The 274,151-nt window shown below is 33.1% G+C and overlaps 30 protein-coding genes across 39 annotated transcripts; 12 read left to right on the forward strand and 18 right to left on the reverse strand.

Annotated features, from left to right (window-relative positions):
* Nucleotides 1–2,264: 2,264 nt before the first annotated feature.
* Nucleotides 2,265–3,182, reverse strand: LOC11433312 (protein RALF-like 33). Its single transcript, XM_003626200.3, has one exon. It carries the CDS (start codon nucleotides 3,055–3,057, stop codon nucleotides 2,674–2,676), a length of 384 nt encoding a protein of 127 aa, XP_003626248.1. The 5' UTR covers nucleotides 3,058–3,182; the 3' UTR covers nucleotides 2,265–2,673.
* Nucleotides 3,183–5,742: 2,560 nt separating this feature from the next.
* LOC11421369 (cell cycle checkpoint control protein RAD9A) lies at nucleotides 5,743–11,044 on the reverse strand. Its single transcript, XM_003626202.4, has 11 exons — nucleotides 10,817–11,044; nucleotides 10,605–10,724; nucleotides 10,414–10,522; nucleotides 9,390–9,641; nucleotides 9,210–9,322; nucleotides 8,961–9,025; nucleotides 7,971–8,221; nucleotides 7,746–7,902; nucleotides 7,111–7,151; nucleotides 6,852–7,026; nucleotides 5,743–6,058 (listed from the first exon to the last, which is right to left on the reverse strand). Exons 1-10 carry the CDS (start codon nucleotides 10,919–10,921, stop codon nucleotides 6,887–6,889), a joined length of 1,353 nt encoding a protein of 450 aa, XP_003626250.2. The 5' UTR covers nucleotides 10,922–11,044; the 3' UTR covers nucleotides 5,743–6,058; nucleotides 6,852–6,886.
* Nucleotides 11,045–15,463: 4,419 nt separating this feature from the next.
* LOC11429775 (heavy metal-associated isoprenylated plant protein 35) lies at nucleotides 15,464–17,106 on the reverse strand. The gene is made up of 3 exons (XM_003626203.4): nucleotides 16,852–17,106; nucleotides 16,681–16,756; nucleotides 15,464–16,593 (listed from the first exon to the last, which is right to left on the reverse strand). The coding sequence occupies exons 1-3, from the start codon at nucleotides 16,948–16,950 to the stop codon at nucleotides 15,671–15,673; spliced, it is 1,098 nt and encodes a 365-aa protein (XP_003626251.1). The 5' UTR covers nucleotides 16,951–17,106; the 3' UTR covers nucleotides 15,464–15,670.
* A 2,009-nt stretch (nucleotides 17,107–19,115) lies between these two features.
* On the reverse strand, nucleotides 19,116–25,914 carry LOC11434624 (respiratory burst oxidase homolog protein B). Its single transcript, XM_003626205.4, has 11 exons — nucleotides 25,203–25,914; nucleotides 24,463–24,622; nucleotides 23,522–23,570; nucleotides 22,332–22,445; nucleotides 21,597–22,025; nucleotides 21,113–21,499; nucleotides 20,916–21,011; nucleotides 20,578–20,796; nucleotides 20,368–20,441; nucleotides 19,691–20,205; nucleotides 19,116–19,527 (listed from the first exon to the last, which is right to left on the reverse strand). The coding sequence occupies exons 1-11, from the start codon at nucleotides 25,735–25,737 to the stop codon at nucleotides 19,418–19,420; spliced, it is 2,688 nt and encodes an 895-aa protein (XP_003626253.1). The 5' UTR covers nucleotides 25,738–25,914; the 3' UTR covers nucleotides 19,116–19,417.
* A 17,677-nt stretch (nucleotides 25,915–43,591) lies between these two features.
* Nucleotides 43,592–44,397, forward strand: LOC11432258 (probable histone H2A.5). The gene is made up of 2 exons (XM_003626210.4): nucleotides 43,592–43,899; nucleotides 43,999–44,397. The coding sequence occupies exons 1-2, from the start codon at nucleotides 43,681–43,683 to the stop codon at nucleotides 44,212–44,214; spliced, it is 435 nt and encodes a 144-aa protein (XP_003626258.1). The 5' UTR covers nucleotides 43,592–43,680; the 3' UTR covers nucleotides 44,215–44,397.
* A 222-nt stretch (nucleotides 44,398–44,619) lies between these two features.
* On the forward strand, nucleotides 44,620–49,787 carry LOC11430547 (putative protease Do-like 14). Its single transcript, XM_003626211.4, has 11 exons — nucleotides 44,620–44,780; nucleotides 44,873–44,972; nucleotides 45,241–45,351; nucleotides 45,451–45,630; nucleotides 45,717–45,844; nucleotides 47,004–47,215; nucleotides 47,423–47,504; nucleotides 47,616–47,758; nucleotides 48,048–48,168; nucleotides 49,007–49,099; nucleotides 49,429–49,787. Exons 1-11 carry the CDS (start codon nucleotides 44,766–44,768, stop codon nucleotides 49,543–49,545), a joined length of 1,302 nt encoding a protein of 433 aa, XP_003626259.1. The 5' UTR covers nucleotides 44,620–44,765; the 3' UTR covers nucleotides 49,546–49,787.
* A 1,573-nt stretch (nucleotides 49,788–51,360) lies between these two features.
* Nucleotides 51,361–56,228, reverse strand: LOC11431307 (uncharacterized). Its single transcript, XM_003626212.4, has 2 exons — nucleotides 55,118–56,228; nucleotides 51,361–54,220 (listed from the first exon to the last, which is right to left on the reverse strand). Exons 1-2 carry the CDS (start codon nucleotides 56,022–56,024, stop codon nucleotides 51,783–51,785), a joined length of 3,345 nt encoding a protein of 1,114 aa, XP_003626260.1. The 5' UTR covers nucleotides 56,025–56,228; the 3' UTR covers nucleotides 51,361–51,782.
* A 3,268-nt stretch (nucleotides 56,229–59,496) lies between these two features.
* LOC11430548 (acyl-CoA-binding domain-containing protein 4) lies at nucleotides 59,497–69,573 on the reverse strand. The gene is made up of 18 exons (XM_003626213.3): nucleotides 69,221–69,573; nucleotides 68,222–68,292; nucleotides 67,699–67,762; nucleotides 67,535–67,606; nucleotides 66,857–67,051; nucleotides 66,677–66,754; nucleotides 66,364–66,459; nucleotides 66,189–66,255; nucleotides 65,686–65,747; nucleotides 64,950–65,089; nucleotides 64,558–64,684; nucleotides 64,359–64,473; nucleotides 63,035–63,123; nucleotides 62,829–62,912; nucleotides 62,554–62,736; nucleotides 60,864–61,004; nucleotides 60,417–60,476; nucleotides 59,497–59,948 (listed from the first exon to the last, which is right to left on the reverse strand). The coding sequence occupies exons 1-18, from the start codon at nucleotides 69,383–69,385 to the stop codon at nucleotides 59,763–59,765; spliced, it is 1,995 nt and encodes a 664-aa protein (XP_003626261.1). The 5' UTR covers nucleotides 69,386–69,573; the 3' UTR covers nucleotides 59,497–59,762.
* A 5,777-nt stretch (nucleotides 69,574–75,350) lies between these two features.
* LOC11425649 (uncharacterized) lies at nucleotides 75,351–80,832 on the forward strand. 2 transcript variants are annotated; one of them, XM_039827777.1, is made up of 3 exons: nucleotides 75,351–75,481; nucleotides 76,910–77,416; nucleotides 78,113–80,244. In XM_039827777.1, exons 2-3 carry the CDS (start codon nucleotides 76,910–76,912, stop codon nucleotides 79,865–79,867), a joined length of 2,262 nt encoding a protein of 753 aa, XP_039683711.1. In that variant the 5' UTR covers nucleotides 75,351–75,481; the 3' UTR covers nucleotides 79,868–80,244. The 2 variants fall into 2 exon arrangements, with proteins under 2 accessions (XP_039683711.1, XP_024627185.1); XM_024771417.2 differs by lacking the exon at nucleotides 75,351–75,481 and adding an exon at nucleotides 75,488–75,664 and having other exon boundaries at nucleotides 78,113–80,832.
* Nucleotides 80,833–87,544: 6,712 nt separating this feature from the next.
* LOC11423161 (uncharacterized) lies at nucleotides 87,545–90,650 on the forward strand. The gene is made up of 3 exons (XM_024771117.2): nucleotides 87,545–87,587; nucleotides 88,276–88,782; nucleotides 88,991–90,650. The coding sequence occupies exons 2-3, from the start codon at nucleotides 88,276–88,278 to the stop codon at nucleotides 90,413–90,415; spliced, it is 1,932 nt and encodes a 643-aa protein (XP_024626885.2). The 5' UTR covers nucleotides 87,545–87,587; the 3' UTR covers nucleotides 90,416–90,650.
* A 4,109-nt stretch (nucleotides 90,651–94,759) lies between these two features.
* On the forward strand, nucleotides 94,760–98,967 carry LOC120577156 (uncharacterized). Its single transcript, XM_039828226.1, has 3 exons — nucleotides 94,760–94,911; nucleotides 95,601–96,107; nucleotides 96,812–98,967. The coding sequence occupies exons 2-3, from the start codon at nucleotides 95,601–95,603 to the stop codon at nucleotides 98,576–98,578; spliced, it is 2,274 nt and encodes a 757-aa protein (XP_039684160.1). The 5' UTR covers nucleotides 94,760–94,911; the 3' UTR covers nucleotides 98,579–98,967.
* Nucleotides 98,968–100,931: 1,964 nt separating this feature from the next.
* Nucleotides 100,932–105,011, reverse strand: LOC11429776 (uncharacterized). Of its 2 annotated transcripts, none has more exons than XM_003626219.4 (3): nucleotides 104,853–105,011; nucleotides 103,150–103,656; nucleotides 100,932–102,917 (listed from the first exon to the last, which is right to left on the reverse strand). In XM_003626219.4, the coding sequence occupies exons 2-3, from the start codon at nucleotides 103,654–103,656 to the stop codon at nucleotides 101,160–101,162; spliced, it is 2,265 nt and encodes a 754-aa protein (XP_003626267.2). In that variant the 5' UTR covers nucleotides 104,853–105,011; the 3' UTR covers nucleotides 100,932–101,159. The 2 variants fall into 2 exon arrangements, with proteins under 2 accessions (XP_003626267.2, XP_024625591.1); XM_024769823.2 differs by lacking the exon at nucleotides 104,853–105,011 and adding an exon at nucleotides 104,623–104,708.
* Nucleotides 105,012–121,145: 16,134 nt separating this feature from the next.
* On the forward strand, nucleotides 121,146–128,195 carry LOC11434177 (sucrose nonfermenting 4-like protein). The gene is made up of 13 exons (XM_003626224.4): nucleotides 121,146–121,647; nucleotides 121,759–121,846; nucleotides 122,621–122,803; nucleotides 124,620–124,727; nucleotides 124,839–124,898; nucleotides 124,990–125,079; nucleotides 125,641–125,775; nucleotides 126,217–126,355; nucleotides 126,429–126,602; nucleotides 127,126–127,189; nucleotides 127,301–127,370; nucleotides 127,484–127,601; nucleotides 127,700–128,195. Exons 1-13 carry the CDS (start codon nucleotides 121,511–121,513, stop codon nucleotides 127,789–127,791), a joined length of 1,458 nt encoding a protein of 485 aa, XP_003626272.1. The 5' UTR covers nucleotides 121,146–121,510; the 3' UTR covers nucleotides 127,792–128,195.
* A 169-nt stretch (nucleotides 128,196–128,364) lies between these two features.
* LOC11434626 (ammonium transporter 1 member 4) lies at nucleotides 128,365–129,960 on the reverse strand. Its single transcript, XM_003626225.3, has one exon. The coding sequence runs from the start codon at nucleotides 129,950–129,952 to the stop codon at nucleotides 128,483–128,485; it is 1,470 nt and encodes a 489-aa protein (XP_003626273.1). The 5' UTR covers nucleotides 129,953–129,960; the 3' UTR covers nucleotides 128,365–128,482.
* A 5,803-nt stretch (nucleotides 129,961–135,763) lies between these two features.
* LOC11430549 (uncharacterized) lies at nucleotides 135,764–140,161 on the reverse strand. The gene is made up of 5 exons (XM_003626227.4): nucleotides 139,455–140,161; nucleotides 139,090–139,207; nucleotides 138,295–138,650; nucleotides 137,875–137,973; nucleotides 135,764–137,716 (listed from the first exon to the last, which is right to left on the reverse strand). The coding sequence occupies exons 1-5, from the start codon at nucleotides 140,039–140,041 to the stop codon at nucleotides 136,216–136,218; spliced, it is 2,661 nt and encodes an 886-aa protein (XP_003626275.1). The 5' UTR covers nucleotides 140,042–140,161; the 3' UTR covers nucleotides 135,764–136,215.
* Nucleotides 140,162–144,300: 4,139 nt separating this feature from the next.
* LOC11431309 (DNA polymerase zeta catalytic subunit) lies at nucleotides 144,301–159,060 on the reverse strand. Of its 4 annotated transcripts, XM_013595034.3 has the most exons (24): nucleotides 158,848–159,057; nucleotides 158,663–158,745; nucleotides 158,205–158,262; nucleotides 158,029–158,078; nucleotides 157,825–157,937; nucleotides 157,613–157,655; nucleotides 157,390–157,458; nucleotides 156,715–156,828; nucleotides 156,420–156,591; nucleotides 156,232–156,323; nucleotides 155,960–156,138; nucleotides 155,729–155,876; nucleotides 153,644–155,279; nucleotides 152,855–153,076; nucleotides 151,832–152,175; nucleotides 150,755–150,897; nucleotides 150,000–150,591; nucleotides 149,013–149,159; nucleotides 148,324–148,599; nucleotides 148,122–148,229; nucleotides 147,323–147,528; nucleotides 146,424–146,727; nucleotides 145,415–146,026; nucleotides 144,301–145,002 (listed from the first exon to the last, which is right to left on the reverse strand). In XM_013595034.3, the coding sequence occupies exons 1-24, from the start codon at nucleotides 158,957–158,959 to the stop codon at nucleotides 144,829–144,831; spliced, it is 5,997 nt and encodes a 1,998-aa protein (XP_013450488.2). In that variant the 5' UTR covers nucleotides 158,960–159,057; the 3' UTR covers nucleotides 144,301–144,828. The 4 variants fall into 4 exon arrangements, with proteins under 4 accessions (XP_013450488.2, XP_013450487.2, XP_024626938.1 ...); XM_024771170.2 differs by lacking the exons at nucleotides 144,301–145,002; nucleotides 145,415–146,026 and having other exon boundaries at nucleotides 146,644–146,770; nucleotides 158,848–159,060; XM_024771169.2 differs by lacking the exons at nucleotides 144,301–145,002; nucleotides 145,415–146,026 and having other exon boundaries at nucleotides 146,649–146,776; nucleotides 158,848–159,060.
* Nucleotides 159,061–160,794: 1,734 nt separating this feature from the next.
* Nucleotides 160,795–164,201, forward strand: LOC11431310 (importin subunit alpha-1a). The gene is made up of 9 exons (XM_024771118.1): nucleotides 160,795–161,034; nucleotides 161,739–161,835; nucleotides 162,068–162,159; nucleotides 162,234–162,365; nucleotides 162,480–162,671; nucleotides 162,808–162,974; nucleotides 163,088–163,166; nucleotides 163,365–163,490; nucleotides 164,076–164,201. Exons 1-9 carry the CDS (start codon nucleotides 160,795–160,797, stop codon nucleotides 164,199–164,201), a joined length of 1,251 nt encoding a protein of 416 aa, XP_024626886.1.
* A 1,350-nt stretch (nucleotides 164,202–165,551) lies between these two features.
* LOC25499670 (chalcone synthase 4) lies at nucleotides 165,552–166,681 on the reverse strand. The gene has a single exon (XM_013595036.3). The coding sequence runs from the start codon at nucleotides 166,588–166,590 to the stop codon at nucleotides 165,679–165,681; it is 912 nt and encodes a 303-aa protein (XP_013450490.1). The 5' UTR covers nucleotides 166,591–166,681; the 3' UTR covers nucleotides 165,552–165,678.
* A 1,304-nt stretch (nucleotides 166,682–167,985) lies between these two features.
* LOC11431756 (probable linoleate 9S-lipoxygenase 5) lies at nucleotides 167,986–174,270 on the reverse strand. The gene is made up of 9 exons (XM_003626231.4): nucleotides 173,861–174,270; nucleotides 171,496–171,791; nucleotides 171,147–171,390; nucleotides 170,606–170,944; nucleotides 170,313–170,398; nucleotides 170,023–170,130; nucleotides 169,591–169,895; nucleotides 169,235–169,498; nucleotides 167,986–168,968 (listed from the first exon to the last, which is right to left on the reverse strand). Exons 1-9 carry the CDS (start codon nucleotides 174,066–174,068, stop codon nucleotides 168,215–168,217), a joined length of 2,604 nt encoding a protein of 867 aa, XP_003626279.2. The 5' UTR covers nucleotides 174,069–174,270; the 3' UTR covers nucleotides 167,986–168,214.
* Nucleotides 174,271–180,453: 6,183 nt separating this feature from the next.
* LOC11423162 (protein AUXIN RESPONSE 4) lies at nucleotides 180,454–184,344 on the reverse strand. Its single transcript, XM_003626232.4, has 2 exons — nucleotides 182,942–184,344; nucleotides 180,454–181,090 (listed from the first exon to the last, which is right to left on the reverse strand). The coding sequence occupies exons 1-2, from the start codon at nucleotides 184,169–184,171 to the stop codon at nucleotides 180,836–180,838; spliced, it is 1,485 nt and encodes a 494-aa protein (XP_003626280.1). The 5' UTR covers nucleotides 184,172–184,344; the 3' UTR covers nucleotides 180,454–180,835.
* Nucleotides 184,345–187,019: 2,675 nt separating this feature from the next.
* On the reverse strand, nucleotides 187,020–191,392 carry LOC11434179 (RNA pseudouridine synthase 6, chloroplastic). Of its 2 annotated transcripts, none has more exons than XM_003626235.4 (8): nucleotides 191,047–191,392; nucleotides 190,678–190,932; nucleotides 190,505–190,586; nucleotides 189,819–189,934; nucleotides 189,680–189,734; nucleotides 189,347–189,458; nucleotides 188,328–188,485; nucleotides 187,020–187,785 (listed from the first exon to the last, which is right to left on the reverse strand). In XM_003626235.4, the coding sequence occupies exons 1-8, from the start codon at nucleotides 191,340–191,342 to the stop codon at nucleotides 187,507–187,509; spliced, it is 1,353 nt and encodes a 450-aa protein (XP_003626283.3). In that variant the 5' UTR covers nucleotides 191,343–191,392; the 3' UTR covers nucleotides 187,020–187,506. The 2 variants fall into 2 exon arrangements, with proteins under 2 accessions (XP_003626283.3, XP_024626194.2); XM_024770426.2 differs by having other exon boundaries at nucleotides 190,678–190,921; nucleotides 191,047–191,316.
* A 9,658-nt stretch (nucleotides 191,393–201,050) lies between these two features.
* On the forward strand, nucleotides 201,051–206,900 carry LOC11421373 (T-complex protein 1 subunit beta). Its single transcript, XM_003626237.4, has 7 exons — nucleotides 201,051–201,385; nucleotides 202,477–202,955; nucleotides 203,124–203,239; nucleotides 204,074–204,150; nucleotides 204,385–204,870; nucleotides 205,603–205,918; nucleotides 206,452–206,900. The coding sequence occupies exons 2-7, from the start codon at nucleotides 202,514–202,516 to the stop codon at nucleotides 206,596–206,598; spliced, it is 1,584 nt and encodes a 527-aa protein (XP_003626285.1). The 5' UTR covers nucleotides 201,051–201,385; nucleotides 202,477–202,513; the 3' UTR covers nucleotides 206,599–206,900.
* A 1,066-nt stretch (nucleotides 206,901–207,966) lies between these two features.
* On the forward strand, nucleotides 207,967–214,771 carry LOC11429778 (aminopeptidase P2). Of its 3 annotated transcripts, XM_003626238.4 has the most exons (12): nucleotides 207,970–208,456; nucleotides 208,539–208,658; nucleotides 209,099–209,374; nucleotides 209,589–209,761; nucleotides 209,976–210,230; nucleotides 210,738–210,889; nucleotides 211,294–211,484; nucleotides 211,688–211,796; nucleotides 211,897–212,051; nucleotides 212,789–212,881; nucleotides 213,416–213,496; nucleotides 214,315–214,771. In XM_003626238.4, exons 1-12 carry the CDS (start codon nucleotides 207,998–208,000, stop codon nucleotides 214,390–214,392), a joined length of 2,142 nt encoding a protein of 713 aa, XP_003626286.1. In that variant the 5' UTR covers nucleotides 207,970–207,997; the 3' UTR covers nucleotides 214,393–214,771. The 3 variants fall into 3 exon arrangements, 2 of the variants coding, with proteins under 2 accessions (XP_039683484.1, XP_003626286.1); XR_005642980.1 differs by lacking the exons at nucleotides 213,416–213,496; nucleotides 214,315–214,771 and adding an exon at nucleotides 212,431–212,684 and having other exon boundaries at nucleotides 207,967–208,456; XM_039827550.1 differs by lacking the exons at nucleotides 212,789–212,881; nucleotides 213,416–213,496; nucleotides 214,315–214,771 and adding an exon at nucleotides 212,424–212,644 and having other exon boundaries at nucleotides 207,967–208,456.
* A 5,836-nt stretch (nucleotides 214,772–220,607) lies between these two features.
* On the forward strand, nucleotides 220,608–227,020 carry LOC11421374 (mitogen-activated protein kinase kinase kinase NPK1). The gene is made up of 17 exons (XM_003626239.4): nucleotides 220,608–221,049; nucleotides 221,172–221,213; nucleotides 222,015–222,080; nucleotides 222,183–222,293; nucleotides 222,369–222,449; nucleotides 222,534–222,611; nucleotides 222,726–222,808; nucleotides 223,201–223,285; nucleotides 223,360–223,460; nucleotides 223,678–223,717; nucleotides 223,871–223,927; nucleotides 224,143–224,195; nucleotides 224,351–224,498; nucleotides 224,734–224,964; nucleotides 225,084–225,412; nucleotides 225,717–225,784; nucleotides 226,434–227,020. Exons 1-17 carry the CDS (start codon nucleotides 220,756–220,758, stop codon nucleotides 226,532–226,534), a joined length of 1,968 nt encoding a protein of 655 aa, XP_003626287.1. The 5' UTR covers nucleotides 220,608–220,755; the 3' UTR covers nucleotides 226,535–227,020.
* Nucleotides 227,021–228,325: 1,305 nt separating this feature from the next.
* LOC11432259 (F-box/kelch-repeat protein At3g23880) lies at nucleotides 228,326–229,111 on the forward strand. Its single transcript, XM_024771119.1, has one exon. The coding sequence runs from the start codon at nucleotides 228,326–228,328 to the stop codon at nucleotides 229,109–229,111; it is 786 nt and encodes a 261-aa protein (XP_024626887.1).
* Nucleotides 229,112–230,577: 1,466 nt separating this feature from the next.
* LOC11423163 (microtubule-binding protein TANGLED) lies at nucleotides 230,578–232,841 on the reverse strand. Its single transcript, XM_003626241.4, has 4 exons — nucleotides 232,681–232,841; nucleotides 232,469–232,611; nucleotides 232,177–232,241; nucleotides 230,578–231,728 (listed from the first exon to the last, which is right to left on the reverse strand). The coding sequence occupies exons 1-4, from the start codon at nucleotides 232,759–232,761 to the stop codon at nucleotides 230,728–230,730; spliced, it is 1,290 nt and encodes a 429-aa protein (XP_003626289.1). The 5' UTR covers nucleotides 232,762–232,841; the 3' UTR covers nucleotides 230,578–230,727.
* A 4,064-nt stretch (nucleotides 232,842–236,905) lies between these two features.
* LOC11425652 (kinesin-like protein KIN-14S) lies at nucleotides 236,906–241,663 on the reverse strand. The gene is made up of 12 exons (XM_003626242.4): nucleotides 241,508–241,663; nucleotides 241,342–241,413; nucleotides 240,873–240,982; nucleotides 240,665–240,761; nucleotides 240,318–240,581; nucleotides 239,936–240,215; nucleotides 239,057–239,218; nucleotides 238,599–238,814; nucleotides 238,458–238,495; nucleotides 238,194–238,357; nucleotides 237,963–238,076; nucleotides 236,906–237,877 (listed from the first exon to the last, which is right to left on the reverse strand). Exons 1-12 carry the CDS (start codon nucleotides 241,515–241,517, stop codon nucleotides 237,215–237,217), a joined length of 2,190 nt encoding a protein of 729 aa, XP_003626290.2. The 5' UTR covers nucleotides 241,518–241,663; the 3' UTR covers nucleotides 236,906–237,214.
* A 1,968-nt stretch (nucleotides 241,664–243,631) lies between these two features.
* LOC11423164 (pentatricopeptide repeat-containing protein At3g05340) lies at nucleotides 243,632–248,904 on the reverse strand. The gene is made up of 9 exons (XM_003626243.4): nucleotides 246,874–248,904; nucleotides 246,567–246,624; nucleotides 246,068–246,322; nucleotides 245,894–245,980; nucleotides 245,730–245,767; nucleotides 245,556–245,635; nucleotides 245,216–245,299; nucleotides 244,938–245,046; nucleotides 243,632–244,685 (listed from the first exon to the last, which is right to left on the reverse strand). Exons 1-9 carry the CDS (start codon nucleotides 248,850–248,852, stop codon nucleotides 244,544–244,546), a joined length of 2,832 nt encoding a protein of 943 aa, XP_003626291.3. The 5' UTR covers nucleotides 248,853–248,904; the 3' UTR covers nucleotides 243,632–244,543.
* Nucleotides 248,905–254,488: 5,584 nt separating this feature from the next.
* LOC11431311 (uncharacterized) lies at nucleotides 254,489–256,176 on the forward strand. 2 transcript variants are annotated; one of them, XR_003007300.2, is made up of 3 exons: nucleotides 254,489–254,601; nucleotides 255,206–255,575; nucleotides 255,687–256,176. XR_003007300.2 is itself a non-coding variant. In XM_039827490.1 (2 exons), exons 1-2 carry the CDS (start codon nucleotides 255,223–255,225, stop codon nucleotides 255,829–255,831), a joined length of 498 nt encoding a protein of 165 aa, XP_039683424.1. In that variant the 5' UTR covers nucleotides 254,489–255,222; the 3' UTR covers nucleotides 255,832–256,176. The 2 variants fall into 2 exon arrangements, 1 of the variants encoding a protein (XP_039683424.1); XM_039827490.1 differs by having other exon boundaries at nucleotides 254,489–255,575.
* Nucleotides 256,177–256,797: 621 nt separating this feature from the next.
* Nucleotides 256,798–263,873, reverse strand: LOC11430551 (mannosylglycoprotein endo-beta-mannosidase). The gene is made up of 11 exons (XM_003626246.4): nucleotides 263,597–263,873; nucleotides 263,373–263,511; nucleotides 262,775–263,002; nucleotides 262,520–262,578; nucleotides 262,217–262,265; nucleotides 261,355–261,585; nucleotides 260,397–260,566; nucleotides 260,081–260,285; nucleotides 258,344–259,012; nucleotides 258,010–258,237; nucleotides 256,798–257,713 (listed from the first exon to the last, which is right to left on the reverse strand). The coding sequence occupies exons 1-11, from the start codon at nucleotides 263,749–263,751 to the stop codon at nucleotides 256,946–256,948; spliced, it is 2,901 nt and encodes a 966-aa protein (XP_003626294.1). The 5' UTR covers nucleotides 263,752–263,873; the 3' UTR covers nucleotides 256,798–256,945.
* Between the last annotated feature and the right edge of the window lie 10,278 nt (nucleotides 263,874–274,151).

The raw sequence follows: 274,151 nt of genomic DNA on the forward strand, positions 1-274,151 counted from the left end.
TAGAAAATGTAATTGTTGTAAAATATTGCGACTCATCGTGATCATGTCATTGCCATTGTTCGTCCAAATAAGTACAAATTCTAGCATCTATGTATATGCACAGATTCTAACTTCTGCATGGACATGCAGTGTCACTGCCCAATTTAAGATGCATTGGCAGCAAGCATTGGTTCCGCCATAAATAATAAATTGAAGGTTGCAAATTGTCAACTTTTCTGAAAAACATAACAGAATGTTGCCTTTGCAAGTCTACAAGAGATCTCTACTAACTTTTCAACATGTGATGTGAGAACACCATAAAGTAAAGTAAATTACACTTCTAATTCCAAAATCAAATGTGTTAGGTTATGAATGTAAGTGCTGACCAAACACTTTTAACAGAGGAAAAAAACCGATGAACAAACACAAATGACTGTGTAAAATCAGTTAGCGCCTGTTTGGTATCGGGGTAGAAACAATCAACGTGCATTTTCCTTCTCTCAAACGTGAGTTTAGCATGTTTGGTTTCCAATTCTGCTTTCGCCGTAACCGTGAGTTTCAGCCAAAACCGCGCGTCTAGCAAAAGCTAACATTCCTAGCTTTTCAATTTTGAGGAAATCGATTCTAGTAGCAGCATCATATGTCATTAACAATATCTCTATTTTTCCCCTTCCTCTTGCGTGCTACAATAACATTTACTATTCAAAACAAAAAAGGACAGAGCAAGGAGGGGAGGGGTGAGACATGGTTGCGAACAAATCGATTGCTTCCATCTCTTTTTGTTTTTATGGCAATCGGTGCTTGATTTATTTGACAGGAAAGTGCTGGTTTCTCATTTTATTATCTTTGATGCTTATGTTGTTGTACAATACTTAAAAACAACTCTTATAGATTAATCGTTTTAAAATGAATTTTTGACCCAATAAAATTTTAGTTTATCGTATAATGTCCATTTTTTTTTATATTTTATTTACTAATTTTATACTTTTTTCAATAATTCAACATAAATCTAAATAATTATTAATATGAGAAAGGGATGTCTATTTTTAAAATAGAATAAAAAGGATAATTTGGTCATTATACATTTAAAAATCAATTTTGATTCAATCTATCAAAACAATATCAATCATAAGAATCACTTTTCGGTGAATATACTCAAACATAAACCAATTCACATTCAACTCACTTCTAACCAAAATCAATTCTCTCAAACTCAATTCTATCAAAATCAATTTTAACCACCGCCAAACCAAACACATACTTAGTTGGTAAGTAAGGAAATTTTACCAAATCATCGACCTTCAATTCCACATTAATATATGGGGTCCCATCACCATGACCAATGGAATCCCACCTATTGATAGTTGGTGACATTTCATTGCAAAAGAAATCTCACTACGTGCTTCCCATTTTGAAAAGGGAGACAGAAATAGTAATTTGTGGGTCTTTTTTTAATAAATAGTATAAACATAATTTGGTAAAGGGACCACTATTAACTTGGACTGAGTAAGAAGTTGATATGCGATGGAACCATCATTATTACCAACCAACCACTAAAATATATAAAGGGTAGGGAATTAATAACTATATTTATAGTATGTATTTTGAAAATAATGTGATAGTAGAAGAACTAACTCTTCCTGCCGGCAACTGGCGTATACCTACCATGATTAATCTAACCATTGATCACTCTTACCAATCTATTTTCTTCCGCGTGTTTGCGGACTCATCAAACCTTAACTATATATGTACTCCTACTATAAAATATTACGAAATAATTGTAAGTAGTAATTATTTATTTATTTTTCTATTAATAGGGAAAATAACCAAAGCTAGGACAACACAAAACGAGATAAGGACGTAAACTTTATGTAAATAAATAAATACAAACTTACCGTTGCCTTATTTAGCTAATTTTGCTTTACATGATCAACATACAACAAATAATGTCACCGATAAAGAACTAATCGAATTGGCAATCCTTCAAAACCAAACTTGTTTCAATTCCAATTCAATTATTAAAGCAACACTTTTATTTATTTATTTTGAAGGAAAAGTATCATTTTTATTTATACATGTGTTTTATTTATGCAAACATGAAAAGGAAAGCATTATGCTTAGGCCGGCACATAAAACAAAGCATTTAACTTTAAACAAATTAAGGTAACGGTAACGGTAACAATGTGAAATTGAATTCCGAAATTTTTATTCCTCTAGATTTGAGAAAGAATTTAAAAAATGTACTAGTGGATAACAACGGTAAAAAAAAAAAGAAGAAAAAACTATACAATGAATGAACCACTGACATTAATTCAATTATTCATACATCATCAGGAAAACGACAACATATTACAGTCACACATACACCAACACGCTGGCATACAGACATGGACATAACGCGTAAAAATAAAATAAAATAATCATTTTGCTTCTATTTTTATTTTTTACAAAAAAAGAACGCAAATAATAATAATAATTAGAAGAAAATAAATAGTAACATAACATAATTAACAACTTCAATAGCACAGTATATTCATCATAAAAGAGTCACAACTCACAACAGTGACCCACGAATAAATGGATTAACATCCAAATCCAATATTAATTAATGTATATAAAAATTCACAACCCAACATCATTAATCATAAACATTTTTTTTTTTTCAAAAATTGAAAAAAAATAAAGAAAAAAAAATTAACCCCTGCACCTCGTAATAGCACTGCATCCACGACTGTAAGGGTTAGCCTGAGCACCGGGTCTGCAATTGTAGTAAGAAGCACCACGGCGAGAACATGGGACAGTGTTCCTCTGAAGCGCACCATAGCTGATGTACTTTGTGGTTGCTAAGATACGCCTGTTGATTTCATTATCAAACTGAAACTCTTCTTCACCTTGTTGTAACATGCAATCAGCGATGGAGCCTTCGCATGTGGCTGTTTTTGTTTGATGAATCCATTCCATTCCTCCAAGTTCGAATCCTCCAGCTGCATCTACTGTTGGTGAAGAACTCATCATCGTTGTCATCAAAAGGGTGGCACAAATCACGAGGAAGAGTTGAGAGTAGAAATTCGATGCCATGGATTTTGAGGTTGTGTGTTTGGTTTGTTTGAGGAAGAGTTCTTGGTTTTGGTTTTGCAAAAGAATGGGTTAATAAGGACAAGAGGTTTAGGAGTAGAGTATTAATGTCATATTTAAAAGACTCGTGTGTTGAGTAATAGACACTCCGATTCATTTTATTTACATCAAATACCATTCTCACCACTTCAACAGTGGGTTTTGTAACTAACATTCTAATTTGCTCAATTTTTCTACCATGGTCGTTGAATTGAGATCGAAAAATTTAGATTTGATATTGTTTTTCTAAAATTTATATTTGGCCAAAATTTGATTAATTCGAGAGATCAAATTAAACCATTTATTTTCAGACTTTGACTTAAAGTCAGAGCAGAGTTTCATATAGATTATCTGACCAAAATTAACATCAAGAAAATTAAAACTGAAACATTTAAAGAAACATACTCTAAGGCTCGGTCTATATGTTTGACCTTACTATATAACACAACTATGATAGGCCCGGTCTATATGTTTGACCTTACTATAACAACTATGATAGTTTTAATTGTGTAAATGCCAAATATTTTGATGGTTTGCTTTTAAAAGAAATTGATTGCAAACAAAGTTTGTAGGTTAAGAAATAGGTGCCAATATGGATTTTTATTTTTGATTTTATTTTTGGATAAGTCAAAATTAAATTTGAATGTGTGAAATGGATTTTGGAATGTTTGGTTTCTCTAAAATTGATTTTACTCAATTTATTTTTACATGAATGTATGTATTCAAATATATAACATTTTATCGACAACATGATTTTAGTCCAATCAATTTTACAAAATCAATTTTTATCACCACAGAAGAAAACACCCTTATTATAAATATTTTTTACATTTTATGCATGAAAATTGTCTCCGTCGAAATTTATATTGCTTTTAAAAATAGAATAAAATCACATAGATGAACCGTTTTTATAACAAACATATATAAATTTTTTTCTTTCTAAAACATCCAATATTAGTATGTCAATCGTTAATTTTTCTACGGAGGTGATAATTAATCAGGATATCCTCCTTATTGCTTAACTTCTTAATTCTCCCACTATAGCCAACCTTGTATAGTTTTTTTATTTTATTTTTAAGAAACAACCTTGTATAGTTGTATTGTATCCTCTGAGCATATAAAAATATTAATTGTTATTTATTTTATTATTATATGTTATTTTTATTGTTAACCCAAATGACGACAAATTCAAAAAACAATTTTCATTGTCCATTTGCGTAGAACCATTTTATCTTTGAATTAAACGACTTTATGTCACAAAATCAAACCAAACCGTGTCGTGAATATCTTGAACATATTACATACCTCTTACATAGGAAAAAGTTGTTTTTTGAAAGAAGGAAAAAGTTATTATCATGGCTTTTTTGGACAAATCATATAATCCTACGGTTTCATTGACTAATAAAGTTATCAAATGAATTGAAATAATATGACCGAAAACAATATATAGGCTCTAAAGTTGAAAATATCATATCATATATATCATCGCATTTGGGACATTAATGTTCAAGGAAAACTATGTTGCTGTTTTTTTTTTTTTTTATGTAATTGTTCACGATAACTCATAGAATTTATGCATAAATCATTTCTATGTTTTTTAAGGAATCTCTATTCCATGTTTGATTAAATAAACAACTTTTTTTTTTCTATATATGAAACTTGTATATAGACAATATATTGATTGCCTTGCTTCCTTGGTCAAGTATTATTTTATGTAGAGGAATTGTCAAGTATTTTTTTTTTATTATCAAGCATTTATCTTTACATACTTGAATGAGTTTCAAATGTACATCATCATGCCGACTAGTCTATAGCATCAATAATAAACTACTAGTATTGTTAACCGGCATGAAGCTATAAGTAAACCAGAAATATTGTCAGTTTGTAAAGAATAAAAGAATAATAAAATAAATATAACCTTCAACAAAAAAAATATATATATATAATAAGTTAGTTTTTTTTATGGTGATGATACAATAAGTTAGTTATAAAAATATCAACCAAGTGCAAAGAGACAGAAATTCAAAGAGTTAAACTCAAGACATTGAAAAACTTCAATTAAGGACAAATCCATCTAAAATACTCAAGTTTGATCATTGATTGAAACAAATTTTTGTCAAACTTAGAATTTCGAATTATTAAAATATATTTTTCCAAAAGCTCATGGGTTAAAAAAAAAGACAAAAAAGAAGAGGGAAGTTAAAGTGGAGGGGACCTACATTTACATATTTTGCTAGACGGTGTTTACGCGTTCAACTTTCGAAGCTTCCACCCATTTTCCAGCTCAATAGATGAAGTTATGAACAAAAATACTACTACCTTATTTTTTTATAAATAATTTGAGAGAAATGTCCACTCTTATCTAACAACCCAGGCAATGACAAAAACGTCTAATACTTTTGGTATCATTTTTTAATCACCACACTTTGATTTATTCAATCATTGGACGGGGATTGGGTCAGCAGCCACAGCCTCGCTTTGAGACGTCCTCCCAAATCCCAAAGAATATACTCTAATTTGCTTTTGCCAAATATATACTCATTCAAAGTATAAGTTCAAGCATTAATACTCGGTTATTTGTCTTGTTGAAATCACTGAAATTGGCTATTTTCCCATGACTATCAATGATAAAAAGAATAAACCTATCAATTCAGTCTCTACACTATTCACTAATTTTCAAGTAGCAAATCGCCCCAATAAATTCAAGAAAGACTTTTGGCAGAAAACATATATTCACATGCCAGGAAAATAAGAATCCAGAAAACCAATGTCAAATATACGATTTTCTGGAATTTGGTTTAAACAGTTGAACAAGTCCAATGTAGTCGAACCCCCATAACTAATCTTGCAGGAAATCCTGATATTCAAATGTAAAATAATACGAGTAGCTACTTCCTTATCCTTCTGACTGGGTTTTGTGGCCCAAGACGAGTTCTCTTGCCTCCACATTGTCAACAAAAATTAGCTGGCAAAAGATGAAACAGAAAGATGAGAGATATGGCATATATATTATTTATTATTTTGACCAGCTAAAGAATGGTCAATATTTTATTTCAGTTCCTGTGTTTCATTTCATCACTTTATTATTTTCCTCCATAAGCCACTTGTTAGAAGGTTGAATCAAATTAAGTATTAGTACTTTTAAGGACCAAAGGCAAAGTCCTCCTAGCAATATTTTTTCCGTACATAAATTTAATGATCAAATCTAAAACCATTAATTTAAAACATCCAACTTTTGTATCCTTGTGATCTAAGGAAGCTGACCATGTAGATCACTTATGGCTTAGAAATTAGACTGATTGCTTTGTAATCAATTTTTGTGGTGCGTGGATAAGGGAAGATGCGTATGACAGAGTTACGGCAATAATATATTTGGTTTGAGCATTGATATAGATGTGCATGTAACTGCAAAACGAAGAATCACACTTCTAAATGGTAGACTTGAGGTGCATTTGATTAGACATATTTTAAGGAGTTTAATATGGGGTACCAATTGAAATAAGTTTAAAATAAGTTATAGACATGTCATAAGTTATATATAAGTGTATCCAAAAAACAATGTAAGTGCTTATATTATGAGATGTGCCATATAAGTTCTAAACAGGCTCTTCAAAATACTCCCCTAATTACATAGTATGCACAAGAAAATGAACAATTTATGGCTACGCGGTAATTTGAAATTATAGATGATGGGCTACGAACCACAGTCAGAAAGCTTCAAGGGACAGCATTTTACGAGAATAAGTCAGAGCACTTACCAAGATAAAGAGACGTTACAGTAGAATTCTCTGAATTATTGTTCGTCATAGTATGGTGGTGTTGCTTGAATGTACGGCTCCTCCTCATCAGCGTCATCTTCATCATCCTCTTCAGCATCTACCCAGTTACTAGGATGATGTTGTGAAAACGGTTGACCATTATTTGGCAACATATCTAGATAAATGCATAAATTATATCAGTCACTGAAGGAACAATAAGAGCATCATACAAGCTCGTTAACCAGCCTGGATAACTAACCTTGAGGTTCTTGTACATGATCATTTTCACTTGGTGGGCAGCTAGATACCAGTCAAGGTAAAGACTTAATCCAACATATATGTCAAACATAGTCCCAACAAAACCTTTTAGCTAAATTGCAGGGATGCAAAATAGGACCCAAATACCATACAAAAAAGACAAGTAAATAATCAATTTTAAAAACTATAATACCTAACACAACTGACTACAATCCAAATTTAAATCTAAAGAGCATATTGATATTTTAAAAGCGAGAAGAAGCAATTATAAATATAATAAAATGATGCAATTTAGGAGATTTTGAAGTGTGAACAACACCGTATAAATTCTATTTTGAAGTGTACATGGTTTCTATATTTCTGACGATCACGTTAACAATGTCATGGAATGATGCAGTTAGCGAGTGCTGTAAATGAAAGGAATTCAAAACGAAAATTTATAACCCAAATAAAGGGCTTCATTCTTATGATATGGTATGAACATACATGCATTATAACAGCTACATAAGAGTTCGACCAGAAAACAAATGGTAAGAAATGTGGGATTTGCAACATGGCACCCTCACATTATGGGTAGACTAAATCATGATGCTGGAAATGATAACATATTAAGACAAACAGTAACATCAAGGATACAAATTGGAATCTATGGGATTATTTCCTGCAAATAATTTTCCTCTTGTAATTTTCACTGTACTAATCCTTTGAATATCTCTTTGTTCATTATCGTTCAAAGTTGTTCCTTCTTGTGCCTGCCTTTCTTCCATACCGCTAACATTTTTAGCTGCAGTTGCTGCAAAATGCAAATGCTACTGAGAATTTAGATCAATGACAAATCATACATCTCAATATTGAAATTACCTGAGAGGTCTGACCAAATACGAGTGTGGTCAGACGGAAGTTCTGATGCATTCGTTCGGCAGTTCTCTTGCTGCAAGGGGGATTCATTTCTTTCTTCAGTTTGAGCATGTGTTCTAGTAGCCACCACTGGAGGTTCTGATGCAGCGCCTTCATGAAGCTGAGATGTTAACATGGTTGCCAGTACAAGGGTAGCATCAAAATTTGAGTGGGACCCATCTTCCAAACCAAATTTAGGTGTCATGAGAATTGGTCTGCTTGCCAAACACAATGTCATTAAAAAATAAAGATTAACAACACATCATAATTCATAACTATCAAATACAACATCAAAACAACCAAATGTTATTTCGTCAGGTGGAGTCGGCTACATGGATAAACTGACATTATAAAGTTTTGTTGTGTATTAGTACAACAGAAATAATTCATCTCTATGTTTCTCTTCGTGATTTGGCCTACAGTCTTGTTTGCTTTACTATCGGGAACTATCCCAATTTTCTCTCAAATGGTTGTAATTCTATTTCTATATTATATCTCAATTGTAACGTTTTCACCTCTGCAAGCCTGCAACATTATGTTTACTTCCTTATTTGTTTTTAACACCCAAAATCTAGTTCTGTACAACATTTCATGCATAATACTTGGATCTTAATCTTCCTCTATCTCTCTGTCATTTTAAATAGAGGACCCAAGGTACTCACAACATGAGATTTGCGGTATCGTCTGTTCTCCAATTTTCAGCTCTATGTTGGAACCTATTTGTCAATAATATCCTAAACCTGCACTCCACATATTTTGTTTTACTTCTACTTGGGCAAAAATCATGTACTGAGGTTTGCCTTCATATACATAACTTCCAATTAATATCTTCTCTCAATTTTCTAACTAAAACTATATCATCTGGAAAAAAAAAACATATATTGTGACACTATTTGTAAGATATGTTCGATAAGCATGTAAAGATCAAATATATGGGCTCAAAGTTCATCTTACTCGCCAGTTTTCTCAAAATGTAAATGGATGTCAATTTCACAGCCCTCGCAAAATGAAAGAAATGCCTGCAGTTTGATGATAAAAACATCAGGTACATTCCTAAAAGGTAGCATTAGAACGAGAGGAAGAAAGAATAACAGACATTATGGAAGATAACATGATAAAAATCCTAATATAATCTAACAGCAACCTCTGTCAAAGTCTAAAACTTAAACATTCACTGCAATCAAAAGGCTTGGCTAACTGTACCTTCAGTTCTTTTACACTGAAAGTCACATCTACTGGATCCCCATTATGTACATACTGCAAAAACTCCTCTTTAGGATCTATCCATAGCTGGGTGTGAAGCAATGAATCATTGTCTGCCATAAAAAAATCGTTGGCTAAATATACTGCCGATCAATATACCAACAAAAGCATCTTTGTTACCTTTGGTTGGGTCAATATAACTCCGAAGTTCAACGGCCTTTCCACCAATTTCATTTTCAGAATCAGGAGGTACGGAAGCAGGTTCTGTTGCAATGATAGTAATTTCTTGAAGAGATGACTGAAAATTAGCAAGTAACCTATTCAAATCTCGAGGCCTCACAACAAAGTTGCTTGGAAATTTTTGCCTATCAAGGGACAAGTGTGTTATGTCAGGTTCAACATTGCAAGTAATCCAATAGGTTTTTCTCATACCTGCAGTTAACAAATAAAATATCATTTTTAATTCATACATGGGAGAAATATGCACACACAAACATGTATTAAGTGGTGACAAAATAAAAACTTAGACGATAGATACCTAGCACCATTTACATAGTAACCCAGATATTACTAGATATCCGGGTGCAGATATGGTTTAGCATTACCTCACCCTTGACCTTGAGATCATTTTAAGAAAAAATTGCTACTATACAGTTTTAAAATTAAAACTTTCACATGTGACAGATTTCGAAATTGCCAGACTGATTTACAATGAATCATGGGCTTTAACAGACCCTCAGTAACTTTAGCTTACCAAAATATTGGATGTCATTATGACATGTCATACAATGCCGATCAAAAAACAAAAGTGTCAACACCTAGCCCACTTAGGAAAAGGGCCATATTATCGATATTTAAATTATACAGGCAGGTTGGATTCCATAACATTTAAAAAGTAGAAAGGGCCACAAACTTCAATTCGAAAACGAACTACACAATCAAGCTTGTTAATTAAATGATCAGCCTTCCATGATACTATAATATTTTCCTTGTTAACCAACTACCAGCTAAGTAGCACCAACACTTATGATCGAAGGTGTGTCTGGTGTCCAACACGAACACTGACACATGTGATTACACTCAATTATGTCATTTTTTCAAAGCCAATAATTATTGGTGCTGACGTGTCTGTATCGTATCGTGTGCGGTGTCTGTGTATACTACCCGAGATTGTGGATTTAATTTATTAAATAAATCAACTTACCACTGTAGCAATCTAGAATCCACTGAACTTTGGGAGCATCCGGATCCGGTAGTTTCACAGTCAAATGATCAATATTTGCAATAGGTGTCCTAAGAACAGCACAAACAGCCTAATCAAAGTATATCAGTAAGAATTTTTCACTTGCAAATACAGTCTAAAATTGCGCAAAAAATCAAAAAGACCATTCTAACCTTGAGAAGCACACTACATTGCACGGGATTACTAGAAACTGTGAATACATCAAAGAAGCTAGGTTTGAAATTGATGGATTGATATGCAGAACGTGATGAATTGATAGTGTGGAAAAGGAGCTGTAACAAATCAAAAGCTTTGAAGTAAGTGACTATTGAAATTATGGTTCGAAAACCCTAATTCAAATGTGATACGAAGTAGAGAGTGTTACCTGAGAGGATGAGGCTTGAATTGAGAGCTCGTTTCCGATGCGTGCGAGGCACGTGATGCATCGTGCGAAGGTTTTAAGAGAGTTATCGCTCAGTGTGAACTCCATTCTACGATACGATCTTGCTCTCTGAACTAACACAGAGTGGCGGGAAGGAGAAGAAGAAGAAGAAGAAGGGGGAAATTATAATACGCTTTAGGTTACCAAATTTGATTTGACATCAACCGTCCATTATTTTCTTCTTCTTTTTTTTTTTTTTGCAGAAAATAGATCTTTCAAAAAATTGTATTTTTTTAAAGGGTGTTTTTTTACATAAATATAACATTCCCTCGGTCAATTATAAGTCGTTTTGGCTATTATACACGAATTGAAAAATGATATTATAAATTGTTTTACAAAATTATTTTTAATAAATAGTACGATAAAGATAAATGAAAGAGTTGAAAACAAAAACAATAATAAAATAGTTAATGGTATAACTTTTTTTTTTTGTGGTGGCCGAGATTCGAACCTCGGACCTTGCATATTTTATATTATGCATTGTCCTTATCAACTGAGTTAAACTCACGGGGATAATTAATGGTATAACTGAATAAGTAACATTAATATTTCATTGAAATTATAAATTGACTTAAGATAGAGATAGTAGGTCCTCGTGAGCTTAACTCAGTTGGTATAGACAATGCATGATATATGAAAGGTCAGGAGTTCAAACCCCGACCACAAAAAAAAATTAGAGAGAGTAATTTTCTTGTTGCAGTTCGTTTTCTTAGTGCACTCACACTATAACTCAATCCAATCATAATCATTTATTGTTAGTTAGTTTGACTAATGGTACAGTTAGACATCCTTCTTCCTTCAATTAGACATCACTTGATTCACTTCTACAACAATATCGCATAAGTAGGATCCCATGAAAACTGCAAAAGAGTAATGGTTGAGGTTCTTTCTCATAAGCTTAAAAAAAAATTAAAGTCTCATTTGAAAATTTGGAGTTTGTCAATATTCATACAAATTCATTAAAGCTAAAGTAACATTCATGTTTTGAATCTTCCAAATCACTCTCAATGACTATTATATGGATTTGAATAAAACTTGGCTCATGTTGAATTGCAAAGAAGCTAAATTCAATGAATTGGTTTTATTTTGGAAATAGAATACTATTTTTTTTAAGCAGGGAGAAAAACACTGCTTTTTACTACCTATTGGCCAAAATTTTACATAAATCAAATTAAGCAAATGATTATCTTAAGAGTTAATAATACTGTTACGTATAGAGCAATGCTCCAACTTTATTACAGCCAAGTATATCTGAAATGGTTTTCCAAACGTATTTGGTCATATATTATATTCTCACATAACATTAATAAATATTAAAAAACAGGTATGCGAGTTACAAGGATAATTGCAGCAAAGAGATATGCATTCATTCATTCAAAGATACAAGTCCAGATAACATATCGTCGTGTCATTTCAATTCAAACAGATCTAAATTTAGTCTAATCAAAAGCACTAAAACAAGAACAAATCACTGGTATACTAAAATAAAGCAACATTTACAACCAAACTCAGGTAGAACATATGAAACCCTAAATCAGATCCGAAATAAGGTGCCATTTATTTTACACCACCAAATGGAATGTCCCAAATTACACCACTAAGAAGCTAGTGATAACATTCTCCCACGTAAACGTAAAGAACTTCAAAATCTCAAAATTAAAAATTTAAACCTATAGTAATAACTTCTCATAATCCAAATTCTAAGCACCAATGCTAGGTCCATAATTCAATCACAGTCGGTAACACACTATTGGAATCACTAAACTAAATAACATTATATCTTAACCTTAATTAAATCTAAAAATAAAAATCTGACTAAAAGAACATTATTAAGGAATGTTTTGAATGGATTTTATGGAATATGCTTTATGGAATGTTTTTAATCTGATTTTGTTTGAGTTGTTTGATTTTCATTTGGCTGTACGGTTGTTTTGATGGTGTTGCACTGTTGTGTTGCTGGTGGTGGGTTGGTGGGGATGAGGGAGAGAGATGATGATGGAAGATAGCGACAATATAATCTAGTGTTGTGAGTGGTTTTTTTTTAGATTATCCTCTTTTATTTAGAGGGTATTTTACCCTCTCATGATATCAACCAATCAAAATGTAATATATATTGGCAACATTAAATGTCATAAATGAGTCAATTTTTTTTCTAAAAAAAGAATTAATTATAATCATAAGGTAACTTTTAATACTTCTAATTTTTATTTAATTATAGACATGATTACATTAGAGATCCTTTATCTTATTTATTTGTTACACTTGGGTCATTTATCTTTATTTTTTTCCGCTTAGATCTTTTATCTCTTATAAAAGCATATATACATCATTTTTCTCATTTTTTTTATTAAAAGAAGTACATAATTTTATTTTTTCAAATATCATTTTATTAAAAATTAAACAAATCCAAAAATATGTTGATAATGTTCATCATCTTCATCTTCTTCCTTTGAATCTTCATCATCTTCATTGAATCAAAAAAATTTCTACACAAATATATCTCCAAATATCATGAATTAATGTTATATTCATCTCAAATCTTCTTTTAAACACAAAAATCAAATCCTATAGAGAAAGATATTTAGTTTCATCACAAAAAAAAAAAAAAAAAAAGCTATGTAAATTGTCACGCTGTATATTATTATTATTTTCTAACTTAATATTCAAGTCCGACATAAAAATAACTCCAAAATTGATAGCAGCTTTGCACATCAATTTTGTTGTTTCCAGAACAATCTTAACTTTCGCAAAGCCTAACCTTTCCGCCAGTGACTAAGCCTCCACCATCCGCCTTGCAACATTTGTGAAATTACGGTTTTGATATTTGTGTTTAAAATAAGATTTGAGGTGGATATAACATTAATTCACAATATTTGGAGATATATTTTAGTAGATTTTTTTATTTATTTAAAGAAGATGATGAAGATTCAAAGGAAGAAGATGAAGATGATGAACATCTTCATCATATTTTTGGATTTTTTTTTCAGTTTTAATAAAAATATATTTTTTAAAATAAAATTATGTATTTTTTAATATAAAAAATGCGAAAAAATATCTATATGTGCTTTTAAGAGAGATAAAGGACCTAAACGGAAAAAAATAAAAGACAAATGACCAAAGTGTTACAAATAAATAAGATAAATGACCCATAATGTAATATTGCCTTAATTATATTTAGGTGTTCAATCTTAATTAATTTACACTATAGGACTGGCTTAGAACATTTAAAAATTTCACATCAAATTTCTTTCATCTGAATGTCCTTAAATTTATCAGTTATATTCATAAAATTTATTCTTCCCATTTTGATTGTTCAATTTTGTCGTTCCCAACTGCCGCATTTTTCAATTTTCGTGAGAATCGTCATGATTTCAAATATCGTGAGAATTGCCGTTATTTCCAGTACAACGTCATGTATGATGACTTGATTTTTCTTTTTGATTTGATTTTTCTTCGTTGTGAGGTAGTTAATTATAACAATTGAGTAAATCATCCGTTGTACTTTGAGGGCTGCTAGCAGGTGTTGCCGCTGTGATGTTGTGGGAGTTTGCTAGCATTTTTTTGGTTGCTGCTGAAATGGTTATGTGATGAAGCTTTTATTCTTTTATTTGGACTTAAAGGCTTTTGCTGATAGTGAGACATGTCTATGCGTGTTAACATATTTTATTAGGTTACTGCTTAAATAAAAAAATAAGTCACGATACCTGACGCGGTTCTAGAAACAACGACAATTCTCACGATAATTGGAAATTGCGGCAATTTGAAACGACAAAATTGAAAAATCAAAATGGGAAGATGAATGAAAAAGAAACAAAATTTGATCAAAATGGAAGAATAAAGAAGAATAAATTTGAAAGAAGGAGATGTTTTTGTTCTCACGTTCGGGGTTCTGGAATGGAAGAAATTTTATGAATGTAAATGATGAATTTAAGGACATCCAGATGAAAGAAATTTGATGTAAAATTTTATTTGTCATAAGTCTTGTAATGTAAATTAATTAAGATTGAACACCTTAATATAAAAAAAAATTAAATCATCTGTTGTTTCAAAAAAAAAAAAAATTAAAAGTATTAAAAGTTACCTTATGATTAAGATTATCTCTCCTTCAAAAAAAAAATAATTAAGATTAACTCTTTTATTTTTAGAAATAATCTACTCATTTATTTGACATTTAATGTTACCTATGTATATTATATTTTGATTGGTTGATATTATGAGAGGATAAATTACCCTCTAAACAAGAGAGGGTAACGTAAGCTTCACCGTTGTGAGTGTATGATAAGATTATATTCTTTACTAAATCTAATTGATGAAATTAACTTTCCTATATAATGGAAAAAAATTGACCTTTCCCATATTAAATGCAACCTGATTTGAGTGTTTAGAGAAAAAAATTACTTTGATTGCTACATATACTCTTGAAGACCAGAGTAATCGAACTTTTTGGTACAATAGCCTTACCAAAAAGTCCTAGTGGGATTCATTCTTAGAATAATAGGCACTATTTGCTAAAGCTTTACGAAAACGAATGCAAAATTAAAATGAGTCGAAGTGGGTAAAGGAGTAACGAAATAATGAACCAACTAGAATTAAAATTTCTTGGAATTACATACCCAGATTTTTAAATTGGTATTATTCCATAGAAAGCCTAACATTAGAAAACATACTCTAGCATAATATCCCACATTAATCCTCCAGAATCTGAGTAAAACCCTTTAACAATGACCAGTACCATTAATTAAGTAGTAACTAATTAATTAAGAAAGTTCGTAGTGATGGTTACAGTAGTACAATGTATCACATAACTGAACAAGCATTAGGATTTTCATCACTAAATAATTCAAATGAATTTGACGTACGTGAACGTGATGATGTAGTATAAGTATAAGATTCCGACTCATCAAAATCATTACTTTGATGCGTATAAGCGTATGAATACGGTTGTGACAACGAGGTACAATACGATGCACCGTATCTCATAGAAGTAGGATACGCCGTATGTAAGTAGTTTCCACCACACACCGTAGGAGATGCTGGTGCGTGATGATAATGCGGTGCGTATTGATTCCGTGGTGGACTCTCATTAGGTGGTGGGCCCATAAATGAAACTTGTCCTGGGCCAGACCCAGGTCCACAAGGCCCATGTCCATGCATCTGATTCTGATTCCAATCACCACCGGAAGGAGGAGGTTCGAAAGTAACATTTAAACCTTCACTATTCCCTCTTTGCCCCTGATAGTAAATTCTATTCCTTCTGTATCCACCGTCGTTTAACCCTGCATTCTCCATGGCCATTGTAACTTTTTTCTCTGCAACCGGTAACTGGTTACCGGCTGGAAAACTCGTAACATGTCTCACCTCTGGCTTTATTTCTTGAAATTGTACACCGCCTCTTCCGGGTGGCCATCCACCACCACTACCACCTTCGGTAGCAGCAACAACAACCTTAACAGCTTCGTTTTCGTTGCCACCATCGGTTTGGTTACCTTCATCACTGCTTTCTCCATCACTCTGTTTCTGATCTGTATTTTGACCGTTCTCTGGTTTTGGTTTCTTCTTTTTCTTTTTCTTTTTCTTTTTCTTTTTGATTGGTTCTGTATCAGGCCATAACTCAGCTCGTTTACCGGTTTGTGTTAGTATCTTAATCAGTGTATCGGTGTCGACAGTCCCCTTTACTTCTACTTTTTGTTGCTTCAAATCAATAGTTGTTTGATAAACACCTGATTTAACAACAATATTAACAAGAGTTTTGAAATGAAAACAAAAAATAACATATATTGAGTTTTGAATGTTATTGATTTTGTTACCATCTATGCTTTGGAGGACTTTTTTGACTTTTCTCATGCAACCTTGACAATGAATGGAGACTCTTAACGTACAGCTCTGAAAGAACAAGAACGAACAGAGACGTATGTTAGAAGTAGTAAAAGAGAGTTATTAAAACCGCATGCAGAGGAATGAATGAATGTTTGATTTACCTTGCACATGAGAGGTTGTAATTGTTGTTCTTCTGGTGGTAGAGGTGGTGGTGCTTCTTGAACAACTACTAGTTCGGGTCTTGTTTCTGTTGCTTCCATTGGGAAGTGAAAAGAAACAAGAGCGATGTTTAGAAAGAGAAAGAGAGGAGGTTACTAATTAAGAACAAGGAGGCTTTAAGGTTAATTTTGGTATATAAAAGGTGATCACGAAGAAGAATGGGAGGAGAATATCGTTAGAAATTCCTAGATCTTTCCAGAATAATATAAAGTTATCATCATTATCACCTTATAATAGAATTTAAAAACATCATGGCATACAAATACGGAATCGTATTTGTAGTGATAAAGATACTGAGTGTTATTCAAACAAATTTAACTAATACCAATTCATCCATCCACTTGGACACTACAAACTTATCAATATAGCATCAGATGCCTCTTCACTTTTTTTATTTCTTCTTTTGCCATTCACAATCATCCCCAGATATACCTCTTAATTGATGTGGAATTTTAAATATTTGATATTTATCTATTTTATAAGAATTTTTGTAATGTGGAGCAAAGGTCAATATGTATTTAAACATTGATGTTTAAGAAAACAACACATGCGTTTTACTCGAAACATTGTCCTCCAAACATTGTCTTACTTGTTGAGTTCAAGTGCGAGTGACTTATCTCGCATCAATTACGAATGAATTAAATGTTGAATATGTAAGAGTGGTAACTCATATACCATATGCATTCATATTTTGGATTGAGATGTGGTGTCAAAATCTCTTGGTGATCATCTATCCTTAATTAGTTCATTGTTTGTTGCCCTATCACTCCCTGAACTTCCCAACAACCGGAATCAGAAGCTCTAGCTCAATCCAAAGACGACCTTCCACATGAGAAGAGTAGGGTGATATTGTGAAGTAAATACATGGTATGATGGCAACAGTTGATAGTTATCTAGCCTAAGCCCATGGATTCGCAAATCCGGCTGCAGTTAAGACAAGTGAGTCAAGGAGTGTTCTATACCATGGTGGTTTTAAAGTTCTTGTTTGAATTTATTTATTTTGTAAACAAATTTCTTTCAAATGCATTTCCCAAAGAATTAGTGAAGAAGTTGATCTTGTTTGCCATGATCAAAAGTAAGATATGAATTCAATCCGTACTCATGAGTAAGTAAAGTTAATAGGTGTTTTTCCCTCGCCTTCGGTTAGACGGTTAAGTAGAGTTTAAGTTTGAGAGGTGTACAGAAGAAAAAGAAACAATTAGGATAGTTGGTTGCTTTGTGCCTTAGGGTTACTGCAAGATGAGTGTTTTGCAAGGAGGTGAATAAATAAGACTAGACTTGAGATAAAATATCAGGAGCTTGAGAGAGGACTAACTTGCGCAAAAGAAGTAAGTAACATCACCTTACATTACATGTGAGATTAACCTTAAGGACCATTAGGATGGATGTAGGGTGAATTAGCTATGTATGTAGACCTTCACCTTACCTTTTGCGAGGCCAGGTTTGAATAGTCAAACTGATTCCATATTATCTTTCTGTGACCCATGAATAGGTGATATCTTCTTCTTGAGTAATAAAATTCTCTTTTGCCTTCGAAAAAAGAAAGGAAAGAAGTACACACCATTTATCTTTACATTTGCATACCCATTATCATTACATTATGTGAGTATGTTTTGTAACCAAAAATGCATTTTTTATCCATAGAGGTTTCCAAAAGTTTTATTTTTTTATAAGCAAACTAGCATAAATGTGCAAAACCGCTCCAAATCTAACTAACAATCAGAGAAGAGTACACAATTACACATTGCCTGCCACAACACTCGCATGAGAAGTGCAAGGTAAATACAAGCAAAATTTGTAGCAGTGTGTTAATAAGCGGTGACTCTAATTTGTAGCTCAGCGAACTGCACCAGTTCGAGCTTGAATTCCAAGTGTTATGTCGCCAAAATCTCATTTCCGCCACTTTTCGATCTTTATTCTCAGCAATCCTAAAAAGGCGGGGAAAGATTAGGTAGAGGGGTTGGGATCCTTTCCTTCCAAAATAAAGATGTATCTCCATTTCTTATTTCTTTCTGAACCACATTGGAAAACCAGTTTGTGTCTAAGAAGCTTGTCTATATCAGACCTGTATCTACTCTAAAAGTCCCTTCCAAATGGTATGGACTCTGTCAAAATCATCCACAACCACTTGTCAAAATCCAAAATATATGAATATTCCAAGTGTATATTCTTGACGATGTTGTACATAGCAATGTGCAGTCACAACTTTTTATAGGTGAAATACTTTGATTTGTATAAATAAAAGAGTTTATTATGTGTTACAATAATCATCATAGTTTGATGATTTCTTTGGTTCTATTATATCTAACATGACTTCCCTTTACATCGAAGTGAATGCAACGGATTTACACACGTATACAACTTTATGAATAGAATGCTAGCTAGCTGCTTATCTACATCTAAAAGACTATAACAAAAAAGGAGAGCAGCAAACTACATATAAATAATGTTCCTTCACTACTTAGGTTACAATTGAAGAAAAAAATATCGTGTTGTGACCAAAAGAATCTAAAAATTCTCTTTATGAAACTCAAATTTAGTGTTGGTTTTCCTTGAAAAATCCAGAGAAAGACTTTTAAGTTGTCCAACCAATCCAGCCGCCCCACAGTAAAAAACACCTGGAAAAAATATATTGAAATTAAGTTAAGCATTATATCTATGATGGTAAAACAATTAACAATTAGTTAAGGACAGGAAAACGCGTTCGAATCTTGAAACAAGTTCAGACCAAATAAAATTTAACAATTGAATGAAGAGCAACAGTTCAATATTGATACTTACCAACTCTTTTGCCAGGATGTTTGAGAGCAGTATGTTTAAACACAGTACGCCAATTTGGTCTAGCAAAATGTGTTTTAACCCTTGTCCCTGAAACAATATCCACACCACTTTTGGCATGATGAAGTGATTGAAGCATAGTGATCAAAGCTGATCTAGCATCTCCTTCTTCATACACACTTGTGCAATAATTATGAAGTTCAATCAGTCCATCCTTGTCATAATCTGCGATTTCATCCATCACACCTTTAAACCATTCAAAGGAACCTTGTTCACGAGTAACCCAATAGAAATAGGCTCTGTTCGTGGCAAATGGCTTTCTTTTGTTGTTTTTAACTCCACTTTCTACCACTCCTTGTTCTATGTCTTTTTGTTGTTTCATGTTGTTTAGTACATCTTTGAGTATGCTAATCAATGGGGTGGCACCAATTCCTAAACCTACTAGAAGGATCACTTCATAGTCTTTGTAGTCTTGTGCTGGTGCTCCATAAGGTCCATCAATCAATAGCTTTGGCATCCTGCAATTTCATTTCAATTCTATTAGAATCCTCAAAAAATAAAAAATGAAATTTTTCTTTAATTTTGCACAGGTATTGATGAGTTTTAAGTCTATGAGATAAACAACTCAATGAACTCAAAAAAGTAAAATTATACATAAGAAAATATCAAAGATAGCTAACCTTGGTATGTTGTTGCCTTGTAACATATCAGCTCTTAGAAGACCACTTTGGTCACCGCTTGCTGGCTGACATGCCTGCATCAAATCATGTCGATGAAGTGGTTAGCATTTACATAATAATAAACATATTTGAGAAAATGTACAACACTAACTTATAACATTACCATTTCAAATTAAGAAAAATGGTTGGAAGTATAAAATTTATAAATACCTTGGCGAAAACAGCCTTCAATTGTGATGTCCAGTCACCCGCAGTCCGAATGTGAACGCTTACATAATCATCTCCAGGGGCTGATGTAATAGAAAAAGGATGCCATTGAAATGGGGAGACATCTGCGCAATTAACAAAAATATATTGTCCACTGTGGTACTTAAATCCTTGTGGTTTAGACACATGCAAGGCCAACACATTTCCGGGGTACACTGCAACCTTTATTTAGAAGAGAAAACATGTTAGAAATTTAATTTAGTATATTTGGCCTGTAATGCCATTGGTAAGAGAATTTGAATTTTACAGAAAATAAGTTCAGTTTCATAATTTATATGTACCTTCAAAATCTTGACACTTTTGTAGCCAGACCTAAAAGCACGAAGTAGTCGCTCACATGCGTATATTATCATAGGAATGGCAAGATACATCCAAGTCTGTGTCAATGAATTTTGCACAACCAAATTTAGATATAACTCAAACCAAGTGACCAAAAGTGCAATTAATTTTATTAAAAGAATGGGACTTTGCTGCATACCGTTTTCTTGTACCATTTCTTGGAGAGGTATAAGAAGTATCCATGGACAATAAGAAGAGCATAAACAATGACAAAGAGGTGATGTGAATACCAAAAAGCATTGAAACCAGTGAGCTTCTTCAAAAGTGGAGGGAGCTTAAGCTTGTTTCTTCGGAACCAAGGTTGGGCCAAAGTAAAAGCTATAGCCATAAGCACTACCATGACTATCCCAGTCCAACCCTCTGTACCTTTTACAAACCACCAATAATTGTTGGGCCTATGATCACCAAAAAATTTCTTCATGGGAACATATTCAGCATCTGTTGCATGTAATAGCCTTGGGAAGTCACATGTTAAATGGGAAATAGCATGTAACCCTACACCAATTGCAATGCCAAAAGCTATCACCTAAACAAATATATAGATGCAATATTGAAGTCAGTGGTTAATTAATAAAAAGTGAAATAATTGAAATCAAATAAATAAGAGTTAATTATCAATATACCTTGTGAAAGTTGATGTTATCATCAAAGGGAACAACAACTCCTAATTTGGTCTTGCTTCTGAGCCAAGTGATGGTGTTTCTACAAACAGGCATTAAAATTAATGCCATGTTGAACTTGAGAGTCTCAGCAGCACCCTTTGCTATTGTGACACAATATCCCATGACACGAAACGCAGAACGATTCTTGTATTGAATGAATTTCCATGTGAAAAGGGCAGCACAAATGGAAAGCCAGAGTGCTATAACCCAAATTCGTTTCCAATTATCTTCGATGAAGTAGTTCAATGATCGTAAACTACGCTTGATGGGGTTGTACTCTTTGGTAGGAACTAGTTTCTGGCTCAACATTTGACTCAAAACTCTACTATCTGTGTGCATGTGGGTTGACTGTGCTGGAGCTTGCAAAAGAAGCATTTCCAAGTTGTGTAACTGCACATGACAGAAAAATATAAGAATTATGTGGAAGAACTTTAAACATGCATCACTAGATTATACTAACTGTTAGATCGTTAATCATCTTTGCTTTTAATAAAATCCAGCATATTTCTATGTTTATATTTTCACACCCTTGACATTAATTGAGTATTTCCATTTAGAGTAATCCAACCTTTTACATTGCTTAACCACTAATCTAGTTAGAAAAATCACATTTTCATACTACTGGTCCAGTTTAAGTGCCGTTTCAATGCTTAGCTTAGTTTGTTTGGAATTTAATATTTAAAATAGAATACAAACCTCAATAAATCCAAGGTTGTCTGGATCCAACTCCTCCATGATTAGAGCAGCGTATTCTTCCGCGCGTTCTTGTAGTTTTGACAGCTTGTTAGCAGAAGCACTTAAGGTAATAATCTGTAAAACACATCATAAAACAATGTTCACAACTCCACGAAGTTACTTGCCAAATGAGTAATACTAAACCAGTATTACAGGGTGAACAAAATTTAATGCATTATCAGTTGCAAACTACTCTTTATATTAGAGGAGTACTGCTACTCCGTTCATTTTTAATTGTCACTTTTATGTTTTTTACACAATACAAGACAACAAATGCATTTTACTACTTTTGATATAACAATTTTTCTTTTTCCTATAATAACCTTCCTCATTTAATATCTCATTTCATATATTTCTCTCTCTACAATAAATAATCAAGGGTAATAATGTCAAAACAATATTTAATGTTGTACTGAACTTTGAAAGTGACAGTTAATTATAAACAAAAAATTTCTGCAAAAGTGACAATTAAAAAGGAACGGAGGTAGTATATTTTATTTTGATACCAAGCAATGCTATGTTTGTTACAAGAGTTATTCCCTTTTTTTAGAAATAATAATACAATTGTATTGGTCAAATAATTTAGCAAAAAATACAATATTGTAATTTTGTCGTAAACTAGTTCCTACCAAAATGACAAGTAATTACGGTTCTTAAAAATAACAATTAATGATATAGTTACATTTATATAATAAAAGATATAGAAATAATTCTCCCCCGCAAACTTAACCAAATTGAAAGAGACATTACATAATATAGGCAGGAATCTCAGTTTGATCTTCGAACATCTCACTTATTCAGATATGTCAATCCACAATGTGCTAATATTACCTCCTTTATCGCTTTTTATAGCATCTTTGTTTAATTTTCACAAATATTAAAAAAGTTGGTATTGTAATTAATGTGTACATTATTTGTATAACCGTGTATATGATTATTATTAAATTATTATTTATTTACCGATGTATTCAATATTTATTTATTATTTTCCAAAACAAATTAAAAGTATATTTATAGATATATTTTTTAGAAAAAATAATGTAAATTTATCTAATAATTTAAAATAGTGATTCCAATTTATTTTTTTGCTTCTAAAGATGCTAAAAATTTATAAATAGTGATCGAGTAGCCAGCCGTAAATAAATTCTCACCTCTTTAACTTCGTCTTCCGAGATTCTCCCGTCAGCATTCTTGTCCACCCTGGCATGATTTAAAATAATTGTTAATTATGGACAACAAAGATAAGGAGTGGGTGTAGACCCAATCAAAATTCAATCATGTTGACATTTGGCTTCTAATTTTTGACTAAGATATTACGCGTATACTACTATATTGTTCTTTCTTAAATAGCTGCTACTAATTTGGTTGAAAATTTTAAATTGTCAATCTAAGTTAACAACTCCTTGACTCGTTCTTTTCCTTAAAGGGGCAACCCAATCCTTGATTATTTCCATCTTTTCATTTTAAAAAAGAGCCAACAGTTTGATTCATTCATTTTATTCCTTTGCATTCAATTTCATGATTCTTTTTTCTTCACAATCTAGGCCCACCCCGACCATTCCATATACTACTAAATTTTCCCAAGATTGGGAGAACTAACAAAAATATTGAAAAATAATGTACATCCAAAAATTAAACCATGTCACAAAGCTTCTATAAAATACCACGTTATAAACTTTAATACTATTACCATGTAACAAATTTAAAAACATTTTTTAAATGGTGTTTGATTTCAAATCCGCCAACCCCACAGGCCACAACAAAATATCACGATTTCATGTGGCCATTATTTCTCATCACTTTCTTCGGGTACGTTCCTGTCATCATCACCATCATCATAATGCAATTTGTTTGGTTTATATCCTTTTGTACACTAATAATTAAAAAATAAGACAATAATAGTACGATGACTCAGGACACTGTGTTCACATGAAAATAGCACCGAGTGCGGCGTAGTTTTTCTTATGTCTTGATAGCGATTTTTCTTTTGATCAAATGATTAATTTCTTAATTAACTATGGCATATCCTAAGCTATCATAAAAAAAAAAAAATTATTATAAAACGATAACGATAAAGGAAATTAAATTTTACATATCAAAGAAGGTCTGCAGTCTTGAATCAAAGCTTTGGTCCGTAATTTGTTCCCAAAATTGGCGCAGTTCATCCTTGGTTATGGAAGCTGATGTTATCCCCCGGCGACGAGCCAATGCATCAAATAACTCACCAGCAAAATCCTTTGACTCGTTCATTCCTATTCCACATTATATTCCGCAACAACATCAATTTTAAGAATTGAAAGACATTCTTAATGCATGTTTGTATCACAATGAATTTATCACAGTCGCTCATCAAAATTCAAAATTCAGTTAAAATGAATTCAAACATTAAGTACTTACCATAGTAGCATCACTCGTAAGCCATTTCTATTACATCTCTATTTTTAGTTTTCAATTTTAACATCTATGATATTTTTCTCATCATTTTCACACCTAGATGTCTTTTTTTCTTATTAATCTTAAAAAAAAAAATATATCTTTTCTTTTGTTGATAATATTCAAGGAGTCGTACTGTTGCAGTGTACACTAAATGTGAACATCTTAGGTGGAGTCTATATTCGAAAATTAATTAGTTTGCCATAATAGACTGGTCCCATCAAACTATTCTAGTATATATTTTTTCTTGACACAAAATATACTAGTATCTTGTATAGAGTTAGTGGGATAAAACATGAATAATTTACTAACTAGTGACAGTGTCATTTTCTATTAATTAGTGGCTAGCTAGTGGGAAATTAAACAAAATAACAATGATGATGATGATGCATAATATACCTATGCACTGGCTGAAGCGCGTTTTGGGGAGTTTTCCATCAACTTCCAATTCATCAAATCGCTTCTCCACCTGAGACCAACCACGATCAGTACCAACGTTTTTGGTCATAAACTTAAGTCCTTTCAGTGCACGAGCAGCACCAGATTTCGCCCTATCAACCCTATCGAACTTCTTTGAAGAAGTCATGCGTTTCAGTTCCTGCGAAACCTGCTTAAGTTTAACGGACAAAGTTGACGGACGTTTCTCCAAACGGCTAGCCAGTAACGCCGTTTCAGAATCACCGCCTCGAATATTCTGGACCGAAACGGTGTCATCGCGAACGTCAAGTGTAATCTCCACGTAATCCTGATCCACCTCATCACTGAACCTGGCGCTTTTCTTACTGCTTTTCTTCTTGTTGTTGGAAACTAACGGACCGCTTAAAGGTCCGCTTAGAGATCCACTGAAGCCTACTCTCGTGCTTCTGCTTCCGTTACTCTCCGTCTCCGACCATATTTCTTGATGATGATTCTCTCTCTCTTGACTAATCTCCATCTCCGATCGATCAACTCGTAGTATAATATATAGTATGTATAAATATTTATTAGATTAGATGAGAAGATTGAATGAACTTGAATTGATCTATTATGAATGAAAGGCTGGAAGGTTGATTAGTAGTATGTTAATTTGGAGGAGAAATGAATATGTATAGATATATAGAGAGGAGAAGTGAAAGTGATGATTGAGTATGGATGGATGAAAATAAGAGATGAGAGAGAGTAGGGTCAAAGATGGAGGCATGAGTATTATAATGCGCATGTGGACAATTTTGTCATTGGGCGCGTTGTTGACGTACGCGCGCATTATAGTTGTTGGTTGGATTCAAATTATTCAAAACCCTAAGTAAATAGTATACTAGATAGATAGATAGATTAATGGTTAGTGGTTTTTGATCAAAACTAGTGAAAAAGGAAGGAACGTACTACGGTATTTCTTCTATTCTCACGTAAATAAAGACGACAACAGATACGCTTGTTCTTCAACTAGATAATGACTTTCATTTATTTATTTTTGGGCGGAATAAGTGGAGGCTAAATGGCAATTACACCTGTATGTCACTTACACTTTGTACAAAACTAATTACCTCAAAATAGTAATGTCACGAGGTGACGTCATAATAAAACTCGATGGTACTGGAGATGAGCTGAGAAGAGGTGATTGTCAAGCCTCAATTAAGAGTGTGATAATCTAGCAAAGCCAATATGTGCCACTTATTCCCTTCTGTTAAATTCCCAACAAAGATTTAATGTGGCCTGGGTTTACTCTATCTATGAGGGGATGATGAATAGATGATCTCATAGTAATAAAAAATCAGAAGTGGTGCAACAACATTTTCAACAATTCTTTGGGTACCTACCAAATATTTTTTTTTTTAAGGAAGGTACCTACCAATTTATTGTAATCTCTAAGATATCTCTCCCAAATTTATCTTCTTTCTTGGTTTTTTCTAATTTGCCGTAATTTGCTCATCACCTAATAAAAATTAACAATATGACTGACTATACTTGCAAGTGGAATAAAAATTACTTCTTCTAGTACGCTGGTCTACATGTTTCTGAGTAAAAATTACCTTATATCTTTGTAAACGGCATGTGATTAGTATCTATTGGTGTTGACTAAATTCCCCACAATTCTTCAAATAGTCCCATCTTTTTTGTTTTAATTTTCACATTTATCGTAAAATTCATTTTTACCGTACATATTTCGTTTTTCAGAAAAAAATTCCATAAATATAGTTTTGGTTAAGAAGAGTGTGATATCTTTTTGTTGTTGTGTAAATCAGGAATCTTCCACGTTGTAGAGACAAATCTCTCGAGCATTGTGAAACTTAAATGGACGGTAAGCTCTTTGTAAGAGTTTTAATATTGTTGCATGTTTAAAGTTGTATTCAAACCCAAGACCTTGATTAAGTTAAAAAAGACCTATGTCATCTCATCTAATCGTTTTTGGGTAACTAAGAGTGTGATATGTAATCTAGCAAGTCATCATTGTTTAAACAAATACTCTTTTATAAAAGATTTTTCAATTATTTCTTATATTTCTAACCCTTCAAAATCTTTTCTTCTATTTCCTTTAACTCACAAACAAAGCTTTAATAAATTATACTTTTGATTAAATTTGATCAGATAATGCCACATGTAACAAAACCAAATTTCACGACAGTTCACGGATAGTATATTTTGATTACGAAAAATTCTTGTGTAGGAACGAACTTAACTATCATTCTTACAAACAACAAATTAAAACATGACACGTCATTTTATTTTTCTTTTAACTATGATTGGTGGTAGTGAATACTAACTGCAGATAATGGTTGAGAGAGAGGAGGAGCAGTTATTTTTCATTTATTAAATTATTTCCTAATTATTTTTAAATAAAACAATGATGTGTCATGTTTTAATTTGTTGTTTGTAAGAATGATATGTTAAGAGTTTTAATATTGAAAAATTCTACCGTACTTTCTCGACGGTTTGACATGTATTAATATTTTTTAATTGAATATTTTATGCGTGTAACTTTAAAAACTATGTTTTTAACTAGAAGCATGTATTAATATACTTTTTTTTACCATGTATTAATATATTTGGTCTTCAAATTAATAGCTAAATAAATTCCTTTTTTGAGAATTATATCCTATCATTGAAAGTTTGTAACAGGTAAATATTATTTAGCATAAGTGTCGGCGAAATGTTATTTAACTTTTTCTAATTTTTATTACTCGTAATGGTGAATTTTAAATATTTTTTATGATAAAATGAAAAACAAATTAGTGTGATACATATAAACAGAATTATCTTTACTAAAAGACAAAAATTTACATGTAGATATTTGATTCATACTCGTAATAGTGAATTTTAAATATTTTTTATGATAAAATGGAAAAAAAAATTAGTGTGATATTTACTAAACAGAATTAACTTTACTAAAAGACAAAAATTTACATGTAGATATTTGATTCATTCTAATTTTTATTACTCGTAAAGTGAATTTTAAATATTTATGATAAAATGAAAAAAAAAATTAGTGTGATACATATATAAACAGAATTATCTTTACTAAAACACAAAAATTTACATGTAGATATTTGATTCATAAAAAAGATCGCGAGTTTATTGATTTAACAAGAAAATATATCAAATCAGTTTTTTATTTTTTATTATTGTGATACTAATGACCTTTTAACAACTATAATCGAACTGATTTAAACTAAATGGCATGAAGTTATAAAACAAACTCTTATCACTGAAGTAGCATTTTAATGTGTCGTAGAAGCTATCATGATATAGCTGAGATTATATGTGGGTTAAATTTTTCAAAAGCCATCGATATATATTATTTTTTTACTAAACCATCAACATATCATTATTATTATTATGATTATTATTATTTTGAAAGAACATATCGTTATTAATTGTACAGTCAGCTTTCTCAATTTTCCATCAGATAAGCATTTTTACTTCGAGCATATCAATATATCTATAGCTACTTGATAACATAGTTGTTTGGTAACTGTGTTTTTTTGCTTCTTCTTTTTTGGCTCCCTTATTTATCAATTTGTCTCTTTTTAAAATTTAGTTTTTTTGTTGTCAAAAGTACATTTAATTATTTATTCGGTATTTCGTTTAGGGAAATGATAATTCTTACAAATCAATATGATAACAAAATGTAAGAAACATTTTCTTTGTTTTCCTCTCAACAAGAAAAAAGAATTGTTTCTTGCTTTTCTAACCACAGTTTCCTCGGTCTCGATCTTTTTTAAATGGTGATAAAACTTGGTTGATCACTTTTTCTTTAAAATGTTTTCATATTCTCTTTTTATTCTGCAATAATTGCTATATTATTATTTTTATCAGAAAAAACTTTTATTTATTAAAAACAAATCATAAAATGTTAATTATTGTTTTTCTAAATTTTTCTTTAATTTAATAATTGGTTTGTTTGATATTTGCAATATTCACATGTTAAAGCAATTAAAAGTAACAACTTTTTTTTTGAAAAAGAGGAATTATTCACTAAATAAATATATATTTAATATAAAATGTATAAGTTCAAATAAAAACTTATGATTTTGAACTTCTAACATGAAAAAATTTGTATATGATAGAAAAACTCAATAATAATAATATATGTATCTTCAACAAAAAAAAATAATACAATGTATATCACTCATAAGTTATTATATTTCATTTTTTTTGTCAAGTAGCCTAGCGGCTAGAGAAATATAAGTGGGGTCCGGGGTTCGAACCCCGGCCCCTGCATAAACTATGCATTATCCCTTATCAAGTGAGCTAAGCTCACGGGGACTATTATATTTCACTTTATTAACAAAATAAGTTATTGCATTGCTCCATAAAAAATCATAAGGAGCTTATTTATTTTATTCATTTTCCTAATATCTCATCATCTATTGGCAGATCATTTTTTTTTGAAGGAATATATTGATAGATCATAATAAATCTTATTTATAAATTTTTATACTAAATAGTTTTCATTCATTCTATTTTTTTCCTGGAAAAAAATAAGGCTCCAAGATCAAAGAATTTTTTTTGCACTGAAATCCCAAAGACATTCTCTAACAATAACAATTTCTATTTTGATTGGGAAAAAAATGATAATGCATGTTTTTAAAAATAAAAGACATGATATGCTTGCATTATTAAAATAAACTATATAAATAATCAACTAAAACTGATAAGTTTGTGGTAGGAGAAAATTTACCTTTTCTACTTTAAAATTGAAGTTTGAAAATGAAAAAAAAAAAAAAAAAAAAACCTTGTTTGGCGATCCAATTCTACAAGAGTGTTTTTGGAAACTGTTTTTTATTTATTGGTTTTTAAAACTGAAAAAACAAAACAGGTTAAAGGTGTTTTGGTTCTCAATTTTCCAATTTTTGAAAAGTAAAAACACAGAGAAGAATGCAATTTTCATTAATGGCATTTCTGTAATATTGTACAACCTGAAAATATAAGATGAAAATGCTGCTTTTGCTCTATGATTGCCAAACAACTTTTATTTTTCATTTTCTTCTTAAAAACAGTTTTTAAAATTGTTTTGTAAAATAGATTTCAGAAACTAAAAATCAAAACACATTCAAATAGACTCTCAAAACAATCTTCATAATCTCAAATTTTCACTTTTCATTTCAAAACACTATTTTCACGGTTTCTTAACTTTTTTGTTGTACCAGGACATCTGTTATGCATTTTTTCTGCAAAGGGATGAAACATCGCTTTTAATTATTTATATAATATATGATTCGAGTAAAAACAGTTCATTTGTCACCTATGCAATTGTGTTGCTTCAATATTGCACTATATGAAGCATCTTATTACTTTTTTTTTTTTTTGAAAGAGTTATTACTTATTTATCGCTTAATAAAAATCTAACTTAACAAATTCATTCTACATCTAATTTTCAACCTGCTTCAAGTAGTTGATGGTATATGAACCATTTTTATGTTGATGATCGGTTCATTTTTCAGTTTTAGACCCGGTTTGGTGCTTTAATGGGCCACATATAAACTTTTCTGCTATATGGTTTAATATTCGTAGACGGGTTCATTTGATTGTGGCCGTGATTAATGATTTTCATTTATTTGTTAGGACTTATTAGGGTTAAATTAACTAGGTTGCTATGTTATGCATGTATGTATTACGTAGAGTTGTTCTACATTGTTTGAATTTGATGGTGTAGATTCTCCTCTCCAAAACAAAATATTTTCAATAAGAGACATAAATCAAACTTACCATTGAACCAATTTATTATTGGGATAATTGATTGTTTGTATTTTTTTCTACTAACGTTAATTTCTTACTATTTGAGATAATTCATGTTAGATTTTTTTTCTTTATAAAAAAATTCATGGTTTATCATTTTTAAATTTTAGACCCGGGTTGGTACTTTAATCAATCACATGTAACCTTTCTTGCTATATGTTTTCATTATCGTACACGGGTTTGCTGGTTTGCGCCCGCGATTAATGTACGCGAGTTCGCTAGACTTCAATCATAATCCTGCTTTTTATCAATTGACATGAGTTACCGTTACAATTATTTAAAATTTTATTTTATTTCTAAAATATTTATAAAAAAAAAATCACATTTTCGGTTAGCTTTAATTATCCCTTTCATATGCATATATAAGAGGGTTGAGTTTTTGGGTGAAAAAATAAATAGAGTGTTTGATCTATTTTAATAGTAACATAAAGAAGAAGGGGACAAAAAGTCTAAACCTTAGGTGAACGCAAAATGACAAAATAAAAATAAGACTTCTTTAATTGTAATATTCCCTTTTTTCCCTAGAATTTTAAGGTATTATTGATGTATTGTACCCATTTCGGTCCATAATATAAGAAACAAAACCAAAAATCATCAAATTCAATATAATTATTAATTTATTTTTGAAGAAGCTAAATTAGTCCAACCAAATTGACACCAGAGAGAATCGAACATGATACTTTAAGGAGGATCCCAAGCGAGACTACCGCTAGGCCAACACCAATATAATCATTAATTAATGTAACTTTTTAGATATTTTTATTATTAATATACCCTCATAAAAAAATACACTCACTAAAATTAAAAAGAGAATCATTAAATGAAGGATAAAAATATCTTTTAAGAAATAACTATACCTTAAAAAGATGTGATATTTTCTTATGAATTAGGCCACAAATTTTATTTTTTTTAAATTTCTTATGATAAGGACCCACAAAAAATATTAAAAAAAAATATATGTTATTTAATATATACAAAATAATTTTGGAAAAACATTTTCCGTGCAGGGAACGGGTCTCAAACGGGAGCGGTTATGGTGCATAAGGAAATCCTTATGCACCATGCATAAATCCCAACATAATTGCTTCCTACACCCCCAAAGGAAACCAAATAAAACAAAACAAAACGAACCAAACACGGAAACAAACTGAATCATCACCGTCCTTCATCATCATCACCACTGGAATCTTCAATCTCATCATCAACACTGTCGTTCATCATCATCACCGTACCGGAATGCCAAAACCATTTTGTTGTGGAAATGGTTTCTATGAGTTGTACTCCAAACCCATTTTGTTGTGGAAATGGTTTCCAGAATCTTCAATCTCATCATCAACATCGTCGTTCATCACCGTACTGGAATGCCAAAACCATTTTGCTGTGGAAAACCATTAGATGTACTTAATGGTTTCCAGCAGTTGTACTCCAAAACCGTTAGATGTACTTAATGATCTCCAGCAGTTTCCTAGCCATAAATCCCTCTAACATCACAAAGATTTTGAATCAGTAACAACTTCAGATCTGAAACCGTGAACACAAACAGTGACGAAACAATAACATATAACAATCAACACAGCGCCACTGGATCGAAGAAGAAGAAGAAAACGCGAGGGAAGAAGAGGAGTGAATCGGTTTTAATCTTTAGATCTACTCCTTCTCGTTGTGCTTTTGCGCGATCCGAGTCCGGATTTGGCTTTAAAACGAAAATGGATGTTGAAAAATGGCTTTAGTTTTTAAAAAGGGTGAGTTTGGTTCTCTGGCACGGCGGCACCGCTGCCTCTGGCCGACTACCACCGCGTCGAAATCATCATGTGTGCCCTGAAGAGATGAAGACTCATCTGAATTGTAGATAGAGAGGGAGAGCTTTATGTTTTAGTGAGAGAAATGTTTGAAGCAAATGAAGTTTGATTTGGTGTAGTTTGAGAAGCCTAGGATTATTACACGTGTACACTAGATCTGATGGTTGTGAAGTGTTTATATACGGTGCATAAGAAACCTTATGCATCATAACTTTTGCCGTCTCAAACTAGTTTCTTTTAAAAATACATTCCTAATTGCATTACGATTAGGGCTGGCAATGAACCGAACCAACTCAAAAATAATTCGAGATTCGATTCGATAATTGACTCGTTGAACTTGGTTCATGAACCAAATGAGTCGAACTTAAGTTGAAAATTAAGCTCGTTAAATAAATGAGTCGAACTTGAGTTGAGTATGGTTCGACTCGTTTGGTTCATGAACCAGCTCGATATATATAAAATATTATTTTGCATATTGTTATATAATATGTAATTTAGTACAAGCTTCTTCTAATAATTATGTACTTTTTTCATAGGAATTATTACTAATTTGATTTATTAATAATCAACGATAATTGTTATGATAGAGGAAAAAAGTTAATATCTTTTGAAGGCTTTTAAACAAACATTTGTACACAAATAGTCCCACATCGGGTGTTTTGAAAATATTAGAGAGTAAAAGTGTATATATAAGAGAGGTGGATGATAACGAGTACAATGTAAAATATGTTATGCGCTAGAGTAGTAAGTGCAACTGCCTTTCTACCTTAATAGTTTTATTTAATTTATATATATATATATTTTTTTTTAAGTCAAAGACATGTATTTTTGACAAAAAAAAAAATTGAAGAAAAAAAGCTTTTGAAGTATACAATTCGAATAGACAACCTAACGAGCCGAACCGAGTTGTTCGCGAACTTTAAACGAGCCGAACTCGAGTTAAAAAAAGGTTCATTTCAAAGTCGAGTCAAATTCAGACAGGTTCGACTCGACTCGACTCATTTCCAGCCCTAATTACGATAAATGTTGGTGGAAAACAACTTCATAAAAGAGGTTCTTTTCTTCGTTCAAAAAAATAAAAAAAGAGATTCTTTCTTTTCACACCGCCGAGTTCTCTTCAATTAATTAATTATATTGTTTTGGTCATTGAAGAATGGTTTGAAGTTTGAACTCAAGGTTTCAAACCATGACAATTTTTTATTTTTTTACAGCAACTTGCATGTATATTTGACAGTATAGTATTTAGACTGTAGCCCGTCAACATATTTTACAATAAATAAATTGCTTCGGACTAAGATACATACTATATCTAGTCATCTAGAGGAATAATATGTTTGTTGAAGTCTGCTGCGAAACGTTGTTTCCGATTTCAATTCGTAAACTTGAAAAAAAGGTAAAAAAAATAATATTTTGTTTCCTATTCCGAAAAAAAAGAGTTTTTTAAACACTTGCGGAGTTGAACCACATACATTAAATTTTAAATAACTTTTTGCTTTTATATTTTATTTCGGATGGAGTAAGTAATGAAGAGAAATAGTTACAACACCATATCAAAATTATTTAGATATACACTCATTAAAATATCTATCAATTAATTACTTTAAAAATAAATATATTATTTAATTTTTCTCTTTCATATTTTTTTTCATTTACGTGTGTGCTTAAACAACTTATATTTATGATTGTAGCCAAAGAAGTGTATCTCATTATTAAACATTATATTAGTGTGGTTTTAACCAACAACAAAAAACATTAGGGAACTTCTACGGTACATTCACAAAATGAGGTGTACCGGTACTCCTGCTTCTTAATTTTATAAATGAACGATCATTTTTTTTTATAGTAAATAGTTATTTGTCAAATATTTATATTTTATAGAACAACATTTCATAAGAAAAAACATCATTTAATTGTTTATAAGAATCATAGTAACTTTTTGTACATATTATCGTAAAAAATAATTAACGTTCTCAATTATGAGTGATAAAAATTTAAAAAAATAAAAAATTATTTCGTTGACACTTTTGATGAATAAGATTTAGTTATTATAATTATAAATGATAAAAAATAATATTTTTTTTCAAAAAACAACTCATTTAACTAAAAATTTAAAGAGTGAGTGTAAAAATACAGTGGGTGTACCATAGAATTTGCCAAAACATTATATTAAAGTGATAAATTATTTTAAAAAGGTTTGAGGAGCCCTAACTACTAACGTTGTTAGTTGCTACACCGTTGCACGAGAGACCTAAATTTCATAGATAAATTAGTCTATCGTAAAACAACATTGATGTGAGATCGACACAAAAATAATCGCATATTTTATTTTGTTATTATCACTCGATAATCCCAACTAGTAATAGTTGGTAGATGAATAAAATGATTTATAGCGTCAACAGTTGTATCTCCTAATTCACAAGATAAAACTAAAAATAAAAAATCACTAATAGTTATAATATAAAAAACCAATGTGTTATTGTTGAGTAAAAAAAAAAACTTGTTATTAGTTCAATAAAGAGTTGCATGCATTGCATAACATAGCCGCTGACCACAATGGAGAAAAGCCAGGCATTGCTTTGACTTTTCTGTGCGCGTGGGAAACAATTTCAACCTCCCCTGATTCCCACCGTCATGACGGCCCCTCTCTACTATAACCCAAAATATTGACCTGAAACTTTCTACGTAATTCCCATTCTTACTAATTTAATTTTCCCACTCTCTATCTTACTAGTAGCATCAAATCAATTAATAATAATATAAAGTGCAAATTTTATATCTTATACATTATTTGGTGATACACATTTTGTACGTTAAATTCATTTGATTTTTTCAGGGAGACCAATCAATTCCGTATAGTTCAATTTATCGAAACAAAAAGGTGAACATAAATAATAAAGGATAATGTTTCATGTACACACTTTTTTCCATACACACATTGTACCACTCCATGTGAGAGTGTGTGAGAGACAATACATGTGACTTTTTTTGTGTGTGGGGGAACCACAAGGACACTTGTTAAAATTGTGTGTGGGTGTACAAGTGGTACATGCCACCTAAGGTGGTCTATGTATCACTACTCAATAATAAATGGTATAAGGAAAATGTCAAGATAAGGGAAAGCTGATTTGAACGAATATGGCATTCTTTAAACTTTTTTTATGACTCAAGCACTCTTATACACTTGACATCACTGTCTGTGTTATTTTCTATAATAAATGGAGGACAATTGAAAAACAAAAAGACGCCTAAATCGTGAGTGGAAGAAGATTCCTTCAAAAAACAAAAAGTGAGGAAGAAGATAGACAACGATTGCAAATTAAACGTGTTTATCTTTATGGTGTCACGTTAGCATGCGGACAAGAACTATGGTTTTACAATTAGATTTTGCTACAGAATTATGAACTGGAAAGGACGGACACAAAATACTACTACATGAGCCTTTCTCTGATGTCGAAAGCAGCAGCAATAGGTGTTAAAAGTTCACATCAGATAGAAGTTGGCCTGACAGTATATTTATAAGTGGGGGTAATCATCACCCCCACAAGCCAGTTTTGTGTTAGGCCCAACGTCGATTTCCAGTAGAATTGAACTTTGATTCATTAACCGATTGTTCAAAAGTTATATGAATGAAAATGAATAGAAAATGAGACAATATTTTAGTTGTTTGAAATTAGTAAAAATAGGAGGAATGTAAAATAAACTGGGTATGTCTTTATTATTTATATACCCCTTGTCTTGGATTTGATATTTGACGTAAATATCCCACTAATATGTGTTTATTTATTATTTATAAAAAGTTGTCACATAATTGTTGATAAATATAGTTCAATTGGCAGACACATCACAGTTAGAGAAAAAGATTATTGATACGATTAAAGCTTAATCATTCTTTAATTTTTTTATAATTTTTTTTTTAAAGATTAATTTTTTTTATAATTATACTCGATAAAAATGATGAACAAAATAATAGTAAAACATAATAATATCATTGGAAGATTATAAAAAAACAAGTTCAGGGACCAATATACTTTAGCATGAATCAATATCATAAAATGCTGAAAGTGCAAGGGTTGATGATATTTTTAAGTAAAAAAAAAAAAGAATAAAATAATAATCCACGTGGCACACCGTTAGTTTTGTTTTTTAACGTGGACTTAACATAAATATTAATTGCAAAATATTTACAAAGTGCATGGACCAATATCAAATTAAAAAAAAATAGAAATTAATGTCAAAATATGATGAAAGTGCGGAAAATAATGACATATTTAAGTCTTTAGTTAATTATCCAACATGTAATTACCATGCCATTTAAGTTGGCCACGTATGTGCCTAAATCTTGTAAAATTGAATTGGGGGTCTCATAATCGTAATCGTAAGGGGGAAAACTTGGGGGATAAAATCGCACACAAAAAAATTAAGAGGTAAAAACCGCACAATTACAAAATTTGAAGGGTCAAGAATACAATTAAACAATTATTTTATAATTGCGAACATAGGGAGTATATGGGTTGTGTTTTCCTTGATCAGGTGGTTGTCTTTGTTGGAATGAATTTCCATGTGCAACAAAAATGTGTAGCGATCAGAAGAACAAAAAGTTGAGGTCAACGACTTGGTTGGCTTGAATCTTTGGTGGAATTATCTGACTTCAAAGAATTCTTGGGCTATTTTTCTAATGAGTTGTCTTATTTGAACATCCATATATGTGATAATTTCTATGACAACCAAAATTTTATAAAAGAAACGAGGTATTGGCACAAAAATCAAATCAATAGAGAGAGAAAGTAAAATGATAATGTGAATATGAGAGATAAAATTGTTACAAAAGTTGTCAAAAATGATTGTACATATATCATTTCTTTTTCTAGATTGATTTCTCATGATCATGAATAACAATCTTCAATCTCATTATATATACTCCCTCCGTTGCAAAATTTAAGCAAATTTGACTTTTTAAATTCATTCAATTAATGATGTATGTGGTTTATATTATGAACTACATACATCATTAATTGAATGAACCTAAAAAGTAAAATTTGCTTATATTTTAAAACGGAGGGAGAATGCTATTTGAATAACTTTCGAAGCTTGGATTTCCCAAATCCATAATAACACTTGGTAGTTGGTATGACACCTCAATCAACGTGTGGTTGGATAAATGGCTTGATAGCCTAATTTTATTCTCCATTGATATTCATGATGAGGTTGTCGCTGCTCTTGAGTCTTCCTTTAGTTGATTTCATTTTTCTTGGGAAACAGCATGTTTTATACTCCATCCGTCCCAAATTGTATGTTGCTTTAGGAGAAAAAATTTGTCCCAATTATATGTCGCATTACAATACTCATGCAACATTAATGTTACTTTTTCAATTATAACCTTAATTAATTATTACTCCTTCTTCTTTCAATTCTTTCATTTATCTTTCCCATATATTTATTAAGGACAATTTTGTAAAACAACTCATAATATCTATTTTCCACACAATATTAATTGTATTTCTTAATATGTGTGAAATACCCAAAACGTCATACAATTTGGGACGGAGTGAGTATTCCTTTTACCCCGCCAATTCTATGATATCTCAACAACAATAAAACTTGTCTTTGGGCCACTTGTTTAGAAGTTTAAAGAAGAAACTTTTTATTAAAATTTGTGTTTTCACTACATTGAAAATTAAAAATGAAACATTTTCTCCATGAAATTCATAAATTATTTCCTATTTTAAATCCTTAACCATTACCCTTAGGACAATGGTTAATAAGACCCATAAAACAAATATCTATCCCGACTATTCCCTCTGCAAACCACATTTTTAGGACTATTCAGTTTTTTGTATTATGACTTTCAAATATGATAATTTATATATCCGCTATGTTTTTCCTATGATGCTTTAGGAAGCTTATTTGGTGAAGACTTTACTCTCTTTATACGTCATTGGTTCTTTAGAAGTTGTTTCGTAATAAACCTGCTACTGATGTTAATTGGGTGAAACGGAGTTCAGGTATGCTCTATTTACATGTTGCTCCATTTAGACCATTTAGGGTCTTGGATGAAAGACAAATTGTAACGCCCTCTTTACTTATTTAATTATTTTATAGAGTTTAGAGTCCACTTTGATGATTTATGTGATTTTATATGATTATGTGATGTGTTGATATTTTATTTAAAGACTTGTTTTATTATTTACTAGAATAAGATTTGAAAATAAAATAAATATTGAGATGTGAGGCTGTTTTGAAATTTAGAAGAGTTTAGTGGAAATAGAGGAAATAAGATAAAGTGGATTGAGGAGAGATATAAGGAGGAAATTAGGTTTAGAAAAGTTTTTACGTGAAACTGCTTTTTGGAGAAAAATTGAGAAAACAAGAAAAGAAGAGAACCAATAGGGAGAGAGACCGCCGATCATCAATACTAAGGTAAGGGTGGGAACAACCTTCAATAATTCAGAGTATGTGATTCTGAAGATGAATTTAACATGGTTGTAGGTTGAGATTTTAGAATTTGAGAGATTAGAATTAAAAGATGAAATTGAAAGTTGAGAATTAAGGAAAACTAGTTTAGGTTTCGAAGGTTGATGAATAATTAGTGTTATAATGATAGGGTGATCATAGGGTAATTATTAGGGTCATGTTTGGAGAGTATTGGATCGAAAACGGAGTCGAAAAGATTTACCCAAAGGCGAAATCGCAGCTGAACTGCGATTTTGCTGTCAGTGTGCAAAACGCGTTTTTATTGTCTCAGTTTGACAAGTTTAACTTTTGAACTGGGTTTAGGTGCCTTCACAAAAGTTGTAGATATGGATGTTATATGTCACTCGGATTTGGAGGCACTCGATTTAAGCACATAGAACTCAAGATATGATCAAATTACTATACAGGGGTCAGCAGGGATCAGCACAGTCGTCCTCTTTTCCCGAGCATAGGAAAATCAAATTTTCCTGAATTTTCTATTCTGAATTGGGTTTGGGAGTCTTCATGAAAGTTGTAGATAATTTTGTTAGTTTTCCAATGACTTTAGTTTGACTTGAAAATGATTTTTGGTTTTTGAGATATGATGAAAATACTCCAAGGAGTTCTTACTGAAATTTTATGAAAATTCAGCATATAATATTACTGATGGGAATAATTTCAAACCTCAAAACTAGAAGTACTAGGAGTTCAATTAAGGTGTTTAAGAGTATTTAACCTATGTTATGAGTTGATCCTTGGGGTAGGAATGGAGGTTGAATATAATATTACTGATGATCTGTGAAGCTGTTATAATATGATTTAATGTTGATAGTAATGTAATATATTTGTATATGCATTATGTGAATTATATAAGATGTTTAAGTTGATGTTGATTATCATTTGATGTTGTTATATCTTGAGATGTTTACGTGCTGCCTATGTTGCTGTTGTTGGTTATGTGAAATATTTATATGCCTTATGTGGAAAATGTATGATGTTTAAGTTGTTGATGCTCTTCATTAATATTGTTATGCTGTGAATTGCTTGTACTGTTTTTGTTGCTGTTGCATATTGATCAAGTTGCAGGTGTTGGTCTAAGTTGTAAAGTTGTAAGTTGTCTTTCCAAAGTATTGGAGTCTTAAGTTGTTAATGTTGTCTAAGTTGTTGAAGTCGTAGTTGAAGCTGTTGTTGGTGACTGTTTATGTTCAGGTGTTTTGTGAGAGGTGGTGTACTCTTACGTTGTTGTTCTATAAGAGGTGGTGTACTCTTACGTTGTCGTATTATAAGAGGTGGTGTATTCTCACGTAGCTGTATTGTCAGGTTGGCGTTGTCGTCGTTGAATCGTTGAAGTTGTTGTTGATGACAAACCATGGAATATTAATGATTATGTTGTGTTTATATTATTATAAGATGATGAATATGTTGTTGCTTAGGTTATTATAAGATGATGATTATGTTGTTGTTTATATTTGTTATGAGTTAATGATGATTAGAATTGTATTGGACTATTAATGAAGCACTATATGAAGAATTATTATTATTAATTAATAATGTTTATGTTGTTAAATTTAATTGTTGAATTATATGCTTAATATTATTGTTTGTGAAATCTCACCCCTTCTGCTTGAAAATGTTGCTCTTCGTATGAGTAACTTACAGGTGATCGAGAATAAGTAGCTGTTGATTGCTGTCGTGAGTGGCTATCTATCACTGTGTCTTTAGGTGCTCTGATACGTAACAGGATGAAAACTTTTGTGGCTATTTTCTATTCCTTACATATTGCTTATGATTTTACATAACTATGATTTAGTTTGGATTTTTATGAGATGTTATGATGAAGCCTTCGTGCCAAAGACTATTTTAGTTGTTGAATTAAATCCGCTGCGAAGTCTTGAATATTTATGTTGAATTGAATTATGAAGGATAAATTATTATTTATTCCATTTATGATTTTTAAGAAGTGTAGCATTATGTTTATGTGGAAAACTCTGATTAATTGTTATGAAATTTTTATGTTGGGAAAACGGGGTGTTACACAAATGGCAAAAAAAGATTCTATGGTTGAGATTTATAAATAAATAAAATATTTATTTTTAATATAAAAACAAAAAGTTATAGACGCGTTCTCTCTTCTCGTTCATCACTGCCGATTCCATTGTCACAAACTCTATCTCTCCCCATTCATCACCGCCGAATCCACCGATTGCGCTTCCCTCCATCTCAATCGCCGCCGTTCACTCGAGACTCAATAACAGGGTTTAGAATCAGTCAATTGCTGCTATTGTTTCAACTGAAAAAAGAAACTTAGAACTATTGATTCAACTGCTACAACATGTTTCAGCTTAAAGATGCAAACAGTCATATTCCAGAAACAATTCCTTTATTCTTTAATTTTTTTATTGTTTGATAAAAGAAAATAAAAACCAACGAGATGCAATCAATTGAAAAAATCAACGAGATGAATTTCAATGGTAGTTTGTGACGGCGACAGATCGGTGAGAAGAGGATATGGGGGTAGCGATGGGCCGTGCGACGGGAGCCATGGAGGTGTTGGGCGACGGTGAGAGATTAAAGAGAGTAAGAGGAAGTGGACACGGGAGAGAAGAAGTGGGGATACAAAGAGACCTAATTTTTTTTATTAAAGTTAAAAAATAAATGTTTTATTTATTTATAAATCTCAATCATTGAATCTTTTTTTGCCACTTGTCTTTCATCCAAGACCCTAAATGGTATAAATGGAGCAACATGTAAATGGAGCATACCTGAACTCGGTGAAACGTGCTTGCATAACTGTCTTAACCTGTAGTTTTTTTCATACAACTTCAAAATGCGCTTTTTCATATTTTCTCCACTTTCCAATTTTGTGCAGTGCTGAACTCCCCACCTTTAATTACACTCATTCTCCCTTTTTAATATCACAAACACATTCTCTCATCTATCAATGAGAAAAAACTGGATAAAATCCCCTACCATCCATTTCATCTTCAATAATTGTTTTAAAAAACGGAGTTGCCAAGCTCAAGATACGATATGTTGTCTGCCACTACCAATGCATTGTGAGACCGTTCAATTTCAGGTTACTTACATGCCAATCGTGAATGCATTTTATTGATCTGAAACTCAATCCAGACGCCATTCCTCAAAAAGTATATCAAAGTTTTAGATTTTTCGATTCTCTAAGGTCCCGTGTCATCCTATTTTGGTCCCCCTTCACTTTTCAAGTTGTTTGAGATCGTATAGATCTAATTTTATGGGCGATTCTGAAGCAAATTTCATAATTACTACTTATCTTCATGCCGAATTGTTGGTTGCAATTAATGTGACTGTTTCCCACTTTAAAGTTTAGAGTACCATATAATTAGAATACGATTCCACATACGTTCTTTAATCTCTTGAAAATTATAACACGGTTCTTCGAATTGTCTAATTGATGGAAGAACTCCATTGCCCTCCTCACCAAGCTGAATTTTGGGACATCTCACATATTATGAAAAGCAAATGCATGCACGAATATATCCAATCTTCACAATTATCATTTTCTTGGATTTTCTTTTTATATATTTTGGAGGTTAGATTTATGTCTGCCCTCTATATTTTTTTATTCATTAAGAGTGATATATTACATTGTTTTTCCAGGGGCACCGACATAATTGAAATACAAGTCATTGATAAGATATACTATTTGCATATTGTCTTTTTATGAAAAAAATTATGAATTGTAACCAATGAGAATAAAATTTAAAAAATACACGAAGATGTTATATTTCTCTCTTTTACGAAGAAAATGTTATATATCCTTTACTGAACAATATAAATTCATATAATGAGAATAAAATTTAAAAAATACACGAAGATGTCATATCTCTCTCTTTTTTTTACGAAGAAAATTTATATCTCCTTTACTGAACAATATAAATTCATATATTTAATTTATCAAAAACATGCTTATCTATGTTCTATATTATCTGTCAAAAAAAAAATGTTCTATATTAAAGAATATAAATATTTTTGTTGTTTACAAGAAAATAAGAAACAGTTTTTTATTTTTTTATTTTTATTAAGGTGAAAATAAGAGATCGCTATAAGTTATAACTTCCTTCCTCCACTATCTAACGAAGAAATAACATGATTGGACGAAAAGGCAAGCACACGGATCGCCAGCGTGGCACACTACACGACCGCACGATGAACAAAACTACAATGCAAAAAGCCACGGATCGCTAACGTGACACAATCTTCACCGTCCGGTCAAACCTGAGATTCAAACGCGATAACAAACAATTGACATTTCAATCAGTATTTAACACCTCTCGCGCCTTCACAATCTTTTTTCACACTTCATCCAAATTCCAATTTCGCATTTCTATTTTACTCATTCCCTCCATTTTCGGATCACAAAAAAAGAAGAAACAATGGATTCCACCACCACCACAACAACCACAACCACCAAAGGTGCCGGTGGAAGAAAAGGCGGCGAAAGGAAGAAAGCCGTTTCAAAATCCTCCAAAGCCGGTCTCCAATTCCCCGTTGGTCGTATCGCTAGGTTCATGAAGAAAGGTCGCTATTCTCAGCGTGTTGGCACCGGTGCTCCGATCTACCTCGCCGCCGTTCTCGAATATCTCGCCGCCGAGGTATTTTCCGTATATTTCAAAGCGAAATTCATAATTAATCGGTTTTTGTAATTAATTAATGTTAATTAGGTTATTGTTTTGGAATGTGATGTAATGTAGGTTCTTGAATTGGCTGGGAATGCTGCAAGAGATAACAAGAAGAACAGAATTAACCCTAGACACGTGTGTCTTGCTGTGAGGAACGATGATGAATTAGGAAAATTGCTTCAAGGTGTGACAATTGCTAGTGGTGGAGTTTTGCCAAATATAAACCCTGTGTTGTTGCCAAAGAAAACCGCTGCTGCTGAGAAAACTACCAATTCCCCTAAGAAATAGATTTGTCAATTGTATAATCTCCCTTACTTTTTAATTAGGTTTTTTTTTAATTGAAGTGCATTTACATGGCTTCAACTGTAGATGTAATTTTCCCTCAAAACTTTAGATGTAATTTGTTTTTAATTTCATTTAGATCTAACTATTTTCGTTGGATGATAAATGTAGTGGTTTGTTAAATATGAATGAAGTTATCTTAATTTCTAGACTTCTCTCTCTCTTTTTTTTTTTTTTATTTTTTTTATTTTTTATTTTAATTTACGTTTGCCAGCGATTTACATGCAGTTATTTTTACGAAACGCATTAAATTTAAGAATGAATGAACGGTTTATTTAGATAAAATAACCACGTCGCTGTGTATTTATCCAACCAAGAAGGTGGTAACTTTTTTAACAAGACAAATGAGGATTCTTATTGGGCCGTGGGTTATTGAGCCCATTTCGATGACCGTTTGGTTTTTGTTGGGGGTTTTGAACACTCGTGACAGTGGTTTGGCTTGATTTTGCGTTGAAGAGTGTAGAATTTTGGCGTTGGTATCTATCTATCTATCTATCATGAGTTATTTCCTGGTATTTGTTAATTCTTTCTTCTTTAGCGGTTTGTTTTTCGTAATATTTGAAGAATCTCTCTGATTTTGGTTGGGGGATGAAATGTGTGACAGAGTAAACTTCTGCGTTTGAATAGAAGCTCCGCCGTTGGAGCTGTGGGTATCTTTGCTGTTGGTTCAACTTTACTCTGTTCCGATAACCACACTAATTCCAGTGAGTAACTAACTAAATCCTCCTCTTTTTATACTTTATTATAATCTTGAAATAAAGTTAATGGCATGCTTTTCAATTGGATTAATTTTGATGAAATGTCAATCGATCACAATTCATTTGTGGTATCAATTTCAAGGTGCATATGATTGATGTCCAATGGTTATGCTAATTTATCAATTATGATCAGTTGCTCGTGTAATATTGACTATGCATATAATGGAAATCATTTTTAAAATATCAATTGATCTTAACATGGCTTCAAATTTAGGAACGTTTGTACATGCTCGGATTCCTTTGCCATTGCAAGATATATCATGGTTGACATTGGCAACACCGTTTGATTTGTTACCTCTACATTTGCCATCTTTCGACCAACATGGTTTGTCCTCTTTCTGTTTTGAACTTTTATAATAATAATAATACTAATAACTATCCATATTTAGATGTATGTGTTACATTTAGAACTGAAAATTTGTAGGGATTCTCACGCTGTCTTCTTATAGAGTTAACCCTGTTCCTTCTTCGGACATATCTAAGGAAACTTCCGGTGGTGTTAATGATGAATCAAAGCCATCTAAGGTAACTTTTGGTAGAGATACTATTGCAAATGCTGCTGCTAAAGTTGGTCCAGCTGTTGTTAATATTTCGATTCCACAAGGTTTTCTACCTTTTCATCTGAATGAGTTGTTTCAATTTTTGTCTCTTTTGAGATTATGCTGATGGTTTGGAGTATTGGCTTTGTAGATTTCTATGGTTTTGCTACAGGGAAGAGTATTGGCTCTGGAACAATCATTAACAAAGATGGTACAATCTTGACATGTGCTCATGTTGTCGTTGATTTTCATGGCACAAAAGGTTCATCCAAAGGGAAGGTTTGTGTTCAAGAAAGGGATTGTCTTTTCAAATATGTACACTGTCTTGAAAGTTGAAAAAAAGTGATGTTAAATTTGTTAAAGTTCTCTGTGATGTAAATGTGGTAGAAGAGTACAATTGGATGTTTCCCAACAGCATGTTTCGTTTGCATTGACATGCAGCCAGTATCAAGCTAAAATTATATGATTTTTTTCTTATAGATATCTGTTTGAAGTGCTACTGTTCTTGCTTGGTCTGTGGCTTTGTATGACTCAAAGCTAGGGTGGCTTAAGATCTGATGGGTTAAGCAGTACTTTCTGAGTCATGGTTTGGAAATTCATTGATCCATTCCCTACAAAATAGGGCATTGCTCAATAAATTCAATTTTTTTACCTACAGAACTGAATGAAAACGACGATTCTGTGAATTCTGGCATACCTTAGTTTTGCACAAACACATCAGCATTACAACAACAATTGTAACAACCAAACCTTTAGGTGAGGTCAACTACATGAGTTAGAATAAGACGGTGCCATAACTAGTTAGTATATACCACAATTCAAGATATATTTCTTACATCTAAATCCCTGCTAACGTTGGACTTTGAGTTTATGTTAGTCTTCCTTTTACCCTAACAGTTGAACTTTCTTTCACTCTAACAGTTGAACTTCCTATCACTCTAACAATTGAATTATCCTCCTTCCTTTCCACATTTACTTTTAATAATTGGAGCTACCGCAATTTTCTCTCTAATCTTGTCTTGTATGACCATTTATCTTTCTTAACATCCTCATTTTGCCTTTTTGCTGTCGAGTTTTAAGTCACATACATAAGCTCATTACAAGTATGTATGATAGTTTATCATGCTGTAGGCCTTGTATAGTAGCTCATTTAGCTGCAGGCTTTTATAGTAGCTTGTTTGCCAGAACAATTGGTTCTTGATATTCTTATGTTGTAGGCCTCGTATAGTAGCTTGCTTGCCGGAACAATTGGTTCTCAATATTCTTAACATAAATTGTTACGTCTCATTGAAGTACATATACCTGAAAATCATTTAAGACTCAATCATTTGCAAGCTGTTGTGTTGTATATTTAATCATTTTATTTTACTATTCTTTATTGTTTACCTCGTGAAATGAAGACATTGGATTTATATCTAGAACATCTTTTGTACTACAGATTGAAGTCACTTTGCAAGATGGAAGGACATTTGAGGGGAAAGTGGTGAATGCTGACATGCATTCAGATATTGCTGTTGTGAAGATAAATTCTGAAACCCCACTTCCGGAAGCAAAGCTTGGTTCTTCAACTATGCTTCGTCCCGGGGATTGGGTAATAGCCATGGGTTGTCCGCATTCCCTTCAGAATACTGTCACTGCTGGTATTGTAAGGTGCGAAGATAAAACTTTCTGGCTGTAAAAGATGTCTCCTGGTTTTAACCTATTTTATTTTACTTTAAATTATACCGTTTCAATGTTAGATTTAACACGTGCTGATTTTTTAGATGTCTTTTGGATTAATATATTCATGTATTGCATAAGGCTTGGTTGTTGTTGTTGTTGTTGTTATACTCATGTATTGTATGATTTTTGGCATAGTTGCGTTGACCGTAAAAGCAGTGATTTGGGATTTAGTGGCTCGCCCAGAGAGTATTTACAAACAGATTGTGCAATTAATGTGGTATGTGAGATGTCTTCCTTTTCCTGCAAAAACTACCCAAGTAGATATGGAATATGGATTTGGTGTACAGATCAAACATTAACTTGCATGTTATCTGCTTGTATGGCACAGGGAAATTCTGGAGGGCCACTTGTCAATATGGATGGAGAAATTGTTGGAGTGAACATCATGAAAGTGTTGGCTGCTGATGGGTTGGGTTTTTCCGTACCAATCGACTCTGTGTGTAAAATTATAGAGCATTTCAAGAAAAGTGGGTATGTTTCTGGTTTTATCTGTTTTATTTTATTGCATATTCATTTGAAAGCACCATGTTAACTTTCGTAAAATATTGTTAGCTTGCCGTTTATATGTGACAATCTGAAAAGATATCTTACTCTCCAAGCAGAAAGTTTAATTAGGCAAACTCTTACAATTTTCACCTTTTATGAATATATTATGATCCACATAAACAATTTTGATTGACATACTTTTATGTGGTTAATACTTGAGTAGTTAGGCTGTGCTAAGTTGAGTATTAATGCAGTAAACTTTTTTTCTTTTCAGGAGAGTAATACGGCCATGGCTTGGACTAAGAATGCTTGATCTAAATGAGATGATTATTGAGCAGCTTAAAAAGAAAGACGCTTCATTCCCTAATGTCAATAAGGGCATTCTTGTACCAATGGTATGTTCCCAATTAATCGATCTTTAGATGCTATTTATGTAATTCTTCAGAATCTAGATTCACATGACAGTATCTTCATGGAATCATGTTCTGCTTTTATGAGACAAATATGTTTCAAAGTTGTTTGCAAAATTGGTTAGTGATAATAATGAAGAGATTTAGTTTAAAATTTATCTGCTTTCTTTTGCTATGCTTTGGCTAATAACTAGCTTAACTTATTATTTAGTCGTGTTGTCAGCATTTCTAAGAGATTATGTTAGTGAAGCCATGGGCGGTTCAAACTTCTGCATACTTGTTACTATCATACTTAGATAGGGCTCTGATACCCTATTAAAGTGAGAATCGTAGAAAATTATTCTGAAAATATTCCTCATCTTATTGATAGATCAAAGTGAACACAAAAACAAAGAGGAAGACAAAGACGAGTCTGAAATAAGATTACATTATTATGAACAAATAGTGAATATTACAAATCAAAGAGAAGATGGAACTCTTATGTAAAAAACAAAATACAAACAGTAACTAACTGTTTTTATCTATCCTATCTAATTGTGATAGTTACGTGTAGCAGGAAACATTTTTTTTATAAGAACGGTCCACTTACTCCTCTTTCTGATTAGACAACATTAGTGTAGAAAAATATGCCATTCCGCTTATGTTTTGTGTAATTTTTTTTGAATAATATGTTGTGTAATTTAGTTTATTCAATGTGATTATTCTCAGTATGTAACTTATCTCCTCTGCCACAATATGCATTGTGTTGCTCAAATGTGAGGCAAGCTTTAGGATGCTTGAAATAATGTGTTTGTCACAAGGAAATTTAAACGTTTTTGACTAGGTAACTCCTGGGTCCCCTGGTGATCGTGCTGGGTTCCGTCCTGGTGATGTTGTCGTTGAATTTGACGGAAAGCCCGTGGAAAGCATGAAGGAGGTATTGACATATGTTATTTGCTATTAATTTGATATTATCATTTTGATTTTTATTCTACTTATGTTACTAAGATAAAATGATCTGGGGAGCAAAACAATAGGCTTGTAAGTTTGTGCACTAAAACTTGAAGTCCAAACTTATACTAATCTTTAGGGCAGTAACTTAATAAATAATGTAACATATAATGTAATTTTATATCTTCGAGTCGTGCATAATGTAGAAATCTATCTCCACAGACAGTAAAAACAAGTGACCGTGAGATTATTCTTCATTATGATTGATGTGTTTGATTATTTATATATTCTCACATAGATATAAAATTGTTGCAGGTGATTGAAATGATGGTGGACAAAGTTGGGGTGCCCATCAAGGTTGTAGTTAAAAGAGCGAATGATAAATTTGCAACTTTAACTGTGATTCCGGAGGAATCCAATCTCAGCTTGTAGGAGACTGTTGCAAATTACACAAAAAAAGTGGCCTTGTTTCATTGTTGGCGTTCTAATTGTGAACAAGTGATATAATTGGTGTATTTTGCACAAGTTTTTTTAATCTCTTGTTCCACCAACATGACCTAAAAATAAAGGTTCTACCAGCTTTGTTGTACACCATCAACACTAAATTTTTCTCCCTCTTCCTCCCGTTCACTCCTTCCACGCCAAGGGTCCTAAATGGAGAGGATCTCAACTCATTCACTTTAGTCATTAGTTTTTTCTTTTTTGGATAGAAAATATAGATGGATTTATTTTATTTTTTTTGCAAAAGAAAACCAAGAAAATATAGATGGATAAATATTAGGAATTAATTTATAGTTGTTATGTTATTATTTCTCCTTTGTTGATCTTTGTCTTGGACCTCCTTTGCCGCGTTAATACCCTCTTTGTGATTTGTGGTTTCTGGAAACTAGGCAAATCGGAAAGGTTTGAAAACTGTCTCCAGTCACAAAAGGGAAACCAGACAAAGCAGACTTTGTTTTCAAGTGCGGTTTTGCTCGTTCTATTCTATGCAAATCGGAAAACTTGATTTTTTTTTAGAGTAAAATAAAGAAAATGAAGTTTTTAAGTTTATACATGAGAGTAAAGGGTGGGATAGGGTTCAACCGATTTGAGTTAAGAGATAAGAAGTTAGACGATTGAGAAAAAATTAATCTACCTAAAATGTAGGTTAAATGCAGTTTTTGTAAAATTCTTCCGTTTAAATAACTATCCAATGATATCTCTCATCTGATAAACTAATTCTAACGCAACTTTTCAATTTAGTTTTTTTTTTTTTTTTGGTTGCAACTTTTCAATTTAGTTTAATAAAACATAAACTTCTAAATATTTTTTTGGAAGCCTAAAAAAGGAGAATTTATTTATATGGGAGTATGGATATTTTAAATTTTTCAATATATATTATTTTGTTTCCTTTCATTTTCGAAAAAATATATAGATTATTTTGTTTCCTTTAAAATAAAAATACAGATTATTTTGTTTGGATAGCATATTGGGAGAAATTTAAAATGAAATGGTTCTATGAGATATTCTGGTAACGTTAAATATAGGAAATTTCAATTACCCACTTAGGAATATATTTTTTTCTTCCCTTCTTAACCTTATAAAGTGGGAATCGCAATTTAATCCTATTAACTTTTTTTTTTTCTTTCAAATATATTGGTCCTCATAGTCCCTATTCATTCATTTATTTACTCTTTATTTTGGAGATTAATTCTATAATTTTCATTTTTAAAATTTATAGATAGGTACATTGACTTTTTAAAAAATAAATAAATCAGATTTTGCCCCAAAAAAGAAAACTTTTCATTTTGAACCATTTATCCAACTTTAGTCCAACAATTAATCTATCTAAGCAAAAAATCTAAGTTTAGTCCAACAATTAATCTATCTAAGCAACAAAAAAAATGAAAAGAATTGAAACATCTAAATTGTTAAAATTTCAAATCATCTCAAAAACTTTTTTTTTTTATATGAAAGCATAGAGAAGGAGAATGCTTAAACTAGGTAGGAGTCACTATGAAGGAACATATGTTGCTACCATTTGGCTAAAAAGTTACTACCATTATTTTTATTTTAAGGATAATTTGCGACATAGTTAAAATATCGTTTACTCTTTATTTTTCTATTTTTAATCATTCCAGAGTAAATAAAATAAACGGTACTTATTAACACATGAATATTTTTTTTATGAAGGAGAAATTACGTTTTCAAAACTACAAGAATCAAAAATATTTTTTTTTTTTTTTTAAAAAACTTATACCAATTATGAAAGTATTAAATTTTCAATCTCACTAACATTGTCAACACCTAGAAGCAATGTCATTGACACACTTAGACAAGGCAAGTACATAACTATATTTGTGCAACGATGTCTCGTTGGTGTTGGTAGAACCATAGGAGTACTCCCATCCCAAACAAAGTGCTTTCAGTAAATAAGAACAACGAAAAAGGAAAGGTAGCTAGCTAGCTTACAATAGTATATGCCACTGTCGACAATATGAGAGTGCATTTACATCTCGGAAACCCAAAAAACTTCAACTTAAAACCACTATTTTATTGTTCTAGGCCTCAAATATTAGACGTGCCCTCTTCAAAATTGCATTTCCGTAGCAAGTAATCCAAAACATCCAACTGGCAAATTCTTGTATGTGGGATAGGATTTATCATGTAACGAGTTTTGAGCACATTTGTCAAAGTGGATGGTATGGCACATAGCCTAATAAACCCGTCAGGTCAGTCACAACATCACTGCACCTCGTTAAAAGGGTTATCATTTGATGTGATATATCAACTGAAGTTACAGTGGCTGATGACGCAGTTGTTGTGCTATTAAAATTGGGATTGTTTCTGGATGTCGTTGCCAATTCAGAATTACGCAAATTATGTTGTGGGGTTTTTAAAAACTGAGGAGGAGTGGGCAACAAAGGTGGTTGTGAAGTAGTAGTTGTGACCTTTTGAATGTTCTTACTAATAAAATCCATTGCAACAGAAGGTGCACCGGCATCGGACAAATTAGCATTGTTGTTTTTATTACCCACCATTAATGGCTCCCCCCTATTACTTTCTTCCCCAACTAACATGAATTTTACACGTGAGTTTCCTTTACTACTACTTCCATTACCGGTACCCTGACCTGACTCATCACCAGTAGATTTCTTCAAGATGGACTTGAGCTGGATCGTTGGCTGTGGAAGAAGAGGTTTCTGGGATGAAACTGATGTCTGTTTCTGAGCTACTGCAGGATCCTTGACCCGAGGTGTTTCATTGATCCCATCATCACCCCTAACCTTTGTAGCTTCAGATGCAGAATCCCCAATTTCCCGAAGTAAGCAAGTCACACCTGTGCTACCAAATAAGGATGGGTTTCCTACAGAAAATTTATATGCAGCTTGTGCATCACTCTTGTACAAGAAAACAACACGACAAGTTGATGACTTCCAAAATATGCGGAAACCCGATTGATCCATTGGTCCAAAGCGAGCAAACCTGGCCTTCAGTTCTGCCACAGATGGAAGTGATGTTTGGGGAGGAAACTTGATCACCAGTGTGGTCGGCTGGACTGTCTTAGATGGACGGTCCATTTTTCTGGCCGAGTCTGCTTTCACAAACTTGGATGGAACTTGGGACACAGGTTCTTTACCATCTTCTCGCCGAGATTCAGAAGTTTTCTGACTGGAGGCTGCCTTATCTTCTCGCCGAGCTTCGAAAGTTTTCTGACTGGAAGCTGCCTTATCTTCTCGCCGAGCTTCAGAAGTTTTCTGATTGGCAGCTGTCTTATCAGCAGCTAGTGCCTTTATATCTTTGATTTTCTTCAACCTCTTCGCTGCAATTTCTTCTTGGCGATCAGAAGGCCCCCTTTTCCGCCCAGCTTTTGCAGGATCATTTGGACGAACATGTTTTGCAGGTTTCACAAGCGGGGAAGCTCTGACATGATCATTAGGATTGTCAGATATCTTAACATCAGCAGTAGATTTGGTAACACGAACTTCTGGAGCTTCATTCTCTGTTGGTGGAGATGATGCTAAGCTTTTTTGGTAAACAAGAGATCTAAACCGCAAGAAGAATTGGCGAACACCTACAGGGATCTTTCTTTCAATGCCATGGAAAGGATTCAAAGCAAGAGCTTGCAAATCACCCAAAAGTTGTGGCACTTCTAAATTAACATCACCTAAGGTATCCATGGGCAGCAAATTATGGGCATCAAAATCTACCTGCATTTGTTCTGATGGAATACCTTCTCTAGGAGGCAAACTGGTTAAGACAGGTTTTGCTGGTAAATTTCCTGACAAGTGTGCAGATTTTCCAGGAGCAGAATGCTTCTCCGGTTGGTCCGACGTCCGCTGTAAGTTTAGATTTTTTTTCTTTTTTTTCTTTCTCTCCTCAATAACAGAAGAGTCCAAGTCAGCTGCAGGTCGCTTGTGACCTTTTATCTTCTTCTCTACACTAATTTTGTGATGCTTTGCTTCAACTGGTAAACTAATTTCGCCCTTAACTTGATGTGTATCTTTTCCTCCATCAGCAACGGTCAGAAGTTCTTGCTCTGATTGCTTAATATCTTCGCATGGGTCCAACTGTTTTGCAGTCCTGTCATGTTTAACATTCTCATTACTTTTACTCTCCAGATGGGATGATTGAGATGTCTCATCAACAGTGCTTTGTAATGGTAACTCCCCAGACAAATCAGATCTACTTGAAATATTATCCTGTTCAAAGCTATGGGTCGTTTCTTCAGAGTAGGCAATCTTCCCCTTTTCAAGATGAGGTTTTGCATCTAAGTTGGTGGCTTCGGGTGTAGGACCGCTGCTTGCTGCTTGAGCCAGACCAATTGAAGCTTCTTTGGCATCTAAAGTTGAAGTTGCACCATCATGACTAACAAAACCCGAGTCAGCATGATTTTCTAAACTCCGAGGCATCACAGGCACAGGTGGAGCCCTATTCTGAAATAAATAACGCTCAGCTGCATCAGGTATCTCCTCCTTGTATGTTAATTGGGAAGAGTCACTTGGATCATCTCTCCGTTTAAAAAGGTACCTATCCTTTTTTGAATTCTCCTTAAATTTAACAGATTTGGTAGCGCTTTTCCCACCACCCAGAGTTTCTGCTATAACCAATGGACCACTCAAAGGAGCTGAATACAAAAAAAAAAAAAAAAAAAACGGGGAAAAAGTAACATTAACATACACAGCTGCTTTTGGGTAGATTGAGAAACAACAGTAAGATTGTTATTCATTAAAAAAAGATTAACATATATATAGAAGTGCGGGGATAAATTACAAAAGCTTAAAATGTGAATTTATTTATGTTTAAATTAACACAAGCTTATAAAATGCAAATAGACCAGCCTATTGTCTGTCATATTCTCATCAATAAGAGCTACTTAACTTTCCCCAACACATTCTTAATAGACCTGTCTTCATATTGCAGGCCATTGACGCGCCTCAATTTTTTCATTACCAAACCAATTTGTTTCCCTCATGTTGATACCTATCAAGAACTATTAATGGTACTGAGCATAAAAATCACAATGATTCAATTTTTTTTTTATGTTATCATATCTCCAGAATATCAACCAGAAAATTTCAAAACAAAATTTACAGAGTCAAGCTATGTATAAACACTTGTAATTTAACTTCAGATCTAGCTTAAATATCTAAGGACATGTATAAAGTCATAATACATGCATATTTTTAACCCCTCAACTGCTTTATAATCCATGGGAAATTAGCCATGGATCTACAAAGATTTAGTCATCAATCAAATTGCTCAAAATCGAAGGTACTGAAATACAAAAATACAGTCCAGCAGTCAGGTGAACAAGTCCCGGATGGGGAAATATCTCCACTATTAAATAAACATAACAAAAAGTATCTTATTTGTATTGCGTCAATCTATTCTACATTTACACTATACATCACTCCACCGCAGAAAGAAGTATTTAAATACTACAGCTAATTCTACAATAAAACCCTAACAAAAACTAAATAATTCAGTACTTCCAACAGGAAATTAAGGAAGGGTGGTATACCTTTAGGAGGCTGTCTTGCAGGCTGATTGAGGGGCACATTCTGAGGCCGAGAAGGGCGCGACCGCTGCACTCCAAAAGCCTGAGCATAAGTCTCATCATATTGCTCAAACACCGCTTTCCGATAAGCATAAACCGTAGCCTTATTCTGAACAAAATCAATACTTCCATGCTCCCCATCAAGAGGAGCAAAAGCCAAATCTCTAACAAAATCAAGAGTTTCAATTGGATTAAAACTATCTCTAGCCTTCTTAATCTGATTCTCAGAATAAAACCCATCAGGCTCATAATCATTCACATCAACAGAATAATAACCTTGAACCTTCGTCGCACGGAAATTATTAGGGTTCCTACACTTACAAGCCAATCCAAGACCTCTCCTTCTACTAGCCTCATCAACAGCTTCTTCCACCGCTTTCACAAATGTTCTGGAATACGTCTGCTGAGATTTCTCCGCGAAATTCGCTTCGAAAGGAATCAGCTCATCCGGTTCAAACCATCCGTAACTACTATCACCGAAGAAAGCAACCAATACATGACCTTCTCTTCTCGCGCGACGAACAGAAGGTGATGCAAATGCTTGATTGTATATATGCCCCGGCCACCATGGATGAGATTTAACTTTTCCCCAAACTAAATCGCCAACTTCAAAACCATAACCTAGATCCGTTTCGGTTTCTGGTTCGGTGTTTCTCTCTGAAGCTACGTATTCATCGAATTCCATTAGCAGAGATTTTCTATCGGAACCGGAAAATTTCTCTGTATCGACGGTGGATGTATCGTCGTCGGAAACCCTAACCCTAAAGTCTTCGGAGGTTTGATTTAGAGAAATCCTAGGGTTAGGGTTACTCACCGGAGCTCCAGTTGGAGAATTATCGTGTTGTGATTGGAATTGAGAAGAGTCGCTCATCACTGGAGTATTCGAATTCAAATTTCGAAGGAAATGGAGAATTTGTGAAGAGAGGAGAAGAAGAAGAAGAAGAAGAATGAGTTTGTTACAGTTGCACGACGCAGAAGATGAGAAGAGAAGAAATGAGAGCTGAATGAGTGCAACAAACAAACAAACACACGCACCCACACGACGTTTAATTCATCATCATCTTCTTCTCCTTCTACTTTGATATTTTTTGTCGATTTTTGTTTATTTATTTGGGGGTGAGGTAAAAAAAAAAAAAATTAATTAAGAGAATTGCTGTGGACACATTGCATAAGGCTGACGCACACGAGTAAAATACGTTTTTGCCCATTCGACAGTTAATTCAAAAATCAGCTGCAGTTAACTGCCGAGGAAAACTTCGGGAGTTAACTGTAGATAAATATGTTATAAGAACAGAACAGACATAGAAGTTTCCAAAACTCCATTGTTGCGTTTTTTATTCTCCTTGGTGAGATTTTGAGCAATTTGAAGCCATTCAAGCCAATTTCAATCACAAAAACAACTAAGTTTTTTAATCCTATTGCATTGTTGTTTTGTGGTCAAATTGTTTTTTTTTTTTTTTGTTAAATTTCAATTATATAGGTTTTATTGATTTTATGATTTTATGATTCAGACCATCCCGGGACCGGATGGTCTGAATTCTGCTTTTTACCACCGTTTTTGGAAGGAATTAGGTGGAGAAATATTTTTTGTTGCTTCCTCTTGGCTCACTTCTGGTTCCTTTCCCCCTGAGTTGAATGCCACACACATCGTGCTCGCTCCAAAGGGTGATAACCCGGAATATATGAAAGACCTTCGCCCTATCTCCCTCTGTAATGTCCTATATAAAATTATTTCTAAGGTGCTGGCTAACCGCCTTCGCCCTTTGATTGATAAATGGATATCTACAGAACAAGCTGCCTTTGTTCCTTCTCGTTCTATCATGGACAATGCAATCACGGCTTTCGAAGTTCTACACTGCATGAAATGCAAGCGCAAAGGAAAAACAGGTGACATAGCTCTCAAACTCGATATTTCAAAAGCTTTTGATAGTGTCAGTTGGTCCTATTTGCAAGCCATATTATGCAAGTTGGGTTTTTCTCCTCAATGGATCTCTTGGATGATGATGTGCATATCTACCGTGGAATATCATGTCATTTTTAATGGTGATCGTATTGGTCCTATAATACCAGGGAGGGGTCTCCGACAAGGTTGCCCTTTATCTCCATACTTGTATATTATTTGTGCTGAAGGATTATCTGCCATTATTAAAAATCATGAGTTTCGAGGGAAAATTCATGGAGTTCGAATATGTCGTACAACACCTTCCATAAGCCACCTTCTCTTTGCAGATGATAACTTTCTCTTTTGTAAAGCTACAGAATCAGAAGCCCAATATGTCAAAGGTATTCTTGCTAGTTACGAACGTGCCTCAGGTTAAGCAATCAACATGGGGAAATCTGCCATAAATTTCAGCTCAAACACGCCCCAAGACATAATTTCCTCCATTACCGCTTCTCTCGGGGTTCACAATAATATCGGCAGCGGTAAGTACTTGGGATTGCCTTCTATGGTGGGTCGTAACAAAAATGCTATCTTTTCTTATTTAAAGGATCGGATATGGAAAAAATGCCAGTCTTGGAGTGTCCGATCACTATCTCGTGCCGATAAGGAAGTTTTGATAAAATCCGTTGCACAAGCCATCCCTTCTTACTGTATGGGAGCCTTTCTCATCCCTGCATCGCTTTGTGAAGAACTTGAGCGGATGATGAATTCATTTTACTGGGGTTCGAAAAAAAATGGTCGACGAGGCATCAATTGGATGCGTTGGGATTTCCTCACACTTCACAAAAGTCTAGGTGGCCTTGGCTTTCGAAATTTGGAAGCTTTCAATCTATCTATGCTCGGCAAGCAAGGTTGGAAACTCTTATCCGACTCCTCCTCTTTATTCACCAGAATCCTCAAAGCTAAATACTTCCCTAGACGGGACTTCTTGGATGCAACCCTCGGTCATAATCCAAGCTATACCTGGAGGAGCTTATGGAGTACTCAATCTTTACTTACTTTGGGCCATAGATGGAAGATTGGAGATGGTTCTAAGATTAATGTGTGGAGTATGCCGTGGATCCGCAACCTTCTCTCTCTCAAACCATCCACTTCACCGCCGCTACACCAACACGACCTTACGGTAAATTCTTTGTTGAGTGCCGATTTCAACTCTTGGGACACTACTTTGGTGCAATCTCTTTTTAATGACGCAGAAGCTGCTGCCATTTTGTCAACTCCTCTCTTTGCTCGTTCCGGTTCTGATGTTCGAATTTGGAAAGCCACGGTAGATGGTACTTACACCGTCAAGTCAGCTTATAGGATCTGTTCTGACTTACTTCTTGCTGCCACCCTTATCCGCAATAATCTAAGCTGGAATACTATTTGAAACTTGAGAATTCCACCCCGTATTCGATCCTTCATGTGGCGCCTTGCTCATCAATGCTTGCCTACTAGAGTAAATCTTCTCACTCGAGGCATCCCTTGCGAGGAAACTTGTGTTTGTTGCGGTACCTTAGTTGAATCACATATGCATCTGTTTTTTGTTTGCACCAAGGCGTCAAATTGTTGGGAGCAAATTGGCATGCACTCTCTCGTCCAGAATTTGCTCTTAACGACACAAAACTTTTCTGTTATGCTCTTTGATTTATTGAACCGATTGTCCTTGCAGCAACAATCCTTGGTAGCTACGTTCTTGTGAAGTCTATGGAAGAACCGGAATTCAAAGCTTTGGGAAGACAAAGAAAACTCCTCGGAATTCATCGTTACACGAGCAAAGACTACAATTAATGAATGAAGTTGTATGCAAAGAGCAAAGTTACCGATGAATAATGTGGATACCTCTCTTAGTTGGAGTAGACCGCCAGAGGGCACAATCAAATGTAATGTTGATGCCGCTCTCTTCAAAAAAATATTTGCCAAAAAATGTTGATAAAAATAAATGAGGTGAAAAAGATAAATGAAAAAGAAGGGGAAGAGCAACAAGAGTGGGAGAGTTACAGAGGAGAAAAAGATGTTGATAAAAATCTGAGTTTTCCCCTAAAAAAAAATATAAAAATTTGAGTTTATTAAAATAGTCTCTCAATTTTTTTTGACAAATAGCCTCTCAAATTATTTCATACAAATCGTCGGTATAAATATAATGTAGCACCCACATGGAGTATACAACTAATGTGTCATCTCAAACCATATTACCGTAAAAATTAATTGGAAATGATTATTTTCATCTACTCTTTTCAATTTCAAATGTTTACTTTTGCTTACCTCCTGAACTCCGAATTACTACTAACACAAACGGGAGGGTTAACACTTAACACCGAAAAACTCTTCTGCTATTTTGCAGATTTGAGAGACTAACACGACATACCGTTGTGACTTATGACTGATGGTTCACTCAATAAAATTCCAATAAGATCATAAGTGACTCACAAAATTGAATTTCTATATTTTCATTTAATAATGTATTATCCACTTTGAATACAGTCATCAGCAAAAATGGTAACAAAAATAAACTTCACTATATCATACTATAATCCTCATGTGTGGAAAATTTTCCTCCGCCCAAATAGAAGCTAAATCTTATTCACATCACTAAAAGAACCGAATTAATTAATACACAATAAGTATTGAGCATAAAATTAGCAAAATGAAACCAAATGAAGCATTGTTGTTCAGTTAAGCCAAGGTTCATTCATCATCTGCATTCTGGCCAGGAGTACCGGCAAGCCAACCCCACACGCCTCCTGAGCCCTGCCTCTGTTTTGCACTTAAAGCAGCTTGCTCTGATGCAGCCTTTTGCCGCTGGAGGAGTTCAAGCTCCTTTTGTAATGTTCCAAAATTTTGGAGCTTCTGACCTAATTCAGCAACCTCCACCTGCACACTCAAATATATATTTTTAAGTTAAATCCCTCAAATATATATTTTTAAGTTAAATAATAGTAAATCCCACTTCCTCCGTCCATGAAAGGAGACAAAATGCCACAATTTTAAATCAGCGTCAGACATAGATTAGATCATAACAATCAAGGATTCATGCCAACACCTAACTTATCATATAGTAGAGTCAGGTATCATTTATCGCATTATAAATTATGAAACAGAGCATTTGAAATTGACACCCAGTTTTGCAAAGAATTATTTGAAAGAAAAATTGTTATCATGAGGATTAACTCATTTAATTGTTGGCTGTTGCTCTATGAATAGGTAAGTAGTAAGATGAATGGTGCATCACATTTACCGAATAGATTTTCTTCAATCATTTATGTAACGCCAGATTGTATTAAAAAACACGCTCACAAGTCATAAAGACAAGGGAAAACTCCAAGAAGCATTGATGCATACCTCAAGTTTGAAACACCTTGACTGCTCAGCAGCAAGCTGACCACGTACTGATTGGAGCTCCTACATTGTCAGAGCACAAAATATAAGGACCTTTGATAACAATAAGAGCAATGACCTAGACCAGAGATCTCATCAATAAATAACATTAAAATATTCAAATTTCGTTAATATACCTTACTCTGCTTAAGTCTCAACCCGATTACCCCAAAAGACCGGGAGACAAAAGAAAGTGGTTTACTCTTTACTGAATAGATAATAAACACAAGGAGCTTCCCTACAACTCAAAGCTCTAGAAGTAGAACGAAATCGAGCAATATGATAGCTTTATTCCCTTTTTAATTTTATTTTATTTTAAAAGTAATTTTTTTGACTCTAGTGTATGATTCTTAGATCCATTCTGGACTAAATCCAAAATAAAAATGGAATTTTAACTGTAAAAGTAGTTACCTTGTAAAGGTCAGAGTTACTAGACTCGGCATCAGCCAACTCTTGCTTTAGTTGAAGAGTATGCAGCTTCTCCTTACTGAGCGACGATTCTAGTTCTTCTCTCTCAGCCTTCAAGACTGATATGAGATCACCTTTGGATTTCTGCATGATACCCGAAATATTAAAAAGCAGGTACTGCCAGGATAGAAAATAAAATGGCACAAATGCATAAAATGGTCTATGCGCATCATTTAAATGATGCAGGCAGAATATGCAAAGTTTGAGGATCAGAATTTGAAATCCATAAATGCAAGCTTTATCTATCTTTGTGTAGAACATCCAAATTTGCTGGCATTAAAGCACATTTGTGATTTGAAGATTTTTATGATCATCAAACTGATTTTTATGTATCTTCAATAATTATCTTTCCACACTCGTCACATTGTCAATAAGAGAAATGTCACTGACAAATAGAAAGACATGGTTTTTCTGAATGTGCTTGAATCTATCAACATGCTCGCTTAATCTATATACATGGAAATTACAATGATATTAAATGAGAAATGCAATTTACTCCCTTCCTCTATCTCATAAAAAATGTCAGATTAGCATTTTTTTCTGTCTCAAAATAACTGCCACTTACCAATGCAACATTTATTATTTTTTCCCCATAATTATACCCTTATTTATTCAATTCCACTGCACTAAACTACTGCACTAACTACAATGAATAAGGGTGTTTTAGTAAATTAAGCTAATTTACAACATTAAATCAACCCAACTAATCTTTTTCTTAAGAACCCCGTACAACCTAAATGTGAAATTAAATCAGAGACAGAGGGAGTGAAACATTAAAGAGGTCTATGAAAGTGGAACATTAATGAGTTTTTATTTTCAAAACTCCACCTCAAACTGGTGAAAGATAGATATTCTCCATTGCCAGCTCGGATACTATTATCAAAAAACTGTATTGCTCAATCCTTTGGTGAATGACTGATAAGTTGCCATTGTGAGTGAGTGCATTGTACGAATGTGAAAAGTACGACATTTGAACATGGTACAGACATCTGAGCAGTGGTGTTGTATGGTCGTACAGACACGGTGAATAAACAATGACGAGAAAAGGACCTAAGGACATGAGCTCATGGTGCCATGCGTCAAAATATTCTGAAGTATTCTTCAATTGTGTGTTGAGTATAAATACTTATCTGAATATATAGACTAAGCACAAAACTAACGGGTCTGATATATGGGCTTAATACAAAAAACCTAACCTTTACATAATGTGTGCCTACAATGGCAATTACTTATTTACATGCAACAATAAATTTCCAAAAAGTGAAAAGTTCTTTGTGCCTTATTAATGCAATTGAAAGGTGTATTAAGTGACTCGAATTTGGCCCATATAAAATCAGTCAGATCTTTGGAGAAAAAGCGAAAAAAACCTCCCATAGATTTAGATTCTCTGAAAGGCTATAAAAAGAGGAGGAAAGAAATTGAAACAGAAGAACATGTCAAGCTTTTAGATCTACGCTTGTGAGCCAAAGGCATGCAACCAAGAAAATGAATCTTGTTAGATCAGATCCATGAACATAATTCTTTTCTAAAATGAAGCACAGCATAATAATAATTGCTAACACAACCAAATGCTGGAAAAAAACGCTTCATAAAACTGGATATAAAAATGAACACGCTATACAATAATACATACTGTTGTATAAGAGTTATCCATGGCAATTTCCAAAATTTTCCCTTCATGTCCTGCTCCAAATTCAGATCCCATATCGCGGGTAGCATTTGTAGCATTTGGGATGGCAGAAACACTGTCTGGTATGGAATTTTCAATTATTTTGGATTGCAAGGTCGATTTGTGGCTTGGTTTAAGAACATAGACCTGAAAGCAGCGAGTCAAATCATATGAGCGAGAATGACAAAGCAAAGGGATAACAGAGCAGAAATGGGGAAAATGTAGAATTAATCTTTTACTTCACTGTTGTAACGTCCATTGTATCCTCCAAAAGAAACAAGTACATCTTCGCCATTATACGAGCTTACAACCAAACTCAAGCCCTGCAATGACAGACATTTTAATTATGTTAATCAGTGGGCACTAGAAGGCATGACATCAAGGCGATAGCAACGATTGGTATTCAAAACGCATGTAATGTTGCTAAATTATGAAGGTGAAATACCTCACTAGCAACAGAAACACGCCCTTGAACAGATGTTACCACTGACCAAGTCAGGGTAGACATATTCAGTACAACCGTCTCTGAAGCCCCTGCAGAATAACAAGGAGTATAACTTATAAAAAAGATATGGGAAATGCTAACTTGTGCCCTTAAGGCAAAAGTTAAGAAACTAAAGATAGAAACTTTTTATTGGAAATTGTGCATTTCATGTTTTAGAAATTTAAAATCTTATCTTTTCAAGACAATTTATATTTTAATTCCATTTTTAACTTCTTAAAAAATTTCTATCTTAACTTAGGTGACAGCACCAAAAATTTCATAAAATCCCAGAAAAATCAGTAAATTCACAACCCAGGTAACCACACCTTAGAGTAGATATATTTGAAGATTTATAGATATATATAGTAATTAACTACTAACTACACCAGAAGCTATTAACCAATCTAAAAGTATAAAACCAATCTTTCAAAAGCAATTATTTCAAACTACATGCTCCTTAAAAGTAGTTCTCCATCCATAAACAAAACAAGAATTTATTTGGTGCATCCAATTGTTAGCATCAATGATCTTCTAACTCCTAATAAGCCTTTTCATTTTATTTTTATTTGATTAACAAACTCAGGTGTTAATATCCTCTTATAAGTTATAGGTCCTGGGTCATTTTAAATCTAGGCGATTAAGTTCCGAAAATATAACAGGAATACTTTTATTCCCTCATAAGGCAATTGATGGGGAGAACCACACAGAACAACACACCCATTTAGAGAATTACTATATTCAATGCGTTGATAACTCAAACAGATTTCAAAGAACATTGTGTCAAAGAATTTTATTTGATATAAGATGGTATAAACTCAATAGTTTTTATTCCACAAGGTGTTTTTCCTGAACACGAGTACCTTAAACAGTAAAAGGGATTACCTATTTTGATCATTTTTTACATGTTTCAATATTCTCGAGTAGAAATACTTTTGCCTACAAACCTCAGTTTGACTTGAAATAATAAAAAATAGCTTTTGCATTGTTGGAAAATTCACAATAAGTTTTACATCAAACTTGCTTTTGGTGTAAAAACTTCAAAACACAAATAACTTCTTTCTAAAATCAATTTTAACCAAACCAATTTTACAAAATCCAATTTAGTGAAAATCATGTTTGACAAACACTCACCTAAATACAAACTTATTTGGTTTAGTTTGATCCATAGCATAGGTGGGTAGGAATATTTTGTTCAACATATCTAGGAATATTTTGTATAGTGTTGCAGTTCATTCCTCATTGCAGAAAATTTAAATCTAAGTGATAAAGCGGCAAAAAAGCATACCGCTCTTGTTGTCACCACCACCAACAATGAACCAGTTCTCCCCTACTGTCACACCAGCATGTCCTGCACGTGGTGTTGGAATCTCACCTTGTTGTGTGGGACGAGACCATTCCATCTGCAAAATTCCTGCAAACAATTAGATGGAGTCTTGGAGATGATTTTCCAGTCCACTTCATAACAGATCAAGCAATGGTCTTACAGTTTGCAAATCGAGAACATGTAAATCATTGTAGCAAGTGGCATGTGAACCCCCTCCAAAGATAAGTAAGTATCGGTCCACATGTACAGCAGCGGTATGATCAGACCTTGGGGAAGGAGGCACTCCGCTGCCAGTTATTACTTAGTTAGAACAAAATTTTATCATGTTCCTTTTTCAAGTTTTTTTCCTCTTTTGAATGGTAAGAGAAAACCAATATTGCATAAACAAAGATGATCATCAAACAATGTTCGATAAGGTTTAACTCTTTATAGAACCCAAAACCATTAAAGTCCTCCCTAGATATTAAAGAAAAAAAATCTACCCCTCCCCCATAGTTCTGATAAGTTAAAACAGAAACCATGAAAATAGAATTGCTTCGGAAAACTTCTTACACAGCATCAATTTCGTCCCATGTCATGGTTTCCAAGTCCAGAATATGCAGGTCATTCAAGAGAGTCCTCTTTGCATCTTGCCCACCGAAAATTACCAAGGTATTCCCGACAAGGGACACTGATTGGCCTCCACGTGATATCTAGAAAGCATCACATGAAAAATGAGGGAACTAAACAGGCTATTACTGTATTTTAATCAAAAAACAAACGAAAGAAAGAATGAGTGAAAAAGGGTCACAAATTGGCCCCAAGTGATACCTAGAAAGCATACATGATGGAAGAAGGGGAAACTAAAGAATATTCCTGTATTTAAATTTAAAAACAAAAAGAAATAAAGAACGAAAGGAGAAGAGAGAGGGAGTGGGGGCATGGATTGTATAGCTCTTGCTATAGAAATGCACATATGACATGTCACATAAGCCTAAATGATACTCCCTATCTACCTAATTATAAGCCCCTTTCAAATAAAAAACAGTCTCTAAATATAAGCATATTTCCAAATTACTAGATATATTTATCAATTTTTTCCAAATAAATCACTTATTAATACTACTAATCTGTCTTGGAATAAAGAGCAATTTAGTAATACTAATACACAAAGGACACATTAATTACACAACAAACTTTTTTTAATATATGTGAAATATTATAAAGATGCTTATAAAAAGGACAGAGGGAGTAAATTGAAACTTCTAATAGACTTTATGATCAATGAACATAATAGATAGACACATACCGGAGGTTTCCCATAGGTCTTTAGAGTTGACCATGTTGCTCTTTGTAGATCAAACTCTCTCACTGTCATAATATTTAACATTAGTACCCATACTTAGTTGCAATCACAAAAGAAAAGACAGCAACAATACAAAAAACAGCAGTGATTAGAACTAGAGTTATAAAACCGGGGAGAAATACACTGTAACTAATGAACATTGAGATCAAATTGATGAACTAAGGATAATATTATTAGGTTTGTGTGTTTTATAGATAGTTTTAGAGAATAGGAATTCACAGAAGAAGAAAGTCTAATTGAACAAACTCCTTCGTCTCTGAACTAGGGAAACCCAAAGTGCAGAGGCGGAAAAGCATGAATGCTTACAAAGACGACTCCAAAAAGATACTCTTCTAATGAATTACTGTTGAATAAAATTTCCATATTCCTCATATTTTCATTTAAGCACATATATGATCCCAACCCCTAAAAGAATTATAACACATTATTACATTAATATATTATACCTTGGATACTTTCGGAAGGATCTTTTGTGTGGCCGGCAATTGACAGGAGCTTATTTCCCCATGCAATCTGTAGTGACATAGTTTTCCGACCAAAATATTACAGAATTAGTACAAGCAATCGACAAGAAACAGATTCAACACAGCAGTTACATAGAGTTTTAAGTTTAATACAAACCAAAGAATGGCCAGCACATGGGTCCAAAGTTGTAGAGGACTCATCGCCAGCCTTAACCTCAAGCTTTGACCAAGTCCAGCTTCTCAAATCCAAAACCTGTATTTGTTTCCATTTAGTTCAAAAAAATATCAACACATAACTTAACTTAGTCAATTTAAAAGGGAGATCACAAAAAGTTTATTTGTTCATAACACAAAATATAGTTATACAATTACTTTCAAAATTGTGGTTTCAATCAAACCCTACAAGATAAACTATTACTACAGCCAAAATTCATAGCCTCATGCAACAAATATATTTAACATATGCTTACATGAAGATCACTAAGATAACGGCCATTGTGATTTCCACCATATATGTACAATTTATCTTGCATAGCTGCAGCTCCATGCTGAACAAATAAACACACTTGGCTTAGGGAGGATTAAAGGCATCAATAATTAAATCTTGCAGAATTGATTTTATAATTATCATGTTTTGCGAAAGCCAAAACCTCATATCGGGCTTTTGGACGTTGACCAGATATTGGAGGTGCAATCCATTGATCATAGACTCCAACTGAACCAAAGCTTTCCACAACAACATCTTTATCCTGTGTTCCAACTTGACTTCCATTTTCAGAGGAAATAGTTTTTGTCTCTGGATAAGTGTTCCCATTCTCAATTACTGGTTCAACTTTGGAATTATGCTGCCAAACCAGAAAGGTAGAATCAGACATTGGAAACAAAGAAATGGGAAACATTGCAATGTTAATAGTGACAACAAAAATGGAGTATAGGAAAATGTTCTCATTGCAAGTCTTTTGATGCAAATTTTAGTTGATATGCCTCTTACATGAATCTATTTCTAAAGATCAAACCCTTAGTGCCATATCATGAAATCTGTAAATGATATTACAACAAAATCACCCAACTATCTTAGTTGCATGAATTGTTGGCAGGTGAAAGGTATTATGACACAAGCAACTATACAATACCCCGAATTTCATTGGCCAAAATATTGATTTCTTACTTGTTTGACCAACCAGATCGTGCTCAGTCAGTACCTACTCTTAACGTTAGTTTGATATAATATATGTGTATAACACGTTAAGCTAAATCCAAGCCAAAAGCATAAGTACATCTCAGAAAGAACAAGACTCGGTATTATATATAGCATTACGAATACTCACATTCATTTGAACGTCTATTACAGGCTCTGCAAAAGAGTTAGATGCTCTTGAATACCAACCTGGATCTTCTTCCTACACAACAAAAGAAAATAAAAACAAAAGTAATCAGGCAATATATTACATTATACCAAGGAAGAAATGTTAACAAAAATTATTTGCATGACCTCCAATATTTTCACAAAAAGACGCATGGCTTCTGTGGAAGACATGTTTCCAAGCTGGTTCCAACTGCATCAGTAATTACCAATTTAACAATATTCTCGAGAGCAGGAATGGACTAGTTCATATTGCAAGTATAATTTAAAATATAACATTAAAAAAAAAAAAAAAAAAAACAATGCAGCATCCATAAGATAATTGCATAATAGTATAAATGCTTGGACAAGCATAGCAAAACCAGAATTCCATATCAATGCAAACATATAGAATATGGTTTTGAATCCTCTCATGTTTGAATCCAACATGAGGGTTATGTTCATCATCTCGCCATTAAAACTCATTGGACCCCACTTATATATTTTTGAAGTTGTAGAACTCAATGAGTTTAAATGGTGAGATGATGAACATAACACCCTCATGTTGGATTCAAACAAGATATCAAAATCCATAGAAGATAGAGGTTTAATGTTGAAGTATAGTAATAGCACAGAAAAGGGGAAAAAACATGCATGGTTAAAACAAACAAACCTGGCCCATTTGCTATGCTCCACAATTTTCCATGAACTGGGTTCTGGGATGTTACAAGGTCCTACACTAGCCTGAAATGACAAATTAACCACGAGTTGATCAATAAAATGAATCAAGGATAACTTCATCGCTTCAATTCCATACAATGATAACACAACAGACCGAAAAATAACTTAATACGTAATTCAGTGCACTACATCTGAATGTAGGTTTATCCGATGTAAAGTCCTACAACAACTACAAGCTTATGGACCTGTTTGGATTAGCTTATTTGAACTTACCTACTGACATAACATAAGCACTTGTAAAACTATTTGGAAAAGCTTATAGAAACAGACAATAACATGTCTATAAACTATTTTCAGCTTATTTCCATAATCTCTCAAAAATAACTTACCAGAACAGCTTATACCTTATATGAAAACAGTTTGACTTTGTTTTGTTTTTTCTTATTTATTATCAAAATAGCTAATATGATAAGCATTTATCCTACAATCACTTAATTAAGCTGTTTATCCAAACAGATCCTATATCAGCCTAAGTGATCATGCAGCCAATGGCTCCCGCAGTTGGCTCATAACGAAAACCAAAATTTCAGAAAAACCATACAGATCAGCAGCAAGTTTTCAATAACCAGTGGTAAGCTAGTAATTTCGAATACAAATTTACGATGTTATGCAATTAGAATTCCACACCTAATCTTTATAACACGGATCACCAATCCTCATCATGTAACAGCAACTAATTTAACTAACATTAATGTAATTCATCAATCATAATCATAAATAAAAATTCAAAACCACCGAATTGCTTGTTTAACACACTAACACAAAGAAAGTAAGTAAATTACAAAATCAGCAACAAGTCTTGAAGTTGAATGAATCAAATAAAAACAGATCCATGGAAAATCACAGATAGAAAATTGATGAGAAAAGCATCACCGACAAAATTGAAGGAAAAAAAAAAGCAATGCAATGCAGGTAAAAGGAAAAAGAGAACCTGTTGATATAAGCTATAGAGAAGAAGCGCGGTGGATTTAGGGAATTTAGATGTAAGAGATTTAGTTGGAGAATTGGATCCATCCAAACCGACGTAAGATGCCGCAGCGTAGAACCGTTCTGGATATTGCAAACCAGAACTTGCTCTCGCCATCGCCATCGACATTTCTGATTATTATTCTTATTTTCAGATCCAATTGAAAACTCTTCAAACTTAACTTGGGATCTGATTTTGATTATTCAGAGGGATTGGGTTCCTCAACTAATATTATGTCTTTAGATGTACGAAATCAATCAATTATCAATTAAATTATTAAACGATTATCTAAGAATGTGATGTTTTTTCTGTTTTTTTGCGCGTGCATTCTTCCTAGATCCATTTTTTGGCTTTCGTAATAAATTAATAAAATGCCCCCACGGTTTCGATAATTACATATACACACCTATCTAATTTCTTTGTTTTCTGTAAGATAATTTGATGTAGGGTCATATTAACTTGTGTCTTTAGGGCATATGTTAAACATTAAATTTTTGACATTAATAGTAAGTATTAATAGAAAAAAATTAATATTAGAATTTTTGAGTGATTAATTAATATAATTTTTGAGACATAATTTCTATTAGTGGAATCATTAAACATAAGTTAATTTATTTGATGTAATCAAGTTAAAAGTTGATTTACTTTTGGTTAAAGTTGTCCGGTCGTTATTTGCTTGTTTTTTTACGGCTTCTTGCATACAAGCACAAAAATAGTACAATCTTTTTCTTTTTGCTAATAAGCAAAATCTTCAAATAAAAGAGCATGCTAGTATTTGTAAAGAAAATTTTATACAAAGAAAATAATGAATAGGAATAAACTGTCTGACTAGTGACTAGTTATTTTTGTTGACCATGTATTAGAAACTGGATAGCTATTATTTGTAATCCATGAGGTTTTTGTGTTTCTTGTAAAAAAAGTTGTAGCGATCAAGATTTTCCTTCATAACAAAAAAGAGCATTTTCCTTTCTCGAGTTACACCCACCGTTACCTTTTAAGCAATTTTTGTTTGACTAGTTTGCCCTTATACCCAAATCAAATCAGCAAAACAATTAGTTCATTCTATTCCTTTCTCGTTCTCTTCTTACATGAGCTGAATATGCAACAACGATGAACCAAGTTCGTCCCATTGCTAAGAAAGCAACAATCAAAACAAAGGATGATGAAGCTGAACAAAGCAACATGAAAACTTTAGCCCTCACGAATGCATCCTAGTAATAATGTTGCGTGCCAACCAAAGCTTCTTCAATCACCACCCGAAACGGATGCACGTGTCACGTGTGTTCAATTGGGCGTTGGGACATTTTTTTTTTTTTTTTAAAGGATCAATTGGGACATCTTCCTCCACTTAAATTAATTAATTTATGCTAAGGTGTTTGATGATTGTATTTTTTTTAAAGGCAAAATAGAACATATAATAAATTAAAAGGAACAAGTATAAAGACCGAGGGACATTAGACCTAACCCAGGAATAATCTAAATGGGAATACAACATGATAATACAGTCCAAGTGGAACAATTCTAAACTATCCACAATAATCACGTGCGCAACCCAACGAATCCGCGTACGGGTGCGTAACTAGGCTACAAAAAAGAGTGAAAATGGACATCCGCATAGAACAGTTAGAGTTTACAGGTGGCAAATGGATTGACCGTCAACACAGTAACCAAACCAAGTGCCAAGCTCCCTGAACAGCGGCAAGCATAAGATGCTCTTTCGAGCAAACAACGCGTAAGAACTCAGATCGAGGGATGAGTCCAATACGTCAATCAGACCCTTTCGGGTTGAACGAACCAGACCCTTTCGGTTCATTTGAAATACAACCACAACAAACAGGTCTCAATCTAAAGCCTCCCAATCATGTAAAAACAAAACAACAAAAATGATGATTGTATTTATTTTAATTAAAACTTAAGGTTTTGTTTGCAAGTTTGGAGGGGAAGAGAAGAAATGGCTTTGGGGTGAGAGATATAGGGGGAAATTGATAAATCTTTCACATTTTTTGAAAGATAATTTTTTTAGAGAGTGATAAACTAATACTTATGATTAATGTATTTTTAACTTTAAGAGTAAACCCCTCATCAAATACAATTTTTTAGTTCCCTCAAATGGGGAGGGTTTTATATTTTGAAGAAAAATGTTCTTCCACTTACTCCTTCTTTTTTTTTTTTTTCTTTCAAACCCTCACTTCCTTTCCCCTCCAAACTCGCAAACAAAGCCTAAGTGCTGCCCCGATTGTATTAATGATTTGTTAGAAATATTAGTAATTTAAGATGGTGTACTTCAAAGTGTTGGAGGGATGGTTTTAGAAAATGAAGAGTCAAGTAAGCCAAAACTACATTGTTTGAAGCATTACAAGTTACAAATCGAAGAACGTGAGACATATAAAGAATGAGTTTTGTCGCCCAAGTTGATTGCGAGACTTTTGGCAAGAGATAGGAGAGACTATGGATAAATTGAAAAGGAAAATGTTGAAGGGAGGGAAAGGCATATTCAAGCAAGTCCACTCAACAAGATAACTGTTTTAATTTGGGCTTTGTTACTTTCTCATATAGTGAAGATTGAAGAAGTTGGATGAGGTTACACCATGACGAGGAGAAGACTAATTTGGTGGAGGGTGTGACACTTAGGGGTTGGCTGGAGGTTTTTGTGACAAAAATTCTCAATTATAATATTAGAGGTTTGAGAGGGTGTTATCGAACGTACGCAAAATTTTACGCACATAAAAGACAGAAAGTATGATACACTAAATTTGAGATAATGAATGATTGGTTTTTCAGTGCTTTATGGGTTCCTCAGAGGTTGGTTTTTCTTTCGGGTCTTAATTGGGAGCTTATGGTTGTATTCTTACTTTAAGGAATGCTAATTTGGTGGAGGTGCGATATTCAATTAATTTTGATCATGGGCTGATCATTAATAATTATTTTAAGATACACAATGCAGGTAAAAGGAAAAAGAGTACATGTTGATATAAGTTATAAAGAAGAAGCGCGTCGGATTACGAAACTTAGAGGTGAGAGATTTAGTTAGAGAATTGGGTCCATCAAATTTGACGCTGCAGCAGTGTAGAGTTGTTATGAAAAATTGATATCTTTATAAATGTCAAATATATTTAACCCTTGTTTTGACATGTAAGGTTTCTAAAGTTGCTGACTTTATAGCTCATTGGTAGGTGTGTGTATAAAGTTTCGGCGAATGTGTTAGCAAGCAAGTTAAAATTAGTATAAAGGAGTCAACGTAGTGGTGATAGTTGTTCTAAACATATACACTTTGTAAGCATAGTATGACAAAATAGAACACAATACAACACATAATATTATCCAAAATGTAACGGCTAACCATTAACACATAAGATTACCCAAAATGTGATATGCAAGCTTTAACACAATAATATCGTAAAAAATGTAAAAAACTTGCGGTCAAATAAAACAAGCGTAAATATTAAGCAAACGATAGCCACAAGATCAGTTATTTGGTCAATTCAACAAAAGAAAAATGAAGAATAAATGCATATGATAGAGAGAACTCACTCAAAGGTACGCCTTCGGACTTTTTTTTATGGGTTAAATATGTTTTTGGTCCTTATAAATATACTAATTTTTTGTTTTAGTCCTTCTAAAAATTTTCTTCAATTTTTGGTCCCTATAAAATTTTCAATCACTACTTTTGGTCCCTATTTTTGAGTTAATTTTAGTTTTTTTTTAATGAAATTGTGCATAAATGTGTAAAATATTGTAAAAATCTTTTCCAAAAAAAATTAGAATTTTTTGGAGAGATTATTATAATATTATGAATTTTTTCTGCAAAATTTTATTCAAAAATATGAATTTTACATATGAGTTTACTTTAAAGGATGGATCAAAAGTGACGATAATTTTTTTTTTAAGAACTAAAAGTTGAAGGAAAATTTTAGAGGGACTAAAAGGAAAAATTGGTATATTTATAGGGACAAAAACATATTTAACACTTCTTTTATTTGCCAAAGAAAGTATGGTCACAATATTGGATTGTTCTACAGAGACAATCACTTTTATAGGAGGAGGCAATTGGACAAGATCCGTCAAAGTTCAAACCTTCTTTTCTTGATTTAATCTCTCTATACAATGTAACGACGAGCTCTTCTTCTAAGAAGAGGGCATAAAATGACAAGTAGCAGACTTCATTATCTTCTTCATAACCGGGGCAATCATGGTCCTATCATATAGTTTGAAGGCAAACATATATTCTAAATCAATAACAAACTTAGACAAAAATTAGCATATATGAACTCATTTTCAAGTATAAAAATCAAAATGAGAAAAATCCATTTTTGGGAACACAACAAATGTGCGCAAACCTCTCGTTTAGTTGTGTGAAGCGTCTAAAATTTGAAGTAATTGACCAAGTTTAATAAACGTCGAAGATGAAGAAAAGTAAATAATCACGGTATATATATTAGTACGATTGACGATTCTATAACCCGATTCTATATCAGTAATAAAATTGGAAGCAAGGACACATGAGATTTATTTTTGGCTCTAACCTCACGCACACAAGTAACTTAAGGACTTGGTTGTTTTAATTTTAAATGTTTTTCGAAAAGCTATTTCAAGTAGCTTTTTAGTTTATAGCTGGTAGCTTTTTATACTCTCTTCCAATTTTAACCTTATTAATTTAATTTTATTATTTTTTAATAAACATCACGTTGATAGGCAAGGTAACTACCCACGCTTGATATCACTTTCTTTTAGTGGAAGTTTTATATCCCTTTTTTTAGGGGACATTTTTCATGTCTTCTGCTTTTTATATTTTTGTTGTTCGTTTTTTTTTTTTTTAATTTACAATAAATAGTAAAGCAATTTTAGTTAAATAAAATTTATCAAAAAAAATTTGTTCAATCAAAAATGTCAAATTGAATTTTGGTGATGAAAATATTTAAAAATATATTTAAATAATTAAAATGAAATACATTAAGTAAAAATTATTATATGTATAATTTATGAAAAAACAAAAAAGACAAATATGTCCTTTTATGTCATTTTATATTTAACAACCACCTCAATAACTAATTTTACCAAACACTTTAATTTCGATCAGCTACAAGCTAACTTTTCAACTATCAGATATCAGCTAGCTTATAGCTTAATTTTACCAAACACACGACTCTGTTTGGTAAAAATAAGCTATAAGCTTATAGCTGAAAAGCTTGCTTATTAAAAATAATGTGTTTGGTAAAATTAGCTGTTGAAGTGGCTGATAAGTATAAAATGACATAAAATGACATTTTTTTTTAATATACATATAGACACACACATTTTTTTTGTAATGTATTTATTTTTTAATATTTTTAATTATAGTTAAATATGTTTTTGGTCCCTATAAATATTCAAACTTTTGGTCTTAGTCTCCATAAAAAAATTCTTCGACCTTTAATCCTAAAAAAAAATTCACCGACAATTTTGATCTCTGCTTTATGAATCCCAAAAATAAGAGAAAGGTGGAAACAAAATGTAAGCTAGAATATATAAAATTTTACAATGTACAATAGACTAGTTATTTTTTCCTTTAAAAAAAAACAAATAGGCTAACTATATTTTATGTGATGTACAGCAGATTAGTTATAGCAAAATATAAAACATTTCCTTAAAAAAATACATACATACATATATATATATATATATATATATATATATATATATATATATATATAAAGTGCTCCTTAAAAAAAAAGTGACATTTTTTTAAGAGAAAAAATGGGGCGGTTTATAAAGATGAATATGTGTAGTTGTTTAATTAAAAAAATAATTAATTTAAATTAATAGGGTTAAAGTTGGAAGAAAATATAAAAAACTACCGGCTATAAGTTAAAAAGCTACTTGAAATAGCTTTTCAAAAAACGTTATAAGCTCATGAAAAAAGCTTGTTACCAAACACGCTACGTTTTCATCTAACGAGCTTATAAGCTAATCTAACAAACTATAAATTAGCTTTTTTGTGTTACCAAACACAGTCATAAGCTAATTAAAAAAACTTTTTACCAAACACGTCTTATTCTTTAAAAAAAGCTTATAACCTAATCCAAAAAGCCAGCCAATGTCAACACAAGTGAGTCAGACGAGTCACGTTTAAAAAGTAACTTACGGAAATATAACAAGAAGCAGTAGTAGTAGTAGTATTTCATTTCATTTCACTGTGCGTTGCTTTCTTCATATGCTTTGCATCGTTTGTTTCATTCATAAAACCAGGTATATTCCCCTTTCCTTTCTCCATCTACGTTCAAATATCTTCACCCATCTATTTATTTATTTGTTTATTTTATTTATTCATGTTATTCCTATGCATACTTGGTCTTTGATGCTTATTACCCTTTGAAAACAAAACCTTACTTAGCATTCAACCGAACCAGCGTTTCTTGCTCAAATTCAAAGGTTAAAAACACAACACAAAATATTATTCACGTTTCTCTGTTATGAACAATCATTAACTTGTTCAACGTGCTTGCTTCTGTTATGCGTGTTATAATAAACAAAGCACGATACTTTCAAATATTTTCAGCTTTTCAATATTTCCACTAATTTTTTACTGTATCTGGTTTGTAATGTAGTACGTGTACTTAATCTCCGCGTTGTTCATGAATTTGCTTCTTTGTTAATCAAAATTCTTCAACTTTTTGAAGCCGTGTCAAGAAAATAAGTTGACAATTTTCGGTTTATTTACAATGAAAAATAATATTTTTTAATGTGAGTGATTTAGGTAACCGTGTTGAAGTGAGGGTTTTGATGTTTCAGATCGTATTGCCAATTTTCGTAGGCTTATCAGCTGAAAATTGTTCCATGTTGCTTGTGTTCTATTCTGACCCCGAGTTGATTGATAGTTATTAAAGTGAAAATATTTGAGATCTAATACTCTGTTAATATGCAAGGGCTGTTAATTTAGAAAACAAAGTATCAATTCCTTAGGGATAGATATTACTTTTTATGCGTAGTTACAATTGCAGCTCATGTTTTAAGTATGCTTTTTGATTATGCTATCTAATCTACAAGATTTGAGTTATCCAATCATGTAGATAAATGTTATCTGATCATGGCTTAAGAATAAATGTTATAAGATGGAAGAGGATCAAGAGGGATCTGGGTTGATTATCTTGTTTGTTGGTATTCAAAATTCTTCACCCTTATATAAGGGTTTTTTTCACTTTCAATGTCTTCCCTTGCTCGTTGCATGGTGTATTCATTTTGAAGCTGCGTCAACAATTGTGTCTTTCAGAAAAAAAGTTGACATTTTTTGGTTTATTGACAAGGGAAAATTATAGCTTTTTATGTGAGTGATTTCATTTAGGTAACCTTGTTGAGGTGGATTTTTTTATGTTTATCGTTTTTTTTTTTGTAACCATTTAGAAAACAAAGTAACAATTCCACAGGGATAGTTGGATACTCATAGTTTTGAAATCTAAATTCTTTCATTAAGTAGAATGATGCTTTCAAAAACCAGTGGCATGGTTAATATGAATGGTTGATGAGTAACACTGCTTTACTTTTATGCCTCGTCACAACTGATACTTTAAGTATGCTCTTGATGATGTTATCTAATCTACATTTCCTTTATAAATTTCTTCTTAAGGCATGATTTGACTCTTTAGTTATCTGGTTTTGTTTTACTATATTTCTTTGCAGATGGTGTCCTTTAACCAGAATTATAACGTTATTTTCATGGACGATGCATCTGATAGAGACCCTGAATTCAGTCCTCGAATAGGTCATGCATACCAGGCGGAAATTCCTTCTGTCATTGCAAAATCAGACCATCTTTCACTCCGAATGAATCCTGCTGATTCAGAAGATGTTCACGATAAATCACTCTCCTTTGCAATTGATTTACCCATGTCAGACACATGGAGTGATGCTGATGCAAATAGTTTTGAACTAGGTTTGTTTATTTTTGGGAAGAATTTTACTCAGATAAAACGATTCATCGAGAACAAAGGGATGGGGGAAATACTTTCATTTTACTATGGAAGGTTTTACAAAACTGATGGATATCATAGATGGTCGAAGTGCAGGAAGAAAAAAGGGAGAAAGTGTATGATAGGACATAACCTTTTTGCCGGACCGAGGCAACATGAACTATTGTCTCGCTTGATTCCTCATGTCTCTGAAGAATCTCAAAATGCTCTGTCACAGGTATTCAACTATGTCGTCTCATCTCCATCTCCTCTATTGTTAATGAACTGCATAAGTATATTCCATTTCTCTGACAGATTGGCTTAGCCTATATGACTGCATTTAGTGGTTTCAAATTTTCTTTCATTCTCACATGTCTTTCTTACGATATTGTATCTAATGTGAATTCCTTTGCAAGTTCTGATATTGATTTTTTCCCTGTAATTTTAAATATAGCCTTCTTTAACATCCTTCTCGAAGTGTGGTAATATTTCATGATATTAATAATTGTTTTAACAGTAATCTGGTTTATGTGGTGCACTGCATGTATAATGATTGTCTGTCCATATTTTGTGGATTTATTAACCATGTAAAAGAATAAAAGTCACTAGGAATAAGGGACTAAATTATCTTTTGGAAATGCATTTTATTTATGAGCTCCGAATGATGCTTAGTTTGTTTCTCCTAGGCAATTCGATGTTACAAACTGAAAGCTTCGCTAGTTTATGGAACATCTTATTTCTTTAATTTTACATACTTTGTGCATTTGATAGTTACAATGTAATTACGATGGAGTAACCGAGCGAATTATCATTTACTGCAACATACCATAATTATTTGAAGTTTTATGTCCATACCAGTACCTTTTTTCTTTAAATCACTCCAGTTATATATATCATATGTTTCAGTCCTCACTTTACTTATATTTATACACAGATTTCAAAGTCGTTTATGGAGGGAAGAACTTCTCTAGAAGATTACACATCTTCTTTGAAGTCTACTGTTGGACTTGGTGTACTTGTGGAAGCTGTAGGTATTGGTAAGGAGATGGGAGACCTTACTAGGATTGGCATGGAACCTGGGAAGGACGTTCAAGCGTTGCCAGTACCAGCTTGCAAAGCTTTGTCTTCTCTTGGACCTAGTGAGATAATTCAATATTTGACAGGATTTCGGCTGAGCAAAACCAAAAGTAATGATCTCTTCTGGGAGGCTGTTTGGCCCCGCTTACTGGCAAGAGGTTGGCACTCTGAGCAACCAAAGTATCGATGCTATGTTACTTCCAATGATTATCTGGTTTTTCTTATTCCCGGTGTTGAGAAGTTTTCGAGGAGAAAACTTGTGAAAGGTGACCATTACTTTGATTCTGTTAGTGATGTCTTGAGAAAAGTAGTTGCTGAACCGAATATTCTCGTGCTCAAAGAAGAAGAAGGAGAAGCCAAATTTGGTAGCTGCAATGAGGAAGATCCCGAAAATGGATCAAATGAAGATGATCTGTCTAAGGATCATCGCTATTGTTACCTCAAGCCCCGATCTTCTACTTACAGTAAAGATCATATCAAATTCATGGTTATTGATACCAGTTTGGTGCATGGTGGAAAGTCATCTGCTTTAAGGGAATTGAAATCTGTGCCTGTTAATTCGGTGCCTAAAGTTGAGGTAGATTTTGGTTGTAGGAAGGTAAACCATAGCAAGGATGCGCCTAAAACCATTAAACAGAAGTCGACAAAGTTAATAGTGATTGATACCAATAGACTTTCTGAAGGAAAACTATTGAAGCTGAAAGTGAAACAATTGAAATATCTTCCAGTTGAATTAGAAGATGCTTCTACGATGACTACTGGTCTTCTGAGAGAAAGTAAGGGTGGCTCTTCAATTGATGATTCGTCGAGGAAGGTGGAAGCTAAGAGGCTGGTATGTGACAAAAAGAATATCAATAAAACTGATGGGTGCAGAGGGGTATCTAACAGTGGTGCTACCAGTAAAAAAGCACATGATAATCTTGATAACAATCGATTGACGAGGATCATAAAACATCAATTCAATCGGAGAGTAAGATCTGGTGATTCTAATCATGCAGCCGTTCCTATTAAACGGAGGAAATTGACTGCTTGTGCCAAATCAGAGAAAAGTCGCATTGTTGAGAATTCTTCAGGATGTTTAGGTTTATCTCGGTCTTCTTGCTTTCGAGATGCAAACCAAAATGTTTGTGGTCCAGTTAGTCATCATCAGAATGAAAATTCAACTTCTTCAGCAGACAGAAGTGTGGAAGAGGATAATGGAAAAAGCATTATCAACGACAGCTATCAACACACGAGTGTTTCTTGTGTCAAAGTTGAAAAATCTGAATCTTTCACCTTCAACATACCTCAGGTACCATCGAATTCTGAAAATAGCAAAACAGTGGCAATGGCAGCTGAAGATGAGCAAGGCCTAACGGCAAAAAATCCATGTCTAACATATGCTTCTCAGGAAGTAGTTAAGGAGCCTTTGAGAATCCCTTGTGATGTTGGTTCTTTGGAACAACAGCCTGATATGAATCCGAGGAGACAGAGCTCTAGGAACAGACCCTTAACCGTTAGAGCATTGGAATGTATAGCAAATGAATTCCTGCATGTGCCAAAGAGACAGAAAAAGAAAGATATCCAGACACACCAAGATCCTTTCAATCCTTGCCGCAAGGCTCGTACATGAGGCAAAATAATGCTGCATCGTTGTTGTTCAGATCATGGGACTGATGGTGGTGTTAGCTAGATATTTGCAAGCCAATTGGTTAAGTTAAAGAGTAGAGGTCAATAGTGATTTATTTTGAAGATACATATGCATATCTGTCGTCATGGAGTTTCTGACCTTTGGATACAAAATGGTTTAGAATGTACTGATGGTTCTCCTACCTGACTTTAAATTGTGTTCTAAGGCTGCCAGATGACTAGACACATTGTCCATAATTTTTTGGTTTTGTATGTTATGCTTTATTTTAAAATCAAAATGTCGTCCAAGTGGAAGAATGTTAGGAATTTTGTTTTTATGTGTTGGTCCTCCATTCATTTATACAACGTTGATTGAAGGTATCTTGACGTTTCTAAAATGTCCCATCTAGTAATGAATGGATATTGAAGATCACACGTGGGTGTGTTTGAATAGTGTAGCATATGATTGAACAGTTTCATGATGGACGAAATCACCAACTTTTCATTATAGGGTATGATTGGATATCTTACGACTATTAATGAATGGATTAATAGCCTTCATACAATGGTGGGTTCTCTCTACACGTTCCTCAAAATATGTCTTGGTATATATGCCAATAATATTGTAATAAAATGGCTTATACCCCATCCAGAGTCAGAAAAAAACAGAAAAAGTTCACATCCTATGATCAAAGTAATCATTCGATACATTCAAAATATAAGAATTTTTATCCCTTCTTATTTTATCAATATGTGTATAGATCTGGGGATAAATTGTCATGACAAGAGATTATGATTCATGTTTATATTATTGTCATGATGTGCAATACATTCTTAACATTTAGTACTGCCATGGCCGTTATTTATTTCCTAAAATTTCATCTTAGTAGAATCTCAATACCATTGGGATGAATAATGCTGTTGTTAGAATGAGTGGATTTAATATGTTCAATTCTATATTGGATCAAAGTAAGGCCTTATCAAAGATCATTGAGCAAAACAATAGCAGTGATTGTGTTTTGCATAGTAGCAACATTATTATTGGTGGAACTAAAGAAAGTAGTGATGAGGATGTAATTTCCATGGCTGATGAATATTTGACTCTGCTATTTTGTGATATCCAAGACATATCAGGTTGATTGGTTTTACCATGAGAAGCTACAGTTTCACACTATATCTAGTCTGGACTCCTTTATGTAACTTATGTTTTGCCACCTCAATCTAGATTCTGGTTACAACGGAATTACCATGTTATTTGTCCGCTTTATTATTGCACTTAATTGTATATCTATTCTTGTTATTTAGGTTTAATACAAAGTCTTACAATTCCTTATAGTTTTGTTTTTCCGTATATGTGGAAACATCTTATTTGTATAATATTTATACGATTATACTATTATTATATACAAATAATCTTATCCTTGATATGTGTCTCCAAATGAGGTCTATGATTCAATCTTTGCTACTAACATTTTCCTCCTCCTCTCTAAATTTTATCTATAAAGAGAAAAGTTATGCTATCAACACTAACTTTTTTAAAGTTCGCCTTTTTATTATTGCTGAAATTAATACGAATCCATCGATAATGACATCTTGTAAAACAGTCAAATTAACATAGTTTTCATCTAATAAAAGAGTGAATGTTTAAAATAAATGAGCATTAGCAAAACATTATGTAACTCATGTTTGGTTATGTTGAAGATCTAACCATTCAAATTTATTAGGTTAGAGTATGTGTTTCCAAAGTTATTCTTTCCAACACACTATTTGTAGTGCAAATTATATTGATTAGCGAAAAGACGGACACGTGAGTGTCTTTCTTTCCGTTCTTTTTATTTCATTAAAGTTTGAAAATTATGAATAATGTTTTTTTTTTTAAATGAAATTTTGATTTTGATTAAAACTAAAATATAAATGTTTGTTGCTGTAACAACAAAACTAACCATGATTATCTATTTCAATGACATCAACAATATAACAAAAAATACAATCTAATTTTTTTAATGACACCAACAACAATCTTTATTATCGAAAAATTGTAATAATCTAATTATTATTATTATGATAATGATGATAATAATAATAATAATAATAATAATAATAATAATAATAATAATAACACTAATACTAATAATAATTAATAATAATAATAATAAGGCTTAATTGCACTTTTGGACCCCTATCTTTCCAAAAGTTGCGGTTATGGACCCCTAACTAATTTAAATACAAAACAGCCCCCTATGTTTGGATTCTTTGGCAATTTTGGACCCCCAAGGCAAAAAAAAATAAATTATTGACACGTGACACCTCACTTAGGGTGCCACGTCAGCGTTGACCGAGTCAACAATGGACTGGGGGTCCAAAACTGCCAAAGAATCAAAACATAGGGGGCTGATTTGTATTTAAATTAGTTAGGGGTCCATAACCGCAACCTTTGGAAAGATAGGGGTTGAAAAGTGCAATTAAGCCTAATAATAATGATGATAATAATAATAATAATAATAATAATAATAATAATAATAATAATAATAGTAGTAGTAGTACTATTCAATAAGAAGGTTTTAGTATGGTCTTAAAAAAATTATAATCATCCGATATGTATGGTCTTCTAATAATAATAATAATCATGATACTAATAAAGTATAGAAATTGAAATAAGAATAAAAAAAATATACCATCCTTAAAAAAAAAAACTATACTCATGATTGGCTTAATATTTTTTGGTTTTAGAAAGTTAATCATCATACCTCGATTTTTTTTTTTTTTTGAAAAAGTCAAAATGAGATTATATAACAAAGCAGTCCCTACAGCATAAAGTGTGTCTTAGAGACTACTACAGGAATCAAGAGTTACAACAAATACAAAATCAACCCAACATGACTACATTAACCAATACCCAAACAAACAAGAGGGCATGACCACCACTACTGGGTACCAAAAACAAAAGTAGCTTTTTTAGCTTTCAACCATCCTAAGGACAACATCTTAACCTTGTCTAACAAACGGGGAATGAGAGTTATTACATTATTAAACAGACGATTATTTCGTTCATTTCACACGACCCATGCACAAAGAAGCCATATAAGTTGCATAAAAGAACGTCTAGAAACAACACCACCTGTCAAATAAGTAAACTGAAGAAAATGGTCGAAAATATTATCAGCATCCACCCCCGCACAACCAATCCAATCACGCACCATATGCCAAAGTGAACCAAAAGTGTTACATAACAAAAAAAAGATGTTGAGCCGATTCAGGATGACCGCAACCAGCGACACATAAGGACATATCAGTCGGCAACACCCTTCGAGCAATCAAGTTATTCTTCGTTGGTAAACGATCCCGGATGAGTCTCCACGCAAAAACTGATACCTTCAAGGGAACCTGTTTGTGCCACACCAACTCCGCATCAGGAGCCGTACCAGAATAGTCCTGAGAGGTTAGCACCTTATAAGCACCACAAACAGTGTATCCATCTAAAGGAGCAGGAAGCCAAACCCATGTATCTGAAACATTCGGAGACAAGATAACATCAAGAAGTAAAGCCCTACACTCTGCTAACATCTGCCACAAACTACGCCTCCACCTCCAAAAAAATCCCTGCTGCTCCAAATCAACAGAGAACAAGTCTGCCACAGACATGAGCTTATTCTCCGTTAACTCAAACAGTCTGCGAAAACGGACACAGAAAGGAACATCCCCTAACCACCTATCAAACCAAAACAACGTATCAGAACCATCTCTAACCCTCCTAGCCACGTGACCAACAAACCACCCACAGTCACCCTCGCCAACACTATCCCTAATACGACTCACCTCCCTCCACCAACACGACACACTCTGAAACACCCCGTTTTCCCAAAACAATTAAATAACAAATATGACATCAGAGTTTAGCACCAAAACGGGCATGTCACACTACTTTTCAAAATTTCTTAAATAGAATATAAAACTACTTAATTTAAACTCAATAAATTGCGGCAGAATATTTTTTATTAAAACAACAACCAATATCAACCGTTTAATTCTCCATAAAATAATCTTGGCATAAAAGACTCATCAATTAATTCAACAACCAACATAAAGGGCTGCATCAGCATAATCCAAAAATGTGATACATAAGGAATGAAAAATAATAAAGTAATCTCATCTCGTACGTATCAGAGCCCTAGACACTTGAGCCACCACCTACTACTCAGGATCACCTGCAAGTTACCCATAGGAAGGGCAACATTTCCAAGCAGAAGGGGTGAGATTCACAAACAATAATAATAATATATAATATCATCAATTGAATCTAACACCCTAAAATATCAATGAATATCCAATATATATTTATATCTCATAATCAACCACATCATCAACAATATGGCAATTCGACCAACGACGACTCATGCAATGACATCACAACACCTCTAAGACTCCTCAACAAATGCGACTATGCATGTGGTACCGATTTACAGGGCAGAAGCCCTCACCGGATATTGAATGGTTAAAGCATTCATCAGGGCATAAGCCCTCACCGCTTTGAACAACAAAGTGTTCCAGGACATGAGTCCTCCCGCTTTGAACGACAAGGCGTTCCAGGGCAAGAGCCCTCCCGCTTTATATATATGCTTATGCAACTGACTCCACTTGTGTATATCTACATACAACTCAACAACAACAACGACGACAACAAATGTACATAATTAATTATGACATACTCCATCACTTAGTCAACTATGACACAACGACTCATAACAACAAGATTCTTCGACATAATATATATTCATTTGGTTTCATACTCAATCATATTCAAAATTCACTATATTCAACCAATTCAATTACCAATGTGTTTCAGTAGGATTTAGTGCATATACCAGGGTCATACAAGTTGAAAGAAACATTTTAAAATGCTCAAAAGGATTCCCTAGTGCACGAAACAAAATTCAAAGAGTGGCTGACTAAGACCTACTTCGCTTAAGCGACGGCTGGCTCGCTTAAGCGACCTGCTTACAGAGAGTTGGCGTTCTGCTCGCTAATGGTTTGCTCGCGGTTCGCTTAAGCGAACTTCTGGCAGAGAGGAATTAATTTTTCGCTTACGGGTTCGCTCACGGTTCGCTTAAGCGAACTGACATTCAGAATTCTGGGTTGCTTGCTTGAATGCTCGCTTAAGCGACGGGTAGTTCGCTTAAGCGACCATTCATCTGGGCAGTGCAAAAACTTACGGGTTTCAAACCCTTTCTCATTCCAAAACCCAATTTTAATTCCCTGATCACCCAAAACGTTTTCCAACAGATGTTTACAGGTTCAATATACAACTAGGCATCTAAAGGAACATAAAACATGCATCAACAACAACAATTCAGCTCATTCCAACAACTTGCATAATCTCTCAAAATTCTCTCCAACAATCCCAACCTTTCCCAATTCTGATTACAGCAATGTTACAAAATCCTAAAAACGATATGATCATGATTCTAAGCATAATTAACATGTCTCCTACACTTTTCAACTCAAAATCAGTATTAGAACCCTAATCCCCCAATTCCTATTCCAAGAACAATTCATGTTAAATCAATTTTCCGAAATTATATATTATAATCATTGAGAGTTAGTCTCACCCTTATCTTAATTCAGAAGGAAAAATGCACCGAAATTCAGGTTCACTTGGCTCTACTTGCTATTCTCTCCCTTTTCTCCCAAAAGCTCTGTTTTGCACGTACACTGCTTTCTGACTATTTCTTTCCTAACTCCCAAAATATTAACTCCCCTTTATTTTATTAAACTCCTCTTAATTCTATTAATTCCTAATTAACTCCCCAACCTCTAAAATAATAATTATTTCCCACTTATTCTAATTAATATTAAAATAACCATATAATAAAATAATACACACCACATACTCCACAATATTATTTAAAATCATATAAAAAGACTCTAAATAAATCAAAATAAATAAAATAGCAACTAGGGCGTCACACACTCCGGCCCCCAACCTCCAACCTGCCACCTAATTCGCCATACCTGGCAACTAAGACACTATACCACAAACCACCTCTGTCCAACAACATCCGCCAACACCATTTACCTAACAAAGCACTATTAAATTCCTTCAATTGTCTCACCCCCAAACCTCCATTCTCCTTTGTGGAACAAACAGTTTTCCAGCCTATTTAAGTAATTTTTCTATGATCCTCACTTCCCCCCAAAAAAAATTATTAAATAAAGATTCAAGGGAAGAGATTATATCTGATGGAGCTTTGAAGAAAGAAAGGGCATAGACAGGTAGAGAAGTCAAGACAGATTTTAACAGAACCAAACGTCCTCCAAAGGAAAGAAACCGGCTATTCCAACCCGTAAGTCTAGCTTTAATTCGATGCACAATAGGATCCCAAAAACTATGACGATGCGGATTACCCCCAATAGACAAACCCAAGTACATAAAAGGATAAATAACCATTCAAATTTACTTGATTGTAACGTGGTTTTATTATTTATTTATCTTTTTACGTAAAATGCACCATTAGTTGTGAATTGTGATATACACATCTCGTATTTTGATTGTGTGAAATTAATTGCATTGACTTGGAATCTTGGATATTGGTATTTTGTTCAAAAATGATAATTACTTACAACATATATTGTCATCAATATTCTTTCTATTTGGTCTTTGCTTCATTGTTAGTTTGCAAAACACAACAAGTACTGTACATATAACAGTATAAGAAAGAATAGCATAAGACAATTTTTTTATGGCATTGAATAATTTTTTGTTTTATACAATTTTTGGGAGACGAAATACTATTTTTGTATTTTAGACAATCCGTACGTGAGACAAAAAATTGTGCTGTGGTTTGATGAGGGATAAAAATCCTGTTCCTTGTCTCCAGTTTATTTTGTACCTGAAACAGTTTTACAAATAAAAAATATGTTATAGTGAGCTTTTGTACCACCATTTTGTAATTTTTAGACTATACACCGAATATCTAAGCAAAACCCCTCTTTTCTCTTATTTTTACCTCTTTCAATACCATTACTTTGACTTCCACAGGAACTCAGTGATTTTTTTTTCTTCTTTTTTCTTAATATAAAAGATAATACATGCGTCTCCATGATTATGGTCATGAAGCCACTTTAACCTCTATGGTCTAGACACCACCGATCGATCAACATCCGAAGGAAAGATTTAGTGCGCTTACATATCTCAGGGGTAGACTCACTCACCATGGGTTTATAAGGGTACGACGTCGTCCTAGAGTCCATTGATAAAACTAAAACTAAGCAAATCAAATTAAAAATATTAAAAAGTTAAATATAAGAAAATTTATAAATACAACAAAATACAAAAAAAGAGCATACAATATCAAACAAAATTATTGAATTCAAGTAATTAATAAACTTTAATTAAAAAAATTTGTTCAAGAAAATCAAAATTTGAATTCTAATCATAATAATTTTAACTAACTTTACTTATCTTTAGGCAGAACTTGTTGTTAAAAACTCTTTTCAAAAGGCAGGGTTAAGGGGAAAAAAAGATATATTGTCCTTCTTTTCCAACTTGTGTGTCACGTTATAATAACTCGAGGTGTGTTATAAAAGTGAACATATAAAATAAAACATTCACAAAAAAAAAAAAAAAAAAAAACATATAAAAAACTACTAGTAGTAGTTCATTAGTGTTTGCTTTGCAAATTCAATCACCTCGTTGTTGTTTCGTTCACAAAAACCGAACCAGCCAGGTTCTCTTTCTTTCTCCTTCTACGTTAACATCTTTTATTGCACAAACTTCTCACAATATCTTCACCCATTTATTTACCTATTTATTTTTGTTATTATTATTAACTTTAGTCTTTGATGCTTATTACCCCTTGAAAAAAAATACCTTAGAGCATTTAACCAACGTTTCTATCAATCACTTTCCCCTCAAAGGTTAACAAAATATTCATTCATTCACCTTTCTCTCTTATCAACAACCCTTAACTTGATCAACCAACGTGCTTTTGTTATTGTATATGTGTGTGACAAATAACATTGATTTATAGGGACAAACATGTATACTTTCAATATTTCGATTGATTGTTATCCATGAATGTGCATGTTTGTTATATCTTCTGCTTTCCACGATTTATTTTAATCTTCATTTATTTATTTACACGTTTTAGTTGATTCATATAAGGTTTTTTTTTTTTTTACTTTATATGTTTTCCCTTGGTCGTGGTCATTGTATTGTGCACTTATGAAGTTGTGTTAAGAAAAAAAATTAACAATTTTTGGTTTATTGACAAAGAAAAATAATAGTTTTTAACGTGAGTGATTTAGGTAACCATGTTGAAGTGAGGGTTTTGATGTTTCAGATCGTATTGCCAATTTTTGCAATCTTGGCTGAAAATTGCTCATGTTGTTTTGTTTTCCTATTTTTCTTGGCAGATGGTGTTCTTTAAGCAGAATTATAATGATATTTTCATGGATCATGTGTCTTGTGAAGGCCTTGAATCGAGTCCTCGAATAGGTCCGGAATACCAGGCGGAAATTCCTTCCGTGATTAAGAAATCAGAGAAGCTCCCACTTCAAATGAATCCTGCTGATTCAAAAGATTTTCATGATAAATCACGCTCCTATGCAATTTGTTTACCCATGTCAGAAACATGGAGCGATGCTGATACAAAATGTTTTCTACTTAGTTTGTTTATTTTTGGGAAGAATTTTACTCCGATAAAAAGATTCATCGAGAACAAAGGGATGGGGGAAATACTTTCATTTTACTATGGAAAGTTTTACAAAACTGATGGATATTGTAGATGGTCGGAGTGCATGAAGTTAAAGGGGAGAAAATGTATGATTGGGAAGAAACTTTTTACTGGACCAAGACAAGATGAATTATTATCTCGCTTGATTCCTCATGTATCTGAAGAATCTCAAGATTCTTTGTTACAGGTATTCAACTGTGCCATCCCATCCTCTCTGTTGTTAATGAACTTCATATGTATATTCCAATGGTAATTATAATGGAGTAGCTGATTGAATTATCATTTGATTGTAACATACAACATTTATTTGAACATTTATGCCCGTATCAGTGCCTTTTTTCTTTATATATATCATTTGTTTCTGTCCTCACTTTGCTTGTATTTGTTATACACAGATTTCAAAGTCGTTTATGGAGGGCAGAATTTCTCTAGAAAAATACATATCTTCTTTGAAGTCTACTGTTGGAATAAACGTTCTTGTGGAAGCAGTAGGGATTGGTAACAAGAAGGGAGACCTTACTAGGCTTGGTGTCGAACCTGGGAAGAACAGTCGGACGTTTTCAGCACCAACTTGCAAATCTTTGTCTTCTCTTGGACCGAGTGATATATTACAATCTTTGACAGGAGGATTTCGGCTGAGCAAAACCAAAAATAATGAACTCTTCTGGGAAGCTGTTTGGCCGCGCTTACTAGCAAGAGGATGGCACTCTGAGCAAACAAAGTATCGAGGATGTGTTACCTCCGATGATTATCTGGTTTTTCTTATTCCTGGTGTTCAGAAGTTTTCAAGGAGAAAACTAGTGAAAGGTAACCATTACTTTGATTCAGTTAGCGATGTCTTGAAAAAAGTAGTAGCTGAACCGAATATTCTCGTCCTTAAAGAAGAAGAAGCTGCTAAAGTCGGTAGCTGCAATGAGGAAGAGCTAGAAAAGAGATCAAATGGACATGATTTATCTGACGATCATCGCCAATGTTACCTCAAGCCTCGATCTTCTTCTTACAGTAAAGATCACATCAAATTCATGGTTACTGATGCTAGTTTGGTGCATGACGGAAAGCCATCTGATCTAAGGGAATTGAAATATGTGCCTATTAATTCATTGAGTAAAGTTGATGTAGATGCTGCTGGTAAAAAATATAAAGGGCACAAATATATGAGGAAAGTAAACCATAGCAAGGATTTGTCTAAAAACATAAAACAGAATTCGACAAAGTTGACAGTTAAACCAGGATCCTCTCGGTCTTCTAACTTTCGAGACGCTGACCAAAATTTTTGTGGTTCAGTTAGTCATCAGCAGAATGGAAGTTCAACTGCTTCTTCAGCAAACAGAAATGTGGAAGAGAATAATGAAAAAAACATTCTCAATGATAGTTATCGATGCATGAGTGTCTCTTGTGTTAAAATTGAGAAATGTGAGTCTTTCAGCATTAACATACCGCAGGTTCCTTCGAATTCTGAAAATAGAAAAATGATGGCAATGGTGGAAGAAGCCAAGCAGGGGCTAAAGGCAAAAGATCCACGTCTCGCATCTGTTACTCAAGAAACAGTTGAGGAGCCTCATAGAACTCCTTGTGATGTTGGTTCGTTGGAACAACAGCCTGATATAAATCCGAGGAGACAGAGCAATAGAAAAAGACCATTGACAGTTAGAGCATTGGAATATATAGCAAATGAATTCTTGCATGTGCCAAAGAGGCAAAAAAGGAAAGACATCCAGACGCAACAAGATCATCTCAATCCTTGCTGCAAGGATTGTAAAAGAGGCAAAACAATGCTGCCTCGTCATTGTTCAGATCATGGTACTGCAGTTTTAGCATAGGAAGAAAAGCATTTGAATGGAGGTGGTAAAGGTAGCTACATATTTGCAAGTTACTTGGTTAAGTTAAAGAGTAGAGGTCAATTGTTGTAATTTTTTAAGCTACCTGCTATCTGTCATCATGGAGTTTCTGACTGTTGTAAACAAATTGGTTTTGAATGTATCGATGCTCCTCTTGCCTTACTTGCAAATTGTGTTCTAAAGCTGCCAAATGAATAGACATACTGTACAAAAAAAATTGGTTTGTTTTGATTTCCAAAATTTCCTTATCTCTGGTTATTTTTTTATTTTATTGAATAAATCAAAATGTTGTCCAAGTGGATCAATGTTGGAAATTTTGCAATGTGTTTGTTTTCCATTTATTTATACAATATTGGTTGAATTATATTTTGACTGGTACCGGAACATCTATCTTTTGTTAAATGGATATTGAACATCACACGGTGAGTGAACTTCAATAGTGTAGCTTATGATAGAAGATATCCATGATGGATGGAACCATTGCAATATGGTTTGATATCTTATAGCTATTAATGAAATAATTGGTAGAATCATTGTAACCCGACATTAAAGGGTAAGTCTCCTCTTCATGTTCCTTGTAATGAAATCGCATCTACTCCATCTAGAGTTAGAAAAGCAGAAAAAATTCACATCAAATAACCAAAGTAATCATTCGAGACATTGAGGAGATAATAATTTCCATCCATTCTTATTTTATCATTATATATATGTCATGTTTGGATAAACAACTTAAAGTTCAAACTCAATGAATTAGCAATGAAGGTTGGTAAAAATTGGAATAATTATATTGAGAAAAAGGGCAACAAAGAGAAATATAAGTTGAATATGTCTCATGTGTATTCTTTGATAAAAATGTATATTACAATTATATGGAAAGGTGACCCCAATGTTTATATACTGAGAATCCAAACTGACTTTCCTAAATGTAAGAAGGAGACTAACAAACTATCTAACAAAATGACAAAACCAAAATACTACAACTAAACCTACAAAGTAATTACATTTATTACTCCCCCCACAAGCTGGAGGATGCACATCGATGAGACCAAGCTTGGAAATCAAATGGAGAAATGCTGGTTTTGCTAGAGGTTTTGTTAGCAGATCAGTAATCTCGGCAGCAGAAGAAGTAAGAAATAATTTGATGATTCCTAGTTCCAATTTTTCTCTTATGATGTGGCAATCGATTTTGATGTGTTTTGTCAGCTCATGGAAGGTGGGATTATGAGCTAGATACACCACAATTTGGTTAGCACAATATATAGAAGTTGGCTTAGGAAAATAAATGTTTAGATCATTGAAAATGTAATGTAACCATTGAATCTCACAAGTGAGGCTAGCCAAAGCTCTATATTCCGCTTCTGAACTGGATCTCGACTGCAAATCCTTTAACTGACCTAGTAGGACATGTAGCCCAATGACTGTTTGCAAAACAAGAAAGACATAAATCAGAATTGGAAGGATAAAATAAGCCTTGAGCAGGGAAGGATTTCAAATATCGTAGGATGCGAGTTGTGAACTGAAAATGCACATGACTATGTTTAGAAACGTGTCGACTTGGTTGCTGCACAACAAAGGCTATATCAAGCCTTGTTGTGTTTAAATAAATAAGTCTACCTATTAGTCTCCTATATTGAGTAATGTCATCAAACAGAGCAGATTGCGTGCGATGCAATTTTAAGGAAGAATCATATGGTGTGGAAGAGGGTTTGGTATCCAACATACCTGTATCACCTAACAGTTTAAGAGTATCGTTTCTTTGATTCAATATAATACCAGAAGAAAATCTAGCAACTTCACGACCAAGAAAATATCTGAGTTGTCCTAAACCTTTAATCTTGAATTTATCACGAAGGAAAGACTTACCTGTTGGATCTCATTAAAATAGTTAATTACCTGTAAGTACTATATCGTCCACATAGATTATCAAGGCAGTAAAGTGATAGTAAAAAGGGAATAATCCAAGAGAAAAAAGAGAATCAGAAAGTTTAGAGTACAATTGTCTGTTAGCTTGTTTAAGTACATAAATAGATTTATATATTAAACTTGCAAACTTTGGTTGAACTAGATAAGCCATTAAGAATGTGTTGGTATTTTCTCTCGACAGTACCATATTGTTGAGGACACTCAACAAACATTATTTGGTAAATAATGCCCTCAAAATTGTCCAAGTCGTGCATAAAAGTTCACACCATTATCCAAGTGAATCAACTAGAAAATTGTGTTTCAATATAAGAACGAAAATTAACCAAGTGACCTCTAATTTTACTTTTTTGTTTCATCAAAATTATCCAAGTAAATCAACTAAAATCATCAACAAAGAGTAATACAATACTTATGACAAGACTTAGAAGGGGTAGAATAAGGACCACAAATATCGGCATGTAAAATATCAAAAATCTTAGAAGATTGGTAAGTATCACAAGGGAAATTGAGATACTATAAATCTATCAAGACTTTTATGTTTGAACCCGATGAAGAAAACATATCATTTTGCGATAGTTCTACTGGTTTGTCTCATCCATTATCATGTTTGTGATCAATTTATTATGTTTTTAATAATTTATGTATCTTTTTTGTTAAGATTTATGTATTTAACTTAGGGTGTGTTTGGTTTGCAAAACAGCAAGTATTGGACATAATAGTACAAGATAGAACAGTACAACACAAGGCAGAACAACACAAGACAAATTTTTTATGGCATTGAGTAATTTTTTGTTTTATACGATTTTTGAGGGACAAAATGCTATTTTGGTATTTTAGACAACTTGTACGTGGGACAAAAAGTTGTGCTGTGGTTTGGTGAGGGATAAAAATATGAGTTTTTGTCTTGTTCCTCCAGTTTGTCCTGTATCTGAAACAGTTTTACAAATCAAACACTGGACAACTAGAGTTGTTCTGTCATGTCCTTCATTTTTTAGCAAATCAAACGCACCCTTAGTCTTTCAATTTTTTACTCCGCTCAATTGCTAAGAACAATGCATAATATATACAAGGTCTGGGTTTCCAGACAAAAAAAAAAAAACTTTCAATTTGATGTTATTTATTATGAATTATTGTTGTTCTACTTTAATTAATGAATGGTAGTTTTTTTCAATTTCTTGAATGTGTTTGTGTGTCTCATGAGTCTGAATTTCAAAATTTGATGTGTATATTGTTAAAAAAAACAAATTTCACGATTCTAGATTTTAAAATTCGAGCAAAGATAATTTTAATTTTTTGAAGGGAGATTTTCAAAGATAATTTAAGTAGGTTTGAGGTTGAATCATATCATTTTTTTCTATCTTTCAATCAAAAAGTTGAAATAAAAAAAAAAATTCTAAGTTAAAAAAAGAAATTACCATTTTTTTTATACTAAAGACATATTTGGTTCTAATTATTCTTCTGAAAGAATGATTAGGTTTGTATAGGCATCTTGGATGTCGCGCTGCTATTGAAATAGCTTTTCTAGCTATATTTTTTTGGAATCCCTCCCATTTCATAAAATATTTTGAGATCTCTTTCTCAAACCCATACGCGTTTTGGTAGGGAAAGAGAATTTCACATATAAAAAAATACATATAAATACAAAGATACATAGTTGGTATTAAATAATGGGTTAAATGGAGTTTTAACCCCTATTAAATAATAGTCCCCTATATATATTTTAAGGATTTTGTCCCATCACATTTGAGCTCCTTTTTGTTGATGTCGATTATCTCATTTATCCATCTAATTTTTTTTTATGATGTGGATTATTTTTAATTTTAAAAATAAAAATATTTTGACCAGTTAAAAAAATTGAAGTAAAAAAAGATTTTATCGATTCTTTTTTATTGCTAATGTGGATCATACACGTCAATCATTTATTGATTTTTCTTTTTTTAATTTTAACCTCTCTATTTTAAAACCTTCTTCATTAAGTTTGGCATGTTTGCATTGCTCAAACCTTTTAAGAAGAAAATAGTTGTACAAACTTCATAGCTAAGTTAAGAACTTCTTCTAGCATTAACCTCAGGATCCACCACTCTCCTCCAACCGGTATCATGGACCTTCTCTCCATAGACTCTAGAATCTTAGTTGTTTTTGTTTTGCTTTCCAACCAAAAACTAGATAAATATGATAGTATATATTCATAAGTGAAGAGATTAGTTTAGAAGTTAAGGAGAAAGTAAAGTAATTAAATTAAAAGGACGAAGAGTACGTCTAATATGTTAAACAGTACGTACCAAATTAAACAACAAAAGACAAAACAACATGGTATAACATGACAAACTTTTACGAATCAAACACTATACAAGTAAAATTATTATACTTGATATTTTAGGAGATGAAACGAACATGTAATAAATCGTGTTTAAACTAGATAGAAACACAATTTGAAGTTTGAAACATAAGGACTTGCTTATTTAAATACGAAATTCACGACGTCAACACAACACAGGTATACTAACTAGCAGGCATCAGCTACTTCTTCACGAAGCCCAACCCAACCAAACCAGGTAGGTTGCTTCTCTTTTTCTTGCACAATCATCTCCCATTTATTATTATTATTAATTATTATTATGTATACTTGGTCTTGATGTTTGTTTATCATCCTCGAAGGTTAGCAATCAACAACCCTTCTGTTATGCTTTGCTTGTGATAATAACATATTTCGTGTGCTTAATTCTTTTCACTGTTTGGTCTGTAATCTTTGTGTTGTTCATCAATGTCTTTGTTTTTTTTTTTTTTTTGTTATATCCTATGGTTTCCACCATTGATTTTACTCTTCACTTTTTAGTTGCTTTTATCATGTATTAATCTGCTACACTTTTGATTCTGGGTTTGATTTTCTTGTTTGTTACTATTCAAAATTCTTGAGGTGGGGTTTTTCATGTTTATCGTTTTTTCGTAACCATTTACAAAACAATGTAACAATTCCATACGGAGAGTTTCATACTTATAGTTTTCAAATCTAAATTCTTTTGTTAACTTGTATGATGCTTTCAAAAACCAGTGGCTTTGGTACATATGAATGGTTGGTTGGTTGGTGAGTAACACTATATTACTTTTATGCCTTGTTATAATTGATACTTAAAGTATGCTCTTGATGATGTAATCTAATCTACATTTCCTTTATAACATTTCTTCTTAAGCCGCGATTTTAGTCTTTAATTATCTGGTTTTGTTTTCCTATATTTCTTGGCAGATGGTGTCCTTTAACCAGAATTATAATGATATTTTCATGCACCATTCGTCTGATGGAGACCCTGAATTCAGTCCTCGAATAGGTCATGCATACCAGGCGGAAATTCCTTCTGTCATTGCAAAATCAGACCAGCTTTCGCTTCGAATGAATCCTGCTGATTCAGAAGATGTTCACGATAAATCACTCTCCTTTTCAATTGATTTACCCATCTCAGACGCATGGAGTGATGCTGATACAAATAGTTTTGTACTAGGTTTGTTTATTTTTCGGAAGAATTTTACTCATATAAAACAATTTATCGAGAACAAAGGGATGGGGGAAATGCTTTCATTTTACTATGGAAAGTTTTACAAAACTGATGGATATCTTAGATGGTCGAAGTGCAGGAAGAAAAAAGGGAGAAAATGTATGATAGGACATAACCTTTTTGCCGGACCGAGGCAACATGAACTATTGTCTCGCTTGATTCCTCATGTCTCTGAAGAATCTCAAGAGGCTCTGTCACAGGTATTCAACTATGTCTCATCTTCATCTCCTCTATTAATAATGAACTGCAAAAGTATATTCCATTTGTCTGACAGATTGGCTTAGCCTATATGATCACATTTACTTGTTTCAAATTTTCTTTCATTCTCACATGTCTCTCTTACGATATTTTAACCAATGTGAATTTCTTTGCAAGTTCTGATATTGATTTTTTTCCTGAAATTTTAAATATAGCCTTCTTTAACTTCCTTCTCAAAGTGTGGTAATATTTCATGATATTAATAATTTTGTTTTAACAGTAATCTGGTTTATGTGGTGCACTACATGTATAATGATTGTCTGTCTATATTTTGCAAATTTATTAACCATGTAAAAGAATAAAAGTCACTAGGAATAAGGGACTAAATTATCTTTTGGAAATGCATTTTATTTATGAGCTCCGAACGATGCTTAGATTGTTTTTCCTAGGCAATTTGATGTTACAAACTGAAAGCTTCACTATTTTATGGAACATCTTATTTCTTTAATTTTACATACTTTGTGCATTTGATAGTTACAATGTAATTACGATGGAGTAACCAAGCGAATTATCATTTTACTGCGACATACCATAATTATTTGATGTTCTATGTCCATACCAGTACCCTTTTTCTTTAAATCACTCCAGTTATATATATATATATATAATTTGTTTCAGTCCTCACTTTGCTTATATTTATACACAGATTTCAAAGTCGTTTATGGAGGGCGGAACTTCTCTAGAAGATTACATATCTTTTTTGAAGTCTACTGTTGGACTTGGCGTACTTGTGGAAGCTGTAGGTATTGGTAAGGAGAAGGGAGACCTCACTAGGCTTGGCATGGAACCTGGGAAGGACGTTGAAGCGTTTCCAGCACCAGCTTGCAAATCTTTGTCTTCTCTTGGACTTAGTGAGATAATTCAATATTTGACAGGATTTCGGCTGAGCAAAACCAAAAGTAATGATCTCTTCTGGGAAGCTGTTTGGCCCCGCTTGCTGGGAAGAGGTTGGCACTCTGAGCAACCAAAGTATCGAGGCTATGTTACCTCCAATGATAATCTGGTTTTTCTTATTCCTGGTGTTGAGAAGTTTTCAAGGAGAAAACTTGTGAAAGGTGACCATTACTTTGATTCTGTTAGTGATGTCTTGAGAAAAGTAGTTGCTGAACCGAATATTCTCCTGCTCAAAGAAGAAGAAGAAGAAGCCAAAGTTGGTAGCTGCAATGAGGAAGAGCCAGAAAATGGATCAAATGAAGATGATTTGTCTGACGATCATCGTCAATGTTACCTCAAGCCCCGGTCTTCTACTTACAGTAAAGATCATATCAAATTCTTGGTTATTGATACCAGTTTGGTGCATGGTGGAAAGTCATCTGCTTTAAGGGAATTGAAATCTGTGACTAAAGTGGAGGTAGATGTTGGATGTAAAAAATATAAAGGGTTTAAATATACGAGGAAGGTAAACCATAGCAAGGATGCGCCTAAAAGCATTAAACAGAAGTCGACAAAGTTAACAGTAATTGATACCAATAGATATTCTGAAGGAAAACTATTGAAGCTGAAAGCGAAACAATTGAAATATCTGCCTGTTGAATTAGAAGATGCTTCTACGATGACTACTAGTCTTCTGAGAGAAAGTAAGGGTGGCTCTTCAATTGATGATTCACCAAGGAAGGTGGAAGCTAAGAGGCTGATATGTGACAAAAAAAATATCAACAAAACCGATGGGTGCAGAGGTGTATCTAACAGTGGTGCTGCCAGTAAAAAAACACATGATAATCTTGATAATAATCGATTGACGAGGATCATAAAACATCAATTCAATCAGAGAGTAAGGTCAGGTGATTCTAATCATGCAGCCGTTCCTATTAAACGGAGGAAATTGACTGCTTGTGTCAAATCAGAGAAAAGCCGCATTGTTGAGAATTCTTCAGGATGTTTAGGCTTCTCTCGGTCTTCTAGCTTTCTAGATGCAAACCAAAATGTTTGCGGTCCAGTTAGTCATCAGCAGAATGAAAATTCAACTTCTTCAGCAGACAGAAGTGTGGAAGAGGATGACAGAAAAAGCATTATCAACAACAGCTATCAACGCACGAGTGTTTCTTGTGTTAAAGTTGAAAAATCTGAATCTTTCACCTTCAACATACCTCAGGCACCATCGAAGTCTGAAAATAGCAAAACAGTAGCAATGGCAGCCGAAAATGAGCAAGGCCTAAAGGCAAAAGATCCATGTCTAACATCTGCTTCTCAGGAAGTAGTTCAGGAGCCTTTGAGAATCCCTTGTGATGTTGGTTCTTTGGAACAACAGCCTGATATGAATCCGAGGAGACAGAGCTCTAGGAACAGACCCTTAACCGTTAGAGCATTGGAATGTATAGCAAATGAATTCCTGCATGTGCCAAAGAGACAGAAAAAGAAAGACATCCAGACACACCAAGATCCTTTCAATCCTTGTCGCAAGGCTCGTACATGAGGCAAAATAATGCTGCATTATTGTTGTTCAGATCATGGGACTACAATTTTAGCGCAAGAAGAAAAATATTTCAATGGAGATGGTAGTGTTAGCTAGATATTTGTGCCAATTGGTTAAGTTAAAGAGTAGAAGTCAATAGTTATTTTCTTTTAAGATACATGCCTCTGTCATCATCATGGAGTTTTTGACCTTTGAAAACAAAATGGTTTAGAATGTACTGATGGTTGTCCTACCTGACTTTAAATTGTGTTCTAAGGCTGCCAGATGACTAGACACATTGTCCATATTTTTTTGGTTTATTTTGATTTCAAAAAATTTATTTTCTTTTCTTTGGTATGGTATGTTTATTTTAAAATCAAAATGTCGTCCAAGTGGAAGAATGTTAGAAATTTTGTTTTTATGTGTTGGTCTTCCATTCATTTATACAACATTGATTGAATGGTAGCTTGACGTTTCTAGAATATCCATCTCATAATAAATGGATATTGAACATCATACATGAGTGTGTTTGAATAGTGTAGCATACAATTGAATAGTTTCATGATGGATGAAATCACTGCAACTTTTCATGATAGAGTATGATTGGATATCTTACGACTATTGATGAATGGATTAGTAACCTTGCATAAAATGGTGGGTTCTCTCTCATGTTCCTTAAAATATGTCTTGGGATCAAGAATCTTGTAATAAAATGGCTTATACCTCATAAGAGGGGAATGAATTCTCTCCTTTTCTCAATTGCTACATCTCAACCACGCACTCAATATCCTCTTTTCTTTATAATATTATATCTACTTTTCTCTCTGATATTTAATGGTGTAGATGTAACAATTGAGAAAAATGGAGAAAATTCAAAATAAGAATTTTCACATCCTATAATTAAAAGTATATAGACCTCGTGATAAATTTTGATGACAAGATATTATGATTCATATGTCTATATTATATTGCCATGGTGTGCAATACATTCTTAACATCTAGTAGTGTCATGGCCGTTGTAGAATTTCAATACTTCTGTGTAGTATAGTAGCAACATTATTATTGGTGGAACTAAAGAAAGTAGTGATGAGGATGTAATTTCCATAGCCGATGAATATTGTTGTCTCTTCTATTTGGTGATACCAAGACATATCAAAGTTGATTTGGTTTTGGAGGATAGGGAGCTAACTTGGTTGAGTTAAGATATTAAAAGAGTTAAGGAGTTCAAGGTTTAAGGTTCAAATACAAATAAATGAGAAATACTAACATAACAATTAAATACTAAAATTTTCTTAAAAAAAATTAACATACTAATATATGTCTTTTAAAAAAAAATTGATTGGTTTTACCATGAGAAACTACTATCCAGTCTGGACTCCTTTGGCCTCTTAAATGGGTGGTGAATTGGTTAAATGGCCGATTGGCATTTTAATACTTATGTTTTTCCCTAAAAAAAAAAAAAAGTTAATGTAACTTATGTTTTCCCACCTTAATCTAGATTTTTTTTTTTTTGGTACAATCAATCTAGATTGTTAAACTAAATCATGAAAATTAATAAAGTTGGTACGAGTATCATTTTGGTTACAAATTGCAAAGGAATTGACATGTTTGTCGGCTTTGCTATTGTACATCTATTTTATCATATTTTCTTGTTATTTTTGTTTCGAAGTCTTGCAATTCCTTACGGTTTTGTTTTTACGTATGTGTGAAAACATCTTATTTGTAGGAAATATTATTAAATAAATATTATTATATACCTTGATTATTTATGTATGTTAAAAAAATTCTACCGTGAAGATGTATGTATCATTAGTTTTATTATTTATTTATCTTTTTACGAAAATGTACCATTAGTTGTGACTTGTGATATACACATCTGGTATTTTGATTGCGTGATTTTTGGGTTACCAATTCTTATTTCTTTTACGTAATCTCATGAAAATGTATGTCAGAGTGAGTGTTATTAACATATTTTTTTCTTAACAAGGTAAAATGAGATATATTAACAAAAAGTTTTGGTCCCTAACACAATGAGTGTCTAAGGAAACAAAACAAAGTTACAACAAAAGTTCTGGATAAACCAACAGAAGTCAAAAAAGAAAAAACATCAACCAATCCTCAAACAAACAAGGGGATTAATATATGATCGATAGCATTCCTCTTAATATATTAATATTAATTAAATTTTCTCGATGTAACTTAAGCAATATTAATGCAACATAATATATCAAAAAAAAATTAATGCAACATATTAAACTAGTCAATACTATGCAGGCGAATGGTGAGGTATAGTGTCTCAAGAAAGTCTGAACTCAATATTAAGAGTTGCACTGTCAGAGATTGTTATCGAAGAATAGCTACTTGAGAGAATTTGTATTGAAGGTTCCATATCTGATTGATAATTTATCTGTAAAAATAAATATATTCTTTCTTAAGAAAAAAAAAAAAGATTTACATGTTTTTGCAATATTTAGCCAACATTGCCATCTTCAATCAAAAACCTTTCTTCTTGTTCTAAAACTGCATTCCCATGATCTGAACAATGACGACGCAGCATTGTTTCACCTCTTGTATGAGCCTTGCCGCAAGGATTGAAAGGATCTTAGTGTGTGTCTCTCCTTTTATGTCTACTTTGCACATGCAAAAATTCATTTGCAATACATTCCAATGCTCTAACTGTCAGCGATCTGTTTCTAGTGCTTTGTCTCCTCAGATTTATATCAGCCTGTTTTTCCAAAGAATCAACATCACAAGGTGTTCTCAGAGGCTCCTCAACTACTTCCTGAGTAGCAGATGCTAGACATGGATCATTTGTCTTTAGGCCATGCTCACCTTCCTCTACCGTCGCCATTGTTTTGATATTTACAGATTTCGATGGAACCTTGGGTCTGTTGAAGGTGGACGATTTGCATTTCTGAACTTGAACACAAGGAACACTCTTGCGTTGATAACAGTCCTTGAGAATGCTTTTTTCATTATTCTCTTCCACACTTCTGTGTGCTAAAGAAGCAGTGAAACTTCCTCTGTGCTGCTGCTGATGACTAACTGAATGCCAAACATTTTGGTTGGCATCTTGAAAGCTAGAAGAATGAGAGAATCCCAGTTTATCCGATCCCAAACCTACTGAAGAATTCTCAGTGATGTGGCTTTTTTCTGCCTTGACACAAGCAGTTAATCTCCTCCTTTTAATAGGAACAGCTGCATGATTAGAATCACCGGATATTACTCTCTGATTGAATTCATGTTTTATGATCCTCTTCATTCGATTATCACCAAACACAGAAGTGTGTTGATTTTTCTGGCTTTCAACCATCTTGTTTGGATCACTATCAGTTTTGTTAATTTTCTGTTTACCACATAGCACCATCTTAGCTTCCACCATTCTTCGTGAATCATCAGTTGAAGAGACGCCTTTACTTTCTTTCAGAAGATTCGTAGTCATCCTAGAAGCATCTCCCAATTCAACCGACGGATATTTTGGTTGTTTCATTTTCTTCAATAGTTTTCCTTCGGAAAGTCTATTGGTATCAATGACCGTCAACTTTGTCGAATTCCGCTTAATGCTTTTAGACATATCCTTGCTATGTTTTACATTCCTTGTATAACTTTGCCCTTCATCGTTTATACCAGCAGCATCTGGCTCAACTTTACGAACTGAATTAACAGGCACAAATTTCAAATCCCTGAAATCAGATGGCTTTCCTTTATGCACCAAACTGGTATCAATACCCATTAATTTTATATGATCTTTATTGTAGGTAAAAGATCGGGGCTTGAGGTAACATTGACGATGATCATCCGATAAATCATCTTCATTTGTTCCCTTTTCTGGCTGTTCCTCATTGCAGCTGTGAACTTTAGATTCTTCCTCTTCAAGCTCAAGAATATTCGGTTCAGCTACCACTTTGTTCAAGACATCGCTAACAGAATCAAAGTAATGATCACCTTTCACAAGTTTTCTCCTCGAAAACTTATCAACACCAGGAATAAGAAAGACCAGATAATCTTTGGAGGTAACATAGCCTTGATACATTGGTTGCTCAGAGTGCCAACCTCTTGCCAGTAATCGAGGCCAAACAGCTTCCCAGAAGAGATCGTCACTTTTGGTTTTGCTCAGCTGAAATCCTCCTGTCAAGGATTGAATTATATCACTAGGTCCAAAAGAAGACAGAGCTTTGCAAGTTTGTGCTGAAAATGCCCCAGGACTGTTCTTCCTAGGTTCCACGTCAAGCCTAGTAAGGTCTCCCTTCTCCTTACCAATACTAACTGCTTCCACAAGAACGCCAAGTCCAGCAGTAGACTTCAAATAAGATATGTATTCTTCTAGAGAAGTTCTTCCCTCAACATATGATTTAGAAACCTGAGTATAAATATAAGCAAAGTGAGGAATGGAGCAAATGGTGCATGGCATGTAATAAAAAAAAAGGTACTGGTATGGCCAAAGAGCACAGGTTCCCATTGCAATTACCATTGTAACATGCACATAGCATGTAATAATAAAAAAGCTAGATGCTCCATAACTTGTGAAGGTTTCGCATTGTAACATCAAACGAAGGATTAAACATGACAGATGAGATGTCACAGTTGAATACCTGTAAAAATGTATCTTGAGATTCGTCAGAGACATGAGGAATCAAGCGAGATAATAGTTCTTGTTGCCTCGCTCCGGCAAAAAGTTTCTTCCCTATTATACATTTTCTCCCTTTTAATTTCCTGCACTCCGACCATCTACAATATCCATCAGTTTCGTAAAACTTTCCATAGTAAAATGTAAGTATTTCCCCCATCCGTTTGTTCTCTATGAATCTTTTTATCTTAGTAAAGTTCTTCCCAAAAATAAACAAACCTAGTACAAAGCTATTTGTGTCAGCAATACTCCATATGACTGGGATGGGCAAACTTATTGCAGAGGAAAGTGATTTATCATGAACATCTTCTGAATCAGTAGGATCCGTTCGAAGTGAAAGCTGGTCTGATTTCTCAATCAAAGAAGGAATTTCTGCCTGGTACTCAGGACCGATTCGTGGACTGAATTCAAGGTCATCATCAGATGCATGTTCAATGAAAGTATCAAAATCATTCTGCTCAAAGGACACCATCTGCCAAGAAAAATAGGAAAACAAACCAGATAACTAAACACTCAAATGATGGCTTAAGAAGAAATGTTATAAAGGAAATGTAGATTAGATAACATCATCAAGAACATACTTCAAGCTTGAGTTGTAACCAAGCATAAAAGTAATAATAAACAGTATTACTCACTACTTATTCATACTTAATGAAGCAACTCAGATTTCAAAACTATGAGTATCCAACTATGCCAAGGAACTGATACCATGTTTTCTTTCTAACTTTACAACCCTTTGCCTATTAATTATCTAACAAAATATTAGATCTCAAATGTTTTCACATTAACAACTATCGATGAACTCAGGATATCAGAATACAAAAATTGGCAATATGATCTGAAAAATGAAAACCCTTACTTCAACATGGTTACCTAAACAACTCACATAAAAACTATTATGAAGCACGGACACTCCACATATCAGGTGTGTCCCAGGTACGCGTCGGTGTGCGACATTGACGCAACAACAACATAGATGATTACACTAAATTATATAATTTTTTCAAATTATTATTGGTGTCGGTCTCCAATATAAGTCATTAAACCAAAATATGTAAACATTTTTTGATAAAGATATCTCTTGACACAGATTCAATACAATGAGGAAGGGAAAACATTAAAAGTAAAAAAAAAAAAAAAAGCAAACAGACACGATAATGAAGCCAGATCCAGTTGCATACAAGTTAACGATCAAAAGTGTGGTACATAAAAAACAACAAAAGCAACAAAAAAGTGTACCGGCGAATGGAATGTAAAATATAAGAAAGAAGCACGAACAAAACAAAGATTAAACACATGTACTACTTTACAAAGCAAATAGTGTAAACAATTAATCGCGAAATATTGAAAGTATATCTACGTTATTATGACAAACATAGCATAGCATAAACAAGAACAGGACGTTGAAGAAGTAAAGGGTTTGTGTAGTGATGTTAACCTTTGAGTTTGAGAAAGAAACGTTGAATCGGTTGGTTGAATGCTAAGTAAGGTTTTGTTTTCAAAGAGTTGAAGACCAAGTATACATAATAAAAATAAAAAATATAAAAAATAAAAAAAGCGGAAAAAGGGTGAAAAAATATATTTGGAGATGATTGTGCAAGAAAAGACGTACGTTAATAAATAAATGTAGAAGGAGAAGGGAAGAAGGAAAGAAAGAAAAAAAAAAACCTGATTGATGAGATTGTTTTTGTGAATGAAAGAAAGAGGTGACGAGATGAGTGAATTTGCAAAAGCATGAAGAAGAAGAAGAACAACTTCTAAAACACGAGCCGAGTTTATTTATAACGTCACTCACTCCAATGGATTTCTAAACGTGTTAAGGGTTCCTTGCTTTTTTCATGTCTAACTTTATAACACAAGTTTCTCCTATTACTTTTTTTTATTATTTTTAGTCATGCTAACATATATCTAAAGTCTTTTGAGCACTTGTTAAATAAACAAATGAAATGCTAACATTGTTAAGGAAACTAATATAAAAATTTTGTCCGAGCTTTGCTCAGTTGGTAGGGACAAATGCATTTTATATGCAGGGGCCGGGGTTCGAACCCCGGACACCCCACTCCTCCACATTTAAAATGTGTGAGCTCCAGTCACTAGGCTACCTGACAAAAAAAAAAAAAAAAAATTTGTATTTATTTTATCTCAGTTTTGACTCATTTTATATTTGGTGCGTCTGTTCTGTTTTTAAAAAATTACAAATTTCTTTTATATCTTTTTGAGGAAAACTAAAACTAATTTCTGATTGTTTTGTATCATAATTTTTTTTTTTTTTAAGATTTGAAACTCTTAAACTTGGAGTTTCTTATTTTTAGAAAGAAAAAAAATAGATTTTGAAAAAACTACTAAAAGTAACTTTTCATTTTAAAGTTAAAAAATATTTTTTAAATAAATAGATTTTTTTTTTAATCGAAAACAGACACTATTAAAATGATATAAGTAACTTTTTAGTTATGAAATAGATATATTTTTTTTTAAATCCAAAACAAACATACAATGTAGACATAGTAAGTCCTTTGTTTTAGATTAAAAAAATTATTTTTTTTCTTTATATTTCTAAAAATGAAAACATACTAAAAAATAGTAGAAATATTTCAAATTCATTAACTTAGAATTTCATTGTTATTTAACATAATAAAAATTACATATTTTTTAATAAAGATATCTCTTGACAACGATTCTTATGAGAAGGTAATAAAAATAACTTCACATTTTAAACATTTCTCGAAATTTTATTACTCAAAAAAGTTGTTTCAAAAGGAAGAAAAAAAAAACTAGAAATGACTTTTATAGAAGGAGTTTTTCAAACCAATTTTTCATTTAAAGTTTTTTTTAAATAAATATTGTTTAAAAAAAGTTATAGCATAAAGACGAAACACTAAAAAAATATAACAAAGGGAAAACATATAAAACTATAACAAAGGGAACGAGTGTAAAAGTTAGTAAAGAACATTATATTATCGTACGCCCTCGACGCTAGATGATTTTGTCAACTATCTTCCACCATCTATCCATCATCATTCTCCTTCAATAATATATCATATTCAATCTTTAAGAAGGAAAATATGTTCAGAAAATGGAAGAATTTAATTTTATTTATTCTATATCAAATTAAATGAAGAAACACGCTTTCACCAAATCAGATTTGGATGGAAGTATTTGAATTTTTAGATCGCTGTTTTAGACCCCATTTCCAGCCACCTTGAACAAAAACATATATCATATTTGTGTTCTTTATCTTGAGATTTTTTTATTGTTTTATTTCTTCTTGCATTCTTCTTGGTACCTTTGCCGGAGAGCCACCGCAGGCGAGTTTCCGGTCACAACTTATGGTTGGAATTAAAGAGCGAAATTAAAACCTAAAGGGGACGGTGGATTTGATTAAATGAATCAAAGAACAAAAGAAAAAGTTTAAAAGCATTAAAATGGATTATAAAGTCGGAATCAAATTCGGACGTTGGATTACATGGCTAAACAGAACAAAATTGGAACCATAGATTTGATGTTGGTGGTGGTGGGTTACATGAAGGAGAAAGAAATAGTGTTGAAAAATGATGTGGAATAATAATAATATGGTGTTGAGAGACTATGATAAATGTGTGTTTTTAATTTGATTTAGTGGTCAAAAGCTCAGCCTTGAGAACCTGGATATTCTTCTTTCACAATGTTTCATTGAAACGTAAGTAAGTGTTCAGATCAGTGACACTCTTAGATCTCAACAATGATAATCTTGGTAAATATCTTGTTCCTCTTATTCATGTGGATCGTGGAACATTTCGTGAGGTTCTTAATAAAAAGATACATAGTCATCTCAACGCTTTGAAAAGTAAGCATTCATAAAATAAAATAAAAAAAATATGTATTTTTTTAAAGGCTAAGAAAAATAATTAATAAACCAACTAAAGTCCCTATAGCACATGATGTATACGAGAAACTTAACAATCCGAAATGTTACAACGAACCAGGAGAAAAATTAAGAAAATGTCGTTAAGCAAGACGAAGGGTTCAGCCTACTATATGTGTGTGATTAATAACATGCTAATGTTTGGTTAATTCAATTTGTTTTGTGGTTAATGAATTGTCAATTTTTATGGGCAGAATTAATTAACTTAATCTCATTGTTCTAAAAATTACTCATGGCATTCAAATAATTGGTTGATTAAGTTCATTGTGTAGTTATTAACCACTAATTAATTAGTATTTTTTAGGGAAATTAAATTGTTAACCCCTTTCAACACAGTATTAACGATTAATATCTAGCCAATTAATCAATGTGCTTCTAGACCCTTAATACAAGTGGTTAATGTAGTATTGAAGCAGTTCATTAACCACATAATTAACTGAATTAACCAAATATTTGCAACTCATTAACCATCACTTCTTAGCATCATATGAATATGATGCCAATTGCATTGTGTCGCTATTCTGTGTCCAAAAAGAGGGACCTTTGTCGATTTTAGTCCCTAAAATTTAAAGTGTACTCAAAACGTATGGCACTGTTTATGTTGTGCTAGATGGTTAATGGCAGATAAATACTTGATTAATTCAGTCCATTATGTTGTTAATGAGTTATTATAATTTTTAAACAAGTTATTTTTCACAACCACTAAAAATTGTACATCCTCCTGTCACTAATATAAGCAAAAATTTGATTTTTAGATTCATTCATTAAATGATGTATGTAGTCTTTATTATAGTCTACATACGTTATTTAATGAAGGCTAAAATATGGTTTTAGTCCCTGTAAAAAAAAAAAATTGTTTTTGGTCCTTGCAAAATTTTTTGTTTTTTTAAAATAGTCCTGACCCCATTTTTGTGATGATTTGCGTACGTGGCACATGATGACTGAACCCATTTTGTAGTTTTTAGTCCCTGCAAAATATTTTATTTTCAAAAACAAAAAATTCTGCAAGGACCAAAAACAAATTTTTTTTTACAAGGATTAAAACCAAAACGAGGCATATTTGCAGAGACTAAAACCATATTTTAGCCTTTAATAAATGAATCTAAAAATCAAAATTTTGCTTATATTAGTGACCGGAGGGTGTATATAGTTAATGCCTTAATGGCGTAAATTTTTTTGGTTTATTCAGTTAATACATTATATTGTTTATGATCTACAATTCATGGCGTGCAAATATCTTGCCATATTCATTAACCATCAATTAAACGTAATTAACCATATATTTGAATTGTGTTAACCATCTAAAGAAAAAATGAATTGTTAGAACCAAAGGGATTGGTTATCATTGCGCCCAAACGTTCTCTAGTAATGTATTCCTCAGAAATTTACAAATTTAACAGTTGTTCTTTCTGATTGGTTATCCTGTCAGAAATGGCAGTTTTTCGCGGTTGAAGGTTCAGGATGTAACACCCCGTTACCCAAAAGCAATTAAATAACAGATATACATCAGAGTAATTCCACAACGGGCATGCTACACGTCATTTCAAAATTTCTTAAATAGAAAATAAAACTATTTAATCAAAACACCTTGATATATATGAAAACGTAGCATCGGAATAGTTTTCAAATCCAACAACAGTCTATGGCATTAAAGGCCTTAGCATAAGTCAACAACATTGTTCAAAAGACAATAAAAGGCTCCACATCACAATTCCAAAATTTGATACATGGAAAGGAAAAACAACAATAATATAAATAATAATTCTCATTCCCACGTATCAGAGCCCTAGACACGACATTGAGCCACCACCAACTACTCAGGATCACCTGCAAGTTACCCATAGGAAGGGCAACGTTTTCAAGCAGAAGGGGTGAGATTCACAACAATAAATATAGATATCAAATCTTTAATTGAATCTAACATCCTATAACATCGAATACATCATCTTGCAAATATACATAATTAATTCACAAGCAACGACAACATCATCATAATCCACTTAACAAGTATGTATACAATGTACATATTCACCAACAACATCATCATCATCAAGTAACAACCACAATCAACAACTAAGACTCATGCAAATGACATGACAACACTGCTAAGACAACACCTTAGACTTCTCAATGGATGCAAATATGCATGTGGTACCAAACAGGACCGAAGCCCTCACCGCTTTTGAATGGTTAAAGCATTCATCAGGACCGAAGCCCTCACCACTGTGAACAACTAGTGCTCCAGGACATGAGTCCTCTCCGCTGTTTATGCATATGCAATGGACCCACTTGTGTATATCTACATACAACTTGACCATGCATACATTCTCATATGACTCCGGAATAAAACGACATGTATGGTTTAGCAAATGCAACATACATCAGAACAGCACCAACAATTTGTATAATTTATTTAAGTGTAAATATACATAAATCATCACTCAACATTTAATCAAACTCTTGATAAATCATATAGTCATATATAACCGTTAGCACAGTCAAAAGAATCAACCAAACAATGCGTACCACTGAGTATACAAAACTCAAAATTATGGTTCAGTTCTGGGTATTTTCGCCAGGCGGACTACTAACCTCGCCAGGCGAAATTCAACTAAAAAGGCTACTCGCCATGGCGAGCCAAAGGCGAGCATAAGGCGAAAAGCTCCTGGGCACTTTCGCCAGGGCGAACAAAAGGCGGTGAAATGGCGAACTAAGGCAGTGTTCTCGGGAAACTTTCTGGACACTTTCGCCAGGGCGAACCAATGGCGAGGGAATGGCGAAATTTCGCCAGGCGAAATGTGACAGTTCCAGAATCGTGAATTTTGTAGTTTTTCATCAAAAATCCCATTTTTTCCCAATCCAAACCCCAAAACAGGCTACAGTAATGTTATGCAATCCTAAAATCGCCCAGAACACAACTAAGTCCAAAACAACATGGTTCCTATACATTTCTAATTTTAGGAATCAAAATCAAAAACCCATTTTTTTCCCATTCTCACCAAAACCTGATAAATTCAAAATCAGAGATTAATGTCTATACTACTGAAGCAAACCTCACCCTTACCTTAGAATTGCAGAAAGAAATGCACAGCAAAAATCAACTCTTGGTTCTTCCTTGGTTCTCTCTTGCTTTCTCCCAAAACTGGTTCTACGTGAAACTGGTTTCTAACTTCTCTGTATTAACTTCCCACTTAAATGTAACTCCCTTCTATTTACACTTAACTCTCCATAATTTCTATTAACTCCTATTAATTCCTCAAACACCAAAATAATTATTATTTCATACTTATTTTAATTATTATCAAATAAACCATATAATAAAATAATACACCACATAAATCACTCAAAAATCACGCATATATATAAATATATACATATACTCCACATAAATCAAAAATAGTTAAATAAAACAACTAGGGCGTTACACAAGATTTGTAAAATCTTCCCTTCAAGCTTATCAGCCTGGTCAAGCCTCTGCAACAACCATTCATATTTTTCTTTGGTCATAATGACCACTTCATCGTCATTAGGTGCAGAATAATCATATGTATATTGATAATTGCCGTTGCAAATGCTCTTTTCTTTATTCTCTTCCACACTTCTGTCTGTGGAAAAATCGGTTGAACTTTCATTCTGCTGATGGCTAATTGGATCACAAACATTTTTGTTGGCAACGAGAAAGCTAGAAGACTGAGAGAATCTTAGTTTGTCTGATCCCAAACCTCCTGAAGAATTCTCAGTTATGCAGCTTTTCTCTGCCTTGGCACAAGCAGTCAATCTTCTCCTTTTAATAGGAACAACTGCATGATTAGAATCACCTGATCGTACTCTCCAATTGAATTGATGCTTTTTTATCCTCTTCAGTCGATTATCATCAAACACGTAGGCGTGTATTTTTCTGGCTATTGACCATCTTGTTTGCATCATTGTCAGGAAGCTCATAAACTTCTTTTTTACTCTTAGCAATAATGGATGAAGGTTTCATATATGCATTGAAGTAATTTATTAGAAGTTAGAACAGAGAAAATAGGTATTTTTTTTTTAGAGAAATGATATATGTACAACTACTTTATGACAATTTTTTAACAACTTTCTCTCTCATACTCACATTATACTTTTATTCTCTCTCATCATTTTTCTCTCTCCATTGTTTTTGACCAATGAAAAGAGAGAAAATAGAAGTTGTCACAAGAATTGTATCATATGGTTGTTCAAATATCACTACTCTTTTTTTTATCAAAAAAGAAAGGGTCATGCTAAGTGCTAACTAGTGTCTCAGGGACACTAATTTTTTTTTTCGACTGAAAGGGACACTAGTTAAGAAAGTTAAAAGTATTAATTTTTGATTGAAAACAATAAATTTTTTACTTTTAAAAAGTAGAATATATAATTTTCCACACTTTTCAATGCAATATTTCTAGACTTGTAAAAAAAGTACAAAATTTTAATAATGGTTTTCTTAACTAATTGGTCAAGGATACGAGTTAACATATATTTTCCTCAATTTTTTCTCTAGCGAATATCTTCAGGTGGCAACGACGACGGTCACATGAGTGAGAAGCGCCAAATCGCACAAGATGACAAAAGGGGCGACGTAAATCAACCCTTTTTTACGCAAAATATTACTAAACCTATTATTTCTACAATGAGTTTCAATTTGCAATTTTGTAAATTAAATCATTAATTTAGAAAACTTCTATTTAACTGCCTTAGCAATAGTGTGTCGTATGTTATATATGTGACACAAACACTCTCCTGTGTGATCTGAGGGAAAATGGAGTCTGGAACTTCAACAACCTATGCATGTACTCAACTTTCTTCTTTTTATCAAGATTGTATTTGTATTCGTAGCATTATCATTGATAATAACAGGGAGAATAAACTCATTTGGAGTGACTCCTTTAATGATATTTACTTGGTCAGTCATGGATATAAATGGTTGGATCAAGATTCAACTCATAATTTGCACCAACTACTTGTTGGAACTAGATTTGGCAGCTACCAGTAGGGCTAGTAATAAACCGGACCAATTCGAATATAGTTCGAAATTCGATTCGATAATTAATCTGTTGGACTTGGTTCATGAACCTAATATGCTGAACTTAAACTAAGAATTAAGTTTGTTAATTAAATGAGCTAGTTCGGTTATATATATAATTGATTTTCTATATTTACTTAATTTTTTACTTATTTCCAAAGACTTTTTATATTTATTAAATTAATTAAATATTTAAAAATGTCCTTAGACTCTCTTTGGATTGATGGAACGTAACAGAACGAAGTAGAATGGAACAAAACGGTACGGAGCGGAATGGAAGAGCGATTTCATTCCATTGTTTGAGTATTTTATGATGTGACATAACAATATTTCCATTCCATTGTTTGGAAAGTGAACGGAACGGAACACACTATAAAGTAGTATTGACACGGAAACCATAGCAATAAAGAGATAAAATAAAAAAAAATAATGTGAGTAGAGAAAATTGTTATAAAAATTATCATCAAATAGATGTTTAAATATCACACCGACCAACTTTTAAATGTTCTTCTAGTTTACTTCTTTTATTTTACTTATGCTTGCTTTTAAGTTTTCATTTTTCTCCCATAGACAAAATCGTGTGGCCCAACGTCTTGACTCTTGTTATGATTATTTTTTTTTTTAAATGTTATGCCACCCACTTTTATTTGTCTATGTTATCCTAAGATTATATATAAAATAATCATAATTATTTTCACAATTATCATTTGTCTTTATTTCTCCTTTTATTTTTTCTTTTATTTTTAAATGGACAAACAACTCCTTTCTCTTTATTTCCCTTTTTATTTTTTATTTTTAAATGACAACCAACTCCTTTCTCTCTATTTCGCCACTGTAATATTTAAATATATCAAATTACAAAACACACATTTATTAATTTTTTGTTAATAATTTTATGAACTTAATTGACAAACAAAAAAATACATTTGAATACGAAATCACAATTTCGATACATTCATGAATCAATATGAGACTCTTAAAAAAAATGAATCAACGTGAGAACTAGGTACACATTTAAGGATTAGCTATGATTAATTACTTAATACTGATAATACTTCATCTTCTGATTTTTTAAGTGATCCATTTTAAAATTTACAATTTGTCAAAAAAAAATGTAATTTGAGCACAATGTAAATATATATATATATATATATATTATATTATATAAATTAATCAAAGTTCAAAAGTTTGAACCCCTTAACCACAGGTCCTGGCAACGAGTCCAAATCTCCTCCAGTACTTAATTCCTCCTGTTTCCCAGTCCCCTACTTGGATGTATGACAAGTGGCATGTAAAAAACCAATGGCTGAGATTAAAAAAGAAAAATAAACATTCCATCCAATGTTCCCTTTCTTCTTCACAGCCGTACCTTCCTGCTCTCACGTTTTCTGCTTCATCACCGTCACGAAGACCATAAATTCTGCCGCGATTCGTGGACATTGTATCGTTGTTCTAAACTCTTATTGATAACATTACATCACTTCTGGTTCTAATTGATATTTGAACCCCAAATTGAGAAAGGGGAATATATAGTGGGAGTTTAGAAGCTAATTCCAAGATGGAATTAAAATTGCGATGCAACGGTGATGACGGCGATGATAGCTGCGACCGAGGAAGAAACATTATGGCGGAGGAAACACCCATCGGTGTGACGGTAGATCACGGTGATGATAGCTGCGATATGACGGTGATGGAGACGACAAGCAGAGATGGTGAGGGATTGTAGTTTTCATGAACAACAAAGACACAGTGGTGGTGGATCACGGCAGAGTGATTTTCATTCATGGTGGCGCTTAAGCTGCGCAACGGAAGCCGAAAATGTGGGAGGGAGAAGAAGAAGGGTGTACGATTGAGAAAAGGGGAACAATGAAATGTTTGTTTTAATTTTTTTAATCTCGAACGTTGATTTTTTACATGCCACTTATCACACATCCAACCAAGGGAATGGAAAACTGGAGGAATTAAGTACTGGAGCAGATCTGGACTCCCTGACAACGCCAAAAGTAAAATTGAAGAACAAATGTGCATGCCTCAACTTAGCAAAGTTTAAAAACATAAAAAATAAAAAAATAAAAATAAAAAATAAAAATCTAAAGACTTCCAAAATAGTGAAAGACTTAGAGGAAGTCGTATATGATCATCAGAGATTTATTAAGGAGTCACAGGCTGCACAAGCCAAGTTCGCAGCGAAACCTAAAGAAACATTGGAAAGAATCAGAAAGGTGAATGAATGAAATAGTTCAATCTTTAAAATTAATGGATAATATGGTTGAAGAGAAAAAATTGAAAGAAGTAGAAGAAGGGCGATGGGAAGAGCTAATGAAAAAGAGATTGGCCAATGAAAATGAGTATTACTTAGAAAGCATTATGGATATGATTTATAAAATGCAACATAAACAGCCTTCCCCAGGTATCAAATCGTTCTACTGTGGTTTGTGCTCAACTCAGAGTTCAACAATCTGTCGTGGAGCTCATTCTCAGTGACATGGTTCAGGCAAAGGCACTGATGTAGTGGAGGTTAAGCTTGACCACATAACAAATTTTCAACCTCGCCGTGACCTTCAAACCATCCTGATCACTAATAAACCGTTGCCCATTCTTATTGTTTATAGGTGAGGTTTAAAATCTTGTGATTTCTGAACCATTGTGATTATATTCAAGTATCTATGATTTTTATTTGATTAAAGGCCAAAGTGGGAAGGGGACGGTTGGAAGCATTAAAGCTTGCTTTGGAATTGGGGGCTGATTTTATAGAAATGAAGTTCAAGGTATAATATTACAGACAGTACTCACAAAATTTACATGAAATAGTACAGTACAATGCTCTATTTGCACTAGTTGTGTGAAAGATCGATCGCTTTCATTCTACCAATCTTTGTCTCTAATAGCATTAAAAAAATGTATCAGCATCATAGGTCCTGTCGGAGATTGATAAATGATGACCAATTAATGATGTTTTTGAAGATCAAACTCACCATCCCTTTCTTCCACATCTCTTTTATAGTAGTACTATTTTATTCCATTATCCATCACATGATCAAATCTCACTACGAAAGAACCATTGTTTTTTTTAGACTGGCCTTGGCATTCAGAGAGGGAGATCTGACAATTGATTATCTATTATTTAACATATAACTGTAGTTATAATATTTTTGAATTATTATGTAAATTTCCTTGACAAACATTGTTTTCATGTTTTTTCAGGCAGCTTCTCACCTTACGGCTATTGTGTTAACATAAGAGAAATCATAATATACACGGCAAAATTATTGCGTCCTGCTTTGTGGATGGTATCACTCCTTCGACAGAAGAACTTCTTCAACTTGTTGCACTCATGCAGGCTACAGGAACAGATCATATCATCAAACTTGTCACACATGCAGCTGATATAACAGAAATAACAAGAATATTCAGCTTTTTGTTTAGTTGGTTTATCTCTCTGTAAGGCTATATAACATAGATATATTCCCTTCTCTATCAATTATCCAATGCTAATCAAGTTGTTTTTTAACTCAGGAACATAGTACTTAAATTGAGCTAACTAAAACTTCACTTTTTTTCATCATCTCACCCTTAACATCAGTTTATTTTCCCATGGCTTTCCCAAACTAACCAACAGACTTCCTTCTCATTCCATTTATGTCTCAAAGCCATCTCATTCCTTTCACATAATAAATGGCCAAATTGTTTGCATCAAATGGTGTCACTGTTACCATTGTTCTCACCCCCCCTTAATGCTGCAAGGTTCAACATGGTCATTGATCAATATGGACACACTTCCTACTCCTAAATACCAACCTTTATTTTTTGCAGCTTGCAATATGCTTAAAGAACCTCTTGAAAATTGGCTTTTAGAGTTGGAAAAACTACCTAGTTGCATTGTTTCTGATATATGTCTTCCTTGGACTTCAAATGTTGCATCAAAATTCGACATTCCAAGAGTTGTGTTCCATGCAATTTCTTGCTTCACACTCCTGTGTTCACATAACATTAGTTTCTTCAAAGTTCACGAAAAAGTTGACTCAATGTTGACACCGTTTGTTGTGCCAGATTTGCCTGACACAATTGAATTTACCAAAGCGCAGTTACCTGAGGTGATGAAGCAGGATTCAAAGGCATGGAAAGAAGCTATTGATCAATTCAAAGAATCTAAACTCTCAGCACAAGGAATATTGGTGAATACTTTTCGAGGTTAATTATGAGAAAGTTGCTAAAAAGGTTTGGTTTGGTAAAAACGATAAGGGATGCATCAATGATTCTGAAACCAAATGTCTAAAGTTTTTTATTTGAAACAAAGCTTGCTCTGTCATATATGCATGTTTTGGTAGTTTGTCTTACATTCCTTCTTCACAACTAAAGGAAATTGCTTTAGGATTGTGCAAGTTCTTAAGATTGGTGTGAGGATTGGTGTTGAAGCTGTTGTTGATCCAATGGAGATATTTAAAGGTGAGAAAGTGTTGGTGAAGAAGGCTATTGAAAAGCTTATGGTGAATGGTGTGGAAGGAGAAGCAGAGCTAAAGTATAATATATGAAGATGGTGGATCTTCTGATTCAAATTGCAAATTGTTTATACAAGAAATTGTAGAGCAAAGCTCATAAGTAGTTCTATTAGTAGCTTTCACCATATCTCATGTGTTTGACACTTGATTAGTTCTATTGTAGATTTGTTTGGGAAATATTAACAAATGATTTTGATTAGATGAAATGAAACAACGTTTTCAATTTTTAATTGCAAAATTGCTTTACATTTGTACATGTGTATGTGAAAATGAAAAAAGAATAATGGAAACATATAAATTATGTTAGAGTGATATTTCTATTATTTTTTTCTTGTGTAAATTCTTATTATGCTTAACTTGATCATGACTTGTTACCTAAATCTATGTTTAATATGTGGATAGTTTTGATTTATTTTGAGAAAGAAAATATATTTTAAAAGCTTTTATTTCCTATAATCATTACTCGGTTTTAAGAAAGGAAAGGAAGCAAACATAGCTACTTCCTCCGTTCTATATTAGATGACATATCTTTTATATTTGATATTTTCAATTATCTACTAAAAAAAATTATGAAAATTTAATATTTTAAAAATATTCATCGAGACGAATCCAACAACATCTTACATGATATTATTTATCTTTGTAAATTAATAGAAAAATATGGTCAAAGAATGTTAAGTCAATAATGTATGTTGTCAAATAGATCAATCTTTGAGGGACGAAGGGAGTATTTACGTATCCGATTACACAACATATGTAATCAATTTATTGAATAACATTTTTTTTAAATGATATTTGTACGACCACTTTATGATAATTTTCTCTCTCATACTTACATTACGTTGTTATTCTCTTTTTTCTTTTTTCTCTTCTATTATTTTTGACCAATAAAAAAAAAAATGTCGCCAAAATTGTTCAAATGATTGTTCAAATAATATTTTTTTTTTTTTCTTCTTAGCCACCGGCCCAAACAAACCGTCAATGACCCTTGATCTCACGGTCCTACTCAACAAAGATGACATTATCACCGTCACTTCATTATTAGACCATCACATCGGTTATTATAAATCATAGAGATTTATCCCACGAGAAATTAAAGCTCCTAGTTAGGGTACTAATTTTGTGGCTCCCACGATAGGATCCCATAATGTCTTTTAGTTTGTATTTCCCTTTCGTTGGCAACATCACATAAACAAAACTAGAGATTCTTGTGCTTATTTGGTTTAGCATGGTCCCCGATTAAATTAGGAACTAACATTGTTGTAACCTAGATTCCATAGCTACCTAATACTTCAACCCACGCCCACATCTTTAATTTAATTTATTAACGTGAAGACATCAAATATATGGTTGCCAAAAACTATGGAAAAAGTACTTTTGGGCAATAGAACAGCGCATTAGGAAGTTTTTTTCATCAGCAACATAATTAACGCATTGATTGTGAGCGTGTAAAATGGAGTACATTGATTCAGGGTGGCATTTAGCCTGAACCAATGAAAGTATTGGTCCATAATGGACCAAAAATTAAAGTCATTGGATTAACATGTAAGCACAATAATACTATACTCTCTCCGTTTTAAAATATAAGCAAATTTTACTTTTTAGGTTCATTCAATTAATGATGTATGTAATTCATAATATGGAACACATACATCATTAATTGAATGAATCTAAAAAGTAAAATTTGCTTATATTTTAAAACGGAGGGAGTACATCACACACATCTGATTCATTTACTTTCTCTAAAGTTTCCTTTACTTTCTCTCTCTTCCCTGTGGAAGACCATTCACATCTCTTCAATTTTGGGAATTTTTTTTTAATAAACATCATGGTGATCTACCTCAAACCCACATTCAACGCAACAAAGATTATTTTCTAGACAGGTTCATTCAACTCTCATGTTTAATGAGAAATTATCCACTTCATATGAATTACACAAATACTGAAAATAATTATTTACCAAATGATTCAAACACTAGTAATCATTGGTTCAACCAAACTAGATAAACTTTTGATATGAATTTCGACCTGTTTAATTTCAATTTCATAACAGTCATATTTCTTCCTAATTCTTTATATTACCAAACGAACTAATCTTTCACCTAAAAATATTTTAGTATCACAAAGTAAAAAAAAAAAAAGAAAAGTGAGAGATATTTATTTTTGAGTAAAACTCCATACTTATTTAATCAACAATTCCGTACTTATCTTTTTATTTTTTTGTAGTCGAGGTTTGAATCTCAAACCTTGCATATATTATACATTGTCCATACCAACTGAGCCAAGCTTGCAAGAACATTCCGTATTTATCTATTCCTCTGCGATAACATTACGTCATCTTTATAAAAACAAAGAAATGAAATATTGCGACATGATTTTGCTTGCATAAATGAGTTGATTTATTAAGTTTAATTAGTATGATGTCTTTGTGTACTGTATATTTATTGTCTAAGAGAAATGTTAACGAGTGCACTCGAAACACTGTAATTCTTAAAGAGTGTCCTGTGAGCATTCACTAACAAGACTCATTATCTAATGATATGTTTTTATCATCAATTAATGAATATGATAACATTTTCATTTGTATTGTGATAGTTATGCCTATTAAATTCTACTCCACTCTCCTAAAATTAGTGAGTTATTTACAAAAAAAAAAAAAAAAAAAAAAAATCCTAAAATAATGGACTCATTTCACATTTTAGTGCAATATTAATTATTTTTTTCAATTATAATTTTATAACAAGACCCAAAAAAAAATGATCATAGGTTGACACATTCTTCATCCATAAGATAGTTAACAACGCGTTGAGGATGTATATTGAACTAACTTACTTTCATAAAACATTAAAGCGTTAACAAAACCAAATCGAAATCGTAACAACTATACTAATTTTTTTTAGATATAATCGACAATAAATCGTGATCCAATGTCTTTGAACTCACACAACCATAAAAAAATTATTTGCATGTGTTTGTCAAAATCGACTATAGATGATCTTTGAAATGACCAATTCTCCTAAATATTGACAAGACATTTACAAAGTCGAGAGAATGTAAGATTTAAGATAGGTGTCATGAGCATCTTAATTGAAATATAGCACCCCTAAAATCGACTTTTTTTTTTCGTGCTATAATATTGCGACTTGGTTTAGAACAAAAAAGAAATAAAATATTGCGACATGATTTTGGTTATTACACTTTGGAACAAAAAAGAAATAAAATATTGGGACATGCTTTTGGCTTGCACACGACCTTAATTTATGGATTTAAATGATATGCATTGTCACATACGATAAAAAATCTACTATTTTATCACATTACCCTAGTTTGTGTGACATAGAAGTACGGTAATCTGTCATCAAATGTTTAGTGTAAAAATATTTACATTGACGTGCATGTCCATCAAACTCGTAATTTAAAGAAATTAATATTTCAAGCGCAAGTGTTTTCACAAATCTAAAACACGGAAGATCTTTGACTAAAATAAATGTAGTCAAATCGAAAATTTCAAATCAAAATATTTAGTGGCTAGTGAAATCCTTCTTCACGAAAACTTTATTTTTAGGTGGAACGATTTTCAACAAACCTTTATTTATGTCGCGGTTAAATTTTGGATTATATCATAGAAATCAATCTTGAATAGCGGTGCGTAGTGGCCAATCCTAAAAATGGAATAGTGGGATAGCGTATAGCGGTATCACAAATAATAATCATTGATATTTGATCATTTTTTTGGACAAATTACATGAATAATACCGTAAACCATAAACAAAGACAAAAAGGCAAAAGATAGAGGAAATTAAATATAACACTTAAATCTCATGAAAATTTCATAGACAAAAGATAGAGGAACAAATAAAAAAAAATCATAAAATAAGAGAAACCATATAACGAAAGAAAACAGAGGAAGAAAAAAAGGAATAGAGAAACCATACAACAGAGGAAGAACAACATAAAAAAAAGACAAGGAACAAATAAAGAAATAACAGAAGAAAAGAAAAAGAAATGAAGAGAACAAAATGAAGCTGAACAAAGGAAGAAATCGTGTGAGAGAAAAAGAAAGATTTGGAAAATGTTAGGGTATACAAAATCTCCAAAGGTTTTAAAAATAAGATCAATTTGAAAATTTTCTATTAAAATCAAATAACGGCTGAAGTGGCCACTATCCCCTTCGCTTCGCTCCACTACGTCATTATAGCAGTTGAAGCAACCACTATTTAGTTCTGCGCCACTACGATGATTAGCGTAGTAATGCTATTGGCCGCTATTGACTACTATGAGATAGATAATAAGAGTGTTCTCTGAAAAATTAGATGGTTAACGGACAAAAAATCTACAAAAAATAGAATGAAACGATACATGTTTTTTTTTTTTTTAGGAATGATACGATGCATGTTATATATTTAATATTTGCATTATGCTTTTTTGGATTTGTATTTTATTGAATTGTATAAGATATATATAATGATGAGGGTATAAGTAGAATTACATCCTTGCCCTTAGTTTCTTGTCTTCTCCCTTTATTCTCTCTCTCCTCTTCACGGCGTTCTGTTCTGTATCAGATTCAGTGCTTTCTGCTACCTGCCATTTTTATTTTATTTATTTCAAAATAATATATTTTATATTTATTATTTTATTAATCAATAAATGCTCACTCTTCAAATATCTCACTCTTTCCCTCAATCATCTTTTTCACTTCATTTGACCTAATTCCCCAATTTTCCAATTCCATCGATTTCGCCCTTAAAATCATTCCTTCATTTTTAGGTTCTCAATTCCATCGATCACAGAGTACTGAAGGAGCACTGTATGTGAAAAGGAGGGGATTGTGTCCTCTCCTTTGTGATAACTTAATTGTTGTGAGATTCGTGCTTTCTGAATTGAAAAAATGTATCCTTCGTTAACAGACAGTGTTGGAGGTTCTTCTTCTTTATCTTCTTCTTCTTCAGGACCCATTTTAATTCCGAAGCGTTTTGTTTGGCCTTATGGAGGAACAAGAGTTTATCTCATTGGCTCTTTCACCAGGTTCTACTTGCTTTCTTACTTAATACGATTCATTCATGGCTTTGTTTTTGTTTATTGATGAAAAATTTAAATTTGATTTACTAATGTTAATTTTTGTGTGTATGTGAACAGATGGTCAGAGCATATACCCATGTCTCCGATGGAAGGATGTCCTTCTGTGTTTCAGGTTATTTGCAGCTTGATGCCGGGATATCATCAGGTTGTTTGTGCTGCGCCTTTTATGAATTTCGCCAACATTCCATGAAATAATCTTACTGGTTACTATGATTAGTTTTTTCTTTCTTTCTACGGTCTTTTACTTGTGTTGTTTGTGGCTGATTAGCGCTCGATAAGATTTAGTAATTTAGAATTTTCAGAAATAAATGTTACATAGTTGATGGTTAGGGTTTTACACTGATGCTATATTTGATGATAATTTCCATACTTGCTTTTGTTCATCCCTCAAAACAATATACGACTCATATAATCCAGCCTTATATGGATGAGCAATTTTCTTGTATTGATTTTTGTAAAACCTTGTATTGGTTGTCCATTCCCTTCATATCTTAATAATATAAAAAAAGTTTAGTAATTTCTAGGTGATAGTTACTGTTGAGTTAAGGCCATGTCAAAGGGATGGGGTAAGATAGATGGATAGAACCATTCCTTAGGTGGAAGAATGAAGAGAGAAAAAAAAAAAAAGACGAGGAAGAGTTATTCTAAAATGATTCAAACATACGAATGAATATGCTATGTGATACTTTTGATAAGTTCTATTTTGTAGTGTTATATACTCATTTATCATTTGTTTGGTCGTGCCTTATCATTTTTTGGGAACTGATCTCCTTATTGCATAATATCGATTTTTACTTTTGTAGTATTTTAATTTCTCGTGCTTTTATTTATGTATAATATAATCCACCTGCTGGCATAATATCTGATATTTAGGGAAGCCATACTGACAATGACAATATTGTTTCCCAATTATGTGCAGTTCAAATTTAATGTGGATGGTCAATGGCGGTATGATGAGCAACAGCCATTTGTAAACGGGAACTATGGCGTAGTAAATACTATTTACTTAGTAAGAGAACCAGATATTTTACCTGTCATCTTAAGTGCTGAAACATCCAGTAGGTCCCACATGGAGGTTGATAATGATGTCTTTGGGCATGCAGTAAGTCTCTTCTTCCTTCTCTCTTCAGCCTCATTGTTGTTCCATATACTTTAGTGCTCTCGCCTCTCACCACTACATACCAGGTATATTGTGGAACAAGTAATGATGCCTGGTTTGTTGTTCTCCCCCATGGATAGACTGTTCATTCCAACACAACATGATTGGCTCAGTATCACAAGTTCCACATTGGCTTTGTGGAACAAACTGAACTCCCACTTAATGTGTTAGCTTTCCTCTCTAAACAGTCTGGCTTTTAGGCTGGGGGGTTCTCCTTTTGCATTATAATGCTATGTCATCATTGTCCTCAAAACAGGGCTGCATTTATTCAAGAATCTTGCATGCTATTGTGGTCCTATTTATACGCATTGATGTCTTGAAGCCTGCTTTTAAAGTTTGCATTGACCTTTAGGGAAGTTATAGTGAAATTTTTAGTCTGATGGAAGGGAGAGGACAATGTAACATTTTAAAGTTGTAAACTGCTGAGGATCCACCTAACACCCCTCAAAAAATGAAGCCTTTTTCATCCTGAAACTTTGTAGGAATTGCAAATGCATTCACCAAACAACATGTATGACTGCAAATCTTATATTAGTAAATACCAAAGTCAAATTTAGTTGTAATTTAGATTCATAATTTTCTTAGAAGAAATAATCACAATGCATATACTTTGGGTCAATGACCCTTAGTCTCTGAAAGTCATTTTGGGCTCGTCAAATTTGAGTCAAGGCAATACACCCGTTTTGGATGATAATGTTCTCCCAACACCCTGTTTTCTCTGTTTACAAAACTTAAACTTGAGATGTTGTGTACAAATGAATTGATGCTGAGGCTCTGTTAGAATATAGAAAATAGGATAATTAGATTAGTCAAGAGTTAGTATAAGTTAGTTAGTTAGTAAGTTGATAAGTTTGTTAAGCAATTGTTATGATTTTTTATTTTGGTCATTCTTAGAAAGTAAAATAACCCTCAATTGGTAGATGGGAAGGATAGCTTTGAATAATTAAGTTGTGACCAGAGAATTATCTAGTGTGAAAGGAGAGTGCTCTTTTGGGTAGCCTTGTGTGCAAGGTTGTGTGAATATATGAGTTTTATCTCATGTGTCAGCTGCTTCAAAATGATAGAAGGTTGTATTATATTTTACTATTTACTGTTTTTTCTATCAGTTAGTTAGAATCCCATCTCAGCATCTCAGGGCTGTGAAAGGTGAGCCATGTCAGTTTGGCTGTTATAAGACAGTTATAACTTCAATCTTGCAGAGCAAATTTGTTAGAGCTGGGTGTAGGATTAATCCCAGCAGGCTGCAGGTTAAACACCATATAAATACTGTATCTCTCTCCGTGTTTCTCAGGAACCAGAATATTCAAAAGGAATTCATAAAATTGCAATTCAGTTTCTCTCTTTTCTATCCTTTAACACAAAAGTTATCTTCTTCTTCATTCTTATCATCCCATTCAGTTGATAGTAACAGAAAGATATTCATAGAATTAATCTTTTGTCAATTTTATTGAACAATCTTTATTCTAGTTAGAATCATTCTCTTGTTTACTCAATTCTGTCAGTTTTTGGGAATTCTTACACAAAGAAAGGATCCTAACAGGTTCCCTTACAATGTTTTCTTTCTTCCCTCTAGTGATAAATATTTAGAATATATGAAAAATGATTTGAAGTTGGGAATTGTTGAATCTAATTTATTTTTGTATAAAAATTTAGACTTCTTACTTTTTCTTCTATATCCTCATCTCATTTCAAATGGTGTCAGATTTCATGTGATAATCCTTGATTCCTTGTAGTCTTAAACTATTGAGAACTTTTCCAGGAAGCTAATCCAAGGATGTCGCCATCTGATCTGGAGGTCTCTCGCCGCCGTATATCTAAATTCTTGTCTGAACATACTGCATATGATTTGCTTCCTGAATCTGGGAAGGTTTGAATGATTTTTCATTATCAATTTTGTCACTGCATCATTCAATAATAATTTAAGACTTATTTCATGTTGGCTTATTTATCGTCTGTTATATAATTATAATAATTGCAGGTCATTGCCTTGGATGTAAATTTACCAGTTAAGCAAGCATTCCATGTTCTTTATGAGCAGGTATTTTCCCCCTTTTTAAAATATATTCTTTCTATTTCCATCAGGGCAGACAGCCATGCCCGTATATGTATTTAATATTGTTTTCTTTCAGGATGTATCTATGGCACCGCTATGGGATTTTTGCAAGAGTCAATTTGTTGGAGTGCTTAGTGCAATGGACTTCATTCTCATATTGAAAGAGGTTTGTTGGTAATAAAACTATTAAGCAACCCTTCTGTGCCAGTTTATAGTAAAAGTCACCCTACAAACTATTTTTTATCGGGGTGACGTTTTAAGCTATTTAACAGCTGGTTACAAAATGGTAAAAAAATAAAAACTTAAGGAGTAAGAAATGACATTAAAATTTCAAAGAGAATCATGCTATTCATGACATTAAAATTTTAAAGAGAATCATGTTGTTCTTATATTGGGCTAATAATATAGATCATATGTGGAGCTGGTATGAAGATTATTTCAGCTCATACAATAATATTGTAAATATCATTTTTGGGTGAAAGCCTTTAACATATGTGCATTGTTTAATCTTTTTTATGCTCGTGTTTGGGCTAAATGTCTTCGAGTTCTTACATTGTAGATATGTGTGGTTGGTTGGTCTATATTCTCCTGAACATAACTGCCATCATGATTGTTCATTGATACCCTTTAGTATCTATGATTCAATGCCTACTCTTCTAGTTGAATGCATGATGTTTTTTGTTTGTTTGTTTGTAAATTTAATTAATTGTAACATGTGTAATTTCAGTTAGGGACTCATGGATCACATTTGACTGAAGAACAACTTGAGACTCATACTATAGCAGCCTGGAAAGAGGGAAAATCAAAGCAACGCAGGGCACTTGATAATAATGAGGGATCAAATCCTCATTGTTTTGTTCATGTAAGTGCTCCTGATGACTGCGATAACTTTTTCATGTATCTAAGTTGTTCTCTCAGTTTCATAGTTTGTAAGTTCTCTACTTTTCATGTTTTAGACTTCAGGTTTGTCAGCTACCAATGTCCTTCTGTATTTGTTTATAGTTTTTTTACAAGCAGCATTCCATGTGGTTTTGTCCCATCAGTTATGTCATATTTCTGCTTCATTCCTTCTCAATTATTCATCATTCTTTTTTCCTCTACACTATTTATCATTTTGTATCATATAAATTTTGATAGCTTTTTTTGCATCACATGAATGATGGTTTAACATTACATGTTGAACCAAATGCATTTTTAAATGTGTACTTAATTCTGATGATGTTTGATTTCCCTTCTATCAAAAAGGACCGGAGGTAAACTCTTGAACCTTTTATGATACTTTTTGTTTGTCTTTGATCTTCAGGCTGGGCCCAAGGAATGCCTAAAAGACGTGGCTTTGAAGGTTTTGCAAAACAAGGTGTCAACTGTTCCTATCATTTCTTTAGAGGATGGTTCATTTCCCCAACTGCTGCATCTTGCTTCCCTATCAGGAATTTTAAAATGTAAGCTTCTAGGTCTGTTGTCAATAGATAAATGGTTTGGAAGTCTGAACTGATGTCTGGAATAAATTTTCAGGTATATGCAGGCATTTTGAGCACTCTGCTGGTTCTTTGCCCATTCTTCAACTTCCGATTGCTTCGATACCTTTGGGTACATGGGTGCCTAACGTTGGGGATCCAAATGGACAGCCACTGATAAGGCTAAGGCCAAATGCTTCTCTTGGTGATGCCCTGTCGATGTTTGTTCAAGGTGATCATTCTTATGTTTTAAAGTTTGTCTATTTTTTTCTTGGTTTGTTCCTGATTTATGTCCTTTTTCCCCATGATATTTTCCTGAAGGTGTCCAAGGGGATTCTTTTGAAAACTTCTTGTAAATTTTAAAAAAAGTTATCCATTAATTAAGGGGAGGTTACTGTGTATAAATAGTGCACCATGCATTTCTGTATGGAACCAATAGAAACATTCAGTTTATAGGACAAATGATTCTGTTGCAACTCAAGCCTAAGAATGTTCATTTAACTGTAAGTTTAAACAGCGAAAATGTACTCCATGTTGAAATTAGAATTTTTAAAATTAAAATGTTCATTTCACAAATACATATATTTGTGGTTGTTATTTTTATTGGTGTCAGGAGGGACAATATTCGATGAATAGTTTTCTCTCTTGATTTAGTTTGTTGTAGTAACGACAGTTTTGTTAAAATCACGGTACCTTTAACCTGTTTTTTGGTCTAGCTTTTGATATCCTATGTGAATATGTCTTTCTATTTGCAGCTAAAGTTAGCTCAATACCAATTGTGGATGAAAATGATTCATTGCTTGACATATATTCAAGAAGGTAGTATTTTTTTCCTCCCCCATTTGTCCTTTTTGTGTGTGATTATGATATTTATTTGAAAGATCCCTGAGCATATATGAATATGATGTGTGCCTATTATTTTCTTTGCAGTGATATTACTGCATTGGCTAAAGATAAAGCATATGCTCGGATATCCCTGGATGAAACTAATATTCATCAGGTACCTACTATGTGATGACTTTTGAGTTATAATAATGGCAATACATTTGTTTGGTTTTGTTGTTTGTTAGCAAAAAATAAGTGAATCTAAATATTTGCACTACATGGTTGTAGGCATTAATTTTGGGACAAGATGCAAATTCTCCTTATGGTCTTAACAATGGGCACAGATGTCATATGTGTTTGAGGTCTGATTCATTGCACAAAGTGATGGAGCGGTTGGCTAAACCTGGTATTACTTTGTTTACTGATAAATAAGCATAAGCTCCCTCCACTTTCTTAAAATGGAAAAGGTAGTTCCTTTATTCATCGGTTTTCTGCACCTTGCAGGGGTTAGGAGACTCGTGATTGTGGAAGCTGGTAGCAAGCGTGTGGAAGGGATTATTTCATTAAGTGATGTTTTCAGATTCTTATTGGGCTAGTTGGGGTATATTGACAGTCTTATTTATATGAATTATGAAGGGAATAGCAGTGTTAGTAGCATCGGAATGGAACTTTTCTGCTCGCACATGTTTTCTTATTATCATCTTTGTTCGGGGGGACATCTTTTGCTGTTTGCCCACATGCATTTTTAGGATAGAAATTGGAGAGAAAATTCTGTAAATTGAGGATCATTTTTCTCCATTGTGCCGGCACATCTGCAATATCCGTGTCCAGTGCTAACAGAATTCAAGGAGAAACTTCATATTTTTTTAATAAAATAAGGACTAGGGAAAGATTAAATATTTAGCCATATCGTTGGCTGGTTGTAATTTAAGGTTTATTTTTTTTCTTCAGATAATTATGATCTTACATTTTTCTTAGCAGCTAAAGTTTCATGGCTTGAGTTCGTCGAGTTGTCCCTTGCATTATGAGCAAGAGTAATGATATATATTAACTAGAAATCATTGTATTGAATGAAAAATTGAAAGTGTTTAATACTACTATCTTTTTATTCAAAACCGTAATATAGAAACATGAAAATAATTAAGAAGGAATAAACACAACTTATGGCTACCATACTTAATGTGAAAATTTATTCAATAATAAAGAAACATGAAAATAATTAAGGAATATTCATAACTTCTGGCTACTATAACTAATGTGTAAATCTAGAATCTTCTATGGTTTCCTTCATACTTCAAATGCACGTCTTTTGGCATGTTCTTCAGCCTCTTGGTGATACTCATAAGCCAATCCACCATGGCTAGTTAAATCCAGACCTTCCATCTCTTCCTCGGGTGAAGACCTAAGCAAATTCAATTTATGAAGAAGAAAAAACATTGTTCCCATAGTAATACTCACCCAAGCAACAATAGCCAAAATCTGAACAACATGTGCAGCCAATAATCTTCCACCACCTCCCAACAACAAACCATAAGTTCTATCAGGTGAACCAGAATAAACCTCATTCACATACTGTTTCTTAGCAAACAAAGCAGTGAAAATAATCCCCCAAGTACCACAACCACCATGAAGTTGTGCAGCTTCAAGAGGATCATCATAGTGAAATTTCTCAGCTAACAAATTGCATCCAATCAACACCCAAGCAGCAACAAAACCACAAATAATAGCAGCCCATGGATCCACAACAGAACACCCTGCAGTTATAGCAGCAAAACCACCAAGCAAACCATTGCACACATCACTAACACTCCAATGACCTGTTTGCATACGTTTACCAAACAAAGTAGTGAGAGCTGCAGTACATCCAGCCAATGTAGTTGTGACAGCTGTCCTCCCAATAGCACTCCATTGACCATAGTAATGACCACTTTCACCATAAGCTTTCACAATATTAAGAAAAGAACCAGGGTTAAAACCATACCAACCAAACCAAAGTAAAAAAGTTCCCATAACAACTAAAGTACCACTATGTCCTCTAATTGGAGAACTTTTACCCTCATGATCAAATCTACCAATTCTCGGTCCTTCAATAAAAGCACCCCAAAAACCAGCAACTGCACCAACTAAATGAACAACACCACAACCAGCAAAATCAATAACACCAGAACCAAACAAAAGATTTTCAGACCGAACCGGACTACCCCAACCATCAGCAGACCAAAACCAATGAGCAACAATTGGATAAACTAAACCGGTTAAAAACGACGAATAAATCAAATAAGAAACGAACTGTGTTCTCTCAGCAATTGATCCACTTGTGATCCCTGCTGCAGCAATGGCAAAAGCCCATTGAAAGAGGAAAAAACCGTAATCAAAAGATTGTGAAGGGAAATCAGTAAGACCAAAAAAATGTTTTCCTATGAAACCGTTTGAAGGTGTTCCAAAAGCTAGGGCAAAACCAAAAACATAGAAAAAAATACCACCTATTGCGGCATCAAGAACATTGGTTAACATAATGTTCATAGTGTTTTTGGCACGAACAGAACCGGCACAAAGCATAGCAAAACCTAGTTGCATGGCAAAAACAAGGTAAGCTGAGAATAGAAGGTAAGTGTTGTCGACAGCATAGGAAGTGTCGATGAATTTGTTTGCGACGGCATTGAAGCCGCCACAGATGTATTCGGCAGCGGCTGTGGAGTTTGCGCTTCCGCCGAGGAGAGCGTGGAGGTCGGAGGCGGAACAGGTGAAAGTAGCCATGGTGGACAACAGTGATGGTAATCGCAGGAAGAAGGGTTATACTCTTTTCTCCAACCTCTTCTTGAGGTAGAGAAAGAGAGTGAAATTGGAATCATTATTGAGGTGGTGTGTGTTGTGGTATAAATAAGGGTGTTTTCAACAAAAATCTAACGTTAATTATGGTGATGTGCATAACAACCAGCATGCATAGCAATATGATTTTTCAAATTTAGTTTATCTTTTTTATTTGTGAATATTTTACTCAATCTTTTTATTTTAAATAAATGTTCCTATTTGAAGTATTTAGTTATGATTTACTAAAAAAAACAAAAACAGACTTCAGATTTCATCGAAAAAGAGAAAAAAAACAGACTTAAGATCTAATTACTTCACTATAATTAAGTAGGAAACACAAACGACTAAACGCTATTTTTTCATAAGATAAAGAAAAATACTCCACTAAGTACTGGTACTCTTTGTATTTCCCTCCAGAAATTACTACTCTTTGACTTTAAAAAACTAATTATGAACGGCGTTTTTTTATGAAATTTTAATTTTGATTAAAAGTAAAAATATAAATATTTTTTTGTTTTCAAACTATAATAAATTAAACTAACTATGAATATATATTTCAATGAAATCAACAATATAACAAAAAATATAATCTCAATTCTATTTTTAATGTTGTTTAATGATATAATTGAGATAATGAAAAAGTAAGTATAGATACATTCACCTAGTTTGTTACATTTTTTAAATGTTAAAGGAAACAACTGAACATTCGTGTTTGTTACACTTTTATTTTAATATTTAAATTTATTCTTATTTATATGTACTAAAAATTAAGGGTATTTTTGTAAAGAGAAAAATCCAGCCTAAAAGAGGTGAACGAGTTGTTTTCTTTATATCTATACTATATATAAAAAAAACTACCCCCTTCAACTATTTTGGGCTGGATTTTTCTTTTCAAAAATGACCTCAATTTTGAATACAAATAATGCACATCTCCTCTCTAGGATATATATGAACAATGTCCTCGTAGTTAGTATGGATAATATAATATATGTAAGGTTCAAATCCCGACCATCACAAAATATATGAACAATGTTTTTGGATAAAACAACATTCTTTAAACTCAATGATACTCCCTCCGTTCCTTTTTAAGTGTCGTTTTAGAATTTTTAACACAAAAATAGCAAAGGGTATTTTTGCACAATTTTTTTCCTATTATACCCTCATTTTAAGCCACTAATAATTTTCTATTTTTTTGCACACACTTTATTTTTCCAATAAATTTAATGTGTAACAAACAATTGTTAGTTACAACTCTCTTTCTACAACAAAATCTTTTTTTTTTTGCGTGCTTTATCTTTATCTCATAACAAACAATTTTCAATTTTTTAAATATTGTGCATATCTCTTGAAATTTAAGTATTACTCGTGTTATTTATAAAATTTTAACTCTTCATGAAATTATTATCACAGGTAACAAATATTTGTTTAAATTTGAAGATAACAAGAAATAAATTTTGTTTTAAAACAAAACAAACAAACTTTGTTAAAAAAAAAACAAACTTTAGTTCTCCAAATATATAGTATTAATTAATTTTATTTAAAAATAATTGACAAAGGGTATAATTGACAAATCATACCCTTAAAATATCAGAACGACAATTAAATAGGAACAAAAAATTTACACTAAAATGACACTTAAAAGGGAACGGAATGAGTACTTTATATGATGTACATACCTGATCCATACTTTTTAACCCTTCTGTTTTTCATTGTAAGTAGGAATTGAGTAATTATTTGAACAATTATTTACGTATTATAACGATGCAAATATTATTTAAATATTTTTCCAACTGAAGCTTTATTTATAGTTGTATTTTTTCGGTACAATTTATAGTTGTATATTCTTTCATTTCTATGCTATTTTAACCGAATACTTAATAGCTTTGTGATCCATAAGAAACAAAACATATATTTTATAAAAGGCTTAATACATCATTTGGTCCCTTAACTTAGGCTGTGTTTGATAACACAAAAAAGCTAGCTTATAACTTGTTGGATTAGCTTATAAGCTCGTTAGATGAAAATGTGACGTGTTTGGTAACAAGCTTTTTTCATGAGCTTATAGCGTTTTTTGAAAAGCTATTTCAAGTAGCTTTTTAGCTTATAACTGATAACTTTTTATATTTTCTTCCAACTTTAACCTTATTAATTTAAATTAATTATTTTTTTAATTAAACAACTATCATGTTCATCTTTATAACCGCCCCATTTTTTTCTTTAAAAAAAATGTCACGTTTTTTTTTTTTAAGAAGCACTTTATATATATATATATATATATATATATATATATATATATATATATATATATATATATATATATATGTATGTATTTTTTAAGAATCACTTTATATATATATATATATATATATTTTTTATTTTTTTTTTAAGGAAATGTTTTATATTTTGCTATAACTAACCTGCCGTACACCACACAAAAATAACTAGTCTATTTTTTTTTTAAAGGAAAAAATAACTAGTTTATTGTACGTTGTAAAATTTTATATATTCTAACTCACATTTTGTTTCCACCTTTCTCTTATATTTGGGATTCATAAAGCAAAGATCAAAATTGTGGGTGAATTTTTTCTTAGGATTAAAGGTCGAAGAATTTTTTTTTAGGATTAAAGGTCGAAGAATTTTTTTATGGAGACCAAGACCAAAAGTTTGAATATTTATAGGGACCAAAAACATATTTAACTATAATTAAAAATATTAAAAAATAAATACATTACAAAAAAAATTGTGTGTGTATATGTATATTAAAAAAAAACATGTCCTTTTATAGCATTTTATACTTATCAGCCACTTCAAAAACTAATTTTACCAAACACATTATTTTTAATAAGCAAGCTTTTCAACTATAATCTATCAACTATCAGTCATCAGCTAGCTTTTCAGCTAACAGCTAGCTTATCAGCTATCAGTTAGCTTATAGCTTATTTTTACCAAACAGAGCCTTATTTTTGGTTTTCAATTTGGTCCCCTAACAATAAAGTGTTTCAATTTGGTCCCATAAATCTTATGCGTTTACTATGTTGGTCCTCTCCATTAGTATTTTGCAAAATCTGTTAACTTTTTTCCACATGTCACTTAAGATTGATGATCAACAGTTGGATTTATAAAGCATACATGGCATACTGTGGACTCACAACATATGATAACTTTTATTATCATCTTCTTCCCTCTTCATCTTCATATAACCTTAAAAAAAAAATCCAATTTTTTTACTTCAAAATATTCATCATTAACAATCCCGACGTATAATCCAATTTTCTTATCGTATTCAATTTTTTCTCTCTTCATTTTTCATTCATCAAAGTTCGCAATTTTTTTCATCGGATCTGAAAATTCCGATCACCGGTAACTCGATCCGCCACCACGAAAAACGGATTTTGTTGTAACATTATCGAAAATTGAAAATTTGTAACCTTAACTAATTAATTTATTAACCTAATTTTTTTGTTCAATTTTGAATCCAAAACCGATTAATGGTTTTTTGTTTGTATTGTTGTTGTGTGATTTTTTTTTCTATGTGGTTCATTATTCATTGTTTTTGGATTTTGAAAATCGAAGAATTTGATTGAAATGGGAAAGAAGTTGAGGATGTTGAAGAAGGTGAGATTTCTGATTATGCTTCATTTATTATCCACCACTGTTCTTCCTTCTGGTTCCACTGTTCCATTTTCATTTCATCACTCTTCACTACAAAATCAACCTCATCGTCCACCACTGTTCTACCTTCTTATAGGTTGTGTTATCACCATTCCTAGAAAAAAAGTTACCCTTTTAATGTTTTTTTTTTCTTCTCAATCTTTGACCCTTTTCTCTTTGACACTCTTATAGATAGTGTTCAGATTCATTCATATAAACGTGAGATTCAGATTTAGATTCCAAATAAAGAATCGAAGCGAGATTATCAAGAATCAGTGGGCTTACGACATGGATGGACGGTGGTTGGTGTGGGAGGCGGTGAAAGAGTGAACGGTGATGATTTAGTTGGTGGTGGTTGTTTCATGATGAAAATGAGGGAAGGAGAGTTAGTGTTGCTATGGATGGTTTCTGTGTTGTATGCGATGCTTAAAAATTATGGTGATTTATGTGTAATAAGTGTGTTGTTGCTTGTTGTAATGGTGGAGGCATAAATGAATCCAATTTTCAAACCTGAGAAAATGAATTTGATGGAGAAAGAGATGAATTAGGGATACAGGTTCTAACTTTGTGAATTGTTGTGTTTTAAAAAGGGTGATGATGTTAAGGTGAATAATAGTTATCATATGTCGTAAGTTTACGGTATACTATGTGTGTTTTTTAAATCCAACCAATGATCACCAATCTTAAATGAGACATGAAAAATAGTTAACAGATTTTGCAAAATAATAACGGAGAGGACCAAAATAGTAAACGGCAAAAGATTTATGGGACCAAATCGAGACACTTTATAGTTAAGGGATCAAATTGAAAACCAAAAATAAGTTAAGGGATCAAATGATGTATTAAGCCTTTATAAAATTATGGTGGGATCAAATGATGTAATAAGTTCTTCAACAGTGAACCAGAACAAAAATACCAATAGACCTTAATATATGTGTTTTTTGTTAAAAGTATGATGAAAATATTATTTAAATATTCTCAACTGAAGTTTTATTTATACGAGTTTAATGATGGTGGATTGACAATCCAAAACAATTCTACACACACGACTAATCAAAACATTTTGAATTGCCATGTCAATTGAATTATTGCTTTGTTTTTAATTGACGTGATAATTCAAAATTTTTTGATTGGTCGTGTGTGCAAAATTGTTTTGGACCATCAACCCACCATAATTAAACTCTATTTATATGTGTATATTCTTTCATTTCTATTCTATTTTAAATATTTTAACCGAATACTTCATTACTTTGTGATCAGAAGAAACAAAACATATTTTACAAAATTATGGTGTAAGGTGAGGGATTAATTAAGTCCTTATTGGTGGACAAGAACACAAATACCATTCAATTTAATGAACGGTCAAGATAAAAGTGGGAAGATTCTTTAAAAATTGCAACACACAATCTACCCAGTCACTTCCCCATCTGCCAAGCTCACCACAAATCTGCAGAATATACTTGTTGAAAATCCAAAGAAAGTTACAAGATGCAGATGTTGGTAGTAGTTGCCCTTACCGGAACTAAAGCAGCAACGGTTATGTTGGTGATGTATTATTGTTGTTTTGAAGGGATGGTGTTGGAAATGGAAGTGATGAGTAATATCCCCGTATCCCTCTTAAATTAGTTAATTTATTATTCAATACTATGTTTTTATTGAAAGGTAACTGCCACTAATTAAACCCAAAAACTATGTCCTCGTGAGCGTAACTCAGTTGGTAAGGACAATGTATAAAATATGCAAGGTCTATGTTTAAACTCCGCCCACCACCAAAAAAAAAACCCAGAAACTATGCTCTTAGGAAAACCCATGAACTACGCTCTTAGCAAAACCCATAAACTTTTGAAAACTATACTCAATTGTTCTGTCCAGATTTTCTTTTTCAGCACTGATACCAAGTTGGAATGGAGGTTGAAGATGATGATTAAGAAAAATAATTTTTCGTTCTATTAGTGGTGTTAGGGCAAGATTGTGTGTGGAAAATTGTAAATGTTCTCACTTTTATTTTCAATAAATTATGACCATTGATTGAATCTAATGGTATTTTTGTTCCTCTCCACCGGTGAGAGACTTAATTGATCACTTACCCTAGAATCCACTATATAATTTTAACAAAAATAAATAAATAACGAAAATTCAAAAGAAAAAATATACCCATGACAGATTACAACACTATTATTTGATTAAAAGAGAGAAATATGGTTATTCCAGTATTCCTGGCCAATATGTTAGAGGATCCCATCATGGGAAAGCACAACGGTTCATTGGCAGGTTAACTTTGCTGATGGATAACTCAGGTCGCTTAACTGATCACTAGTTCTAGCCAACTCCCAATATATGTAAAAAAACAAATTCAGTTGACTTGGTATGTAGGAAAATTGAACAGGGAATTTTTACCAAGGTTGAAGTCTTCCAGTCAATCCGGTGATATTTTAACAATAAATCCCACAAAAAAGCAGACCTTTAGCGGCTTGTGCCAAATTTGAATTTTGGTGACTGGCAGTTATTATGTGCAACGACAAACTGAGTGACAAAAATGTGTTCATGAAACTATGGGGCTATCTTTCAATCACACGCCTACTGTTTCTAAAATCACTGCCACCCTTCTCATCCATACTGTATTTATTAAACTGTCCTCTACCGTGCTCCCTGTCATCAAATTTCTGCCTACTCCGGTCATTTCCTCGAGACCCTCTATCATTCCCATAAGATTTCCGAGACGATCCATCAAAATCATCGAATCTCTTCCGACCACGGTTACTTCCCTGAGACCCGCTGTCATTACCATAAGATTTTCGGGATGATGATCCATCAAAATCATCAAACTGCTTCCGATTACGGTTACTTCCCTGAGACCCTCTGTCATTACCATAAGATTTCCGGGATGATGATCCATCAAAATCATCAAACCGCTTCCGATCACGGTTACTTCCCTGAGACCCTCTGTCATTACCATAAGATCTCCGGGATGATCCATCAAAATCATCAAATCTCTTCCGATCACGGTTACATCCCTGAGACCCTCTATCATTACCATAAGATTTCCGGGATGATCCATCAAAATCATCAAACCTCTTCTTATCACGGTTACTTCCCTGAGACCCTCTAGCATTTCTATAAGACTGCCGGGGTGATTCATCAAAATCATCACCGAACATGTTTGATTTGTAGCCACCACCAGACTTTCCGTCTTTAGTAAAGTTCCTTCTTCCAGAATCATGTCTGTTCCCTTTATTTTGCCTGGATGAATATGCCTCATTTAGGTCATCATCTTCATCAGAGTATAGGCCAGCACTGCCATCTTCGTCAGAGTCAGAACCAAAGCTTAATTTCTTGGTTGGACCTCTGCCTTTCCTTCTCTGGTCGGCAGCAAAAACATGGCTAGATTTGAACTTCGAAAGAAGAGACCGCTGTTCATCAGAATCATAATCAAGTTCGTCTTCCTTGGATCGAGAGAAAGATGTATTCTTGCGAACTGAACGGGTTCGTTCAGTTCTTCCAGAAGCTGTTTTACTTTTATTATGTGCATGCATTTTGTCATCGATGTCTTCAGAATCTTCCCAGTCCAAAGAGTCCTCTGTTTCTGAAAAATTAGTTTTTGTAGCTTCCATTCTTGAAACACTGGTTCCTGTTTCAGTTTCTAGCTCATAACTATCTATATCATCCTCATCCTCAAAATCATCAAACCCTGTTCTAGGTCTAGAAGGACCGGGACCGGCATTAACATATTCGTCATCGTGGGACCCTGGGACGCTCCTATTCTTTGCAAAATCATCTTCCCACCCCACACGCCGAGCATTGTTATCTGAAAAAAAATCCTTGTCTATACCATGAGAATCTGCATATTCAAAATTGGCAACATCTGCACCATCTGATTCATTGTCATCGAAGTCAAAATTCCAGGCATTGGAAACCTCTTGCCGGCTGCCCATCTTATTAAAGTTAGGTCCGGAACTGTACTTTCTATCTTGAGTTTTATTTTCCAGGAATTCATCAGGTGGGCGTTTACACTCACAATGAAAACATACCACATTCCTTCTGTAATTCAAGAAGTTGCACCTGCCAGATAAAAAATAAACAACTCACACTCAGCTCATGCTCAACAAGTATTAGCAAAATCTAACAATATTTGGTTGACGTGATTTGTTTTTATCTGTGAGGGGAGGGGGATGAACAGTAAAATGTAACCCCAGAACATTAAATGGACTTAAACTTACTCAGTACATTCCCATTCTCCTGGAAGCAACTGTCTCTTGGGACGCTTGGCATCACACTGTAAGCAAACATTATTCTTCGCGAAATTCATGAAATCGCACCTGATAAGTATTTAGCATCTTCAGTTAACAGGAAAAATAAACTATATACCTCACACTACTCAAAGCAGCTTGTATTCATAGTATATCATTAACTACCAAAAGGAGAAACAGCAAAAATATCTAACAATGAATTAATGATGCCTATCAGTGGTTTGTCAACCAAAAAAAGTTCACCTGGTCCACATGGTGTAGCAAACATAATAAATTGGTAAAAAAAGTTTACTGCAAGAAGATTCACTAGAACTTGACATGCACTTTGGTGGTAAAACAAACTTTTTAATTTAATATTGCAAGTAAATAACAGAGATTCCAAGGACATACTTTGGACATAGCCAGTCCCCCCTTTTCATCTCAACATCATCCCGTCCAACACGTCTCTTTGGAGTAGGAGGAGGTTGTTTCACCTTTGGTGGAGGCTTTTTGATCACTGGAGGAGGAAGATTTGGATCAATAGGAACTGAACTCAATTTGACAACTTCATGAAGCAATTTACGAACCACTGCTTTAACAGACTTCTGCTTCAAAAGTGGCTTGTTGAGGACTGATGATCCATTAATAGGATCAAACCCAAGTGTCAGTAGCATTCGCATGATATCAATAGTCCGTGCCTCATCCTCTTTGTTTGTAAGCAGATAAGCGCTGTCACAATTGTTTCTCAAGCTGCAGGAACTACAGACCTGATATCAATGAATTTTTGTATCATAAATATGATAAATAAATTCAAATAATGAGAAAAATATGCTTCGGGTTAAAGTCCAACACCAAATAAGAAAGAGATCACAAAAGAGGGGTCTGAAAAAAGAAAAAATTACAGATGCGGTTGAGATAATGGTAAAAAGGATGCCAGAACAATCAAATCAATCTCAGGCCCTTTGCCACCGACAACAAATATAGACACTTGTAATTTAAATATCTTCTCAGTACAATAACAGAGACAAGATTCCAACCCTCCGGCCTCCATCATCTCAAACAAAATTCCCATTCATTACTTGGAAATTGCAATGGATTTAAAGAATTCAAATAAATAGATTTTGACAATCAAAACAACAATGAATCAACTTAAGAAATTGTAACTTAATAGTGTTGAGCACCAAATGGCATGCGTGTTACACTTACATCTCCTTCATCCAGGTGGACAAGCTTCCTTAAAAGTTTTCCAGAGAAAACCACCTTTCTGTCCACATTGGGGCATCCAAAACCAACCAAAACTTGAATATCCTGCCTGGACAATGACCTGAAATCAATCAATCAATCAATCATTAATTTGAGCAATTAAAATGAAAATTATCAAACTTGTCATCACATCAACAGAAAGCTCCATAAACAGAACAATAACAGCCACAATATCATTATTTTACTCTAAAAAGAACATAATATCACATAAAATTGTCAAAAATTGTCACTTTTTCTTATAATCTAAAAAAACCCAAGAAATTCAACAACCAAAATGAATTCAACTTAGTTAGTTAAAATCCACATACCTCAACAAATCAAACCGGTCCTTCCCGAAATTAAGACAAGCAGCATGAACGCTCTTGAAATCCTTAGTAAAATCAAGCCCTTCATCGTGTACAATCTCAGATGAATCAAACCCTAAATCCTGCACCATTTTATCCTCATCTTTCCTTCTATGATCAAAATAATTCTGATGAACCAATCTCTCCATCAATTGAATCCATTCCGGCCACGGATGCACAAATTCCACCTCTTTCTTCACCAACTCCACAGGTTTACTGTTAATGTTAGTATCAGACTCTTCATTTAGAGACGAAGATGTTGTTGTTGGTGGTGATGGTGGTGATTCTGAAACGGGTTGTTCGGGAATTTGGTTATGAGTGTTTTTGGAATCACGCCAAGCACGAATTCGTTGAAGAGTTTCGTGTTTTTGAGAACGTTCTTTTTCGATAGCGTCAATTTGATCAAAGACGAAGCTGAGACGAGCGGAAAGAGAAGAAGGTTTAGGGTTTGGGTTTTGGGAAGTTGAGAAATGGTGGGAATGGAAGAATGGGGTTTTAGGGTTTAAGAGGCGGCGTTTGGTGAGAAGAAGAGATAAACGACCGTACGCCATTGTCGTTTCGAAAGGAAAAGTTCAAAGCTCCATTCGGAACACAAACTGCCGGAGACGCTTAAACCCTGCTTATTATGTTTTGCAATCCAAAACCTTCACTCTAGTCTAAACTCTAAAGTGAAGTTCATAATTTTTAACAATTCATGCAAATGCAATTTTTTGTTTGCAAAATTAAATGTGTTTTTTGTTTTTGAAAAATTTTGTGTTATTACATAAAAATTTAAAATTCATTATATATTACTCTCCCGATCCTATTTACATGATAAAATTGACTTTTTAGACACATTGAAGAATGTATATATCTAGTCAAGAACTTAAATCAAATATATAAATTATTTAATGTATCTAAAAAGTAAATTGTTTCTTGTAAATAAGACCTGATGGAGTATTAAAGATAGGAAAATGTAACGCCCTAATTGTTATTTTATTATTTTTAGTCTTTTATATGATTTTAAATGATTTATGTTGATTTTGTGGTGTGGTGTATTTTATTAAAGGACTATTTTTATTATTTAATAGAATAAGTGGGAATTAGGATTTAATTGGAGTTTTGGGGTTAAATGAGAATTAAGTTAATTAGGTGGGAGTTAATTAAATTTTGGGAAGTTATATTTATTGAGAAAAATTAGAAAATAGAAGTCAGAAGCAGTTTTCACGTACAACTGAGTTTTGGGAGAAAAACCAAGAGGAGAGCTAAGAGGGGAGAATCTGATTTTCGTAGAGCTTGTTCGTCAATTCAAGGTAAGGGTGAGGTTTGCTTCAGTAGTATAGTTTTTGAATTCTGATTTTGAATTTAACAGGTTTATGATAAAATTGGGAATTTTGGGGTTTATGTTGGATTAATGGTTTTTTGAGTGAATTGAGTGTATAGATCGTTGTTCTGATGTTAGAAATAGGTTCTGGTTGCATACAACACTTAATTTTATATCTGTAAACTGATTTGGGGAGTGAATTTGAGGAAAATGAGATTTCTGGGAAAAACCTGCATTCTGCCCGTACTGATGTTCATCGCTCGCCCCGGCGAGTAGCTCGTCTCGCCTCGCGAGTGAGCAACTTCATGGCTCGCCTCGCGAGCAGAACCACTCACCATGGCGAGCAAGTGCCTGAGAGATCATGATTTTTGAATTGTTGTTATAAGCTGTATTTTGGTTAGTTTTGAGTGCCTAAATGATTTTAGAGAGGACTGAGACAATTTTTAGATTAAAATGATGAATATGGAGCTTAAAAATGAAGATTTAGTGAGAAAAATGTCAAAACTCCCGAGAGCACCCCTTTTCTTGTTCGCCTCGTACTCGCCACAGCGAGTAACCTTTTGCCTGAGCTCACCATGGCGAGCAGATGCACTCGCGAGGCGAGTTGCCCAGTATCTGAGCTGTTTGTTCTTTAATTGAATAATGTTGATTGAGCTTGATGTATGAGCATGATTATGATTAATTGTGCATTTTTCTGAATTGTTGGATTGATTATAATGATCTGTGGATGACTGTGATGTATGTTATATTTAAATAAATCATACATGTTGTTACTTATGGAGTTGTGAGTCATATATACAAATATGCATTGTTAAGTTGTATGTAGATATACACAAGTGGAGTCAGTTGCATAAGCATATAAAGCGGGAGGGCTCTTGCCCTGGAACGCCTTGTCGTTCAAAGCGGGAGGACTCATGTCCTGGAACACTTTAATTGTTCAAAGCGGTGAGGGCTTATGCCCTGATGAATGCTTTAACCATTCAATATCCGGTGAGGGCTTCTGTCCTGTAAATTGGTACCAAATGCATTGTCGTATTGTCGCATTGTCGAAGAGTCTTAGCGGTGTTGTCGAATAGTTGCATGAGTCATTGTTGTTGGTTGTAAATACCATTGTTGTTGATCTGTTGAATATGAAATATATATTTATATTGAATAATTATTATTATGTTAGGGTGTTAGATTCAATTGATGAATTTATTATATATATTTATTGTTGTGAATCTCACCCCTTCTCCTTGAAAATGTTGCCCTTCCTATGGGTAACTTGCAGGTGATCCTGAGTAGTAGGTGGTGGCTCAATGTCTAGGGCTCTGATACGTACGGGATGAGATTACTTGTTTATTTTCATTCCTTATGTATCAAATTTTGGAATATGCTGATGTAGCTCTTTTATTGTTAATTGAACAATGTTGATGATTTTATGTTGAGGCCTTTGTGCCGGAATTTAATGTTGATGATGAAGTTTAATGTTGAAAAATATTTCCGCTGCAATTTATTGATGTTTCATAAAGGATGTTGTTTATTAAATAGTTTTATATTCTATTTAAGAAATTTTAAAAAGTAGTGTGACATACACGTTTGGTGGTATACTCTGATGTTTATTTATTATTTAATTGCTTTGGGATAACGGGGTGTTACAGAAAACGCTAACAAGTGCCCGCCCTTTATGACACTTGTGAGTCTAAAAAAGAGTTTGTTTTGAAAAGTAGTGCACTCAATGCATTGAAACTTTAAAATGTAACTTTTTATACTTAAAATTTACCAATTATTTCCATTTTTGCATCTTTAACAAATGCCCTAAGAACACTTATTAACAAGACCTTGCATTAAATTACTATATTACCTATGAACAATTAAATAAGATGATAAATGATCTCTTTCGTTTAAACAAAGGTAGTGGTTTGAATTCAGTTTCGAGAATTGAAAAAACGATTTGACATCCAATGTGGTTGGTACTACCCAACTTGAATGATTAATCTTTGTAGTTTTATTTAAAGAGATTAATCTTTGTAATCCGGTTCATACCATAAAAACAATTGATTGTATTTACTTTTCCTTTGTGCCGATTATAGATTTTTTTATTTATGAGTGATTTTTTTTTTTTATCTTTTTATTTTTACCAAATAGTTATGATTGATTATACAATAACATTAAGTAAATATGTGACATAGATGAGCAAGAAAGAGATCAATTCTAAAGATTTGATCTTCTTTCAAAAAAAAAAATTCTAAAGATTCGATCTGTTGGCGATCAATTCAAAATTTATAAATACATTTTTTTTTTTTTATAAATTTTGAATTGATCCCCAACAAATCACATATTTAAAATTGATCTCTATCTTGCTCATCTATTTCACATCTTCACTTAATGTTACTGTTGATGTTCTCATCAAATTACATCTTTAGAATTGATCCATTTCTTGCTTATCGTCTCTATTCCGGTCATAGTCACCATGTTCTCATCTCCATATAAATATTTGTTTTAAGATAAACTATATAATGAATTTGATTAATCGTTATCATTATACTAAATATTAACGTGCATGTATGGACTGACGTGCCCATTGTCTGTTTTTTCAAATGAAGATAGAGCTAACTTCAATCATAGCAAAAATTAATGTCCATATTGTATTGTTTTTTTTTAATCTCTATACACTAATTGAAATTGAAATTAAAATTGATTTATATTTGATTTGTTAATATTGACATATGAGTTGATCTTTTTAAGGGAAAATATGAGTTGATTTAACTTATATTAAAATTAATAATTTTAAGGGAAAATATGAGTTGATTTAACTTATATTAGAATTAATTTAAATTTGAAGTTAGAATTATGGAGCCGTTTGTTTTAAATTTTAAAATTTATTTTTGATGTTTAAGTTAAAATTTAAATCGTATTGTTAAAAAAATGATCTACTGTATGTTGAAAAAAAAAATAGCTATTTTAATTAACTTTTAAAGAAAACCACTTTTAATAGAAGAGAGAGAAACATAGTTTATAGTGTATTTTCAACTTGAAAGTTTTTTCAACCGTGATATGCGATTTTCTTGAAAGTCGAGAATAATCTCCAAATTATTTATATAAAAATTTTAAAAAAATTTAAAACATATCCTAAATTCAATTATTTAAATTAAATAAAGACATAAAATTATAATAAAATAAATAAATTATATATTTAAGGAAAATGTTAACCACTGCCCCCGGACTCTAGTTAAGGCCTTTAAATGGTAATTTATCATGAAAATATATGTAATCAATGCGTCGAAAATCGAAATATTTGACTTATTTTAGAATTCTTAAAGAGTGTTTGGGGCACTCGTTAACAAGACCCTATTTTTAAAAGGGTTTTTCCAAAGATGGTTACAGGTATAGGTATGTAAGCTCTTAAGATGGAGACTTTTTTTCCATGTATCACCTTTCAAATCTTCCACATCATAACATCCAATATCAAATTTCAACCCAAAAATAATATACTCCCACAATGTAATTTTTGAACAATAACGAAAATAATATCACAACTGCAATTGCAATAGTGTTACAAAAACTCAGAATCACATTACATCTAAAACAATTAATTTTGGATTACAGCTATACAAGATTTTGTAATGGTGACAATGAGTTTGGACATGGAACCTCATACATCCATACCTAATTCCACCAGCCCAATCCCAGAAGCTATGAATTTTACAGTACCACTGTGTACAAACTACAAATACTGGGAATTGTTAAATGTCTCCCAGCAATTAGGAGTGTCACCCTTTATTAAAAATGTGTATCATAAATATGAAGTTAACAACATACAAATGTATAGCATAAACTTCAGATTTGAGACATACACATTTTAATTTTAAAATTTGTATACAGTAAACTTTAAGTTTACAATATGAAAAACTGAGGTTAGAGAGGGGGAAAAGAAAAGAGAAGGGAATTTTTGTCTATCCTCCAAACAGAAAAATAAGGGGTGAAAAGACCATTCGCAGCTATCTGTACATCTAACTTACTAAAATATTTTACTAAGCAAACAAGAAAATGCTTTCAAAACCATTCTACCGTGCATCTTGGATAGAAGCCTTTATCTGCAGCAACATGGGTGGCTGCTAGTAGCTCTTTCTGAACTTTTCGCCTCTCATAAAACACCAGGCACGAAATCGAAGTGCACTTCACACCACTTTCGAGAAGCCTATCGCCGCCTCCACAATGTTGACATATCTGCGAGAGGGAAAAACCCATTAACTATTACCAGAACAAAAAGGAAACATCCCAAAGCGATAAACCTAAGGTTTTTTAGGGAAACAAACAAGGCAGATAATTGAAAAAACAGAAACCATCATTAAAACTTGAGACAGAGGATATCTGCATAACAGAAACTATCATTTAACATAAAAAATTAGGAGGAATTTTTGGAAATTTTTATATATAATTTACTACATAAATCAGATTAGAATTACAAAAAACAATTTTAGTTACGTACTCATACTTACCCATGAATACAGATACAGCTACAGCATGAATTTTGGAATTCCCATGTTTTAGAGTTACATACTAATAACAGTATGCAACAGCCTATCATTTTCTTATAAACATTGATCACAATTGATGAAAAACATAAAAATATACTTACAGATACAAGGTGTTGCATCTCTTGCTCCAACTTTGCAGTTTTACCAATCACTGCTGTTGCAGCAGCCACCTCATTTTCAGAACATTGACTGCATAAACGGGCTGATGCCTGGACCAACCCACCACAGAGTACACAATGTTTTGAGAGATAGTAATAATCAATTCTGGTCCGTTGGAAGTTTGGAGTGAATGCATGCTTTACAGAAGCTTCTCTTACAGGACGAGGCATCTCTGCAAACCACTGGTTCAGGTCAGCACCAACAAGCCCAAATACTCGCTGTAAAGCCGGTATTATTTGTTTATTAATGTAATATAAATCATTTATTCTGAATGGTGAATCAATTGCCAAAACTTCCAATGGATCCACAACCATATCAACTAGGCGGGCTCCAGGCTCTCCATGGATTACAACATAAGGTATTCTCTCTGCATAACGTGGTTCAGCCCTACGATCAACCCTCATAGCCTTCGTTGCCACAATTGCAGCAGGAGGAAGTGACGAGATCCTTGCACTGTAGGTACCCAAGCGAACCTCCTTTGCAAAGATAAAATCCTTGAGGGAAACTCTGCCTGAAAGAATCCTCTTCCATTGACGCTGCAAATAAGTCTTCACCTGCATGCAGCAAATAAGAGATACGAGTGAATTCAAGTTAAACTAATATTGTTGTTTATCAGATAAAGTATCCAGAATAAGCAGTTGGAATTCTGGTGTTTCTTCGTTTTTTTTTTCTTGCAAAAAAAGTTGCTTCAACAAGGAGAGAAACTAAAAGGGGAAAAATTGGTGCGGAGGATTCATTAGATGGGCTTTATACTTGATAAAGATGCATGAATACAACATCCAAGTGATCAATTATGCAAAAAAAAGTATCCACAAGATAAAGGAAAGTAAATCAGAGATATACCTCAACAGTAACAAAACATGCATTAGCTTATATATCATCAAAGATATCATAAATCATTTTTAAAATATTACATTATACATGAAAGATGCAACATGCAAGCAAGTGTACCTCCAATAAACTCTGGTGCTCAAAAAAAAGTCTCAAAGACTGCTCCATTATCTTTGCAACTGCTTCACATGTGTCCCTGCGTACTGTTTCAATACCTTTGGCATCAAAAACAGGTTCAATTTGATTGGGGTTCTCATAACTGTAGCCAACATATCGCTTTTTAGTAATGAGGAAACATGGGTGATAAACTTTCTCCATCTTCAAGGTGACAGGACTAGGATTCATAGCAGTGATAGCAGAAGCAATCTCACTACCAATTTGGAAGGCCTCTTTGGCAGTGCGTCCTTTAAGAAGGACAAACATACTGCAGCAAATACACCCACTTTACTAATTTATCCTTTTAATACCTGTCACTTTAGCAAACATTACTTGTGATGTAATAATAACAATTGCAAAGATGATACAACAATGGCCATCATTCAATTGTTACAATATCCAAGTCAGCTGTAAGCATAAACACTTCAATGAGGATTTTACTAATTATTTTAAGGTGATCGAATGTCTTTGGGGGATTTTATCAATTATTTTAGGATAACTATGTTGTATTTTTATTCTTTTAGATTTAAGAATAATTAATTTAGTAGTGAAAACGAAAAAGTTCACAAGCGCAGACAAAACAACGGTTAAGAGAAAGAAAGAAAAAAAAAAGGGTCAAAAGAGCAACACAATTACTTAGCAAGTTTGACCTAAAACCACTGTTAAAAACCCATGAGCATAAAAATGCCAAGAATGTCCTGTGTTAGAATTAGAACACCAATATATAAATTGAGAATGCTAGGGAAGAGTTCCTGACAGAAAGTCTTGACCATAACTTCTATCATGTTTCTTAATTCCTTGTATGCATGCATACTTCTGTTCAGGAGAAAAATTACTTTCTATAGAAGAGAGGTTAGTGTTACCTATCAGTATCTCCATAAATAACTTTAGCATTCCACTTTTCATGTAGATTTACAAAAGATATAGCCTTTTCCAGTGTACAGCGTCCACATTGAACAATGCTGTCTGCAAGTTCTGCACAGGGCATGCGACCACTAAATCCAGCAGCAGTATAACCGTATGTTACATTTGATATGAGCTTCAAAGCAAGCTGTCTTGCATTAAATATCTGAAAAGAAAATTGCACTATTTGGTAAAATTGTTTACATGCATTCGAAAAATCTAATCCTACACTGAACATGGCAGATGCAATCGAGTCCATGAAAAGCAGCAACACCTGAAGGTAAAAACCTTCAGCATGTATTCAGTTCAGAAAATCCTCCAGACAGAAAAGAATCATAAAATTATTTTTATGTAAGCATTGACAAAAAATATTATAAAAGAAAAATGAGACTTTAACAATGAAGATTCCGTAAATTTATTACTCCCACCGTCCTTAAATATAAACACTTATTTGACTAAAAATTTGTCCCTAAATATAAGCCACTTTTCAAATTACTAGATACATTCATTGCTTCTTTTCCAAATAAACCCCTAATTAATACCACTAAGTGCCTTGGAATATGAAAAGTCAAAATTTACTACACATATATACAGAGGGTATTTTGGGTACCTTCATACATAAAATTGACACATTAACTACACTACTACTTTTCTTAATAAGAGTGAAAAAGACAACAATTCTTTACTATTATACTAGTAGTATTTAATAAACATACTAGGTGTGACTTAAAGATATTTAATTCCAAATCACATGCATACCCGCTGAAGGACTTGCTCTGAAGGAGACAACTTTTTCATTGCTTGTTTTACCATTATTCTAGTTGATAAAATTTCTTCCAATAGACGGGGAAGTACACCTCTTCGAATCTGTATGATAGCATTGTACAGTACAGATTAAAGTTAATTCATCCTATCCACATATCATGACAGCTCAATAGGAAAAAAGAATTGACTGAATCACCTTGGAAGGTACAAACATAACACCATTTGGAGTGAGCAAGATTTGATCTTTTAAATCCTGAAGAATATGTTGCTCCGGTACAAATGGACTAACCCCAAGTGTATTAGTCTTTGATGGCACAACTTTGCCAAGACATGTGCAAAAGCAAAGGTTGTATGCAATTATCATTGACGGATATAAAGATTGGAAGTCAAGTACAACAACAGGATCTGAATAAAATCCTGACTCTGGTTCCATTACTAGGGGAAGGCATTCCATGGCAGGTTGAGAAGCAACCTACAACAATGATGATTTGCTCAGCCCTTGGGTATAGGTGAATAAAACAACATTAAATAGACTTATAAGAAGAACCAGAATGACAAAAAAAACAGCAATCATCAATAAGGGAGAGGAAAAGTCAGTTTCGATGCCCAAACAATAATACCGATAACTTGACTAAGGAAAAACTTGGTGATTTAAATAATTTGATACTGTGAGAACTACAAAAGTGCGTATCATAAATGAATTCTTCCTAGAAAGGTGGGTGCACAACAGGATACACGTATTTAGTAGTAGTAAAACTCATTGTTGTCTACGCATCCAAAATACCATTATGGTATGCAATTTTATTATGCTTGGTATGATGGATAACAAACATTGTAGTTTTCCACCGATAAAAGAAGAGGAGGATGTGAGAATTTTGAGAGGACCTGTTGATTTCCAGGCGAGATAGCAACGTAGTTTTGTGTGTGGGCCAACCTCAAAAACATGGATTCAACACGGTATTGTGAGCCTCGAGAAAGAACAGAAAAGAAGTCTATTCCAAAGACGCGAGCAAGTTCTGATGTTCGATTCACCTGCAGAATAAAAATAAATAAGAAATAAAAATAGCCTAAAAATTCAGTGAATAAGAAAGAGGTGTAAATGTAACTTACTTTTGGACCCAAAACATTAGAATAAAGCTAATTAAGGAATCCACAAAAATACAGTAGCATATCACTACTAAGACCTACTCCCTCCGTTTATTTTTCTTTTGATGTTTTAGAACTTCAACTATATTCCAAAATACTTGATGTTTTAGTATGGTTAATATTTTTTTCCCAAGTTTACCCTTTTTGAAAAAACACACGATAAAACTATTAAAGAAGTTGTGACATTTGGCTTATCACATGTGAATTTAATTATAATGACATTTTAGTCCAAAACATACAAATATTTATATACTTTAATTACTCCTTAAGATTTGTGCCAAGAGCTAAAACATCAAAAGATAAAAAATGGAGGGAGTAGGTATTAGTAATGAATGTTTTGGCCAAATGGTAAATAGTCCAACAACAGTTAAAGGTAGTGGGAAATCCAAAAGAAAAATAACTATAGGACAAACTATAAAGAGAGATTTAGAGCCAAGTGGTTTATCTTTAGACTTAATACATCACAAGCATTATAGTGTTGATTGATCTATGCAACCAACCCGCCTAGTGGGGAAGTCTTAATTGGTGTTATTGTTGAATTATCATCCATTAACTTCAAAGAAACAAGCTTAAAATAACTCATGAAAAAATTCAAAAGCAATTGTAAATGAGTTTTGAGATTTCAATGCACCCAAACAAGCCTAAAAAATAGACTCTGCTTGTAGCATAGCCAAAACAAGCAGCAAATATACGTCTATTGGCAATAAACTTGTAATGCTACTGTACCATATCAAGTTGGTTTAATATCTCCAGGTTCAGCTTTGCTCTATCCACAATATATTTGATACACTGATATCTTGCTTGCCCTGGACCCCTTGAAAACCACTTTGTCAGCACATTGTGGTTAAGTGAAGGAACTTTCCGCCTCAATACAGCTTCAGCAACAGCTTCAACTGAATACAAATTCAGCTTAACTTCTCCACGAATCAATCTCCATAAGTTAAGGACAATTCTTCCACCTACATGAACTCCACTAGCATGTGTCCGTCCCCACTCATCCTCAATTATTGAACTTTCTCGTGCACAACAATCTAGACTGGTAGTATCTGGGATGTCCGGTTCCAAGATACTTTTCTCAGATGTTTTGATGTCTTGAGAATTAATCCAAGAATTAGATGGAGTGCGAGACAAATCATTAAGTAATCCAAAACCAAGATGTGAAGCCCTTTCTGCTAGAAAACCAAGAGAACTCCCTTGAATTTCCCAACCCATCAATATATCTGGGTCAGATGAAGACACAATCTTTGTAAATTCTTTAAGCAAGTGCTTTTCATCAGTGAAGTTCAGTACTTTGCAGTCTGATAGACCATCAAGACTTCTGCAAAGCAATCAAGATTAAGCATGAATAGCAATTTTGAAAGCATAAGATGAGCATGTAAGAAATGCAGCGTATATTTCACCGGTGGATAAAATTTTCCACCAATGAAAACCAATTAAGAAAGAAAATGAGTAACGGATGACATAAGGAGACATTACCATACCTCTGACAAGGTACAAATTTACTATGCAAAAGAACTAGAACTTCAACAGTAGCATCACAATCTTTCTGAAAACCAAGAGCTACAATATTTACGGCATCAAATTGAGGATCAGGTAAAAGGTCTCCTCTAGATTCTGCAAGCACCTACCAATGTTGCAATCAAGTCAGACTGACATGAATGCCAAGACTATAGAAATGTCAACTAAAAAAGACAACAAAAGAAACTTATTTAAAGTTTTAAGATATAATTAAAACATAAAACAAGTAAACATGTAATCTTCACTAAAAAGCAATAAAAGCATGCCCCAGTTCCTAGAACAAATATGATATTGATCACTTGTTGCAAGAACAGGTCTCAGAAGGTAACAGTGATTAGTATCTTTGGGTTTTGATAAATATCATTCAAAAATAATGTATAAGAATCTGGAATTGGAGAACTATAACTACAACACACTAATTTGACAACAAAAGAAGCATGATCATGGATCGCCACAGAGCATCTAACAACAATAAAAACAGGCTAATAACTTCTTCTTTTTTTGAATCGGCAAAATATTATTAACCAACAAGCCCGTGCAAGAAGCACTAACAAGCTCGGGTGGAGAAAAAAAATACATACAAGGGGAAATCGGTTGCCACATAAACACCGGCTCGAACAAAAACCCCTTAAAAACCACCCCATAAAAAGGAACACACCAAAAGAGTAATGACGCGGGCATATACATATGACGCAGGCTAATAACTAATATAAAAGAAAGCATTAACCAAAGAATAAATCAACAGTGCAGTTAGCTATTGAGTTATCAACAGCATCACTTTCAAAGCACGACTGATAATGGGGATTGATGTTTTTTTTTTCTGTATGTGAGTGAAAGAGAGAGAGTGTGACTGTCACCCAATATTAAGAATCAAATTCTTACAAAATGCTAGGAAAAAGTTGTTATATACCTAAAATAAGGTCTTCAAATCAGAACCAGATATGGAAATCTCAGAGGCATAAAAGAAATCTAGAAGACGTTGTCACGTATTTTCTGTAAATAAAATAGAAGAAAAATTATGACAATACTATGTCCAATACCTCTATACTAAGTAATGCCAATTGTTGTCCATGGCCAGCACTTGCCGGATCCTGAAATCCAATTTGACTTAGAGGGGTAAAACTTGATTTCTCACCAGGGCCTGATATCTGAGAAATATCTTGAGAGTGATCCATATGTGCTTTTATTCTTTCTGTTTGTCCTTCGTTAATGCATGGAAGCTTCTTCTCTGTATCTTGATGCAGCTCAGGCCTAAGAGTAGGTCCAGAGGCGCATTTAGATATGTCCTTGTCCTTTGCACCAGGTTCTTGACGCATTTGATCAGGAGTATGCCTAAGAGGCCCAGACGTGCATTTAGGTACATCCTGGTCCTCCGCATCAGGTTCTTGATGCATTTGATCACGAGTATACCCAGGATAGAGACAATTAGTATAACCGGATTCAGGTATTACCTTCTCATAATCATTAGACATGTAGGTATATTTCTGCTAGTCCTGTTGTTACAGACTTTAGTTCTGTGATGTATCGTTATTTGTTATCATATTAAGTTATTATGTTACTCTGTAGTCTGTACAAATAAAACCTTGTAAAACAAGCTCACTTTGATTACCAAAATTCAGAGCAGTGTCTGAACTAGACATAAATACCATTGTTCACATTTGGGTCTATCTCACACTTAAGGTGCAAGGTCAGTGGTAAGAGTTTAGCCTTCTCATCTCAAGGTACTGGGTTCAATTCCCCTCGAGGACAGTTGTAAAATGGTCATTAGTGCTCTTTAATTAATAAAAACTTCCCCCTTCCCCCATTTTTTTATATATATTAAAAAAAAAAAAAAAAAAAACTGCCTAAACAAAAATCAACATTTTGCTAGAAACTGTGCCAATGAACCATTTATAGACCAATTCAAATTTTCAAATCAGTCTTCTAAAAAAAATACCCTACCCTTGAAATATGAAGACTAATTTGTTTTTATTTCTTTAGTGAATTTCCTAGAGTAAGTGAAATGGGTAAAAACAAATCACTGATCAGCTATCAAATGCATATATGTTATAGTGTATATATACCTCTCTCATCACAAAATAGCCATCTTTGCACAGAACCGGCAGAAGGAGGCAAAATATTAGGTGTTAATAGGTATAGGTGAGAGCCATCATTTTGATAGTAAGTGGAAACGCCTTTTGTCCCAGAGGATCTGGGGGTTTCAATAGTAACACACTTGTTCCAAGGTTTTTTCTGTTTCTGGGAATTCCTTGCAGAAATAGGAAGAAATACATCCAGAGCGTTGCCTTCAAGAATTAAACACAAGCACATGAGAAGTTTCATCAAAATCCAGTAAGATCAGACTAGAGGATATGGAAGAAGACGTAACAAGCTAAAATAACCAAGTCTTATCCTACTATAACATATAACATCAAGTTACACAACATATAACATCAAGTTAAGGAATTTCATAATTTCACAAAATGCCTTACTTCCTGGTTAAATCAAGTTAGCAAAATTCATTGTCACGCATCTAAGCCCCTTTCATGCCAGACCCATGTGTCTTCCAGGAAAAACAATGCAAAAACATAATCTTTGTTTCCTTTAAACTTCTGTATACTGGCTATTCCACAGAATAGCAAGTTTTATATCCTAAAAAATAGTAATAAAGGCTGACTGACAGCTAATTAATACATAAGTTAGCACAAAAGAGGCACTTTTGTTTAAAAAAGCACTAGAGTGAATCATATATTCACCAAAATGTCTCTAATGAAAAACATATCCAAAATCCATTCAAATTTCAACCTAGAACAAACAGAAAGGCAAATTTACAAAAAGGAGGTGTGGAGAGTTAAAGAAGGTATAGTTTAAACCTGGCATTTCATCATCCTCATCCAAATGTAAATTATTCGGGAAGGTTGGCAAGGACAAATGACTTTTAAGATTCTTGTCAACCAAAGAGCTATTGCCTATGACCACTTTAGTTAATTTCATGTGATTACTCTTCAGGTCATCAACAATGGGTTCTGAGCCAACAGTCTTACACAGCAAATTTTTATCCAGCTTTTGATTATCAACCTTATCAGTGAGCAATACTCTTGTATCACTTGCAGCACTTTTTCCCACAGCATGCTCGTAAGACTTCATCTGATCATGCTGCACAAAAAATATGCTACCACTAGAAGTTTTATCAATGCACTTACTTTTGCCCGACACTTCGTCATCGACTAATGAGTTTTGTCTACTACCTGAAGCAACAGAATCAGTTTCCTGACACCTCTCAGGAGCTCTGACTTTATGATCATCGTCAGTTCTCAAATGAGTGTCTAAAGAAGGATTTGGGGTATAGGCATCAGAAGCTGCATGTTTTTCATAAGTTGTTCTATCCTTGGTGTTTTTCTCCCTGCAAGCCACAGATTTGTCTATGGAATCAGCCAAATGTGAAGTTTCAAGCAGGACCGGCCTTTCATGCATTGAAGAAGAACTTTGATTTGCAGAGTTCTTCAACACCATACCTGCTTCTAGATAATGCCTTTCATGTTGAACTAAACATTCATCTTTAGATATATTCAAAAAACTGTCACTGTCAGATGGAAATGACTGTTTCCGACACACTAAATTATCACGACTTCTCACTTCATGATCAGAATTTTTTTGGAGTTCTTTTTCTACTTCATCGGTTTGCATTGTTTCCAATTCAAGTTTTGGCCAAAGGCACGTTTTTGTCCCCCCATGCCTGTCCAAATTAAGCTTCTTTGCAGTTCCAGATTCTCGTTCATCATGTTCAACTCGATAGGATCGCTTTCTCCTCATCAAGTCCCTTAACGAGCAGTTAACCAAACTATGCACTTCTTTTGAATCTGAGGCACCTTCTCCAACATTTCTTTTAATATATTTATTATTTTTAATCTCATTCCTGGTTAAGTAATCTGACAGAGAAGAATCCTCGGTTTCTCGTTCAAACAGATGAGCCACTTGTGAGGTAGCATGCTCTCCATCATTATTAACCTTCCCGGTCATGGAAAAAGGCAAAGACCCCCATTGTCTATTTCTTTTATCTGTATTGACTGTACTTGTGTCAGTATTGTGCAGTAAGTGGTTCTCAGAAGCTCTTTTGTATTCACTGTTTATCTCAACTGCAGAAGAGATTTCAGCCAAACTAGCACATGGACTTGAGAATTCATCATCGTTAGAACCATCAACTTGAGGTATCATATTGTCGGATGAAGCTTCAATAGGACAATTGTGATCAAAGGAACGAGAAGGCTTTTTTTTTGGCAGGTCTAACGCAAGCATATCATCAATTGAATCTAGAATATCTTGACACTCCTGCTGGGACTCACTCTCATAAGCCATATTTGCTTTCTCCAGCATCTTATCAATTGTTGCAGCAGGTGGCAAGGGACTCAAGATTGTTTCACAAGCAAGTTCATCATCAGAGTTTATATCCTCTGCAGCTTGAGAAGTTGCAAGCCACTTAAGAAGATTTTGTGCTTCCATATCAGCATCCTAGAAAACATTAAATATAGAAATGAACGATAAAACTTCAATAGACCAAATTGCGTAAAAGAATATCGAAGATTAATAGTGTCATGAATTGATTAATCTAAATTCTAAACCCTATGGAAAAATTCACAATATTGTTCCAGATAGACCTTTCATCTGAATCCGGACTAGATAGAGAGCAACTGATCATATGGTAAGACATTTTTGTGAAGGGGTGGAAGGAAGAGTCTACGGTATTAAGGTATGTATTTGAATACTTCTGTTATTATGTGAATAACATATAAAGTGGGTATGCATAATAAGAAGAAAACACACTCACCGTCTATAAAATAAACGCTACAAACTAATACTGCCCTACTCCTGAAGAAGGTTATCGAGTTAAAAAAAAGGTAAGAATTATAACGAAAGTGTGTTGATATACATAGAAGAAAAATACTGGAAAAAGCTATTGCCTTTATGTCCAACATTTCAATCTTTTCAGCTGATTGCATTTGACCAATTTTCAACAACTTGAGACTTGTGTCGGTCCCTTCCTCAAGCAATTTGGCATTTTCACACAATGAAGCTGGTGGCGATGCTGAGCCTATTATGTCTGTTTCTCTGCAACATTTCAAGGCTTGTTGGGTCTTCATATGTAAGATAAGATATAATAAATTTTCCACCAGCATTGGCTGTACATGTACCTGAGTTCCTTCTCAAAAGGAGTGCAAGATAAAGTGGTGTCGGATTCACTGCACAATTGAATAAGTTTTTTCTCAAAGTCAAGACCAGAAGAGAGAAGTTTCATGACATCTTCTGGTAGTGGTTTACCAGAATCAGAAAGCATCGTAGCCTCGTGAATCCCCGACCGTTTTCGCTGTTCCTGAAACATTGTGGAACAACTAATTTAGAAAAACTCAGACATTGACAACATAACATGTAAAATAGACATAGAAAAACAAATTAACAGGGTTACCTCCCATATTGATACAAGTGACTGAACCATGTTGACATTTGAGCTTGTTTGTGAGAGAGATGAAAACATTTTAAACTGCTGATTAAGAATCTCTGCAAAACAGACATATCATAATCAGAAGAATAATAGTAGCACAAGAGACCATTATTTGTATCTGTGTGTCAGTATGGCCATGAAACTAGACAAACCATCTACAGAAATATCTCCTTCAAGCTCACAGATGCTTTGACGCTTAGGACTGTGAGTGTTGTCATTTGATGAACCACCAGATTCACTAGGGAGTGACCACATCCAGTCGAATGAGATCGTGGAAGACATCCATATTTTTGACTCTAAACATGCCTCAGCACCTGGATCTGCCTAATGAAAAGATTATGACATCAAATATAGGGAACATATTGTCAAACAGTAACATTATGGTAGTCAAACATAAAAACAAAGTTAGAGAGATGTTTAACTTGGAAAACATGCAAGTCAATTTACCTTTCTGTGCTGGCTATTGATGTCTGACTTCTTGTGAATAGAATCCGGCATGGGATGGCGAAACCTCATCTTTGATAGATGTAAATGACCCATGCCATACAAGTTGTAATCAACCTAACATAACAAAACAAAGTCTATTGACCGGCACTAGACATAACTAAGCAAACATGTGCTGAAGATTTTTTCACTCAGGCAATCAAATGAAAGAACACTGGTCGACATACACAGTGCGTTTTCACAATTAAAGAAGACAGCAACTACGGCACAAAATTTATTTAACATTACCGGGGGAAAAGGACACTGAACATGTACAGTTGACAGAAATTTTTAATTAACAGAAAGTGCAGAGTAAAATGAGCAGAAAATCACAAGACAGTGGTAACTTAAATGTATCACAATTCACAAATAACATATCACCCAATCAAGACAGTATCTGGATGTTCCAAACCCATCCAGGACAATCCCAATCATAGAAATAATAGGGTAAAAGAAAACATAAAATTTGATTGAACAAATTTAGTGGCTGAATGCAGCCAGATGAGTAAAATTCAGGGTGTCGATAATGCCATGTAAAGAACAATGACTAATTTAAACAGAAAATTGTATATCATGTTTCGTTGCACATAAGCTATAATAAGTTTCAGTTATACCAAGTCCTCGAATGAGAGTACATACCAGAAACTGAAGAATAAAGGGAATATGTGATTCGTGAGGCTGTAAACTTTTATTAAGAACAGCACCAGCCTGAAAAGCAAATGACATGATGAAAGCTTATTCTCTGTAACATCAAACGAAGATGTACTAGTTTCAAAATAGATTTTCTAATAATCAACAAAATTTGAAGTATTCAGAACAAAATGATGACGAGTTACAAGCAGCATGCTACATGAGTTATTACCAAGAGAAGATTTGCTGCACGAGAGACATCTTGAGGATAATATCTATATGAACCAGTCAAGGCTTACCCTTTTTCGGTAAGAAGTTGTCCAATAATTTAGACATGCTATCATCATAGCTAATACATACAAGTGGCTTGTGCAGGATGTGCAACTGTGCATGTGAAAACATATGGCAAAAAAGAATAAAAAATTGTATACAACATCTGGATACAGGTAAATCTTTACAAAAAACTCTTCAAATGAGCAATAGCCATAAAATTTCTTTGCTCGGACAAGGCTGCAGCCATGTACATGTTGTCTCGATGAATCAGCACTGCCTTTAAGCTGTAAGAAATCAAAACTTGGCATCACATCTTTAATATAAGAAAGTTTATCTAATAATGCACAAAACCCTTTCTAACTCATCCAAAGATACCTTCAAGGCTTTCTCGAGAGAAGAAGCTACCATGTAGGTGTATGCATCACCTGTATAACATCAAGAAAAAAATCTTCTATGCAATGAGTAACTAAACCGGAATTTGACATAAATTTCAAGTATAAATATAGAATACTGAACAAAATCGGGGACCATGACATATGACTTGATGTTACCTTCTTGGTCTAGTTGGAGTGGTATATCTGAACACGACACATATAAATAAGGCAAAGCCTACAAAGAATAATAGACGAACAATTAAAATTGGAGCATAATACAATATGAAAGATAATAAAATAGTAACTACTTTGTATATCATAAAAAAAATAAAAAATAAAAAGCTGAAACTATCTAGTTGCATTTACGACAGAGGTTTTATCAAGATTACAACGTTCTAAAAAAACATTTAGACGCCATAGTGACAACAACTTAAAATCTTGTTTATGATTACAAAATTGCTAGCACTGGCAACAAGTGGTAAATAAGATTTAAGTAAATACAAAGCATAAATGAAGCAGGGACATGAACAATGACACGTTGACACCGGTAATAGAAAATGACATAATAACTAACTATCCAAACAGTTAAAAAGCAAAAATTGTTAAATATAACAAAAATTGAAATGGAAACTTACTCCATGAATGTGCAGGCAAGTTTTCTGGCCAGCAGGAGTAGAACCATAAACTCTAATTACAGGAACTTCGTTCACTTTTCCACCTGAGTTAGTATGAATAAAAAAAAAATAGTTAGGGTTGTGAATATTGTAAACGCAAAATGGAGAGTTTAGTGTAAAGAATTAGGGTTTAGTGTGAAACATACGATGGAAGGTGCTGTGAGAGATATCGATGGATGGGATTGGCGATGCCATGTAATGGTCTACGGAGACAATTCGAACACTGAAAACATCTGAATTTGACTCTGAATCTGACATTTTGAAAATGGTGGTAGTTTTGGCGCTAGGTAGTTGGAAGAACAAATTCAACTCTTAACTACAAAAGCTTCTCTCGTACGCTTTCGGTGCGGTGCTATGCTAAGTTGCTAACTACACTTTCTTTTTCTGCACATACCTCCTTCCTTTTAAAACAGCAATATTACTCTCCTTAATATAATTCTTTTCTTTTTTGACAAACTTCAATTTAATTCTTAGATTATAAGAAATATGTTGTTTTAGAGTGTGTTTAGACGGGATAGTTGAGAAATTTTGAAGAATTTAGAATTTTATGCAATTCAAATTATTCAATTAAATTACCTTCATTTCTAAATATTATTGTTTGGATGGAGTAATAGAAAATTTCATTGGCAACATTTTTAAGCAACTATTGTAAATTTTGTTTTTTACCTAGAATAACCTCTTACATCATTTTTCCCCTTTCTTTCATTCTAAATAAGTGGTTTCCACATGTATCAAGTTTTTCCTTTTGTGAGTTTGTCGTCTAGGTGCGACATTGTGTTGTTCGTCGTCTTCTGCGGCGTTTGATTTCACGTCTTGTCGTGGTGTTCGTTTAGTTCCTATTGAAATATCGACATCAGTCAACTACAAATTCAATCAATGATTTGGGCATCAGCGTTGCAGATCCGGAAGCATGGATATTTCGGTGACTTAGATTTTATCATATTATTTATAGGCATTTTGCCGTTATATGCTATTAACTAGGGTGTTGTGAGTTTGTTGCAGATTCACCCTTTATGTTTTTAACGATTTTTGTACCTGATGTACTCTATCAATTAGAATGAATGAATATCGTTTGGTTTTTATAAAAAAAAAAAAAAAAAAAAAAAGAATTTCAAATAGCATCTAAAAGGTAAGAATTTTAAAATTCTTCATTGTTATAATCTTTTAAATTTTGCATTTTGGTCCTCAATTTTTTCAAAATTTTTAATTTGACTCCAAAAAATTATAAATTGACCCCTCTGAATTTATAAAATTTACAAATTGACTCCTAATATCTATTTTCAAATGTGGCCCAAAAAAATTAAAATTTATAAAAGTCCCCGAAAAACGATGACATTGAAATTTTTTTATTACTCCACCCAAACAAAAGTATTGAAAAATGAAATAAATTTAATTGAATCATTTAAATTGCCTAGAAAGATATGGTATTTGGCTTTGAAAAACAACTTTAATTTTGTTATCGTTCCTCAACAGGACTACCATGGTTTAAATTTATGTTTGTGTTAGAATAAAAAATATATATAAATCACAAATAACACACATACTTGTTGGATTGTGATTGATTATTGTGGATTTAGTGGGATCCATTGTAATTTTTTGAATGAGTAGTATGAATATTTAGAAAATATAATATAGTGGTTTAAATAATTGAGAAGTGTGAAATAGTATAAAGAATTAAGTGAGAGCCATTTATACAACTCATATGGATGACATGGATGTGTATGCTCTTACTACCCCAAATTTCTGCGTCCGTCCTCGAAATGAGCCTACACAGTTTTGTTTCACGCGGTTGAACCTCGTCAGTAACCAGTTTAATATTATCTCTGTCGGTTCATTTTCACATCCAACCCAAAACAGTTACCGGTTCAACTGAACCGGTTTGAGCTTAGTTCGACGTCGGATAAAATATCAGTTTGAAAATATAAGGAAAACAGAAATGTTAGTTAAAATGGCGCGAAAGAAAGAAGCAGTTGAAGCTGTTATATAGAAGAGAGAAAAAAACACTCGTTCATTGATTTTGTTACATCTTCACTGAAACTTGAACTCCACGTTTTCTTCTCTAATTCTCTGCTAAGAAACCAAAGAAAGAAAGAATGTCTCTTAGAGCTGATACTTCTTCATCATCCTCCTCGTCTCAGAGGAAGAATGCCTCTACCGGAGTTGAGTCGGAAGATGGTCATCGGAGGAGGAGAGCTGGCGGCTTTAACATGATATGGAAGAATATACTTCCTGGAAAACCATCTTTTTCCAAAAAGCGAAAGCTCTTTCGTGCCGATACTTCTTCTCCAATGCCCACTGAGGGTCCTCCTTTCCCCGTCTATATCTCAGATGCAGTATGTAACGTTTACACCTTTTCTTTCAAATTCAAGATTACTCAGTCAAGAAACAATTATTTATTTTACCATATTCTCAACTTTACAATAATCTCATGATTCAAGCTTTTTCTGACATGTCCATACAATTGGTGGTGACTTGGATTTCAACGTGCAGGAATATGATGTTATAATGGCCAAGGTAAAATCTTTTTTTCATTAGTTATGTTTATGTACTCTCTCTGTAGTTTATGCATACTTCTTAACAAAATCTTTCACTATACTCTTTTTAATATATAGTAGTTTGCTGCATTGTGATATAATAAATGGAGATATTAGTGAAAAAAAAGGGTAAATAATACTCCATTAGTAATGAAAATGGTTAATAATATGACTCTAACGAAATATGCCAAACTTGACACTTAATGTTAGAAGGATAGATTAGAAGAACTAATTATTCTATGATATGTTAAGATACCAAAAATTTGTTGTATTGTTGGAAAATTGTAATTAATACTTTCATGTTTTAGAATTTAGGGTAACTATGATAATTGTTCCATATCAAGAGCATAGCCATGATTAAGGAGCGATACCAATTGCCAATATAAGAGGCTTTATCAGAATTCTATTGAGAGAGAAAAAAAAAGTCCATTTTAGAGTTAGAGCTACATATAATGCATGTCGGACGACCCTTAATGTTGTTTACTCTTAATGGTGTTTAACAGGCGCAAACCATTCCTGCAATGAAACAGGGCTTACTGTCGGACGACCCTGCTGCACAACTGGAAGCAACTACTCAGTTTGGAAAGCTACTGTCAGGGGGTATGAATGTAGTCATTATATTTTATCTGGGGTGTAATACTCGTTTCTTATGTTTATGCCTAAATTAACGATGCCACTATGTAATGTCCTCATCTAGATTACTTTTAATAAAACAAAGTGTTACACGTTATGTAATCTATAGGTGTATGTGTTTTCCTAAATCATGATGTAGTGCACATAAGTTCTTAATTGTTAACCAAATTTGAACATTTATTGACACATCTGTGTTCAGGCCACATCTATCTAATTGATAAGGTGAAGCAGGCAGATGTTGTCCCGCGGTTTGTGCAGTTTTTGACAAGGGATGATATGCCCCAACTGCAGGTATGAATCTTTTTCTATCAAGTAATTCCTGAATGAGATGATTTTGACCTCACTCACAGATATTATATCTGCAGTCCATGGCAGCATGGACACTGACCAATATCGCGGCGGGATTGTCTGAGCATACAAATACTGTGATTGAACATGGTGCTGTTCCTCTGCTTGTGCAGCTTCTGAGCTCTGGTTGTGATGACGGCAAAGAACAGGTGATGTCTTCTTCAATCTCTTGGCATAATTGCATTGAGAAAACCATTGTGTATGCATGTATCTATGTATGTGTTGATCCCTTACAGAATTTCAATGTCTCATGTATTGAACAGGCATTATGGGCATTAGGTAATATTGCTGGCAATTCCCTGACCGCAAGGGATCTTGTTTTAAATAATGGTGCACTTTCTCCATTATTGTCTCTGTTGTGGAATCCTTCTACAAAAAAATCTACATGGAGGATTGCTATATGGGCTTTTGTCAACATTATTCGTGAAAAGCCTCCTCTAACTCTTGAGGATCAGGTTGGGAAAACTTTGCAAGGATAGCATGTGCAGTAAATTTAGCATATCCTATATAATTTCATAAATATAATGAATTTAGACATTGTTTTGTTAATTTCTCTTCTCCAACTGCATGCTCTCCTGTTATCCTTTTCAGATCTTACCAGCATTGTCTGGCCTTCGGGAACTCTTATTGATGCCTGATGAATCAGTTCAACTATATGCATGCTCTATTCTCTACTGGCTTACTCAGGATTGTTCAGACGAAATGGTTCAAGCTATCGTTGAGGGAAATTTTTGCCCACGACTTGTAGAGTTACTACTGTAAGTCCTTGACTGATTAGTGATTACAATATATTTGTGTCTTTTTTCGGTAGCACTGATATTCTCGAGGTGACTTCATCCATGTTATCTTTTTCTCTTGTACCCTGGTACAGGTATCCGGAGTCAAAAGTTGTTGTGCCTGCTCTGCAGGTTCTAGGAGAAATTGCTTCTGGTAATGATGCTCAGACTCAGGTAATAATAAAGATGTGTAACTATCTAATGATTTTAGGAACCTCTAAACATATTGTCATTAAGGTTGTTGAACATGTCACACTGGTGTAAAATGAGAGTTATATAGGCTACTGAGAGAGCATAATTTTGTTGTCACATTCCTCTTTTATGGCATTCTAAATCAAACATATTTCTACTAATTTAACTACGTCTTTTCAGGTTCTAATTAACTGTGGAGCTCTCCGTTGTCTTAAAGATCTTCTTACACAAAGTGATAAAATCATCCTTGAAGAAGCTTGTTATGTTATTTTGAATATCGCAGGTGGGAATATTGCTCAAAAACAGGTAAGCAATGATTTGGCCCGGCTTTATTTAGTAACGATTTTTCTATTGAGTAGTTTCTTATTGACTGAGGAGTGAAGAATGGGAATCACATTCATTTTTTAAATGCTGACTAAGATGTGGAGATGAACTTTTCTTGAATATTTTTGTGGATTGGGTTTATTTCTTGAAGTTTATTTATATAAGACTGGCTAAACCTCTTAAACATAAATATTGGCACAACTAACTAATATTATTATGATCATTGACTTTGGAAGGACCTTTTGTATGGAACAAAACTTCTAAGAGGAGGCATTTTGGGAGGGGGGGTTAGTTGGAACTCGCCAGAACGAAGGACAATTTACAAATAATTATGAATTAGAGACTGGATTTCTTGTATTGAATAAGGAATTAAGTGTAGAGGCTAAACATTAGGCTGTTTGCACATTTATAAAATTAAAAAATGGATTTGCTTAACAAATCTGGAGTTATGCTACTTAATCATCTCATCCAACAGAGTTAGATATGCTAATCTGGTAAGACTGGCTAAACCTTTTAAACATAGAATATTGTCACAACTAACTAATATTATTATGATCTTTTGCGCAGGATGTCATTGATGCTGATCTTATTAGTTCTCTTGTCCGTCTCACAAAGGCTGACTTTGACATTAGGAAGGAGGCTCTGTGGGCTATTTCTAATGTCACTGAGGGAACTCATGAGCATATTCGGTAAGTTCTACCATTGCATTTTAATTTCCTTTATCATGATTTTTTTTTCGACATTATCATTCTTCCGGGGTAAAAAGAAAAAGTTGTAACTTTTAAGAAAAATCAGTATAAATAATAAACAGATACCTTAAAAAGAAGGGCATGTAGTTGGATATACTGTTTTGTTAGTGTCCCTTGAGTTGGGATTGTGGTTTATTAATAATTTGGTCTGCATTTTTCTTGTGATTAAAACTTATGACGTGTACGATTGACAATGCTCTAGGTACTTGGCGTCTAATGGGTGCATCGAGGCACTCTTGTGATCAATTGAGCGGCACAGACGCGTCTATGCTGGAACGTTGTCTGACTGGGCTGAAACTGAAAAACATTTTAAAGGCAGGAGAAATTAACAAGGATAAGGGGGTCAATGTTTATGCTAAAATGATTGAAGAGTGTGCAGGATCAGATAAGATTGAAAGTTTGCAAAGCTATGATAACAAGACTATTTCTGAAATAGTGGTGTACATTTTGGAGACATATTTTCCTGGGGACCTTGAAGCTATAGCTCAAGAGAAACCGTAGATGACTAGGTTTCCATGTTATTCCTATATTGAACAGTTAGCTGTCTTACATATACTAACATTACTGCACACTTGTATATGATCACTGGTGTGAACAATCTAAGAGGCTTATATTTGTCTTGGATCATGTTAAAAGTGACAGATTTTGATCCCTTGAGTGGAGGCTTTATAGAGTTTGAAGTATAGATTTCTCTGCTATTTGCTATTTCTATTTGTGTTCTATTTATTTATTTGGGGGGAAATAGGATAAAAAAAAGGTAATATAGTGATTTTCTTGATGTTTGATCTGGAGAAAAGTGAAGAATTGACAGGGGAATGTTTGTGTTTGTGTCACAGATACACTTCTTATATTCTATCCTGGAATGAATGATACCATCTTAAAAATAGGAACTAATTTGAGGTCTGGTCTATTCTTTTTCACATTGCATGTCATATTAGAAGAAAATGCATAGACCTTAAATCTTAGATTATGTGAACTAACTATGTACTTATCTTGTTCTTGTTCTTGTCTTGTGAAGGTGGTGCACACTCCCTAATTGTGAGTTGTGACTTTGTTTCTCCTTATTGCTACTCATACTAAGCCTAAGCCTGACAACCTCAAAGTGATGAGTGTGAACTCTTTCAGGACCGTTGTAAAAATAACCATCATTGTCACTTTGAAAAATACATTTTTAATATGTATTTTTCAAATAAATAACTATAGAGAATAAATAACTCAGGACCGGTTTAATATATTTGATACATATTAAAATGTATCATTTTGACGATATATTTTTACATATTAAACCTCAAAGTGATGAGTGTGAACTCTCTCAGGACCGTTGTATTTTAAAAATGTTGAACTGTAGACGAGTTTTTCATCCTTACATAAAAATCAAGCAAATTTGGAAGTGATAAATAAAAATAAAATAATTAAGCATTTCATATAGCGACACTGTGCAAAACAACAGTTTCTATGGTAAGTCCTGGTCCAAAGCCAAATAACACACCCCATTCAAGTCCTTCTCCTGTTGTCTTCAGACCATCTTGAGTTGATTTCTTTCTCATTTCATCTAAGATAAACAAAACACATGCACTTGACATATTTCCATATTCACTAAGCACTTCTCTAGTGGCTCTCATCTTTTCAGGCTTCAAGGCTAACTTTTGCTCTACTTGATCTAAAATTGCAGGGCCACCAGGGTGTGCAATCCAAAAGATTGAGTTGTAATCAGAAATTCCCAATGGTTGGAAAGCCTCAACTAATGCTTTATCAATGTTCTTTGAAACAATCCCAGGAACATCTTTTAGAAGGTGGAATGTTAGTCCAGCTTCACGAAGGTGACCATCAATGGCTCCTTCACTATCTGGAGCAATTGTTTGTGAAGTCCAAACCATCTCAAATATAGGTTTCTCAATTTCTGGTACTGGATCAGAACCAACAATAAGTGCAGCAGCTCTGACTCCAAACAGTGCTTGCCCAACAAGGCTGTCCAAGTGAGTATCACTAGGGCCGCGGAATGTGACTGCAGTGACTTCAGAACAAACAACCAATACACGGGCACCTTTGTTGTTCTCAGCCAAATCGTTAGCCAAACGAAGCCCCGTGCCTCCTGCAAAGCAACCTTGTTGGTACATCATATACCTTTTCACATATGGGCGAAGACCGAAGAGTTTTGTGAGTTGGTAATCAGCTCCAGGCATGTCTACACCACTAGTAGTGCAAACGATTAAGTGGGTAATCTTTGACTTTGGTTGACCCCATTCTTTTATAGCCTTCACTGCAGCCTCCTTCCCTAGTCTAGGTACCTCTACCACCACCATGTCTTGCCTGGCATCCAATGAAGGTGCCATATATTCACAAACACTGGGATTCTCTTTCAAAATCTCCTATGTTAGGTACATGTATCTCCTCTTGATCATAGATTTATCACCTGAAGGTAATTATGATAGGATGATATTAGTTAAGCAAATTGGGTGTTTGAACATCACGTGCGTTTTTGAATCAAATACTTGATATTATACAAATTTTATTTATATTATTTAACAACCAATGGGGTATACTCTGACTGGCTGGCTAGGTGGTGTGTGCGTACATGAACTGACCATGTAGGAGTTTGGTGGCAAATACCAGCATGACTTTGATTATGGGGTACCATAATATATTGCTTTATGAAGATTTTGATCATCAACCACATTACATGAAATAAAACGCCATGACTCAATCCTTGGATCAAACAAAAATTCTAACTTAAAAAAGTTCTATTTGTAATACTTTCGCCTAATATAGAAAAGAAAAGAATGTAAAAAGTTCCATAAAAATGTGTGTACTCATGAAAACTAGTGGTAAATATTAATATTGAAGTTCTAACAAATTAATAATAGATGAAACGTTATTTAAATACAGTAAGATCACACATAAAACTAATCCTTAAATTTAGTAAATTCTAAATTTTTAGATAGTAAAATTCTAAATTTTCTACAAGTACAAATTTATAAATTTAAAATTTGACATCCATATCAAATAAATGACTCAAATAATCGTATGGAGACACTGTTGGGAACGCCTGCGCCAGTTAGTCCACCTTCACTTCTTGGATAAAGCAAAGTTTATTGCATTTTAACCGTTCCAACTCGATTTTTGAGTCTAACATCATTTCTTTCAGTTTCTTTCCAAATTTGTCAAATGCTTCCAATGGCTCTGCATCATATATCCAATGTTTAGTGTCTCTTTCTCCAAGGTAGACCTCATCAGAAGAATGTGCAGACAGTATTTCTATAAGCGAAACGCCAACAAGAATCTGCAATTGCGCCGCAACTGTTTTCAGAAAAAGCCTTCTCAGGATTTGCCACAAGTTCATAATACTCTATAGTTCCTTTCTCAGGCATGAAACTGCGACTTTTTGTTAGACATTAGGCGAGTAACTTGCATAAGGATATTGTCCAAATTTTACAGCTGCATGTAGGGCTGAAGCAATCCATATAGTTATTTCAGGTCTTTTTTACATGGACTGAATTTGAGAGTGAAGGAGACAATTAATCAAAAATCTTATTATCTAAATGACAATGAACAAAACTCAAAGGGCCAATTTCATCACAGGGTGAACTTCACAGTCTCCCTTGCATAATGCATGGAAGGAAACCATTATAATTGCAAAAGAAATAGGAAAACAAAGGGTTACAAGTGAAGACATAGTTAGCAGCAAATAAAGTCGAAAGTCTAAACACGTTAAGAAGACAAATAAATGGTAAATAATCATAATACTAGTTGTTATTTATTATATCAAAATAAATGGTAAATGATCATCAAATATTAGAAACAAAGTACAATAATACACCAACACCAAATAAATACTACTTCACCCTACAAATAACTACTCAATCTGTATGATGCAGGTTTTAACTTTTAAGGTAGTGATGATCCCTTATTTAGATGAAGTATCCTAAGTAAAAGAATACGTGGAACAATTTTGGCATTTCAAATGGACACGCTATTGGGAATGCCTGCACCAGTTAGGCCAGCTTCACTTCTAGGATAAAGCAAAGTATATGGCATTTTAACAGGTCCAACTCGATTTTTGAGATTCACATCATCATTCATAGCTACAATTCTTTCTTCAATTTCTTTCAGTTTCTTTCCAAACCTGTCAAATGCTTCCAGTGGCTCTGCATCACATGTCCAATGCATACTGTCTCTTTGTCCAAGGTAGACCTCATCAGAAGAATGTGTAGACAAAATTTCTATAAGCGAAATGCCAACAAGAGTCTGCAATTGTGCCGTGATTGTTTTCAAAAAAGCTTTATCAGGATTTGTCACAAGTTCATCATACTCTATAGTTCCTTTCTCAGGCATGAATCGGCGACTTATTGTTGGACGGTTTGGTGAGTAACCTGCAAAAGGATATTGTCCAAAGTTTACAGCTGCATGTAGAGCTGAAGCAATCCATATAATGATTGTGCATGTTTCCGTCAACTCTTCCACTGTTTGCATCTTTGGCCACCAAGGCTCGTTTTTCTTGTCGCCGTGACCTTCTTGTATCAATTCCTTCCACCAAGATTGTAGTTCTGCATCTTTCTTTACCGTGTCATCATTCTTGTAGTAAAAGGAACAGTAGTCCTGAACCCATGTGTTGATTGCAAACCAAATCTCTAGCCCGTCCACCGCGTAAGGGTAATCGTTGACTATTAGTCGAAGGCCATGCGGAGAAGCTGAATCTTTAATTGCCATTCCTCTGAAAGAACCAACAAAGTATCAGTTCATTATCATAAAAAATTGGAGCTTTACTTACAACAGCCAAATTCTAGATTACTAAGCTCCTTTCTCTTGGAAACCGGAATGTTAACAAAACATAAAAATATAATAATTCACAAAGGTTTGTTAAAAAAAATATAATTCGCAAAGGATCTTTTATGAATAGTCAGTTATGTTGTTTAGCCAAATATTTCGTAGATATACTAGTGATGGTCTATTTGGTCTTTGACTGTGTGGTCTGTTTACCTCTTGACAAGATCTACTGGCAGTGCTTGTTCGGGGAAAGTCCAATCCTTATAAAGCGCGGATGACAACTCCATGGCATACTTGGAAGGATACACTGTGGCCTCTAAAAGGCCACCTGCATTGATGAGGATTTGTCGCGCAAGTGCATTTATATTCATTGTGTCGCGGAAATGAGGATGCAATAGTTTATGAATGGGGTGAAGAACACTAAGTTGTCTGTTTGCAGATATAATGAATGGCTCAATCGACGCATGAGTATGCAACCTGTGATATACAACATGAAATATATAAGGAAAACTTGAGTGCTAAGGGATCATATAAGTAATTTTGCAGAAAATAAAAATAAATACTCATACCAGTGGCTGATAAGCTGATGATAACCAGAGTCGTTTACTGCTACATAAGCTTTAGCCAATTGCCAGATGGAATTTTCAACACCATTTTCTGCAGGCATGTAAACATTACTAATGGCTCCATGTTGATCTCCGTTGGGATGTGGCAAACTCAATTCAATGGCCAATGGCTTCAAAGTCCCATTTTGTTGCAGAAAAAGAATTGTCCTACTAGCATAAGTCTTTGTAGAAGTGGAATTTATCCTCCTCAAGTATGTCATCAGTGCATCATGGTGATCCAAAATAAACAACTTTTTTTGTGCAATTGCCTATTAACACAATGAATCATTACATTAGATTAAAAAAAAATGAATTGAATTTGACTGCAAAGTTGTCACAAAATTCAAAGAAAATTGTATGATCAAAACAGAATATCATATCAAATTTGAAAATTGCCTCGTCAACTGTGAGTCCATCCAGGTTGCTCTCAATGTCTGATTTCCTTATTGTGCTAGATTGATCGCCATATACGTTAGGATCTAGCTTAGATGTTGGTGGAAATTCCTGCAATTTAATTAATAAGGACAAATGTGAGGGGAAAATATAGTCCATGATTTATTTGACCAGTGAGTTCAGAAAATAAATTAAGGTAATTATAACTTATATAAGTATAAGAAAAATACAGTTTTCTTGTTGAACTCAATTGATTTTAAGAAGTTGCGATAACTAAAATCCGTAAGGCTTACTTGGAGGCCACGAATTATGACAGGATTTACACCAGCCAGCATTTCTCTAGCAAATTCTTCATCAGTTCTCCATGCAGATTTATCCTCTGCTCCAAATCATTAAGAGTGTCATCACAATAACAAGACTGGTTTGCAGAATGCATGACTTTTCTTGATTATGGTATGCAATATAATAGGTAAAAATCTATGTAGCACCGACACTTCATAATGAACATGTATCCGGTGTCTGACACATGTTGCTGTCTGACACTACACATGTAGTTACATTCAAACACTACATACATCTAAAATACCTTTAATCACGTGAGGCACAGGATATTTGAGGAGCTTTTGACCATCAGTTCGGAGAATTTCTTTGAGCATTTCAGCAGGGATTTTATCCCTAATTCTTTTAACTGCACCCTCAGGAACTTCAATCCCACCTTCATAGAGTTTAAGTACATCTTCAAGGCTATCAAACTCATTAGGAGTGCTATCAAATAGTGATTCTAGCTCAGGTTTGATAACTTGAACTATAGCTTTAATTGCATAAGCAAGAAAGTCAGACATTTTCACATGACCAAATCTTTCGTCCCTTGGAACATAGATGTCTAAGCTCATGGCAAGATTCAATCTACTCTCACTATTAGCATCTGGAAATATTATCAACAAAATAAATAAATCACCACATTAGAAAATTCTAACCGTAATAGGGAGGGACTAATTGTCTTTCAATTCAATCACATCTTTCTGAAGTGAACTATGATGGAATATGATTGAACGCATGTGTAAGAAAAATATATTAATTGCGAGTAAATAATTATTAAACTGGTGATCATTGTGGAAAAGCCGAACCTGACTTTGCGGGTGGTCTATTAGTTCTTCCCCTGCGAGGGTAAGGATATTCACTGGACCCTCCAAGAACTGGACGAACATATTTCGGACCTTTATCAGGATCCGCCAAATCATTATAGTATGCATAATCATAAACCCTGTCCCATTCTTTCAGTTGGATGCTATCTCCAGAGCCTCTTAAGGTTTCAAGTTCTTCTTCTCTATACTTAAGAAGTGGAGCTGGTGTTTCACTTAGAAAGTATGTCTACAACACATTAACAATATATATTGATTAATTGTCCCTAATTCTTAGAATATGTAACAAACATGCACTTAATGTACTAAGATTTAAGGGGATTGTTTAATATACCTTGTTGCTGAAGAAAATGCGATCCTTTTGATATTTTTGAGAAGGGTAAACCCAAGAGTTGCATGTAAAGTGAATAACACCTTGGCCAGGAACATTTTGAAGTTTCAAGCTTTTTAGGTAGAACTCACTGTGATGATTATTCTTAATTAGGAATGCTCCTGGTGTTCCTATATCATCATCATCATCCAAATCAAATGTAACCTTGTATGTTGATTCACCAGCTATTAAGGGTGTGATTGTGCTATTCCAGTCTTCTAGATATGCAGGCTTCCCAACTTTTCCTTTCATGCCATTGCCTTCAAAATTTATCATCATAAGCTTAAAACATCATTCAAAGATAGTTTTCTTGGTAACTATTATATTTATATTAATTTTTTTAAGGGTTATATTAAATTTAATTAACAGTATAGAAAAATTAAGTTTGGTAAATTAAAGTTGTATTTTTTTTTTTTTTTTTTATATCTAAAGTGAACTCTTTAGTCTGTGACTTGTAAGAGAAACTCCTTTTACAAAAATTATATTATTATTATGAGCATATCTAATTCCATCAAGGTAATAATTTAATACTCACATAACCCAGAATTTACATAATATTGGTAGTTATTTTGCTAAATGATAATGATTACTACTACAGTTAATTCCCTAAAAAAAAAATGATTACTACAATTAATGGTTACAAAATATGTCATTTTAATCTCAAGTATATGAAATATTGTCTCATGTAGTCTACAACAACTTAACCCCAGGGACTACAGTGCAAATTTCATTCAATTTAATGACTAATTTTTATTTTTATACGATTGCATTTAAAACAGGGTGAAATATCTGAGTCTAAATTGCTAGAGTCTAAATTGCCTACGCAGAAAATTATAATAACAATTTTAAAAATCAAGTGGGGAATTGTAATTGTAAATTATTATAAATAACAGTGTCACTAATTGTCATTTTATAGATGTTTTAGTTGAGATTTGAACTTCTTTCTTTGAGTATAATGCCAAGCTCTTATTGAGTTGATACCTCATGGATAATTATAATAAGTTAATTTGCAGCTTTACTCTAGCTAGAGCCTTGGCTATTTTCTAAAAGAGATGCAATAAGTATTTCACCATCTTATTAATTATATCATAATATTACTCTTTAAAATATAGACTTAATTACACCATAAGGTCTTTAAATTTGAGGTTTGTAATAGATTAGTTATTTAAGTTATTTTGGTCATACATAAGTCTTTAAGTTTGAAGTTTGTAATAAATTAGTCATTTAAATTATTTTAATAACACATAAGTCCTTTAAATTTGCAAACGTTTTTTATTTATTCTTTCTACCATATCATCGTTTTTGTAATATTTGACTAACCGAAGTCACATAATAAACCAACTCATCATTGTGTTGCACACTATTAAGAACACTCACTTTCAATTTCAATGCTCATTTTGTTATTGGAAGAAACAAATATAGATTTTTATAATTTTATTTGAGATCTATTCTTTAACAAGATGTAAGATCCATTTTTAAAGAATATAACTTACATTAATATTATCTAATAAAGAAATTAGTTTTTCCTAACCCATGAGAAACCTTAATTAACCTCCCAATCCCAACCAAAAAGAAGAACTCGTTGAATTTTCAGAATACAGAATAGGGTGGGGCTGCGAATAGGGTACTGAAGCGTATAGGTTGGGGTAGGAAGTGATTTTACTATTTCATCCTTAGGAAGTGATTTTTTAAATTAAATGGCACCTGCAAGTAATGCATGAGAAACTTTCACATCCATTCAAAAAAGAAGAAGAAGAAATAAAATATTCTAAGGGTTTGTAGAAGAACTACTCTAATCAAATTTTGAATATAAGGAAAAAATCGGTGGTTTAAAGTTTTAATTAATTATATTATAGTTATTAGTATTATTTTTTAAAATATTTTATTTAAAATTTATTTTGTAATAACACGTATTTTATGAAATAAATTTTCATATAAGACATAACACATTAATTTGTTATGACATCGAATAAATTAAATGAAATTAGCTACTATTTTCATTTAACTTTTTTATTCAAAATCAAAGGTTTTAATATATTACGTGTCAAAGACAAGAATAAGACAACATTTTGCATCGACTTTGAACTAAGTTTAAATCAAGTATACGGGAGGCTGTTGATCCGATGATCAATCTTATAGTAAATTCAAATTAAATAGTCTTGTGGTTGAGAATACCTTAGGACTTGGACAAAATTACTTAATTATAGTGGGTTGGCATATGGATGATCACAAAAAGAGAAATAAACATGATTAATTGTAAAAGGGGAAAAATTTATAGGGAAAAAAAAGAAGAAGAGAAAGAACAAAGTATGAGGATGAAAATACTAACCAGGGTCACCTTTATCAGCACTTACAAGTTGGAGAGAAACCCTTTTTCCCACCAACTCATGAATACCATCAAAAAATGAAGCACTCAAATCCTTAAAATCCAACACATTTTTCTTCATCAATATTACTTCCCCTCTCATAATGCGGTCATTCTTGTTCTTATTATTATCATCATGGATGCTAAGGACGTTCATAATGGTATGAAACATCTCTTCTTATATAAATGACAACAAAGAATAAAAAGAGACTTATATATCAAATATCAAAATACTTTTTTTTAAAAGAAATATCAAAAGACTTGCTATGTGAATGAATTGGTTTTTTTTTTAGAGGATGTGAATGAATTAGTTGTGTATTTATAGAGAGAAGAGAAATTGACCTATGATTTACCAATTAAACCAAGGAAGAAAGAGTCAATGAATAAAGTCGAGCCATTGTTTTTTTACACGTATATGAAACTTGCATACATTTATATGTAAGTGGTATTCTGAGACAAGACGTCTCTCCTATATATATTTTGATTGATTTTGATATAACCTGTTTCGTTTATTTGTGGTGACACATTTAGTCTTAAACTTCTTCTTATTTGTTTCTCACTAATGTCTCAAATTCAATATATCCTTTCTACTTCCAAGGCACGGTATGGTGGCTTCCTGCAAGACTAAGATTTCGGTGAATGGTGTTCTCCAATTGGGACCGTTTCCAAGTATACTCCATGACATGTGCACACTTTTTATTTATTAACATCAATGATATTTATTTGGAACATGGTAACGAGTGCCTTAAAAGAAGGCACTCTTTAATCACAAAAAAAAGACTATCTTTAAAGATTTTAAATAGTGAATTTTTATGTAAAATTATGCATTGGACATTGAAGTGTTAAATTTATTACTTGCTCTGTTCCTTTTTAATTGTCACATTTTGACTTTTTACACAAATCAAGACAACAAATACTTTTCATACAACAATTTATCTTTTTCCTATAATAACCTTAATAATTTAATATTTTATTCCATATATTTCTCTCTCAGCAATAAATATATAAGGGTAATATAGATAAAACCACATTTAATGATACATTGGACTTTGAAAACGACAGTTAATTGGAAACAAATTTTGTATGCAAAAGTCACAATTATAAAGGAACGGATGGAGTAATTGCTACGACTTACATCCATGAACACTCCAATGGATGTATATATCACATAGATAAATCAAATAAGGATATGACATATATATATATATATATATATATATATATATATATATAAAGTTTTTTTTAGATAGACGGAATGACAAAGTCATTATAAACTCACACGGACAAGTGGAGGTAGTGGGGTTCGAACCCCGGTCATGGCATTCTGCCTAACAATTTCGACATTTTTTTCAGTTGAGTTAGGACTTCTAGATATATCAATGATAAAGTTATCATTGTCACAAAATTATATTCAATTTGAATAAAATATTCAATATATTAATAATGTTTTAATTTCAACATATTTTAGATTATATTATATATAATAATCGAAATGTCTTTGAATAAAATTATATAGCGTGATTTTGTCTTTTAATTAAAATATATAGGCTATTTTCCAACCTCCATCAAAGATTTTTTTTTTTTTTTTGGATGAGCCACTCCTTATACTTCTTTAATTAGTTTATGTAATAATCGAAATATTTCAAAATATTGCTGGCCTTGGAACCAATTATGCATGTTTATAAAAATAAATAAAAAAATCTAATTAACTACACGGTCTCCAATGCACTCTTTAACCATTCTAAATTAAATAATTATTCTTTAAAAATATCAAAGTTTTCAATGTTCAATGCATTAATTATACAAACTTTTATAAAAAAAAATTGTCATTTAAGATCCTTAACTAATGCTCCGGAGACACTAATTAACATTTTCATAAAGTTCCATGAGCATAGCTCAGTTGGTAGGACAATGCATTATTATATGCAGAGGTCGGGGTTCGAACCCTGAACACCCCACTTATTTACCTTATAAGGTGAATTATAGCCACTAGACCATCCGAAAAAAAAACATTTTCATAAAAAAAAATACAACTAAATTGATATATTGTTGGTCATGGTCCATGGACCTGTCATTCAGACTTGATGATAAATTAATAGCAATGTATTTTTTTTTTTTATGAATGATAGCAATATATTTAAATTTGGAAAAACAGATTTGACGGAAATTTTAATGAAGGTTTTTTATTATAGGGAATGCTAACTGGTGCCCTCGGAGCATTGGTTAAAGATATAAAAAAGGAAATTATATAATACTTAATGCACTGAAATTATGTAATTAATTTATAATAAAGTCAAAAATATTTTCCTTTTATGATAATAATTCCCTTTTATGGTATGTTTAACCGGTGCTCCGAAGATCCCGGTTAGCAGGACCCTGTATTATAATTGCCCACTCCTCACATTTCATGGGCATTAATGAATTCTTGAAAAAGAGTATTGTCATGTTGTTCTGGATTAGCTAGCTAGGTTGGACCAAAAATATAACCCAATCAAATTTTAGCAATTTCATTAGTCAAGAAATATAAATGTTCTTTAATTTCACTACTAATCCACATTCAAATTCTTAAATTTTGATAGAGAAAGATGGGATATTGTGTTTATCTATTCTTTAATTTCACTACTAATCCACATTCAAATTCTTAAATTTTGATAGAGAAAGATGGGATATTGTGTTTATCTATTGTTAGATATTCATTTTAATGTTAAATATCAGTAAAAAATTAAATACTATTTGTTTACAGATGTTATTTTTTTTTTCCATGAGCGATATTACATATTATATGCAGGGGTTGAAGTTCGAAACTCAGACATCTCATTAAAAATGTGTGCATTCTAGCCACTAGACTACTTGACAAAAAAATGTTATTGTTTTTTCATTTTTAATTTATTATGAAGAAAAAAAAACAAATGATTTTAACCATTGAAATGAAACTACTATCAAAACTACAAATGGCAAAAAGTAGATATACTGTTGTGGATACGGGGTGAATAACTCAACTGATGCCAGATAGTACTTTTTGCCATTTGTAGTTATTAAGGGATATTCCTTGATAAAATCTGTTGTGGATACGGGGCGAATAACTCAACTGATGCTCACAGATAAAATTAACAATTATTTAACTATCCATATTATCACTTAATTGATATCGATGTGAAATATAATGGTATATCTACTCGTGGATGTCCGTACTCTCGTTATTACATTAGTAAATTTACCAAATTATCACATTACTTATATATAAATGTTAATCACATGAAAGAAACTCTAACCTGATTTATCAATTTATGTTTGTTGGATTACTATTTTTGTTGTCAAAATGAATTTGTAATTTACTGATATTTTTATGTGTAATACACTTTTGTTTTGCAAAGGAAGGAAAAACCAATTCTACATTATAATCAAAATAATATTTGTTATATAAGTCAGTTTTTTTATATATACGCATAATTGCAAATACTCGAATATATTTTAAAATTCGATAAATATCAATTATTTTTTGTTTTGATTTGTTTTTTTTAGATAAATATATGTTTAGCATATATTTGCATGAATATGGACATACATGGATTTTATTTCTATCCAAAGAGATGATGATATATACATCATTCGATCACTATTATAAATAAAATTTTACATTTTAGATTTAGTCAATTAATAATATATATATGATCTTTATTATACTGATGGAAGGTGTAACTGCTATATGCATGTATGCGAATACCATTGTCATCCCTAATCAAAACCAATGCATGGTTGTGCGGTAAGAAAAAAATCACACAAAAATCTTGTTATGTCTTTAAATAAGGGAAAGAAAAAATGATGACACAATGCGTGCCAAAAACTTCAATGCTATTGGTGTTTACCAAAGTCGTTTACTTGTACATGGCTTCCCAAAAAAATTCAGATCCATATGCAAGGAATTTATAATTAATGCTCACAACCGATAGTAATCTAGAATGCTAAAGTTTTAAATTAAGGTCATGTTAACTTGTGCCCTTATAATATATGTTAAATATTAATTTCATTTTATCAATGATAAAAATTTAATGCAAAAAATTAATATCAAATATTTTAAACAATAAATTAACATATTTTCCAATAAATAATTTTTATTAATGAAATTCTTAACATCTGTCTTAAGGACACGAGTTAACATTTTCCTTTAAATTACTATTTCTGTTATTATTTTTGAAGATGGATAAGGTCTTACATTATTATTTTTACATTGAAAGTGATTCATGCAATTGTCAATCACTTAGAACCATTCATAGGTAAGAACTGTTCTAAGGAGAATAAAAACCAAAGTTTGTGACAAGAAAGGATAGGGAGTTATGGCCAAATGTTATCTTGTTTGACTAGATTACGGTATAAGTGTTTTTTAATTGATTTTATTCTAAATGTAGTAGTATAAAACAAGAGAAATAATATTTTCACAACAATTTTATGATAATTGTTGGAGAAATTCTCTCATGCTCTCACTATAACTTTCTTTCTCTCTATTATTATTTTCAATAAAAAGAGAGAAAAGAAAGGTTGTTCTAATATCATTATTCATAAAACAACGTGACAATAAAATTCCTTTTACAAATTTAATCAAGATTAGAGACATTGAGTTTAAACTTGTTCTTCGAAAACGCGTGTATTATTTATAGTGTGAGATGAATTTATTTCTGATCACCTAATATTTATTTGTTCTTTCTTCTATGGTAGATTTAATTTGACAAGGCGTATACTGCCTTTGTTAATGTTAATTATCAGATCAATGTTGTTTGTTGATGATTTCAAATGGACCTCTTTTCCTCGATCGTCTTATTCCTTAGCTTTAGTTGTTATTTCCTTTTTGTTATTAAGAAAACGTCAAAAAAATACTCTTTTTTATGATTAAAGATGCTCTAAACATATGGAAATGGATTAGCAAGTGAGAGATGTTACCTGAAATTTAAATCTCTCTTTCCCTCACATCACATACATTTCAATTTATTTATCTTTGTCTTCACACGATACATGGCAATGTATTATTGATTTTAAAAGTAGTTGCATGGTTACTCCAGGTTTTATTTTTCTCTCATAAAATGAAATAAAGAGGAACAAACCCTAATAAAATACAATAAAAAAATATGTAAGTTAGATATTCATAATTTATAAAAAAAAAAATTACAATATGTTTTCGGATATGAAAATTATTAAATGATCATATTCTTTTTTTGACAAGTAAATGATCATATTCTATAATTTAAATTATGCAGATATTTTGTACCAAAATAAAATAAAATTATGCAGATATTTTTCAGCAAAATACAAAAAATAATATGACACGATATCATTAAATAATTTAGGGGCAATAGTCATTTTAGTCATGTATAGCAAATAGCCATTTAAAATTTCAAAATAGTTTCTGATTGTGCATTATGTTAATCAAAATAGTCTCTTATGTTAGTTTTTTTTGTTAATATTATCGTATTAGTCCCTCAATATATTTATTTATTATCATACCAGTCTCTATAAGTATTTTTCCTATATAAAAAGAGTTAATATAAATATCGAAGGACTATTTTAACGTCAAAAACTATTTTGACTAACAAAGTGCACAATCAAATACCATTTTAAAATTTCAATACATTGAGGGACTATTGTGACTACTTGTTATTCATTCAGGAACCATAATGACTATTACCCTAATAATTTATTAGTGTCCATTAAATGAAAAAGGTTAGGAATTACTTAAATAGAAGAAGAAGAAAAAAAGTGTTGTGCGGATGGTATGAAAAAAATTAAAAATTCAAGTTACTTGAGTTTTTAGAAAAGATGAAAACTAAAAGGGGAAAAAAAGACTGTCAAAAACAACAAAAGACCAAAGAAAAGTAGGTGGTATATTTATCTAGTTCATTACCTGTGTAAGAACCAAAAACTGATACAAGCAGGAACCAAAAAGTTCATTACGTGTGTTAACACGTTGTTCAAATGCAGAAGCAAAAGCAAGGAAAGTAAAACAAATTATTTGTTCAAAAATGGCAACAGATAGCCCGACTTGAATGCTGAATATGCCAACCTAAATAAATACATGCATAAGACATTATTGACCATTTAATATGACACCACTTCTGCAACTTGTCAATTGACATTCAAACATCAGTACACCATGCTGTGACTTGTGAGAGGCTAACCCCATCATCTAGACCCAATCCCACTTGATGCTTTGCAAAAAAATGATTATTTTCAACCTCTATTAAACTAATCTCAGATAGAAAACAGAGAAACAAGGAGCAAGTGACTAAATTCAGAATACATATAGGAGGAAGAAACTAGGAAGAGAAAGGATGAAGAAGTACTACTTGATTTTAACTTTGTTTTATTCCTTCTTTAAAATTTATTCTGCTTTTTTTGGTGCAATTAAGACTCATGTTTTGGTTCCAGAAATTTTAGCAGCAAATCCTTAATAGTAAGACCTTATGTATCTGCATGTTACATCTGTTTACTCTGAACTGTAATTGTGTAAAAAATTTGTATCTCAAAATTACACCAGCATCTTCAATTTTAGAAGTTACAGCATATAATTAGACAATCACAGTATAAATATATTCTCCTATTTTTGACATGAGTTTTAATTAGTACATCAAACATTACTCATCTAAATAATTAAGATATTTCAGGTACATTTCATCTCGCTAATCCCCTTAAAAAAACTGTTCCTAAATCCAAACACAAAAACCAGCTTTTCGGTTGGAGCAAGAGTCTCCCTATGCATATAATTGTTACAAAGTCATAATCTTCTCATCACCCTTCAAAGATTTTGAAAAAAGTAAAACAGATAAAATAAATAACATACAACATGTTGTTTTTTTTTTTTTTTTTTTGGGTACAATACAACATATTGCCTTTAGTTGAGAGTGATGTCTACTAGCGTGATTATTAGCCAGTAATATTAAGTGACCACTTTCACCAATCATTTGGTTCATGACCGATCCCATATGCATCCATATAACCAGCTTCATGGATGTGAGCTTCACCAAGGCGATCATGTCCGTGACTGTGACCTTGATGATGATCATGACCATCATCACTTTTTGCTTCATCAAACATCTTCTGTACGTGGTCTGGGATAGGGGGCTCTTGCTCAACTTTTCTGACAGTTTTTGGTAACGACGAGACAAACTGAGAAATTTTTTCAGCTATCTCAACTGCGACATCCTCCTAAGAAACAGCAAACAGAAAATTTTATCAATATCACTAAATAAAATGTCATTTTATGTGATATATAAACACAAATAAATGATTCGGATCCACCAGGAGTAGGCGAATGGCCGAATAGGAAATGGAAGAATATCAGGAGGCTCACGAGCAAGATTTCTTGGCTTCAGTGGTAAAAATCTTTTAAGTAACCAACAATCAAAGTTAATTAGCATAACGACATAGTTCTTTCTGTACCTCAAATATCATAATTGAACATCTCTTCTCTCCACAAAGGAACCAAGACAGTTACTCCTTGAATTTATGAATAAACCTACCAAGGGGAAGGAGTTGAATACAGTTTTTCCAAAATCCTCACTGAGAGAAGGTTTTGTTCTCATTCTGTATCTGATATTGCTATTTACTAATTACTACATGAAAATAACATAATCAATTGTATTCTAGTTAACTCATCACTAAAAGACCATTATAACTGGTGATGCTGAGATTCACTCAAGTTGAAAGTAAAAATCAAGTGCTACAAGTTCTTTAGCCAATTCTAGAAACACTTCGCTAGTTCTTTGTTGTAACATACATCAAAAAAACTTGTACTTTAGATTTTTGTACAACATTTACAAATCCCATGAAAACATCCCAAAGTATAAGAGAAGACTAATGATGAGCTGAAGTCAGGCAAATCTCTAAAAAACAATTTATAATACAGAATTACTCTAGAAGATCAAATCAATATATATATATATGTGTGTGTGTGTGTGTGTGTGTGTGTGTGTGTGTGTGTATGTGCGCGCGCGCATAAATGGAAGAAGTTTCAATGTGTCAAAGTTGTAGCAATAGAAAAGGGTTCCTCCTTCCCTAGACTAGTTTTAAGTTGGAGCATGAAGTTCATTCTTTGTCTCATCTTAGGAAAAACCTACATAAACTAATTGTGCAAAAAAATAATAAATAAACGAAACAAACAACAACAATTGTGTTTCTTTAATGGGTGTATCGGAATGTTTAAAAGTCAACATTGATATTTGGTGGCATGGCAGCTTAACAACAACAACCGTCAAAGCCTTTTCTACTAAGCTTAAATAATTTTGAAGTTAGATAAATCAAACCATGAATTAAGAGATATTTCAAAAGAGTTTATCTCTGAACATAATGCATGACCGGCATTATAGTGATTTAATCCATGTAACACCCAAATTAAGAACAAGCTAGAGTCTTCAGGAAAGTTTAGAGAAATGTAACAGTCACAGTCGTCACAAAATCTAGTACTAAAACTATTCTGCATCTGATCTGATCAAGGTTTAGAATAGTTTATCTCTGAACATAATGCATGACCGGCATTATAGTGTGATTTAATCCATGTAACACCCCAATTAAGAACAAGCTAGAATCTTCAAGAAAGTTTAGAGAAATGTAACACAGTCACAGTCATCACAAAATCTAGTGCTAAAACTATTCTACATCTGATCTGATCAAGGTTTAAAAACAAGGGTATTGCTTACTTAATGTTACGAAGCAACCAAAAAACGAAATGCATGAAGGTGATCTCATCCATAGATTTTCATCAAAGCACACCCATGATTGCCGTAAAAATCGGAGAAAATAGCTTTTAGTTTATTTAAATCAGGAAACAAATAGTTTCTTGCTGTTCTTGTGAAAGTGCTCTCGTAATATTAAAACAATAGCCATAGCAGCTAAGAACAGAATCCCTTCTTCCCAAATTCTCAGTGCAATTCATTCACCTAGATTACTTTTTATTCCAGCATTCATTTCAATCCAATTAAACAATTCTACACAAATAAAAAATAAAAATAAATCACACAAAAGTAAGATTAAACAAGTAATAATAAACTTTGTGCACACCTGAGCCCACCGGCCTCCAGAATGAGTAACAAACTTCGCACGAGGAAGAGCACCAGCAACCCGATTCCCTTCACTGCTCCATTCTTCAGACCAATCACTAGACCAGATCAGTTGCATTGGCATATCTTTCAATCGATCAGAACAACCCCATTCAGTTAAATCAAAGCTAGAATTCAAATTCTTGCCAATAGCCACAACCGCTTTCCTTCCATCCCCAGACTTCAACAGCACCCTATGTGCATCAGCATCCAAACCACCAATTCTCTTAGAACAGTAAAAATTCACCACCTTTGCAAAAACATAAGGAAACCCTAAAACCACCTCTCTAATCAAAGGAACATCCAAAACCCAAATAGGAAAAGCACCCAAATTTGAAGGCGGCACAGGCGTATCAACAAGTGTCAAACTTGAAACCAAATCTGAATTCTCAGAAACCCAATTTGCAGTAAACCCTAAAGCTGAATCATGCAAAACCAAATGAACAGGAGCTAATCCTAATGTACCAATAACCTCTCCCAAAACTTTTCCAATCTCTTCAGGACCTAAATCAATAGGTTTATTCACTTTCCTCTTTGACATTCTAGCTAGAACTTCCTCATAAGGGATTTGACCAGTTTCAACAATTTGATCAAAAGCCCAAAAAAAACCCTTTTCTTTAATCTCACTATAAACATAACTAAACCTCCCAAAAATCCCATCCAATCCCTCAACTGAAACTTCTACTGATTTATCTGAAAATCCGCTTCCAGGAAGGTCGATGGCAATAACACGAACACCTTGTGTGCTAAGAGATTGAATGAGATTGCGATAAGAATATGAACTGAGAGCTTGACCATGAAGAATGAGAACAGTTTCTGAAGGGTTGGGAATGGTGGGGTCGAGTTGGAAGGTGAAGAGGTGGATGGGTTGTTGGTTGGGGTGAATTTGGACTTTGATGGTGCGGCCATTGGAGTAGTGTTGACGGAGAGTGGTGGGTAAAGTGAGGAACCATTGTTGTGGTGAGGAAGAAGAAAGGGGTGAAGAAGTGAAGAGGAAGAAGAGGGTTACAAGAGAGATTGAAAGAGTGAAGTAGAACCAGAAAGATAATGGGTTGGTTTGTTGAGGTTGTGTTGTTGATGGTTTTTGGGTTTTGGATTTGGTTTTGTTGGAGTGTTGTTGTTTTTGTTTTTGTTTTTGCTTTTGTTGTTGTTGTTGTTGATCTGATTCTTGTTCTTCTGTTATGATCGCCATGAGATGAGAGTGTGATTAAAAACCTCTGAGATTAGGAAGTTTTTCAAAGCAGTTTCTGTTTCATTTCAAAGCTATGGAATCTGGATCAAAGAATTAGAAAGAAGGGAACAGCATCATGGCATGGCATGGCATGGGGGACAGTGTCAAGTGCAGTCTCTTTCTTTCTACTTTAACAGCATTACTTAACCTTTTTGTCAACAAAAAAAAAAAAAAAAAACATTGCTTAACCCAATTTAATCCATTCAAAAATTAATCTTTCAAACTAAATTTGTTTAGATTACTAACAAAAATTTGAAAATATTTGTTAATTAAGAAAACAAAAAGTAAATATTTACATTAAAAATAACAACTTCTAAACATTAAAAATGTTGAATATTTCTATTTTAATTTTATTAATAAATGTTTTAAGTGTACTCTTTAGTACTAAAAGCATTGTTTAACTCAATTTAATCCATTAAAGATTAATCTTAAAAAATAAATTGAAACAATTTAGTTCTAAATTTTTTTTTTATCAAATAGTATAGTATAATGACAAAGCGCACACACACTTTTGTATAGAGAAATGGGAAACCCCATATTTAAACTTAAATTTCTTCATGTTAACGTTCTTACAGCTATTTACAAAAAATTATTTCAACTACATCTGTTTTCTAAAACCAAACATATTTGAATGTCAATATTTTAATTAATTTGCCAAAAAACTTCACATCAAGTATTACACTTAAGTGTTTATGTTTGCTTCTACGGTTACAATTTTTTTTAAATGAATTTATTTTGTAAAATTGATATTAGATTGAAAATCACTAGAATGTAAACTAGATATTGTTTGAAAATTTAGATCAAAATTCCGAGTGTACCAAATCAAGTCTTAACATATGTATATATTTAACAAAGAAGAAATGATATTTATACAACTATTTTGTGACAACTTTTTCTCTCATACTTCCATCATGTTTTACTTTATCTCTTTATTACTTTGGTTTCCTTGTCAATATTTATTTTTTCTTTGTAAATCTAAAGTTGTCTCATAAGTTGTCAACAAAATAGTTATTCAAATAACACATATCCTTACAAAAATAGGACATAGAAGAGCAGCAATATGTAACTCTTGACATCAGTAGGGGTTTATGATTAGCATTTCCCTTACTAATATTTTCTTATTGAAATATCAACATAATTAACCGTGCACTTGCAGATATTCAACCATTTGTGGCAATATCACATTTTGGATTTTAAAGACAAATATGAAGGTTGGCTAAGTCCTGAGTCACAGTAAGCAACGTTAATTGCCATTTTCTCTTCCTGATGTCCTTTAATTGGAGTATTTTTAGACATACGTGTATGTATAATCACTTAAGCGCCTCCTCTAAACCACTTAAGTGCCTCCTTGTTAACGAGTGCCCCCGGGCACTCTTTAAGGATACCAAATTTAAAAAATATTCTTTAAAAAAGTCAAATGTTACAAATTTCAATGCATTGATTACATAGTTTTTCATAAAAATTTACTATTAATGGTTTTTAAAGAATGCCACGGGGCACTCGTTAACATTTCCCTTTAAATTTTTATGGTGTTTCTTTGGTGCAATTCGTAAATGAAATGCAATTGTACATATGTCATTATTTACTTGGAAGACCTGAGCTAGTATTTTTCAATACACTTCATGAGCGGGAAGATTTTGTAAATCTCGCATACCATTGTTTTTAAATCATTTGGTGACAAGGTAAAGTATTGGGCAAACTTCGATGAGCCAGATTATCTGGCCGCATACTACCACAGAAGACTGGATCCACCATGACGTTGCTCTAAACCATCTGGAAATTGCAGTAAAGGAGATTCAGAGAAGGAGGCATATTTGGTTTTCCACAATGTAATCCTATCACATGTAGCTGCAGTATATATTTATAAAACTAAATACCAGGTACTCTTTAGTTTATTACATCCTAGACATTAAAAAATTCCAACTTCAAATCTACTAAAACAAACTTCTTCACAAGTGTTAATGATAAGGGTGAGAAAGGGATCTCACCTTAAAATGAAAGAATCAATTGGAAACACTGATTCAAACTGTGATGAACGATATATGCAGACCGAGCAAGATAGTAAAATTGGCATTATCAGGCACTCGTAACCTTTCAATGCTAAACAAGTTGGCCACGGAAAAGAGAAGGATAATTCACCCTAAACTGGTAACCTTTTCTTCAACAAATGACCATTTTATGTTTTTGATCGACTGAGGCACACAGCTAACAAGCTCATTCTCTGAGTATGCATTTAATGATTAACTATAATCCAAAGCAGCATCATGGACTCAATCATATTAGGTGAATGTCCTCCAGTTATACGGAAAATTCTAGGAAATATATTACCCGGATTTTCTAGCAATGACAAGGAGAAACTAAAGAATGGATTGGATTTTGTTGTCATCAATCATTATGTTAATATCAAGGGCTGCGTGAACTGGGGTCAGGGATCACCAGAACAGAGAGTTTATACCAACAAAATGTAAAAAAAGATGGAGTTCCAATTGCCAAACATGTGCGTGTTTTCAAACTTATTATAGTGATAAATGAAAATGGCAGTATCTCCCTTTGCATTACCAACCTAAGTTTGAAACTTCTAGTTTTTGTTCAGTCGCTTGTCCCTTGTTTTGTCTAGTCCTATAGCCAGTTTCTAAATTAAACAAGGCACAATAACAGTTGTCCATCCCTTATTTTTTTAGCAAATCAAACACACCCGTTAGGATAAAAGCAAGTTCATTGCCAAAAATAAAATTTGGAATAAAGGATCGACAAAGTGTCATGATCTGTGGCAGCTAGCTAACTCACACAGACATGCGTCATGGGTGGATATAGGAATTTCATTACATTCATATATGAATTCTTTGGGTTTAGTTACATGCAAAATCTGGTGGAATTGAATACACTAGAAGAAATTCATGTCCATTTGTCAGATTTCTCAAAGCTTTGACACAAATTGAAGGATTTATTCTATGCTCTAATAGACCAAGATCAAGTATAGATACAACAGTACAACATATCAATAGCAGATTGCATGTAAGAGGAAAATGAAGAGCATGTACCTGGGGAGTCCATAGTGTTAAAGGATTACTGTAAAAATACCCTCAACATTACCATTGCAGTGTTCATTGATCACAAGCATGACGCCGAAGTGGCAAATGTCGCATGCACATTCTCAAAAAGCCACAACACATTAGATAAGTTTAATTGAAGGACTTGTTTGCAATTTTGTTGCTTGTTAGTATGATTCAAGAGTGTAGTTTGAATTTGAAATTTTACAAAATTTAGTCCAACAGCACATCTGACATATTCTCAACTCAAGAATAATTCCACCAAGGCAAACCAGCTCTGTAAATGTATTCATCATCGTCCCATGAAATTTGACAAGCTTGAAGGCCAATTGCAACACTGGGCTCTTTTCCGTGTTGTGCGATCCAATTTATTACAGCCGTTTCTTTTTCACTCTCACTACTGAAATCTTTATTGTATTTTCCAAATGGATTAAGTCCAGGATTAATCATCTCTGCAATTGCAGCAGGCATATACATAGTATCACCAATTATTGGTGCCTTACAAGCAGCAAATTGAGCTCGAATCTGCATTAAAATTTAAGTCACTATATCAATAGGGCTAAAGATAATCAGATAAAAGAAACAAGGAAATTTTCTTTGTTCATTCACTATTTAACCTTTGAAACTGTTGTAAATATATTATGATCTGTATTTATTGTATAAGCTTATCATATCATGTAAATAGGGCGAGTATCTCTTATACTTGTTTTTGTATTTATAGCCTTTAGCCTATATGATATATATATCATGTAAATGCTGTGTAGTTCAAACACACAGTTTCACTATATGTCTCTCTTGTTTTTGCTTTTTCAACACTATAGAGCTGACTGATTGCTTCACTAGCAAAGGCAGCTGGTAAACAGGTTTACAGCTCATAAAGGCTTCTGACATGAAAAGACAGAAAACAAAGTGTGCAATAAATAAATTTTCAGTTCACCCAAAGATAAGAATTATCAATCAATTATGTTTTCATTATTTTTGAATTGATCATTCATATTTATTGTAATGCGTTAAGAATCAAAAAGAAAATAAAATTCAAACAGTACATAAAAGGACAGCTGACAAACCTGATGAGTTCGACCAGTAAGAAGGTTGATTTTACACTCGTACGCGTAATCTTGAGAGGGCCACCCACAATATTCATCTTGAACAACTATAGCTGGCCAGGGAATCTTTCTGCAATCCATGACCTCAAGTTGACAAATATGCCATCCCTTGATACAATCTGCACTCAATAAAATTTACAGGGTTGAATCGACAATATAGAACACTTATCAGGTAGCCTTTTAGCAACTCTGCAGAGCAAACAAATGTTTTAAAGTTTAACTTTACAATGGAAATGCAGTTGCCCATTGACAGATCATGTTGTTGTAGTATAATAGGTTTCGCGAACACCTATTCAAATTTTATTCAATCAAAGGTAAAAATGTTATAAGTTGATTAGGTAGCTACTTTCCATCTTGGCTAATGCGCCTAACTAAATCATATGGTTAAAACTTTACGACATTGCAATTTCCTTCGTGAAGTATAAAACTAAATATTATTCCCAAACGTGTCACTCTGTCTTCTATTGTAACTCTTTTCTTCTATTCCTTTTATTCTTTTCAAGAAGTGGAATATTGAATATCAGACAAAGGTAAAGCTAATGTCACAACCACAAGTCATGCGTATTGTAAGAAACTGAGATGCATGGAAAGTAAAGGAGAGAGAATATGAGATTCAGAATCTTGTATATTTTCATTATGATAGAATGAGAGTCCATTGGTGTATTTGCAGTATAGCTAGATACAACTAACTCTAACTATAATGGCAGCTGTATGCCAGCTGTCTCCAACTGTCTCTGAGAGAATTATGAGTAAGGGAAAGGAGAGGATTGGGCCAAATCCCAACTCTCGGTACAAGGCAAGAGCTCGTTATATATATGATACTTCTGAGCCACCAACACCATGAATCATAGAGTTGCTCCTCCCTAGAAGAAGTTGCTTATGATACATAATCATCGAAAGTACACTTATTAGTACCTCACTATTTCATTTCAAGGTTCTCGAGCAATCTTTGCAAAGCATTCCAATTTGTGTGGAGTTACCTTCAGAAATAAGTCGAGGAGCCGTGTTAGTAGGACGCATGTAGTGCTTAATGATTCCAATTGGTAAAGGAGAAGCTGCAAGAGCAAGATAAATCTTCTTCACTTTTTTCTCCTGGAAAAAATAATTAAGTGTTCAATAACATATGAACATAATATGTATCAGTTAAAATTAATTTGCACATTCACTTAGAGAAAAATGAAGTCTTTCAAAGAATAAAACTCTGTCTAACGACTAAGATCAAACAGCTCATGCCTTGTGTGAGTGTGATTTTATAAGTAGAACAGCACAAGATTATTCTAGTATAACTGTATAAGCTATGAAATGACAATTACCCGGATTTTGCAATGAAAGACGGAGCAATACTCTTTATTCCTAGCCAATACTACGCTACACATAAATAACAGTCTATTAGATTATATACCATAGCCAGAATGACAAGCAGCACTAATTAATTTAACATAGACACGTTACCAGCCTTCCGTGCAGTTATCAATTTGATGAGTAGTTATCAAAGGGGTTGTCAATCCCAAGGCACGAGTTGCAAAGGTTACACAGCTTTCTTCAATGTTGCCAGTAGTTTCCCCTACCTAACCAAATATAGAAAAGAATACATTGCACGGAAAATTTAGGCAATAAACTAATTAATAATGTAGACATATCAATAAACTTCATCACAAGTCATGCAGAATATTAAATTACTTCAGATTACAAATTTAACGCTGTGTCTCATTCAAAACTAGTAAGCATACTTCATAGATGCTGCTCAAAAAAATTCTCCACCTACTGAGCATCAAGCCTACAAACAATCATTTTTGAGATTGATATATCTTTACTTAACAGTGTTCTACAAAACCATTATTGCTTGATAAGGACTTGACCTCAACGCCTATCAAAAGATGGAGGAACCTGGTATTGGGATTCGGAATACACATTATAAATCTCACCTACTCTGTAAAAACAGAAACAATGATGTTGGACACACGGCAATAGCCCTTCAGATAACAATTTTCACTCGATGTAGAAATTGTGATTGGGTACAAAAATTACAGGAGTTAGCACTGTTGTCTACAATACAAAATTTAATAACAATTCTATACGAATCCTATACGGGGATTAATAACTTTTTCTGAGTTCATAGAGTAGGATTGATTACGTACTGAAGTGCCAGCAGGTTTATCCAAAACTACATATGATTCCTCCACGGCTATGATCCTTGATCTCCAATCAATCTCATAGCACCTAAAAATATATTAAGAATGTCAAACATTATCATATCATGACACTACAATTACAAAAATGCAATTCCAATTTCCAAACCATTCTAATTTACCTAGGAAAACGCTTGGGGTGCACATGCACTCGCAAATAAGTTCCTGGTTCAACAAACTGATTCGCATCAGTTACACGGAAAGTTTTTTGAGCTTCTCTTATAGTTTTTCCTTTGAGGGAAGATCTTTTTTGCAGAACCAATGGTTCAGTTACTTGTTCGAAAATTCTAATTTGCTCTGCAGTAGCCGTAGGAGGAGGCTCCGGAGAAACAAGAGCGAAATACACAGCTCCGAATTGAATCAGATCTGCAACAAACCTTCACAAAATAAAACTTAGTGTGTATTCGGTTCTGCAGTGATAAAAATTGATTCGGTAAAAATGATTATGATGAGTCGAAGAATAAAATTCTAGCTAGGAATTTGGCACTTACAAATGAGGAAGATCCAAAGCTTTACAGATGTATTGTAAAACAGGTCCTTCTTGTGAAACAACCAAGTGTTCAATTCTCGGTGGAATTTTGTGTGAAGGACATGGAAGAAGTCGATCATACTTCGGGTAGGTTACTGTTTCACTGATGGCGTTACTGTCATTTGAAATGCGACAACACCAACCAAATTCATGCTTGTTGAGGTGTTTGTTAACTGATATGGGAACCGCACTCGCCGTATCCGGAACACCGAGGATACGGCTGCTGCCGGCGAACAACATTGGCGCCACCGCCACCATCTTATCTTTTGCTTCCGAATTTACTTCGCTGAGCTGGGTTTTGAATTTTGAATTTGTTCCAAAAAGATATTAAATATGTTTAAAAATTATATTAAAGATTAAATATGTTTAATTTTTTTGAAAATGATTAAGTATGTTTTTGTTTCTTCTAAATATATTGATTTTTTCGTCATAGTGATTTTAACCAGTTGATAGAAACAATGTATAATATATGTAAAGTATGTGGTTCTAACCCCGACAACCAAAAAAAATATATATATATTGATTTTCATGTTAATTTTTATATAATTTTCTTTAGAATTTTGGTCCTTTTAATATTATTTTTTTACAAAAGTTCATGTTTTGACATTTTTTTTGTAATATTCCATTGATGAAATATTAAAATATCAATAATTTAATAATATAATATATTAATTTTTATCAATTCATCTACGACTTCAAATTTAAGATTGAATGAATAATTTATTAAATTAACGATGTTGTAATGTTTTAACAATGACATGTCATAAAAAATATCATTTAGAACATGAAACATTAACTTTTTTAAAAAAAGCATAAGCTAAATTTAAAACAAAAAATTTAGAGGACCAAAATTCGAAGGAAATTTTTAGAGAGGTTAAAGGTGAAAGTTGAATATTCAGAGAGTTCAAAAACATATGTAGTCTATTATTAAGGTGGCATTTCACATGGGAAAGGTTAATTCTTTCCCACTATGGAAAAGTTGGATTCAATGATTAGATTAAGTGAATAACATATTCTTAACATTCTCTCTCAACACTAGATTTTTCTTCACACTATCTTCCAACAATTTAAAAATTCTGAAAATTAATTTTCAGAAATTAAAAAAATCGAAAAAATATAAAAAAAATTCAGATAATATTTTTTTTTTAAATTCTGTAATTCATTTATTGAATGTTAGAATTTTTTTCTTAAAAAAAACTACCCACTATCTTCTTAAACTAACGATATTTACCATGTATGGCTTTTTAAATTTTCTTGTCCACTTTTTTGTTTTTTTTTTACTTTGCTCATAATTCATATAATATATAATTTTATATAAAATTTATAATAAATCGTGAAGTAAGTTTAGTTAAATAAAATTCATAAAAATAAAATAAAAATTGTTAAATAAAAAAATTCGATTGAATTCATAAATACATTTATTATTTTGGACATGAAAATAATTTGAAAAATATTTAAATATTTAAAAATAAATGCGTAAGTAATAAAAATTATATATATGATATTAAAAAAAAAATTAAACAAACATGTCCTTTTATGTCATTTTATATTTATAGTCACTTCAACAGCTAATTTTACCAAACACTTTTAATTTTAATCAGCTAACTTTTCAACTATAAGCTATAAGCTATCAGCCATCAGCTAGCTTATAGCTTTTTTTTACCAAACACACTTGTGACTCCTAAAATTGCACTTTTATATTATTTTTTTCCGATTTTATGGTGAATCCGTTACAATTTTTTCTTTACATTTCTTCGTTAAATGTCAAGTTAGGCTCAAGAATAGACCTCAAATTTTCTAAGGTTGTAAGTGACTGAACCGTAGTCATTCTCTTGCTAATATGTCTGGGAGATGTCAGCTTAATAGTTAGAGCTTGACTCTGCAACCTTAACGAGCAAAGTTTGGATTTCACCTTAAACGGTTATGTATTGAAAAAGGTATATTGAATAGTCGACATATCAAATTAATCCGTGCGAACATTGCAAATATGATAGACACTATCAAATTTATGCAGGAACTTTTTAATGCAGTACTCTATTTTAACCGCTTATTCTAAAATTTATGTGGTACCCGACAGTACACAACAATAGTTTATTCTTAACATATTAATGTAGTCCTCTTTTTTAACTGCTTTGTACGTTATTTTTTTTTATGTCTTGGATTTCGATTGCGGAATTGAAGGTGAATGTGATTTGTTTGTATTTCTTCCGTTGTAGTGATATTGTTTGGTCTGTAATAGTTTGTGTTTTTAGAAACGTGTGTGTATTAATAATTTTTAAAAGTTTATTATGGTAAAAAAAACATGTTACATTAGAGATTAGACTGGTTTGTGATTGTTGACAAATGTTGGTCGTGGACTCGTGGTAGTTTTTTTGTTTGTTTTTGTTTTGTAAAATATTCCGGTAGTTGTGGCCAATCATTCTACAATATGGAAATATGAATATATTATTAAGGTCATCAATGTAATAATATTTTTTTGGGTAGATAGACGGAATGGCAAAGCCATTATAAACTCACACACACAAGTGGAGGTAACGGGGTTCGAACCCCGATCATGACATCCAGCCTAACAATTTCGACATTTTTGCCAATTGAGTTAGGACTTATCGATAATGTAATAAATATTTTATTTGTACGTGTTAATGCATTGTTGCATAAGCGTATTTGTTTCGATATATTTTCATAATAGGTAACAACTTTGATATTATTTTTTTCATTTATGTGATAGTAATTAAGTAACCAACTATCATCACACGTAATAGTCGTGTCACGGTGTGCGTAGTATCCTTGATCATGAATGGTAAATGATTGAAAACTTATTGATTTTTCCTCTACTGCGTATTGACGTTTGCATCTGTCATTTATATATCTTGAATTAAAACATTAAAAATTAAATCAATGTGGACGAGTGTTGTGTACAAATTTGATATTTTGTTTCATTTCCAATTTGCGATGATAAGCGATTAATTTTTGATATTCCCAACGAATAATCGGCCAGTGCAACGTCACAGGTCACACACTAGTTAACCAACATAAGATGATCTAAATCTAACATTTTTCTTTCACAATTTAAAAAATGAGATCTAACATTTTTGAAAATATATTTTGTCAAAAAATAAAATAAAATTGAAAACATATAAAATATAGATATAGATCTCCTTGTATTATTTTTACGGTTCAAAATGAAGGTTTGTTAGGGAAATCAAAGTGACATCATTTGAGTATATACTGTACTCTTTCTCAACCTAGCCAAACTCTCGCGCTCTCTGACTCTGGTGTCTTCACATTTCACTCTCTCCCTCTCACAGCAAAGCCTACTACACTCATCTCTTCCCCGATCGATCACGGTGCGTCTTTTATTTCATTATTCATCATACTATTTTCTATGCATTTCGTATCTTCATTTTTCACTCTGCATTGCATCACATCCACTTTTTCACTACCCAAGCTCAATTCTCAACTATGCCCGCACAAGTCCAATTTTGTTTCTGTGTCTATGTTGCAATACTTTTTAATCAAACCCTAATGCCGCCGAATAACTCTAATCCTTATGCTTTATTTTTTCTATTTTGTTTTTCATACCACGATTTAGATTAATCAACGAATCAATACTTATACCTGCTTTTCCTACAAATACTCAACAACACGTTAGTTATTCGGTACTAATAACTTCATTTCTAGTCTTTAACCCATGTTACGATGGATGATTTTTTAGGGTTTAGGCTTATATTTTTTATTAAATGTTTTAGATTTTAACTAGTAACAAACTCGTGCTGACGCACAAGTACAATAAATGTTTGTTATTTGTAAAAGATCATTAAATTTTAATAAGAATTTTGATATAATTCAATTTTATGTAAATGTAAAGTAAATGTCGAATTATTTGTGTATTATATGTTTGATTGTAGAATAAAGTAAAATTGCATTGATTAGGTAATTTAAACTTTTTTGAATTAGTAGAAGACACTTAAAATCAATTAAAAATATAGAAAAGACAATTGAGATGCAATGTTAATGTATTGGTACATAATTAGATGATTATGAATTTTTTTTAGAAAAGTCATCAACTAAAATGTCGAATTATTATTCATTAGTTTTAATAAGGATGATTATGAAAATTTGCTAGACTTTGATTTTTATATATTGTTAGCAGAATTAGATGTTAGTAGATTTGTATCAGTGACGACTTCGCCCTTGTATAATAATAGTTTAACAGTGACAGCTTGTTTCGTGTATAGTAAATCTTATAAAGTTAACACATGAAATTAAGAAGATAATGAGTTTTAATAAGGACGATTATGAAATTTTGGTGGACTTTGATTTTTATATATTGTTATTATTGTTAGTAGAAGTAGAAGTTAGTAAATTTGTATCAGTGATGACTTCACCCGTGTATAAAAGTAATTATTAGTAGAGGTAGATGTTAGTAGATTTGTATTAGTGACGACTTCGCCCGTGTATAATAATAATTTTTAAAGTTGACAGTGACAACTTGTTTCATGTATAATAAATATTTTATAATATATAGATCAGTGTTCACATAGTTAATAATTATCTTGAAATTTATATTAACGAAAACTTGTCTCTTTTGTTATAATTATTTTAAATTTGTACCTAATGATAACATGTATCACGTATAAGGGATAAAAAAATGTATCACGTATAATACTGATTTTTTAAATTTTTAAGTTATTTTTTCACTTATATTATGATTAAAAAATGAAGCATGCATCTAACTATACTAACAATATATATATAAAAATAAAGTCCATCAAAATAAATAAATTAATTACATAGTTATTAGCGGAAATTAGTTACACTTGTGATGATCGTTGTCCGTAATTAGTTTTTTTTAAAAAATAAATTAAACTTTGAAAAATGACAATTATGCACATGAAATTAAGAAGATAATGAGTTTTAATAAGGATTATTATTAAATTTTGGTGGACTTTGATTTTTATATATTGTTATTGTTGTTAGTAGAAGTAGATGTTAGTAGATTTTGTATCAGTGATGACTTCGTCAGTGTATAAAAATAATTATTAGTAGAAGTATATGTTAGTAGATTTGTATTAGTAACGACTTTGCCCGTGTATAATAATAATTTTTAAAGTTAACAATGACAACTTGTTTCGTGTATAATAAATCTTTTAAAGTTAACACATAAAATTAAGAAAATAGTGAATTTTAATAAGGACGGTTATGAAATTTTGAAGGACTTCGATTATATATATATTGTTAGTAGAAGTAGATGTTAGTAAATTTGTAAAGTTAACAATGACAACTTGTTTCGTGTATACAAATATTTTATAATATAATCCCTCAAAAAAATATTTTATAATATATATAAGTGATGACATGTCACATGGTTAATAATTATTTTGAAATTTACATGAGCAACAACTTGTTTATTATGTTATAATTTTTTTTAATGTGTACTCAATAATAACATGTATCACGTATAATACTGATATTTTAAATTTTTAAGTTAATTTTTCACTTATATTATAATTAAAAAATAGAGAATACATGTTTTAGCGATTTTTTCCTCGCGAACTCATCACTACTCTTTTATATAAATATAGCGAAACTAATTTATTAGTTTTTTAAAAAACTAAGTACAGATAATGGTCATGTATAACTAATTTCCACCGATAACTGTAGACTAATTTATTTATTTTGCTGGACTTCGTTTTTTAGGGATGTTAGTAGATCTGTATCAGTGACAATTTCGCCATAATAATAATTATTAAAGTTTTTTTTTAAGTTAGCAATAACAACTTGTTTCATGTATAATAAATATTTTATAATATATATATATATATATATATATATATATATCAATGATGACATGTCACCTGGTTAATAATTATCTTAAAATTCATATCGGCTACCACTTGTCTCTTTGTGTTATAATTATTTTGAATTTGTACTCAATGATAACAAATGCCGTGTATAATTTTTTTTTTTTTTAAGTTAGTTTTTCACTTACGTTATGGTTTGAAAGAAAAGGAGAATAATGTTTTTTTAAAGGAAGAAGAATAATGTTTAATAATATATATCAGTGTATCTTTTGTCTCGTGTATAATAATTATTTTATAATATATATTAGTGATGACAAATCATATGTTCAATACTTATGTCCTCGTGAGCTTAGCTCAGTTTGTTTGGACAATGCATAATATATGCAAGGTCCGGGGTTCAAACACCGGCCACTACCAAAATATGTTTAATACTTATTTTAAAATTTATATCAGCATGTCTTGTTTATAATAATTTTTTAAAAAAATTTTGCGAAGTGACAACTTGTCTAGTTTACAACAATTATTTAAAAATTCTGAAGTGATAACCTGACCCTTGTATCACTCTTTTTTAAAACTTGTCTCTTAAACAGTTTATACCTCGTCCGTTAATGCCTCACTTCAAATCTATACACATCATTCTTTTTCTACTACTCTCTTTGGTATTTTGTACGTATCAAATGATCAATGTTTTACCGTTATTTTTATGTAACAATGAAATTTATTTACCTTATGTTTTTATGAATATAAAAAAAATTAAATTTTAACATTCATTATTAATGTAACAACACATCTTTAGATCTTGTAAAAGTTATATATATATATGGCTAAATTACATTTTTAGTCCTTTAACTTAATTTCAGGTAACAGTTTGGTTCTTTATCTTTTTTTCATTTCAATTTGGTCTATTTTGTCCATTTTCATATGAATTTTAAAGCTTAAAATTCATGATTTTATTTTCTTATGGTCTTTCAATCTTCAAATCTATGATCATCGTCTATGTTTGCATAAGAATATTAGATTTGAAGCTTGAAAATGCATATAAAAATGGACAAAAATGACCAAATTAAGTTAAAGGACTAAAAGTGTAATTTTGCCTATATATATATATGTGTGTGTGTGTGTGTGTTTGTAAAATAACATTTATTAAATTATATTTTTAGAGGTTAAATAAACTACTGCTATTTTTTTATTATTTGATAAAGAAATTATTATTATTTTATTTTTTTAAATAATTTTTTATTACGTTGCACTAATTTTGCAATAAAAAATGTCTATACTTCTTTACCCCTTTGAGAATTGTTGTTCCCACATTACATAAGGTTGTGCCACACGAGCAAATGACGTTTTTGCCCTCTCGGCAGTTAACTGCCGAAGTTTTAGAAATCCGGCTGCAGTTAACTGCCGAGAAAAACCTAAGCGGATCCCAGAACCAATTATCATTCCCGTTTGGGCGTCCGAGACTGAGGATCTTAGCCCCATGATTAATCGGTTTAACCACACAGATCTTACGAACCTGAAATAATAGAAAAATAAATATAGTTTAAACAAACACACATATAAAGAAAACAATTAAACATAAAGAAAATAATTAAAAAAAAAAACACATATAAAGTGGATATAATAATTAAAGTAACACACATTTAAAGAAAATAATTAAACATAAAGAAAAAGAATTAAAAAAAAAAACCAGATATAAAAGTGGATATAATAATTAAACAAACACACATATAAAGAAAACAATTAAACATAAAGAAAAGAATTAAAAAAAAACACATATAAAAGTGGTTATAATAATTAAACAAACACACATTTAAAGAAAATAATTAAACATAAAGAAAAAGCAATTAAAAAAATTACACTTACATTATCTGAATTATACAAAAGTGGCAACGCCACATGACTGGCATAAGAGTGGAGCAAAGATAAGTCTGTCGGTCCACCAGGAAAGGGAGGATCTATAGGTAACACCTCTGGGGCATCAGCTGTTGCAATGTCATCATCGTCTCTTACATGCTGCTGCTGTGGTATATGATCCTGGTCATACCCACCATCAGTCACATCGTGGTGTACCTGATCCTGATAATTCAGGTACTCCACCCAGGCTGGTCAACAAGCTGCGACGGGTCAACAACTTGTGACTCCTCAGGCTGTGTAGCCTGAGAGCTCCCTGAACCATCTCCCCTCCGACCTCTACCCCGCTTTGGGATGTGGCCGCTCTGTCTCTCCCTCCGGTGGCTCTGATTCATCGCACGCCTACCACCAATCATCTTAGATGGATCAATGGAGTCCTGATCGGCCATATCTACACAAAAAATAATAAAATTAACATCATTCAACTTATACATTCAACCACTTTATCAAAAACACTAAACCTAAACTTTCACATTCAACCTAAACATAACCACTTTCACATTCAACCACTTGACCAAAATAAACACATTGAACCTAAACATTATCATACATACTATCATTCACATTCAAACGTAAATAATCAAATGCATTATCATACACATTCAACCTAAACATAACCTAAACTAAACATAATTCAATATACACATTCAACATACACATTCAACCTAATTGAACCTAATTCAATATACACTTTTTCAATATACATTCAACCTAATTCAATATACACTTTTTCGGATTACAATCAAGATCATATCCATGACCTAAACTAATTAAATAATCAATAAAATTGTCATTGACACATTTTATCAATCACTTTGTGTGCAAAGTATCAAACATACTCAAAATGTGTTCTTTTGCCACCATTCAAAATCACATTATACTCTAACATCATTCAATCATCAATTAAACCAACTACATTCAATTATAAACTACATGCAATCATAAAAAAATTCAATTCCTACATCAACCCTAACCACATGAAAACTACCATTTTTTTTTTAAAAAAAAAAACCTACCCAAACTAACATTATGATTAAATGGAGATAATGCACTTGATTTTGCTGAAAAATTAAAATTGGAGAGTTGGTTGGATTTGGAAATTTTTTGAACAATTGAAGCAATACTAGAAAACTGAGTTTCTGCTTTTGTTATGTTTGGTTCGCATCGGCACTTAATTGCCGCCGGTTTACTAAAATTTTGGTAGTTAACTGTCGAAGGACAAAAACGTCATTTACTCTTGTGTCACAGCCTTATCAAATGTGGGAACAACAATTCTCCGAGAATTGTTGTTCCCACATTTGATAAGGCTGTGACACACTAGTAATTTACCTAAATGCCCCCTCTGCAGTTAACTGTCGAAATTTTAGAAAATCGGCGACAGTTAACTACTGAGGATTTCCTCGGCACTTCAGCAGTTAACTGACGACGGAAAAACGAAAAAAAATCCTCGGCACTAAAGTGCCGAAGAACTCAAAACTGTCAATTTTCATCCATAGTTATTGAGCTAACGTATATATGTGTTAACCGAAACTTAAGTGTCTCATTTAGAAATTGAAACAGTATAAGATATATAGAAAATGTGTGTCTAGCTTTAGGAACTTAAACCTGTCCTCTAAATATTGTTTTTTTAGTTGAGGATGTAGGATATAATAATTGATTATCCTCAATTTATAGGTAAGCTAGCTTTAAATTCAAATGGTTTGAATTTAAAATATTTGTTTACAAGGGTAGGTAAGTAAGGATTGTGAACCATGCCTTAAATGACTGGCACTAAAGAAAGATAATTTTTCTTACTTTTAACCGTTATTTGTGACCTTGAGAGGCAAAAGAGGGAAAAAAGTTACAGCCCAACAAATGGAAACAAATGGAATTTGGCAGTTAAGTTATAATAGTATTTAGGCACTTAAGTTTCGATTCCAGGACAAATGGAAACCACGCATATATATATGCTAGCTCAGTAAGTAGGGAAAAAATTTGGCAGTTTTGATTTCTTCGGCACTTAAGTGCCGAGATTTTATTTTTTTCATCGACAGTTACTGCCGAAGTACTTTAGGAGTTAACTGCAGCCGATTCATTATTTCGGTAGTTAATTGTCGAAGGGACATTTTCGTCTTTTACTAGTGTTTCTCAGTCTTATAACATGTGTAAAGAGCAATTCTCTCTATCCTCTTACAAACCTAGAGTATTTTTTTATGTAGTAATTTTCTTTTTATTTTATTTTTTGTCATTTAACTTTATTCCACACACACCATATTCATTTCAAAGTTAATTTTCTCTCTCTTCACCAAAGAAATCTGGAAAACTCATTCTCAAACAAACCCTAGCCGCCGCCTCCTCCCTCCTTCAGTGTGTCTCCGGCGGTCGTTACATTGCTCCACCATCTTCATCCTCTCCTTTTCATCTGTAATTATACTCTATCAAAAAAATCAGGATCGGACAACCTTCGCCGGTGACCACCACGCCGGAGCTTGCAACCACCGCCCCGGAAAAGAGCTTACGTGTTTTCATCCCAATCTTGTATGTTGTCCAGATCTGGGTCAGAATTTTTACACAAACACTTAAACCTGGGCTGTTGTCTTCATCAAGGTCAAGTTCTTTACATATTTTGTTTCCATTACATGCAACAACAACAGTACAAATATGAAATTGGATGTGATTTTGTTTTATTTCTAGAGATGTAAAAATTTCTTTTGTAGATGAATCTTTTTTAGTTCTGATGCTACTGATAAAAAAGTCTGTTTTTTTTATACTAATGATATAATTGTAAAATTGTGTTAGGACTGTTTTTGGATATGTATTATTTCTTTAACTTCTCATCTTTATACATTTTCTTGTTTTGCCTCATATGTGATGTTGAAGATTCTGTAGTTTGTTAAATATGTCATATGAAGCTCAACAATAAAATGAAGATAAAAAATTAAAGAAATAATGAGTTTAATGATCATTTTCATGATTTTGTAAAGATGAAAAGAAATTATTTTACCTGTCTGTGTTCTTAGTTTTAAAAAGAATTTCCTGCAACGAGAGAAGAAAATGAAGTTAAAGAAATGAGAAGAAGAAAAAATGTAGATAAGAATAAGTCAGAAAAAAGAGGAAAGGAAAATGAAAGAAAGATGAGAGAATATGAGTATTGAAGGATAACTATAAAGTCTATTTGAAATTTGAATTTTGAAATTGAGAATTTGGCTCCATTGATTGGATTCCGTGTCAACCAAAATCTGGCTTATAGTTGGCATGTAATGGAACTGACTTTTTGAAGAGCAAAAAAAATCAAACTATAAGCTTTTTATAGTTAAATGACATAATAGTAGTTAAGTGAGGTCATTTAGTTAGAAAAAGTAATTTTTAGACAAAATTTACCCTTAAAAGTGATATGTGGCAGCCAATCATTGATGGGCAAAAATAAGTTTTCCACAACATCTTCCCTTCTTATATTAATATTAAAGAGGGATAATTTTCAAAGAGTAGCATATTAAATGATTTATACTAACACTTTATAACCTCCTTAATTAGAAAACAATAATATGCCAACCTCTCCCCTCCAAAACCCTCCATCCAAACATACCCTAAATTTGTTTTTTAGTTGTTGCTGTTGCTGTGTTTAAATGAAACATAGATGATACCTCTTTTGTGATTGATTGATCATGTGATGTGGTGTATTGTATTTATCTGTGCAGGTGATTTGATTACATTTGAGTGAGTTCCCACAACACAATGACTATTGGTAATATTTTTAAAGATGAAGCCAGCGAAGAGAAAGGAGAGCGAGCAAGAATGTCATCTTTTGTTGGGGCCATGGCTATTGCTGACTTGGTTAAGACTACCTTAGGCCCAAAGGGAATGGATAAAATTTTGCAGTCAACAGGTAGAGGCCGTGAAGTTACTGTCACTAATGACGGTGCTACAATCTTGAAGTCCCTTCACATTGATAACCCAGCTGCTAAAGTCCTCGTCGACATTTCTAAAGTTCAAGATGATGAAGTTGGCGATGGAACTACCTCTGTTGTTGTATTGGCTGGCGAACTTTTAAGGGAAGCAGAAAAGCTCGTTGCAGCTAAAATTCATCCCATGACTATAATAGCAGGTTTCCGAATGGCAGCCGAGTGTGCTCGTAGTGCTTTGGTAGAGAAGGTTGTGGACAACAAAGGAGACGCTGGTATGCTTGCTTTCCCTTTTGCATGTTTCCTTTGGGATTAGGTTTTACCATTGGCTCTGAATACTTTGTTATCATTAGAATTGTTGTTATCATTTTGTTTACAACATGGTTAGATATTAAAGCATTCTTTTGTCTGTATCTTATGCATGAACTTACTGGGTTTTGCAGAGAAATTCAGGTCAGACCTGATGAACATTGCAAGGACTACTTTGAGCTCCAAAATTCTCTCACAAGACAAGGAGCATTTTGCAAAATTAGCTGTAGATGCTGTAATGAGATTAAAGGTGAACAGTCACTACCCTACTAATACAGAGTTCCGTTTTATGCATTGTTGCCATGATCTCTCCATAGTGTATGCATTGTTGCCATGTTATCTCCATTGGTCCAACCGTGGAAAAACTTTAATCTACAAAGGGCCTGTTTGGATTGGCTTACTTTTGAGCTCATGCAAATAAATAAGATTTTATGTATTATTTATCCATAAGCTTGTCAGGTAGTTAATGAAAAAACAGCATATGAAGATACAATTTTCGTTAGTGAGAACTTACGAATTAACATAAAAGCTTATTTATTTTCATAAGCTATAAAATAAGTCGATCCATTCAGGCCCAAAAATTAGTTACAAATTTGATCTATATACTTTTCTGCATGCTTGGCTAGTAAATACTTAAAATTATATGTTATTTAGAAGTTTGGTTACAATGTTTTATATGATCCTGCAGTTTATAATCCATTCTTATGATGCGAGTATAACCTTTCAATTTCTTTCCAATCCTTAAAAAACAGTTTTTTGAGTTTTCTAATATAATTTAATGATAGCTTGTTCGACCCTTGAATGCTCCATAAAAAGTATTCACTGAAATAATGGGTTCAACTAGGTTATATTTTTGGCAGGTTATAGCAGTATTTCATTTGTGGGGATGATTTTGCCTTTTCTCCCTAATGGTTTAAAAGTACACAATGTTCTGGTTTTAATTCCATACAGTTATTCATTTTTTTTGTACTTCTGTGCTAGCTGCCTCGCCATGCATCAGGATTTTTTTCCCCATAGTGATCTCTATTATTATGAAATTAACTATATGCATTTTCATATTTTAATTTCCTTTTTTAAATTACAGGGAAGCACAAATTTAGAATCTGTCCAGATTATAAAGAAGCCTGGAGGATCATTGATAGACTCATTTTTAGACGAAGGGTAATATCGCTGAGAAGTTCCACATTTTTTAGTTTGAATATCAAATGATTCTATTCTATCTTTTTTTAAATCCTGGGGTTTTTCTTTTGTATTGAGTTGCATAGGTAGCCTTCAAGTAACTTGAATAAACTCAATGATCTCCAACTTCGCCACTATCTGTATAATGAACTATTTGCATTAGTCTTGGTAATAAATAATATCTCTGTTTCTAAATTGGATTATATTTTGGTTTAGATTTATTCTTGACAAGAAAATTGGTCTCGGACAACCCAAACGCATAGAGAATGCAAAGATACTGGTTGCAAACACTGCCATGGACACCGACAAGGTGAAGATATATGGAGCTCGTGTTCGTGTTGACTCTATGGCTAAAGTTGCTGAGATTGAAGGAGCCGAGAAGGAGAAAATGAAAGAAAAGGTGAACAAGATCATAGGTCATGGCATCAACTGTTTTGTTAACAGACAGTTGATTTACAATTTTCCAGAGGAGCTCTTTGCTGATGCAGGAATACTGGCTATTGAACATGCTGATTTTGATGGTATTGAGCGTTTGGCTCTGGTAACTGGTGGTGAAATCGCATCAACGTTCGACAACCCTGAGTCTGTTAAGCTTGGGCAGTGCGAACTTATTGAAGAGATTATGATTGGTGAGGATAAATTGATTAAGTTTTCTGGTGTTGCAATGGGGCAGGCATGCACAATAGTTTTGAGAGGTGCTAGGTACTTTTTCTTCTTTTGTTATTATAAATTCCTTTCTGACATTCTTTTACATATTCAGGGATTATAATCTTGATACCATATTACTTCAGATCATTTTTCTTTTAGGCTTTGTTTGGAGGGATGGATAAATCTTTCACAATTTTTTGAAAGAGCAATTTTTTAGATTGAATTTAAAAAATTCATATAAACCCCCAGAATCCTCCTCCAATACAATTTTTGAGTTCCCCCAAATGAGAGGGATTTTGCATTATGAATAAAAAATCATCCCCCAAAGTCCTCCCCTCTCATGTCTTCTATTTTTTCCACTTGCTCCTTCCTTTTTTCCAAAACCCTCCCCTCCCCTCCCCTCCAAACAAAGCCTTAAGGTTTTCTTATTCTAGCAGTTTTTATTTGTAATATTTCACTATTTATTCATGGTATTAGTATTTCATAGGAATTGCTTAATACAAATGACCCATTTATTCAGTTTCTGTTCTGCTGAAATGTTGGATTTTTTTCTTCGACAAATGCTGGAATGTTGGATATTAATTGCTTTCATGCAAACTTAGTTTATGCCCTTATATTTATATTGCTCCGCTCCTTACCATTTATTATGCTTCACTCAGTGCCTTTGAGTGGTACATGTATGGACTTCCTTGTATGTATCAGTAGACAGCTGTTTTTTTAACAAATTTGATTGGCAGTTTTTATTTTTAGTTGCACTTTCAGCCTTGACGTCTGATTTTGTGGCAGTCACCATGTTCTTGATGAAGCTGAGAGGTCATTGCATGATGCCTTGTGTGTGCTATCTCAGACTGTCAATGACAGCAGGGTGTTGCTTGGAGGTGGGTGGCCTGAAATGGTAATGGCAAAGGAAATTGATGCATTGGCAAGGAAAACTCCAGGAAAAAAGTCTCTTGCAATGGAGGCATTTTCTCGGGCTCTCTTGGCTATACCAACAACCATTGCTGATAATGCTGGTTTGGACAGTGCTGAGTTGATTTCTCAGCTCCGCGCTGAGCACCAGAATGAGGGATGTACTGCTGGAATTGATGTCATCTCTGGTTCTGTAAGTACAATACAGATAATTGTGTGGATTTATTAGTGTACATAATTTTGAAACGCTGCATCTTAATATATCATTCCATAATCTTTTTATCGGTGGAAGTTCTGTTTCTGATCACTGCATTCACTCTGGTCATATCATGGTGATTTCAGCATATGACATGAAATGTTTAATTGAAATTTGCAGCATAAGTTTGTATTTTGTTTCATTTAGTCCTTCCTAAATTTGATTGACTCCCTAGTGTATGATAGGGACTTTGGTATCATGTGGAGCCTAAGTCCCGCATTGAATAGTATGAGATGCTTGGTGGAGTACTCAAGTGACTTGGTTCTTCCCTCATGACAACCAGATTTTAAGGAGTGCTTGAGTGTGTATCAGTGTACAATTTATTAACTGAGTAATGAGTACATGTAACAGTGATTTTACCAAGTTTATGTTGTATTTTAAAAAAGTATCCTGTAGGCTGCTAGCTCAACTTGCTTCCATTGCATTTTCTGTTTGTCTAATATACTTCGATCGTTGTGTACTTCTGGTAGGTTGGAGACATGGTTGAACGGGGGATTTGTGAAGCATTCAAAGTCAAGCAGGCTGTATTGCTATCTGCAACAGAGGCAGCTGAGATGATCCTTAGAGTTGATGATATCATAACTTGTGCTCCAAGGAGGAGAGAAGACAGAATGTAAAAATCTAGTGATCATCCAACTTCAGATGGCGAATTCCCGACTTATTCCAAAAATTTTCAATGTGGGTCAGCAACCAAAAGAATCATCATAGAATTGTTTAAATCAAGTGGTCACAATTGAACTTTTTATGTGCTTGTTTAAATTTTGATTGTTGTTATGTGCATTTCCAGTTTCACCAATTGGAATTTTGATCATGTCTTTAATGTGTGTATTAGTCTAGCTGCGAATTGGAATCTTACTATTTGATATATTGTTTGAATGTTAGTGTAAGCTTTTTAAAGTATTATGATGTGTTGTCACAATTTTTCTTAAAAGGATTTAATTTGTTTGGGGGGTCAAACTTTTTTATACATGCATTCACCTAAACCACTTTATTATGCCACTTTTTTAAGTTTGTTTCCGAAATATCTCTACAAATATTTATTTGGCATTTATTTTATTAGATGCACGGGTAAATAAAATATTTACCGTCGGTGAATATAAACTAATCTGTTTTTAGAAAAAATAAGCTGGTGTTCTTTATAAAAAGGTTTCTTCTAGATAGTTTTTCTGTCCTCCCGTTGAATAAACCAATCAGGGTTTTACGCATTGAACCGAATATCATGACGCATTTGAAATTTAGAAGGATATATGTTTTGTTAGGAAACCATAGATCGAGCCTTTGTTTCAGTCAAACATTAATTTCACTTTGTTATATATACTTATGCAGCATTTACAAATGCATAAATAGTAACCGGTGTCCCATGAATACTAGTTAATACCCTCAATACTAGTTAATAATGATACAAAAAAAATGAAGTTAGAGCATCCATAACTGAGACATCCATTTTTGGGTTTTTAAATGGGTCCCACTTATACACATCACTTATTTATAATTTTTTAATAGTAGCACCTAATAAGAACTCAATCCCTCAAATTCTCACAATTTTTTTTAAAATGGGACCCCCTAATCAACTGTCAATAACTTTATATCATTACATATCAATTATTTAATATTAAAAGAGTGTGGGTCCCGCTTAAAAGTGGGGGTCTTAACTAAGACCTCGAGTCTTATACCCTGAAGAAGATTCTCCCCAATGGGAGTACCTAATAGATACCAGGTCTTAAATGGTTAAGATCCTCCCATTGAAGATGATCTTATAACTAGAAAGGAATGCTTTTTTGTCATTTTTATGGATTGATTACACAATTTTCAATGTAATAACTAATAGTATATAATTTCATTATCTTTAACGAGTGTTTCTGAGTATCGGTTAACGTTTTCCATAAATTAACATATGCCTTAAAAAATATATATATATATATATAGAAAATAGAAAGACTTAAAAATATCTGCGCAGACTATATCCAGTTTAAAAGTATTTGTTGTATATGCTCTGTATTCATTGATTTGTTAAGAATGAATATGAGGTCGTTGTCATCATCATCATCATCATCACCTGCAACTGTAACGAAACTCGCCCTCTCAATCCACTCCTCCTTCCCCACTCTCAATCTCAATCCAATCTTCTTCTACAAATTCAAATCCAATAAACATAACAAACCCCCTTTCTTCTCCATCCGCAATTGCACCACTTCCAATTCCATCTCAGCGAAACCATCTTCCCAACTCCGTAAAAACCGTTCCTCAAATTCCGACTCCGACCCCAAACTCACCGCCCTCCGCCGTCTCTTCTCCAAACCCGATGTCTCCATTGACGCTTACATCATCCCTTCTCAAGACGCTCATCAGAGCGAGTTCATCGCTCAATCTTACGCTAGACGAAAATACATTTCTGCTTTTACTGGCAGTAATGGAACCGCCGTTGTTACCAACGATAAAGCCGCTCTCTGGACTGATGGTCGCTATTTTCTCCAGGTTCCTTTTTCAAAACACAGACACATAGTTTTTAATTCATTTCACACTACTTGTTTTCATATTATTATTTCTTTCATTTTAGGCAGAGAAGCAACTGAACTCCAATTGGATTCTCATGCGTGCTGGAAATCCAGGAGTCCCTACTACCAGTGAGTGGCTCAATGAGGTTTTGGCGCCAGGTGCTAGAGTTGGCATTGATCCTGTTAGTAACTTAACTCTTATTTTCTACCTTCATTTTACCATCTAGCCTCTCCTTTCAATTCACTTATTTGACCTTATGGTACTGTTTTTCAGCTTATTTCCATAAGCTATTCAGGATAAAGTATATAAACAACCTACAACTTTATTTACAAACAATTTCACTTTATTTTATCTTTTGTTTATAGAAATTAGCTTATACACAAGCATTCATATGATAAGAGTTTATTCTGTAAGCACTTAATTAAGTTGTTCATACTTTATATCTAACTGGTAATCTCAATCTTAAACATCCTTTGAAATATTTTGTTTATACTTCTAGTAACCTAAACTCCTAAACCAATTGAAACCATGTTTTCTCCCTTTTCCTTGTGTCATTTGCATTGCTTTTTATTTTTTACAGTGCCTGATAGGGTGTTATGTTCTGTATTGTTAAGGAGGCAGTTTCTTTTTACTTCGGATGCTGCTGAAGAACTTAAACATGTCATCTCTAAGAAAAACCATGAGCTCGTTTATCTGTACAATTCAAATCTTGTGGATGAAATATGGAAAGAAGCTAGGCCGGAGCCTCCAAATAAGCCGGTTAGAGTGCATGGCCTCAAGTATGCTGGTTTAGATGTTGCGTCGAAATTGTCATCTCTGAGGTCTGAACTTGTTCAGGCTGGTTCATCTGCAATTATTGTCACCGCGCTTGATGAAATTGCGTGGTTGTTGAACTTGGTAATGCATCTCAACAAACAACACCTTCTTTTAACTTGTTGTACTGACAGATATTTGTATACAATCATATATCCTTGTAAACCATCATTCAGGATCTTATTCAAGTTGCTCGGGTATAACATGAGTAGTTCATTGATTTCTTTTTTTTCCCCTCTGTTTTTCACTGTTGATGGTTTAATCAGTGAGAGTAACTTTTCCCCTTTATTCTTTGAAGAGAGGCAGTGATATCCCACATTCACCTGTTGTGTATGCATATTTGATTGTGGAGATTGATGGTGCTAAGTTATTTATTGACAATTCAAAAGTTACTGAAGAGGTGGATGACCACTTGAAGAAAGCAAACATAGAGATCAGGCCATACAATTCAATTGTATCCGAGATTGAAAAGTAATTATGGAAATCTTTTTTTATTTTTATTTTATTATTATTTCACGACCCTTCCATTTTTCATATTTTTAGTGGAAATGTCCAAGAATGGTACAGTAGAAAGGCCAATTTTTTATATTTTAAAACAGTAGTTTTCGTTCTGTCGCTTTTTTATGCTTAATTATTTTGTTTGTAAAAGCAGCACTGTTTGGAACTGAGCTTGATTTTCTTTCAGTTTGGCAGCACGAGGATCCTCCCTTTGGTTGGATACTTCCTCTGTTAATGCTGCTATTGTAAATGCCTACAAAGCTGCATGCGACAGATATTATCAGAACTACGAGAGTAAACATAAAACTAGGAGCAAAGGTTTTGACGGATCAATTGCGAACTCAGATGTCCCCATTGCTGTCCACAAATCCTCCCCTGTTTCACTAGCAAAGGCCATAAAAAATGAAACGGAGCTGAAAGGAATGCAAGAATGCCATTTAAGGTGACCATAACTTACCTTGACAAGGATCACCCACAATGTTTTTCCATGTTTTGATTTCTATATTTTGATGATCTCTTTTAAGTTGGAGTGATTGTAAATACAGAATCCACAGATTATATAGATGAGCTATGCATTAGACTCTCTGTTTCAGTTATTAAAAAATTGGTATCTGGTTTTGGAAAATTGTGATAGATCATGTAGTCAACTCAGCTAACACTTACCTTTTATTTGTCAAAACATCATTTTTCCAGGGTCGGTGGGGGTTTGCTGTCTTCTTTTATTTTGCAAATGGTAGTTGGTTGATATTTTCTTTACCGTTTTAATGAAACATGTTTGTTCACATTTAAAAGAGTTACTTACTGTTTTGGCTGATAGCTGCATTTTTCTTCTTTCCCCTGTTGACTATTCATAAATATTTGATAAGAATGTTTAATCTATGTAGAAGAGTCCACATAGAAACTTGCCTTTTGCAGTTTATATACAACTGTTTTATCTTATTGTTTGCAGGGATGCTGCTGCCCTTGCTCAGTTCTGGGATTGGCTAGAGAAAGAAATTACCAACGATAGGATATTAACAGAAGTAGAAGTTTCAGACAAACTTCTCGAGTTTCGCTCAAAACAAGCTGGTTTCTTGGATACTAGCTTTGACACGATAAGCGGTACTGTAGTACATTGGCAAAACTTTTCAATTTTTTCACTCAAATATTGGTTGAAGAAACATGAAAAGATACAACTGTGTCTTTTTTTCCAAAGACTGGTTTAACTGCCAATTATTCCAGGGAATATTACAAAAAAGCATCACATGCTAAAAATATCGACAGTGAATGAAAACAATTTAGTGATTCTGTGTAAAAAAGTTGTAGGAAGTCTATAAAAACATGCTACTGTTATTCCATTATTATGACACATATGTTTACCCATAGTTCTGTTTTATTGTTTTCAGTATCTTCTTACACGCTTCTTTTATTGTAGCTAAACAGATAGATATTAGATCGACAGATATAACCTTTGGTCCAACTCATCTTCCCCATAGACCTATAATCTATTCATTTCATCGGTTCAGGTTCCGGTCCAAATGGTGCTATCATACACTACAAACCAGAACCAGGGAGTTGTAGTACTGTGGATGCCAATAAATTATTCTTATTGGATAGTGGTGCTCAATATGTTGATGGCACAACTGACATTACACGGACAGTTCATTTTGGCAAGCCAACAACTAGAGAGAAAGAGTGTTTCACCCGAGTTTTGCAGGTATCATGCTTTTATAATTTTTCTTGAGTTTCTTGTACAAATTTTTTCTGAAGTTGATTTCTTCATTTTGTTCATTAGTGTTCCTTACAAGTCAATCATGCAAATGTATACCTTTTTTTTTTGTTCCAATGTTAACACCTGAGTTCTAGCAATCTTACTTTCTTGAATAATTGTTTGTCTTAACACATATATCTAATTTCCAGGGTCATATAGCTCTTGATCAGGCAGTCTTCCCGGAAGATACCCCTGGTTTTGTGCTGGATGCATTTGCACGATCCTTTCTTTGGAAAGTTGGGCTTGACTACAGGCATGGTATATTTCTGCTTCCAGTGGTGGTCTATTTTCATTTACTTATAATCCAAATGAGTTTATTGATTTACTGAGCATTTGTGCGTACCTGTCATCTATATAGGAACTGGGCATGGTGTAGGAGCTGCATTGAATGTTCATGAAGGCCCTCAAGGCATCAGTTACCGTTATGGAAATTTGACCCCTCTAGTGAATGGCATGATTGTAAGCAATGAACCTGGCTATTATGAAGACCATGCTTTCGGCATTCGGATTGAGGTAATATTCTCTTCAGTTATCTGACATGTTCTGAAATGTTAACTCTGGCTTCCAGTTTTGTTCAACTAGTTTTATTGTGTGTTATTATAGCCATATTTACTTTATCTCCTTTATAAAGCCAATCCTATACACCAATTATATGTGGGAAAAATTCAAGCTGAATTTCTGATGAAATATGAGGTTTTTGAGATCTGTTTAAATTTGATAACTATTTCTAGATTTCCTCGCTGGTTAATATGCTCAGTTTCAACTTATATGCATGGATTGAAAAACCTTCCATGAGTCATGAGTGTCTTAAGAGGCTTTCCGTGAATTACTTGATGCAATATTTTCATATATTTCAACATTCTTAGTATCACTTATCTGTGAAAGTGCCCAGATACCATCCTACTTGATCACCAAGTTTGTATACGTTGGAAATTCTGCCTTCAATGCGGCCCGCACCTTGCTGCCTAATTGCTGCATTTGGGTTGCCTTCATCGCAGCCTCCAACATGTTCCTTGTGTTGGGTGTGAAGGGGTAGATTTAGTCCAACATTGCCTAGAGATATAGCACGTGGTAGTGTTTATAAAGAGAGAGACTCATCACCTTACAAGCTGGTTTTGTAACCCAACCCAAAATTCTAAGAGTATATTACGTTGTTTTTCCTTCTTTTCTTCTTTTCTTCCTAACTGTTGGGATAATATTTGTCAGTCCTATTATGGGTTGTATAATGATGGCACTATCTTAACTTGCAGAATCTACTGTATGTGAGAAATGTTGAGACACCAAATCGTTTTGGAGGAATTCAATACCTAGGATTTGAAAAGCTTACATACGTGCCCATTCAGGTATGCCAATGGTTGTCAATCGCCCTGGTCCGATATATATTCTGTTAGTTTTTTTTTTGCAAAATTAAACCCCTGTTCGTAGTTCAACATCAGGAATTGAGAATGTTTATTGGTTGCAAGTCCTTTTTCTTAAGTGGGGATCTGGGACTGACTTGGTCCAACAGAAGTTCTCTAGGCCCATTTAGAGTGTTTGAAAGAACTTATTTGGCTTATCTTATGACATAAACAATTGTCAGGTATTTGGAAGAGCCTATGAAAATAGCTTGTGATATTGTACTAAAGTTGTTTTCAACTTATTAGAACTAATCTATTTTCTGTCTCTACGTCTGAAAGTATTTGGAACTTCACCAATGAAAATTGGCTGCTGCTCATTCCATTTTAAAGCTTGCTATATTTTAAATATATTTCCAAAGATCTGAAGTATTACTTTCAGTTTTCATTCAGTCGCCTTAGTTTCTCGTGAAATTTTAGAATGATTTGTTTGAGCCATATATTCTTTCACACACTCATTTTTAACCTGGGCATAACCTGCAGATAAAATTGGTTGACGTGTCTCTGCTATCGACAACAGAGATTGATTGGCTTAACAACTACCACTCAGTAGTATGGGAAAAGGTATTTTGCTCTGTGCGTTGCATTGCATGCCTTTTTTCTTTCTTTTGATTCTCTTTTTCCCTGTCTTTTACACGTCTCTATGAAGTAATAGAAATTCATCTGGATGTGCTTTTGTAACCACCTCCTTATTCTTCTGTTTCTTTAAAATATAAAATTTGATCACACTCTAACTCAGCAATTTAAGATCATCAAAACATCATGTAGTATAATTGCTTTTATCTCCTCCGACAATCCTCTCTCTTTGGCATGTCCATGGAACCACCCTTTACCCCAAATGAACAAGAAAAGGGCCCTGCATCGTGCAGTATGGCCAGTCCCCTGATACGAGATTGGGCTAAGTTCTTCAATTGGGCTCCATAATTCACGACCAAAATGGAGAAAAAGTTTCCTTTTTGGAGGACTGAATACAACCAAGGGATTTCACCTCTTGCATATGCCAAATTCTAGGATTACTTTTCTATTAGACATTTCTATTTCATGCTAGATTTCCTTTTCTGTTGGTAAATCATTCTTCTGTTATATGCCATGTAAGGGTCATAGGCTAGGTGGCACCATGGCAGTATATCCACCTGTGTAGCGGATTATCATGACTATAAACCTTTCTTAGGGTACATAATAATCAGAACTTTTTTCCCTTGTTTTCCCTGCTCCCTTAAATATTTCCCTTGCTGTCCTTGCTCAAAAAGGATTCTGTCATTCCATTACTCCGACACTCTCCAGCTGCTGCTTTTCCTTTTAAAAATATAAACTCTCTAAAAATTTATAATTTGTAATCCTGTATGGTCGATTGTTTTATAACTACTTTGATGCATCCACAGGTTTCACCATTGCTGGATGGCTCTGCTCGCCAATGGCTTTGGAACAACACTCAGCCTATCATCAGGGAAACAGTTTAAGGATTTACATGCTAATGTGTTTGGGCACCTGTGCTCCTCATTCTGGCGTGCTAATCTTACCTATTTGACTTTATACTCCAGATTTCCTACTTAATCTGTATGCTGTGAATTAAATAGTGAATAGAGATTACAGAATTTGATAAATAGGAGTTGAGCTTGGCAGGGCAAATGAGCATTTAGCCATTTGCATCACTGAAGTGTGCGTGCTTTATGGTATTCAGTATAATTTTTACTGTTGGTAGTGTTGTTATAGTTAACATTCTGTCTCTACTCTGAATTGTAGTAATTAAAAGGACGGTCTTCAACTTTTTGCTTTTCATGGTATCAATTAGACTTGAAATGAAATGGAGTATGATTGGGGAGATTGAATTAATGTTTATTATGGATCCTACTGATGTCAGAAACTCTGGCATTCAAATTCAATTGATCTTGTTGTGGACATCGCCCATAAAAGCAAATAGACATCGCCCATAAAAGTCACAAAATTTCAGCACAAGCAGCAGCGTCTTGACTAAAGGACAGGTTCAGATCAACATTCAATACGACCCATCATGCAGCAGGGGGAGTCTAATGAATGTACTGACATCTCAAAGCCGAACTATTTCTGCTATATTTATGATACAAACTTAACAATGATCACAATGTTGATGTGTAAACTGTATTTAGTATTTCAAAACTCAAAAATCGATATCAACAATTTATCATGTTTGATTTACTGTCGGTTTAGCAAGAGCACATGTTAAAATGTGAGTTAAGGAATATCCAAGGCCTTTGAAAATTTGGTTGATTAAAAGACAAATACACACGTGCCTGCAATCCATGTCAATAATGTGATTTGAACAACTAAAAAGCAACAATTTATATAACTATTTGAACAACTAAAAATCAACAATTTATTTAACAACTATCTAAAAATACACAATTTATCATTGATGATGCGACTAAAAGAGAGATACAAAGGCAATAAAAAATATCAAATAATACCTAATACCTACAAATATATGGCGTTGAACAACAATTTAGTTTCCAATTTAGCATTACTCATTCATTCAAGCATGGAATGGAATCATCTGTTTTATCTGCAAACATGGACCAAAGTTGTCATCGATTTGATTTTTAGATTGTCCAACAAAGAAAAAAAGCACTTTAATGTTGAATGAAAATGCATTTTTGATAGATTGAATGGGAAAAAAAATCATGTTAAGTGATTGTACATCAAGTAACAAGTACGAAAATTGATGGAGGAATTGTGTATTGCATACCATTTTTTCTCTGTCCTATATTGTTTTTTGTCCGACGTTCTCCTATAGGTGAGGTTTAGGGTGGCGTTTAATTTGGGAAAGGGAAGTTGTTTTCCACCATGGAAAAGTGGACTTTTTACCATTAGATTTTATAGGAACGCTGATCTTATCATAGTCTACCTACACCATATATTTATTTCATATTGTCTTCAACCGCATTATCTTCAACCCCATGAGATTGAAATTGATTATTCAGAGTTAGTTTTAAAACTGATTTCTAACTAAATCAATTAAAATCGATTAAAATAGTTAAGAAGCAAATCAACACCAATTAAAACGTTGCACCAAATCTCAAAATTAAATACCTGCCTTATTTCATAATTGGTCCGAACTATCATTCTTTTTCTTTCGCTAAAGTCTGAACGTGAGCGGTTAATATAATTAGTTGCTGCTTAAAAATTTTGGTGCCATGATTGTGTGATTTGGTTCACTTTATTTGATTATAAAATAACATAGAAATACCCAAATCTGGAGTTGAATCAGATTCAATGAAACTACATATGTTGCTTGAATTGAGTCATCAAGAACACCTCTTTACTCCAATCTTAACAAATTAACAATGCTTCTTTTTCGTAGAAATACCCAGATCTTAAGTTGAAAGTTGAAGAAATACCCAAATCTGATTTTGAATAATTTTGTTTTTGATGTAGAACAAAGAAATAGTGTGCATAAGTATGAACAATGAAATAATTTTGACAGGCCATGCTTCTTAAAAAAAAATAAAATAATTGACAGCCATTAAATATTATATTTAGGGTGAAGAACACAGAAATAGGAGACACGGGGTTCTTAGAAACAAAGGGTGTTGAGTTCATTTTTAAGCGGTAGCCACACAATCCATAAAGCTTCTCATAATCATCAACCCATTTTCAAGTAAATCTAATACAACACTTTCTTATTATCATCAACAATACATTTTCAAAAATATGTGTATTTGATTTTGGATGGCAGTGGTGATTTGGGAGGAGGGTGGGGAATGGGGTGGTGGTGGTGGAAGAGTAGGTGTCATCGATGGTGTGGAAGGAAGTTTGTTGTTGGGAGGAGGTGGAGAGAGAAAGTGAGGGAGATTTGATACTGAGAGTTCATGATAAAGATGTGTTCTTTATTAGATCCAATGGTCAGAAAAAGCTTTCCCATGGTGGGGAAAAACTAGTCTTTCCCAAATTAAATGCCACCGAGGGTTTAGTATGGGAAAGAGGAGTTGTTTTCCACCATGAGAAAGTAAATATTGACCATTAGATAAAGTAGAGAACATAATTTTATCATAGACACTCAACACCAATTTTTTTTCCCCACACCCATTCACCATCGACGATCTCCTTCAACCATCGGCAGTTACAGAAAAAATAGATTTTTCAAAATCTATTCCCTATATTTCAATGGCAAAACTTACATGGGCATGTGATTCTTTCTTCTCTCTACAGTGAGCAAAAATTACATAGGGTCTGATTGGTAACTCCCAAAAAGAGCTTATAGCTTATAAGCTCGTCTGACAAAAAAAAGCTCTGTTTGGTAACGCTTTTTTACAACGAGCTTATAACTTATTTCATGAGCTTATAAGCTATTTTTCAGAAGCTACTTCAAGTAGCGTTTGAGCTTATAGCTTATCATATTTTCTTCCATTTTTATCCTTATTGATTTATCTAAAACCCATTTCTACCCCTTTATAATTTATTAAATGTTACGTTTATATATATGAAAGATGTCACGTTTATATATTTTCTTTGAAGTAATGTTACATTTATATTTTTTTTTAATGACGTTAAGTTTATATTTTTTTAAATAAACGTTACGTTTATATTGTTTTTTTAACGTTGCGTTTATATTTTGTTACGTGCTTTTATATAATATTGTTTTTATTGTGCTTTTTCTTTAATCATTTTTTTTTGTACTGTTTTTATATATATATTGTCTAGTAATACATGTTACACATTTTTCTTACAAAAGAAAAAACATATATTGTTTCGCTTCTTTTTAACAATAGTATATGTCCCGTGAGCTCTGCTCAGTTGGTAGGGACAAATGCATTTTATATGCAGGGGTCGGGGTTCGAACTCCGGACACCCCACTCCTCCACATTTAAAATGTGTGAGCTCCAGCCACTAGGCTACCTGACCAAAAAAAAAAAAAAATAGTATATAAAATATATACATACATATATAATATATATATTAAAATAATAAATTAGAATTATTAAATTTTAAGTATTCTACTTTTTTGTAAAGAAAATATTTTATTTATCAATTGATATAGATTTTATTATGAATGTCCTTTTATGTCATTTTACGTTTATCAGCTATCAGTCATCAGCTATAAACTATCAGCTATCAGTCATCAGCTATAAGCTCTTTTTACCAAACAGAGCCACAAATAAATTAAAACATAACATGATAAAAGAAATTTCAATTAGAATTTATGAAAATTGACAAGCTTTGTTAATGGGTTTGAAGTTTATAATTGAACCCCTGCCAAGATCAGGATACAAACCTATTCATGGAAAAATTTCCATTGGGTATATGGTTCTCTCTAACCCCTAAAAAGAATTCATCCAATCTAAAAACCAAACCCAAATTCAATTCAAGGATTTTGTTCTTTATTTTGCAATCGGGTCTTAAAATTTTGGGTCTTTATGTTAGTTTAATTATTTGATGTCTCTGGATCTGTGAATTTTTTATTAATTGAAATTTGAAAGATGGGATTAAGTAAGTATAAGAGGTTATGAATCAGTTGAACTCCAATCTGTTTAAACTGGAAGGAAACTCCTCATTTTGTTTTGGAGAGAAGCAATTCTTGACTTCTTCCTTGAAAGCTTCCTGAAGCTTGAGGAAAAGAATAGTAGTTTTTCTCTATCATTGTAATTTTTGCCAAAATATACAAGAGAAAAAAAAAAAAACAGATACAAGAAGGAGCAGAGTTTGGGACAACAAGTGGTTGGTGAGCATGGAAAAAAAATCTGGTGTTAAGTATGTATAATAGAAGTATGTTCTCTACTTTATCTAATGGTCAAGATTAGCTTTGCTATGATGGGAAACAACTCCCCTTTCCCATACTAAATGCCACCCATACTAAGATTGCCCCTCTCCTATATTATTATCGGAGGCTGAAACTTTTTTTTTTTAGGTATTGTTTGTCATATTTTTCCCTCTAATTTCTATTTGTTACTAGCGAAAAGACGGACCACCGTCTTTCCGCTCTTTTTATTGCGCTAACGTTTGAAAATAATGAACGGTGTTTTTTTTTTTTTTATGAAATTTTGATTTTCATTAAAATTAAAAATATAAATGTTTGTTGCTTACAAGTTATAACAAATCAAACTAACCATGATTATCTATTTCAATTACACCAACAATATAACAAAAAAATATAATCTAAATTCTTTTTCTTAGTGACGCCAACAACAATTTTTAGGCTAAAATATGGTTTTGGTCCCTGCAAATATGTCTCGTTTTGGTTTTAGTCCTTGTAAATTTTTTTTGTTGTTTTTGGTCCCTGCAGGTACTATTGCAGGGACTATTTTCAAAAACAAAATATTTTGCAGGGACTATTTCTCTAATAAATGGGTTCAGTCATCATGTGTCACGTGTGCAAATCATCACAAAAGTGGAGTCAGGGACCAAAAACAACAAATTTTTTTTACAGGGACTAAAACCAAAACGAGACATATTTGCAGGGACCAAAATCATATTTTAGCCCAATTTTTATTATAAAAAAAAAAGTTGTTTAACGATATAATTGGAATAATGAAAAAGTAAGTATAAATATACTCATTTAGTTTGTTACACTTTTTAAATGATGAAAGGAAAAAAATATACATATATATTCATATCGTGTTTGTTATTTGTTTTAATATTTAAATTATTCTTAATTTAGTTATATGTGTTATTTGTATTGAAAATTGAGGGTATTTTTGAAAAGGAAAAGACCAGCCTAAAAGTGCTGAAAGAGGAGGTAATTTTCTTTACTCCCTCCGTCCCAAATTATAAGCAAAAAAACAAAAATCACACTTATTAAGAAAACTAAAACATAAGAATTTGGAGTATAGTTTTTTGTGTTTTCTTTGAAAAAAGTTTTATAGGAAGATGTAAAAACAATTTTCATTGGCTATTGGTTATGGAAAAAATGAAAGAAAGAGAATATTGAATGTAATTTGCATTTAATTTTATGAGAATAACAAAAAAAAAATATTGAAAAAAATAAAAGTTTGTCTTTTTTACTTATATTTTGGGACAAAGAAAATATGTTTTTTTTGTTTATATTATGGGACGGAGGGAGTATATATAGTATAAATATATATATTTTTTTCTCTATTATTCTTATTTTTCATCAACAGTCTAACTATAAAAAATATTTTCCTTTTGCCCGTAAAAAAAATCCTTTTACTTCTTTTTCTCCCCAATTTTATGCCGTAACTCAAACTTGACTTGTTTTCTCTTGGAATCTGATTTTAGTGAAAAAAAGTTTCAACTTAATTTATATAATTTTTTTTATGAACTTAATTAATATAATCTTTTTCTGACAATTAATTAATATAATCTGTATACCAATACAATTTTTTTTCCTTCTATTCTAATTTTTTTCTCTTAAAACCAAACTTACATTTTGCCCATTACATAATGTAAAGGGTGCTTTGATTATTTATTTATTAATAGTGGAATAGTAGTAGCTTCATCCTTAATAACAAAAAAAAACCTATGATATTTCCATAAAAATACTGCATCTATTATTTATTTTTTCAAGAAAGGAAAATCCTTAGAATAATGAAGGGTCAAGTGATGAATAATAATGATTTTTATTTAGAAGGATGTCAATGTAATGATGTGTGTTCAACAAAGATGGACATAATATAATAATGTTTATTTAAAATTAAAAAGGAAATAGAAGTGTTCCAAATTAATTAAGAAAAGTTAATGTAATTATTTTTAATTTGATAAAATTTGAAAATACACTCTCCTTCGTCTTTTCCCTCTTCTACCCTCTTTCTTTCCTTTGTGTAGTTTCTTTCTTACTTCTCTTATGTTCAACGCAACGTAACGGCTCTCACATTCATCACCACTCTTCACAAATGCAAGACATTTTCGGATCAGTTCGCCGGTCACTGGTATTCCGTGCTTCACCGGAGAACAACGAAGATCATCATCATTCAATCGGAGTAGGAGGAACAACAACCCTAGTTGATAAGATCGGTTATTGCATCCGTAATTCTAGAGTTTTCTCTAAACCTTCTCCTCCTTCTCCTTCTCCGCCTATTCCTCCTCCAATTCGATGGCGCAAAGGCGAGTTGATCGGTTGTGGTGCCTTTGGTCATGTTTACGTTGGTATGAATCTCGATTCTGGAGAGCTTCTTGCTGTCAAACAGGTATTCATTTCACAATCGATTCTTCAACTTTCTTTAATTGTGTTTAATTTGATTTCAACTGGTTTTGGATTTAACTTTAAAGCTTACGTTGATTTTGTTTACTTGTTTGATTCATTTTTCAGGTTTTGATTGCAGCAAGTAGTGCTTCAAAAGAGAAGGCACAGGTTTGTTGTTTAACTGCTTCTCATCGCCTCAACTACATCATTTTCATGCTACTCCATTTAAATATTTTCTTTTTTTGGAGATTATGAATTCAATAAATCTATTCATTTAATTCAAATTTCTAATTAAATAGATCATATGTTAAATTTCATATTATTTAAAAAATTATTGATACTTCATCATCCAACAACTTCATTTAACTGTATAATGTAGTTTAAAATAAGAGTTAATACCAATTTTCAGTTTACAACCCTATGATTATTCCATTTTTCTGAGATTTGGCGTAAATGATCATCATGTCAATATCGGATGGTTCAACTGTCGGATTTGTTAAATTTATATTCTATAAAATACTATAAATATAGTAAGACTGAGAGCAGTGTATAAGTCGCAAATGCCGAAATTGTTAGGCCGGATATCTGTGGTGTAGTGCCCCAGGTTCTAACCCGGGACCTCCCATTTGTGTGTGCGAATTCCATGTGATATATTTACCACCCCGTCTACGGGCCAAAAAAAAGAAGAAGATAGAGAGCAGCGTTATCAATAGCAGATGGCAGACTATGACAGAAAACCAAAAATCTCTCATTTTTAGCCTCCATAAAACGCTATGACGGTTGCCAAGAAATCCGACAACGCAATCGGTCGTGGCGCCGTCATGGCCAATATATGACCACACTGATTGAGAAGACTTGCTTGTGGCATGATTCAGATTTTGGACTGTGATTATAGTATTTGCAATATGAATTGAACTGGAAGAAGAGACCATATGCGGTTTTGGTTAATGTTTTGCATACTACTGACAGGCTCACGTAAAAGAGCTTGAGGAAGAAGTCAAACTGCTTAAAGATCTTTCACATCCCAACATTGTTGTAAGTATGATGTTATATTACTAAACAATATCGATAAGCCTATTCGTTCACCTAGACTATCTCTTGATTGGGTATTTTTTTTTTCTTCTTTTTTTGCTGTAGAGATATTTGGGTACTGTTAGAGAAGAAGATACCTTAAATATTCTCCTAGAGTTTGTCCCTGGTGGATCCATATCTTCACTCTTGGGGAAGTTTGGAGCTTTTCCTGAGGCGGTAAGTTCTAGCTACTGAACCATTCTACTTTGGTCATTCTTTATGCCAAACTATTTCAACTAATTCTTTCAACAGGTCATAAGAACTTACACTGAGCAGATATTGCTTGGACTTGAGTACTTGCACAAAAATGGAATCATGCACAGGGACATTAAGGTTGCTTTACTTATCATCTCATTGATATGCATGCAAGCCTGGTTCTTTTTCGGTTACTGATGTCCAAGTATATATTCATTTCAGGGGGCCAACATTCTTGTAGATAATAAAGGATGCATAAAACTTGCGGATTTTGGAGCATCCAAACAAGTCGTTGAGCTGGTAATCTAACTCATATCTGTCACTCTACTATAATGACATTATATATACTGCTTTACCTTTGTGAAGGATATTGTATTTGTATTATTGTTTAAGAGGTGCATTGTTTTATTCTAGGCTACCATGTCTGGTGCCAAGTCTATGAAGGGTACTCCATATTGGATGGCTCCTGAAGTTATTCTCCAGACTGGTCATAGCTTGTAAGGACATTAACCCTATTCACGTATATTATGATATGCTGCTCTGTTTTTTATATGCTTTGACATGAATAAAACTGAAAGTTTCTTCTAGTCAGATGTCACTCGGTGTAGTCTAAACTGAAAATAGAGAGATGGTATTTAGCACCTGGCAAATAGTGCAGATGAGAGTGAAGAGAGAAACACAGAAAATAATGTGGATAAAAGATGGAAAAGAGGAAAAATGATATTTCACGTGTAACTATCTGTTTGTATATAAGTTGTGAATCATTATGTCTATTGTCCAAAAATAAAGTTCTTTCTCAAAATATTGAAAAATGTTAGCTGCAGGAATTATCAGAATGCTTTTGAAACTAAATATCAATGTTTTCATACGCTGATGCTTATTTTTTCAGCTCTGCTGACATATGGAGCGTGGGCTGTACAGTGATTGAGATGGCCACTGGAAAGCCTCCTTGGAGCCAGCAATACCAACAAGAGGTATATTATGAATTGTCTTTTGAAATTATGTTTGAAGTGCTCTCTGAATATCTACTAAAATAATGGGATTTCAGGTTGCTGCTCTCTTCCATATAGGGACAACTAAGTCTCATCCACCAATCCCTGATCATCTCTCTTCTGGAGCAAAAGATTTTCTGCTAAAGTGCTTGCAGAAGTATGCTCCTTTTAATTTTCTCCTGCTTTCCTTTTATAATGTAGATATGCAGGAATTGATCATACTAAATACTTTTATACATTTTAGGGTGAGATGATTTTTATTATTCATTTGCGCGTGTGTGTAAGAGAGTAGAATGCAAAAGAGAGATGCTTTAATTTCAAATGTTAATCGGCAGATTACAAATGTCTCATTAAAATATGTAATCCTTTTGTAGGGAACCAATTTTGAGGCTATCAGCATCAGAACTTCTTCAGGTGATTCTACGAGCATTTATCTTTTGACTCTGCATATGAAAGCTAGAACTACTGCTATTGATCAGTAGTGGATTCTACCTTGTTATTATCAGTGTTTTGCATGAAATATTCAGCTCACCCTGATATTAACGTTTAGTTCGTAATCAACTGCAGCATCCCTTTGTAACCGGTGAAACTGTGGATTTGGCCCCTCAGTCATATACTGCCATGGTGTGTATAATTCAAGTAATATTTGAAATGTTGTTCCATGTATATTCAAAGAAATTTGCCGTCATCTTTAATAAAATTCCTGCATATCTTCAATAAAATTTGCCGTCATCTTTAATAAAATTCCTGCATATCTTTAATTAAAAATTTGCCGTCATCTTCAATAAAATTCCTGCATATCTTTAATTAAAATTTGAGTTAACTTTTGCTTCTGACAGGGAAGTTTTGGAGCTTCTTCGCCGTCATCATGTGCTCCAAACGTTGAATCCTTGTAAGTGTTGAAACATTCTTTCTTAATTTTAAGATCTGGCACTTTTTTTTCTCTCTGTTGCACATGTAAAGCAGATGGACTTTTCTGTATATTATTTGTTGATTCTAATAAACAATAAAAGGATTTTGGTTAACAAATGTTTGTGATTTATGTAGACTTTGCTCAACAGTAAATCCTCAGAATTCGGGAAACAATCATTTATGGGGAATGAACAATGATGATGACATGTGTGTGATTGATGACAACGAAGAGTTCTCAGAGTGTGATATCAAATACAAGTCATTGATGCCAGATAATATTGAGGTTCTTGCATTCAAGTCCTTGTTTTTATTTTATTTAGGGAAAATTACATTGACCTTCCCTGAGGATTCTTTAATTGAAAAAGTAGTATTTCATTCTCTTTAGTGGTGAGTGGATAGAGCTAACGGTGCTAAACGGTGTGTATAATCAGGGGAGGTGAATGTTTTTTGATAAATAGAGGGGAGGTGTGTGTCATTTATGAAAGTAACAACTTCTGAAAAAACTTTTTTTAATGTAGAGTTTCAACCCGATGTCTGATCCCTCCGATGATTGGGGGTGTAAATTTGATGCAAGTCCAGAGCTGGAAAATAGAGAAGTTAGTCTGGACACTGATGAAGGTTACATGTCACGTGTTCAACTGGAGTCCAATAAGGAACAGAAAGATCTACCCATTCCATGTGTGCCATCTCTGTCAGAAGAAGATGAGGAGCTCACAGAGGTCAAAATTAGAGCTTTTTTGGATGAGAAGGTATTTTGTTTTTAGATGGAATCAAGTTAGCTGTTCTGCATTAAACTTTTCATCAATATTTTCGTCTACAAACTGCTGTTTAATGACAATGATGAATGATGACTTTCCATTTATGACAGGCTCTTGAACTGAAAAAACTGCAGACACCTTTATATGAAGAGTTTTTCAACAGTTTAAACGCATCTTGTTCTCCCACTGTGATTGACAGCCCAAGTGATGATATCTCCGGTCGAAAATACTTGAAATTACCTCCTAAAAGCAAGTCGCCAAGTCGGGTACCAAATAGTTCTCCATCTAAAGCAGTTGACAATGCTGGAAGTCCTGGAAGTAATGGCAGGTCAACCGTTGGCAATGTAGATAGTCATGGTTCACAGGATGTTCCAGCATCTCCCATTAATGAACGAAAAGGAATGACAGTTGACTCTCAACAGGAGCCCTTTAGCCCAAGGTTTTATTTGTGTTAATTCTTTTCCTTGCTTTGCTTCACATTAGACTTAATTCATATACACTGTCAGTGTAAATACTTACTACACAGTCAATCGATCATAACCATTAGACCATTAATTATGTTTGACTTTAATCATACCTGCTTCTAAAGTCACACATATGATTGGTTATGATTTGCTAACAATGAAATGACTGGTTATGACTTTAATCTTTTACACTAACAGTGTATTACAATTAAAATCCTTTCACAACATCAAACATTTTAAAAGATACAGTAATTTAATAACACTATGCTTCACTTGCAGTTTAAGCTTTTCCGAGAGACAGAGGAAGTGGAAAGAAGAGCTTGACCAGGAGCTTGAGAGAAAACGAGGTTAGAAGTTTTTCTAACTTTATTTATTTATCTTTGGAGTTAAACTAAAGCAATATTTAGAGAATGTTAAATTCACCTTTGAATTAGAATATATCTATTGAATTTTAACGTTAATATTAAATTGTTTAATATCTTCGAGATTTTTAAGATTAACATCTCATATACCTTTCAAATATATGAAATATAAGAACCTATTGTTTAAATCTTACAATATTTGATACAAATAACCAATGTAATAATTTTTATTTTGACAAACCAACGTAATAATTATTACTTAACTGCTGTCCAGTGTTGTTAAATATAGCATCATCATTCACCACCAAAAAAAAAAATATAGCATCATTGCACAGTGAAATTGAACAAATGGCTATTGTTCCGCGATATGCTGTTTAGTACAATATATTGTGAAATAGCGTTTAGCACCCATGCGCTGCAGAATTTGAACAAACTGCTATTTTCCTTGATCTGCAATAGACAATGCTGCTGTTTGTATCAACAAAAATCCCACTATATAAAATGATTAATGGCATATCAGTGCCTATAAATATGTTAGGGCTTTACAATCCTTCAAGCTTACAAAGTGTGATACCTAGTAGCATTTTGGCATATCATTCATTTATTTATGTGTGGCTTTTGGACAATGTTGCAGAAATGATGCGCCAAGCTAATATGGCAGGAAAGACATCCTCACCAAAGGATCGAGCTTTACATCGACAGAGAGAGCGGACAAGATTTGCTTCTCCCAGCTAATACCTGTCTTGTAAGGGCGTTCATCCGGTCTTCGTGAACGTCAATTGAAAACACGAGTTGCTGCAGTTTTGCTGGGGTTGTCAATATTATATATATCCGATCTGATCTCCGATTTAATCGTTGTGTCATTTTGACATATCTCACATGCTTAGCCCGTCCGTGCTGTTGTGTTATGTAAAGCTCTATACACAGGTGTTGCTTGAAATTTTTGGCTTTCCTTTGGGCTTGAGATGGATGCTCGTCTCAAGTATTCCCATTATATTATGATGATGATGATTCCCATTATATAATGAAAATATAAATAATCCGAAATGTGTGGCGCAAGATTGCCTATGGAACTGGTGCCACTTGCCTCTGTTTTTTTTCCAATGGTAATTGCAGTTTGATTTATCAGTGTGATACTAGTGTGATTAGATTAGATGGACATATATCAAGATGGATTTTTGACTATTCTATGGTGTGAACTATTCTTTTCTTTGTTTCTGACCATGTCTCTAAATTTGCTTCTAAATCCGCTACCATTATTCACGGTTATTTTTTAGTCGAAATTCACAGAAGTTTATGAGGTGTTTCTGACCATTATGCGCTACTTGTTGTGTAGTTTAACTTGTTAGTTAAGTAATAACATGTCAATAATAAATAGTTCTACATATTTAATTTTCAATTATTTAACAGAAATATATAACTAAGTCTCGACCACAAATGTTCAAAATTGGCTAAATATATATCTTTTTGGTTACTCAATTAATAATTATATTTAAATATTAACACTTAAAAATTCATGTTACAATGTATATTATTATTATTATTATTATTTATGACAGTACTTTAAACAAAAATTCACACTAGGTCATGGATTTGGATTCTTTCCGTTGAAAATTCTCTCAAGTTTTTTTAAGAATTAAATTATAAAAAAAAGTGCTTGTTGCATTTTATTTGTGGAGATTGAAAATGGAGAAAACTTGAGAAAATTTTCAATGGAGAGAATTTAAATCCCTAACTTAGTGGCAAGACCTTGGTATTATGAGTCGGAGTACGTTTAGATTCCAAACGGCTCAATCCTTTAACATATGATTATTTTATAAAAATTATAGGTATTAAGAAAAATTGTTGATTTTCCTTTTACATATAAATATATTCAATGTTGATTTTTCAAATTTCAAAACAAATAGTAATATTAATAAATGATAGTATAACTAAAAAAAGAATGATGAAGATTTTTTCTAAATAATCTTATAATTAAAAAATAAATGAGGATGGGAACCGTACAGCATAACTAACTAATGTCTGTCTTAAAACTTAAAAGTGATGAGATGAGGAGACAACAGAATCGTCTCCGCCGCTTTCCGATGAGCATGTTTGGCCTCATAGTCGACAAGTGCAAAGCTCTAATGAGAGCTAAATCACGTGCTCGACGACGACAACGCGACACAAGCCTCCCTGATGACCTTATATCATTGAGATTCTTTCCTTCTCCGATGTGAAATCTCTTATGCGAATGAGATGTGTTGCAAATCTTGGAAATCTATTATTTCCGATCCTATATTTATCAAACTTCATCTTACGTGTTCCGCACGAAACCCTTACTTGACACTAAACTAACCTAACAATGTCTTCGTTAGTGATCTTCCCTTCCCCGTGCAGTTTATATACCTTCCTCATTACCCTCATTATCAATTTAAAGAGAGGGATTGTCAAAATGCTATTGGTTCTTCTTGCAATGGATTGTTTTGTGTGCTTTGTCATCATACACCCATCAGAGGGGTCTGGTTCCGTTTATGGAATCCTGCCATGGGTACAATGTCAAATAAGTTGGGTCATTTTTCTTATCTTATGAGGGGCCTCTATACCTATTACAAGTTTGCCTTTGGTTTTGATAATTCATCGGAGACTTATAAGGTTGTAATGTTAACGTTGGATGTAGTTGAAAATAGAACTCATGTGCAAGTTTTGAGTGTGGGTGATAATATTTGGAGAACTATTCAAAGTTTTCCTGCGGTTCCTCTTCCTAATTGCTATAAAAATCAGGGTGGGAGTGATGGTGTGTATTTGAATGGTCGTCTTAATTGGTTGGCCATTCAGGATCGTCTTGTTAGTGTTTATGGTTGGGAGGAGAATATTAAGGCTAAGGAATTTGCGATTGTTTCACTTTATACGGAAACAAAATCATTCACGCGGTTGATGCCTCCTCGTGGTTTTGATGAAATGTCAAATGTTAAGCCGTCTGTATGTATATTGAAGGGCTCCTTGTGCTTTTCTCATGATTTCAAAAGAACTGAATTCATTATGTGGCAGATGAAAATATTCGGAGTTGAAGAGCCTTGGACTCAACTTCTTAAAATTAGTTACCAAAATCTTCGGACTAGATTTCATGATTTTGCTGACTTGGAATATTGTCAGTTGTCGCCATTGCACCTTTATGATCAAAGTGATACACGAATATTGGCCAACAATCAAGAACAGCGAGCAATTCTATATAATTTGAGGGATAATACAGCAAAGAGAACTAAAATTATCAATGAAATACATTGGTTCTCTGCCAAGGTTTACGTTGAAAGTTTTGTTTCTTACATTTAGAAAGCATGTCAAGACATTTGTGGGATGGCTGGAGAAGAAATGAGATTAGTGGAGCTACAACAACAGCTTTAGTTACAATTCTTATTTCAAGCAACTCACTACTATTTAATAATTATTTTGTTTTATAACTCTTCTTCTGTTTGTTTGGAAGCATGTGGATGTCACTAGTACATTTATGCCTTTTAGTCCATATCCTTATTCATTTCTTTATATGTCATCTCTATTTTAATTTAATTTTACATCCAATTCAATCATTCAACTTTTCAGTTTTTCCTTCTTTCTTCAATGTAATTGTATTGGTGGTTTCAATTGCATACTATGATTGTTAAAAAAACATGTTTTTCTTTTGCTCTGATTATATTCCTTGCTAGTAGAATTGATTCAATCACACCTCCTACTAAATTGGGGGTAGGCATGCAGCTTCATGTGTTGAACTTTTGAAGCACTAGTCCATATCAGTTCATTTGATGGCCATAAGTATGAGAGATATCAATGTTTGAAAACTGTTGATAGGCAATGATAGGAAGAGGAAGATTTAAATATGAGTCAAGAAGTCTGATAAAGGTGCAACATCAGGTAAGATTGTCTAAAATGTTGTTGTGTCACAGTGCTTCACTATTCAATGGGAGTTTATTTGTTTTTGTATTTATTTACATGATCAGACCACCCATTGCAGATTTGATGGTTTGTTCTCAGAGGCATCACTATTCATGATTAAGTTGTTTTAATTATAGGCTGTGCTCAGTTGCTACTAGTTTCCAAACTTCATAATTAAGTTGTTTAAAATTAAAACAATAATAATAAAGTTAAAGCTTTTTATTCTGTTATATAATCTAGGACTTGCAGGGCTTGCTGGAAATCAACATTTTTAGTATAGACATTGGCATTGTACTAAGTAGTTGAGGAGGGGTAATTGGTAAATGATGCTATGGAAAACCTATTCTTAGTTGATTTTATCTTATGAATGAAATAGTGGTTTGTGTTGGTCCGTTTAATGGGTCTATGTCTAATCTACTACTCCGACTCCTGTAACAGTTGATGCCTAAATTCTTTGGTTAAGCAGTGGGGCAAAAGCAAAAGGTTCCAAATTCTTCACTAAAACACGGTCAATGTTTTTTTCTCATACATTGATTCATTACATTTATAAGTGTTGGTCCATGATGGGGAGTCTCACTGCGCACATTGAACTAAGAACAACCAAACAGTGATATTGGACACCTTATCTTCACACAAAACCTTAAGAAATGAATTTACGGGTCATCTCACTTATATGTTGTTCAATCCCAACTCTTTCATTCAATTTGGAAATTTACCTTACACTTGACACATCACAACAACGAGGACTTGGGAACTACAGTGTTGATTGATATCAAACTTCCCAAGAAAAACTTACGGTGAGAAAGACTGCAGAAATTACTATTTTTACACCCGGACAAAATAAACTGTTTTTACACAACACAAAAGGATTGACATGAAATTCCAAATATATTAATTTGGTCAAAGCTTGCATTGACATGAAAAACAAAAGAATATCTATCTATTATAGTATTGATACAGTATAGAATTGCTTGAGCTTGACATCCTTATGAAATAAATACAATGAAATTGAAAATATATCACAATATGTTCTTAAATTTTGGACCGGGCAATTGTACTGTTGTAGCTGGTCTCTGTTTCAATCCACTAACAAAGCCATCAACTTTTTGTACATTTTTCTTGCTCTTCAATGGTGAAACTAGCCTTGTTACCATTCTCGAAGGAGAGAAAGATCGACGTAGTTTTGATGCAGTTGATCTCTTTGGAGAACTCTTGCTCAAACACACCAATCCATCATTTTTCTTGCTCTTTAGAGAACTCCTATTCAAACACACTAATCCATCACTTTTCTGTACACTTCTCTTGCTCTTTGTTGGTGCAACCAATCTAGGAGGAGACAAAGGTCGACTCGATTTTGATGCAGCACCACATCTCTTTGGAGAGTTCAATCTTGTAGGTCTCTTGGGTGAAGCTGGTGATTTGATCAGAAATTTATGTGGTGATAGGATCCGAAACTTGTGTGGTGTTGTTGATGTTACGCTATTTGGTGTTTCGATCAGAAACTTATGAGGTGATTTGATCCTAAACTTGTGTGGCGTTGTTGTTGCTCTATTTCTTGATATAACAGGTGATCTTGTCTTGCAAAATTGTTGCTGATGTGAAGAAGTTGAAGAGAATAAAGGGTTGGGAAATAGTACTGTCTTTCTAGCCCATGGCCTATTCCTAGGAGATACCCTATTTGCTAAATACTTGTTTTTCTCTTTCTCTTTATCAAGGTCTTTTACTTTTTTCGGAGGAGAGACCTTGAAATTGATTCTGGAACGCACTCGTTGAGATGGTAATGGTGGCGAATCAGACTGTTGTTTATTTTGCTTCTCCTTCCTCCTTTTAGCTCTGAGCTGTGTGTTTTCAGAGTCTTCTTTTTTGTATGAGTTTCGGGATAGTGGTGTTTTTGGGTCCTCCACTGCAGATTTTGCACCAACTGAAGAAACTATTTCCCTGGCAAATTGACTTGCCTGTAAAATTTCTATAACAGTTTCCCCTACAAACATTGCAGGCAATGACATTTGCCTCCACTCACCTGCATCAAAGTTGCTACTTATAAGAAAAAGCATGAATGAATTGAGAATAGAGAATTGAGAAGGGTTTACAAAAAAGAAAAAATGCTAAATGTCATGAAGCATTGTTATCCCGAAACTCACGAATGCCAAACGATTCAATGTAATTGGTTTCAATTTTTAACTCAGACATCCAATGTATTGTTATGCAGCCGAGTAGTTGGTGGTTTCCGACTTTGTGACATTCGTGAATATGGTGAGAAAAAGGTCCGGTGCCACAATCTTGATTGCACGAGATAAGGTTTTTTATGTTTTCTGCAACCACAACGCAACTGCCATTGAGGTTGCATCAAACACAATTGTCTGAAATATCAAGATCGCGGGCCGTGAACAAGAACACCACAATTTGAACTGTTTGAACTTAAAATTGACTTTGGTTTGAGACAGAGAGAGCAAGCAAAGGCACTGTACCTCCTAAATTAGCTGGTTTGGGAAACTTCCCCAGCGGAGATGTTTTTTGTGCACTATTCTTGATCCTTCAAATTATCAACATAACATAAACAATTGAGTTAATAACATACAATACAAATATTTATTTAATTTTTAAAGAAAACTAGGCAATACAACTATTAATAGCAACTTAATCAATCAATTAAGATAGAAGGAACAATCCTTTGGAAGGAACTCTAGATTAAATAACGCCCCTGAGAATTTCTGAGAGACAATGAGAATGAATGTGTTGAAAGCAAAAGGCAAGATGTACCTAATAGATTCTTGCTTGCATCTTAGACTTGTTCTGAGATAAGTTGTGGTGCTACGAGGACTTAGATTAACTCCAGAAACCAGCTTTGTTCCACCGGCCACAGTGAATTGAAGTTCTTGTAACCGATCCATGCACTGATCCACCTTCAAAAGAATCATAACAATTAAATATAATTCAGGTAATTAGAAATGGATTAAGGAAAATGAAAATACCTTGTTGAGTGTTTGTCTGATAAGAATTGGATTTAGAACAGCTAACATGTTACGTTGTCTGGGTGGGGTTTTGGCGACCATTTTTTTTAGTTTAGTTTACAAGTCTCAGAATCTGAATTTGTTCTTTGTGTCTGACCCTAAGAAGTGAAAGAGAAACATGAATTGAAAATTATTAATAAATGATCAACGTTCCAATAAATTGCAACGGTCGGTATGCCACCAACGGCTACTTTCCTGCGCCATTCTGTTTTTTCTTTTTCAAATGATTAATAACTCAGGTGTACTTTTGAGTTTTACACGCTTATTAAAAAAAGATGAGTCTTATTTCAACAATCAATTTCGTGACAACTTATTTGACAACCATATTTTATAAAGAAAAAATTGGTATTGGCACGGAAACCATAGCAATACTGAGTATGAGAGAGAAAATTGTTGCAAAAATTGTCACTGAATGGATGTTCAAATATCATTTCTCTTAACAAAATGATTACATGTTACAAGACAATATGTAACATAAATATGTATATTGGTAAAGAAATAATTAACGTGGATTACAAATTTGAAAAGAGTCTTATTAAAAAAGACAGAAAAAATGTAAAAGGCTCTTATAATTTTTGAAGAGAAAAAGGCTCTTATAATTATGACGGATGTAAGTAAATAATTTACCAAAATACTTACTCCCGTCTCAAATGTAAGCAATTTTTTATTTTTTAGGTTCATTCAATAAATGATGATTTATATGTGATATATAATATTGATCACATACATCATTTGTTGAAAGAACCTAAAAAATGAAAAGTTGCTCACATTTGAGACCGGAGAAAGTATTTTTTTTCACCAAACATAATAAGACAAAACATTATTCAATACTACTTCATCCATCCCAAATTGTATGTCACTTTAGAAAAAATATTTGTCCCAAATTGTATGTCACTTTACAATACCAATGAAACATTAATGTTACTTTTCCTATTATATCCTTAACTATTTATTACTCTTTCTTCTTTCAATTCTTTCATTTATCTTTCCCATATTATTTATTAAGGATAATTTTGTAAAACAACTCATAATATCTCTTTCCCACACAGTATTAATTACATTTCTTAATACGTGTGAAATGCCCAAAACGTCATACAATTTGGGACGGAGGGAGTATAAAAGTTTCTGATAGTTTGTCTTGTGATTGTTGTTGGGATGTTATGTTTGAGTTGTTTCATTCGGTATTTACATTTTACATTCGCTATATTTATATCAATCAAACACTTATTGAATCATGTAAATAAATTATACTCCCTCCGTTTTTTAATATAAGTAAATTTTACTTTTTAAGTTCATTTTTTAATGATGTATGAACCACATACATCAATAATTGAATGAACCTAAAAGGTAAAATTTACTTATATTTAGAAACGGAGGGAGTAATTAGTAGCTAGTTTCAACTTTATGTTTTTTCTCAAAAGAGTCTTGTAAACTTGTGCTCTAAGGGTACAAGATAAGAAACTAAATGTAAAATTTTAATCTTAAAAACTGTATATTTATAGTCTTAAAAGCTTATAAAAACTTATATTCTCAATACAACATTTAATTTTTAATTCTAGTATTTTTAAATTCTCATATTATGTCTCTTTAGGACACAAGTTATCATTTTTCTTTTTAAAAAATGTTTTTCCCTCAAAAAAGCATAATGCTTTTTAATTGTCGTTTTTCTTTTGTTGATAACTTTTTCATTGTCTTCTAAAAGAAAACTAAATCACTTATTTTACCCAAAATAAATGTTTTTTTTTTTTAAGGATAAAGAAAGAAAGAAATGTTTTTTTACTCGCCAAAAGGAACGTTAAGAAAAGAGACTTCTGTCATGATTCTTATGCTAGCTACATATTAAAAATAAAAATAAAAATAAAATTTTTTTAGTTAACAATGTTTCATAGTCTTTAACTTCAAAAGAAGACGCCGTTTATAGTAGGAGAGGTGAATGGATCTCTTACCGTAGGAGACTGTGTAAAAGATTTTTTATTTTTTTTTTTGGTTTACTAAAATGACTTGTGTTTATTAAGTTAGTCAATTAACTGTCGGGCAATGTTGGAATTTCCTCTTAAATAAAAAATTTATCTTTTCACCTAGATCTGAATTCAGCTTCGTTGCTCTTCCATTCTAGCATTATCTGCTCCACTCGTTGGACTGAAGAACACCACATATTCATGATCTGTTTGTAAAACCCAGATAAATTTTCCTCTCAAACCCAATTCCAATTTCTTTAACTCAAACCCAAACTCATTTCTTTGATAACAAATTTCAACCATTAAAAAAGAAACTCCTTTGCTGGTTTTGTAGAAGCGCTCCAAAAGCCCTTTTTCGCTTAATTTTTGTGAGATCAAGAATTGTTAAATGTGTGAGCATGTTGGGAACATATGCAAAAGAAAAGAAATGCTTGCTTAGAGAAATGTTTGCTGGAGAATAAACAAGGCACAGGAACCTGTACAAACTGGCTGGGATTTTTTTTCCAATTTTACCAACAATGCCAAAAACACCCTTTTTTTTATAATGAATATAGATGTTTCAATAACACAATCCTAATGGATCATATAACATGTAAATTATTGGGTTCCTACCGTAGGAGACTTGAATTATTTTTTGTTTGTTTTTTGCAAAATGAATGTTAACCATTGGATGTAATTTAATTTTAAGGCAATCATATCTAACGAGGTCTCCCACCGTAGCCTTTGCCTCAAGAATATTCCATAGTGAATGTGTGGAACAGCGATACATTTTAAAAAATCATGGTAGCAATGCAAACCACATCAATGTGGAAGTTTAATTTTAAAACTTCTTAAAATCGCGTTGAAAATTGCCTTAAAATGTGAATTGGCAATTGAAACGCTAATCCAAATATACCAATAGGTTTTTTTCTTCTAGCAAATGCAAATGATACGTATTCTTCTTTTTTGAGGACATATTCTTCTTACTTTGAAAAGAACCGAATGAAAAACTAAAGAATTATCTTAGTAAAAAAAACTAAAGAATTCTCTAAAGACCGTAAGCATAAAATCTTTTACATGTTTATTTAATGATCTGCTTTTTTGAGAGCGTAATTTAACATGTGTTGTTTTGGTATTTTGAATGGCATACATGGCGTGACACAATTGATATTCAATAAGTATGCGGGATATCTGTGATCAATACCCATACAATATTGTTTCCTCGATATTTTTTTTTGACAAAATTTCCTCGATATCTTGAAATGTGCCATAGTTTTTTTTTACACAAGAAATGTGCAATAGTGGCCTCTATGTTGAAAAAATAATCCGAATCTCATATTTATAAGAGATAAAAAGTCAAATGATTCTTTTTAGTCCTCTAAAAAAAAATCTTTTTATAGTGGTAGTAAATTGTTAAAGTCAAAAGATTTTTAATACTACCCAAACACCTTAGACTTTGTAGATATGATTGCAATCCAAGCAACACCAATTGTAACATTTTTTTTTTTTGAAGGAACCAATCGTAACATTTTATGATATTAGAAAAATATACATTTTTTTTAAGAAATAAAAATGAAAAAAAAAATATACATTTTTTAAAATCTTTCGAGACGAAAGCCTAATATCAATAAGTTTGAAATTATGAACTTTCTTCGATGAAAGAAACATAGAACTAATTTATTTCTTTTGGCATTTTGAAGTTGTAATGGGTGAAATATTCCTTTGGAGAATAATAGAACAGAAAAGGGATTATTGTCGCAGTCTGCAAGGAAAAATTGGTGAAAGTTGAGTGCCTGAGCTTGTTTCACTTTTGTGTACTTGAAATTAGAAACATAAATTAGAAACAGACCCATGGCATTTAAAGCTGCACAAACGGAATGAGAGAAGAAGAAAAAAAATAGATAGTGACACATTGTTGGGATATAGAATAGGAAGAATTAGTTAGGAATATAGTTATTTGTTTAGTTAGAGAAGTATTTATAAAAGTTAAAAAGTTACCAGACCAACACATGAATACTAAATTATTATTTTTAGGAAAATGCTAACATTGCCCTGAGGGCAATGGTTAAGAAAACAAATACAGTAATCTTGCATTGGAACTTGTGCATTCAACTTCTCAAAAGCATAAAAAGTGATATTTTCAACATAAAACTTTCTCTTTTTGGTTTCCTTAACCATTGCCCTAAGGGCACCGGTTAACATAACCCTTATTTTTAAAACCAAAAACTCAGAATCTAAGCACTTGAAACTTTTCAAAACTCAACTTGTTTTCATTAAGTCGTTAGGAATCAGTTTAGTTCGAAACACTAAAAGTGCATGTGCCATTGTGTTTGAGAAAACAAGGATTTTCAAACACTACAAGTATGTAGGTCATTGTTTGAGAAAACAAAGACTTCCAGACACTACAAGCCTATATCATTGTTTGAGAAAACAAAGATCATCGCATTTGGGTGGAAGGCCGAGATGGCAAGAGTGATGACTTTCTGCTACTTTCGATACCTCTCTGTTTGAGAAAACAAAACACTACAAGCCTATGTCATTGTTTGAGAAAACAAAGATCATCGCATTTGGGTGGAAGGCCGAGATGGCAAGAATGATGCCTTTCTACTACTTTCGATACCTCTCCGTTTGAGAGGACTCCATACCAAAGATTTGCGTTGCAGTGCAATCACAGCTGGGTGTGGATGCCTAGCCATCATCCGCGAATCTGCCGCCTGTGTTGGACTGCCATCAAACCTACTGCTGCTGCTCTTATCCAAAGTTGGGGTTGTCTCAATTGCTGATGTTGTTAATGGGGCGAACAACCTTGAATACCGAGCTTTTCTTTGGTTCCTTACCATCGGTTGGTGGTCGTTGCTTCCATTGGTCAATTGAGAAGAAGTTGTTTCGGGTTTGAGTGTTGCCAGGGAAACTCGCCTCCTAGGCTGAAGAGGCTGTGCTTGCGAAGGTGCAGCCGGTGGTCTTGCAGCAATGGATACTCTTCTTCTTGTAGTCATTAAATTCGTTCTGACATTGTTTTCCTTTCCCTGTAACGAAGAGCTGCATGAGGAGGGCCTTCTCTCGGGTGGTGGAGGCAAGGAATCATTAATTCTTCTCAGTGGAGGTCTTTCCAAAGGAATCAGTAATGTCCTCTTTATTGTTTTCTCGGCAACAAGTGATCGACTTTCTTGCTTTAATCTGGTTTTTCTCTCCTCCACAATCTGGTTCTCGAGATCCCGAACCTTTAAAAATTCAACCACATATATTAGATGAGTAAAGCGACAAGTGCATACAAATATGTCATTATGAACAAAGGTCGTGTTATACCTTGTCTTGAAGATTTCGGCACATGAATTCTCTCGTGGCTAGTCTCATTTGTACGGACTGCAAGTTATCTTGTAATTTCCTGGCTTCCTTTTCATCGTGTTTGGACTTTTCAGCCTGTTTATGACCAGATTTTCAGTTTTAAGGAAATAAAAATCACAATTATTTATATTCCCCTCAAAAAAAAAGAATCTTTGTAAATTATATAAGAAGAACAATTAAAATCTAGCATACCATTTGCTTGTACTTCAAGAGCTCAGTGAGGTCTACTTGCTTTCGGGCTGGACCGCTCTCAATTCCTCGAACACGCGTAGCAAAATTTAGGGAACAAAGTGTCTCTGTTAAGTCTACTGAACTAGGACTTATTTGGACAAACATTAGAGTTTTGCAATCACCTCCTGCATTTTAAGCCAAGATCAGCATCAATACATCATAAATAAAGAAGATAAAGATAGAATGCACACATCAAAGAAGCATAGCTCTGACGTGAAACCTCACCTAACGAGCTCTGAAGTATATGAGTGAGCTTTGAGTTCCTGTCTCAAAAAAAATAATACAATAAAAAAGAATGCGAATAGTAATGAGATAAATAATCAATATGTAAGAACGTGTGTTATGGATGACACCAAAGAGAATTACCTGTAAGGTATGTGGGCTGATTTGGAAGCAAGGGCTGCAATAACATCACCAAGTGATGATAGAGACTTATTTATGAACTGAGATTCCTTCAGCCTTTCTCCTTCAGCTTCAGTTTTCCCTACACGCTCACTGCCAGCTAAGTCAACTAACCAAAGGTGACTTTTTGTTCTCTGGCCATTGATTAAATTTTCCCCCATAACAGTTACCCGCACCAAACTGCATGTAAAACCATCTTTTTGTCATCCACAATAATATAGAATATCTGCCTCGCCAGCTAGCCTACTACTTCCATACTAATTCTTATAATAATAATTTAATATGTTTACAACTAAAAATAGTTTTGCCTCTGCCAATTATTCAAGGAAAAACTCCGTCAGTTATATGATTGACAATATCAAGGCCTGGAAAAGTAAAAGGCACAGATACAAATCAGTTCATCTGAAAGAACCAAGACATACCAATGAGAACGACTGCTAAGCTCGTTAGCACTTGTGGAACCAACTGATCTGACTCTGTTTCCAGACTTCAGAATTTCCCAAACACCATCTGCTCCATAAACATGTGTTTCAACAAGTCCTGGGACTTCTTGGGTTCCATCTGCAGCTTGCTTGACCTCCAACCTACATTTCATTAGTAAAACTGAGAAATAAACCCCCAATCATTACGGTCTACCAAGAGTGGTAGGCTAAAATCTCAATACATAAATAAACCCTTAGTGATGTATGTTACTGTAATAATTACTAACTGCTGTTACTGTTAGTTGGTTAATTAGTGAGTGAGAGCGATTCTGATGGGATATCAGAATTGTGATTGGGGCTTGGGAAAGGCCTGAATAGCTTGACTGTCCTAAGGTCTCATATTCTTTTTGTACATTCTTTCCACTCTAGGCACTGCACCCCACATTGAGGGATTGGGATTAAGGTACTTCACTATAAACTTATTCTTTATAGTTTTAACTTGAACCAATTCTATCATGACTGACTCACAAACCTTACTCTTTGTTTTCCACTTCAGTAATATCACTTGAGAATAAATTCAAACATCAAAACTTCATGCTTCATTCGACAGGTAATGGAGAGAGAGGATAATATTGAGATCATAACATTGAGTTAATGGGTTTAACAATTAGATGTAAATCCAACTATACTCTGCCTTCCAAGAAAGCAGGTGCAGAGTTACTAATTAAAAGCATAACATCTTTCATTGAAGTAATAAGTTCTTCTAAAACTTATGATTTTCTTTACCAGCAACTTTATCTTGCAAAGCAAATGTGTCTAGCAATGCAAGCAAAATTTGTGAAGATACATTATGGCATAGCTAAAGTAGGAAAAACTCACTTCTTAGTGGCTTCAGAAGAATTTCCGGCCAAGAGATCTTTTATCTTTTCATTGTAAACCTCCAACATACTAACAAGCAGTTCATATTTTATTGTGCCTTGTCTCTCTTCAGAAACCCGAAATAATTCCTCAAGAGTTCTATAGTTAACTCCCCTATGCTCTGGTGTTCCTTCCATGGTGAAAGTCTTACCAGTTCCGGTTTGCCCATATGCAAAAATGCAAACATTGTGGCCATCTAGTACTGATGCAACAATAGGTTTTGTCTGTGCAAAAACAGCCTCTGCATGATAAAAAAATACACACATGATTAAGTGTCAGCCATGATATAAAATAATGCTTTGAACATAAATCAACCTCAAAAAAATTCTAATTTCTCATGTACCTTGATTATCTTCAGGTTTGAATACATGATCAAATTTAAATTGCTTTTTAGAAGAATCGGAACAAACAACTTGAAGCTCCTCAGAATTTGACTCAAAATTGACAACAGATACTGCCGATCCATTTGCAATTTCATTTTCATTTAATGGTCTGCATCTACAGAAAACTCTGATATTTCCCTTGAGTTCAATCACTTCATTGTTAAGCCTCCTTCGCTCCAAGGACACCTCTAGGTACTTTCTTTTTAAAATTTCATATTCATCACCTAGTCACAAACCAAAAAAACATCCTAGTAAAAAACCTAATCATATGATTCTATTCATTTTTAGGCATATGTTAGAGGCTTACCTATAAGCTGAACAGACTTTAAAAAATCTAGACCAGGAAAGGACTCAAATGCAAGTTTCACTTGTTCGCTAAGGGCTACATGCTGTTTCTTCAAATTCTGAAACATGCATAACAAAAACAAACCACAAAAACATCAAGAAAAGTAATATTGAGAAGGATTTTGATTCATTTATTTAATGAAGCAAATAAAGCAACATTCAGAATTTACCTGAGCTTTGGAACTTAGGTCAAGAATTTTCTTCAATACTGGGAGTGTATGACCGTCCTGAGTTGACATAGTATTCTCATCCATGCTGTCAGAGGTTTCGTTCAATTGCTCTGATAACATATACATAAATTAAACCACAAAAAATGAGAATCTCTTACTTTCTTTTATTACTATTATTGTATCAGATATTGAAAATCTTATTCCCAAATCATTTTCTAGGTTTGAACTATTCAAATCCTAATGAGTAAACAGTCAATTTAGTCCCTAATCTATTAAAATCAACTAAAATGTCCCTAACTTGAAGTATTTTTCATAGTTTAGGGACTAAATTAACAGAATCTAATACCTAAACGAAAATTGATTAGAAAAATCTGAACAAATAAGACATATATGCATTATTTGTTTGATCAAGAAGACTAAGAAAAGAACGCGCATGAATTTTGAGGTGAAATGAAAGAAGAAGGGAAACCTGGTGCAGAGTTGAAATTGCAGTGAATGACAAAGCGATTGAACTTTTCAGTAAGCATATCAATTACTCGATCTGAAAAGAAGAACGAACGTAGCGTGATTAGTTAAATTTATTGAAAATGGAAACGGAATGAAGTGAGAGAAAGAGTGAGCGAGCGAGAAAGTACCTTCTTCCATGGGTTGGAGCTCGATTGATGATTCAACGAAAGAAGGAAAGAGTTTGGTTTGGATTGATAAAATGGCGGTTGAAGAGGTTTTTGAATTTTCAGATCGGAGGACCAAAGAAATGCACCTCTATTATTTCAACGGCTAATTTTTGTTTTCTTTTCAACACTTTTGTTTTTTCTCATTAGAGTTAATCAGGGTTTATCAAAGTAACCAGTCTTTTATGAGAGATAATCTCACCAAGATAAAGTTGAATTCACGATCTTACAAATAAGTTATTGATTTTTTTCTTTTTATTTATTGAAAAAAATTTCGCGTGAATGAATAGTGTTTTGGTTTAAGATAGAAAAAACATTCAAGCTCAAATAACACTTATAATAGTGTTATTTCTTTTTGGAAACTTGTTACTAGCTTATTTTTACAAAATATAATTTAATTATGCTCAAATAAAATAAATTTAATAACTTTGCACCAAACAAATAATAATTTAATACTAGTAAAATAATATTTCTACTTTTATTTTATTTTTTTCATTTGTATTTAATTGGATAATGGATGTCCTTCATATTGTACGTCCACTTTCCCCTCCTCATTTATTTAAGTGTTGGACATTACTTTAGGCATATAGCAAAATTTGAAAAATTGGTTAATGCATAAATTTGAATTTAAAGAAATAAAAATAGGAGGAAAGTAAAAACAATCATATTTACAACAATAATAGGTAGATTTATGAATGATAAAAGAAAATATCTGGGTGACTAAAACAATTGGCATGTATACCAAAGGGGGTTGGATTGCATGGGTTAAATGTCTATGAAGAAAATTATTTATTTATTTTTATATACAAGAAGAAAAATATTTTTAATAAGTGGAATAAAAATGTTTGAAAAGTAAAAATAATAATATAGAAAAATATTCATATTTAGGGATGGCAATGGGTACCCAATGGTTAGGGTACTACAGTGCCCGTCCCCATACCCGCATTTATAAAAAATACACGTACCCTCGTGGGCAACAACTTTAGTCCCCTTCTCCATACCCTATGGGTACCTAAGTGCCCATACCCGCACTTTAACTATGAAAAAACAAAAAAAAAACATCAAAAATAAAATAAAACTATGATCCCAATTTTTTAAAATTAACTCATAAAATAATATGAATCGTGGTATTTAGTCAAATATAAAACATCCAAAATATCCCTAAAAAATTATACATAAAATAATATGATGGAGTTGTTATTGTATTAAGCAAGTGTTGGTTTAAATTTAGGTTTAGGCTTAAATAGCTAAATAAATTAATTAATTATACATAAAATATAAATAAATAATTTATGATATTATATAAATATGTATATGCGGGGTTGCGGGTCTGGACAGTATAGTACCCTTACCCGTGCCCATATCCATTTAATTTTATGGGTATTACCTGTACCTGTGCCCAGACCCATAAAAGCGGGATTTTATCCTATCCATTGTGAGTATTTTTTGCGGATACCCATTGGATCTGGGTCCAATTGTCATCCCTATTCATATTCTACATAAAATAATTGGAACAATAAAATTCAAGAAAGAAAATACTTGAGTTTACACTTTACATAAATGAAGTGATAATAAAAGAGATTTTTCTTTTTACGAAATAATCTCTCCGTCCATATATCTAAACACCCATTGAACTTTGTTTTTGTCCCTAAATGTAAACTCCATTTCAACTTACTAGATACATTTATTATGTTTTTTCTAAACATGCTCTAATTAATACTACTAACTTATCTTGAAATATGAAAAGTCAAATTTAATACACATACGAACAAAAGACAATTTGGTAATATTAACACATAAGATAGACACATTAATTTCACTAATAACTTTTCTTAAGAAATGTGAAAAATATAAAAGGTGCTTAGATATAGGGACAGAGGGTCTAATAAAGGAGAATCTATTCACCTCACCATATAAATGGTGCTTAGATATAGAAACATTTGTTTTTTGAATGACTAACTATTTTCCTATAAGGTTCAAGTTTTAAAATTTGAAATGTTGACCAAGAGGAAGAAGACAAATATTACCATAAATGAATAATCAAATTAGTAAGAGTGAAGGAAAAATGGCCAAATACCATACAGGACATTCACAATCCAAAAGCAAAATTCCCACATATATACGCAGCTGAACAAGATTCTCTAATTTTTCACATAAAATCTAGAAAACTGAAATAGAAATAAATAGCAGAGGCAAGTGCAAATCTGAACATTGAGCGGAGGCAATTGTAATCACATGCACTTCTAAATGTATACTCTTACTGTATAAATCAGTTCACGTTGGTATTTTCTTGCATCAGTTCACAGTTTTTATTATAGAAATGACCAGGAATCCAAAGAATGTTTAATTTGAAGGACCACTTGATGTTATTACAGGAAGAATTTCATAATCCTGTGAAAAGATACTCACTACTTTATAGTGGAAATTCAATTTAACGTAACACAACCACAGTGATGGATTAAGAGTCAAGAGCCATAGAGAAACCAAATACAATTCATCCGTCGCACACACACCACGACAGTATCCTTGATCCCAAAGTTAACCACAGAACCATCACAGTCAAACACAGCAACTCCCTCTGACTAAAGGATTCAAACGCCATGGCAGGCAAAATAAGAGAGCGCAGCAGCAAAATTATTAATCATATAGACTTGCAATTTTTCGTCATTTCCACAAGGAAAAGTGGCATTTAGTGAGATTTGGATTACCTGCAATATCACACATTCACATAGACAGTGAATCTAGACCCTTGATTCATTCACTGAAAGAACTAACCCCCAACAACTTCCCCACCATCCGTTGCAAAATCTTAAAATAAGATGGGACAAAACGAAACAAAAATTTCCCAGTTGTAGTAAGTAGCTTACATGTTTCAGAATATTAAGGTGTAAGGCACCTATAAGCAGCTGATAAAAAAATTATTGGTAAATTGAGAACCATGACTGTCTCATCAGCAATCTCAGTGCTATCTATAGGTTGGGGAGTGAAGACATGGGAATGCTAAAACCAATCGACATGCTGGGTTGAAAATTTGGTTTTCTTCTTTGGCTTTTGGTATCGGTTATTCTCAAACTTAGCTTTGGTTATAAGTGAATAGAGCAAGTCTGCCTCAGCTGATGTATCATAGGGTGCATCTATTATACTGCAACATCAACAAGAAGGAAATAAGAAATCAAATGGAATGAACTTATTAAACTCTAAAAACATTGTATGATTCCAAAAGGTAATAATATGTTATATGATTAAGTAAAAAAGCATGCTAGTATATGATTGTATTGCATCTTTTAGTTTTATAAGAAAGATAATAAGTTGACAAAGGGATTAATTTGATAAACTATTCCACACCCCACCAGGTAAAAAAAAATTGTAGGATGAGTAACGCTGTTAATGTTACCTGTTAAGTAATTCCTCCAAAATAATTCTCTGTGATGGGGTTACATAATGAATGCAACTTCTCGGGCATTGTCCAACAGCGCACTGAACTTGGTAGTCTTCCCCATGACCTATAAACAGTTGTTGAAGATAGCAGTACTCATAAATAAATCATTAAAAGAATGTCATTTGCAGAGTGCATGCACTCTTCTAAAACAAGCGAAGTTATCTAGTACAGTATGTCATTCTTAATTAATGAATTTCTCAAAATGAAGGGAACAACAGATAAAACAAATTAACCTTGAGAAGACGCACGTGCTGTTCCAGTTGAAGAGACAAATGTGAAAGCATGAGGTGCTCTTTCCACACAGGAATTTGAACAAGCTGCATAGATTTTAAACTCATCAATGTAAAATGGAAAGGTAAAAGCATAAAAATTGTTCATCCCAAATGACGTTGAGACATTGTATATGTATGTATGTATGTATGTATGATCCACACTTGCAGATTAAAGGTGTGTCCAGTGTAGGAGATTACATGCAGTGTCCTACACCGACATATGTGGTCTAAATTGTTATGAGCTCTACATAATTTCATGTCGTGTAAGGTGTCTGTGTATGTGTTGATGCTTCACTCCTACCTTTGCCGACACAAAGAAACTCATTAACGAAAAGATCAAAAGCTTCACACTCTGGTCTGCCAAAGGGATCTAAACACTCCCTGAAAAGTCAGCAGGCATTGTAACTGTAAGAGAATGAATGCATAGAATAAATTTCAAAACAATACGGAGTTGAATAAAGAACAGATGGTTTACGTTTCAATAATTTGTGATGGTGTGTAGTTGGATAGTATCTGCAGTAAAAAAAGCATGAAGGTTAAAAATGAACTGATTACACGTTACTATGCTGTATATGATGTGTGGTAGTGAATAGGAAAAAGAATAAGAGTGAGTTTAAGAAGTAAGTTACTAAGTAGTACCTGGTATGCTTGAATTACACGGCGAATCATAACATCAGAATATGTTTCATTTTCATCTCTGTTGAGGTCAGGGTGGAACTGTTTTACCTATGTAATAAATTAAAGAGAAAGAAACTTGAATTGAATCGAAGAGAATGAAAATGGTGATAAATATTTAATGATTGATGTTGATACTTTGGATCGAAAAGCGGCTTTAATTTCCGCGGCTGAGCAATCAGGTTGGACTCCGAGGACGGCGTAAGCAGAGGAAGTGGACAGAGGACCATCTTCTCTGCCTCTGCAATTCGTTCTTGTTTTATTCTTTAAAGACACAGACAAAGGAAAAGTGCGGTTTACAAACATAGAAGTTGTTGTTGTTAAGTTGAAGTTAAACAACCTGAACGATCCCATTATGGTAAGACCAACTGTGTCCAACTTCGACTTACTTTCCTATATGAGGGGTGAAGTGAAGCATTTTCTGGATGACAGAGTGCCACTTGTGTTGTGCTCTCTATTTCAAAAATAATTATTTATTTTGTTGAGGAACTTTATTGAAATTTAAATTATCCCATTTTATAAAATCTATTTAAAATAATGTGTTCCATGTCAATAATTATTTTTACCATAATACCTTTATTCAATTCACATTTTTAATTAAAAATAATAATAAATGTAGTAATTTACAAACACACACTCTTTCTTGAAAAGACAATTCTGTCACTGAATTCAAGGGTAGTTTGGATAAAATAATACTAGTACAAATTGTAGACAATTTTAATTTTTTTTAACTAAATTAGTTAATCAATTTTCTTATTGAGAATAATTTAATTAAGTTGTGCTCCTACATACTCCCTTCGTCCTTATCAGTGTCGTACATGCATAGTGTTTCATCTAAGTACAAATCCAACATAACATTGCTGGCAGCTAGCTACTTACTGGACAACCATCAATGTGGTTCTCAATTCTCATTGAAAATGAATAGTCAGAATAAATGTGGTAACTAGTCCTCTTTATCTTGTTCCAAGTAAAAGAGAATAAACTTTTTATCAGGTACATAACCTTCATCTTTTAAGTGTTTCAGCAAACCAGACAAAACCCAGAATATAACATCAGCTTCCGGATGCAATTTGTCCCCTACCACAAAACTATTGACTTTCTTTTCTATCTCAATCCAACTTATACCTACTTCTTTTGCTACTCCCATCTCTTTCATTCTCTTAATGGAACTTGCTCTCTCTTTCCAGTTCCCTTCACTAGAATATATGTTTGCCATCAAAACATAAGGAGCTGGGCTAGCTGGAGCAGCTGAAAATAGTCTATCAGCAGCATACTTACCCATCTCGGAATCACCATGTATGCTACAAGCACCAAGCAATGCTTGCCAGACTAAAACACCACCATGCTCAGGCAATCCCTCAATGAATTTCTTAGCTTCATTAAGATGTCCTGCCCTGCCCAACATGTCGACAACGCAGGCATAATGTTCTGACCGAGGACTTATACCGTGATCATTAGTCATAGATTCCAAAAGCTCCATACCTTTCTCGACTAATCCTGCATGACTGCAAGCATGAAGCAATGACAAAAATGTAACATCTGTTGGTGCTACACCCTCCACTCTCATCTCTTCGTAAAATTGAAGTGCCTTAAAACCATCTCCGTGGCGGGCAAATGCTGCAATTACCGAATTCCATGAAACTGAATTCTTTTGAGTCATCTGATAGAACACTAGGAGCGAGTCAGACAAATCTCCACATTTAGAGTACATGTTTACAAGTCCATTACCAACAAAAGGATTTTCACAAAAATTCTTTTTTATGATTAAAGAGTGTATCTGCTTTCCAAGAGCCAAATAAGTGCCGACACCAAATACCCCAAGAACAGCAGAAACCATGTTGGCGTCAACCTCCATCCCCAGCGCCACCATTTTCGTAAATATTTGGATAGCTTCTTCTTCGAATCCATTTTGAGCGAAAGCTACAAGTATTACAGTCAAGGAGACCCCATCCAGTTCCTCAGCAGACTCAAAAATCTGCCATGCTGCATCTAAACTACCACACTTTGAATACAAATCCATCAAAGCACTTTCAATACATAAATCTGACTGCATCCCTAACTTCCACAACAACCCATGAATTTTCTGGCCATCCCTTAACACCTGTAAACCCGAACAAGCCATGAGTGAGCTCAAATAAGTCAAAACATTAGGACTCACAGACCCGCAACAACGCATTTGAGCAAACAACCTCAAACTATCCTCATAAAATTCATTTTGCGCGAGGCCAGAAATCACAGCCGTCCAAGTTACAACATTCCTCTCAATCATTTCATCAAAAACCTTCCTTCCTTGACTAAAACATTCACATTTAAAATACGACGTTATAAGAGCATTCCCGACAGTAATCTCTCTCTCAAAGCCACCAACAAACACCAGACCATGGATCATTTGTGTTACACTGGTAGAGATTCCTAATCTCAAGCCATCACAACCCGACAACATTGTAGTCAAAGTAGCTTTATCAAATCGACAACACACTCTATTGGACTCAGTCATTTGCTTAAAGAACTTAAAACTCGTGTCAAAATCACCATTCCTTAAAAACCCAGAAATCATTGTATTCCACGATACAGTATCTCTGACAGGCATATAATCAAACACATTACCGGCGTTACGAAATTCACCACATTTTGAATACATTGAAAGCAGAGAGTTCCAAATAAAAAGGGCATTCCGTTGGGAGCCATCAAAATCGAAGGAAGGTGGTTGTTTGATGATTCGGGCATGGATGGAAGAACCGAGAGTGAGGTTTCGGTCTCTGCCGCAGAGGGTAAGAAGAGATGTTAAATCTGCGTGGTTGAGGAGAGATTTTGTGGTTGAAGGAAATAGGTATTGGGAATGTGGTGGCTTTATGTTGAAGGGTAGATTTAGAGAATCTACCCATGAAGGGAGATTGGTGTTCAATTTCCATCTGGATTTCATCCATGAAATGAATAGGTGAATACAGACAGGGTGTGACTCCTAATGAATAGGTAAGTCCTAACTTGTAAAGTTTTTTTCTTGAAATTTATGTATTAAATGTTTTAAATTTTTTTTATTTTTTTTTGAAGGAAAATATCTTAAAATTCAGGGTTAATTAAGTTTTTAGTCCCTATAAATATTCACAGTTTTGTTTTTAGTCCCTGCAAAATAAAATCACACTTTTTAGGGACCAAAACTGTTGATGAAAATTTTTGACAGAGACTAAAAGTGCTGATGGAACATTTTATAGGGACTAAAAATGCTGATGAAAATTTTTATATGGACTAAAAACTATGATTTTATTTTATAGGGACTATAAACAAAAATGTGAATATTTATAGGGATTAAAAACTTAATTAACCCTAAAATTTATTTTAGTTTTATTTTAAGTTCTTTAACCTGTGTCTTTTAAAGACATAAGTTAGAATCTTAAAAAGAAACACAAATTAGCATGGCTCTAAAAATAATATAACAAAATTATCTTTTTTTTTTTTTGTGCAACAAAGTTATCATTATCTTTTATTCCTTAAATGGAACCTTTATTATGGGATGGAGAGAGTAATATGGTTGAATATAAATATTCTTTTGAAATTGATAGAATTTGGAAAATGTATTGGACAAATATTTTGAAAGTTTTTTGAGATCTAAGAAAAAATTCAAATCCTTTCTATGATACCATAAAAATTTAAAATATGTTAATTGTGAATATTATCTTATTTTAACATTCTCCCTAAAATCACTCTCTCAAATCATTTGAATATCTATATTCTCTCTTCTCGTCCACCTAAATCTTTCTCATCTTCCCTCCCCTCCCCTTCAAACTCTCAAACAAAGACTATACGAAGAAAACAAATCAAAACCATATGCATAAATTATCTCTTTCTGATGCATTTATTATTAGAAATTACGCAGAACTTGATCATTTTACAAGGTTGTTTGTGATTATCATACAATTTCCATAATGGTTTGTTGTCTTCCATCGTAGTTCCAGCCATCAAGAGTAACTCTAGAAGCGATACCCTAAGTCTGTCTCGACCTTGTTGAACAGTGCAACATTATGACATCTCCTGGGCATGTGCGGGTATAAGTCCCTTATATAGTTGAGGAGAAACATGATATTAAGTCTATGATACATTGGTATGGAGCAATAGTGACATCTGAAGGGCCTACAATCTTAGGCCCGCGATGTTAATCGTAGTTTATATAAACCTTGGGTCGTATTAAGTGTAGGACATGCATTAAAGAAAATTGCTTTTTTGACATAGAAAAGTTCATAAAGACACAAGTAAAATACCTTTATGCTCCCAGCGGTTGTTAACTACCGCTGGACACTTAGAAATTTTTTTTAAAAAAAATTCTTTTGTTTTTTTTTTGTTTGTTTATGTTATTATATGATATTAGATACATGTTTATTAATTAGTTTAGTAATTGTATGTTGTTTATTTATAGATTAGGTTGAGAATGCGGGTGATGATCCGGGTGATCGAAAACCTAGAGTTGTCGATTCCATTAAGGTTGAAGCTCCCGCTAAGGTCGAAGCTTCCGTTAAAGTTGAGGCTTCAAGCATCAATTCCGATGTGTGGAAACTTCGTGACAACAAAGTGGACACGACTCAATTATTTTCGACCCGAGACACATGGAAAGATAAAGACGAATTGCTCGGTTGGGTCCGTCGACAAGCAAATAGGGCTGGATTTACGGTTATCATTAGAAGATCTTGTGAAGGTAGAAATGCTATGTTGGAGTTGGTTTGTGAACGGAGCGGCGAGCACAAATTACCGAAGACAAAAGTGAAGCATGAAGCAACAGAATCAAGAAAATGTGGGTGTTTGTTCAAGGTGCGTGGATATGTCGTGAGGGAAAACAATGCTTGGAAATTGACTATTCTTAATGGCGTTCACAACCATGAGATGGTGCGGTATGTAGCAGGGCACCTTCTTGCCGGAAGATTAATGGAGGACGACAAGAAGATTGTACATGACTTGACCGATTCTTTGGTGAAACCAAAAAATATTTTGACTAATTTGAAGAAGAAAAGGAAAGAATCCATCACAAATATCAAGCAAGTCTACAATGAACGTCACAAATTCAAAAAGACAAAAAGGGGTGACTTGACGGAGATGCAATACCTAATCTCAAAGTTGGAAGAGAATGGATATGTTCATTACGTAAGAGAAAAACCGGAAAGTCAAACCGTTCAAGACATATTTTGGACTCATCCAACATCAGTAAAGTTATTTAACACTTTTCCGACTGTTTTGATAATGGATTCCACGTACAAAACTAACTTGTATAGAATGCCATTGTTTGAAATAGTTGGAGTCACCTCGACCTATTTGACATATTCGGTTGATTTTTCATTTATGACGGCGGAGAAGGAGGATAACTTTACTTGGGCTTTGCAAATGTTGCTTAAACTTCTTGAACCAAATAGTGATATGCCTAAGGTGGTAGTGACCAACAGGGACCCGAGTATGATGAAGGCCGTAACAAATGCTCTCCCCGATAGTAGTGCAATACTTTGTTATTTCCATGTTGGCAAAAATGTTAGATAAAGAATCATCACCGATTGCAAAGTTAAACAAAATGTTGTTGTGGTGGATGGGCAAAAGAAGATTGTCGACGAGGAGAGTCATAGTAAGTTAGTTTATACCATATTTGATGCATGAGAAAAATTGGTTGAATCTCCTACTCAAGAGTTATATGCGGGTAATCTAGTGGAATTCCAAGATGCTTGCAAGGATCATCCAAAGTTTCTTGAATATGTGAAAACTACCATTTTGAACCCTTTAAAGGACAAACTAGTGAGGGCATGGACGGACCTTGTGCTACATCTTGGGTGTAGGACCACAAATAGAGTTGAAAGAGCTCATGGTGTGGTGAAAGAATATTTGTCCACCTCCAAAGGTGATTTGGGTACTTGTTGGCGTAAAATAGATGAGATGTTGGCAAACCAATTTGGGGAGATACAATCATCGTTTGGTAGGAGCGTTACGGTCTTGGAACATAGGTACAAAGATGTCACTTTGTACTTCGGGTTGGGGGGTCACATGTCTAGACAAGCCATGAATTTTATCTTTGTGGAGGAAGCGCGTGCTAGGAAAACCTTGTGCATCGAGAAGAAAACTTGAGGTTGTGTTCAAAGGACGTCGTATGGCCTACCTTATGCATGCGTCATTGCTATGAAAATCCGTCACAACAAGCCCATTCGATTGGATGAGATACACCCGCATTGGCATAAGTTGTATATGGGTGAAGAAGAAAGTAATGAAGATTTGTTTTCGGTCGCGGAGGAGTGGCGTGGTATCCAAGAACGTCTCGAAAGAGTTCCGTTCCAAATGAAACTAGAAATCAAAGAGGGTATGCGGTTGTTAGCGTTTCCGGAGACCACAATGTTGTCACCACCTCCAAAAAAGGTGCCAACCAAAGGAGCTCCCAAAAAAATCAAAACTACACGTAGGATCCCATCTAAGTGGAAGACTATTGATTCTCAACATCCGAAAAGTCAATCTTCACCACGAAAAAAATCTTCACAACCTAAAAGAAAAGGTGCTCGCATTGGCATTTCTCCGGTTCCAGTTCCTAAGCCTAGCTTGGTTTCAAGAAATTATGATTCATCGAATCCTATGTATTACATGCCAAAATTCATGAGACCATACATTGAGGAAATTGTGGATGTTATTGGTGACGGACATTGTCGGTTTAGGGCTATTGTCGAACGCGTGGGTTTGACGGAAGAAAGTCATGTTATGGTGCGGAGATCACTTATTAAAGAGTTGAAAGAGCACATGAACAAATACATCGAGGTATATGCGAGCGAGGACCGTTACAAGTACATTTTGGATGGATTGCATCCCCCAAAAATCCTAGTAGCTTTGCACCTCCCGACAAATGGTTGACATTGCCGGATATGAGACACATCGTTGCATCTTGTTACAATAAGCCGGTGGTGGAGATGACTACCCTTGATATTGAAGTCTCCGAGACTTTTTTCCCACTTAGAGGTGTGCCTCCGGTTAATCCAAAAAGCAACATGATTTGCCTTGGTTTAATCTCAAATCATTTTGTCATTCTTTCATTGAAAGATGGTTGTCCATTACCTCCATCATCCACGGAGTGGAAGCTACACAGGAGCGAAGAGGCGACAACATGGGAGGATGAATTCTTGGATCAACACGATCGTTTTCGAGCACTCATGGAGATTGAGGACAAAAAGAGACCGGTTCCACCAAAAAAACCAACAAATGAAGACAATTCAATTATGTTTGATGACACACCGGTTAAAGGAAACGAAGAATTTGAAGATGTTCTGGAACATTTAGATGATTTGCTTTTGTTAGATGAATTATGACACTTTTTGGTCGGTGTTAATCCATTTTTTGGTCGATACGCGCCGACGTATTTTTTGGGATATATAATGTAATGACCAATTTTTTGGGTGATATGTAACTAACCTTTAACTATATATATATATATATATATATATATATATATATATATATATATATATATATATATATTTGAGTTTCGCATTTATTAGTAATTAATGTACATTACGTGTAATGTGTTGCATAATATGGAAAATTTGACGGATTTCAAACAATTATAAAACGTTAACGCATTATCGGTTTTGTGTAATGTTACCGAATAATCGATAAACTATGAAATATTGAAGTTTGTGATTGCTCGATGTTGTTGTTTCGGTTTGATTTCCTCCTGAATTGCCTTTTGAAATTATAGGTAAAACAGGACAAATTTTCTGGAAAAAACCAGTGCAGGCTGCACTGATTCTGCTAACTGGTGGGAGCGGCAGTTAACTGCCACTAGCTCCAGCGGTTGTTAATTGCCGGTGTATTCTTGAACGGCTGTTAACTGCCGCTAGGGGCATAAATGTATTTTACTTATGTCTTTATGAAGTTTTCTATGTCGAAAAAGCAATTTTCTGCATTAAAAATGTGAATTAGAAACCTATTTACTTTTCATCACAATCAAACAATCTTTCAAAATAAAAGGGAGACAAACAGAGGAGGTTGTAAATTTTGTAAATCATAGAGTGAGTATTGCTACGAGTTAAGATCGAAAGTGAAAAAAATGATTTTAGATCCAAGATGTAAAATTTGAATTTCCACAACTTTATTTTTGTAAGTACCGATTAATTTCGAGAAGATGGTATGGTGTTTCAATTAGGTTAGTTGTGGATCCTCGTAAGATTAGTTCAGTTGGTTGAGACAATGCATAAAATATACAATGTTCATAGTTCAAACCTCGACCACTATCAAAAAATAAATTAGGTTAGTTGTGGCCCACAACTTGTGGGTGATGCTATTTGCCGGTTTCAATCGTTGATAGGTATGAATGTAAAGGAGGGAGAATATTGAAGTACACATGTTTTGATTTTATTGGAAAACAGCACGACTGGCATATAATGAAATGAAATAAAATAAGGAAAATATTAACGAGTGCATGGAGTACTTTAACCGCTTAAAATTGGTAAAGTTTTATAAAAATTTATGCATTTATTACATTGAAAATTGAAGTCTTTCATTTTTTTTAAAGAATAATTTCTTTCTAAGGGTGTCCTTATGATATGACATTTTTTTAACAAGACCCATGCAATAAACGCTCGATCAGATTGAACAACACAAACGAAAAAACCCTCTTCCGTCTCTCAAGTCTCAACTTCCTTTCATCCATTCATATTATTTTCGTGGTGAGTTCGTAGTTATAATTTCGTTCTTACCTTTTCATGGCTTCTTTTGATTGGTTCAGTAATTTATGTTTTCTGGATTTCAAATCAATCAATCAATTTATGTTTTCTGTAATTTTATGTCTTTTGTTTTACCCTGACCACAACCCCAACCCCAACCCCAACCCTTGTTTTGTTATTGGAAAATGGAAAGCTGATGATAGAAGAAATTTAGGTATTGTGATTTGTGATGTTCATCTTCATGCATTTCATGCACCAAACTTCCCATTCAATTTGTTTCAAATACTATAATAATAATAATGTCTTGGTTTAATATATAGATTATTAATTCCTGGGATTTCCTATTATTATTAGTCTGTATTATGGATGGAAATCCATGTTTTTCTCTGTGGTCTGAACTGCTTTCATGGAGTAGTGCATCTGTCATGGTTTAATACATTGCATCTGTTTTATATGATTTATGGATCCCATCTTCTTTGCTATCAAATCAATTCTATTAATCATGTCTGTGATTCTAAACGTTTTTAGTAGAACAAACAAATAATCAACCAAATCCTTTTAAGTTCTGATGCTTCTTTTATATATGTTATTATTATCTCAAGTGCAGTGCAGTTGGTTGCTTCTATGGACCCATCTACGGTGCAGCAGCAGCAGCAGATGACTGTCAATCAACCGCCTAGACCCCCAATCACTTCTAGTAGACCACCGGTGGTGCCATATGACCTCATGTTTCCTTTCTTGATTCCCCATCTTCACCTAGCCGCCGAGCTTCAATTTTTATTTGCCAAATATAAGATGTGTGTGTGTGTCTCTAACTCCAATGCTTTCCCCATATTACTTACTAAGCTTTTTGTTTTGTCAATTTTCATGTCATTTGTTCTAGAGATGAAATACCCAGGCATACTGTGTTACGAAGTATGCTACACATTGTGGGGGGTCAACTGCTTGAGTCAGCAGCAACAAAAGTGGCAGAACAGGTAGGTTGAGTGGATGATGGTTTATGCAGTGTTGCACATCATTTTTTTATAAGGCAGTTGAATATTGATTTCAAGGTCATGCTAAGAACTGATTTTTTTTTTTCCTTGTAGAAAAGAGCCAACAAAGGTTCTTCTTCTGGCACATCTCTCTGAAATTATGAATGATGCTATGGACCATTCTCATATTACTTCTTCAGCTCTTCAAGTGAAGAGTGAGCCGACCTATTCAATTATGGACATTAGCCTTAATAGTTAATAATAAATTTTGAATAGATACACTGTATCCTATTGTAAGTTTATCTGGAATATTGGGGTACCAGTCAGGTTTCTTTTATGTTTGGTTAGGGATGGTGTGTGGGTAGAAGCTATTCCACATTGCTTTGGACTTTATTGAAGCGTATGGGTCATGTTATTAACATAGCAAGTTGTGAGTTGCCAATTGTTTTAGGAATTAATTCGTTTAGATAATGTGCATATGCATCCAATCCAATCCAATCCAGTAACATTATCTATGATATGATTTGATTGGATGTCTATGTAAAAAAGTTTTACTTGTAACCCTTTTATACCGAAGGTGGTCAAAAGCTAATGATTTTTGTTATCTTTTTAGAAGCTTAATTAATGGAGCATGTAGATAACATTTATCCTTTTAAATAAAAGGAACAGTCTACAAATCTTATTTCAATTGACAAAAATATCAAAATTGTTAGGTTGGATGATGTTATTGGTCATCCACTTATGTGTAGTTTTAAATGACTAATTTTATTTCGTCTATCTTAAACTCTACATAAGAATAAAATGTCTATGTTACCCTTTATTCGTTGGGCTAATATATAGATTTACATTCACTATTGGCCCAATATATATTTATTTAATTTTGTAGTAAAGTTTTTAAAATATAGATCTATGAGATGTCTTTCAATACATAGATTTACGAAAGTTGCTCTTTAGTCATCGACAATTTGCTCTCAAACACTTAAAACCGACGAAAGCATCCTTAACAAAAGTTAACTATTATTCGCTTAAGTTAGCGTCAGTTAATTGAGTCAGCGGCAGTTCACTCAACGACAACTAACTGCCGCTCCATACACGATTGATATATCTGGCAACTCCTTGTACTACATCATTCACTTACCAACTTTCGTCCCTCTTCTACTCATAATCCAAAAAGTTCATTTGATTTTTATTTTTAGAAAGATTGTCTCAAATCATTGAAAAGTGATTGCTAGAAGGTTTTTACACTCATTTGACGTTAAAAAATATAGCAAAAAAACAAATCAAAATCATATACATAGATTGTCTCTTTCTAGTGCATTTATTATTTAGAAATTACACACAACTTGATCATTTTACAAGGTTGTTTGCGATTATCATACAATTTCAAGAATGGATTGTTGTCTTCCATCGTAGTTCCAGCCATCAAGAGTAACTCTAGGAGTGACACCCTGAGGGACCTCAAAAGATATATTAACAGGCATGCTCTCTCCTGGGACCAGTGAAAAATAGTTATCAGAGTAATGAACTGGAAGAATTCTCGTGTCTTCGCCCTCTTTATATTCCGTCTTTGAAGCATGAACAGAGAGATGAAGAAAGAAAGCAACACCAACATCATCCCCATTTATTTCAGAAAATTTCAAACCATCATTTTTCCCAGCAAAACATCTTTGTATCCTATTGAACCAGCCAGTTTCGTCTTCTTTTCCAACCCCACAAGCACTAGCTGTTGAACTGTACCCTAGCATTGGAATTTTAGAGTTTGATTTTTCAGATGTGTTTGTCACATTCACTTGAATATTATAAGTAGACTCGTCAACTGAAATCTTTGACGTTATCTTTAGAGGTATTTTCTTCTTCCTATATGGCTCCAACAAGGAGTAGTCTCCACCAGAAGGATGAAACCAATAAAAGTTTCTAGATATAATTTTATGATCTGACATGTTGTAGAGTCTGAGAAGAAGAAAGTAGACAGGCTTTGGATTTTTTGACTCTGGATACTTCATTTCAACAATAGGTGCAACCTTTTTTGGTAGCAAAGAGAGATTTTCATGAACTTTGTAGTATGGACGTGTTCCTTCGAGATCCCACACTGAAGCTTCAACAGCTACATTAGACAATTCTTCTGAGGTAGTATTAACAACCTGTTTTGAAAAGGAAGATAACATGATACAAAACCATTAATAAACTATTCCTACATAACTGGATTAAGTAATAAATTGCAATACAAATTGTGAATAATGAAATTTTGACCAGTTTGTTACACTTCTAATCTTTTTAATTTGTTACTTTGGCACCCTATCATTTTAATTTGTTACTATTTACAGTCACACGTATCTTAGTGGCAAAAGGCTTCTGTTGCGGTTTTTGTATTTGGTAAAATAACAAACCTCTTTGTATCTTGAACTCATAAAACTAGGAACTTTGGTTAGAAATTTACCTCTATAAAATACGTAGCCAGATTAAGTTGTACATGAATGGGTTCTGCAGCACATCGACAACCATAGAAACCCGCTGTTTGGTCAAGTAAATGATCATAAAATTGACCTCTCAAACCAGTCCAAGGATTTTGTGTCTTCCATATCAATACACCTGTATATTTACTCCACATTCTAGATGTCCACCCCTCCAGAAGAGCTCTATATTGTATGTAGTTAACAAGTTGTGCCTGAGAAAATTATGGTATAAAAATATCAACTTCAACTTAAGAACAACGAAAATAAGATGATGAAAAATGTATCAGTGATGACCACCGGGACGAAGGTTTCACTTACTTTCAAACAGAAATCATCAAGATCTCTTACAGTGCCATAAAGTTGAATCTGATCGTGAACCTTGTTTGGTTTTGAATAAGGAATGTATTTATGGTATTCCCATATGGGATTTGGAACCTCTTCTACATAACCATTGGGAAGTTTCTTAAACACCGGTATCTGCCATCCTTCTGGCGGCATTGTTGCTCTTATGGTTGATGCAACTGGCATTCCCACAGAACCAACCTCTGGATTGAATCCATAATCATAAAAGTTATCCTTGAAGAAATCTTCAGGATTTTGAATTTCATAAGGACCATCAGTGAAGTTCCCCATCCCATCAGCAAAGCCATCCCACATTGAACCTTGTATGTAAACGCGTGTACCATCAAGGTATTGGCTAGGATCCCTCAACACCGGGGACAAGTCTCCCGCAGATTTGATATTTTCATCTGCACTTTCAAAATTAGGATGAAGCTTCAGATCAGCTTTCAGAGTAGCGTTTATATCACATGGAGGAGTTTGTTCATTTCCGCCAACCCATAGGGCAAGACTAGGATGATTTCTTAGAAGCTTGACTGTGTCTCTTGCACAAAACAAGAAAAGGTCATGATCCAGTGGACCATCTGGATTAGATATTGGGACTCCACGTCCATCAACATCCCCTGTGATCCAGAACTCTTGCCATACCTACAAAATTTAAAACAGTAAAATGATTAATTTTGAAAACCAATACCACCACTAGTGTAATTTATCAAAGAACTAAAAAATGGGATATTTTTCTATAAGCCTAAAAAATTGGATGTGACGAAGGGTCATCAGGTTAAGTTGTATAAGCATCTAAATCAGTTAAATAAACTGTGACCAGTTAAATTCACTTTTCAGAAAATAACAACAACCAAGCCTTAACATTAAAATATTTGTACATAGGATATGGATAAATCACATCATAAGCAGAAGATCCCATAACCCAAACAGACCATTCAATTAGAATCCCCCTCTAGAAACAACAACGATATAGAACAACAATCAGCATCAACAACAAAGTCTTGTGCCACTTGGCGGGGAATGCTGTCAATGGTTCCTGTCATGTATTAAGTTAGAAGGTAGTTTTTTGCCTCTCTCTTAATGGTCTGTTGAATAGTTTTTTTTTTGTCTCCCTCTACTTCTGCATTAGTTTTTTCCGCATATATATTCAAACTACCTAAGGCAAGATTCTACCATCCTTTGAACAGTGGGCACAATCTAAATTTTCTCACTAATAATTGTATTCTTAATTATATTAACTCTTGTCTGACCACTCATCCATTTTAACATTCTCATCTCTATAGCATTGAGTTTATTTTCTGTTGGCTCTTTATCATCAAACATTCAGTCCTACGTAGCATTACAATTTACAACTCTTGAAGTTGTAAGGTAAAACTTCTCTTCAAGTTTGAGTCTAATTTTCTATCACGAATTATACCCAAAGTATTCATCTGCTAAATCCACCCAACTTGAGGCTTATGGAGTTATGGTTGAAATCTTCATATCTCTTTGTTATTTTGTATAATTGACCTAAGGTACTTAAATCAAGAGTTTGTTGTATTCTATTCTTCCTAAAGTTATTCACACACAAGCACTTAGAATGCATAAGAACGTGAACAAACCATATATGCATACAGCCAAGTAGAATTAATATAACAAATTCATTAAAAATATAACAGGAAAAAAGAAAGAAAAAAATAAATAACATGCACTATAAAGGCTGAAGCTTACCAGAAGGCCATAATAATCACAATAATGATAAAATTCTGGCCTTTCTGTCAGTCCACCACCCCAGCATCTTATCATGTTAAAATTCATATCTGCGTGAAACTTGATATCTGTATCATACCGCTTCTTCGAAAGCCGCAGTAACCCATCAGACAATATCCAGTTACCCCCTCGAATAAAAACTGGTTCTCCGTTGACTTTAAATAGCCTAAAAATAAGATACATGCAGCAAAACATACGTGCAGACAGTTTAAAGATTGAACTAATTGTATTTAGTGAAAGATAGAAAACATTGAAGAAATATGAATAATCACTATACCTTCCACCTGTAGCATCATCAATATGGCTCTCAATTTTGCGGAAGCCAAAGAGATGGCTCCATGAATCAGACTCGCCAAATCCTTTAACATCAATGCTAATGACAACGTTGTACAAAGATTGCTTCCCCATTCCATTGGGCCACCATAAATTGGGCTTGTAGAAGAAAAGCTGTTGATGCAACAAATTAACACTTGAACATAAGCATAGAAACTTAAACCCTGATACATACAAGTTAGCAAGATTAGTAGTAAAAGGATGCTAGAAAATACTATATCCAGGATGTTAAAAAAAAAAAGGCTGTACTTATGACTACTTGGGCTGCTTTATTAAAATTTTATGTACGTTGCTTTATCTATCCAGGTTTGCATATGCTTGTTGAAAAAATAGGGCAGTCCTTATGATCATTGGGGCAGCTTTAAATATTTTTGCTGTCAGCTTTCAAACTCGGTAAAGGGCATTATGTACAACTTACAGGTGATGAATTCAAATATCTTAAAAATTTCTAATATATCTTCAACAAATTACCCCCACCATACGTAAACCTTTGCTCATTAGATAAGTAAAACAATATAAGAGTAATCTAGTATTTAGGGTACTCTGAATATGGTAACGATCAGCAGTATATTAAAGGTTGTCTATTTATAGCACAAGAACAGCCTGTATGACAGCTAACTCAAGAAATTATAATCACAGTGAATTAGAGCTATCTAAAAGTTAGACACACCTATACAGCACAAACATTAAACATGCCACATAGACAAGTTTGTACCATAGTTGTCAAAGAGCATTTCTCAAGACTCAAGAATAGGGTGGTGATATGGGATACATTGCCTCATATTGCCAACATTGTTGATCGAGACTTTTACAATTAATGATCAAGTCCTTTGAACGAGTTGAAGATTTATAGACACACAATGGACAAAACTTTGCATAACACAGTGAATGTTGTTACTGACCTCAGGAAATGTATATTGCACCCGTGAGTTTGCAGGAACTGGGAGGTTTTGTGTTTGAAGATGCTCTACCAAACAAATGTTATCCTCAAGTTCCATTGTCACTTGGACAGTCAAAGAACACTCGGCTGTCCAGGAGCTCCTGTTTTCCAATTCAGTTGTTGTGTGCAAATATGCTCTCTCATAATTGTCAAAGAATGACGAAACCAGGTGAGGATCGATTATTTTTACAGGCTGCACCAAATACAGACACTGCAATCAACCTACCAAACAACAACCGAAGTACCATACATAATAAAAATAAAAATAAAATAAAAATAAAAACTAGAGGATGCATGATCAGATTTATGGAATGTATGTGTAAAATTAATGAGTAAGGATCCTCTCGATTTCTCAAAAGAAATGGAGGATGTCATTTAGAGAGAGATAGACATAAAAAATAGACGGTGGGTCCTACCACTAAGTGGGTCCCACCACCGTTAATTATTTTATGCTTTCTTCAAACTTTTGTGTTTTTATCTCTCCAAATGGAGAAGATCCTAAATGGAGAGGATCCTAACTCAAAATTAACATAACAATTATGATGTTTACCCCATACCCCTGTAATATTCTGGTTTAGTTTTACAGACATCTTAGTGACTCCGCAAATCATGTTTAATAAAGCCAATACATACGCTTGGATTTGGATTTCAACAATACTCAACCATGAATCACAAAAGAACTAGGACCAATAATGTATCAAACAGAGAAGAAGAGGGAGAGAAATGAAAGGCTTAGATAATGTCTATTGCAAATACATATGTGAAAGAAAAAAATTAGAATATTATAGCCATTGGAATGAACTAAACTAAATAACACTACTCACCCCAGTAATGGAAATGGAAACCTCGTCCCATATTCCAGTATTCCTATCTCTGCAAAAAAATTTAACACTTGCATTAGGTATAGGTACATTTGCCTTTGCATGCCCTCTTCATAGTTCCAATTCTCTTAATATTTCAAATAGTCAAAAGTTACACCCAAAAGCCCTTCGATTTCTTTATATATACCGGGCATTGCCTAACCAAACTAGAAAAATAGTGACAAAGGTTTTAAAATCAAAGAAAATTCAATAATCACTTACAAAAAAAGAAAGCTATTAACAAATTACAAGTAATAGCAATGTCACCTAATAGGAGCCATCCAGTCCCAACCTTCAACATACTGTGTGGTCACGTCCTTTCCTATCTACAAAACAACAAAGAAACTGAATTAGATATTCCACATGCATGTCCCCTTTTCCTCTCTCACAGCCTCTCCCTCCCTCAACTCATAACTGATTTCAGCCTCTAGAAACGCCTGAACTCATACTCAAAGCTTTCATAAAAGTTATGTAATTAGAAAGCATAAAATTAAGGGATCAAATACTAATTTAACTACCGACCTCATGATCACCGCCTTGACCCCCTTCGGGAGGAATCGTCCCAGGATGATCCGGAGGATGAACAAGAACAGCAAGCAGGTTATTGCCATCAGGATGAAGAATATCAGTGACATCAATAGAGTGTCTTCGAAACATTCCTTTTGGAAGAACGGTTTTATGGCCATTTAAATACACATCAGCTGAGTAATTGATTCCACGAAAGTTCAGATCACAGTACTGGTTAGTTGACTGCAAAAAATCACTTAATTAGTGATTACTAATGTCCATCTCCATCCATCAAAAACAAGATTATCAAACACCTTTCTATATTCAAAATATGATTGCTACTTGGACATTAGGAGTGTGTCTAGAAAGGTCTAATCACGAGCTTATAGCATAGTTTATGGTGTATAAGCTCATACGATCAAAATACAGTTATTTGGATACAATTTTTCTCTAACGAGCTCATCCTGTTTTTGATAAGCTGATTCAAATAGTGTTTGATCTTATAGCTTATTGTTTCACAAACTTGAAAGTATCATCAAACATGAATAACTGAATATAAGCCATAAATAGAATGAAAATAAAATGAAATAGGGAAGAATTAGAAAACACGTACAAGGTTGCATTGAAAGGTTGTAAAAAACCAGAAAGTGTAAAAGTCTCTTCCAGAATCAGCAATGTCTATGATAGTTTGATTTTGAAGTCCATAAAAAGGATCTGGCACCACCTTGTTCTTCACTAAGGTAGCTAGAACACTGTGAAATCAAATCAATGAAGAACAATGTAAGCGAATAAGCATCACTGACAAGATAAAAAGAAAGAATGAAAGTAGAAGATTACGTTCCGGGAACGACGGCTTCAATCCACGGGGGAGTGGAGGAAGTTGGAGGGTGGGTAGTGGTGAGCTGAATTCCGGTGAAGTTGATTTCAGTAGACCTGGCTGCTAACCAACCACCGTCGAAGGTGGTCTTACGGTGTTGCTCCTCCGTCGCCATCGATCCAAATAGAACTCGGTGAATGATGCCGATGGTTAATGTTAATTACTTGAGTAAAACATACTGTATTGCGTGTATTAGTCACTTAGTTGAGTTTGGTGACATACTCCTAATCTATATCTTGAATTCATTATAGACACGTTTATATTCACCTGTCAAGACATGACTCACATTTCCTCTCAACAAAAGATTTAATTTTTATTTTATCATTCTTAAATATTGAGCTCAAATTAGGAATGTCCGATCTTATTTGAATAGTCACTAAAACGTAATAGCATGACAATGTTACTTTACTGACTCAGCAAATCGTAATCCTTAATTACACTATTATCTCATGTTTCTTAATTGTGCGATTTTGGTCTTCAAGTTTAAAATGGACGAATTTGATGCTTCAACTTGACTCATCTGCATTTATTAATCTCTAAACACATTTTGATTAATCTTTATACTAACAATTTAGAGTTTTTAGAAATAGCCTATTCCAAAATCCTCTCCTCTAAAGATGTCCACATCATCATAATCATACTTGGCATTTGTTCCAAAAGTTTCTCCTAATTTTTAATACAAACTTAATAATTATAATTATTATTAAAAACTGTTTTTTATTAATCATTAATTTGTACATAAAATACACAGTTGGCTACAATCAAATAATTATTAATATAATAATTGTTTCGATTAAAAATTATATTATACATTAAAAATTTGTACGTTACAATCAAATGATTATTAATATAATTATTATTCGATTAACATTTATATAATACATTAAAAATTTGGTAAGTTACAAAATTATAATAAATAACTTGAATAAATTATTTTTTGAATTTTGGTCTGTTACACTATGATAGTAACCTACTAATTAAAAATTTAATTGTAGTAAATAGGTTTTAAGGTTATATAATTAATTTTTATTCGTTACAAAATTATATTACTTAATATTAATAAGATATTATTGAATTTTAAATGTTATGAAATTAATTTTTTGTAGGTTACATGAAATATAATCTAATTATTTAATACACATTTTATAATACTAAATACGTTGATAATATTAATTTTAAAACGGTCAAATTAATAATTAATAGATATTAACCGTTATGATACTATTTTTCTATATAAATAGTAGCGCTTTTGGGTACGAGTACACAATAATCACAAAATATAGTTCTTCTATTTTTGTTCTCTGGTTCTCTGATATCTATATTCTAAGTAATTTTTTTATTTTTTTCTATTGCAAAGAAAAACGTCTACCAAACACGACTTCATCTCTAATGTTTGGCCGAGAAAATAATCGTGGACATTGGTTGTGATGGTTGTTCGTGTTTGGTTTGTTCAAGACTACAAAAAGAAAAAACTATCATTTTCTATGGAGTTGGTTCTAATGGATCGAAATGTACTTTTTTCATATTGTTTTTGTTTTTTGTTTTTGTTTTTGTTTTTGTTTAAAGTATAGTATTTTAATCTTTGTTATCTAGGGTGATCGAATAGGTGCGTTTATACGAAGAACATTGATCTACAAGTTCAAGGAGCAACTCCAAGAGGGAATGGTGTTCACGATTTCCTCATTTGATTTTGCTTGCAACAGTGGTTTGTATAAACCATCACACAACGAATAAAAACTGAATTTTACAATTAACACAAAAATCAAAATATCTAAATCTTCTTTGGTCCCTACAAACATGTATTCGTTTACACTGCATATGATGTTTTTAATGATTCTTACGACATGAAATGTAATTTGAATCATATTTTTATCATCAAACTAATTTCAAACCCCCATCCCTTTCTAACAACATGAAATAAGTTATATATTGATGTAGTTGGTGTCTTGACTGCGGTGGATTTTGTTTGTATGAAGACCTCAAATCAATTATATTAAAAACACTTCAAGCACAAGATGTGCGCAATAAAGGAAAATACAAAGTTCAAGATGCATAGATACAAAAGAATCAAATCATGAGGTAGAATAACCAAGAGAAGTAGAAAGATTATTCCACCAACAGTTCAACTCAAAATACATACATGATTGCTTAGCATTTTGTATCCAATAAACGAGAAATATAATTTATCTAACAACACCATAAACTGGTTCTTGTGACAAAAATGTAAGAATTTTTTTCTTTCCAAAATAATCCAAATGCAAGTCGGCAAAATCAACTGAAAACTAAAACAAATTTTTTTGGAACAATTGAGAACCACTGAAATGAAGAGTACCCTGACAATAATTAATTGGAAGAACACAATAATTCCAACCACTTTAGAATATTATGTCATATGCTACCAAAGAATTCACACTAAAAATAAAAAAGATAATTCTCCTCTTTTTCACATCTGCCAGAACATAAAAATAAGTTCATATTTTAAATACTCCATCAAGCTAAGTTGCCATTTATTAGAATTCAGATATTCAAGAGCCTCCACGAAAAGAGAGAGACGTTTAGAGGAGCTACTTTGTTCCTAATGAGATTTTTTAGAGCCATAGGTTCATCATGCTCCACTTGCAACTAGATGATATACCCCTTTGTCAGGGTACCTTTCACCACGATCAACTTTAAAGAAACTTATAAAAAACGCTAGCCTTAAAAATAATATTGTCCAACAAATAACAACAATATATCCCCTGCACCTCATTCCAAGAAAAATTCCATGACACCGTCTCCACCCCATCCAACCCTAACCTACGTATCTCCTTAAATGGCATAGAGTTATTTTGATATAACTCAAAAGTTCTTCTAAATATATCACACAAAGGACCACTCTACAACCACGAATCATTGCAAAAAAAGGAGTATTTTTCTCATTACTCTCCACTATCATCAAGTTGTCATCAAACCAATTTCTAATCCCCATCTTCGCCTCTATTTTAACACCATGGAAGTAATTTTACCACACATACGCCTAATTGTCCTCACTCTTCACATGAACTCACCCAACCTATTCTAAGAAGCTAAAACTCTAAAATGCAAACTCATTGATCCATATCAGCCTCCAAAACTATTCACGTAACAAAGATAAATTAAAATTCTGCATTATATGATCCCTCAAGCAACAACTATATCGACCAAGACACACCTTATCTCACTTAAACCAATTGACTTTACTAGCTTCCGCACTCTCTCCACACTCAAAATAATAAGGATTCAATAAAATAATTTTTACTTAAGTAAGCCTTGAAGAATGAAAGAAATTAAACCAATTGTGGTGGATATTGAAGGAGAATACAAAGATACATTACAAGAACATTAACTTGAATTCGAATGGGTAAAATCTATTTGTTTTCATTTTTAATATATAATACATTATGATATTTAATTATTATTTTAATTATTTGTCAATTAATTTTTAAGAGATGTCAGTTTGAACGTACTCTTTTTTCTATCTTCCGGTAAATTTAAAAAGGCGAATCTGACAATTTTGTTGCAAAAGTTAAGTTGTTCCTAGGTAAGTATTTATAACTATCAACTTGATTATTTAATACCATTAAAAGGTACATATTTATTCATTTACTTGAACCATTTTATTTGTTTCAAAAGTTAAGTACCTTTATTTTTAGTTGCCTGATCTATCCCACATTAGCATACTAGAAGAATTTTTTAATCTTACTCTTATGATCACCATTGGAGTTGAAGAACTTGCATGAAATTGAGTGGGTTGACATAGATCTCCTACCTTTTTTTCCCCATGTTTGATCGAGGTTTTAGTTTGTGGATTTCGGTTAGGAACATTAAAAGGATGAAGTGTTTGCTTGGAAAAAAGGGGAAACGATGAATTGGAAATCATAACTACACTAAAACATCTCTCAAAAAAAAAAACTACACTAAAACATAACGAAATTAGGTTAGATTGTTTTAATTTGTGACGCTTGATCTCTAATTAAAAAAAATTAAGATATGAGATTAAATAAAATTGTTTTCTGAAATTTTTCTCACTAGAGATAATTTGCTTTGGAGAGAAATACTCTCTCCAATATTTTTTAGGGACTCTCTCCAATCTTAGATATAACAAATAAACAACTACATTTTATTATCTTAAATTAAAAAAAAAAATATATATAACTTATTTTGACTCTATTTAATGTTATTTATCCTAATATACATTTTAATTCATGTAAGTTTTATTTTTAATATTTTTTTATTCTCATGAAACAAGTTACAATAGATGGTACTTTTCATAATTTTATATTTTTTTAGAAACATTCGAGAAAACTAATTGCATATAAGTAAATTTTTGAACTTGGATATTTTTTTTATAATTGAAATCCGAGAGTGATTAAATAAAAAAAGTAATAGCTTTATTCAAAGTGGTAGATTTTTTTATTATATTTTTATAAGACAAGAGCAAAAAGAATAATCTCAATTAAGTTGGTACCCTACTTTAATCGATTGCCAATTGCTCATATATATTATTAAAAAAAGGAAAAAATTATATAAGATCTAAGAGGACAAAAAATATGATCCAGTCAATCCAAGTGGATCCATCCTAATGGGTAATACATCAAAAAAAGATCAACAAAGTGGGTTCAACCCTAATTAATTCTAACAAACGAATACCATTAACGATAGACGTTTGTGAGGGCAAATCGGGTCTATAATTTGGCGTATTGATCGATCTTCAATACAAAATCGGATCACGTGCTATCAACATCCTGCAACAACGGCAACACGGTCTCATGTCAATCAAGGATTAATGGGATACGAACACATACATATTCTTGAGAGTGGGGAGTAGATTCAACCACCAACACGGTAATTAACAAATTCACACGCACTAACTGTTTACTGCTATGATCAACATCAAATTAACAGTTATTTCTGACCCAACATAGAACCGCAACCACCTCCAAAGAAAGGGAGGAGACGGAGGATTCGAATGACTTACCATAACCAATCCACACGGCGGCGAAAAAGGTCTAAAACGGTGGCAAAATATAGGATAAAGAACGAACCCTTTCGGGTTTCAACCAAACCAACGCGGAGTTCTGCCATTGAGAAGCCAACACACAGAACCAAACAAGATCGCCGGTGACAACCAACAATTTACGAATACCAACAACTAAGCAACCACCACCCGTAGCAGATGCGGTACTGGTTGAATCGGAAACAAACGACACGAATGGTTGTGGTAACCGGAAAAAGGGTGGTGCGGGGGGACGACGCCACTCATCGCACCATCGTTGCATGTTGGTACATCGTAAGTGATGAAGGTTTTGAAAAAAGGGGGTGAGGTGGCGGAAGATTTCTAAAGAGAGGGCAGAGCCATAATGGTAGATTATAACAGAGGTAATCATACCTCTTATTAATTAGATATATTTTTAAGAATATAGTAATTATTTATAGTATTTTTATATTTTAAGCATGTTGTACTTTTTCTCACTATTTTAAGCAGAGTTGGCATGTCCGTGCCAACTCTGTCTTAATTTTAAATATGAAGATAAAGTACTACATAATATCAAAATTCTGAATGAAATCAAACTAAAAAAGTCAAACAATATCTAAAAAACTTATCTATGTATAAACCCTGTTAAAAAAATTTAAATAAAATGTATCCCGTGCTTGGCACGGGGCGTTACACTAGTTTTGAACAAACAAAGGGTTGATTTTAAGGGAAATGTTACATGACCCTAATTTTAATAACATGACATCTTCATGTATTACTCAAGTATCCCTAAAAAAAAATGTATTACTCAAGTAAAAAATACAACGAAGAATCACTCTACACGATCCTCTTTCTACCTCCACATCAAACATGTATTCTTTTTCACTAACGCCCTCCCATTTTTAGTATTTCTAAAACCACAAGATAGTGATAGGAATACTATAAAGTACAATTCTCGTGTCTGACTTTTAACTTGATCGACTGTTATTGTGTTCTAAACATGACTCCATAATGTTCAAACTAGAATTATTATTTCAAACTTGCTATGTATATCAACTTTTCATAACTTTTTTTTAGTTCATTTTAGTGGTAAATGTTAAAAGTCAGACACGACTCTTATTCTGCTCTAAACATGACTCCATAATGTTCAAACTAGAATTATTATTTGAAACTTGCTATGTATATCAACTTTTCATAACTTTTTTTTAGTTCATTTTAGTGGTAAATGTTAAAAGTCAGACACGACTCTTATTGTGCTCTAAACATGACTCCATAATGTTCAAACTAGAATTATTATTTGAAACTTGCTATGTATATCAACTTTTCATAACTTTTTTTAATTCATTTTAGTGGTAAATATTTGTGAGAACTATTTCATAACATGTATGGTTGTATGGGTAATCCTTAGGACTTTCGTTCCAAAATTGCAAACCTTACTTAACTTATTTAAGAATTGACGTAACAGTTCTATGTAATTTCTTGTTCTCATAAAGTATGAATTATAACAAGCGTGAATCATCAACTTCGTCCCTGAATTTTCACGGATCGGCCAAATTAGTCCCTCAATTATGCGAAATATCAATTTAATCCCTGAATTTGTTAAATGTCAATCAAGTTAGCCTTCTATTCAAACAGAGCGTTAACGGGACTGATGTGGCCGTTAACCTCTCACATGTCAGACGCCACGTAGGCAGGGACTAATTTGGTCGATGATAACAAACATTTCGAAGGACTAAATTGATTGATTTGCATAATTTTTTTTTGGTTTCTTCCCAAACTGCTCTCTTCTTCCCCAACGGCTCTTTCTTTCCCAATTGTATAAAATTGGAACTCTAATTACACAGTCTGCAATCTACACTCTAAAATCACCTAAATTTCCTCCAATAATAAGTGGTCCAGTTCTTCCCCAATTCAAAAAACTTCAAACCCTAATTTTTTTCGTATTGAATCTGAAAGCTATCCTCAAAATTTCTTGAAGCAAAGCTATTGAAATAAAATCTAAAATGATGGGGGTGGGAATATGGGAAAAAACTGTTCTGAAAGTCGAGCTTCATCTTCAAGCTTCAAGTTTAATGGTGATGAAAAGAGGTTGAAGATGATTCAGAAATGTAACCTTTATGTAATAATATTTCCATCAAATTAGTCCATAAATTATTTTTCTATATATCAAATAGATTCATACGTTATATTAAAAATCCATCAAATAAGTCCCTGAATTGTTTAATCATATATCAAATTGATACTTGAAGCATATATGTACAAAGTGAAGTAAAAAAGTCGGAACACACAAATTGAAAATGAAATATTACTTAGGCAACAGTCATAGGTCATGAGTCATAAGTCTGGGACATTACATATGCAAAAGAAATCCAACTATGAGACATTAACAAGTCATGAGTCTTAAATAAAGATAAACAAAAGGAAACCCAACTATGGGGCATAATTCAAATAAGCCAAAATATTACAAATCCAAAATCATATTTTAAACTTCATGAAGCTTCACTTCTTTGGAAATTCGGGGGTTGGTATAAACTTCATAAATTGAGGTTGATTCGAACCAGGTGGACCATAGGTTGGATATAGAACTCTAATTATGCCAGGAGAAGTTGGATGACCTGGTGCAGGACCCCTCATTGGTGTTTGCTTAGGCCTATCAGTTGAAAAAACCGGTTTTCTAAGGCCATACCTCCTTGGTGCAACACCCTGAAATTGAAAATTCAATCAAATTATTCCCTAGACTATGACATAATTAATTATACAAGTCCTTCAATTAATTAAATAATTGTCAAATCGATCCTTAAAATGTAATTATACCTGTCCAGCATTTGCAACAACATTTCCTGCACTTTCTGCATTTCCAGACACAACATTTTTAAGTCTTAACCCAAAACCCTAAACGAATAATCAAAACAACTGTCTTAAAAACGCAACAAACACAAACAAAGAACAAGGAAAGCATTAACGATCACATAAATGTGGTAAACAAAATGATCAAAACTTAAAACGAAAATACAAATTAACAAGTCATGAGTCTTGATAAACAACAGGAAAGGCATTACCTTTTTTAAACAGCCGAACACAGAAACTTCAAAAACGTCAGAATCGTCGGAGATGATGATGATTTTGGAGGGGTGAGAATGGAGAAAGTTTTAGTGGGAAGGAGAAAGGTCAAGGTCGTTTTTGATGTTTCTGACTGAAATGTGAAGAATGAGGTATGAGTAATGCAGGGGCAAAATGGGAAAAGCAGAATAAAGAAAACTGAAAAGTGAAAATTGAACCTTTTCAAATTCAATCAAAGTAGTCCTTGAACACGTGGCTTCCTTCTTGCCACACGTACAAGACAACACAGCATGCAGGGCGACATATCAGCATGGCTAACAGAGCACTTGGACGGAATGACCTTTTTGATGGACGTCTGACAAATTTAGGGACTAAATTGATATTTCACGTAATTGAGGGATGAATTTGGCCGACTCGTAAAAATTCAAGGACGAAGTTGATGGTTCACTCTTATAACAATAATGGTTGGTCTCTCGTACAAACTAGATCAGTTACGGTATATATAATATATTGAGTGTGAGACACCATAATTACAAGAGAAGTGTTATTTGAACAACCTTTAATTGACAACTTATGGGGACAATCATAATTTGTAAAGAAAGAATAGGTATTTGCACAAAAATCAAAACAATAGAGAGATAAAGTAAAAAATAATGTAAATATAAGAGAGAAAGTTGTAGCAAAAGTTGTCACAAAATGAATGTTCAAATATCATTTCTTTAATTAGAATTGACTCTTCCTTTAATATCAGCTAAGGTGTTTGTACTCTGTTGACAAAATAATTGATGAAGTTAATCCCTATTATTTCTTTACAAGAGTCGTGGTCAAACAAAAGGTGACATTTAGGATGGGTAGAGGGAATACTTTCCCACCATGACAAAGTATCATTTATAACCATTGATATATTATTATTTTAAATGAATGGTTTAGATTCACTTAATTTTTTTACCTGCAACCTATTGGCAATCTTGTTATAATAGCACCTGTGACCCCACAAGTAATATTTTTAATTCAATCTGAGCTCAATTTAGGCTTTTTGATTCTGGGCTTCAATTTTTCTTCTAAAAATGAGCCACGAAAATTATAAATAAAATCAAATATCGCTTTTCAAAAAAAATGTTGGCACCAAAAGTTTTTTAAAATACTTCCCATTTAATTTCCAACCATTAAATTACAATTTTTTACTTTTGTTATTTTTAACTGCATTTTAGTTTTGGAAATCACAATTTTTTTGAAAATGTCATTATTAAAACCCATATTTTAATGTTTCTTTTCTTCCATAAAAAATATTTGACAAGATTTTTTCAATTTTTCTGAAATGGTCATTATTAGAACCTATATTTGAATGTTTCTTCCATAAAAAAAAGATACAAGATTTTTTCTATAACTATTAAAACCTATATTTTAATGTTTGTAAAAAATATAAAAAAATAATTTAGAAGAAGATGAACTTCATGAACACCATGGATGAACTCCAATGAAAGCATGGATATTAAAAATCCAGAAAAAGAAGAAAAAAAAGGATTCAACAAAAAATTATAAATGATTAATCTGGGAAAAGGATACATTAAATGAAAAAGAAATAACACCAAACATTTTGTTTAATGTATCCAGAAAACACCGAAGAAAAAAAAAAGGATTCAACACAAAATAGCACCAAGAACAACAACATGGATACCTTAAATTAAAATAACACCAAACGAAATCATGCTAACACCGATATGGCAAGGAGATGAGATAATAGAAAATAAATCTAGAACACATTTTGATATTGTGTTGTGCTAGATGATAACTAGATCATGAACAAAGATGACTGTGTCTGAGGCATTGTTGTGAAACAAAATGTCAGATCTATGTTGCCGAAAAAACAAGAAGATAAAAAGGGCATAATGGTCAAATACACTCATTAAAATAAGAGAATTGCTTTTTTATTATTTTTTATTCTAACTTGTTAAAGAAAGTAAAACAGCCACCTGTCCATAAAAATGGGACTTTCCCATGGTGGGAAAGAATTCCTCCTACCCATCCTAAATACCACCCAAACAAAAAGTGGTTCCTCCAAAAAAAAACTTGGAATGACATCTAAAATTTCGAATACGGGCGGAGCAGAGGAACTTTGAAGTTTAGGCATTACAAATAAATTGTATAGGTGTGTGTTTACATGGGAAAGGTTAATCCTTTCCCACCATGGGAAAGTTGAATTCAACGATTAGATTAAGTGAAGAACATATTCTTAACATGCTCTTTCAACATTAGATTTTTCTTCACACTATCTTCCAACAATTTAATAAATTTTGAAAATTAATTTTCAGAAATTAAAAAAATATAAAAAAATTCAGATAATTTATTTTTTTTAAATTTTGTAATTCATTTATTGAATGTTAGAATTTTTTTTTTTGAAAAAAAATAATTTATTTCAATAAAAATAAAATTTTGGAAACTAAGATAAGTTTTTGTTTTTC

This window comes from Medicago truncatula, chromosome 7, assembly GCF_003473485.1.
Source record: "Medicago truncatula cultivar Jemalong A17 chromosome 7, MtrunA17r5.0-ANR, whole genome shotgun sequence".
In the NCBI taxonomy this organism is placed as follows: Eukaryota; Viridiplantae; Streptophyta; class Magnoliopsida; order Fabales; family Fabaceae; genus Medicago; species Medicago truncatula.

Coding starts and splice junctions, on each gene's coding strand:
- LOC11423163 (XM_003626241.4), bottom strand. CDS start 232,761: ATGGTCGCCAAAACCCCACCCAGACAACGTAACATGTTAGCTGTTCTA. Junction 232,612..232,680: donor TCAGACAAACACTCAACAAG/GTATTTTCATTT, acceptor ATTCTTTTGAAG/GTGGATCAGTGCATGGATCG. Junction 231,729..232,176: donor CAAACCAGCTAATTTAGGAG/GTACAGTGCCTT, acceptor ACTTTGATGCAG/GTGAGTGGAGGCAAATGTCA.
- LOC11421374 (XM_003626239.4), top strand. CDS start 220,756: ATGCAAGACATTTTCGGATCAGTTCGCCGGTCACTGGTATTCCGTGCT. Junction 222,612..222,725: donor CCAAACAAGTCGTTGAGCTG/GTAATCTAACTC, acceptor GTTTTATTCTAG/GCTACCATGTCTGGTGCCAA. Junction 224,965..225,083: donor GAGCTTTTTTGGATGAGAAG/GTATTTTGTTTT, acceptor CATTTATGACAG/GCTCTTGAACTGAAAAAACT.
- LOC11431307 (XM_003626212.4), bottom strand. CDS start 56,024: ATGAGCGACTCTTCTCAATTCCAATCACAACACGATAATTCTCCAACT. Junction 54,221..55,117: donor TGCAAGACAGCCTCCTAAAG/GTATACCACCCT, acceptor TTTTGTATTCAG/CTCCTTTGAGTGGTCCATTG.
- LOC11425652 (XM_003626242.4), bottom strand. Junction 240,582..240,664: donor AAAGTCTGTTCAGCTTATAG/GTAAGCCTCTAA, acceptor GTTTGTGACTAG/GTGATGAATATGAAATTTTA. Junction 238,077..238,193: donor TCTTGAAGTACAAGCAAATG/GTATGCTAGATT, acceptor GGTCATAAACAG/GCTGAAAAGTCCAAACACGA.
- LOC11434179 (XM_003626235.4), bottom strand. CDS start 191,342: ATGGTGGCGGTGGCGCCAATGTTGTTCGCCGGCAGCAGCCGTATCCTC. Junction 190,933..191,046: donor GCTTTGGATCTTCCTCATTT/GTAAGTGCCAAA, acceptor TATTTTGTGAAG/GTTTGTTGCAGATCTGATTC. Junction 188,486..189,346: donor TCCTCGACTTATTTCTGAAG/GTAACTCCACAC, acceptor TATTGAGTGCAG/ATTGTATCAAGGGATGGCAT.
- LOC11431311 (XM_039827490.1), top strand. CDS start 255,223: ATGGACCCATCTACGGTGCAGCAGCAGCAGCAGATGACTGTCAATCAA. Junction 255,576..255,686: donor CAACAAAAGTGGCAGAACAG/GTAGGTTGAGTG, acceptor TTTTCCTTGTAG/AAAAGAGCCAACAAAGGTTC.
- LOC11431309 (XM_013595034.3), bottom strand. CDS start 158,959: ATGTCAGATTCAGAGTCAAATTCAGATGTTTTCAGTGTTCGAATTGTC. Junction 156,829..157,389: donor CCTTTATTCTTCAGTTTCTG/GTATGTACTCTC, acceptor TTGTTATGTTAG/GTTGATTACAACTTGTATGG. Junction 155,877..155,959: donor CCTTTTGAGAAGGAACTCAG/GTACATGTACAG, acceptor GAAATGTTGCAG/AGAAACAGACATAATAGGCT.
- LOC11423162 (XM_003626232.4), bottom strand. CDS start 184,171: ATGGCGATCATAACAGAAGAACAAGAATCAGATCAACAACAACAACAA. Junction 181,091..182,941: donor CTGGAGGCCGGTGGGCTCAG/GTGTGCACAAAG, acceptor GCTGTTTCTTAG/GAGGATGTCGCAGTTGAGAT.
- LOC11431756 (XM_003626231.4), bottom strand. CDS start 174,068: ATGTTTCATACCATTATGAACGTCCTTAGCATCCATGATGATAATAAT. Junction 171,792..173,860: donor TGCTGATAAAGGTGACCCTG/GTTAGTATTTTC, acceptor TAAATTTTGAAG/GCAATGGCATGAAAGGAAAA. Junction 169,896..170,022: donor ATGGACTCACAGTTGACGAG/GCAATTTTCAAA, acceptor TTGTGTTAATAG/GCAATTGCACAAAAAAAGTT.
- LOC11429778 (XM_003626238.4), top strand. CDS start 207,998: ATGAATATGAGGTCGTTGTCATCATCATCATCATCATCACCTGCAACT. Junction 210,231..210,737: donor ATGCAAGAATGCCATTTAAG/GTGACCATAACT, acceptor TATTGTTTGCAG/GGATGCTGCTGCCCTTGCTC. Junction 212,882..213,415: donor TTACATACGTGCCCATTCAG/GTATGCCAATGG, acceptor CATAACCTGCAG/ATAAAATTGGTTGACGTGTC.
- LOC11423164 (XM_003626243.4), bottom strand. CDS start 248,852: ATGAAATCCAGATGGAAATTGAACACCAATCTCCCTTCATGGGTAGAT. Junction 246,323..246,566: donor AATTGTCTTTTCAAGAAAGA/GTGTGTGTTTGT, acceptor CCCCTCATATAG/GAAAGTAAGTCGAAGTTGGA. Junction 245,636..245,729: donor CCATCACAAATTATTGAAAC/GTAAACCATCTG, acceptor CTGACTTTTCAG/GGAGTGTTTAGATCCCTTTG.
- LOC11430547 (XM_003626211.4), top strand. Junction 45,631..45,716: donor TAATATTTCGATTCCACAAG/GTTTTCTACCTT, acceptor TTGGCTTTGTAG/ATTTCTATGGTTTTGCTACA. Junction 47,505..47,615: donor CAGATTGTGCAATTAATGTG/GTATGTGAGATG, acceptor TGTATGGCACAG/GGAAATTCTGGAGGGCCACT.
- LOC11430548 (XM_003626213.3), bottom strand. CDS start 69,385: ATGTCGATGGCGATGGCGAGAGCAAGTTCTGGTTTGCAATATCCAGAA. Junction 68,293..69,220: donor TCTATAGCTTATATCAACAG/GTTCTCTTTTTC, acceptor TTGTCATTTCAG/GCTAGTGTAGGACCTTGTAA. Junction 59,949..60,416: donor CAAGGTGTTTCAAACTTGAG/GTATGCATCAAT, acceptor TTGAGTGTGCAG/GTGGAGGTTGCTGAATTAGG.
- LOC11434177 (XM_003626224.4), top strand. CDS start 121,511: ATGTATCCTTCGTTAACAGACAGTGTTGGAGGTTCTTCTTCTTTATCT. Junction 122,804..124,619: donor ATGATGTCTTTGGGCATGCA/GTAAGTCTCTTC, acceptor GAACTTTTCCAG/GAAGCTAATCCAAGGATGTC. Junction 124,899..124,989: donor TCCATGTTCTTTATGAGCAG/GTATTTTCCCCC, acceptor GTTTTCTTTCAG/GATGTATCTATGGCACCGCT.
- LOC11421369 (XM_003626202.4), bottom strand. CDS start 10,921: ATGGAGTTCACACTGAGCGATAACTCTCTTAAAACCTTCGCACGATGC. Junction 9,026..9,209: donor TCAGTGTAAAAGAACTGAAG/GTACAGTTAGCC, acceptor ATCAAACTGCAG/GCATTTCTTTCATTTTGCGA. Junction 7,903..7,970: donor TATTTGGTCAGACCTCTCAG/GTAATTTCAATA, acceptor TGCATTTTGCAG/CAACTGCAGCTAAAAATGTT.
- LOC11432259 (XM_024771119.1), top strand. CDS start 228,326: ATGGGTACAATGTCAAATAAGTTGGGTCATTTTTCTTATCTTATGAGG.
- LOC11432258 (XM_003626210.4), top strand. CDS start 43,681: ATGGATTCCACCACCACCACAACAACCACAACCACCAAAGGTGCCGGT. Junction 43,900..43,998: donor TCGAATATCTCGCCGCCGAG/GTATTTTCCGTA, acceptor GATGTAATGTAG/GTTCTTGAATTGGCTGGGAA.
- LOC11423161 (XM_024771117.2), top strand. CDS start 88,276: ATGGTGTTCTTTAAGCAGAATTATAATGATATTTTCATGGATCATGTG. Junction 88,783..88,990: donor CTCAAGATTCTTTGTTACAG/GTATTCAACTGT, acceptor TGTTATACACAG/ATTTCAAAGTCGTTTATGGA.
- LOC11430549 (XM_003626227.4), bottom strand. CDS start 140,041: ATGGCGTACGGTCGTTTATCTCTTCTTCTCACCAAACGCCGCCTCTTA. Junction 138,651..139,089: donor TCCACCTGGATGAAGGAGAT/GTAAGTGTAACA, acceptor CATTGATATCAG/GTCTGTAGTTCCTGCAGCTT. Junction 137,717..137,874: donor GGAGAATGGGAATGTACTGA/GTAAGTTTAAGT, acceptor TTTATCTGGCAG/GTGCAACTTCTTGAATTACA.
- LOC11429776 (XM_003626219.4), bottom strand. CDS start 103,656: ATGGTGTCCTTTGAGCAGAATGATTTTGATACTTTCATTGAACATGCA. Junction 102,918..103,149: donor CTCAAGATACATTTTTACAG/GTATTCAACTGT, acceptor ATTTATACTCAG/GTTTCTAAATCATATGTTGA.
- LOC120577156 (XM_039828226.1), top strand. CDS start 95,601: ATGGTGTCCTTTAACCAGAATTATAATGATATTTTCATGCACCATTCG. Junction 96,108..96,811: donor CTCAAGAGGCTCTGTCACAG/GTATTCAACTAT, acceptor ATTTATACACAG/ATTTCAAAGTCGTTTATGGA.
- LOC25499670 (XM_013595036.3), bottom strand. CDS start 166,590: ATGGCACCTTCATTGGATGCCAGGCAAGACATGGTGGTGGTAGAGGTA.
- LOC11425649 (XM_039827777.1), top strand. CDS start 76,910: ATGGTGTCCTTTAACCAGAATTATAACGTTATTTTCATGGACGATGCA. Junction 77,417..78,112: donor CTCAAAATGCTCTGTCACAG/GTATTCAACTAT, acceptor ATTTATACACAG/ATTTCAAAGTCGTTTATGGA.
- LOC11421373 (XM_003626237.4), top strand. CDS start 202,514: ATGACTATTGGTAATATTTTTAAAGATGAAGCCAGCGAAGAGAAAGGA. Junction 202,956..203,123: donor GGACAACAAAGGAGACGCTG/GTATGCTTGCTT, acceptor TGGGTTTTGCAG/AGAAATTCAGGTCAGACCTG. Junction 203,240..204,073: donor ATGCTGTAATGAGATTAAAG/GTGAACAGTCAC, acceptor TTTAAATTACAG/GGAAGCACAAATTTAGAATC.
- LOC11434624 (XM_003626205.4), bottom strand. CDS start 25,737: ATGGAGATTAGTCAAGAGAGAGAGAATCATCATCAAGAAATATGGTCG. Junction 22,446..23,521: donor CGGAAGACGAAGTTAAAGAG/GTGAGAATTTAT, acceptor TGTGTTTTACAG/ATTATTACCTTAAGTGCTTC. Junction 19,528..19,690: donor ACATCCTGGCAAAAGAGTTG/GTAAGTATCAAT, acceptor TATTTTTTCCAG/GTGTTTTTTACTGTGGGGCG.
- LOC11434626 (XM_003626225.3), bottom strand. CDS start 129,952: ATGGCTACTTTCACCTGTTCCGCCTCCGACCTCCACGCTCTCCTCGGC.
- LOC11430551 (XM_003626246.4), bottom strand. CDS start 263,751: ATGGCGACGGAGGAGCAACACCGTAAGACCACCTTCGACGGTGGTTGG. Junction 261,586..262,216: donor TTTCCATTTCCATTACTGGG/GTGAGTAGTGTT, acceptor TATTTGGTGCAG/CCTGTAAAAATAATCGATCC. Junction 260,567..261,354: donor TGCAATATACATTTCCTGAG/GTCAGTAACAAC, acceptor TTGCATCAACAG/CTTTTCTTCTACAAGCCCAA.
- LOC11433312 (XM_003626200.3), bottom strand. CDS start 3,057: ATGGCATCGAATTTCTACTCTCAACTCTTCCTCGTGATTTGTGCCACC.
- LOC11431310 (XM_024771118.1), top strand. CDS start 160,795: ATGTCTCTTAGAGCTGATACTTCTTCATCATCCTCCTCGTCTCAGAGG. Junction 161,035..161,738: donor CCGTCTATATCTCAGATGCA/GTATGTAACGTT, acceptor GGTGTTTAACAG/GCGCAAACCATTCCTGCAAT. Junction 163,167..163,364: donor GTAATGATGCTCAGACTCAG/GTAATAATAAAG, acceptor ACGTCTTTTCAG/GTTCTAATTAACTGTGGAGC.
- LOC11429775 (XM_003626203.4), bottom strand. CDS start 16,950: ATGGAAGCAACAGAAACAAGACCCGAACTAGTAGTTGTTCAAGAAGCA. Junction 16,757..16,851: donor TACAACCTCTCATGTGCAAG/GTAAATCAAACA, acceptor TTGTTCTTTCAG/AGCTGTACGTTAAGAGTCTC. Junction 16,594..16,680: donor AGTCCTCCAAAGCATAGATG/GTAACAAAATCA, acceptor TTGTTAAATCAG/GTGTTTATCAAACAACTATT.